Here is a 243,793-nt window from a genome sequence, read left to right as displayed (position 1 = left end):
TATTGTTGATTTTTCATATAATGAAATCACCACTAAGAAGTAAAATATTTGGACATCACTACAATTGATTAGGACAGTATGCCTATTGCTGAAAGTGCTGTATTCTGATTTATGGAGCAAAATATTTAAAAATCAAGCAAGCTACTAAAAAGTGTAAATATAGGAATTAGCCCCGTAGTATTTGTTTTTTCTGTCCCACTAGATGCTGTAGAGTATTATATGTGTGCATGCGTGTGTGTGTGTGTGTGTATAACTAGGACTGTCCTAAAAGATGCTACATAACCCTCACAAACTTTGGGTTCACTTACATTCCTCTTAGCAGAGTAGTCACAATATAATGAGCGAGGGTAGGTGACCCCAGAGTTCAAAGTCCTCGTGCAATCAGAGAACAGAACTCACAAAAAACAAGCCCAAATAGACATACTGCATTGACTAACGGCCTCACTTGATGAGGCATCAGTTTAACTTTAAACCCTGAGCTTGTGAGAGCAGGGGAGAGAAGGCGATGTCTCCAAATGCAGGAAGCTGTTGCCATAGCATTTTCCTTCCCTATTCCTGCCTACGCCTCCTCCCCCAAAGCAGCAACAATTTGTGCTCCACCGTCTTCCTTCAGGAGCTAGAAGCATTTTCAGAAGCCAGGACTCCAGTGGTGTGATGTCTTCACCACCTAATCACTGTACTGGTAGGGATATTGAATAAGTCGGAGGGTGCTATTAAGTTTCTCAGGATAGAATCATCTTTGCGGATGCAATTGCAGCGCAGGAAACAGACTCAGGGAGAATTTTAGCCTTCCCAAATTTCATTGGAGCTCTGCACAAGCCCAGCCACAATCACTCCAGCAATACAACCGAATCCTTTCAGCACTCGCAGCCGTGGACAGCTCCCTCGCCACGCGGTCCTTTCCTCTGCAGTGAGCACATTAGCGATCACCCTGCCCGGGTCGGTGCGGTACTCCATCCACACCAAGTCCGCCAGTGCGTACGGAACGCGTGCTCCCTCCCTCCTCCCTCTCGGTGCCCCCGCCCCTCGCTCACTCAGGCTCACTCCAGCGGCGACTTTGAGGGATTCCCTCTCGGGCGGCCTCTGCAGCAGCACCACTGGCCTTATTCGCTGCTCCGCGAGGATGGATCTCCGAGGAAGAGCCGTTCTCGGCATGAATAGACTTCGAGTTCTTCTGATGCTCTTCCGTGAGTAGCGTTTCGGCAACCGCCAGAGCAGGGTGCACTCTTTGCAGAGAATAGAACTGGCACAGTAAAGCCATTAGCTTAAGGTCAAAACGTGGCCCTAATGTTTGGCGGGTTTGTTCTTTTTTGGGGGGAGGAGGGGAGGACCTTCCCATCAGTGGCAGGGAATTCCCCAGAGAGCCACACACTTGTACGCCAATCCCAGACACGATGCTGCACAGGCCTGCTTCGTGGGCTCAGAACACTGGCGAGAAAGCTTTGGTTTAAAAGCCTAAGATGAAGAAAAAGGCCAGTCGGATTACAAATTAATAAGGCTTTAAATGTTTTTTAATTTTATTTTTATTATAAATTAACAGCAACGAAGTCGAATTTGTTGGCGCTAGGTCAGCGAAACGGCTCTCAGAGCGCCCTGCAGCCGGCAAGGAACTTGGGCAGCCCAAAGCCCGCAGACCTCCTTGTCTCTCCACCCCTGTGCCCGAGACGCGTGGGCTCGCTGAGCCCCTAACCGATAGGATTTTTTGTTTGTTTTCTGCAGATACAATGGCTCGAATCATGGCAGAACAAGAAGTGGAGAATCTCTCAGGCCTCTCCACTAACCCTGAAAAAGATATATTTGTGGTGCGGGAAAATGGGACGACGTGTCTCATGGCAGAGTTTGCAGCCAAATTTATTGTCCCTTATGATGTGTGGGCCAGCAATTATGTAGATGTAAGGCACTTTTTCCCTCGCAGCTTGCTCCTAGGGCTCCAGGGACGAAGGGCACCTTCCCTCAAGACCCTGTGAAGACCTGGGTCACCCGCCTTCCCCCCTACACCCTGCAGGCTGCTCCCAAATGCTGCATGGGGGTTCCGGCTTGTAATGCCTTCTGCTCGCCCCGCCTGCTTTGAAAGTAAATCCCTCTCTCTGCTTCCTTAACGGCCGGGTCTGCACGCAAAGCATCTAACCGCATGTTCCTGGACCTGGGAGCGCGCGCGCAAAGGAGTGCCCAGGCGTGCGACCCGGAGTTCGGACGCGCTGCCCTTTACAGCCCCCACTGGGGCTCGCGCGCTGAGGGGGTGCGGGGCGTCTGTGTTCCCAGCTAATCACGGAACAGGCTGATATCTCACTGACCCGGGGAGCTGAGGTGAAGGGCCACTGTGGCCACAACGAGTCGGAGCTGCAGGTGTTCTGGGTGGATCGCGCATACGCGCTCAAAATGCTGTTTGTAAAGGTAAGTGCTAGTGGGGCGCTCAGAGGGGTTGCAGACTCCGGGTGGGTGTGGGTAGGGGCCGCCCCTCCGTTTCCCCACCCAGATCTGCTCGGGCTGTTAACGCGCGCCTGCCCCGCTCGGCAGGAAAGTCACAACACATCCAAGGGACCCGAGGCGACGTGGAGGCTGAGCAAGGTCCAGTTTGTCTATGACTCCTCGGAGAAGACCCATTTTAAAGACGCGGTCAGTGGTGAGTAGAGACCAGCAGGGCTGGGAAAGGAGCCCGGGCAAGCGCAGACACTGCAGGGATCTCAGGCTTGCAGGCCGAATTCCTCAGGGTCAGGGCCTTGCGCTCCCAGGCCAAGGTAGCCCTGGACTTGCTCTCCAAGGTGGAGGAAGCAAGCGGGAGCGCCGGTGGGTCCTCTGGCCTTCAGCCCCTGTAGATGCGCAAGAAACCCAGGGCCTGAGGCCCAGCCTGTCACCCATCACCTGATCCTGGATGAGATGTCTCTTGAGGGACTGTCTTCCTGTGGCTGCTTCAGGATGGCTTTCTTATGATTTGTCCTTTAAAGAAGTATGACTTTCATTCTGGGTCAGAATCTGATGGCCTTCAGATCTTTTGGCGCATTGCTCAGGCCTCACCGCAATCTTCAGTCATCCACTGCGGCCACACCAGAGTGAATTCTGAACAATGTCCTTATTTATTAGCTTTTCATGCCCATCACTACAACAACTACCCAGATCCTCCAAAAATATTGTGGCAAGGGATATCTAGGCTCCAAATAACAATGCTGGGATCTGCAGGCACCATCAAAGACCACATTTAAATTTATGTATTTTTTTATTTTGTAAATTATCTGATCTACTCATAATGAAGCCTTTCATCACCTGGGCACCTGAGTTGGGAAAAGATTTTTACTGAACATGTATAAGAATACATATGTCATCTTTTCCGTTTCACCCCTTATCATCGCAGTAAAAAGGGCAATTTTGTCTCTTCATCAAAATTCATATTCAAACGTTTCACACAGTTAAATTAGACCAAAAAAAGGAAAAAAAAAAAAAAAAAAACCTTAATCCAGAAAAGGAGGAAAAGGGGTGAGGCAGGCTTCCAAAGAATATGTATGCGTACAAGGGCATCTGCTCAGAGTACTAGCAGCAGCCATGCTTTGCTGAGGAAGATATTTTATTTTCTGCAGGCCAGTGCGAGGTGTAGGATACCAAGTCACTGTTCATTGTGGATCTTTGGAATCTCTGTTGTGAGGTCTTATATAGTAAAAAGGGTTGGGGTTTTAGGTATCACTTTATTCTTCCAAAAGGAAATTCCAAATTAATATTTAAGAAATCCATGCTCATGAAAGAATGGGTGCATTCACATTTGCATAGCCCCAGCCGGGCAAGGCAACAGGGCATGTCAGCAGAGGATCAGAGGGGGGGTCTGGGCTAAGAGGCAAAGGTCAACTATCTGGATCACCATAATGAGAGTTCTGCCAGCCCTATAGGGGCCTAACCATTGCTCTGGGCCTTCCCTGCAGCCGGGAAGCACACAGCCAACTCGCATCATCTATCTGCCTTGGTCACCCCAGCTGGAAAGTCCTATGAATGTCAAGCTCAGCAGACCATTTCACTAGCCTCCAGTGATCCGCAGAAGACAGTCACCATGATCCTGTCTGCGGTCCACATCCAGCCCTTTGACATCATCTCTGATTTTGTCTTCAGTGAAGGTAGGTCGGTGGGGAGGCAGAAGGAGAGGGAGAGGAAGGAAGCAAAGGCTGACCTCAAGATGGATGTGGAAGGCAACCTGCCAGGGTACCAGGCTGTTACCACGTGGACTTTCTCTAGGATATCATGGCACTGCCTCCCTCTATAATATTTTTCAAAGACTAAAGGCAACAACCTGAATTGTATCAACTACAATGACTTTCTCTTTCATCTTCCCTCTCTCTCTTCCTCCTTCACTTCCTTCTTTTCCTCTCTCTTTCTCTCCCTTCTTTTTCTCTGTTTTCTTCCTTCCTCCCTCCCTTCCTTTTTTCCCTTATTTTTTCATCTTTCCTTTCCTCCCCTCCTTTGCCAAAAAAGGAAAGTGGATAGGGAGAAAGATAAGAAAGTCAGCTGAAAAAAATATATAATTTTGATGCAAGTTTCCCAAGGAAAAGGCAGCTAAAAATCCCAAGCAGCTATTGAGAGAGCCATGGATTGGAGAAGGGCCTTTGCTTATGTGGGCCTCAGTTTCACCATGGTCTCTAGACACTTCCAGCCCTAGATTCTACCACTGTCAGTCTAAGTTTTTGTGTGACCAGAATACAATAGGTGTGTGTGTGTGTGTGTGTGTGTGTGTGTGTGTGTGTGTGTACAGGTTACAGAGAGAGACTCATGGAGACCTGCCTCTGTACAGCTCTCACCTTTGTGTGGAGGGACACCCATGAGGTTCCAAGGAGGCAAGGCCCCTGATCTGCTCCCTCTGGGGCATGCAAGAAGGCTTCTTCGCAGTCTATGCAAGCCCTGGAAGGGGGTCAGGCAGGATCCAGCTGGAGCAGGTTCAGGGCGTCCATATCTTCCTGGTTCTCTGCATCCCAGAAGAAGGGCAGGAGAGAAGCTCACATTCTGTAATTTGTCCAAATCTAGCAACAATTTACTCTGGGCAAGTGGAGTAAGTGAATTCTCCCATTCATTTTTTTTCTCTCTCTCTCTGTTGTCTGGAGGAGGTTGTTAAAGGCAGTTTGATATTCTCATTTATTCCTTGTGGTTAAGAAATGGGGAGAGATTCTGACTGCTTTATTGATGCCTACCTTTGGGCTGGCAGTCCCCAGGTGAATACAACCATTCGAATGTGTAGGATATTAGGGAATGCCCACCTGGGTCACACACAAATCATTAAATCAGTCCCAAGGAGTCCAGCTTTCATTAAATGCCCCGCCCATTCAAAGTATACGGAATAGAATCCCTCCCCCCATGATTTATTCAGAAGGCATTAAGGAATTCCTAAGTTAAACTGTCCTAAAGAGAAAGGCCTCCTTCTTATTCATCTTTATATTTTTAGCAACAAGTACAGTGCTTGGCACATTGCAGATGCCCTGTTAACTTTGGCTGAATTGATATTCTGAAGCTGTGGGCTCAATTAATAGAGACTTGCAAATGCTTCAAAGCCAGGCAAATCAGAATTTAATACATTTAGTACAGCAGTGCCATGCCTACCTGTTATGGCTCTTACCTGTATGGGCTATTCCATCTTAATGTGTTTTCTACAAAATTGAAACTAAACTAAACGCCAAGATCTTAATACTAAAAAATACTGTGGATTATGAAAGTATTTATAAAATGTAAGTGTCTTTCTTAAACTGAAAATATTAAATGTAATTAAAAGTAAGTGGACTTATGATTATGGATGGCCCAGAATTCATTTTGAAAATATTGGATCACATACTTCTGAGTTTGTATAGGTACTTTCAGTAGTCTCTAGTTACTCTTTGTGTTTCTCTGGTCAATGGTTTTTAGACACTTCTTCATTTCTTGGTACTACTGGTGCTATAATTGCTGCTTTTACTAGTTCCTTATCACAATCTCACCCTAACCCTCTCTGGGTTATTTCTAAGTTGCTGCTTATAGTCATTTATGAATGGAGAAATCAGATCTCATAGATGTCAGAATTGTGTACAAAATAAGAGTAAATGAGTACTGAATAAGGACCAGAGCTGTTTTCCTAAAAATCAGTGATATTCTTGGCATAGATTTAATGACGTTTTTGCATAAAAAGCAGTTCTTATCCACTTCCAGGCTTAAATAGATAGATTTAGACAGTTTGTAAGCATGTATAACTTCCTAAATGCAGATATATTAAGCACAAGCAAATTGCACTTGTCTCACCCAGGCTTTTCTGGGGAATAATTAGGGTGTTGCCTCCTGTATGGTGCCCTGGGGCTCAAGCCTTGACACTCCTGGGAGGAGGCAAGCCTTATTCAGGATCTCTCACTGAATCAATGTGCCTTTGTGTGGCAGGGCTCCTTTTGTTCCTGGTTCCTCCTGTCTGTGCCTCTCAGCACCTGTCCCCAGTGTGTTTCGTAAGAGATCATTTTATTTGATTTGGTGGAATCTGAACTATTCCTTTTGGAGTGCCTTTTCGGAACCTGGCACTTGGACCCCACTCCCCAGAATAGAAGGAGGCTCTGATGTGTTGCTAATGCCTGTGTGGGTGAGTGAAGCCTGCCTGCGTGGCGGTGGGGAGGGCACCTGGTCATATGTCTGACGCCCACTGCAGGACTGTGTGCATGCGTTCTGTCGTGTGCAAGCAGGACATGCAGCATAAGGGCTTCCAATGAAGAGCCTATTCCCTGTGTAAGGGGGTCATGCCTGGCAGTCTGCAGTCTCCCACCTGCCTCCTTCATAGATTCTGAGAAAAGCAAGGAAGGGTCAGTGAAATGAGTTAGTGGACACTCATAGAGGCTGAGAGCAGCCCAGATGGGGATGACATCTTTATCACACAAATCCCTTTAGACCGTTGAGCTTGGCTACTATGCTGATCCCCAATGAAAGTAGCTCAGAGGCTCCAGATCACTGAGCACAGCTCTGGTGATCTTGTTAACATGCCAAGTCAAGTCTGGTTCCGTAGTTCTGGGGGCGGGGCCCAAGAGACTCCATTCCTAGCAAGCTCCTTGCTGATACTGCTGGCCATGGCAAACTGTTAGTAGGGGGATTTGAGGGATTTTGAGCTGATCAAGGAATATGATATGACCATGAGAGGCAGAAACACACAAGCTTCATTGGGTGGCACTTGGGCAGGTTGTGTAAGGAAAGCCCCTCACAGCATGGGACCGTCCAGAAGAAGGCTTACAGCACCCTGGGGACCACTATCCCAAAGGAAAGGAGGATAAGGGATGTCCTGGCAGGGAGAGGGGTGTCAGGAGGGGGCTATGGATCTAGGTGATGTCACTTAGCAGCACGGGGAGGAGTCTTTGGGTCAGAGAGCTCGGGGGGCAGCAGAAGCTTAGGGCCTTATCTATCCTATCAGTGGGTAACAGCTGTTGGGTGAGATTTGTATGCAAAGCAGACAGGCCCTAAATGGCTAAATGTGTCTGTTTGGGCTTTTTTTTTTTTTAAATAATTGGATGTGGGTCTCAGCCTGCAGTGAAAATATAAACCACCGAGGGGCCAATCCACGGAGGCCAGCTTATTTCTATAACAGGTACACTTGGTGTGGCAACTCTCAGCCTGCAGTTCAAGGCAGCCCATGTGTCTCAGCTGGTGTTGGGTAACTTGTCCTTCCACAATTCATTCCTGGTAGTGAGTCCCTTTGAGGCCCCAGGAGAACTCTGACTGTGCTAGCATGGAGGATGCATCACTGGGAGGGAACAGATCAGCCTGAGTACTTTAATGGCTTGAATTAAAGACTACTCTCACGCATAAAGACAGAAGAAACGTAATAGAACACGAAGGTGCCTCTGTGCCCCTTTGTTAAACACTCAGGTTTAATGGGCATTTAAGTCGCCACATATAGACTGGGCCCATCTTAATTCTCAAGGGGGGAAACAAACAAATAAAGAGACCTGTGAAGAAGGTACTGAGATCCCTGTTTACAGTGGAGAAACTGAGGCTTAGGGGTAAAGTTACTGGCCAAGACTGCGCTCCTTGTGGCTGCCAGGGCTGGGACAGGAACCTGTCTTTGGGTATCAGATCCTGTGCTCTTAGCCTCTCCAAGCCTCAGCTGCTGCAGCTGAGCAACTCTACCAGACATGTGAATGCGGGGGGCCATCTTCAGAAAGGTTGTCGGGTGCTCTGAATTCATGAGCTTATCATTGTTTCTAACAGTGTGTTTGGGAGATACCACCTGATCTGTATTTTACCCAGATCTATAGACAAATGACTGTGCTTTAGTGGAAATGAATGTACATCACCCCCAACTGAGCGCCCCAAGACTGGCTGCCATGCTGCAAACCAGGGCATGGTGTGCCGATGCTGATCCAGAGTGCTGTGTGCACCTGTGGTTTGTGTGGCACCTCTCAGCGAAGAAACATGCCACCTGAGCAGGTGCTCCTTCTCAGAGCCTCCTGGGGAAGCATCCAGAGGGAGACAATCCTGTTATTAACACCACAGAGAACTGTGTCGAGGGCTGGAACACAGAGGCCTAGCGCGGGGCCACATAGCCAGCCAGTCGTAGTGTTCTGTGTTCTTGCTACTGCTCTGGAGCCTAGTGTTTTAGGTTGGGTTCCCCAAGAAGCACATCCTCTATAAGTATGTAAGGGCAAGTAATTTATTTAGGTGGTTCTAGAAGGCACTGCTAGTGGAGTGGGGAAGTGAGGTGGGAAGGCAAGGAAGCTAGTACAGGTGCATAAGTGAGCAGGTTACCACTGTGGGCACTGGGGCTCACACTGCTGGAACTTCTGGGAAAGAGTATGGTACCCACCTGAGTTACCCTCCAACTCCCATCTGCCACTGATGGCTGCTGGGGTGGGGAAGGGGGGCGTTGACTCTCCAGGATGTCTAACCTGCCTTGTAGTCAAAGCCTATTGGAATGAGTGGGAATGGTGTATACCAAGGTCATAGGACCCTGTTGGTGTCTGTACACCTGTACACCCAGTACTGGGATATAGGAACTTTCCCTGCCCTGGTGGAGCTTACAGGCTAGTGGGAAAGAGTTTATACAGCTCTTCCTTGTGCACAGGGATGTTTCTGGCACACACTGGCATCAATCAGTAATTGTTTTCTTATTTACTGTTGTGCTTACATCTTGGTGAGAGTATCTGCTTGTCTCCAGCCAAAGATCTCCAAAGCCCACTCATCTTAACATCTTCTCAGTACACAAAATACATTTTGCTGAGGTTACAGGAGTCCCGAGCCAGTCCAGAGAAGATATGGAAAGAGGGGCAAACCTCTCCCTCCAGTTGCCCTATCAGACAGCAGAGGGAAGCACGGCCAGCAAAAGGCTTGCCCACCTTCTCCAACAAGAAAAGTCTGTGGCGCTAGCAGAGCTGGAGAAAGCAATCAGCTTGCCTCCTGGTCCGTGGCCCATCTCAATGCTGTTCATCTGGAGCTGCTTTTCATTAAGAGATTTTACAGTTTGTTTGCCTCAGGGAGTAAATACAACTTTAAAATGCTGTGGTCATCAAACAAAACAAAATAAAACGCACGTCTAGAAAACAGAACCTAAGATGATTCAGGATTGAATTGGGCACACCAGGTTTATGGTTGAGGGGACTTGAACTGGCAGCTGGCAGTTACACAATGTTGTCTGATCTGTCTTCATCTGGTTCTTTGCAATGACTGGGATGGTTGTTGCTTTTTCCAATCATGGGCCATCCACCCTGGGCCTCTGTTTTGTGTTCTCTAGAACTGTAAGTCCAGCCAGGGCAGAGGTGTGAGGGACCCCAAGACCTGTGGAGATGAACAGGGAGTCAGGGATCTCCGAGCACCCAAAGCCAGACTCTGAGCTGGGCTCAAGGGATGCTCTTCTCCCAGACAGAGATCGAGGCAAACTGTCCTTGCTCTATAATCTGTGGGCTGTATAATCAGTTCATTGCACAGGATCATAATCCTGGAGTGCATAGTGTTTGTGTATAGAATTCAAGGGGTCTGTACATTTCAATAGGAAACATCTACATCTTTATTTTCTTTAATTTCTAATTAATGTTTAACATTTCCTTCAATTATAAAGGTAACAACCCACAGTAGTATTAATCATACTTATGACTTTGTCACCAATATAAATTATAGTCTTGTTCTTCCCACATGTTTGTGCAGATCTTGCAAAGTAACAGTTATGCTTCTCCCTACTTTGCAATCACAGCCAGTATACCTGTGTACTAATAAATATATATATAACTGTCCCTCATATTATTTTAAAATATTTTAATATATGAACTTCAGTGTAGTTTGTTTTCTTTGTAATCTTATGTGTTTTATTTTTATGCAATCATAAGTATTCTGAGAAGGGGTATAGTTTCATCACACTGACACTAAAAAGATTATAACCTCTGCTTTAGTGGGTCATGACCAGCACTGTTTTAAATGAAAGAGAATAGTACAGAGGATAAATTATTAGCGGCACAAAGTAAGGAAAACCATTGTTTTATAACACTTTGGTTTTAGTTATATATGTATACGTATGTTCTGGGTTGTAATGTAAAATACTGTTTTTCCTGGGGCGTCAAAGGCAGAGTTTGAAGACAGTGGCTTAAGCCTGAGAGGGGAATGCGTGGCTTTTTTTTATGGGTTCACAATCTCTCACCTAAAACCCTTGGGGCTAGATGTTTTTCAGAATTCAGAATAATTTTGGACTTTAGGAAGATAATACAGTGCATTGTCCATATATTATATAAGACCCAGAAGACTCAGGGAAGCTCCTGTAATCAAACAGATTAATGAATCTGTTTCCTGCAGTGAAACACATGAATCTTCATGCTAAGGAGGAGAAATGAGAATCAGAGCAGCCAGCTTTTGCTGCCACATGAATGATACAAAGTACTTGTGGTTTCTAGAGCTTTGTGGATTTTGGAATGGTGGGTAAGGGAAAGAGAACTCAGGAATTCCCCTTTCTTTGACCACTTAATGAATGGGGATGGGTGGGCAAGGGGATTCAGTATTTTTCATGATAATTTTTGACATCCCCTTATTTTCCCATAATTACTTTTGACTTCTTGTCCATAGTTTAATACTCCCTTTATCTTCTTCTCCAGTGATGTATTTAATTCAGGCTTTCTCCTAAGGCAACAAAACAATTTTTAAAGAAATAAACTCCACAATGGGAGAGACCACAACAGTGAGAGGCCCACGTACCACAAAATTAAAAAAAATAAAGAAATAAACTATAATAATATTTTGACCATAATTTTTTTGCCAAAATACACCATGCTTTTCTCCTCTATCTTCTTTAAAGGATGGTGTATTAGATGATTTTCCCCATAACTATACCAAATTTATTATCCATTTAAAGCTAATACTTTTGGCACCACAATTCTGATACCAGTTCTGATGTGTGTGGTGTAAATCCATCACTCTACACTTTCTTTTTTTTTTTTTTCTTTTTGCGGTACGCGGGCCTCTCACTGTTGTGGCCTCTCCTGTCGCAGAGCACAGGCTCCGGACCCGCAGGCCCAGCAGCCCTGGCCCACGGGCCCAGCCGCTCCGCGGCATGTGGGATCTTCCCGGACCGGGGCATGAACCCGTGTCCCCTGCATTGGCAGGCGGACTGTCAACCACTGCGCCACCAGGGAAGCCCTACACTTTCTTTTTTAAATGGTGGTATAATTTACAGATATCAAAATGCACAAATCTGAAGTGTTACCTCAGTATGTTTTCACCTATACTTGCAGTCACATAACCCTCACCTAAATCAACATTCAGAACATTTCCATCACACCTGAAGTCCTCTTGTGTCTTGTTCTGCAAGACATGCTGTTCCCTACTTCTCTGACTTCAATCACCATAGACTTAGTTTTGCCTGCCCTTGAACTTCATATAAATGGAGTCATACAACATGTACTCTTCTGTGTCTGACAGTTTTCACTCAACATAATATTTCTGAGATGCATCCATTTTGTTATGTGGAGCCATAGTTCATTCCTTTGTATTGTTGTTTAATAGTCTATTGTATGAATATACCACAGTTTATTTATCCATTCTACTCTGATGGACATTTTGGTTGTTTCTGGTTTTAAGCTATTATGAATAAAGCTCCTATGAACATTTATGTTCAAGTCTTTTTGTGTCCATATGTTTTCCTTGTTCTTGGGTAAATTCCTAGTAGTGGAATGCTGGGTTATAAGGTAGGTGTATGTTTATCCTTACCTTACTACAAAGTGATTGTACCATTTCCCACCAATGGTGGACAAGAGCTCCAATTGCTCTGTATCATTGACAACACCTGGTAATTTCAGATTTTCTAAAAGGTGTATTTTGTCTGCGATTCTATGTACATTATACACGAGTAAAAGTTTTAAAAAATTAAATAAACAATAAAAATGATGGTGGTTGTGCCTAATGCCCAAACTCTGAAAATTTGCATAAATCATTTGGAAGCTTTATTGACATTGGCCTGGAATCCAATAACCTGAATATTGCCCTATTTAACTGATGTATTTTTATTTTACACTATGCAGAAATTTTAAGGAATTGGGCCTTAAGTTTGGTTGGGAAGTATTGTTTCTGAAAAAGAAAATATCTCTGAAGTTTCCTTGAGAAATCTTCTCACCTCTATCTGCCTTTTAGTTTTCTTAAGCAAACTATTTTCTTATGATTCAGAATATTTTGGCAGGAGCTCATTGCTTTTCTTCTTCTTTCCCATTTCAGAGCATAAATGCCCAGTGGATGAGCGGGAGCAGTTGGAGGAAACCTTGCCCCTGATTTTGGGGCTCATCTTGGGCCTCGTCATTGTGGTAACGCTGGTGATTTACCATCTCCACCACAAAATGACTGCCAACCAGGTCCAGATCCCTAGGGACCGATCCCAATATAAGCACATGGGCTAGAAACTATTAGGCAGACAGACCCCAGCCCCCCTCCGCTGGCTGGATCAGGTAGAAAAAAAAAAGCACTTTCCACCTGTACATGGGATATACCAACATAGCTTCAATCAAACAGACGTGGGTATTCAAGGCTTGCTTGGCCTGCATCCATGCTTAAATCGCAGGATGGGGGGATTCTTTCGGATTCATGGGGTGAAGGACAGTTGCTGGGGAGTGGAAGGAAGGGGTCAGCCAGCTTTTACACTCATCGTGGCTTGGCCTTGACTCTCCAAGCAGCAACTCATAAAACTCGGAAAGGTATCTGACTCTGAAGTTTAGGGATTGAAACCACACTTCGTTTGGAAAGACACCCCTTAAGGTTCAAGAGGAATATTGGAGGCTTTGCTCCCTTGAACACAGATGGCTTACCCTATACCGTTGTCAACGTACACAAAATACAGCCTCATGCTCCCTGCAGCAAGACCCCTGAAAGTGACCCATGCTTCTGGCTGGCGTTCTGCATGTCTAGTGATTGTCTTGGGAATGTTTCACTGCTACCTGCACCCAGTGAATTCACAGCACAAGAACCTGTTTAATGTAACTATGCAGAGTTGTTTGGACTTCATAGTGTGTCAGGTCCAAGTAAGGGGACCTGAAGAATCAATCCATGTGTGTTTGTTTTTCAAAATGAATTAAAACACACTACTGTCTAACATTTGAATGCTTTCTTGAAACAAGAAAACAGACTATAATGGTTTCTGGGGCACCCAGAGGAGAGAGGGGAATGATGAAGATGGGATTTCATTTCTGCAAGAGGAAAAGCAAAGAAAGAGCAAGGAAACAATGGGGGAGGGGGAGGGAGTTGGCTTTTCCAGGTGAAAACACGTGGATTTATTTTGGCAAATATAAGTAGCTTTAATAATGGCGCCTCTTGAGCGATTGGTCTAATATAGCTTCTGGTGCTTCTTGGTCTTGAGTCTGGCATTTCACTTTGGATTAAAAAGCTGGACTGAACATAGTAGCTTAGGTTGGGTTTTATTTGTGATAAAATGTAATTTACTGAAATTCCCTAGAGAAATGTACATAGTTTGGCTTTCACTCACTTTCTACATAATCATTTTTCAGAAGATCTGAGCAGGGGTAGGGGAAATCCTTTTCTTTGGTGTTAGGGTGGGAATCCCCCTACCCCTGTAAGGTCATCACCACATGAGAGCAAGCGCATGAGTTATCTCCCCGAGTCTTCAATTGTTGGCAGTAGCACATCCTTAGAAGTTCATTATACCAGCAAATCTTGATAACTATCAGCCAGTTGCTCTCCTATTATCCATTTGTTTGCTGCTCCGGCAACCTCAGTGTTTCCCTGCATGACTTCTTCTCAGTGCCTGCCTGGTCAGTGAGGAACAAGCCCTGATTCCTCATGAAAGTTGCCTGTTGCACAAGAGAAAAGAGACGCTTTTTTTTTTTTTTTTTTTAGCGGTACGCGGGCCTCTCACTGCTGTGGCCTCTCCCGTTGTGGAGCACAGGCTCCGGACGCGCAGGCTCAGCGGCCATGGCTCACGGGCCCAGCCGCTCCGCGGCATGTGGGATCTTCCCGGACCGGGGCACGAACCCGTGTCCCCTGCATCGGCAGGCGGACCCTCAACCACTGCGCCACCAGGGAAGCCCAAGAGACACCTTTGGTGCCAGCGGAGGCAAACGACCCCCACCCCACCCACGTGTCCTCCACCCTTCGTCATCTGTGATCATCTCACCCCCACGACCCAAACATGACAAGCCCTTTCCCTTTTAGCATCTCATGTATTTTTAGGAAACTTCCTACTTATCTGGAACCATCCAAGGATCTGGGGAGAAACAGACACTTAGGTGTATCCACTTTAGAAACCATTTTTAGGCTTTCTGAGTCATACTTCTGAAAACTCCATCTTTACTTAATTTAATCTACTTTTACAAAAGTAAATTTGTATTTTTTAAAAATTTTGCTTTCACAAGACAGGACTCATTACTATTTTTGGAATTGTCATTCATTCATTCAACAAACAGTTTTTGAGCACCTACTGAGTGCAGGCTCAGTGCTGGGTGTACAGTAGTAAACGACAACTGGGAGTCTATAGGGGGAGAACAGATAAGAAAACACACACGCATACATGCGTGTACACACACACACACACACACACACACACACACGTCATTCTAAACAGAACAAAGTGCCCTAGCGCTTTACAAAGTGTTGCCATATGGCTACGTCCCTGTGTCTAAGCTAATTAAATCTTTCTAGAATCCAAATTTCTTAATTCTCAAAATTAAGAGTGATTTTTTTTCCACCTGTGATAGGCAGTACATATAAAACGCCTTATTACTATGTCTGTTATTGTTACTATTAATCACGGCATCTTTATTTAGCAGTCCTAAAATTAGGTCTCAAGTTCAGCCTAATTTCTATGAACCTCGCCTTATTTTTCTTAGCCCTTTTTAATCTTCATCATCAACTAAGCAGAATAAAAGGGGGCCTCCTGATGAGGGCAGGGCCAGTGGTCTATGGGTGGACAAAGCAAGGTGTCCAGAGGGATGACTCATGTTCATTGCCATTGTCCTGCATTTCACAGAGGCTCCTGCAGCAGGAACAAGCTGTAGGGTGGCTCATCTATTTGCATTGTTTCCTGAGCTCAGAGACGGGAAAGAAAACAAACAGATAATCCACAGATGCTCAATTACCCCTTTAACTGTCATTTTTCTTTTTTACTGGAGTTTTAAACACAAACGCCTCTGGGCACAAAAGGATGTTGTGTCTGGTTGCTGCTCTGCTGACCTGGAAAAGCCAGGCTGGATGAACCATATGCATGTTTCTTTCGGGGAAGGAGGAGTTTGATTTCAATTCTGAGAGTGGTTCTTTGCAGGGTTCCCCCATTTTCGGCAAATAGCTCCCAGTGAAGCTGCCTCAGAGAACAGGGAAGACTGTTCTCCACCCCAAGAAAGCCCTCTAAACTATAAGCACTCTTTTCTCACCAATTCTAATGTTTCCATTAACAAAGACTTGTCAAAGCCACATGGATGGGGGAGACAACAGAGATATGAGAATGGAGAAGTGGGAGGAAGATGGAAGGAATGACCTGCAGCATCTGGTGGAGGTAGCAGGCAGTGCGTGCACTGGGATTGTTTACAGGGGAGGGTAGTCCAAACCAGCACTGGGCACAAACACCTCCCTGGAACAAACACCCAAGCAACCTGAACCAGACAGACACAACTTTCAATGTGTGTCTCAAAGTGCAGTTTGCAAGCAGCCTGTATCAGAATCATCTCAGGGGGGTCGTTGAAAAATGTCAGTTCTAGGGCATCAACCCAGTGATTGAGAATCTCTATGGTGAGACCCTAGAATTGGTATTCTGACTACTTGCTCTCTCCAGATAATTCTGATTTAGTAGTATGACAACTTCTGGTTAAAAAAGCCTTTGCTATCAGCCTACCTGCAACATTAGCCAAATTACTGGGCTTCTCTGTGCTCATTTTCTCATCTGAAAATGGAGTTCACTGTTCTCTCCTTGCAAAGTTATTTGAGGATGCATGATAGTACATTTAAGTCCCTAGCACAGCACCTGGCACACTGGAAATGCTCCATAAGAGGTATTACTAATGTATTTTTCTAGCATCCTTATTAAAATGTGTGTTCAAATTTTACCTGCCATACATGTACATGAAAGACCCCAAAAGACTAATGCAGGTTTTTTTTTTTTTTTTCAATCTGGCATCCAGTTTTCTGTGTCAGTTTATTTTGAATTCAGAGTATGTTTCTATGCAAGGATTCTCTCCATCCCCAGCCCAGTGAATTGCTCAGGAGGTTGTCAGTTTGGGGGTGTCGGGGAGACGGTTGGAGTCCATGAATTTGGATGAGAAAAAACTACACCTTCAGTTTTACTAACCTCAAATGAAAGGTAGCATCTCCTTCAATTATGAACATAGGCACCAAACCACTGTAGTATAAGCAGGACCTAGGTATAAGTCATCGGCAGAAATGACCACATTATACTTGTTGCAGATACCTCCAAAAATCATTTATATTCCTTATTGGAAATTACGGCAGTTATTAGACCCATCACAGATCTTGTTATTTAATGCATTATAACCATAACATTAAAATATATATTTTGATAACTATGCTTTAATTGGTTTCCTTTGTAAGCCTATGTATTTTACTTTATGCATTTTAAAACATTTTTCTGAGGACTCCAAAGCGTCAGACAGCCAAGAGGGTCCAGGGTGCAAAATTAGGCTAAGAACTCCAGGGCCGATGGCTACTTCAGTTGTCATTTAAACTGACGGAACCTGTCAGGTTGTCTTCTGGGGAAGGTCACAAAGGCTTGTGTGACAAATGAGATAAGTACTTGTTAGCACCGATCTTGTGTTTTATAGACCCTGGTCTCTTGCTGGGGACACATCAGTGAATGAAATAGGTAAGAATCCCTGCCCTCATGAAACAGAACTCTCTCTCTCTCTCTCTCTCTCTCTCTCTCTCTCTCTCTCCCGCCCCCCCGTGTGTGTGTGTGTGTGTGTGTGTGTGTGTGTGTGTGTGTGGTGTATTCAGGTATCATGATTCATGTGCTGTCATTGAACAAGTTGTTGCGGACTTGGTTAGGCTCAGTTAAGGTGGACCATATGTGACCTTGAAGTCCTTTCTAGCTTTAAAGTTTTTTCAAAATGCTGCCAATGATGTTGAGGCATAATTATCAAAGCAGTTGCTATGTGGGCAAACCTTTCAGGATAAGGAATCCCTTTGCTTTTAAAACAGTATATTTTGATTCAGAAATCAGGAACCCTCAGACTTCGTCAAGTCCCCTTTTTATCCTTCATCAGATCTATTTATGTAGGAGACATTGCTGGGGTCCCACCCATGTTCCCTCGGTCTTTCCTGGAGCTTGTTTGCTGACAGTTTCTGTACCTGCCCACAGCTTCCCATGTCTCCCTCCCTCTTAGTTGGAGGGAACAAACTTTGCCCACCTACAGGGCAAGATGGACGTTCTGCGGGATGATGCCCTAGATGGAGCAACTCTCAACAAACCAGGGATAGGAGATGGTGGATAAATACCCCAGCCACTTCACTGCTAGAAGGACGATTCTGGAGCATCTCTCCCAGAAGGTCTGCAGTGGGACTGAGCCCCAGGCACCCATAGTGGTGACCCATTCATTAATACACACCTTTTTTTCAAATTTCTGTCCCTCTTGGTCTCATGTATCTACTCTGCCATGTTGAATGAGCTTCCTGGGATCATCTTCCAGGAAGGACTTGTGTGTCTGTCTTAGGTTCTCCTTTTGGCAGAACCCACACTAAGGTCATCTATTCACTTAACTCAAAATGCACACATTTCAAGGCTTACGTTGATGGGTTTGCTGCACAATTTGGATTTGTACTATATCATGTGACTTTCACAGAACTGCTCCTGCCTGTACATTTTGTAGCTGCTTCAGACCAAATCAGTCGTTTCTCTGCCTCGAATCTCATTACCGTTTCTTTGATGACACAGGGACATTCACTCGATTGGTTTGCCCAACGAGTCTGAACTCATTGAGTTGATAACTTCATGGAATGATTTTATTTTTCTAGTAATTGCTACTGAGTGTGTTCGTCCCAGTGGGTAATGGGGACACAACCATAACTCAGACTGATTCCATCTGCCTAATCCATTAAAAAAAATCAATCTCATTAAAAATCAAAATAACTCCCCTCCCCTTTGCTTGAGCTAAACTTGTATCAGAGAGAAAGAAGTAGAGTGGATAGGCAGTGGCAGGGGACAAGGTGTGCCTTCTTATCCTCCCTTTCTTTCTTCTGAGTCCCTCCTTCAAATCATGGAGTTTCAGACTAACTCATGGCTCAAACCTATGGGGAGCTGTGGGGAAGGGAGATTCCAGTAACCCAGCTGGCTGCAGTCAGCTGCCTTGGATATTCTGTTGAGGAAGAGGAGATGCCTGAGTTTCATTTGTGTCCCCCTGAAAACTACAGCTTCTGCTTTTAGAATGGTCGTGGTGTAGATGATATATGTGGTTTTTAGAGTAAGATTCAGCTCCTCCCCGACCCTGCCCACTGTAGAAAAGCAGCCATATTTCCCTTTGTTTCCCCCCATGGTGCATACCTCCAATGCACTCTTCAAGTTGGGTATCACCCCATTACTTAGTTAAGTGGTTGCCATGTTCCCTGCTCTCTCTCTATGCACCATCATAAGCAGAAGAAATTGGTGTATTCTTCTGTGCCTTCCAGTGGCTTCAGGGACCTGCCTGGGGAAGGTTGCCTTCATATTTCTCTTCCCTGGCACACAATATACTACTATTAGGAGGTCTCATCCTGCTATCTCAGGTTATTTCCTGAGGGTTTTCACTTTCTGAAATTTCCAGGTGAGAAATGAACTCTTTATTTACCAGTATCACTCTCAACTTCATGGGATAAATGTTAATGTCTTCCTTGTCACCCAAACAGGAGGAGGGGGCCCAACACTTTCTTCCAGTCTACCAGAGAGCTTCTCTAATCCAGAACATCTCCTTTTTTATATCTTTCGTGGGTAAAAGCAATCAGATCAATTCACCGTCTTTGGAACAGCAGAGTAGGAACCTTCAGCCATGAATCTGGCTTTCCTTGAATTTGGCCTTCCAGAATTTAATTTTTTTTTCAATAGTGGTATCTACATCATAGTCTTACACTGCTTATAACCTGTGGGGATGGGAATATTTATCTTTGCTTCGTGTCAACATGATATTACATATAATTTTATAGCAACTTATTTGCATTCCTCAAGATCATAAAGACACCATTCTTGTTATTTAAGAAGCAAATTCAGGAAATTACCAGAGTTTCCAATAACACGATGGGAAAAAGGCAAACATTTATTTTTATTTGCAAGTGCGTTTTCTGCCAATAGTTAGTGCTCACACAACCTTTTAAGCTACAGTAACTTTTGGTAAATTCAATGAAGACTTTAAAAAAGAGGCAGTGATAAGAAAATTACAGAAAAATTTCTATTACACTGTCGAAAATGTTTGGAATCCAAAATCCACTATTTTCTGCAATGGTTTTTAATATTTTCTCTGGTTAAGAAAAGATTTTTTTTCTTTCCTTTCTATTTCTACATAGTCCTGGTTAAATGAATACAGTCTGTTCCATGAACTTTTAGGACTTCCATTTTCTGGATTTAGATTATTTTAATTCGTACATACTTATATTAATATTTTAATATTTTACATAAAACATTGATTTGTTGTGTTTTATGAAACAAAATTATAGATACTATTTATAATGAGGCATTTCCAGTTTAGGGAAAAACTGAAAATCTAATCAGTAGAAGGTCATTTGATGCCTTTTTTTTCCTTTTTAACTTTAATAAATAATTAGCAACCTATTAATTACAAACATTCTTAATTAGGCTTAGAGCAACCAGAGCATTTTCACAATTTTAAATTCATATTTGTTACAGTATGTGAAATTAAGAAAAGCCTCTGGTTTTCCAGTTTGGTAAAAAATGGCTTTCATTGGATGCAGAAGTAATAGAAACTAATGATGACTATGTAGCTTTTCCAGAGTCTTAAAGGCAAATCTATATTGGCCTACAGTTAACATGCAAATTCATCCAACAAGCAACACAAAATGTATTGTAGTAGTCATTCGTGTTTATCAACATTCAAGAAGATCTAGTCAGCAGCACAACTCTCCTATGTCGGAAACACAGAACATGGTCACAACTGAATTCGAGTCACACCCGGGAAAATCCCCGCTCCCTAATTCATTCTCTAGAATCCAGACTTCCAGTATGATACAGAAACAATAGCGACGAAGGTAAATTACAGACAAGAGTTTGGTGTGCTAGCACACAGAGTTTTAAAAACAGTAATGAACAAAACCAAACATCTTGCCCACTTCTCTCTTTTTTCCCTTTGTGAGACTGGAATTCTCACAGCCTTCTTGAAACATTCAGTTTGGGGAATGGAGTCCAAATGATCCTAGCACTGGGTTGTTGGATCAAGATGGCGGAGGGGTAGGACGTGGAGCTCACAGCCTCCTACAAGTACATCAAATGATCCTAGCACTAAAATTGTTCCTTGGAGGGGAAATTTGGCCCCAAGGGGACATCATACCCCTTTAAGAGAGGGTACTAGGGGAAACATCCTGCTGTGCAAAAGATGGTTTGCTACTAACAGGCTTGAAGGTAAATGTGATTTTTCAGAATATTTAGCTTTCTCCCAAGGAGTACTTTTGGTGGTATACTGTGGCTCACATTTTATTGTACTGTATTATTTTGGGCTGGATAAATGGAATGTGCACCCCCATCACCATCACTCTTAAGTCTTCTTCCATTACATAAGACACTTGTTAAGATAAGAAAGATATTCTACTAAAGCTGATGGTGATTGAGAGTCATTCAGTATTCAAAGTTCCTAAAGAATTGTTGGTTCTCTGAAAGGGATAAAAAAGTAGGAAAGACTTTGTTCAAACTCTTGCTAGTAAACAGGTATTACTTCAACCAATACAATGGCTACGTGACATCAAAGTACTATAAATTATCAAAACTATTGTACAGAAAAATTACAAATTCATTGCAAAATACATTACACTGCTACCATTAAGAAAAAGTGCTTTTTGTTATCCTTTCTATTTTTTGCCAGAAAAGTATTCTTTCAATATAGAAAATCCTGTGCGTTACCCTGCATGTGGCTAGGATATATCATAACGGAGTTTGTACTGAGTCATTCTGATTTGCTGGATGAAAGGCTGAAAAATATAATAATGACTTATTAAAGCCGTGTTCCAAATGACCACACCAGCTGTTAGTGGAGAGATGCCTGTTTAAGACACAAGAAGATGCCCTGGTCTGCCAAACCCTGCCGGTCAACACACTGTCCCATCAATCAGCTGGTCTGGAATATACAGGTCTGTTACACGTTCTCTGGTTTCCTTGTGTTCTCCTGAATTATTCTCATGTTCTCATCTAGCTTTGTCACCTCTATGAATCCTCTGCTTAGTGATGCCTGTATTGTCTCATGAGGGGAACAATGCAAGATGGCGGACCTGCCAATTTCAAGAATGGATGTCCGAGGAGTTCCTGGGCTGTGGCTCTTTGAGAGGGTTCCCTCACCAACATCAGGTCTAGGAATCCCCGGAGCACTGAAGAAACCTGTGAAAATGCAAGATATCATCTTGAGGACTAACACAGACACCCAACCCACTTCCCCTAAAATGGGTTCCCAGAGAATTCCCAGGAAAGTCATTCTATCAACATCTTCAAATTCCAGAATGTCAGGTTGAGGAGAAAGAGGTTATGGAAGCAAACGCAGTAATTGCCTTTCTTAACATATGCTGTTTTCCTTACCTTCTTCAAGTCTGAAATAATAGGAGTAAATGATGGTATGACAAAGAATATTTACTAAATAAAATAATAGTGGTATAATAGCGACAGTAGCAGCTATTAAGAAGTGCCTACTGTGTATAGGTGCTGGCCACACATGTTTGATGAACAGTGGTGTAAACGTGGAATGAGTTTTCTGTGTAACCACTGAAACCATCTAGGCTTTGTGGAATCCCTTTCTTGAAGAGAAACAAACTTCTGTTAAGGATATCTGACAGAGACAGCATTTTTCCTTTAATTTCATGTAATTTACTTTTTGAGGTATAGCTTACGTATATTCGAGCGTATAAAAAGTTTATATTCTACAGTAGTTTTTTTTAAACACATATTTACACCTATATATTCTCCACCCCTATCAAAATATGGAACATCTCTCCCTCCAGCCCCCTTCCAATAAATATCTGTCTCCCTGCAAAGGGTCACCACTATCCTGACTTCTGATAAGATAAATTTTTACCTGATTTTGTCCTTTATAGAAATGGAGTCATTGGCTGTCAACCCTTCTCTCTCTAGCTGCTTTCACTCGACATCGTGTCTGTGAGATGTATCCGTGATGTGGGTGGCAAAAGCTGTATCCTTTGCATTGCTGTGTAGTATTCACTGCTGAATCATCCCACATATCACTTATCCCTTTGGGAAACAACCTTGGAAGGTTTCCAGTTTTTGACCATTAGGATGAAAGCTGCTCTTGTCTGTGACTTTGAAGAGCATCACACTCCTTCGTACTGGGTGTGGGATTATTTGATACCATACTATTTTAGCCACTGTTTATTATTTAAACCCAGTCCAATGCAGTACAAATTTCAATCTCCTGTTCAATTCAAGCAGTCTCCCATCTTTTTGGCAGATCCACACAACCTCTATGAGTGATTCTATTGGGGTTCTTCCATAAGGTTTAGGGGTGAGGGAAGAGGAGAAGCAACCATTACAAACTATCCCCTCACCTAAGGCAGCCTCACTCCCTCTCTTATTGTCAGGAGGCGGATGGGAGGGGTCAGCATTTATAGAGTTGATCTGTGGAGACAGCACCTCTCAGCAAGCTCTGCCCCCACTGGTGGCCCCCACAGTGGCAGTTCTTTGACTTAGTATCATATGTTCTGAGCTTGGCCCTACTCGACAATCTTTGGACAACAGGAAAGGCCCTACTTGGTCCCTTAAACATGTTGCTCTTTGCCCTGCACAATCTAGCCCCTGCCTACCCTCTGACATGCCTCACCCTTTCCCCATGCCCACTTTGCTCTGGCTGAGGCTCTTCACACTGCTCCTCCCTCTGCCTGGGACATTTTTCTCCCAGATCTTTTTGCATAACTTACTCCTTCTTTCCAATCGGGCTCCAGTCCCCTGAAAGGGCCTCTTTCACCCCTCAGCCAGAACTAGCTTCCAGCCCCCTCTCCGGCCCCTTCCATCACATCACAGTGTTCTATTCGCTTCATAGCAGGTACCACTCTCTGAAATTATTTTATTCATCCATCTGTGTGTGGTTTATTAACTGCTTCCCCAGCTAGAATGCAACCTCTATGAGAGTCAGGAAATGTGGGGTTTTGAGCTGCTATATCCCAGCCATTAGAACAGTCCCCAGCATGCAATAGATTCTCAAGGAGGGAGTGCAGAGTAGAGCCAACCCCATGAAAGAGAAGCAGCTGTACCCCATTTTACAGATGAGCTTCAGAGATGGAGTGGCTGACTCACTTGCCCAAGCGAGTGAACAAGAATAGCAGAGCTCTGAATGCAAGCAACTCGAATTCCAAAGTCCATGCCCATAAACCAGGATCTACTCCTGGATGTGATATGCCAGTCTTTAAAACTACAGAGAGATGGAAAAATCGAAGAATGATGTTGAACTTCAGCAACGGTTGCTGCTTCTCACCTTGTGCAGGTCCTTCACTCTTGGAGGTAAACTGTCCCGGATCCGCCGCATGGCCTGGAGGGGAGGCTCATTGAAGTAGGGGGGCTCGCCATCAATCATCTCTATCACCATGATCCCGAGAGACCAGATGTCCACCTGTTAGGCACACCACACTGATTATCTCAGGCAAAGAGAACCTTCTGAAAGGTTGGATGTGTCAGGGACCCCGATAGATTCATACTCATTCATAAATTAATATGGGATTTGTAACCTCTCAAAATATACAATTCATATATATAGGCTGAATTGTTGAGTGACCAAGTGTTTGCTAATGGTCTTTGTCTGCTTTTAAAATACAACTTCAATGAAGATTCTGACAATTAGATACACGTGAATGTCTTAACACTGAAGTTTAGAACTTTCTTCTAATCCTTTTAACTTGGGTGGTTCATGGTCTACAGGGCAGATGTGAAAACCATCCAAAGTTTTATGTTATGAACAGAGAGGAAAGTTGCATTTAAACCATAAGAAAAGTTTTTGGCATATTCATAACAAACTCCAAAGAGCTACATTGCACAGCACAATATATACTGATTCTTCTATTAATTTGATTTTTAAAAATAGTGTTTTGCCGCCGTATTATTTTTCTTTGTTTTCTTTTTAATTTTTATTTTTTTAGCGGTACGCGGGCCTCTCACTGCTGTGGCCTCTCCCGCTGCGGAGCACAGGCTCCGGACACGCAGGCTCAGCAGCCATGGCTCACGGGTCCAGCCACTCCGCGGCATGTGGGATCTTCCCTGACCGGGGCATGAACCCGTGTCCCCTGCATCAGCAGGCGGACTCTCAACCACTGCGCCACCAGGGAAACCCATTCCTTTGTGTTTTATCACTTTGAAGCAGTGTGCACAAAACCATGATCTATAAAACCATGTTCAGGGAATGGAGGGAAAGAAAGGGAGACAACAAGCAATCATTTCTGGGTAAAGAATGGGAAGTCAGGATAAGGAGGAGCCACAGCCGTGCTATAAATTCCCAGGCACTGTCGCCTCCCCCTCCCAACATCATTACACCTCTTATCAGTTATTCATACTCCTGCTCTCACCCGCACAGTGACCTTCACTGAGAATTGATGCTCTTGGGACCACAGTTATTCATCCAAGGGCAAGTAAACTGGGGAAAGAGAGCAGAGTCCGCCTGAACTTCTGCCACTCTCCTTTGCTCACTGGTCTGTGCCACCACCTGCAGGCTTCTCCTCTCTTAGGATCACCGTCTGCACCATGATGTGTGGAAACACTGTGTGCCCAGGTGAAACGAGCTCCTTACCTCTGTGTGTATGTGTGTGTAGTGTGTGTGTGTCTCAGAGCTTCTACTCACACTATCATCCCCCTAGAAGGCCCTCCTCCACTTCTGGCCCCTCGTTTTATGTATCCAAACCTTGTCCCTTAATAGATTATGAGCAGGTATGGAAGCAATCTAAGTGTCCATCAACAGACGAATGGATAAAGAAGATGTGGTATATATACAATGGAATACTACTCAGCCATAGAAAAGAATGAAATTTTGCCATTTGCAGCAACATGGATGGACTTGGAGGGCATTATGCTAAGGGAAACAAGTCAGACAGAGAAAGACAAATACTGTATAATATCACTTATCTGTGGAATCTAAAAACTACAACAAACTAGTGAATAAAGCAAAAAGGAAGCAGACTCATGGAGACAGAGAACAAACTAGCGGTTACCAGTGGGGAGAGGGAAAGGAGGAAGGGCAGTACAGGGATAGAGAATTTTTTTAAAAAGGGAAGTTTATTATAGAATTATATGAAATCATGTGTGTGAAATTTTTTTTTTTTTTTTTTTTGTGGTACGTGGGCCTCTCACTGTTGTGGCCTCTCCCGTTGTGGAGCACAGGCTCTGGACACGCAGACTCAGCGGCCATGGCTCACAGGCCCAGCCGCTCCATGGCACGTGGGATCTTCCCGGACTGGGGCACGAACCCGTGTCCTCTGCATCGGCAGGCGGACTCTCAACCACTGCTCCACCAGGGAAGCCCATGTGTGTGAAACTTTAAAAAATTATAAAGCACTGTAGAATTTAAAGAATCTTTCATTCAATAAAAAAAGATCAAACATTTTTTTGATTAAAAAAACAAAAACCAATTAAAAGATAGATTATGAGTGATTATTTCCTTTTCAGAGGAAACAAACATTTTGCCATATTTTAAAATATGTTGCAATATTCGTATATGATTTTTCCTATAGCAAAACATTATTTCTCATCCAAATATTAACCCCAATCCTGTGGAGCTTTCTCTGACATTCTATCCTTTGAATCATCACACCTACTCATCTGTGTGTCTCCGGCCACTTTTCAGGTTGCATTTTCTCGCTTTGTGCACTCTTTGGCCCTGAGGGTAAGATATTAGTTTGAGTGACTCTCTCCCACTGTCAACTTGGGACCTAAATACGCTCCTGGATCAATGTTGTGGCAATATCCCAGGGATGGCCAGTCTCCCTTCTTCCACAACCTACTCTGTGACAAGCCTAGTGAATGGGGATCAAATGTGGAGTTAAAAGTCATTACCCTGATCTCCTGTGGTCATTAATGATCTCAGAACCCCTGCATCCAGAGCCTAACCAGACCCTGCCACTCCCCAACAATGACCATCACTCCCTTACCTCTGTCCCATAAGGCAGCCTAGAAATCACCTCAGGTGCCATCCAGTAGGGTGTGCCAACCAGTGATTTCCTCTTTGGCACCTCTTTGGAAACTTGAGCACAGAAACCAAAGTCAGACAACTTTATCTGAAAAGGAAAGGAATGCAACAAACTAACAATATAAAAATACTGGCTCTGACATTTGCAGCAACATGGACAGACCTACAGATTATCATACTAAGTGAAGAAAGTCAGAAAGAGAAGGACAGATACCATACAATATCACTTATGTGTGGAATCTAAACTATGACACAAATGAACTTATCTTCGAAACAGAAACAGACTCACAGACATGGGAAACAGACTCACAGACATAGGGAACAGACTGGTGGTTGCCAAGTGGATGTGGAGGGGGGATGGGAGAGGGATGGACTGGGAGTTTGGGATTAGTAGATGCAAACTCTTATATATATGTATAACCAAATCACTTTGCTGTACCCCAGAAACTAACACAACACTGCAAATCAACTATGTTTCAATAAATTTAAAAAAATACTGGCTTCGAGATATAGAAATATAGAAAGAGTTTCAAATTCAAAACAAAACCACCATCTCTTGTTAACAGGCCTTGAAAATACCAGAGAAGGGGCTATCAGACCCTTTTATTGGAAAGGTACAATCCATTTTAGTGAAAAAACCTCTTATGGCTCCAGCAGGATTGATTTGCAAATGTTTAACTCCTGCTGCTGCTATCTTTTATAAAATTATGAAATCCCAAAATTTACAATACACCCGAAACAAATTCATTAAAATTCAAACCTACTACTTTCATTTAATGTAAGAGATGATGCTTTAGTGTAAGTAAACTGCTATTCTCAACACGAGTTTTGTACAAACTGCTGCAATTTAGGGGTTTTTTTTACACCGAAGACATTTAGATTTCTAAGTACCATGAGATGATTCAAATAACTAACCTCATTTCTATGTTTGAATTATTGCAAGACCCCATTTATAAAGGATGCTGAGATATCACTTTAAGTACTGGCTCCCCTTTTCTTTTGGTTTTCCTCCTTTTCTCAGGACAATTGAAGTTGCCAATGTGAATATCAATGCAAGTGGAAATGAGGGCATAGAAACTGGGTGTGAACAATTAGTTACCAGGGGTACAAGGTGGTCATCTTAATTACCCAATATACATATATGTTATTTACGTTAGAGGTCATCAAAAAGAAAAACACCCTGAAATTAAATACTCTTAAGAACATACTGCACCCTCAGGCACCCTGCCAGTTTATTCTAGGTGACCAGGATTCAGTTTATTTCTGGGAGGCTTGATTCTTGTTCATGGTGACCTGGTCTGAACTTCAGATAGCCTCATTGAAAAAGATTGTTTAGGATTATTGGTGATGACAGAATACATTAAATGAAAACAAAACAAAACAAAACAAAAAAAATCAATGATTCAGGCATTGTTTGGCAATGGTTCAGAATGGTCATTTGAAGTTAAAATTTCCATAGATCAAAGGTATAGTCTCTAAGGCACAAATTCTCCCTTGATTCTCTTGATACCTCTCTGAACTTTTTTCGACCTTTTTTTCTGGCTCTATCTCTGCTGCCCACAACTTAAATACTGGGGCTTCCAGGAGTTTGGGTCCCAACTCTCACCTCTTCTCTTTTTAGGCGCTCTTGCTAGATACTCTTTAACTCCACATGGAGTTAATTTTTGTGAAGGGTATACAGTCTGTGTCTAGATTCATTTTTTTGGCATGTGGATGTCCAGTTATTCCAATACCACTTGTTGAAAAGACCATCTTTGCTCCATTTTACTGCCTTTTCTCCCTTGTCAAAGATCGGTTGACTCTATTTATGTGGGTCTACTTCTGGGCTCTCTATTCTGTTTCATTGGTCTATTTGTCAATTCTTTGCTAATACCACACTGTCTCAAAAAGTCCCAAAGTTAGGTAGTGTCAGTCTTGCACTTTGTTCTTCTTCTTCAATATGTGTTGACGATTATGTTGGTCTTTTGCCTCTCCATATAAACTTTAGAATCAATTTGTCAATATCTACAAAATAACTCACTGAGATTTTGACTGAGATTGCATTAAATCTATAGATCAAGTTGGGAAGAAGTAACATCTTGACAATACTGAGTTCTTCCTATCCAATGTAATACCTCTCCATTTATTTAGGTTTTTTAAATTTTATTCATCTGAGTTTCGTAGTTTTTCTCATATAGATGTAGTATGTATTTTGCTTGATTTATACCTAAGTATCTAGTTTTGGAGGGTGATAATATAAATGGCATTGTGTTTTTGATTTCAAATTCCACTTGTATTGCTGGTACATAGAAAAATGATTGACTTTTGTATATTAACTAGATATCCTACAACCATGTTATAATCACTTATTAGCTCTAGATTTTCTTGTTCATTCTTTCAGATTTTCTGAATAGATGATCATGTCACCTGTAACCAAAGATAGTTTTATTTCTTATTTCCCAGTATGTATACCTTTTATTCCTTCTCTTGTTTTATTGCATTAGCTAGTACTTCTAGTATGATGTTGCAAAGGAGTCGTAAGAGGGGATATCTTTGCCTTTTTCCTAATCTTAGTTGGGAAGCATATTCAATTCTTAAGGATAGTTCAAGGCCCTGATCACTTCTCACTTCCTCCAGAATTTTTCTCAGGAGGCTATATTGATCTCTCCCCTCACCAAATTTGAGAGAATTTAGTATTCATTTAATCTTGAACTGTTTTCTGATGCTGAGATTTTCCCTCAGCTAGAAATGACATTGCTCAGGGGCAATAGCTCTGCCTTTTAATTATGAAGCCTCGCTGTGCTCCTTAAGAGCTGAGAAAACAGTAGATAATCAAAAAACTCATGCTACTAGATTGATATTATCTGATATTGCCATATATATACATACATACATGGGACAACAGATCACGTGATAGAAAACACATTGGTGCTCCTTCTGAAGCCATCATTGACTTACTGAAGACAACTGTTTCTAGAATCAAAGTTGTAACACAGATGAAATGGAGGTAATGTTTTGGAAATTATTATTTTTTCTTTTTCCATTTCCTTGTTCATGATCTGCTCTCTAATCAGGCCAAGACTAGTGGGGTGTGGTTTGGGATGGGACTCCTTCAATTTGGATTGCACCAGATGGAATGCTAGAGAAAGATGGTTTAACAGAGATATGATTTTTCTCAATTGCTTTGGCATAGCAAGAATCAAGCCCAGATGTGTCAGATCACGGAATGTCCATGTGGTATAAAGAAGACTGCCCTGGGAATTCCCTGGCAGTCCAGTGGTTAGGATTTGGCTCCTTCACTGCTGGGGCCCGGGTTCAATCCCTGGTTGGGGAACTAAGATCCCACAAGCTGCAAGACACAGCCAAAAAAAGAAAAGAATAATCCATTAAAAAAGAAAGAAGAGTGACCTATGGCCATGGTAGCTGGTCCATAATCCTTGCTGCCCTATTGTAAAAGGCTTCTACAATTCTGAGAAGTGAAAGCCCTACAGTCCATCACTTTTAGCCAAGGATTATTTGCAGAAGAGGACAAAGAGCAGTAACTTATGTCAGGCCCCAACTCTTTATTATACACCATTTCCTACCACCCCGAGCAGATGGTGGTGTGCTTCAGAAATATCTGAGTAGCATACATCCCCACACAAACAAGGGAGAGGAGCCACATGCATCTGTGTTCAGAGGTAATATTAAAAATATTTAATAACCAGATTCATCTAGACCAGTCAGAATCTAGACATAAAGTTGAGCTTTGTTCTGGAGTTATCCTGTGGGCATTACCATCCTTAATGAGGCAAGGGGCATCCTGGTAAAGGGCTGGGGTCATGGGGGATAATACTCCAATGACTGGAAACAGTGGCTATTAACCAACAAGCATGAGAATATTGCAACATTTTAACAATGGGTGCAGATACACTGGTGAATACCAGCTGCACATCAGCTTTGGCTATGCCCAACATGGCCTCCATGGAAAGATGGCGCAACAGAGTGGGTGGAAATGAACTTGAGGCAATGCTACTGGCTTCCATGGCCTTTGTGTGGTATGCAGGGCTCCCGAAGCTCCTCCAAATCTCAGTGAAGGAACAGGGCCAGGCACAAGCCTATGGTTGACATGAGAGGCAGTCTCAAGGATAGCTTTCAAGACTTGAGGAAAGAGGCTGGAGTAAAATACTGCAGAGAAGCCTCTTCCTGAAAAGACCAGCAGCTGATGGGACCAGCTAATGCTCACTGGTCACGAGTCCAGGTAGCAGAAGAGGCTGTCACGCCAAGGCAGGGACCAGCGAGGAACAAGAAGATGGATCGTATCTCCTTCACCCCGAGGTCCCATAACCCACATTTGTCTCCATCCTGAGGAAGATGGGGGTGGGAGGTGGAAAGAAAAAGCAGGTGGCAGCCAAAACTGAAAGACTGAGGGTTTAAAGGTATCAGTTTAACCTTACAATAATGTGACTGAATTCTGATAGACAATGTTTAAATTATTTAAGCAGACTAAATTTAATAGACTGAATTAAAATAGAGTTTTAAAAAAATTCTAGTCAGTGGGGCTTTGTGAAGAAGTCGAGGTTATGCGTGTGTGTGTGTGTGTGTGTGTGTGTGTGTGTGTGTGTGTGTGTGGTTATTTCCAAAGTTCAAGCCTGAGTAAGTTTGCAACCCTATGACACAGATAGTAAAGGAGGAACAATTTTGCCAATATATTTTGTTTACCTGTAAAATGAAGAAACCTGAATGATTCAGGAGGTGACTGTATCAGCATTTTGGTATTGGCAGTTTTAATTTCAACTGGCTTTAATTTTAAAGCCTCTAGTGTGGCTCTCTTTTTCCAGACATTAAAAAAAAGATACCAAACCTGACAGACTAATAATTATCTCCGTGACAAAATATAAGATGAGAAATTGAAACTCAACACTTGGAAGCCAGGCCTGTTCTTCTGTTGTAGGAGTATAAGTGCTTTTGCATGATTTTTTTACTCATTCAAGTACATAAAAGAGACAATTTTCTAAAAGAACATAATTGCACACAACATTCGTCCAAATAAATCTGCAAGTAGATAATAAGAACTCAGGTAATGAGTATAATAAAGCATTGTAGGCAGTTATTAAAAGCAAATCACACACACACACACACACACACACACACACACACACACAAAAGCAAATCACATAGACTTTAAGCTGAGCCTTATTTTAGATAGGATTGTACAACGTGGGTACTTAGGAAACCATCTCTGTCTCACTAATGCAGTTAGGCTAAGAGAACTGAAGCAAGCATGTTGCCCACCCCCTAAGAGGAGATGTAGCTGGTCCACAGGGGCCAGACAAGGAACTAGAGCTCAGAGGTCAGACAAAGCTGCTACTAAACCTGAGATCTTACCCATCTCAATGCATCCTGGCTAGGAGTAAGGGGCCCCACAAAAATTTGCAAGAGGAGGAGCAAAAGAGAATCTACCCACAAGATAGCTACAGGTTTAAAATAAAATATAAAACCTTCGTTTTGTAAATTGCATATGCTCTAAAGAATTCTTGTATCTGCTCCAGATTTTTGCTAAGGCAGAAAGATGGCTGCTTTTGTGCCTGGTTCCTGGGTTCTTCCTATAAGGCAATGGTACTCAAGTGTGTATCATCAGCTGGAAATTGCTCAGAGATACATCCAGCCTGACTGAATCAGAATCTCTGAGAGAACGGCCCAGGAATCTGTTTTTTGCTAAGGTCTCCAGGGGTTGTGTTGCTCACTAAAATCTGAGAACTTGTTTTAAGAAGAGCAATGACCCAGGGACAAAGGAACAGAGGTAATAGAAGGGGTCAGACTGATGAGGGTGCCTCCAGCTGAAGACTCACTTCTTCAGCAGCCAAACCCGAGAGGAGAGGGAAGGCATCATAGCGGCTGAGCTGGAATGGCTTAGAGGCCTCAGCCAGCCCCTCTGCCACTTGGCACAGCACGGAGAGCGGTAGGAACTTGCCCAAGACTATGTGACAGTTTTAGCAGTGAACTCAACCCTGGGGTCTCCTGACTTTTCATGCTGTGTTCCCTGCATTAGAAAATAACTTCTGTGGAGGGAGTGTTTGGGTGTATCTCAGAGACTACTGGAAAGGAATGAATTTAAGCAAGCTATTTAATATGCCCAAGTCTCTATTTAAGAAGAGCTTCTGGGAGATAATCTTCAGGTCTTCCTCTAATTGTAAAATTCTAGCAATTTGAGAGCCAACAAAATTCAAATGGCTAAAGGAGCCAGGAAAATATTGGGTTGGCCAAAATTCTGCTCAGGTTTTCCCGTAACATCTAATGGAAAAAACCGAATGAACTTTTTGGCCAACCCAATAATACCAACGAATTAAATGAGTCAGTGGAGACAATGGAAAACTAGGGACACACGCCCCTGATAAGGAGACACTAATTTCCAGCTGATTGTCAGGGGCCCAGTAGAGAAGGTGTGGAACACTCATAGGCTCTGGTTGCCCGTCTATGGCCCCTTATTTGTCCTTTAACCCTCCCTTCAAATCCTGTGGGAGAAAGGGCACAAACATATTTCTTATTTCTGGGTGTTATGTTAGTTTGGGCCCCCCTCTCCCAGAAGAAAATGCTGAGACAAGGATTCAGTGTAAGGCATTTATTGGGGAGATACAGGAAACACTAGCAGTGAAATGGGGAAGTATAACAGAGAAGGGAAGGCAGTCAGTCAAGGGTTAATCAGCAAGGAAGTTACCACCATGGGAACTAGAGCTTAATCCTGCTGAGGACATCTGGGAGACTGTGTAGAATATGTGCCTCAGAGCTATTCCATCCAAGGGCGAGAGAGCTGGGGTATTTATATACCAACTCCCATCACTTTTTCAGGGCTGCTCCTGGGAAGCATGAATGTTAATTTCCTGGAATTTCTAGGCTGCTTTGTTCTGCAAAAGCAGACTACAGTAGCCAGAGAAGTCCCCAGGCAAAGAGATGCAGGTGGTGGCATTTGGAGGTGGACTTAGCGAGCACTGAAATGGGAAGATAAGGGTGGGGCACCAACAACATTTGCACCCTCATCACACCACCTCCATTACCGCCATGTGTGAAGTCAGGCACAGTGTTGCCAGACACTTTGATTTTTTTCAAGGGAGACAGGAATCTGAAATTTTATGTGAAATCTCCTAATTCTTAAAGTGTGGCAACCAATTTATAGTAAAAAGAAAAACCATAAAGATTACTTGTAAATGCCTCTTTTTAATAGATGCATTGGGCTTAAGAGGTCATGGGTTTGAATTCTATTTCAGCCAATGAATTTGATAAAAGTTAGTCACTCACTGCCTAGTGGCCCCTAAGTATCATCTCCTAAATGCAAGCCCCAGGCCAAGGAAAAATCGTGGAGGGTTGAGTGGAGGAATTTACTCAACCCTTAGTTGCAAGGGCAGGGGGATTGCCTTCATTCTGAGCATCTACCATGTACCTGGTTTACCTCTTATGGTTTTATACTAGTTACTTCATGTAATTCTTGAAACCACTCTATGACATGTTATTTATTTTCCCTTTCAAACCCCAAACACCACTCCTTAAACACCTCTGCTTAATACAAATTAGTGACTCACTAGATATTATTTCTATCATGGACAAAGCGTGAACGATTTCTTTTCAGTTGATAACAAAAAAATTTCCCTTGTAGTCTTTGAAGAGGCCAGAAAGGACTTATCCTTTTAAACCTGAGCAATTCACTGTTTTAAAAAATATATATTTTATTTTGAAATACTATATATAGGCTCATAGGAGGTTACAAAGAAATGTGCACCCAGTCCTCCCGATATGTTAGCATCTTATGCACTGTAGCTCAATATCAACACCAAGAAATTGATGTTGGTACAGTCCATAGAGCTCACTCAGATTTCAGCAGTTATACATGAACTCATTTGTGTATGTAGTGTGTATGTGTGTATATGTGTGTGTACTCTACAATTTTATCACATTTTAGTCTTGCACAACCACTGTCACAAATAAAGATACGCGACTATACCATCACCATAAGGTGATGGTGCTACCCCTTTATAGCCACACAATTCCAATCCCTAACCCCTGGCAACCACTAATATGCTGTACATCTCTATAATTACGTTATTTCATAAATGTTACATAAATGGAATTATGCAGTGTGTATCCTTTTGAGGTTGACTTTTTTTTTCACTCAGCATAATTTCCTTGAGGTTCATCCAAGTTCTTGCATGCGTCACTCATTCTTTTTTTTTTTTTTTTTGATCTGGGTAGTATTCCCTGGTATATATACACCATAGTTTATTTAATCATTTACCTTCTGGAGGACATTTAGGTATTTTCTAGTTTGGGGCTATGATGAATAAAACTGCCATAAACATTTGTGTGCAAGTTTATGTGTGGAAATAAGTTTCCATTGCTCTGGAATATATGTCTAAGAGTGAGAATGCTTGTCACATGGTAAGTCCATTTTCAGTTTTGAAAGGAACTGCCTAACCATTTTTCAAGAGTGGCTCTACATTTTACATTCGCACCAGCATTGTGTGAATTAGTGGTGTTATTACTATTTTTCATTTTAGCCATTCTTATAGGTGTGTAACGATATCTCATAGTTTCAATTTGCATTTCTCTAAGGGCTGATGACGTTGAGCATCTCCCAACAGCACACCTTGTGTGACAGACAATATTTCCAAAAATGCCAACAACAATACTGTCCAGCCCCTGAGATCTTCTTGACATATGATTCAATTCTCCTCCCACTCAGTAGAGTTTCGTGTTCCTTCCCGCTGGATCTGGAAGGGCTGTGATCATGGTAAAAGCGACACTATGTGACTTTGAGGTCATAAAAATGCCATACTTCTACCCTGTTTTCTTGAGACACTCACTCATGGAATCCAGCCTCCATGCTGTAAGGAAGGCCACATGGTAGGTGTTCTGGTGGAAAGTTCCAGCTCAGCATCCAGCCAACAGTCAGCACTACATTCCTGACATATGCCTGAGGAAGATTCCTAGATGCACCATCTAGCAAGTCAGAGCAGTACTGGCTGGCTGAGCCCAGCCAACTCTCAGTCATATGAGAATGCGAAAATAACTTTTGACTTAAGACCTAAGGGGATATGTTATGATAATAAATGAATATGTCTTCTGCACTATAGAATGCTATAAAAGCTCCAATAGATTAGTATAAATTGTACTCTCAGCCTTTTCTTGGAGTAGTCATACTCCATCTCTGTTCTCTTTTTTAAGGAAAAAAGTTTCCTTTCTCTATAGAAACTGGAGTCAATATGGCACCTTGTTCTTAAACCTGGATGAGCTCACCCTGGCCAACGTGGCTGAGAGTCAGGCTCCTCTCCACATGCTGTGTTCCTTCTTCCTGGAACACTCTCATCCCTGAAGGCCACAGGCCCCGCCCCTCACGTGTCTCTGCTGTCACCACCCCACTGCAGAGGGGTCTTCTCTGAACGGCCTCTACAGACCCTCTACTCTCCACCCTCCACCTTCTTTAGTCTACTTAAGTTAATTAATCATAGAAAACTTAGAATGTATCACCCTGCAATCTGGTGGTGATTTTATTTGTATGTTTATCAATTTGTTGATTATCACACTCCCATTCTCCAAATAAACTGAATGAAATTAGTGATTTTGCTTTATTCATCCTTAGGACCTAGCACTGACCTGGCACAGAATGACGTTTAGCTCATATTTACTGAATGAGTGAGTGAACAAACCATTCAGACTGAAAGCACTGAGGATGTGCCAGTCCCTGTGAGCTCTGCTGGGTGCGTGGAAACTAAAGAAATGTTTGAAACGGAGATTCTGCCCTCAAGAGTGACACTGAATGATCTAGCCTTTCATATGTTGTGGGGAGGGGAGATCTTTAAGTAAGCTAATTAAATAATAAACTGTCTTTGTCTCACATCTGATTTTGACAACTGACAGGTACTCAACAACAAGGGTGAGCCTACACCCTCAATCTCTACAAACAAGGAAAGAAAGCCTGGCAGAAACTGTCCTGATTTTGTTTTCCTGTAAGCTCCAGTCCCCAGAGCCAATGTGTGGACCAGTTCAATGCTCAGCAATGCTCAGTTCTGAGGCCATGGGACCTTGCCCTGGTGCTTTTCTGAGTCAGGCCAGGAGAGAGTTCTAGCCCTTTTCCTATAGCTCCCCTACTCTATGGGAGATGCTGCAAAATGGCCACATGGTCTTCCCCTCTCTGTATCCACATGCTTTTGGATGCAACTTTGCATCTTCTCCCATCAAGAGGCAGTGGTGTTTATGGTGTTATTTCCCCATCCCTTGCATCTAGGCCCAGTTACCTCCACTACCACTGCTGAGATCCAGCCAACCACCAGGCTAATTAGTGAGGCTGTCAACCCCAAACTGACCACAAATGCAAGAGTGAGCTCAGCTGATGTCACGTGGAGCAGAGGTAAGCTGTCCCAGCTGAGGTCAGTGCAAAAGTCGACTCACAGAATTGTGAGCAAATAAATGGTTCTGGGTTTAAGCCACTAAGTATTGAGTGGTTTGTTGTGTAGCAAAAACTGACTGATACATACTCCTGTACGCTCTTAAAAGAAGTTCAGCTAGAGTAATGCAGAAAGCAGGACTTAAAACTGCGCATTAAACATAATACTAAGTTGGTAAATTATGTGTGTGTGTATGTTCATATATATATATATATATATATATATAGGAAATGGGATTATGGGTGATTTTTTTTAAGGTCTTCAAATGCTTGGCTTATTTATTTATTTATGGCCGTGTTGGGTCTTCGGTTCTGTGCGAGGGCTTTCTCTAGTTGTGGCGAGCGGGGGCCACTCTTCATCGCGGTGCATGGGCCTCTCACTCTCGTGGCCTCTCTTGTTGCAGAGCACAGGCTCCAGACGCGCATGCTTAGTAGTTATGGCTCATGGGCCTAGTTGCTCCGCACCATGTGGGATCCTCCCAGACCAGGGCTCGAACCTGTGTCCCCTGAATTAGCAGGCAGACTCTCAACCACTGCGCCACCAGGGAAGCCCCATGGGTGATTTTTATTTTATTCTTTATACTTTTCTGAATTTGCTGAAGTTTCCACAATAAAATTGACAATCTTTTTAAAATAAAAGAAGAAAAGCCAAAGTTCTTGGGTAGTTCCTTCTGGTTGCCCTCTGATCATTCCTGGGCAAATTCTGATGTGACGTGAACGTTTTCCACATGACTGAGGATGCTAGGTGGTAAAAGACAGGTGCATTAAAGGGACAGCTGGCTCCACTCATCACAAGGCTATTACATCTGCTGGGAGTTTCAGGAAGATTAAAAGCGTCTAAATAGGGGGAAAAAAATCTATGCTTCAAAACTCTTCCATCTAACTAAGCCTTCCTGGCAATGTCAACTCATGCATTCCTTGGCTGTTGTATTCTATCTGGTGTGGCTGATGAGTTTCAAGTGAATCCCCTGAGCAGGCTGCAATGATGGGAAATGCAGATATCTGGGCCTGGGGATACACTAGTGTGATGGATATCTTCTGTTTGTCCTTTCAGAGCTGGGAGCCCTGAGCCCTGGGAGGCCAACCTGTGTTGACCATTGATGGCTTCTGATTGGACTCAGTCAATGGGGAGCACCAGTAGGAGACTGGAAGGAAGGAGCAGAGTGAGGTTCGGGTACTTATTGGCCCAGTTCCCATCCAGCAGGTTCACTATGGTCTGGTTTCCACTGAAGATCAGAGCTCCTGCCAGGCAGCCTTCTTCACACAACAATCTCTATTTCAAGATTCCAGTAACTAGTTCTGCACCTCACCTCTTCAGTCATGGGGTAATAAGAGGAGTGGTGTTCCATTCTAGACACCTATGCTGGTCCTCATGACAGTTCCTTTCGGCTTTTCTACATCTCACCTGCCCACACCTTTATTAAACCCTCCTCAAAGCACTGGAATTTGTCATCTGTTTCCTGCAGGGACTCTGAGAGATACTGCAGACATGCGTAGTCACACAAACAGAATGGACACAGTCCTAGAAAAGTCATTTTCTCTCCACCAATGAAAATAAGAATGTGGCAGAAAAATAAAAGAAATTTCTATAGTTTCTATTACTTCCTGCACTTACTGTTAAGGCAGAAAATTATCTGTCAAATTCAGCTCACAGATAGTTTTAAATGACAGGATGACACAGAGGATGGTAATTTCTTCTTCAAAAGCCTCCTGGGAAGGGGAGTGGGTGACTTGCGACTAAGGAAAATTAGAATTATGAGAAAGTGTTCTTAGGAATATAATATCTGTGATAGGTGAAATGACAAGGTAAACCGGGGAGGGACCCAACATGAAAATCTTACCCGGCCATCACTTGTCAGCAGGATGGAGTCACTCTTTATGTCCCTGTGAATCACTCCTTGGTTGTGCAGGTAGGAAAGAGCCCTTAGAACCGACAGACAGACGGTAGCTATTTGTTCTTCATTCATTCTAGAAAGGAAATCACATTGAAGGAGAAAGGTCAGGCTTAAGACCATCTTTGAAATGATCAAGAGAGGTGGCTCCCTTGTGTTCTAGAGAACCAGTCCATGCTCTCCAGCCCATGTCTCGAAAATCTATGGGAAAGGAGAAGGAAGTCTTTGGGACCTGATTCCCAGAACCTAAGGCCTGGCATTGAGGATGATAGGGGCTCAGTATTAGCTAAAGTAAAGAGATCCCCATTGGCTGGCTTTTGGGTCATCAGTGCAAATGCACTTCCTTGGACTCTTATAGGTAATTCCCCAGGTACTGACAAAACTCCAGGGTCCTACAGAGAGGGCACACTGAATGACGCCAAAGTTCCAGGAGGGGCTGCTAGATGACCTTGAGGAAGTCCTTTAACTTCCTCGGGTTTCTTTTTCCTCATCTTGGAAGTGGGCAAGGCCATGGTTCTCTTCAAGGTTGGACTCAGGCAAAGTGGTCTTTAGATCTCTAAGATCCCCCTCTGGGACTTGCCCTGCCTCTCACCAGCCCTTCCTCTCCCTCCTCCAGGAGCTGGAAGCTTCTGTTACTCCAGGTCCCTCTGTCAAGAAGGAAATTGGGCCTAGTTAGTTACTAATAACCAAGTGTGAATGAGTGATACCCTAATAAATAGACCATGGGAATGAGAAAGGCAAGCACAACACTAGATATGCTCCCCCATTTCATGGCTGCACCCTCCGAAGAAGGTATGTCTGGTTTCAGAGGAGACTGAGGTCAGGTGACCTGCCCAAGTTTATATAGCTCAGAAGGTAACCAGATCATGATTCAAACCCCACCTTCTATGAGTTCAAAACCCATGCTTTTCTACTTTCCCCACTGTATCATGCAGCAATTGTAACTCAAAAGAATGGATTTTCAGCCACTGAAGAACCCAGGTGGGAAGAATGATGTGGAGAATGTAGTCCCTCAGTGCCCTCAAAATGACCCATTTAGGCATCTGCCTAACTCGTCTAGGCATAAAACTTCCTCCCTCTCACGGAGATATTGAGAGGCCCAAATTAGCAAAGGTAGAGGTAGCAAATGTGAAAGACCTCCTAAAACAAACTATCAGGCAAACAGAGGAGGCTATCAGGAGACACACTTCATAACTGACCAGAGCCCAAATTAAAGAATTGACTTGGGAAATAATCCCAGGTAACTTTTAGCTCAGCAGGACAAGTAAATAGATGGCCTTGAATCTGCGTTTCAGTCTTGTTGATGCCAACAAACCCCAGCTGAGTAAAACTAGGGTTCAAAATAAAATCCAAGGAGATAACCAATCAGGAGAATGTCAAAGGTACAAAGTGGATGAGTATGAAGAAACATGCCCTTCTCTTTGAAGAGGATTCCTACCACCGCAATGAATTGGCCTCATAGGAAGGCAGGTGTCTGAAACAGAGTGGAGACCTACAACTTCTGTGTTCTTGGTTTTGTGGTAAGTGGGCTGGTCATTATGCTGGATTGTTTTCAGATGACAATTTTCACATCTGCCCAAAGCACACTCCTGAGAAGTTTAGAGCATCAGCCACAGGGACAAGTCCAACTACATCTTAAAATTAATTCAGGACCAAGAATTATCATCTTTAATAAAATAAAATCCATTTTTCTTGGATTCAATGAGATTTGAGTTATTTGGAGCAGGCATAAAGATTTTTCACAGGTCAAAGGTAACAAAAATTAATTGACTCTGAGCCACCAATCACAAACTGAAAAATCCCCTGGAGTTTATAACAAATGCTACTGACTCTTAATTCAATGACTTTGAAATGGACATGGCCCACTGTAGAAAACCTGGTGCTTTCCTACTTCAGCAGGGAGGAAGTCAGGTGGAGATAAAAACACCTCAGTTTTGGAGTCAACTCCAAATTCAAATCCTGGCTCTGCCAATTATTAAATACGTGATCTTGAGAAAGATACTTTTTGCCTCTATGAGTCAAAGCTTCATCCTCTAACAGACAGGCACATCAACACCTACCTTATAGAGATGTGTGAAGGTTACATGAGTTAATGCAAGAACCTGACAGAGCTTGGTACTTTCCTTTCCCTTCTAGAACTGTTTCCTTGAAATAAGTAGGATATGATTTAACAAGATGCTAGATAGGGCTAAAACTTTAGTATGTATAAGAAACTCCTGAGGGGACTTCCCTGGTAGTGCAGTGGTTAAGAATCCACCTGCCAATGCAGGGGACACACGTTCGCTCCCTGGTCCGGGAAGATCCCACATGCCGTGGAGCAACTAAGCCCATGCACCACAACTACTGAGCCTGTGCTCTAGAGCCCATGTGCCACAACTACTGAGGCTACCCGCCACAACTACTGAAGCCCGTGTGCCTAGAGCCCATGCTCTGCAACAAGGGAAGCCACCACAATGAGAAGCACGGGCACCGCAATGAAGAGTAGCCCCCGCTCGCCGCAACTAGAGAAAGCCTGTGCATAGCAACAAAAACTCAACACAGCAAAAAATAAATAAATAAAATAAATAAATTTTTTAAAAAAAGAAACTCCTGAGCATCTGGCTAGATCATGGATTCTTTTAGTCCATCTGGGTAGAGCCTGAGATGCTGTATTTCTAACAAGCTCTTAGGGGATGTTGATGCTGCTGGTCCCCAGACCACACTTTGAGTGGCAAGCAGTTAAATGTTTTATCAACCAATCAATCAATCATTCAATGAAGTACTTATTGAATATCTACTATAGGAAACTCTCTGAACTACCAGCTTAAGGATTTCAAATTCTAAATATCCATGGTATTCCTTGACACACAATTGCTTCTTGCTCTCTGGAGCTACTCTGCCTTCAAGGGGAAATCCATCAACAAAACTAGATGGAGAGAATTAGAAAACACAATGGATTCTAGAGAGGCTGGCTCTTCAGTGAATCCCACGGATACAAAATAAGAACTTGACAAAGTGAGAGCTGTAGTTTTCTGATGCTCTCTGAGGCAAGAAAAAAGCCCCTCCCTTGGACATATTTTTATTAATTGTTTTATATGTAAGTTACATTTGCCTTATTCGTAGGTCTCTTCAGTATACTTGTTGCTACAATTTAAGATGATTAGATAGATAGATAGATAGATAGATAGATACATAGATAGATAGATATGGTGGTTGTATGGCTATACCAGTAGGAATCTGCCAGCTGAAATGTTGGTGATAAACATTTGGTGTCTTCCCTTATGTCCTTTTGTTTTTAGATGGTCTACCGCAGACTCAGAGCTATAGGGAGTCATGATTGAAACACTGCCTCATTTTAGTGGAGAAAAAGCAGCACCTTTGATCTCTTACAGGTTTCTGAACACTTTCTTGCTACCTTGCTTTCCACCTATTGTCGCTCAACTGGATTCACTTATGATTTGGATGCCATTTCAGTGACATCAGCTAATACCCAATGTAGCTCCTTCATGACAATCTTCTCAAATCTTTGGTATTTTATTTACCAGCAGAGCAAACTTAAAGTTTCCCAAATGTAACATGATTTTTTTACACGTCTGTTCCTTTGAACCTTGCTTTTCCAGCGCAGTCCATGAACTAACAGCATTAACATCGCCTGGGGGTTCCTTAGAATGCAGAGTATTATGCCTCCCCCCCATTGAATCAGGATCTGCCTTTTAATAAGAACCACAGGTAATTTGTATGCGTATTAAAATTTTAGAAGCACTGTCTTAGCACATACTCTTTCATTTGCCTTCAATGCCCTTTTCTTCCCACTTGCCTTCTTAGTAAACTCTGATGCATCTCTCAAAACCCATCCTGGACACCACCGTATATTGGAAATCCTTCTTGACTCTCTTATAGAGATATTCAGGTATTCTTCTATGCTACTTATATAATTCTAATTCTGCACAGGTGTTAGAATGTATTTATTTCTAATCTGAGACTTCCTTGGAAGGGTGTATCTGAGCCTTATTCATTTGTATCTTTTGTAGCCCCAGCACTTAGGAAAGAGCCTGGCACATAAAAAGTGATTAATAAATACTTGATGAAATGACCACAACTGACACATCAGAGAAGCAAGTAGCTGAGGCAACAGTGGCAAGCAACCATTGTTACTTGCAAGATGATTTAAAAACAGATTTGAAGAATCTCTCTCTCTCTTATGTAGTTTGTTATTATGACATAAAATTTTGATCTTTCACCTGCCCCTGCCTTCCCCAGGTACCCTTGGTGGTATCAACACATAGCAATGGTATAGCAACTTAGGAGAATGAAACTCAGTTTTAGAAATCTACGTAGGGATGGGAAATTCTATTATTTGTCACTGAAACTCCATTCTCAGCAGCTTGCTGATTTAAAATCAGTGAGTACAAATGAACTTCTGGAGGGCAGGGAGAATGTGAATTGAGTGAATGAACTATACATACATGATATTGTGATAGGCACCTGGGAATACAGAGAAAAAGGGCAGTTGTTTCTCTACCTTCAAAGTGCTTAACTACTTATGAAGAGTTCATAAATATAGTTACTGAGGCCTTACCCTGGAAAAGAATAATAAGCACCTTGAACTACTTGCCTGGATAGTAAAGAAACTTACCTGGTATGAGTAACGATGTCTGTCAAGGCACCACCTTCTAGAAATTCCATGACAACCCAGAGCTCATCATTGACAAGGTAGCTGTTGTACATGTCAACCACGTTGTCATGGTGATAATCCCGCATTATCACAACCTGGGCAAAATGGAAAGACACTGTTTGACTTCGGACCGTGAAATTTGACTTTTTGTTTTCTCATGACTACATTTGGGCTGTGAGTTCAACTGATGGGGAGTACTGATTGTGTGTGTGTGGGGGGGGTATTCAGAAGTCTATTACAGACAAAGGGACAGCACTGAGAGCAGCTGGCAGGAATAGAGGGGATCAAGTTAGCAAATTCAGAGAAAATGGCAGGTCATCAAGACACTGGGTTGGGGGAGAATACAGGGTAAAAACAGGCAGAACCATGGCAGAGTTTGCATTCACAAGAGGGAGTTTAGTTGAATGTTTGGGGGGATGTGATCAGATATCCCATAGGTTACTTTTAAAACACATTGTCCACACTCTGCTATTGGGCAAAAGGGTCACCATCTCAAGGTAAGTGAGTCTCAGAAGTGACTGAAGTAAACAGTTATTAGGGCTGGGGCCACATGACACCAATCTAACTTCTTGGGAGGTCTAGGCCGAGTCTGAAAGAGTTTGTGCTGAATACAAAGGATAAGTCTTTAAGGTAAAAACATTATGACTTAGGCATTAAAAGGCCAACTTGTGTCTGCCTGCTGGAGAGAGCATCCAGGAATTGCCATCCTGTGGCCACTTCTGGTGATATTTTCAGAATGAGTGCTAAATAATAAATTATACAGTTGTTTAAGTTGTATTTTCCCTGTCTGTTCTGGCATTGTGGTTTGGAAATAAGTTCCAGAAATCAGGAGCTGTGGACTGGGAAGAAACTGAATCCCACTCACCCCATGATCTCCGTGAGGTTTGGAGCATGGAAAAGAAATGAACACCTATGGGAGTTGGAGCTGGGTGGAGCCTTCACATAAGCCATCACGGAAGAGGGTCCAAAGTCACAGCTGATTGCATTGTTACAGCTGTATGAACCTACTGACCCTGGGTTAGTAACATAATCTGATGCTAGGTTTCCTTATTGCTAAATGGAGATAACATTTTTCTGTCTATGGTTATTGTGAGAATCAAACCAGACCAATGCTTAGCACAGTGGCTGATCCACAGGAAGTACTTCATAAAGAGGCAGCCATACAGGCATAGAAAAAGGGATGCTATTTTTGTATTTATATTTTCTGTGTTTTCTAATGTCCTAAAATGTATATGTGTTATTTCTGAAATGGGAAAGAAATGTTACATAGGACAGAAAGGATGATCCGAACACACCATCTACCTCATTAAAAAGCAGCTCTCGTCTCTGTTGTTTTCGGAGGTCCATTTTCTTCACGGCGACTTGCTTCCCCGTGTGTTTCTCAGTGGCGATGCACACAATGCCGGTTGACCCTTCCCCGATTTTGATAAAGTTGTCCAAATATTCTCTGGGGTCTCCTGGGCTGACCACCAGCTGCAGGGCTGCCCGGAACTGTTCGTGGGACACCCTGGAGGGCTGCTGGTCTGAGGAGGAGCCCCAGCTGGGTGGGGGGTAGGTGCTAGATGAGATGCTGAGAGAGCTCAGGTAAGACGCTGTGGAGATGTACTGCGAACTGGTCTGGAGGGAGGGGTGGTGGTACAGGGTGGCTGTGTGGTACCCAGATGGGTACTGGTGGCTGCTTGAGGAATAGCCTGCTTTGCTTTGACTTTGAGGTAGTTTGGCAGGGCCCCTGGGGTAGGTGTCGGACCCTGACAGTGGAGGGCTGAGGACCACCTGTGCTCGATCATAATCCACCTGGGAAGACAGACACAGATGGAGAAATTCACACACTACATCTGAATACCATAGCCATCACACAGCTGGTCCAAATGATGAGCACCACTGCACAACCCACTCGTGGGTGAGGCTTACCTCGTGAGGTCCCAGGATGCATCGCTTCCACCCTTTATCTGCCCTCCAACCTCCCCATCCTGCCTATTTCTTCCTCCTTCCCTAATAAAATCCCCAGAAGTAGACTCTGAGACCTGGATTAGAATGCAAGTAGTAGGAGGTGATCCCAGGAGTTATGAAGGGGAAAACGCCAATACAGTAAGTTCCCTACATACGAATGAGTTCCGTTCCAAGATCGTGTTCATAAGTCCGACTTGTTTGTAAGTCCAACAAAGTTAGCCTAGGTACCCAACTAACACAATCGGCTATATAGTACTGTACTGTAATACGTTTATAATACTTTTTACACAAATAATACATAAAAACAAACAAAAAATAAACATTTTTAATCTTACAGTACAGTACCTTGAAATGTACAATAGTACAGTACAACAGCTGGCACACAGGGGCTGATCAAGTGAATAGGCAAGAAGAGTTACTGACTGGAGGAGGGAGAGGAGGTGGGAGATGGTAGAGCTGAAGGATCGTCAGCAATAGGAGATGGAGGCAAGCTGCAATTTCACTCACGCCTGATGTGGATGACACGGGTTCTGGTTCCTTGCTGGATTCAATTCTACCTACCGTCTTGAAAAAAAAACGATCCAGTGATGTCTGGGTAGTAGATCTTTTTTCTCATCTTAGATGATGCGGTAGCACTGGATTGCATTCTGAGCAGCTGCTGCAACTTTGGTGTACCATTCTATGTTCGGGTCCTGTGTCTCAAAAACTAACAGTGCCTCCTCAGATTAAGAAAATCCCCTTGCCATTTCCTGCATCATGAAACTCTTCGGTTCTTCAGTTACTTCTTCCTCTTGTCTCTCTTTGTCCTTTCTCTGGGCCTCCAATTCCATAAAGTCTTCATTAGTAAGCCCCTCATGTTGCACAGCAAGAAGTTCAATGAAGTTGTCCTCTTGCAGATCTAGCTCCAGCTTCTCACTGAGGGTCACTAAGTTGCTGAAAACCTCTTTGGACTCCTCATCCACATTCTCAAATCCATGAAAATCGTGAACAAACTGTGGGCAAAGGCTCTTCCAAACCCCATTCATGGTGACGGCTGTAACCTCACGCCAAGCAAAGTTAATGTTTTTTATGGCCTTGTAGATGTTAAAGTCCTTCCAAAATTGTTGCAAGGTTGTTCCTGATTCATCACTCACCTTAACTGCCTGACAAAAAGTGTGACATACATATTTCTTGAAAATCACAATAACTCCCTGGTCCATGGGTTGGATGAGCGACATAGAATTTGGTGGCAGATGCACTACTTTGATGTTGGGGTGAAAGTCGTCCATGAATGGGGGGCAGCCTGGAGCACTGTTGAGAAGCAAAAGAATGTTGAATGGGACATCTTGCTCCAACAAGATTTCTCTACCTCCGGGATAAAGTGGTGGAAAAATCAGTCCTGGAAAATGGTGTGTGTAACCCAGGATTTGGGGTTACTCTTCCACACAACAGGAAGGGAGCCCTGGGCTATGTTTTTAAGGGCTCTTGGGTTCTCTAAATGATAAACTAAGACAGGCTTCAGCTTCATATTGCTGAAAGCATTGCCACCAAACAACAGAGTTAGCCAGTCCTTTGCTGCTTTATAGCCTGGCATCAACTTTTCTTTCTTATTGATGTAACTTTGGTCTGGCGTCCTTCTCCAGTACAGTACTGTCTCATCCACATTAAAAATCTGCTAGGGGAAATATGCTCCTTCATCAATAATTTCTCAAGGTGTTTTAGGAAATTCCCAGGCAGCTACCATATCTGCACTTGCTGCCTCGCCACTTGCCTTTACGTTGTGAAGGTTGGCTCTAGCCTTGAACCAATGAAACCAGACATGGCTGGCATTAAAAGATGCGCCCTCTGATTCTTCACTGTATTTCTTCTTCAAGTCTTCATAAAGGCTTTTGGCTTTCTCTTGAAACAGCACTAAGCTGAGCAGGACTCAACACTGATGTGATCCTGCATCTGCACACTGAGAAGTTTCTCCATCTCCTCCGCCACTTTTCCACACTTCTTCGATATTACTGGCGACATCATCAATACAGCAGACTTCACATGTTCCATGATCTTGTCCTCGTTCTTCAGAATCATGCCAATGGTTAAACAATTCATGTTATAAGAACTAGCGGTGTCTACCGTCTTATTTTGCCTCGCTTCACTCTCTCAATTATTTTCACTTTTGTTTCCATCGTTATCACTTGGCGCTTCTTAGCAGTACCAGCTATATCACTGCTGCTTTTACACTTGCTTCTGGACATCCTGGGCTTGAAATAAAGATACCGTACAGTACAGTACACAAAAGCACAACCACTTGTAGAGGATGTATGCATGTGACAATGTACACCAGACATGTGAACTAACTTACGTGACTGGACATACGGATGCACATTCAAGTTTGAAAGTTCACAACTTGAAGGTTCATATGTAGGGGACTCACCAAATACATAAAAGGAACAACCTAACTCCCTGTGCAAAGCAGCTTTTCGGACAATAAGATAAACACATACAAATCAGTATAAATGCATAATGTTTGAGAAAATCCAAAATCTGCAGGGCTGTGTGTGTGAAAGAGAAATCTGCTCAGCCCTCAAAAGGATTCAAGGCAAGAACATTCTACTCTGATTGTGAAGAGTGGATTGAGGGGACTTAGTGGATAGGATGGGGAGGACACACAGGGCAGGGGTGGGGGAAGCCAGTGAGGGGCTGCCATGACACTAGGTGTAAGTTCCAGCAATCACTCTCTGGAAAAGTCAAGAAGGAGCTCTGGTCACCCCTGGAATGACTGAGGTCAGGGATGGTGAATATACCACATCATACCACCCTTGCCTCCTTGCCCAAAGCAGAAAGTGCTAATAGATGAATACACTCTTTTGTGTAAGATCCTGATGATAACGAGAGTGTTGGATACATAGAAGGTGTTTGAAAAAGATTCGTTGATTGGACCTCCAGCTCCTTCTTAACACAGAGTCCCAGGAAGTCTCTTCCACTCTACCAGGATGTACATGGAATGACATCCTGGTAGGATCCTCCAAGGATCCAGATTTGCTCTAAAATGATGGTTGCTGGCTACATGTGGCTATTTAATTAAAATCAATAGAAATTAAACGTTAAAATAAAAAATTCCATTCCTCACTCATATTAGTCACATGTTAGGTATTTAAGAGTCACCACATTGGACAAGATATAGAATATTTATAGAACATATAGAATATTTCCACCATCGCAGAATGTTCTATCGGGTGGCACTGTTCTAGTTGAATTCATTGCTCCCACGTGGTCCATTCATTCATTTGTTTAGTGCACAGATTAATATCTAAGCAACTATTATGTGCTAGGCACCATTTCAGGTGCTGTGGGAAGGTCCAGCAGTAATCATAATGGATGGTATTTCTATTGTCCTGGAGTTGACATTCTAGAGAAGGAGACAGATGATAAACAAGAAAATTAATAAATATACAGTATGTGGTCCAGTAGTAATAGGTGATATGAAGAAAAATAAAGCAGAACAAGGGGATTGAGAATAACAAGGTGCCATCTTGCATGGGATGGCCAAGGAAGGCCTTTCTGAGAAGTGTAACATGAGCAGAAACCTGGCTGAAGTGCGGGAGCAAGCCCTGTGACTGCGGGGGGCAGGGGTAGTCCAGGCAGAGGGCACAGCACATGCAGGATTCTGAGGCACACACAGGCTTGAGGAACAGCCTGGAGGCTCTCCTGGTGCAGAGAGGAGGCAGTTTGGAAAGACAGAGAGAGAAGTGGTGAGGGGGCAGATCATACAGACCATGGCAAGGATGCTGGCTGTTGCTGAGGGAAGTGGGAGCCACTGGAGGTTGCTAAGCAGAGGACAGTGACATGACCTTGACTCTCTGGATGCTGGAGAAGAGGCTTTGCTGGCAAGGGTGGAAACAGGGTTGCCAGTTAGCTTACTGCAGTCAATATGGGCAGAGATGAGGGTGGGTGCTGTAGATGGGGTGAGAAATGGGATCCGGAGTAGAGTCTGAAGATGGAGCTGATCCAATTTTCTGATGGATTGAATATGAAGGAGAAGAATCAAAGATGACTCCCAGGATATTATCCTGTGGAGCAAGCCACTAAATAATATGAGGAGCATAGGGGCAGGAGCAGGCTTCTCAGCTGTGAATCAGCCTCCAAGATGGCTCCCAGTGATTCCTGCCTCCTGACATGATTGTGTAGTCTCCTCCCCCATTGTATCAGGTTGATCTGTGAGCAAAAGAATATGGTGGAAGTAATAGTAAGTGTCCTCTGAAGCCAAAAAAAGACATTGTGGCTTCTCTGTCTTCTCTCTTGGATTGCTTGCTCTGGCTTTCTCCAGCTGCCATGTCGCGAGGACACCCCAAACCCTATAGAGAGGTCCTCCTGCCAAGAGCCAGCTAGAAACTGAAGCCTGCCACCAACAGCCATGTGGGCCATCTTGGAGGTGATCCTCTGGCCCCAGTCAAGCCTTCAGATGATTGCAGCCCTGCTGACCTCTTGACTGCAACCTCATGACAGACTCAAGGTCAGAATCACCTAGTTAAGCTAGCCATGGAAACCCACAGAAACTGTGTGAGGTAATAAATGTTCATTGTTGTTTTAAGCCATTAAGTTTGGGGATGATTTGTTACACAGCAATAGATAACTAAAACATAGGGTGAAACCCAGAGTTCCATCATGGCCACATTAAGTTTGAGAGAGCTATTAAGCATCCAAGCAGAGATGCCGCTTAGGTGACTTAGACATGACTCCAGTCCACGGGAAAGTTGACATTAAAGACATGAATCTGAGAGTCATCGGTATTTAGCTGGTGTTAAAAGCCATGGTGTTGAATGTGTAAGAGAAAATCCAAGGACTACAACATCTAGAGACTAAAAAGAGGAGAAGGAACTTGCAAAAAGGAGCAGATAAGGAGTGGCCTGTGATGTAGGAAAGAAACTAAGGGACTAGGATGTCCTGGAGCCCAGGAAGGAAAGTATTTCAAGAAGGAAGGAGTGATGAACCACATCAAATGCCACAGAGAAGTGAAGTTGGATGCGGCATGTTGCTCGTTGCATCTGGCAACATGGTGGTCATCTGGCAGAAGGAAGGTGTCTGAACCTCTGGTCCCTTGCACAGCATGGACAGATGCCTCTTCAACAAGTCAGGGAGCAAGATCTGCACACAGCAGCCTCCTGAAAATTGCCATGGTACCATTCTCAGTTATGCACTGTCCATTGGCTCCCAGATCACACTGTGGCCTCCTGTACTGCTGCACTCAGACAGTCTAGCATCAGCCAGCAGGGGCCCGGGTCCTGCTAAGCCAGGGCCCTGGCCTGATTGCAGAGCAGAGAGAACATATTTGAAGGACATATTGAGGGCTGAATATTGATTCTAATGACTTGAGTCAAATCATTTAGCCTCTCTCAACCTCAGTTTCGTCATCTGTAAAATGAGGGTCATCACACCTCCCTCATGGGGTTTTTATGAGGCTTACCTGGGGAATCCTAGAGCAGCCTGGTGTTTAAGAAAAGACTTTGGACTCAAAAACTTCTGCCATTTACAAGTTGTACGACATTGGGCAAGTTATTTCAACTCCTGTGCTTCAGTTTTCTCACTGGTAAAATGAGAGCAATAAAAATAATACCTACCAAATGATAATAATACCTATCTCCCAAATGATAATAATACCTATCTCCTTAGGTCACTGTGAACTCTAAAGAATTGAATACAAATCAAAGGATTTGAACAGTGACTGTTCCATACAGTCTGCTAATTCATTCTGGGTAGTGTTATTATTATATAAAGTGCTTAGCACAGTAGCAGGCATATAAAATAAAATAATAAATAGTAACTACAGTGGTAATAAGACTAGTGAGCATTTACTGAATATGTACAATGTACTGGTAGCATATATACTCCCATACATTAACCTTCTAAAACAATCAAAGTGTCCCTAATTATAATATATTCAGCACTGTATTATAATTAAAATGCTATATTTGACATCCAGCTGATTTTTGTCTAAGGCCCTGGATTTGTGCCATACACAAGGAAAACTGGCATGTGTATGTGCTGGGCTGGTGGGGAGACGAATGTCAGTGTAAATTAAATAATTCAATTCTTCCTTTAAATTAAGCCAGATTAGCCAAGCCCAGTCTAGTCACAAGGCCAGTGTGTGAGGGCAAGCGGGGTCTGTGACTTTTACTTTTGAAAGTGTGTCCTGGGAGCCGCCACATGCCATCATCTCCTGGTGTCCTCCTGGGAGGATCTCCTCCTGTAGTTTAAGTGAAACTGAATTCATTCCCCACAAGCATGTATAACTGGTCTCTGAAGAAATGTCAGAAATAAAAGGCTGTTTCCTGTAGGAATCACATCCGGACACTGCTCTTCCTTATCAGAGTCTACTCTTCACGGCTGGCATGATGCATCAAGAAAAGGATGCTGGGGCTTCCCTGGTGGTGCAGTGGTTGAGAGTCCGCCTGCCGATGCAGGGGATGCAGCTTCGTGCTCCGGTCTGGGAGGATCCCACATGCCGTGAAGGGGCTGGGCCCGTGAGCCATGGCCGCTGAGCCTGTGCATCCGGAGCCTGTGCTCCGCAACGGGAGAGGCCACAACAGTGAGAGGTCCACGTACCACAAAAAAAAATAAAAAAAGAAAAGGATGCTTGTACCCGGCCTTACATTTAGGTCTTTAATCCATTTGGAGTTTATTTTTGTGTATGGTGTTAGAGAATGTTCTAATTTCACTCTTTTACATGTAGCTGTCCAGTTTTCCCAGCACCACTTATTGAAGAGACTGTCTTTTCTCCATTGTCTATTCTTTTGCCTCCTTTGTCTTGTAAATCAACCATACTCCAATATAAAATAAAATAAAAATTAAATTAAAATATAATTAATTAAAAAAAAAAGAAAAAGAAAGCAAAGGACGCTTGTCTGCACAAATGGGACAATTTCCAGTCAGACAGAATGCAGAGATGTTCAGTGCTAACTAAACGTCTTTGAAACTAGGTCTTGGAGATAAAACGGTGCCATTGTCTTTCATGGCTGCTGGGAAGAGGTGCAGACTCTTAAAAAAGCAATGGGTGAGGAGCAAACACTATCACAGGAGACAGTTTTTGGAACCAGACTCAAGGGATACCAGTCAACGGACCATGGACTTTTGGCTCCAGTGAGAGAATGCATGGTCCTCCTTCCAGACTCCATCCCCTCAAAGAGATGATGGTGGACAAACAGCAGGCTTTGGGAAGGAGAAATTCATAGGTGACTTTGTTCTGGCCACCATCTTGCAGAACCATGGCTCTCAGTTGGGTTTTGATGACCCAAGGGTTCCATGATGGTGACTATCGCTGGCCCACACGTTGGTGGCTGGCCTCATGATTTTTCACTCTAAGAGTCAAACAGAAGGCAGTTAATCCCACTGTATTGATAAAGCTGAGGCTCTGGGAGGTGAAACTGTTCCCAAGCAATCCAAGGCCAACTGCCCCAAACCTCCAAGAAGATTACACAACCCGATTCTTCGGCTCCGGTCAGGACTTCACCTCCAGTGGGAGGGTATCCATATCCCAGCTGCTGGACACACTGGCACCACAGGCCTGCTTTCTTGCCTGCCTTGGCATTTCTTCCACTAGTTGTCACCTCCCTGGCCTACATAATCAAGGGTGGACATTCTCTCTGATAAAAAGTAGGGGTGTTTTACTGGGAGCAAAGTCGGGGCCCCTTCCATTAACCAACTGCTCTGTTAGAAGCTTGTCTCACAGGAGTAACTCACACTGATGTTAATAATGATACCTGACATTTGCTGAGTGCTTCCCATGTGCCAGGGACTGTTCCAAGCATTTCATGTACATGGCTACATTTAAATCCCAAGTTACACAGTGAGATAAAGTCCTGTAATTGTTCCATTTTACAGAAAAGGAAACTGAGGCACCGCGGGTTTAAGTAGTCATGCAAAGGTCTCGAAGCTCCTAAGAAGTCGAGCTGGGGTTCAAATCCAGACAGTGTCACTTTAGAACATGGGTCCATGATACCTTCTCAGAGCTATCTTTCAATGATGAAAAGGTAGACAGGGTCAGGACAGAGGTGGGCACAGTGTAGAGTGACTGCTACGGAGCTAAAGCCTGATTAGGGTGTTTCACTGGGGGCCCAGATGTCTGAGCAGCCTGAGGCCAAATGCAAGAACTGGGCCAGAAAATGATGGATGATAATGCCTGGGGGAGGGGGGCGAAAAGAAAAATTAAGTGTGTGTGTGTGTGTGGGGGGTTGGCTTGGCTTATAGAAATCAGCTCAAAATATACAAAAAAAAGGAATAATCATCACAGCAAAATGAGTTGCTCATATATACATAATTCACTGCTTTCATTTTTACTTTGGCCAGAGCAGAATTTTGTGTTCAGCTGCAATGTCCAAACTTTCTTCTGTGTGTTTGTTCAAGAAAGAAAGTCCAAGCTTTCTTCTATAACAGGGACTCCTGGCCCTTTTCCATGGCTCTTAAACTGTTATAATTATTTAATTGTTCTACTCTAAATCATCTTTCCCATGATATCTTATAATTATAAATGGGTGAAACAAAAATGATGAATTTGTCCATACATACTGTTTTGTACATATATACATGTTTGTGTCTGTAAGAGAGACTTGCAGAAGAGTGAAGCTTGAACTGGGCTACCTTTTCTACAACCTGATTTACAAATATATTCTAGAACAAAAGGAGTACATTTGGAGTCCACGTGGGCAGGACTGTAGCATCTCAAGAGGGATGTAGGATTTTATAATCTAGTGAAACCACAATGTGGTGAAATTGGACCAGGGAAAGGTATAGATATTTAGTAAGCGAGTCCAATGTGCCTCCCGCCATCTGTGCCCCAAACCATTTCCAAAAGATCTATGCATATAGTTTACCTTCTAAGACCTTATTGTAAGGGCATAGGGAGCAGGGGTGGAAAGCCACAAGGCAGGAGAGAAAACAACAAAGAGACACCAGAAAGCCTCCCCCCACTCCTCTAAAGAGAACAGTCCTGTGATTTTGTGGAAAAATATCAATAGTTTCATACAAGTGAGACCATGGCCTGCATACTTTTAAGGGTGATCTCCATATGGCAAGATGTAATAAGAGTAGAACAGATTTATTTGTAAATTATTACCCAGGCTGATATCACCAGACTGCCAAACTGCTTAGTTGATGTCACAGTACCACTAATTGTCATTGGAAATCAGATACATTCTCAGGAGGAATTCTCGCTACAGGACTCTTTAAAAATACTGAAAAGACATAGAAACAGTCTTAGTTTCCTTCCTCTAAAATGGTTAATAACATATATTCATTTTTTTAGTTTCCCAATGCCTTTTAGAATTCAATATAAATTAAATCTTAAAGAAACGGGCTTTTTCATGTCTCTATTCAAACCCAATAAAAAAATAAGAAGGACCAAAAAAAAAAAAAAGCAGTATTATATGGGAATAAATAATCCTCAGTTAACAACTCAGCCAGATTCCCCTTCCACAATGAGCACATCTCCAAGGATAGGACCAGTCACAGGCTTGTGATATATCAAAATTATAAATAATTATAGCAATGAATTCATTTAATCAATCAATTTCACCAGTGGTGTGCTGGGGTGGACAGGGCATAAAACTCCACACAGCTATCAATTATTCTGATTAAAGCTGGCTGTCAGCCAGAATTCCCCTGATCCATGTTAGTTAAATGCACATTAATCTGAATTTGGCAGTGTAATCAAGGACCTAACTGAACTGTGAAATTGAATTCTGCAGTAGAACATCATTTGACCATTTTATGCCAAGGCTAGAAAAAAAGGCTTGGTGGGGGGAGGGAGAGAGAAAGAAAAGAAGGAAAAAAACCCTGCGGCAGCATCTGTTTGTCACTGTGGCCTTCCATGCTGGTGACAGGGAGGCTGCGGCTGGATTGTGCTGGATGTGTGTGTGTGCACGGGCAGGCGTGTGGTAAGCCTGCATCCACAGAATGGGGACTGCAGAGGTTTCCATGAAGGATGGTGTCTCTCTATCCACTCCTTGCAGTGATAGGGGATGGGAAGGCAGCTGGTTCCAGTGCCTGAGTGTGATGCTCCAATACACCTTTAAAAACACAATGAAGCAGACACTGCTCATCCCCAAAGTGAAGAAAAGCCAGACTGCAGGCTGCTTGCTCTCCACAAATCAAATGCAGGATAAAAGTGAATCATAAGGCTCTGAGCAAGTAAAGGACACCTTAAATTGTCCTTACTTGACCCAGAGGGAAAGGTAACAGGACCAGGCTTGACTTGGGGAAAGAAAAACGTCTGCTTGTAAGGATTCGGGAGAGAATCAGTACCTAGCTTTCTCTGTAGGGACATTTTAGAGATTGATAATTAGGGGAAGGGGATTCATTAAACCCTGTGACCTGCATCCCTCCTGTTATGCTCTGCAATCCCACAGCAGGGACGCCACTGATGGCGGCCAGTCCCCACCTGCCTGGCCTGCGGCGGATGGGCTCCTGTGTCTCCATCCATGACTTTCCAGCCTCCACTTCTTCCGCTGAAGTGACTGCTGACACAAGAGCTCCGATTACAGGATGGTAGGGAGTTGTTCCACCTCCAATGGCATCTTAATAAACAATAGCTACTGTCCCCGCTTGAGGCAAAGCCATGCTCATTTTCCTCCGAATTACTTATGTTCATTTACAAAATGGAGTGGCCCTGTTTCAGAGCCTATTATATTGACCGGATGACAAAGAGACACAGCACACACTTTGAGCTGGCACTCAATTTCGTTGAAGGAGGCACACATATCACAGCAGGCAGCAGCAGTCAAGAGCAGGGCCCAGTAGAACCTCAGGGATCAAGGTGTCTCCTTAAGGTGCTGGTGCAAGGAACTTGGGAAGGAGGTTCAGTTCTGGATGATCAGACACTTGCTGGGTTTCCAAACTGCATGTAGCAGAAAGCCATTCACCATATTTAGCATTTTTGCAGGAAAATCTCCCACACCGTGAGGCTGGATTCCTATTTAGGCATGTAGGAATTTACACCTTATGACACGAAGTTTGAAGAGTCGTGTACTTCCCTGCCTTACATAACGGTGGCAAATGCACACGGAGAGCTCTGACAAGTGGCTCATGACCCCTACAAAGAGGCAAACCCTAGTTATTTGAAGAAATGAATCAATCTCCCATCAGCAGGCTCAAGGGGACAGGGTATTTCGGGTTCTTCCTCCACCTCCGAATCAGTATACCCAATTAACCCCCCACCACTGCTACTCCAAACTAAGGATGCATCCTCTATTCAAGAGCAGATTACTCTGCACCGAGCTGATCTCCCTGTGCTATGCGGCTGCTTCCCACTAGCTATCTATTTTACGTTTGGTAGTATATATATGTCCATGCCGCTTTGTGACCACCTAGAGAGGTAGGACAGGGAAGGTGGGAGGGAGGGAAACACAAGAGGGAAGAGATATGGGAACATATGTATATGTATAACTGATTCCCTTTGTTATAAAGCAGAAACTAACACACCATTGTAAAGCAATTACACTCCAATAAAGATGTTAAAAAAAAAAAAGGTAATATGGAATGGAGTGAAACAGGTGGGGGTATAGATAAAACATGACAGCCATCAGTTGGTAAATATTAAAGCTGGATGAGTTCATGGGTATACAAGGAACACTCACAGTATTTTGTATACTTTTGTATATGTTTAAAATTTGTGATAATTGTTTAAAAACAAGACGACACTGTAGAAAACGGTTTGGCAGTTTCTCAAAGGTTAAACGTAGAGCTACCGTATGATCCAACAACTCTGCTACTACCTACACTGCACATCTAAAAGAACTGAAAGCAGGGATTTGAGCAAATATTTGTACACCAATGATCACAGCAGCATGATTCACAATACCTACAAGGTGGAAACAACCCAAGTGTCAATCAACAGATGAATAACAAAATATGGTATATACACACAGTGGGATTCATTAAGCCAAAAAAGGAATGGCATTTTGTTACATGCTATAACATGGATGAACCTTGAAAACACTAGGTTTAGTGAAATAAGCCAGACATAGAAGGATAAATATTGTAGATTCCACTTACATGAGGTACCTAGAATAGGCAAATTCATAGAGACACAAAACAGAATAGAGATTACTAAGGGCTGGTGGGAGGGAAAATGGGGTTGTTACTGTTTGATGGTTACAGAGTTTTTGTTGAGGATGATGAAAAAGTTTTGGTTATCGACAGTGATGATGGTTACACAACAATGTGACTGTATTTAATGCCACTGAACTGCATATTTATAAATGGTTAAAATAAATATGATTTATGTATATTTTACCACAATAAAAAAAAAAAAAGAGCAGATTACTCTGACCCGTGATCTGTCACCGCCTGCAGGGACATGGTGGGGGGAAGGGGGCTGCACGTTTAGGGATTAGTTCACTGCTGTAGAATATGGTTCAAATGTGTCAGGGCCTCTAAGAGCACTGGGACAGACAATGCCAGGTTAGATTCATTTCGTTTTTAATTTGGTAATGGGAAAACCCACTTATAATGACCAAAATACAATTTACTTTGAACCACAAGAAAGTTCATGGGAAGAGGAGCTCATTCATAGGAAAATGATGCCTCAAGTCTCCATGAGAAGGGACAGATGTTAGAGATGTTGCTCTGAATCACCTCTTTGATGTTTTATGAGCCTTAATGAACATCTTGCAGGAGCCCATGTGTAAAGGAAGAAAAATCTATAGGCGATACTATCCATTGTTATATTAAGCACTTTTCTCTCTACCCCTACCCCCCTCTCAGATTTTGGACGCAGCCCATCAGATTTCAACAGCCTCATCATTTCACTGCCCATCAGGCCCTGAAGTGTCTCTGAAAAGTGTTCTGCTGGGATCCTTAGTAGATTAGGAGCTACAGTTTTGTTCCTGGAGCCTTGGTTGAATCTGGGTGTGACAAGTACCACAAAGAATGGTGAGACATTAAACTATTGATTCAGGAAGGCTGAGCACACTGGTTCAATTGCTTTTTCCTTCTAGGGAAAACAAAGTGAAGCTGAGCGGTGAAAAAATCATTGCACTGGTGACTCCAGAAGGAAAGTCCAGGGAACCATGCCACTGTTTTTCTTGCATCCTCTCTCTTCACTCAGAACCCCTTAATATGCTAGCAATTTGGGATGACCTGGGCCCAGCTTTGGTCACTTTGCTGCTCTGTGCAGTGGAGATGAAGAGGGTGAGGTAGAGGGATTGGTTGGCAGGAACCATCACAACTATGCATCTATAGAGATGATGGCTCTTCCCTTAATGCTGCTAAATTTCTGTTCTCTCTTAGCAGCTGTCTTCCATAAGAAGTCTGAGAATGTCATTTCCATTCTGGAGAGTAGAGAAAGCACTGGGGTGGCAGGATTGGGGTCCTCAGGCCAGTTCAGTCACTAAGGCTCTGCATGACCTTGAGGAAGTCACACGGCTACTCTGGCCTTCCGTGACCCATATCTCTAAAGAGACGACAGTAGTAATTATGAGGCTGCACAGAGCGGCCGTGAGGGCAGAGTCAGATAGAACCTGTCCCCATATTTTGAAAATATGTAAAAGATTATACTGACAGGATGCTCCTGTGACTGGCGAGAGCAGATATGGTGACATGTTTTCCAACCAGAAATATTCCTGAGACTAAGGGCTGACACTGAGGGCTTGCCATGTGCTAACTCCTTTACATTTATTAACCTTTTTTTATCCTCAGGACAAGTTCGAAGTAGGTATTGAGACATCCTATTTACAGATGAATGAACTGAGGCACAGACAAGATCACACAGATAGAAAGTGCTGGAATCTTGGGGATCTGATTCTAGAACTTGTGCTCTTCAATGCCTTCTGTGAGAAGGTGAGAAAATCTGGTCTGTCTTTTATAAAATCAAATAAGACCATCACTCAAGGTACAGTGAGTGCATAGGAGAGACTCAGGGATTGCTACTCTTAATGCTTCCTTTGCAGCCCGTGGTCCCAGCTTTACCCACAAATCACAGTCTGCTGATGCTAAGGAGCTTCTTAGAGGATTCCAGCCTACCAAGAACAGAGAATAAAGTGCATTCCCATGCACCTCAAATCCACCTGTGAATCAGTACCCATTCTTTGTCAGCAAGGTGAGGGCTGCCTGCGGTGTGTGCATCTGGGCCCCAAGGCCTCATATCCATCTCTCTGCTCCTTGGTTTTCTTGGTAGAAATGGGAATGTTCTGGAATAGGTAGGCTTTAGAGTGAGACGGACCTAATTTTGGATCCTGGCTCAGCTGTTTGTCTTCATATCCTCAGGACGTCCCGAAAGATATAGTCTCTTTGAGTCTCAGCTTCTTCACTGTAAAAGGGAGATGATCTTGAATTCTTCCAGAGTTGTTGCGAGGACAAAATTGGGTCATGCTTGTAAAATGCCTAGCACAGTGCCTGGCACACAGTAACCTCCAGAGTCACATCACAGCTGTCATCCATCTACACACTATACACACAGACTGATGTATACAGAGGATGCATATTAATAATTAGGCTACTGTAATTATCAACTTATTTAACCTCACTCAACATCATAAGGCAGGGGCAGTCTTTATTCCCATTTCATAAAGAAGTAAGGGCACAGTTAAGCAGTTTATTCACCCAACTGTAAGTGGCAATATCAAGACTCAAACCCAGGGAGTTTATCTGCAGAACCTATAGCCTTGACTGCCAGAAAGCATTTGGGAAATGACAGCTAGAGAACAGTGCTTCTCAGCTGGAGTTGCTTCTGCTCCCCCTGCCCCATATGACATTGGGCGGTGTCTAGAGATATTTTGTTTGTTACAAGTGAGGGAGAGGTGCTACTGGCATTTGTTGAGTAGAGGTCAGGGATGCTGTTAAATATCCTACAGTGCATGGGATGCCCCACAACAATTACCAGGCCCAAAATGTCAATAGTGTCAAGGTTGAGAAATCCAGCTCTAGAATGGAACAGGATGACACAAACCAAGGGGACTTTATTGCTGCAGGTGTTAGAAGGGGCTTGTAAGGAGCCAGGTTAAGGCGTGGCACCGCAGAAGCTATTCCTGTGCCATTGGGGATGTAGCCAATGTCCGGCTGAAGGGGTTGAGCCCAGAAAGCTGGGTCCCAGCTCTGCTCTGAGCAGACTGACTGGGCTGTTTCCTGAGCCTCTCAAAGCTCCGGTGTCCTCATCTGTTCAAAGGGGGCAAGAATTTACAGGACTGTGAAGCTCAACAAGGCAACACACGGATCTGGCAACCAGCCAGTGTTTAGTGAACTGGCAGATCTGGGATGACGCTGGGGGCTTCTTGGCAGCTGGAGCCAGAGCAAGGGATGGATGCGCCGGGCCAGCACCAGACACCCAAGCCAACAGCCTCCTCATCCTTGGAAAGCCTTGGCATGAGCAAAAGCAAATGCACTGGAACAGGGTCTCCAGCCAGTTTCCCTCCCTATAAGGCAGCCTTGTCTGCAGAGGAGAGTGGAAGCAGTCTCTCTCCATATCTGTTTTGGTAGTTCTGTGATCTGAATGGTGCTATATGGATATGGTTTGGGCTTTATCTTTCCCCCAAGGTTTCATCTGCTCAGTCCCAGCAAAAAAACATTTAAAAGTAGAGATGGATGCCAATATCTACAGATTTCATAACATCCTTTATTCCTGTCACACTAATGGGAAAGGTAGGTAGATAACATTGGAGGAGTTTTTTACTGTGGGTTAACATTTGTGAATTTTTTTTTTAATTTAAGCCAAAATGTAAAGCTGGTGTCACACACACACACACACACACACACACACACACACACACACACACACCTCCTCATTTTTGCTCTATCTGGAAACTTACTCAAGTTTCATGCTTTCTCTTATTATTGGAGATGTGAACATTACCCACCAGTTTGTAGAATTTTCCATGAGCCAAAGCCAAATTATCTGAGTCATGATTGCTATTTCTTCTCTCAGCAGGAAAGAGTCTCCTATGAAACATGAAGCAGCAGCTTACTCCTTTGGAGTTCTGATTATAAGGACTGAAAAACACTTGGTAGGAACTGTTATATATATATATATATTTTTTCTGAGCCACAGTAGTAGCCAAATAGCCAAATATAAAGCAGGTCTGCTTTGCCTTATATTTGGAAGTCTGCAAGAAGAGGGAATCAGTGAAGAATTAAGCGATCTATCCCCTCCCTCCCTCATTCCTCCCATCCTCTTCCTATTCCTCCACCTAACCTAAAGTTTTGGTGGCCACTGGGACCTCTCATGGGTTTTATTGGCAAATGCAGTTGAACCCCTAAAACTACATATGCCAATATAATGGGAAAAATACTGAACTGGGAGAAACTGCAGACCTAGATTCTTGTTCTTCTTTTGCAACCAACCAACTGTGAAACCTGAAGTGTGACATATGACTTTCTGGACCTCACTTTCCCCTTCTGTGAAATGAGTAGGCAAAGGATGCTGGTGGTTATATTAAATCTCAAATGCCTCTAGGGATTAGGCTAATGGGAAAAATTAATGAAGTGGGCTGGGCAGAGCCTGTCCCTTGTAATGGGGCAGCTTTTACCTCTAGCCAATTCTATTTCCAATGCTATGTGAAAATGTGGGCCCAGGGATACCAGGTTGTCCCATTTTTCATAAGAGAAATCTGAGACCCAAAAGCTGAGAATTCTAAGTGAAATAGCTTGATTTTTCAGATGTTGAAAATGACTATTGGGCAACTAAACATGTCAATGGGCCAAATACAGCTCCATGACTGAAAGGTTAAAGCCTCTGGACACAATTTTCTCGATGACCATGACCTAAAACAGCTCCCAACAATAAGCATTCAAATATGCCATACACACAAAATCATATTGACCCTGAATAGCCAAAGCAATCCTGAGAAAAAAAAGAACAAAACTGGAGGCATCTCATTTCCTGATTGCAAACTATATTACAAAGTTATAGTAATCAAAACAGTATAGTTTTGGCACAAAAACACACTTAGATCAGTGGAACAGAATAGAGAGCCCAGAAATAAACCACACATATATGGTCAATTAATTTTTGACAGAGGAGACAAGAATATACAATGGGGAAAGGATAGTCTCTTCAATAAATAGTTCTGGGAAAACTGAATAGCCATGTGTAAAAGAATGAAACTGGACCCCTATCTTAAACCATACACAAAAATCAACTCAAATGGATTAAAGACTTGAATATAAGACCTGAAAACATAAAGTTCCTAGAAGAAAACATAGGAGTAAGCTGTTTGACATTGCTCTTGGCAATGGTCTGTTTTTTAGACTTGGCATTAAAAGCAAAGGCAACAAAAGCAAAAATAAACAAGTAGGATTAAATTAAACTAAAAAAACTTCTGCTCAGCAAAGAAAACCACCAACAAAATGAAAAGGCAACTTACAGAACAGGAGAAAATACTTGCAAATCACATATTTGACAAGGAGTTAATATCCAAAGTATACTGGGAAATAATAGTGAGGAATTCAGTAGTAAAAAAACCGCCATATTATCTAATTTAAAAATGAGCAAAGGACCTGAATAGACATTTTTCTGAAGAAAACATACAAATGGCCAACAGGTATATAAAAAGGTGCTCAACATCACTAGTCATCAGGAAAATGCAAACCAAAACCACAGTGAGATACCACCTCACACCTGTTAGGATAGCTATTATTAAATAGGTAAGAGATAACAAATTCTGGCAAAGATGTGGAGAAAAGAGAACCCTTGTACACTGTTGATGGGAACGTACACTGGTACAGCCACAATGGAAAACAGTAAGGAAGTTTCTCAAGAAGTTGAAAATAGAATTACTACATGATCTGGCAATCCCACTTCTGGGTATATATCCAAAGGAAACAAAATCATTATCTGAAAGAGATATCTGTACTTCCATGCCCATTGCAGCATTATTAGCATAGATATGGTATGGAAACAGCCTATGTGTCCATCAATGAATGAATGGATAAGAAAATGTGAACCAAAGAAAAAAAAATATATATATATACACACAAAGGAATCTTACTCAGCCTTAAAAGAGAATGAAATCCTGTCATTTGCAATAACATGGAAGAAGCTGAAGGGCTTCATGCTAAGTGAAATAAGCTAGATAGAGAATGACAAATACTATAAATGGCATCATTTGTATGTGGAATCTTAAAAAAACAAAGGAAGAAGTCAAACTCATAGAAACAGAGGTAGAAAAGTGGTTGCCAGGGTCTAGGAGATGGGGAAAAGGAAGAAGTTGGTTAAAGGTTACAAACTTTCAGCTATAAGGTCTGAGGAGCGAATGTATAACATGGTGACTATAGTTGAGAACACTATATTATAGAAATCTGCTGAGCAAGTAGAACCTAAATGTTCTCACACATAAACAAAAAAGGTAAACATGTGAGGTGATGAATGTCTTAACTCAGTGAGGGAAATCCTTTCACAATGTATATCAGTTCATCATCTTGTACACTTTAAATATCTTATAATTTTGTCAATTATACCTCAGTTAAGCTGAAAAAAATCACATTCTTTATTCCTAAAGTAACCACTGATGTTCAAAAACCAGAGAATGTAACTAGATTCAGCTACAGTATGTATTAATTTGCTTAACTCACTCTAGAACTATTAAGAGGTTCCTTTGGTTGAGTGATGTGCACAGTAAATCGAATAAATGATCTCATGCATCATGACACATGCATATGGCTTCTTATAACTTTGTCTTTTGGTTAGTTAGACAGACTTATTTCCAACCATTGCCCCGGCAAGAACATAGGAAGAAAAGGCAGCCATGATACCCTGATCATGGGGATTCAAATAAATAACACAGTGAGATGGAAAACACTCTCAATATTTAAATTTTAACTGGCAGTACATATTTCAGGTCTTTATTTCCTCAAGATTGATTTTTAAGTTTATATATTGGGAACTAAAGTGATAACTTTTTGCTTTTTCTAAAGTATGGCTTAGTATGACTAAGTATGGCTTAGTCACTCCCAGCATGTCCCTAAAAGACTTCAACATCTTAGATTGGGTTTATGAGAAATAATGAGCAAAGGAAAAATACTGGGTGTTGACAATCAATCAAACAGATGATGCAGGCAGGCTTGCCTTCCAGGGTTTGCTATGCAGCCCATCAAGCAGTTGAAGGGACAGTATTCGGTGAAAGGTCCATGATCACGCTTCAAGAAGTCAAGTCTCCCTCAACTGGTCTGAGACCTCTGAAATCTAGAGCCCACTGCCAGACGTCCCATTTTCACTTTGCTGTACAGGGGAGGCAGCAAAAACATTTCTAATTTACTCCGGGAAAATAACCCCCTGGCACAGTTTCCAAGGCATTTTTGCAAAGTCGGTAACTCCTCCAACAGCCGTTCCCAAACTCTGGGATATCACGGACCAGCCACATTTCAAAGCAAATTTGCTGCAGCTAACATTAGAAAGAAAAATTATCAAGAGAGGAATTACAATAAGACAAAAAAACAATAAAAAGCACACCAAAGAAGGCCCAGCAACCAGATTCCATCTATTATCCCAAAGTTTCATACGAAAAAACAGTGACATTTGAATACTAAACTAGTAGAAAGAACATACTCTCAAAATGCAGGACCATCTCTTGAGTTGAACACAATTAACTTTATTAAAAACTTACCACGTTATCCTGACTTTTTTCCCCCTGTCCACAGTTCCACGTAACCATTACCGGAATGCACGAACCACTGTTATTCTACCTAATGGTCTACAACTGTATACTCCTTAACACAGGACTTAGTGCCATGTGAGCACATAACATTTAACATTAGTATATCAGAATATCTTTCAAATACATAATTTTTTTGGCTTTTAACCAGAAACCTTGTAGGAGCTCCTAAAAGGCTTTGATTTTAATGAATAAATGTGCCTTGCCCTAAATTCTCTGCCCTTGGGGCTCGTGGGTTGAAATCAGGTAGAATTTTGATAGAGATTCTCAGTTATAGACAAATCAGCACTCTAGAATCTGTATAAGAAGGTCATGGGAGCACACCTTTGTGGAGACCCCACACACCAGAAGGAAGGAGGTGGTGGACGTTACCTTTGGAATGCACATTGTGGGCTCGGACAAGCGAGGGTAGGTGTAGGAGCTGTAGGAGTGTCCTTGAGGGTGGGTTTTAAATGCACTTGCTCCGAAGGGCATCATGGGTTCCTGGAGCCCGGAGCCTGACCGTGACCTCTGCCGCATGGTGGGCTGAGGGCTTGTCTGACTCACGTATGATGACTTTGGCCTCCTGTCATAGTCATCCAGGCTGGGTCCCCACTCACTTTCGCTGTACGCCAGGCTCTCCTTGGAGCACCCACTGGTCCCTGCAGTTCTAGAAGGCGTGAATTGGAATGGATAATCCAGAGGGGAGCTGCTTGAGGCTCGCTGGTACCCCCACTTGAGGTCACTGTACTCACTGGGTTTGCTCAGTGAGTCCAAGTGTGTGTGATAATCAACAGGAAACCTGGCTCTGTTGGATTGCAAAGGCTTCATCTCAGAGTAGTAGGCTTCCCCATGTTGCATTTTCATTACGTGCCCATTTTGCTTGGCCGAGTGGCTGCCTTTATAAAACGGGTCCAAATCATCTCCATAGAGACTCTTTTCTTTGTACTTTTCCGTCGCATAGTCAGCAGTGGTATCAGATTCGCTGGAATACTGTGAGAAGGTGAGGAATCCATTTTCTTCCCGATGGCCTTGACCATGGCTGGAGGCTCCCTGGTCTGGGGTGGGCGGGCTTTCCTTCCTTAGGGAGTTGGAGCGGGTCACAGAGATGTTGTCGAAATCCTCCAGAAGGCCATTGATGGAGGTTTCCTTGCAGGGTTTGTTTCCTCTAACGATTGTCTGGGAATAAGAAAGGGAACACTGTTTAAAGAAAACATTTAATGCTTTCAAATTGATGGAAGAATCCCACCCTGAATCCATCCAATTTAAACCACAGAGGAAAATAGGCCCCAGGAACATTTCATTAAAAAAGATAAAAGAAAAAAAAGTCTGTTGGTTGATTTGACTGGTGAAATAAATCAAATATAAACAATAATCTCAAACTGCAAATTCTTCCTTACCTATCTCAATAGAGAGATCAAACATCAAAAAACCATTTAGAAGACTATAGATAGGACATCATTGTCTTATTTGCCAGTTCATTGTTCCTCCACTTAATAATAAACCCTAGCTATCCAACAATAAACTGATGACTATAATTTTAAGTCTATGACTCTTTTGTTATAAAAGGTATATTTATTTTTTATTTATATTTTACATTCGTCTTCCAGATTATTTGCAAAATCAAAAACCTTGGTACTCGAATAGTAACATACTCAGAAAGAGGTGCACATTTTTATACCTTTTTATGGAAGACACATAGTAATTGAAGTTATCAGATTTTATAGAAGAGGAAGAAACTTTCTGAGCTGTAAATAGGGAACCGCATGAAGATTACTTGCATGATTTAATTTGTGATCAAATGTGATGTTCTTATTAAGTATATAAATGTAATGCTTTCTTGGCCACACTTCTGCGTATCATCAGTATCATCACTGCTGAATTTTGGATAGCTTGGTAACGATGTGATTGTACCCGAATCTCAGTGACAAATTGCCAAGCCCAAATGTTCCCTTTAATGAGCCTAAATAACACTGGAATGAATAACAGCAACAGAAAGAAATCAGAAACTACTTACAAAACCAGTCAGCTGCACCTTGACAATAACAAGGTTTGCCATAAAATATGATGGGGGGGGGGGTGGATAAAAGAACAAAGTGTGACTGCAGACTTTGGGATTTCAAGAGAAAAACACCTTTGAGAAAGTAGCAAGGAGTTCAAAGCTATCTCAGTTAGAACAATAGATTTCAAACTGGAAGAAAAAGTCAAAGTTGTCCTAGAGCATATGTTTTTACAGATCAGTGCTTCTCCAACTATCTATAGTGAAAGACAGGTTTGGTCTTTCTTCCCCCAATCAGTCCTGGACTAAAGCCTTTGGTCTCCACCCTTTTCTTGTAAATAAACGTTTAAGTATGGTACTTAAGTAAGTACCATAAGTAAGTTTAAGTAAGTACTTTCAGATTAACAGAGAATCTGCAAAGAGAGTTTTCATATATCCCTCACCTAGTTCCCTGATTGTTAACATCTTGCATTACTATTAACTAAACTCCACAGTTTATGTAGATTTCATTAGTTTTTTTCCTAGTGTTCCAGGGTCCCATCCAGGATACCTCATACCTCATTACCTTTATTTGTCATGTCTCCTTAGACCTGAGACAGTTTCTCAGACTTTCCTTGTTTTTGATGACCTTGACAATTTTACCGGTCAGGCATTCTGCAGAATGTCCCTCAACTGGGTGTGTCTGAAGTTTTTCTTATGGTTAAATTGGGGTTATTGGTTTGTGAGGAGGAAGATCACAGAGTAATATACCAATTTCATTACATCATATCCAGGGTACACATGGCTCATCACTGATGATGTTGCCCTTGATCACCTGGCCAAGGTAATGGTTGCCTGGTTTCCACACTGTAAAGTTACATTCCCCTCCCTTCCCTCCCGCTTTCCACATTTCATTCTTTGGAAGCAAGTCACTAAGTGCAGCCCATACTCAAGGGGTGTCAAGTCAATATCTACCTTTCTGAGAGGGTATATCTACATAAAGTACTTGGAATTCCTCTCCACAGGAGACTAGGCAAGTCTCCCTATTTATTTATTCAATCATTTATTTGAATCAGTAGGGATGGAATCATGGATATTTACTTGTTTTATACTCTGGGTTATAATTCAATACAGGCATACTTCATTTTATTGTGCTTCACTTTATTGCTCTTTAAAGATAATCTTTTGTCTTTTGCTTTTTTTTTTAACAAATTGAAGGTCTGTGACAACCCTGCCTCAAGAAAATCTATTGGCACCGTTTTTCTAACAGCATTTGCTCATTTCTTGCCTTTGTGTAACATCCTGGTAATTCTCAAAATATTTCAAACCCTCCACCAGTAAAAAAAAGTTTACAACTCGCTGAAGCCTCAGATGATGGCTATCATTTTTCAGCAATAAAGTGTTTTAAAATTAAGGTATGTACATTTTTTTAGACATAATGCTACTGTACACTTAACAGACTACAGTATAGCATAAACATAATTTTATATGTACTGGGAAACCAACAAATGTGTGTGTGTCTCAATTTATTGGGGTATTTGCTTTACTGCAGTGATCTGAAGTTGAACTCGCAATATATCTGAGGTTTGCCTGTACTATGTTGTTTTGTTGCTCAAACTGTTCCAGCTTTGGTTATTAAGAGTTTTTTCAGATTGGTTGCTGTGTCCCTATGACAAGACCCCACTCTTATTTTTTGAGCATTTGCTTACTTTCTGGCACTATAAGGTGCTCCAGGCTCATCTTGTATTTTCACTGTCCTTGCCCTAAAATTGGCCATTTCTCCAAGGAGCCTTGGTTCCATTTACTGGAGAATGATATTAGAAACCAATATCTGGGTGCTGGGTATGCACATTGCTACTGGGGTGTCATTGTTCCCAAGCCTCTCTCAGTAAACAGAGCTATGAAATATGCATATGTAAAGTCACCCATGTACACACACATCTATAATTCTATAAATCCAGCTCGATCTATATTAAACTAAACCTGAATTCAGACGGATATCTCTGAATCTAATCTAGTACCACATGGTTCATTCTAGCTTTCCCCCTTACTTGTCTGTAATCCCCACTCTCCCAACAGTGAAAAACCTGGATTCCATCATCTGCTGTTCATTTACCTATTCAATCCCCATAGATATGCATAGCAGTTTCAGAATTATGAACCCACACCACTATGGGAAACAACTTTGCCAACTAGAGTATAGTGTTTATGTGCAGGGTTTTTTTTTTTTTTTTTACTTTAGTCTTACAGTTTCCATTCAAATCACTGTTTTTAAAAGTTACTTAGGTTGGTGTCTTTTTTCCTCACACCCCCTTCAAGGAGGTTATGTCATACACGTGTAATAATAGATTTTTTGTCACACTCTGCATTCCATCTTGGGATGCTCTGATCTCCTGGTTGACATTTTTTTTTATTTGCATATATTAGTTCACTTTTGGTGCTGGAAAGTTCAATGGGAATTGACAAATGCAAAGCATCATGTATTCACCACTGGCAGTGCCATACAGACTAGTTCTACCCTCTCTCTCCTCAAATCTCCTGACCTTCCCCTAGTCAGACACTACCCCTCCCCAAACCCTGTTTTTCATCCTTACAGTTTTGCCTTTTCCAGGATATCACGTGAACAGAGCCACACATTCTGAAGTGTGGTGAAGACTTTAACAGATCTCACCATTTTGGAACATCTTCTATAGCATCGTGATCTTACCATGAAGCTCCAAGCCTTGGAGTTATTGATGAATGAAAGCTGAGTACCACGGAAATTAAGGTATGGTTGCAGGCATTTGAAAAGAAGAAAATCTTATCTATAGTGAAAACAAACAAACAAAACTCCAAGAACCTAAAGCACAGTCTTTTAGCGTTTTCAAATGCTAAAAAGGAGCTCCAAAAAATGCATTTGAAAATGTTTACTGAAGGTGTACATGAATCCCTCTTAAAGGAAACTTTTCTCTCTTTCAATGAAAACTATTAAGTCAGTGTTAACAAGGGGCTTACAAAATGTCAACCTTAAAAATAAATTGTTGACCCACCCTCCAAAAATGTTTTAAAAAGAAGGGTATAATAACCTTATGTAATCAGAAAAAACAGTTAAACTAGAACCGAGGCAATATGTGTTTCCGTGACACAGGTTTCACTTTAAGGAATCCTAAGAGGCAAAGTGATGATAATGAAATCCAAACACACAGAATTCTAAAACACGGTTTAATCAGGCTTCAAAAGGTAAGAACCGCTATTTATTACTGTCAGGATGTGATGTTTATTAAAGCAAGATTGTGCAGTTTTGTAGAGATCAATAATACAATAATTGCAAGAGTACCAGTAAATTTCACACAGAAGAACAGCCAGGCATTAAAAATCAATGCAACCCAATCTACTTGAGTTTAGTGCTGTGGTTCTCATTGTCTCTGCTCTGTGCCTCGACCAGCTCAGCACTGGCCCTGGCTCCTGGTGACAGAGGCCATATTTCATGATGCTCCTTCCTCAGGCTGCTGGCCGGTGATAAGCTATAATGGATATGTGCCTAAGAACAGCTGTCTCCCCTTGTTCCCGGGAAGAGATGAAAAAGTGCCTCTGCTCTCACAAACTGTATTAACCTTGACAATAATAAAGTGTGTAATTAACAGCTTTGCCCTAATAAAACCTTGCATTTCTTTTCCAAAACAATGTCTTCTATCCTCCTCAAGAATGTGTTTCATTTTGTCTTTCTGGTAAACACTTCTCTGGAGGTCAATAAGCCAAAGAGTCCCCTGACTCAAGAATAAGCCAGGACCTCTCAGAAAATAATCGACTTTTAAGCACTCCATCTAAATTCTTACCCTCTTTGCAGAGAACCAATTCCCTGTTTTTATTAAGGAATGTGGCTAGAAACACCTGAGTACATAATCACAACAAAAAGACCTGATACGCTTGGATTTATATGGGAAGAAATGTTGCTTTTTTTAACATCAAAAGAACTCAGACCTTCTATTTTCTTTCAGTTTTCTACATACACTTTTTTGTTGTTGTTGTCTTTTTTTTTCAATTTTTTAAATCTCTTAAAAAAATTTTTTAACATCTTTACTGGAGTATAATTGCTCCTTTGGTAACCACAGGGGGTGGGGCTAATTGGGTGAGTAGTTGAGAATCACATATTCCTGCAAACATGAGAATTATGGGCAGGGTATCTCAGAGCAGAGGGGGTGGTGAGGGTTTCTAACCATGAAAACCCTTTAAAATAAATTATGCAATAATCTTAATCACGTGTGGAATCCAAATAAGCCAATTCCTTTGCTAAAAATATTATTATGTTCTGCACAAATTATTAAAAAAAGTAGAATGCATCTAAGGAAGGTTCTGTGAATTTTGTGGAGATCAAGATTTCCTCATTAAGGTAATTGGAAAATGTTCTATTGTTGGCCATTTTCTCTGCCTTTGAAAGCACAATGAATCTGACACATTTACTCATCAGTTCCATACAAGGATAACCCCTGAAGGTGACTATTTATTGTTAACTTGGATAAGCAAATGTGTAGTTTATAGCCCTGGTTCTTGCTGCTTGCAATGTGGGGCAGCTGGGCTGTAGTCAACTGAAGTCAGTTTGCCCAGAGTTAATAGTCAGAAGGGCTTTATGTTTGTATTTAAAGTCAATCTGAGACTATGAGTACCATAATTGGGAATTTAACTGTTACCTGCTTGCCGTTTTTTGCTTCTGGTGTCTAGGTGGCAATGAAGTTTATGAAGGTATCTCTGCTCAGTAATTTATCCATTTAATTAAACCAAAAATTGTTTCTAGGTGCAGGGAGCACTCTGAGATGAATGAGACAATATCCCGCTCTCCATGTGCTATATTCGTATCTTAGCCTGGCTTCCTCAAAAGCAGAGCTGAGACAATGGCTTGCATGTGAATAGTTTATTTTGGAAAGTGAGGTCAAGGAACAGCGGGAAACAGGGAAGGGGGGAAGGAAATTCGGGGCCACATTATCAAGCTGGTTGTCTGTGGACAATTAGGGGTCAATTCTCAGTCTCAGAACTGAAGATTCAAGGGAATGAAGATGCAAATATTCATCTTCCCATCTCCTCTGTCAGAATGGCTGAGAGGACCACCCCATGCATGCCACCAGGTGGCAGTAAAAAAAATCACCAGGTCCAAAAGCAGAGTGGTGCGACCGAGGTGACATCAGGCTGCCTCAGCAACGGCTGAAGGAAAAAAGGGTGACCTAAAAGATGTGCAATGGGACATAAGAAGTATCCAGTACACCTGTTTTAGACATATATTTCACAATAAAAAATTTAAAATGAAGTAAGGCAGGGCCCCCTGCTCACAAACCAATGGGTGTGAATATCGGTATTCTCAGTTAATGTGGTAGATATGCACCAAAGATGTGCGCTCCCTTTCCATAGGGCAACCTTATTGCTGTCAAGCTATTCCCAGCCAGGGACCATATTTCCCAGCACCCTTTTCATCTAAATGGACCATCAGACCAACTCTCACCCAAGGACCATTAGTAGGTTGTGATGTGTGTCCTTCCAGGTCAGTTACAAAGAAATGTCTTTTCTTCTCTTTATTCTCTTGTCTACCAGCTGGATGGAGAAGATCTAGCAGGATACTCTCAGAAATTGCTAGGAGATGCTGGAGCCATGTGATGGAATCTGCATTGCTCGATGACCATGTGCAATGCCGTGCTCTGGACAGGAACATCCACATTGGATACTGAGTAAGAAATAAACTCCTATTTTGTTGAGCTTATTTACTGAGGTGCATGGGTTAATACGTTATAGCAGCTGGAAGGAATTACCTTAACTCACGAATCATACTGATGACTATAGTGAGTCTGGAATTATAAAGCATTCCTGGAATAAAAGAGAGTACGGAGAGACAGAATTTCACTGGTTTCTCTATCAAGAGTGTCCAGGCTACATAGAGAATAGACTTGGGGGTGCCAGGCGGACGGGGTGGGGAGGTGGAGGGAAGGATGTATTGGGAGTCTGGGGTTAACAGATGCAACTTATTATATATAGAATAGATAAACAACAAGGTCCTACTGCATGGCACAGGGAACTATATTCAACGTCCTGTGATAAACCATAATGGAAAAGAATATAAAAAAGAATGTATATTTATGTATAACTGAATCACTTTGCTGTACAGCAGACATTAACACAACACTGCAAATCAACTATACTTCAGAAAAAAAAAATGTGTCCAGGCTAATCCTCCATCAATGGCCATGGAGCCAAGGTCACCCACACCAGCTCCAGGGATGCCAACTCTGAGTTATGAACCAGACATGCACTGATAATGAACTGCAGCACCTGGAGCCCAAGATGGAGCACTGAGAGCTGTGACTGGAACTACGTATCTTAGCTTGATGCTTGGGTACCAAGAAGAGCCAACCACACATGAAGAAGTGCTTCATTTTTCAGTATTTCAGGATGAGATACAAACTCACACGGATAGCGAAAGAAGGCATCTTCATTAGAGTGTATCACACAAGGGTCAATCCTATAGTTTGATATTAGTCCCTGTGATAGATTGCTTGCAAAATGGGCACCACTAATCCCCTCCCGATGCGATGTGACATTGTAGTTCTTCACATTGGGAGGTGGTGAAGTCTACGTCCCCACCCTTGAATTTGGGATGGCCATATGGCTTGCTGAGACAAAAGAGGGTGGCAGAAGTGACATGACACTAATTCTTAGTCTGGGCTGCAGGAAGCCCTGCTCTCCCTGTTCCCTGCCTTTCCCAGGTGAACCAGCTTAGACTGGCCGTCTGGAGGATCAGAGATGAGCCATCCCTGCTGAGGCCATCCTAGACCAGCCAGCCCCAATTCATCGATGTGCCCCTTTCCTCCACACTGGCCAGAGTAGGGAGATGCAGAAGAAAGGAGGCGCAAGAGCTGGGAGCTGGGCCCATTTATGCTAGGGCAGGTGGACCAGACTGCAGAAGGGGGAAAGGCCTGCGTGCCTGTGGGTAGGGAATGCTAACCCTTGATGTGGCTACAGAAAGGGGCATTTATATGAGTGGAAACTCACTAGAGATGAGTCTGGGAAAACTGGTTTCTCTTAAATGGTGCTACTCATGAAGCCCCCATCGTCTGCTTTTGCCCACAAAGGATGAATTGGCATGGAGTCCAAACAGGGGTGTGGTCAAAGCTTATCCTTGAGTGGGTTTTAGGTTTTTTTATGGCAAAATTATTTGAAATTGACATAGCCTTATGGTTATAATTTTGGTTCCATTTATATGGACTCTAAAAAAACAGGCAAAATGGGCCTTTTAATATTTATGCAGAGTTTCCTATTATCACTTAAGATTTCTTAAGGAAGTCATTAGATATCAGGTTGCTTCAACAAATTTAGGGTACTTGTGAGGTAAGGCATCTATCCCTTTCTACTCTAAGATTTTTTTTTTATTCCATATTTTAAAAGTCCTGAAAGATTGAGATGTTTAAATATATCAAGAAATTTTCAAATGTGGTGACTGGGAAATGTAAAATTAAATATGTGTTTTGCATTATATTTTGATTGGACAGCATTGAGGTAGAACGGGTGTTGGCAAACAATGACCCATGGGCTAAATCTAGCCTGTCTTTGTAAACAACATCTTACTGGCACACAGCCACATCCATTTGTGCAGCTACAGTATGTGGCTGCTTTTGCACCACAACTGGCAGCGTTAAGTAGTTGCAGCAGAGACCCCATGGCCCTCAAAATGTAAAATATTTACTAACAAGCCCTTTACATAAAATGTTTGCATAAAATCTACAGTATCACTAGTTGGACAGGAACATTTTGGGGGGAAAACTGTTCTAGTATTTGATTCATGTGCCACAACAAAAAAGAAGAAAGACTCCCAGTAAGTTGGGTGTGTGGTTTCAGAGGGATGTGGTCACTTGGCACCAAAGGACCACTCTCAGCTTATGGACAATCTGGTTCTGTGGCAGAAGGGACAGGAAGCACAGGTCTCCCCACTCCTGAAGCAATTCAGTTTGTGGGCCAAGTCAATCCACTAGAATAAGAAACCACACCCTGTTCTCGAAGGAATTTTCAAGTGACAGTAGAGAAGCAAGTTGGCTGAGTTTTGCTGGGTGTTGAGCTCAACCTTAGGCATCGCAGATGAGATGGGCATATGTAAGAGTTGAGCACTCCACTCCCTCATATAGGATGTGAGCTTTAAATAATTTGTGAGATGATTGAAATGCCTGCCATCATTCCCTGCACTTGTTTAAAAGAGCTTCCAGTCACTAACATTGACTTAAACAGTCACTGTGTGCCAAGACAATTAGAAGTGTTTTTCCCATATTTAATCCTTACAGCAAGACTCTGAGATAGGGGCTTTATTACCCCTTTGTACAAGGGAAGGAAATAAGACTCAGAGAGGCCAAGTCACTTGCCCGATGTCACTCAGCTGGTAGGTGCAGGGTTTGAAAGGAAGGCCCACTCTTAACTATTACAAATACTGCTTCTCAATATATATGGAAATCACAGCACCTCTGTCAGCACAGGCAACTCTACCCTCTGAAGGGGTAGAAAAGACAGCAAAAGCAGCAGGACAAGCTGTATCACTTTGTGATACAATGAAGGGAATGTAAGCAAACACCATGGCAGCAAAAATAAAATATTTCCAGAAACAAAACTTTCCTAAGAAAGGATGTTTAAAACTCAGAATTATGGGAACTGGGGAAAAACAAGTTGATTTCTCTTTGGAATAATTAGCCCTTGCAGCAACTTCAAAATTCTGTCACTGTAACAAAAGAAGTATCTTGTTACATCGCATTTGCTCAAGATTCTGACATTTAAAAATTTAATAACTAACAAAATGTGTAGTATATGCATTGATTACCACTCTTCCCCTGTAAAGACAAACCAACTGAGTCTTGAAATATTGCTAATATGCAATGCTAAATGTCAACATTTTTTGCTTTCTCTGATAGGCTATATAAGGAAACACAAGGTATGTTTATTTTAAATTTGGTCAACAGAATTTTACCTTTGAGTGTCCAAACTTTTGTTATTTCTTTAACCCGACATTTTAAGCAATCTTAACAAACATAAAAATGATTTCTTCAAGGCATAATAAATGTTAAGAAACTTGTTAATCTGTAAATAAAACTGCTAGGTGGTTAAATGACATTTAAAGTATAAAGTTAGTATTAAAATAATGTACTTAATATTTCAGAAATGGACTGGTCTTAGATGCCAAACAAAAAATATGCCCCTGTGGGGAAAAAGTGGAGAAAGCTGGGCTCCACGTTTTCCAAATATTTCAGAAATATACAAAGTATTCCTAGTTATTAGGAATAATTATTTATTAAATAATAATATTGTTATTAATAGTTATTAGCCCATTTCTTTTTGGTGATCAAAGTCAGAATAATCATTACCTCCAGGGGAAGGATGTTCATTGGCAAGAAGCCCAAGGGAACAAGGGAACTTTCTGGGTGATGAAAAGTTTCTATATTTTGATCTGGGTTGTGGTCACACTAATATATATATGTAAATATTCAGGGCTTCCCTGGTGGCGCAGTGGTTGAGAGTCCGCCTGCGGATGCAGAGGACACAGGTTCGTGCCCCGTTCTGGGAAGATCCCACATGCCACGGAGTGGCTGAGCCCGTGAGCCATGGCCACTGAGCCTGCACGTCCGGAGCCTGTGCTCCGCAACGCGATAGGCCACAACAGTGAGAGGCCCGCGTACCACAAAAAAGAAACAGCCATCCAAAGCAGAAAAGGGAAAATGATTGATTCATAGCACAAAGGGAAGCTCTGGGGTATTATGTTCCTAGAACATGTTCTGTGACTTAATGCTGCAGCACATTTATCCTATTATGACTGTTCAAACATCCCAGAGGGCAAGTTTATGGCTGGAATGAAGGAGTCCAAAAAGAGTTTACTGGATAATCTTGTTCACGCACTCGGGGATACTAACAGAACAGCAAGAGCCCTTGCACCAGCACAGAGAGAAAACCCACTACTCTCCCTTTAGGCAGATGGCAGCTTCCTGGCCAAATTTAAAGAGGGGGTGATTTTACAACTCCCCTTCCCTAAGTTATATCTTAGATTAAGCTGGGATACACACAACACCCACACATGAACCCCAGAAGAGACTCAAACAATATTATCTTTCCTTTTTCCAAAGCCATATTCCATCAATTGTGTTTCATGTGATGACAACAGATTTAACAAAAAGACACTACAAGAAACAGATGAAATCCAGTCCTGCTTTTGCCTTAGGAACTTTCTCCAAGACATGGTTCATAATGTCATTGTGTCCTCACTGAAAGACCTCATGAAACACTTATTTACAAATTGGAGTTAGCAAGCTTGGCTTTCCTGTAGGAAAGACTGTTTCTCTCATTTCCTGTCTCTGTTGCAAAAAAAACAATTTTGCAACTCTTTTAACTCGACTCCCAGGAGGCTTGGGAAAAAAATCAAATTTATACACTATTGATTATGTTCATGTGTGAGGTTTTCACATTTGTGTCTTTTATTATTCTTTTTTCTCGTCCATGGTTTATATTTTTCAGTCCTCAATCTTGTATTTATAATTTGACAAACATTTCTTATGGGGGATTTCATTGTACATAAGTGCCAATCCATTGGGGGAACAAAATAGGTTTAAAAAATTCCCTTCAATACCAGTTCCAGTATTTAAACTTCTTCCCTTGTAAGGACATTTAAATAATTCTCAGCAATTTATAAATCCCTTAATCCTACATCCAACACAGGACACTGGAGTAAAGTCATCAGTTAGGGTCTTTTGAAGGTTGGGTGTACTTATTAAGAAAATACTAGCTCATTGCATGGAGGGAAAACCTAATCAAAAACTGCTAACATCTTTAGCACATTAGAGAGACTACAGATGTAATAGGGAAGAACAAATCTGACTTCATATTGGATCTGTTTCTCTAACTTTAACCTTTGTATCCTGTCTCTTTTGCTACAAATTAAGAATGTTGTCAATAGCCTGAAATACACAGGATAGCCCATTCTCAAGGCTCTGACCTTTAAAGATATAACACTTTTCCAGTCACATAGAGATAAAAATGTTGCGGAACAGAGAATATCATTTGTCTTGTTGGGGGTTTACAGGAATATTATGACCTGACCTACCTTGACAGCTGCAAGAACAAAGGATTCAGACACCAAGAACTTTGCACCAACCAACCACACCCCGTTCTGCTTTAATATAAAAGAAGCCTGAATTCTAACTTGGATAAAATGGTGCTTTGGGACGCTAGTCCACTATCTTCTCAGTCTACTGCCTTTCCGAATAAAGTCACTATTCCTTTCTCCGACCACTTGTCTCTCGATTAGCCTGTGTGCAGTGCAGCAGTATGAGGTTGGACTCAGTAACAGAGAAGTGGTGGCTTGAGAAGCTTTTAAAAATCCTTATTCCCAGATTGCACCCAAGAACAAAGAAATAAGGATCTCTGGGGTAGAGCCCTGGCATCAGTATTTCTAAACTTCTCCCAGTGATTCCAGTGAGTAGCCAAGGTTGAAAACCAGTGTCCCAATGCAATACATCTCAAACTCTGCCCTATACACAAATGCCCAGGGCATCCTGTAAGTTTGCAGGCTCTAGTTCAGCAGGTCTGATGTGGGGCATGAATTTCTGAGTTTCTAACAAGCTCTTGGGTGAGGCTGATGGTCTGAAGGACAACTTTAAGTTGCAAAGTCCTAAAGAACAGATCAAGTTCCTTGAATAACTGAGCTGGGGTCTGTATAGTCTAAGGAAAATGAGATCGTCACTGTGTCCTAGAGAGAGCACAGGATTATGAGTTCAGCAGTCTGGGTTCTAGTCCAAGTTTGGTCATTGGTAACTATGAAGCCTTTGTCAAGCTGCTTTAACTTACTGGGTCTGTGGTTCCCGTTTGTGCTGAGATCTGCCTGGCTCCCTTCCAGCTCCAAAATTCTGTTGTTTTGAAGACTCTCCACATTCCAGCTGCTCCAAGGAGTTACAGCTCCTACAAAGTGCCAAGTTTGCAAAGGAGCTGGCTTGACTGAAAAATAATCTGACAGGTGCTTAATGCCTGGGAGAGAAAATTATGTGCGCTAACTGGAGTTTGTATATACTTTCCTACACTTTTAAATTCCTAGAACAGACACTGACCTTCTATTGTAAACAACTCCTAAATTAGATACATGAGCCCATCCTGCCTCAAACCATTTGGTGTCTTGACATGTTCTGTATTAACAATATCAAACTGTGGTAGGTTGATGCAAAAATGGTGCCAATTTTCCTCTCCTGTCTGTATCCAGGTCCATTCCAATGTGACTCTGCAGCTCCTCCTATCAGAAGATGGTGTCTGTTTCTCTTCCCCTTTGGCCACATGACTTTCTCTGGTCAATAGAACGCAGTCAAAGTGATGTCATATCCAAGCCTACATCTCTAGAGGCTGTGCAGCTTTGGACCCTGCCCACTTGCCATGAGAAAAAGCCTAAGTTAGCCTGATGAACAATGAGGGACTCATAGAGCAAAGATGGGTGAGCCCAGCTGAGGCCATCCTAGACCAGCCAGCCTCCAACCCACTCAGCAGCTGACTCTAGATGCCTGATTGAGCCCAGATGAGACCAGAAGTCCTGCCAGCTGAGCATACCTCAAACTGCCAACTTGCAGAATTGTGAAGAACAACAAATGCTTATTGTTTTCAGCTCTTAAAATCATATTAAAATACAAAATTTACCATTTTAACCATATTTAAGTGTATAATTCAGTGGCATTAGTTACATTCATGTTGTTGGGCAACCATCGCCACTATGCATTTCCAGAACTTTTTCATCATCCCAAATAGAAACTGTGCCCATTAAAAAAATAACTCCCCATCTGCCTCCCCTGAGGCTCTGGTAACCTCAAATCTACTTTCTTTCTCCACAAATTTTGCCTATTCTTTGTGTCTCACATGAGTGGAATCATACAGTACTTGTGTCTGGCTTATTTCACTTAGCATAATAATTTCAAGGCTCATGTTGTAGCATGTATTTGAATTTCATTCCTTTCTAAGGCTGAATAATATCCTATTATATGTATATACCACATTTTGTTTATCCATCTTTCTATTGACGGATCAATTTTTGGCTTTTGACTAATGCTGTTATGAACATCAATGTACAAATATCTGAGCCCCTACTTTGAATTCTTTGGGGCTATGTGACAATAAGAATTGCTGTTTCATATGGTAAGTCTATGTTTAACTTTTGGGGAACCACCAAACTGTTTTCCACAGCAGCTACATCATTTTACATTCTTACTAGCAATGCATGAGGGTTCCAATTTCTCTACAACCTTGGAACTTTTTACTTTCCATTTTTATTTATTAGAAAAAAAATTATAATAACCATCCTAATGAATGTGAAGTGGTATTTCATTGTGGTTTTGATTTGCATTTTCCCCAGGGATGACCAGTGATGTTGAACATTTTTTCATGCACCATTTGTATATCTTCTTTGTAGAATGCCTATTCAAGTCATTTGCCCATTTTTAAACTGTTTTGTTGTTGAGTTGGAGCTCTTTTTATATTCTGGATATTAATTCCTTAGTAGGCAAATGCTTTGAAAATATTTTCTCACATTTGTGTCTTGTGTTTTCACTCTCTTGATAGTGTCTTTTGACGTACAGGGTTTTGAAGAAATCCAGTTTATTGACTTTTTGCTTTTGGTGCCTGTGCTTTTGGTGTCATATCCAAGGAATCACTGCCAAACACAAAGTCATAAAGCTTTTCCATTATGCTTTCTCCTAAGTGTTTTGTAGTTTTAGCTCTTATGTGTATGTCATTGATTCATTTTGAGTTAATTTCTGTATATGGTATAAGGTAAGCCTCCAACTTCATTCTTTTGCATGTGGATACCCAGTTTTCTCAGTACCATTTGTTAAAAAGATTGCTCTTTCCCCATCCAATGGTCTTGACACCCTTATCAAAAATCATTTGACCAAAAATGTGAGGGTTGTTTCTGGGTTCTATATTCTCTTCCATTGGTTTAGCTGTATATTCTCATGCCAGCACCATACTTTGGCTTTTATTATTGTACTAGTTTTCTTATTGTTTTGTAAGTTTTGAAATCACTAAGTGTGAGTTCCCCAAGTTTGTTCTTTAAGAATGTTTGGTTATTTGGGGGTCCCTTGAGATTCCACATGAGTTTCAGGATGGGTTTTTCTATTTCTGCAAGAAACGCTGCTGAGATTTATATAGGGATTGCATTGATCTGTAGATCACTTTGTGTAGTACTGTCATCTTAACAATATTAAGTCTTCTAATCCATTAACACAGGATGTCTTTCCATTTATTTATGTCTTCTTTAATTTCTTTCAGGAATACTTTGTAGTTTTCGGCGTGTTTTAAGCTCTTTGGTTTTGGAGTGCTTTGTTACACAACCTTATTTGTGATAATAGATGACTTTATTGAGAAAGCTCCCAGCAAGAGATTAGCCTTACTCATTTGTAAAACAGGTTGTCAGGGAAACTGCATATCCCCTGTCCTCATGTTTCCATGACAGGTCTTCCACTGAAATAATCCTTTATTCTCTTGCCTCCGCTACTCACTTGTCTGCATGTGACAGGGAGTGTGGCTTATCTGATGGAGGGGAAAGGAGAAGGGTTAGGGCATGTGCATGGCTTGAGGACCCTTCTCTTTATTTTTCTGGACAGTCTTCCTGTCTGCATGGCTTGGGTATTCTTCTACTTCCATGTGTCAGGGACCCAGAACTTCTTGTCCAGAGGTCAGCAATCCCATTCTGATGCCATAATGGTAGGTGATGAGTGTATGTTGAAGTGATCCTCCCTCCCCTGGGTCAATATCAGCTTTGCAGAGCGCTTTCTTATACTTAACTGGAGGGTGTGGTGGAGGTGTGTATTATATGAGGCCTCATTAGTAAGTGGGGCTTCACAATCATAAAGCTGATATCTGGATTTCGATCTCTTTCCCACAGCATAAACACCAAGATGTCCCCATTGCCCTAACCTCATGTGCAATTATAATTATTTGAATTGGTCCTGGAAATGAGAAGAGGCCACACAGGAGAATTCAGGAATTGAAGGAGGAAAGTGCTGCTGGTGGGATGGTGGAGAGAAGAGATCAGGAGAGAAAAAGAGTGCACAGGGAAAGGGCAGATCTGTTACAATCAAGGTACCCTTTATTAATCACTCACTATGTGCTATCCTCCATCTATTGTTTTTAATCTTCCCAGCAGCTCTAGGAGGCAAGTACTACTATGCCTCATGTTACAAATGACCAAAGAGAAGTTATCAAGGTTTGAAGCTTGTTAATGGTTGTAATAGATGAAATATTGTTTTAATTCTTCACCCCCCTCCCCATAATGATTATAAATTCAACCCTTTGTACATGACTTTTTAGTGCCTCTCAGCAGAGTATGTGGAATATATATATCCCCGACCCATTGACTTTGAGCTTAGCCATGGGTCTTGCTTTGGCCATTGAAGTGTTAGTGAATAGACACAAGCAGAGGCTTTCATGTGCTTCCATGGTTTGGCTTCGTTCCTTGAGTTCTTGCCATCTTCCCTGAAAAGAACCTGACTTGGGCACTTGCTCATCCAAGAATATACCAAGAGGCATCCAAAACAGACTTGAACCCAACCTAAACCCTGAAGCCAACTTCAGCTGTCCTGAAGCTTGAAGCAGAGTGACCCTACCAACCTGCAGACCCAAGAGTAAGAAAAATAAATGTCTGTACTTATAAGCCATTACATTTTGGGGGTTGTTTGTTAGGCAGCATTTTTGAAACCATAGTTGACTAATACAGTGGTGAAGTCACGATTAAATTCCAGGACTGTCTGAATTCAAAGCCTTTGCTCCGAACCTCCCTAATATACAACCTAGCGAATCACGTTGCCCATGGCTAGCCCCATTATATGCAAGTGGAGCAGAGCCCCTTGGTGTCTGGGATGCGCTTAGTACAGATGCTCACATGCCACGGATTAATCATCCTTATAGATAAAGCTTCAGGCTGATTTGTCAGTCAGTTCCTCAGAATCTAAAGATTTCTTTTGCACTTCTTTAATCATTTTGCACTGCAGGACTTTTCCATGCTACACTGTAAGCTAGTAAAAAGCTTGGTTTACATGCAACATTTGACAGAGCTGAGATTTCAGAGCTGCTCCAAATCAAACATGACCACAGCATCTGAGCAAAATTACCGAAAGGACCCACTTTATCCACCAAAGTTTGCTTTCCTCTCAGGGAATAATTTGAACTTAATCCAAGGAATTCCTCACCTTGCATAAATTGATATGTAATACAGCTTTTGCAGGCAAAAATAGCCATGTACTTAATCTAGTCTTTAACCAGAAAACAATACACCAAAATAAAAAACAAAAAGCAAGCAAGCAAATGAACAAAAGAAAAATAACATGTACAATCAGTCATGCACTTTAGTTCCTATTCCTCTAAATCACAGATGGTTGAGACAGAGGAGTCTTTAATGGGAAAGCCAAGTTGATTTATTTTAACCCATTTGGTCTTAGCACAGAACCCAGGAAGCTGGATGGGACCACTTTCAACATAGAAGCATCACAAAACATAGCAGGCTGGTAGGTATAGTGGCCTGGAGAGGAAAGATCACAGCTGCCTCTAGATACAAAAATAGCCAAAATCCCTACTAGCTACCTGGCCAATGACATGATGGCTTTCTGGGTAGATGGAGCACATAGGGAGGGATGCCCTCTGGCCTCTCCCAGAAGTGCCTCTAGGTGGGGAGGGAGGACAGGTAAGCAGCAGCCAGCTTTACTGTGGTGGTGAGAGGCGGCCATCCATTTCTCCATTTCTATCCACTCCTTCTCCTCTGTTCTTCCTCCCGTTTCTGCAAATCCCTTCCCCTTATGCCACTTCATTCCCCAAAGGCTTCAAGTTCTGCCCTACTTTAATCAGAGAATCAGTACCTCCTGGTACTTGAGGGTTTCTGTCTCCCCCTAGCTGGTCTCCAATTCACACAGGCTTCTGCCCCAGAGGAAAATTCAGGAGTGTCTTTCCACATTGTTCACTGTGAGTAGCCAATGTCCCTTCTTCATATTAGTCAGCTCACACCCTCTGGAGCCACAGGCCATGACCGTCCTCCAAGACCCTGTCTCTAAAGAGCTTCTGGATTCCAGTTTTTCTAGATTTTCTAGTGATTTTAATGTGTTACACACTGTTTAAAGTTCTCTCTCTCTCCCTCCCTCCTGTTTCTCTCCCTATTTAATCTTCATAACAACTCTATGAGGTCTGTACTACTATTATCGCCACTTTACAGATGACAGATGTAGAACTGAGGCCTGACCCAGTAAGTAGGAAAGCTGTGTACTTGAACCCAGGCCTTCCAGCCAGCACATCCACATGGCTAAAAAAAAAAAAAAGATTATCTTTTGGGATTTATGTTAAGGGCTTTACATATATTTTCAAATTTAATCCACTCAACAACGTTGTAAGATTGGCAGAATTATTATCATCCTATGACATGAGAAAAGAGGGGTATGGAGGTTAGCTGACTCAGTCATGGTCACACAGCCTGTTTAAGTGGAGGAATCAAGGTTTGAAGCTAGGTTGCTTTAGATCCAAAAGCTTTTGCTCTTAAAGAGTTTTAAATCCCTATTCAAAATGGTTGCCTCCAAACTTGGGAAACTGCCCCTTTGTCACCCACACACCAACACCAGCCTTTCTCCTCTCTCCTTATACTCTGGAGGGAAGAGAAAGGTACCTGATTGTCTTGACACTATTTTCTTCCCTCAGAGGGGCCACTGAATGCTGAAACCAAGCATCCTGTGGGAGGGAGGGAAAAACCCAGGGCTTGTATAAGCAACCATGGGTGTTACCTGGGATGTTACCCTATTCAGAGGCATTTGGTACCCCATCAGGGAACTGCAGAGAGAACAGGTATCCTAATCTGGGTTCTTCTGAAAGCAGACCCTAACAAAGGTCTTTAGTTCTTTATATGGGAGAAGATTCCAGGAATCCATGGAGAGACTGAGGAAAGGGCAAAGGATATGAGAGAAATCCGAAATGGGTGCATGAATGAGCTGCTTACCACTGTGGGTGACAGGCTCAGTCCTGTAGTGGCCCCTGTAGGGATGCGTGCAGAATGCATGTCAGAATGATCCCCCTGAGTGACAGGGCAGCAAAGTGTGTCTACCAGGGCCAGTCTCTACCTAATGTTCTGGATGTTCTCTAGGTGTTTGGGGAACAAATGAAGGAATAAGAGACCCCCAATCTGGACGGTGACCTGGGGGGGACAGTAATGACAACTGTATAGGATGGCACAGATGAGAGTAAATCTCATAATGTTGAGTGAAGGAAGTTAGGCACGTTATCAAATGTCTACAAATAATAAATGCTGGAGAGGGTGTGGAGAAGAGGGAACCCTCCTACACTGTTGGTGGGAATGTAAGCTGGTGCAGCCACTGTGGAGAACAGTATGGAGGTTCCTTAAACAACTAAAAACAGAGCTACCATACGATCCAGCAATCCCACGCCTGGGCATATTTCCATTGACAGATGAATGGATAAAGAAGATGTGGTATATATATACACATACACACACATATATATAATGGAGTACTACTCAGCCATAAAAAGAGTGAAACAATGCCATTTACAGCAACATGGATGGACCTAAGATTATCACACTAAGTGAAATAAATCAGACAGAGAAAAATGAAGATCATATGCTATCATTTATATGTGGAATCTAAAAATATGATACAAATGAACTTATTTACAAAACAGAAATAGACTCACATAGTAAACAAACTTACGGTTACCAAAGGCGAAAGGCGGGGGCCGGGCGGATAAATTGGAAATTTGGGATTAACAGATACACACTACTATATATAAAACAGATAAATAACAAGGGCCTACTGTATAGCACAGGGAACCATATTCTATATCTTGTAATAACCTATAATGGAAAAAAACCTGAAAAAGAATATATATATATACGCACACCTATATATAAAACCGAATCACTTTGCTGTACACCTGAAACACCATACTTCAATTTAAAAATAAGTCCAAAAAAATTAGGCACAAGAGAGAAGATCCTGTACAATTCCATTAAAGTCAAGTCCCCAAACTGGCAAAATCTTTGGTGGACAGTGGTTACCTTTGGGTGTGACTGAGAATGGAAGGGGGCACAGGGTTGGCATCTGTTGGGGTAGGGGGTAGGTGCTAGAATATGGTGATTCTAGTGTGTCCCTTTGTTAAAATGTGTTGGGTTGTTCATTTATAATTTGTGCACTTTTCTGAATAAATGTTAAACATCAAGACTTTTTTTAAAAAAGTGTAAGTGGGCGAGTGTAGGCTTGGCTTTTAAGCATTTCTAGGGCTTGCGTCCTCACCGAATGAGAAATACAGAGACACCCAGAGTTAATTTCCCTCTATGTGTATTGCAAAAAATACTTAAGAAAGCCAAGCATTTTTAGAAAAGCAACTAACATTTAGGATCAAAAAACCTTTTGCTGATGGCTGTTTTAAAAATGAAGGACCATATTTCATCTTCTCAAATGACCTCTCCCTCCAATACTTACTACTAATTACAAAGGAGAAAAGAGTAACCTTACAGTGGAGAACCCTGGCACACCCCACCTTCGTCTAGTGAGTCCCACCAGCAACGGGACACATTGAAATTGACCAGATGCAACAGGAAGACCCAGGATCACTTCTCTGATAGGGTTGCAAAGGTATATCACCTGAATCCCATTACGAGGAAGTGGCAGACAAAACCAAATCAAGGGACGTTCTATAAAATTAGTTGCCTAGGTCACGAAGAAGTGTCAAGGTCAAGAAAGATAAAGTAAGGTTGAGGACCTAGTCTAGACTCAATGAGACTAAAGAGATGTGACAACTAAATGCAACATTTCATCATGTCATTTTCTCTTTTCTCTTTTCTTTTCTTTTCTTTTTTTTGTTTGGCCACACCGTGGGGCTTGTGGAATCTTAGCTCCCTGACCAGGGATTGAACCCGGGCCTCGGCAGTGAAAGTGTCAAGTCCTAACCACTGGACCACCAGGGAATTCCCCACAACAGGTGATTTTCAACTAGATCCTTTATGCTATAAAGGCTGTTGCTGGGACACTGGAGAACCTTACTGGGGCCTGAGGATTAAATGGCTGTAAAGTCTCGGTGTTAATGTCCTGATGTAGATGGCGGCATGTGGCTATTTAGAAGATGCTCTTTTTCAGTAGGAAAAACACACTATGGGATTTGGAGGTGGCGGAGCACTGGGTTGACAACTTACTCTCAACAGATTCGGGACAGAGTTCTTTACATGGTGCTTACGACCTCTGTATAAATTTGAGACTATTTCAAACGAAAGTGAAAAGTAAAGGAATTTCCATGAATGCTTTAGCCAAGAGGATTCCCGATCTCAGAGGACAGCCACGCAGTCCAAGAACACGAGGTGCAAGCGCTCCTTCCTGGAGTGGATTTAAGGTGATCAGCGAGCCTCAGCTCTTTCTATGCCGGACAAGGTGATCAGACACCCTTGATCCCGTGTAATGTCTTCTTATTTGATTTTCAATCTTGTTTTCAAAACCAGAGGGAAATATTTTAAATATCAAATATCTTCTCTGCAAAATCTGACAGGGTATTTTTTTTAAAGAAAAATTCCTGTGTAATGTGCACATATTCTCATATTTAAATAAAATTAATAGGAAGACTCTAAAATGAATTAATTTAAAATGAATTAATTTATAGGAAGCTGCTGAAACACGATTTGAATCATTTAGATTAAATCTGCTTTTCTGGACGGGTCCACTTCCACCGTGTTCTATTATCAGTGGTAGATTGGCCTTGACAACCCTAATAAATTAAACTGTCCAGCTGCTGCTCCATCATTGGATGCCACTGGTAACAGAAATGAGACAGAAAGAGGAGAAAGGGAAATGAGGCTATTCATTGTGATGAAGAATAAAGCAAAGCATCTCCCAAATGAGCAAATTAATGATGCCTCTTCACCAAGTGATGGTCTTTATCTGGAAGGTATGAATTCAACCCCCCTCCCAGGACCAGAGGAGGGCTTCCCTTTATAGCCAGACACCGGGCTTTGGGTAACAGGGAACTGATGACCTGCTGATGTGTGTGTGTGTGTGTGTGTGTGTGTGTGCATGTGTATGTGTGTGTAGAGCATTCTCAACGTGGTCTCTTTTTTTTTAAACAGAGAACAGGAGTATTTATTTATTATAAAATTTATTTATTTATTTTGGGCTGTGTTGGGTCTTCGTTTCTGTGCAAGGGCTTTCTCTAGTTGCGGCAAGCGGGGGCCAACTCTTCATCGCGGTGCGCGGGCCTCTTACTGTCGCGGCCTCTCTTGTTGCGGAGCACAGGCTCCACACGCACAGGCTCAGTAGTTGTGGCTCACGGGCCTAGTTGCTCCACGGCATGTGGGATCCTCCCAGACCAGGGCTCGAACCCGTGTCCCCTGCATTAGCAGGCAGATTCAACGTGGTCTCTTTAGCAAGAAAGACAGTCTTGCCTTCCTTTCCCCAGGCCCAGGCCAGCAGCTCTCACTTGCCAGCTGACTAGGTGGTCATCAGGCAGAGTCTGAGCCATAGCGTGAGTCACACGAGGAGGTCACCTGCAGTTGGAGCCCACTTGTGCTGCCCTAAGCAACCGAGCTAGTGCCACCACCTTCCAGACTGACGAGAATCAGACACATCACAGCTTTACCCTGCACAGTCGCCCACATATCCCAGCTGAGGGCAAAGACACAAAAAGGGGCTAAGCAGGCACAGACGCAACCCTTCCTTTCCCTCTGCGAGGCTGACATTTATGATGAGGGAATCAACCAGGCAAATGAGCCCACGGCCCTCGAGCTCTGAAGCCAACCCTCTGCGACCAGCCATCAAGGCCATCAGAGGCACGGACATCAGGGTCTGTCTGCATTTGGCCACTGGGCATGCTCTACTGAAAGATTTTACACTAGCAAAGCAAGAACACACTAAAAAATGACTAACTTTGGCAAACTTTCTATTCTAGGAATTTGGAAATTGTGGCCCTATATTAGCTGGTCGGTCTTCAACACTGATAATGTACTCTCCCATTTAAAACAAGAGGATTCTCAAAAATTGTCCCAAATGGAGTAGCAAAAACAGACAAGACAGATGGATTGCAACACTTCTAAATCTAGTCCACAGAAGGCTTGTAACCAGCCCATGAAACTAAAAGAAGTAAAATGTTGGATGGTAATTTCCTTGGAGGTAGCCAAGCGTAGTGGGTTTTGTTTTTTGTTTTATTTTCTTTTAAAATTACACTCAGCTATTGTTTTCTAAGGACATACATCAGATTTCAGAGTCAAGTCTGCCCCCTGGTGTTGAAAATGGTAAAAGCAACTGCGGCTACTTAAGGTGCTTAAAAGGCATCTAAGTACCTTGCGGATAAGGCTGAAATCACCCTACTATACACAAACCCAACGGTGTACGGTGGGCTAATAAAGTCCACGATAGTTTTTACATTGAATGTATTCAAAACCAGATTATCCACTAAGGAGGATGTCAAAGGTATGCGCTGTGTCCTCCAGACTATCATTAAACACCTCCCATTTTGCTTCCCCAAGTAGAGTCTGAATGTGGCTTCACACACAGGGCCGGTGCTATCAGTTAACTCTGCTGGACTTTATGACTTTCTGAAACAACATTGCTGGGTGTGGGCTGGCATCCCCCAACTGGAGAACCAGCCTGCACAGTGTGCTTGCCCCATCCTTACCCAGAATCATATAGTTAGTAGACTTAACTGAATCGAATATAGGAGATGTGCCTGATATTTGAATTACAAATGGGCAAATATAAGGTGCAGACATATTTACAAGATCCTAAGGTATTTCCTCTTTCTTCTTCTAATTTCTCCTCCAGTCTTTGTGGCAGACACTGCTGATAACCTGCTTGGATCTGCTGGGTCTCTCTTACTGTACCTGTGTGTCCCTCCCCTGGACTCCGTGTGCTTTGCTTCTAATGACTTGCTCTTGTAACTCATCTTCCAAGGACTGCCCTTGGGGCCACTCTGCCTGCATAGACAGATAGCAGTAGTGCTTGGGAATCTACGGTTCCCCGGACCTGGAGGGGCCCTCAGCCAGCCTGCCTGTGGTGGGAATGTGAGAGTAGCTCCTTGCCTCAACAGGGAATAAACTCAGAGGAGTCATTTATGCTCCAGGGCTCCCCAGGGCTCAGGCTGAGACTGGGAATTCGCCTGAAACTGCCCTACTGCTGAGCTTCTTTCTTCCTTCTCTCTGCCTGTTTCCCTTGCTCTCTGGCCAGTTTTTCCTGGGATCACGACCTTCATAAATCCTTTGCACATGAATCTTTGCCTTAAGGTCTCCTCCAGGGAACCCATCCTGAGACAGCTCTGTTCCCTTCTTAAAAAATATTTTAAACAGGTATGAACAATGTTATTCAGCTCCGTTATGGAAACCCAAGGTGCCTGGTCCATTGTGGAAAACACCTCAGTGGTTCATGTTAATCAAACTCTGAAGCAGAATGGATGGTGAACGTCCAAATCCAAAGTTCTCACTGAGGTCTGACCTCAGGGGCCCGAGGCCCCCTGCCCTCCAGGCTGCTGTTCCTCCCAGCTTACTTCACCTTGACACTGGTTGTCATCCTGTCTTCTCTGCCTGGATAGCACATTTCCCAGACTTGCTCCCTCACCCCATTCCCACCGCTGCTGAAATACCACCAGCTCTTCCCATACCACCCTGTCTATTCCCTTCCCTCTCGCGTTTTGTCCCCTTTATTTTTCCTCCTGGCACTTATCACCACCTGGTATTTATTAGCTTTTACTTTATCTCTCCCTCATTAGAATATAAACTCCACAAAAAACAGAAACTTTATTTTACATATCATTAGACCCCTATCACCTAGAACAGGGAATAACACAATTTTTCTGTAAATGCCAAATAGTAAGTCTTTTTGGCTTTGTGGGCCAAATGGTCTCTATGGCAATGACTCAACTCTGCCACTGTAGCACTAAAGCAGCCAGAAACAATGTGAAAATGAATGAGTGTGGTTATGTTCCAATAAAACTTTATTTACAAAAACCAGACTTCCGGTTTCTGGTCCAGCATGTAAGGAGCTTAGAAGTTGCCACTCCATCCTAACAACAAGTAACATGCTGAACAAACTGAAAAAATCAATAGTTCTTCTTAGCTCCATCAGAGCAGTGAGGTCACAGGGCAAATTTTGCCTCCCAAATTGGAGAGATGGGTGAATACAGAGAATCACAACTTCACAGAGCAGAAACCTCCATGGGAACTAGTGCCACAATAGGAAATCTTGGACTCTAACTGACAAATTGCTGGAGGCTCAGTGTGGACAAGTCTGAGAGTTAAAAACTTCAGGGGGATCCAGTCATGGTGTGGCGGGGAGGGTTCCCACACTTTTGTGAGTTTTACCTCTAGGAGCTCAACCAAGTTCTCACAGTAAATATCAGAGAAAAATCCACCCCTGATTCCCACAGCAGGAGGAGAAAAGAAACCATATTGAAAAATGCCCGAGCATTCTGTTCTTCTTAACAAGGCCTGCCCTCAAGAGAAACTATTTTACCAGAGCTAAAGTACTGTGGTTTTTTTTCCAGAGCCTAATAATTAAGGAAGAAATTATACCAATTTTCTATAATCTTTTCCACAAAATAGAAGCAGAGGGAATATTTTCTAACTCATTCTCTGAGGCCAGCATTACTCTCATACCAAAACTAGACAAAGCTATCACAAGAAAAGAAAACCACAGATCAATCTCTCTCATGAACAGAGATGCAAAAATCCTCAATAAAACATTAACAAATTGAATCCAGCAATGCATAAAAAGAATTATACATCATGACCACAGATTTATCCCAGGTCTGCAAGGCTGGTTCAACATTCAAAAATCAATTAATGTAATCTACCACATCAACAGAAGAAGAATCACATGATCATATCAATAGATGCAGAAAAAGCATTTGACAAAATCCATCACTAACTCATGATTAAAAACTCTCAGAAAACTAGGATTAGGGGAAACGTCCTCAACTTGATAAAGAACATCTACAGGAAAGCTATAACCAACACCATACTTAACGGTGAGAAACCAGAAGCTTTACTGCTAAGATCAGAAACAATGCAAGGATGTCCCTTCTTACCACTCCTTTTTTTAATATTGTACTGGAAGTTCCAGCTAATGCAATAAGATAAATAAAAGAAATAAAAGGTATCCTGATGGATAAGGAAGGAATTAAACTGTTTGTTTGCAGATGACATGATTGTCTATGCAGAAAATCTGAAAGAACTGACAGAAAACCTCCTGGAACTAAAAAGTAATTATAGCCAGGTTATAGGATAAAAGGTTAATATAAAAAGTCAATCACTTTCCTATATACCAGTAATGAACAAGAGAAATTTGATATTAAAAACATAATACCATTTATATTTGTGTGCTTTAAAATGAAATACTTAGGTAGAAATCTAACAAAATATGTACTAGATCTACATGAGGAAAATTGCAAAGCTCTGATGAAAGAAACCAAAGATGAACAAACACATGGAGAGACAGTCTATGTTCATGGATAGGAAGACTCAATATTGTCAAGATGTCAGTTCTTTCCAACTTGATCTATAAATTCAATGCAATCCCAATCAAAATCCCAGCAAGTTATTTTGTGGATACTGACAAAATGATCCTCAAGTTTATATGAGAGGCAAAGATCCAGAATAGCCAACACAAACTTGAAGGAGAAGAACCAAGTCAGAGGACTGACACTACCTGACTTCATGACTTATTATAAAGCTAGAGTAATCAAGACAGTGTGATATTGGTGAAAGAACAGAGAAATAGACCAATGAGACAGAATAGAGTGTATAAGAACAGACCTGTATAAATATAGTCATCTGATCTTTGACAAAAGAGTAAATATAATACAATGAAGCAAAGATAATCTCTTAAGAAATGGTGATGGAAAAACTGGACAACCACATGCAAAAAAAAAAATTAATCTAGACACAGATTTTATACCCTTCACAAAAATTAACTCAAAGTGGATCATAGACATAAATGTAAAATGCAAAACTATAAAATTCCAGAAGATAATTTAGATAGATGACGTTGGGCATGGCAATGACTTTTTATTTTTTTGGCGGTACGCGGGCCTCTCACTGCTGTGGCCTCTCCCGTTGCGGAGCACAGGCTCCGGACGTGCAGGCCCAGTGGCCATGGCTCACGGGCGCAGCCGCTCCGCGGCATGTGGGACCCTCCCGGACTGGGGCACGAACCCATGTCCCCTGCATCGGCAGGCAGACTCTCAACCTCTGCGCCACCAGGGAAGCCCGGCAATGACTTTTTAGATACAACACCAAAGGCATGATCCATTAAAGAAAGACTCAATAAATTGGACTTTATTAAAATTAAAAACTTCTGCTCTGTGAAAGACACTGTCAAGAGAAGACAAGACACAGACTTGGAGAAAAGATTTGCAAAACACACATCTGACAAAAGATGGTTATCCAAAACATACCAAAAACTGTTGAACTCAACAATAAGAAAATGAACAATCTAATTTAAAAATGGGCAAAAGACCTGACAGAAACTTCACCAAAGATGGCAATTAACTGTATGAAAAGATGCTCAACAACCTATGTCACTAGAGAATTGCAGAATAAAACAATGGGATACTACTACACACCTTTAGAATGACCTAAAGTCAAAACACTGACAACACCAAATGCTGGCGAGGATGTGGAGAAACAGGAACACTCATTCATTGCTGGTAGGAATGCAAAATGGTACAGCTACTTTGGAAGACACTTTGGTATTTTCTTACAAAACTATGCAGATTCCTACTATATGATCCAGCAATTGTGCTCCTTGGTATTTATGGAAATGATTTGAAAATTTGTGTCTACACAAAAACCTGCACACAAATATTAATAGTGGCTTTATTTATAATTGCCAAAACTTGGAAACAACGAAGATGTCCTTCAGTAGGTGAATGGATAAATAAACTGTGGTCCATCCAGACAATGGAATATTATTCAGTACTAAAAACAAGTCAGCTATCAAGACATGAAAAGACATGGAGGAACCTTAAGTGCACATTACTAAGTGAAAGAGCCAATATGAAAAGGCTGCACACTATATGATTCCAACTATGCGGCATTCTGGAAAAAGCAAAACTCTGGAGACAGTAAAAGGATCAGTGGTTGCCAAGGGGTTAGGGAAGAGGGAGGAATGAATAGGAAGAGCATGAGGATTTGTAGGGCAGTGAAACTATTCTGTAGGATATAATAATAATGGATACATGTGAAAATCCATAGAATGTACACCACCAAGGGTGAACTGTGACATAAACTGTGGATTTTGGGTGGTAATGATGTGTCAGTGTAGGTTCATCCATTGTAACTGATGTACCACTTTGATGTGAGATGTTGATAGTGGGGGAGACTGCGTATGTGGGGCAATGGGGTGTAGGAGAAGTCTCCCTACTTTCTGCTCAGTTGTGCTGTGAACCTAAAACTGTTCTAAAAAATAATGTCTGTTAACAACAACAACAACTCCAAATCAGATGGCAGGCTAGGTTTGGCCAGTAGGTTTAGTTTGTTGACTCCTGACTTAGGTCTCTTGTTGAAGAAATAAATGAAAGAATCCCAAAGCCACATAATGAATGATCCCCAAACAACTGGTATTTTGCTCATAATTGTGTGGGTCAGGCACTTGGGAAGGGCGTCGGCTGGGCAGTTGTCTGTAACTGCAGTCAGATACTGTCTGGGGTGGCAGGCACAGGGACTGGACGTCCAGGATGCTCACTCACATGGCAGCTGGTGGCAACTCCTTCCTGGGAGCTCAGACAGGCTGTCCGAGCAGCTACATGATGCCTCTCCAGGGTGGCAGTTTCTTACACCGTGCCGGGCTCCTCCCAGAGCTTGCATCACGGGAGAACCAGGTGGAAGCTGCAGGGCCTATCCTCATCCAGCCCCGAGAGTCCTGCGGTAGCACTTCCCACACATTCTCCTGGGTACCAGGGAGTCAGAGCCCAGCCTGAATCAAGGGGAGGGAAAGTAGACACCACCTCTGCTAGGAAAAGTATCAAAGAACAAAACCATGTTGAAACTATACTCAACTACATTTTCACGTGGAGTGGGGGTGGATGGGTAGAGAAGGAACAGATACTCATAAAGGGCAGACTATGAGGCAGGCATTAGGCCAGGTGCTTTATATACGTTAGCCTGCAACTCCCCGAAGTAGGTATCACAGCCCCCGTATTACAGCCAGGAATTGGAGGCAGAGAGCGATGAAGGAGCTGCCCAGACCACAGCGGTGGTCAGGGGCAGATTCTGATGCCAGAGCCAGATCTGCCTGATATGCATCCTTTTAGACTAGTCGATGCTCCTGGGGATGCAGCAAAGGGAAGCAGCACATTGGGAGGCAAATCAGAGTTCTCTGGCTAAAACCTCTGTGTTCTCTAGGACGGTGCTTCTTAAACTTTACCATGCACGTGCATCACCTGGGCATCTGGTTGAGATGCAGATTCTGATTCAGCAGGTCTGGGGTGAGCCTGAGATTCTGCATCTAAGAAGCTCCCAGGGGTTGCTGAAGCCGGCCTGTGGCCTGCACCTTGGGAAGCGAGGCTCTATGGTACAAAAGGGGTTCGTTGCCCAGACAGGGCCCGTGACCCAAGAAAAGCATGTCTCCTTCCCGAGGGGCCTGATAAACTTAGCTCTCTGTGGGCAGTTAGACCCTAAGGATAGAAGTCTGGGGTGGGTGGCAGGGGGTGGAGGAAAGCTGTTGGATTCCTTGGCAGTCTGCCGCTTCCCACCAGTAGGAATGGGGAGGAGTGAGAAATTGCCATTTTCCTCTGCAAGTCTTTCATTCCATCACTTTGGTCTTCCTGGAGTTGTGTGTAAAAATATAGATAATTGCAAAAAGCTGGACCACTGCAATTGTGTGTGATTCTGCCACAATAAGGCTGAGAGGCATAACTGAGTTCAGAAAAAAAGACTAAGTCATAAATCGAAAGGGAAAGCAAACCAATTATTCCAAGTGACTCAATGGGATAACACTGACTTATCTCACAACAGCCTCGGCTTAACTAATTAACTGCAAATACTATTGCATTTATAACTGGAAAAGCTGACAAATTAAAGCTTCAGTATGTCCTTATTGGATGTAGCAACATGAAATTGCAGGTGCCGCCACTGCTACATCCATTCAGCTAATGCTCAGCGTGAGGCTGTACAAGTTGTTCAGGACCTCTAGGCGGCGCTGCAGCATCTTTATTTACAAAACCAGAATTTAAAACTGGAATCAACCGAAAGAAACCTGTTAGTTCAGTGGTTCTCAAAGACACTGAATCGAATTCTGGAGGCTGGACCCTGGGAATTAGTATTTTAAGTAACTCTTCCCAGATGATTTTTCTACACTGCCCGTTGATGTGCTGGCATGAGCTGGCATTAAAAACAGCAAACGATTGAAACCCATTACTGAAAAATAAGGAAACTGAGGCTGAGATTTATTCAGTTTGCAGGGACCAGACAAGGAGCCAGGAATCCCGCCGCTTGTTTCAACGGCTTTGCTACCAAATCACGGAAAACAAAAAGTGAGAGAATTTTAAACACGTTTAATTGTCAAAGCATCAAAGGATTGTTAAACCTCTAAAGTGTGTCCCGAAATCGAAGATACACCATTGAAGAAAAGGTAAGGGCTATCAAAAGAAATTATGCAACTTTTAACCTTCAATTGAGCTAATATTAATATAATGAAAAATAAGCCTTTTGTTAAGTATACAAAAATGGGTAGGCTTGTAATGTGGCCCCAGCACCAGTAGATGGCAGCATACCCTTAGGAATGCACAATGCTTGGCCCCCCATCTAGAGTAAAGCTGTATGTAATACAGTAAATACAACTTTTAACAGATGAGCTAAATGCCTAACGTGTAAAGTTTAAAGTTACGTTATGTATACGGATAAAAAAACATCAGGAACTTCCCAAATGTTATTAGCCTACTACATTATAATCTGAAGAAACAGCTCTACCCCATGTGGCTGCAGTACTTTCTATGTTAAGATCTCCTGCCAGGTATTATTGCTGGGGCATATGTTAATACATATGATAAACTATTATGAGCTGGAACGTATTAATTCAATCATCAAATATTTATTGAGCACCTGCCCGGTGACAGGCACAGTTCTATAAGTAGAATGTACAAGCAAATTAAAGAAAGCCTAGATGAATATTTCATAACATAGCATATGTTTCAGGACTAAGGTTTTGAGAGGAGGTAAGGAAGGTAGACTCTATTCTTAATTGTTTTACTCTTGGTGGACCAGAGAGGAAAAGAGAAGAAAAAAAATTGGAAAAAAAAAAAAGCATGGCTATATCCAATCTTAGGGAACTTAGATGTCCTCCAGGATTTGTAAAGATATAATTGAAAAGCAATTCCATTCTTTCCTGACTTCTCCTTGAACAAAGGGCACACTTCTCAAACCTCCTACCCACTCCCTTTCCACTCCTCCCAATACCCTTCCCCCTCCTGGGTGTCCTCAGCCTCTCGGACACCAAGTTTCCCAACAAATGTCTCTATTCCAGTCCTTCCTGGCCTTTACTGCTGCCCCATCTGCTGTGTCCAGCTCCCTCCTATGTGTGTAGTTGGACCAATACTTTCCAAGGTAGCCCCATCCACTGCCAGAGAACACACACTGCTTCCAAAACCTGCTCTACTCAGTGTGCAGCTCTGAGGCCTCTCTGTGCTCGCTCTACTTTGCTCTGCCTGTGTTTCCTTCCAGGGGATTCCTAGAGGATCCTGAATTCCCCTCCTGTGGGGCAGCCACTCAGTGATTGAAGAAAGCCATCCTGCACCTTCCTCCCCAGAGTCTTTGACCAGGGATTACCAGTGTTCTCAACCATCTGCCAAACTGCCTCTGTCCTAGACTCCCCATCATCTTGGCCACCTTTGTTTGTATGCACTGGTTAAACGCTGTCCAAAGATGAAATGGAATGAATAGGACACCTTTAGAGTGAACCTAACAGGGCAGGAGGTTTGTTGTGACAACTAGGTGGGCATGGAGAGCAGAAATGTGAGAAGGACACACTGCCGTTCCATCACAGCCCTCCAGAGTTCTATCTCTGGACCACATCTGTCATTATTTCCCCTCTAGAGTAAACATTCCTGGAAGGACTCTTGCCTGAGTTATCCACTGCTGCATCCCCAGCATGCAGCATGGGGCAGGCATTTGCTGAAACAAAGTAACCTGAAATGGAAGAATGGAAATTTGCATTCAGGTCTCTTTGGAAGGAACACAGAAGGCAGAAAGGAGGAGGATTCTGGAACCACGATGACCCAAACATCGCTCCCTCCCTCTCCATGTTCAATTCCAGTCTGTCTACTTCTCTCCACCAAATGGCTTCCGAGGCCAATGGGCAGCTGGACATTAGCAAGGCCTGGGTACTGAGGACGTCTCAACAGAGGAACTGGTGGGCTGGATAGAAATGTAAAATAATTTCATCAAAATTTAAAAGTTTGGGAGGTGTTTGAGAAATAAAAGCATCCGTATTGAGTGGATAACGGGAAGGAGGGGAGTCGAAGAAAGTTTTCTAAACATCTTATGAGAACACAGGGTAGGGAGGAAATATAGTATCTTTTGAGGGGACACAGTGCAGCTCATTGAGGGAATTAGTTGGGGTTTTGTTTACAAAATATAGTAAGGAAGGAGGAATCTGATCCCAAGAGCAGAGAAAGGGGAGAGATATCCATTGATGGAATGGAAAAGTGGAGCCTCCAAGTTAATGAATGAAAAGCAATGAAGAAAATTAGCAAAAAAATAAGGAAAAGAATAAAATAATAATATACATTAAATGAAACACTAATATGGCAGAAATAAAATCAAGCATATGAGTCATGATACTGAAATATAAATGTACTGAATTCTTCTAATAAATGACAGACTGAGTGAAGATAAAATATCATAAAACCAAATACCTAAATGCTATGTGCAAAAAAATGTTAACACACACAAAAATACAGTATTAGTTAAGGATATATCAGATAAGCATAAACAAAAAGAAATCAGGTTTGGAAATGTACATATCAGACAGGGGGGCATTTAAAATTAAATGCACTGAACTAACTTACTAATGAAAAAGGTTTTGCAACACAACTGAGAGGACTGGAAAACCAGTAGGAAAATTGGCAAACGATCTGAAAGAAGGCAGTTCACAGAACGAGTGGTCCAACAGTTAACAGTGATATGAAGAGATAATCAAACATATTAGCAATTAGAGAGAGGAAATGAAAACCACAATGACACTTTCCTTAGAGCTGAAAATATTAGAAAGGTTTATCACTGTCATGCTAAGGCATGGTGAGGGTGTAAGGAGATGAGCACTCCTGTGCTTTACTGGCTGGGGTGCAGTGGTGTCACTGTTCTGGATCGCCATCTGGTGGTGCCACTAAATTTAAGTGTACACATGCCCATGACCAGCAATCCCACTCCAGAGTGACAGTATGCCCCGTAGTCAAGAAAAAGTTTAACTCAACGCTGCATCTGAAGTCTAGCATCAGAGAATAAAATGTTACAAGAAAAGTATATTAAAAATCACAATCCTAGAGAGAGACTTAAATATACCTCTCTCAGAATTTGGCAGAAATAGAGAATTTTGCTATAAAAAGAAATAAGGCAAAGGAGAATTGTGTCGGGAAATTCAAATCTGGTCCGATTCTATACACATTTTAGCCTCTGCTAGTTATCTCACATCTCAGCAAGCACTGCACCATGCCCAGCTTGATGAACAAACGAAATGCTGAAAACCTACCACAGGTATCTATGCAGTGAACAAATCAGAAATCAAGAGATCTTGAATGCTTGGAAGGTGCTTACAGGAAGGTTTTTCATGCAATGCCCAGGATTGGGCTAAACTTCATCACTGCTCTTCATTCATTAACTTGGAGGTCCCACTTTTCCATTCCAACAATGGATTCTCTCTCCCCTTTCTCTGCTCTTGGGATCAGATTTCTCCTTCCTTACTATATTTTGAAAACAAAATCCCAACTAATTCCCCCAATAAGATGCACTGTGTCCCCCCAAAAGATGCTATATTCCCCCCTACCCTGTGCTCTCATAAGACATGTAGAAAACTTTCATCTTTTCCCCTCCTTCCCCTTATCCGCTTACAGAGATAATGCAAGCAGAGTTTCTTCCAACTCATCTGTGCTCGTGATAATTGAGGTTTCTGGTTTCTCCGCATAGCCCCGCCTTGTAATATGCTATTAATGCCGCTATACCCTCAGCAACTACCATCTGTCTTAAACACAGTTTTCGAGTTCCAGCTCTACCATGTGATGGTTGTGTGGCCTGTGCGAAGCGCCTGTGTGCTCTGAGCCCAGATTTCCCATCTGTAAAATAAGGTTGACGTACCGACCCTCACTTAGTAGGGCTCAGATGAGGTCATATCTATCTATTCAAATGTGTTAGTACAATTAACCCCAGCCCTGCTCCCCAGAGGGAGTTCACATCCCTCCCAGAGAAAACCACGTTGAGAATCTGTTACCAGCAGATTTGGAAGCAAGAAACACAAGTACCCAACATTCACACTGGTTTGCAGACACTGAACTTTATAACTGGGCACAAAAGAGCTGTGCACTTTTTCCATCTACAGGAAGCCTTTCATGAAGGTTTAAAAAGTATTATTACTACTGTCCCTACGCCCATCCCCACCTCCACCAACCACCTCCATTATTATGCCCACCATCACCACCTTTATTCTTTTTCTTTCTTTCTTCTTCGACTTGACTCACATAATAACCTTAAAAGGCAGGAAGATGTAGTTTGGAGCTGAGGGAATGTTAACCGAGCACAGGGCAGGGATCCATCCTTAACTGAAGACGTAACTCCCACCCTGAACTGTTGTCTATAAAACTGTGCCAAGGAGAGAAGCGAAAAGCTGAGTAGCAAATCGATGTCTTTCCTTGTTGAGCCAAGCGCACCAACGGGGTAGGAATAGTGCTGAGCCCAAGTTTTTGGTGTGAAGCTACCAAAAATCAGAGTTTTGGGAATTTGACCATTTTTTTTAAACTTGCCTACACTGTTTTCTGTGTTCTAGGTTAATTTCTCTCCAGCTGTTGCTAATTTACAAAGTCTTGTCAACTCCTTGGCTTTATTTTTAGTCATTAACTTGGAAGTGTGAAGCATGGCCCATGGGTTACAAAATTGCTTCCTGTTTTAGGCTTATTGCTCCTAAAGCCAAATCACTGACAAAACCATGAGGATCATAGGATCTAGAAGACAGAAAACCATAGCATTCACGATTGCAGGTGCTACCAGCTAATTAGGCTAACTGGGCTCTGAAACTCCAAGGTGAGAATGTAAACAAGCCAAATAACTATAGTAGGTAGTAACTGTGCCCTCACATATTCCACTTTTTTATCAAAGAACAGAACTTCTTACCTTTTTGAAGATAATGAACTTATCAATAAAAAATAAACTAGTAATCAACATAAATTTTCAAAAATACGAGGTTTTCAAATCTTGACACATTTGTCCTAATGTGGCCACTAAAAATAATATTGCAGAAAATATAACAATACGTTAGGTTCATGGTACCCAAACTGTATATCCAAATGCCCCAGAGGACTACTGTGAACTCTCATGAGTGTGGTAGGATATTTGAAATTTTTGAAGGAGACAGCAATGTCTAACCTTTTTAAAAAACAATTCTGAAGTTGACAAGAATTTTTATTATAACATTTCTTATTTGTGCATGATTCTATCAACAAATATATTTTTCACCCTTCATCTAAATACTGTATATATGACATGACACCTTGTAAATTACCAGCTCAAGGTAGTTCAAGGTTCTACACTCAATTGCACTACATGCCTGTTGATGACATCACTGAATGTAAAGATGTGTGTTTGGCAGTTGTCACGATAAAAAAAGCGGGCTTTGTGAAAATCAGTGGAACAGGAAATGAGTGTGAGGTATTGAGGGATCCAACCTGCTTCCAAGGCTGAAGAAGAAGTGCAGTGCTCAGCAGATGTGCACATTTTCATCAGTTTCTTTCAGAATGACATAAAATATCTTAATTTTGTGTACTATTTGTTAGGACATAAATACTTAAGTTGTTTGGATTGAACTATGTATTTATGTCAATAATAAACAAAATGATTAACTATTTCTTTTTGCCTAGGGGGTGCTGTGACAAAATTACTGAGACAACAGATTCACTGGCGCTGTGAACTGAGAAAGTCTGGGAATTGCTGCATTAGGTAAAAAAGATGAAATAAAAACTGCATCAACATTGTAATCAATCTTGCTTTTCCCGAATGTGTGTGTTTGTGTGTGTGTGTGTGTGTGTGTGTGTGTGTGTGTGTGTGTGTGTTTTCAACCAATGGAAGAAAATACATCAAAATTCAACAGTGGAGATGTGGCAGGTCTTTCTTCTCCATACTTTTCTATATTTACGAACCTGCTTGTGATGAATAAGTGTTATATGCTAAAAACAATGAAAGGTTATTAAAAGTGACTCCCTATGGGAGCATATTTGCTTCTCTGAATAAAAATAGCTGCTAAACATAACAGAGAGTTTCATTTTTGAAGAAGATTTTATTGCACTCTGCTAACTTCTCCAGCTTCCTGCTCCAAAAATGCGGGATCTGGCTTTAGGACACTGAGGTTTTGAAGAAACCTGTTTCTATGTGTACCTCTTCTTTTGTGCTTTTTTTTTTGTTTGTTTAAAAAAAAAAAAACACCCATTTCCCACCCCTGCAGCCCTCAGATAGTGAACATGGCTTGGAGTTTCCCGTGGATGGGGCTTCTCACCCCAAAGGCTGGCAGATCTAAGAAGATGCTGCAACTGACAGGGCAGAGAGGCGGGGCCTGCTGATGTCACAGATGCTCTGTGGGGACCGTCATTTCTCTGGCTCCTGCTTCATGGTGGAAGGAATGGCCTGCAGCATCCTGCAGGTCTGAGGTGGAAGATGTCACTGGGAGTCTGCCCTGAGGAAATTCACATGTGAAAGTACTCCTGAGTGAAAGAGGTCTAGGGTGTTTTGCTGTTAAAATTGATGAACTCCTGAGAACTCACATTTTATAAAACTACGGGGTTATCTATACCACTGAGACATATGCATGTGGTCTTTGATTTATTGATTGTGGGAGGAAACAAAGTCAAAATATTTTTCTCCTACAAACTTATGGTTACCAAAGAGGAAAGGTAGGGGTGAGGGATAAATTAGGAGTTTGAGGTTAACATATACACACTACTCTATATAAAATAAATCATCAACAAGGACCTACTGTATAGCACAGGGAACTCTACTCAGTATTCTGTAATAACCTACATGGGAAAAGAATCTGAAAAAGAATGGATATATGTATATACCTGAATCACTTTGCTGTACACCTGAAGCTAACACAATTTTGTAAATCAATTATAGTCCAATGTAAAATAAAAGTTAAAAATTAAAGAAAATACAAAATTTTCTCCTAAAAAGGCAATTTTCATTACACTTTGTACTTGAGATATTTGGGTTTGTTTCCTTTTTAAATTTATTGACCACTAATATTTTAAATGTATTTGACTGTTCAGCCCTTACACCAGCCCTATGAGGCAGTACTGCTATATCTGCTTTTAACAGATTAGGAAACTGAGGTACACAGAGGGCGAGTAACTTGCACAAGATCAAACATCTAGAATGAGCAGGACCAAGATTTGGGGCTTATCTTGGATAGTCTGGCTCTAGAGGGCTCTTAAGCAAGACGTTACTGCCTCTTTGTAAATTTATGTTCTTATCTAAGGGGTATTCTTTCATTAGGAATGAATAGAAGACTACACTCTTTCAAAATCCAAAGATCACACCTTCCCTGCATTTTCTAGGAATTCATTCCACTCTCAAAGTTTTCATAACAAAGTGTTTGTATAATCTATTGTTATATATTCTATTAAGTGTTAGATATTCTATTTTGTCTTTATATTGATAAATCTACCTCCCCCACTAGACTGTGTGCCTGTAGAGGGGGGACCACGCATTGTCTTACTCCAGAGCTTCACTGCTGAGAAGACAGTAGGTCCACAAAACACATTTGCTGAAGATGTGAAAGCCGGTGTTATACTGATAGCAGCTGCACCGGTGCTGTGCCTTTAAATCCTCAGCCCACTTAGGAGGCCACCTGCAGCCATTTCCTGTCCTCGCTGAGGGCTACCCAAGTCTCTTTACCTGAAGGCGTCCTCTGGCGCTGGGGAATGCTTGGCCAAATATGGGGAGGCTGGATTTTGCCAGGAATTAGCTCCCAGGAGCAGTCTACAACCAGGGAGGGACTGGAGTTGGTGGACAGATGGCCCAGTTTCCTCGCTTCATGCAGGGACAGTTCTGAGCTGTGTCCTGCAAAGTCACATCCTCAGCGGGACTGAGACCCAGTTGCACAGCAGCTACCTGCTCACTAACACACCTCCTCTTGGCTTCTCTTCCTTTCTGGTCTCAGTACTCTCTTCCCTCAAAGCCACAGGCAATGGATTCTGCCAACAGCCTAGATGGACTCTGAAGTGATTCTTCCTGACTTGAGCCCCTGGATAGGAAAGCAGTTGGGAGGGCCACTCACTGCACACCCTGATCTCTGCCTTGTGAGATCCTGAGCAGAGGATCCAGCTAATAAGCTGTGCCCAACTCCTGACCAACAGTGAGGATAGTAATATATATGTGCTGTTGGAAGCTATTAAGTTTATGATAACGTACTACAATAGAAAGTACAATACAGTGGTAGCAATAGAAAACTAATACAGATTTTGGTGCCTGGAAGTGGGGTGCTGCTGTAACAAATACCTACAAACCTGAGTATTTAGTTTGCTAGGGCTGTCATAACAAGGTACCACAGACTGGTACTGGTACATTTCTTAGCCAACAGAAATTCATTTCCCACAGTTCTGGAGGCTGGATGTCTGAGGTCAAGGTATCTGCAGGGATGCTTCTCCTGAGGCTGCTTTCCTTGGCTTGCAGACAGCCTTTTCTCTGTGTTCCTGTGCATCCCTGGCACCTCTTCCCTCTTCTTATAAGGACACCAGTTGTACTGGATTAGGGCCCCATCCTTATGACCTCATTCAACCTTAATTACCTCCCTTATAGACCCTATTACCACGTAAAATCACATGTGGCTTTTGGCGGGGATTCAATACATAACAACACAGGGGTTCTGCAACCAGAAGTGGGTGGAGGCTAGAGGGATGTTGAGGAACAGGTAGAGAGAGTCTAACTTGCCATGAACAGCCTCTTACTAGAAATCTGGACTTTGAGGATGCAGATGGTGAGGGCACAGAAACAAATGAGGAACATATTACTGGTAACTGGAGGAAGGGGGATCCTTGCTATGTACCAGCAGAAAGTTTAGAAAAATTGCCTTCTGGAGTTATGTGGAAAGCAGATGCTGTAAGTGATAAATTTCATGACATATCTACAGAGGTTTCCAAGAAAAGCGTGGTCACTGCTTCCTGGTTTCTTCTTTCTGTTTGCAGTAAAATGTAAGAGGAAAGAGATTCATTGAAGGAAGAACATTTTTTAAAAAAAGGGAACCAGAATCTCATGACTTAAAAAATTCTGAGTCTCTCTACATAGCAAAGGTGAGAAAATGAAGAGATGCACTCAGGAAAGCTTGCTTGAAAATAAAGGCTGAGGGTGTGACAGTACAACCAACTCTCAGTTAAAAATTCAAGAAGGGGACTTCCCTGGTGGTCCAGTGGTTAAGACTTCATCTTCCAATGCAGGGGTTGCAGTTTCGATCCCTGGTTGGGGAGCTAAGATCCCACATGCCTCGTGGCCAAAAAACCAAAAACAGAAGCAATATTGTAACAAATTCAATAAAGACTTTAAAAATGGTCCACATCAAAAAAAAAAACCCAAGAAAGACCCAAGGTCAGGGTATGCAGTCACATAAAAGACCTTTTGAAGAAATTAAGGGTGTGCCCCACAGACCTTCTCAATCAAACCAGAAAACTAGGAAGCTTAAAGGCACTGCCCCTCAGCCATCTCAGGTGAGGCCGAGGTTCGGAAGGGTTCATCTTAACAGTATCTGTGGATGTTGAGCCGTTGCCTCATGGAGGGGACCACAGTGATAACCACACAATGTCTACGACGTTCTTGAGAAATTGTTTCAATACAAGTACTGCCAACTTGGACAGCAAGGGACCAAGATATTACATCAGGAGGTTTTCAGAGCCCCCCTTCCCCAATTCCACCGGCAATAGAAAGCAGGCTGATAAAACTACTTGGCTGCAAACACGGGCTACTTTTCATGGAAAAGAAGGGCAGAAACAGTGCCCTGAGAGCAGGGCCTGAGCCACAGAGGATTATCCCCAAGTTTGAAACCTAACCAGTGAACTCCCAACATTTCCCAGGCTGGATTTCACAGCAGCTTTGGACTGGTGACTCCTTTTTACCTTCCGTTTCTCCTGTTTTGAACCAGAATGTCTACAGTGATTATCCGATGCCTGCCCCACCATCGTGTGTTGGGAGGGCTGGGGGTTCACAGTTCCACAGATGGAGGGCAATGGTGCCCCAGCAGTTCTGTCCACACCTGACCCCCACTGAACTTGAGGTGATGCTCTAACAAGATGAGATGGGAAACTTGGGCTGGCATAAATACATTTTGCATGTGGGAGGGACAGTGAGAACCAGAGTGGACAGGCATTAGGGTGGCTCTTCAATGATTCCAGTCTCCTGGTGCTCGTGTCTTTGTGTGATCCCCTCTCCATGAGCCTGGGTAGGACCTGTGCCTTGCTTCTAACCAATAGAACATGGCAGAGGTGGTAAGATGCCACATCCACACTTGTGGGCTATGTTATATGGCAAAGGTCATGGGATGTCACCTGCCCCATGGTTATGTTACATGATATGACAACAGTGATGGGACATCACTTCATGATTATTTTATGACATACACGTAAAACTCCAAGCAGGTAGCTCTTGCTCTCCTGCTGGCTGTGAAGAAGCAAAGTGCCATCAGTTCTCCAAAGCAAGGAGGCGAGTTCTGCCAACATCCTAAACGAGCTTGGAAGTGGATTCTTCCCCAGTCAAGCCTCCGGATGGCAATGAAGTCCAGCTGACCCCTGACTGCAGCCTTGCGAGAGCTTGAGCAGAGAACCCAGACTCCACACTCACAGAAACTGAGATAATAAATGTGTACTCCTGTAAGCCATGACGTGCGTGGTCATTTATTATGCAGCAATAGAAAACGAATACAAAGATTCTCAAGAGGCAATGGATTGTGTGAGTACAGCAAACTCTTAGATGACTGCCATCTTGGGTACAGCTTTTGCATTGCAATTTTCACCTTATAGGTAATAGTAGTAGCATCCAATCAGTTGGATGGTGATGTGCAGCTTGGAAATGATCAAAGCATTGATGAAGTTCTTTATTACTAGTTTAGAGTCGATGATTTAATGCTTATATTTAAAATTATATGACAAAACGATTAAAAACTATAGGATTTGACAGTGCCCCCCAAGAAGCCTACAGCTGCCATCTTAGTGCCCCAATTTCTTTGAGATGCTAAATAAAAGATAAAATTAAACCTTTCAAGTTTCAAGCATGTATGGGAGCCACAGGGAGCCACATTCTTTTGCCTTTGGATTTAGAAGGACTATTTTCAGTTAGGTCACCCCTGCCAGGAGAGAACAGCTGGGGCAAATAATGCATCCCTGAGAACATCATCTCTGTATATAGAATTTCCCAGTTATCAAAGCACAACCATCCTCACTGGAGGAGTTCAGCTGTCAGAAGTTCAGAGCAGGCCACTCAACGGGAAACCAACACGAGTCTGGAGCAATGCCTGTGATCTGAGGGTTCGTGTTTGACCTCAGATATGATCGGCTCAGGGAGTAGCGAGGCCACCATGGACAGAAAGGGACCAGCAGGCATGTGAATGCTTACTCGTTTGCATCTTGGTGCCTGTATTCTGTCGCTGTGTGGGATCTGTCCATCTCCTCCCTGGAGCTACAGTCAGAGACCACAGTCACCGCAGGAATGCTGGGCCAGGGATTTTAGGCTGAGAGGAGGCACTCGGAAACAGACCTAACCATCAATTAGTCATAAATTACTTTCCAATACAACTGATGATTGACAATTGCTTTAACATGGTACATTCTATTTATGTTTACCTTTAGGGCTAGGCAGATACCAAACTCTTGAGAGGAGGTGGCTAAGAGCATTTGTTCATGGGGCCTTAGTGGTCCACTTTTCATTGAAAACCTAGGATCTTCCACATTGTAGGATCATGGAACATGAAAGTCTAGCTGTTTTCTACTTGTCCCATGAGCTGCAGGTGTGAGATACAGTCATTTGTGAGTATAGAAATGTCACATGGGTGCCGGGATGAGCCAGCTGAGAGCCCAGATGAGGTGTGTGGTTAGTATCCTGCTCTCTTCAAAATGGAAGAAGGGGTGAGTACCTGCAGGGGTCACTCTCCTGTGATGATTCCTTCTGCCCTGAAAACATCAGCCTTTGTTTTTTGGAGTAACAACTAGGCTATATGAGCTTAAGGCTGCTCCAACTGAAAGGAAGTAGCTTAAGTGAAACACTGCAGCAAAAGAAGAAAGATGGTACGTATAAGTTGTGGATGTCAATTTTTATTTTATTTTATTTTTTTTAATTTTGGAGGTGGCTGTGTGTGGGAGGGTGGAGTGGAGATGGGGGGCATGGTGGGCATGGGGCACACCAAATACTAACCCCATTTATACAATGGAAAATGGTTTTCAGAAGTTTCCAGATTTGGTTGGATCATAGAAATGAAGATAGATAATGAATCTGGCTTTGGGTTTGGCCTTATCCACTCCTTTGGGACAAAGCTTACCTTGTCCAAATCTTCTGAATTTAGGCAAGTGAGAGAATTTGGGGTCAGTGTAATGTTTTTCTTCCACAGTCTCTGTGGCAGTGGGAAGGTTGAAAAGGCATATTGAAAATGGAAGAAGAGGTTTCAGAAAGTAATGGGCACCAAGAGAGTGTGAGAGGCCAAGTCTGTTGTCCTCACTGGTTTAATAGTGCGGAAATATTAGAACTTTAGCAAAGGTTAATCACCTGTCCTCTCAGTGAGCACTTTGGTTCCAGTCAACTTAACAGACACTGCTGTAGGTGTTTCCAAGTGGTGTTTTTGTTGAGAGGTTTTAGAATAGAGGTAACCTGCCCCCAAAGTTTCATTTCATAATTACCTTTTCTTTTTTAAAAAAATTAACAATCTTTACAACACATGTTATTTCTTCTGTAAGAGGTCTGTGTTTTTCTTAAATGTCTTTTGACAGTCATAGAGTCGGAAGGACTCCCCAAGTCTCAACTATTCATACCCATTTAATTAATATGCCCCTAAAACCTGCAGGATTGCGTATCAAATCAATATCACTGGCACACTTAAAAATTGGATCTGACCTTTAAATGAATCGATTTATTTTGTAATAGAACAATTTCTTGATCTGAGACCTGTGTCCTTCACGGATGAGGGTTTAACCAATAGCACCCCCTGACCATGGTTTACAAAGCCCCACACCATCCAGTCCCTCTTTTCCTTGTGTCTGAACACATCTCCCACCTCCTCTCCCCACCCACTCTGCTACAGCCACAAAGGCTAACTCACCACGCTTGTTCCCACCCTAAGGTCTTTAAACTAGTTCTTCCTTCCTTCCACCTGTGAATTTCTACCCTTCCTGGGCCTTCTCCTTCTTGGTTCCCTCATCCCCTTCATGGAAGGACAATCCTCAAGGACTACAAATGGCTGCACCCTTAGTTACTTTATAGTATGATGATATTTTCTTTTCTTCGTCACATTTATTGCTACTGTAGCTGTGTTGTTTGCTTATTTAAACGATCACTGTCTGTCTTCCCATGAGAATTCCAGCTCCCCAGGACAGAGACCTGGCATTTCCTGTTCACATGGACAACCCCTTCACCTAGCACAATGCCTGGCATGGAGTGAGCCTCCAATAAATATTAGTTGAATGCATGAGTGAAATTAATGTAAAATTTTCTGCATTCTGGGAGTTTTAAAGATAAAGATCTCAGAAGTGGCTCTGAGTTAACAAGTTTTGGCAACCCTGGGTACATAGGAGGACATAAACTCTGAGAAAATAACAGTAACAATACCACCACTACCATCATTCCCAACAATGACAACAAAAACAACATTAGGTTCTATTTACTGAGTACCTAAAAGCTTGTCTGAGGTGGTATCTTTTATCTTTTAGGTTTGGTAAGACTTTTGTAAGCATAGGAAGGTTTAAAAATAAGTATTGCTGTATAACCTGAGAAATTACAAAATATATATTAAAATAATGAGGAAAGGAAGCAAAACCACAATACCAATATTTTTGTAAGAGGTTAAGTGTTGGTATAACAACATATTTTACAGCCATTATGATGATGATTATGATATTTCATGTGTCTTTACTGTTTTTGTTTGCATGCATTTACTTTTTTGCATTTATGGTTGAAGCAGCCAAGAAAACTTGATATATTCTACCTATGATGTTCTTGAAATATTTAGGAGATTTTGACTAATGTTTAAATGGATAATTTGATCAATGGAATTAAGTTAATAGTAGGTACTGGTATTTTTCTGAAATATTACTTAATAGATCCATAATTTTATCACATTATTAAACTAAGTACAAATATTAGAATGTATTCTCCACACACCAAACCTCCTTATACAGTTAGGATCTGGCCATTCAAGCTTGCAAGAGAAATACCAGCACCCTCATTTTAGAGACAAGGAAACTTCTGTTCGAAGTAGCAGGTAGATGACTCATCTAAAGCTACGCAGTTTGTAACTGGCATCTTGGACTTAGATGTCAGTGTGCCGACTCCTTGGGCCTCCTCTTCCCATTTCTAAATGCTTAGATGGGTGAACATCAGGGCATTGAATTTAGTGCTGTAAGACGTTTCCACACTCAACATTATATTTTAGTGGAAACAGATCTAAAAGAAGGGGTAGATCAAACCACATGGACTTAAGAGGGTAAGAAGATCACTGGGGATCCATGAGCTTTAAGAGGGGACCCAGTGGACAATATCAGGATGAAAATAAAAGGACAGAAGCCACTCAGCCCAGCTGAAGGTCAATGCGAGACTCCCGTGTTACAAGTCACGAAACAGGGACGGGTGCCAGAAAAGTCATGATGAGGCAGCTCTCGGAATTGCTGGAAGTTTCATTCAGTTAAGAGCCTGACAACCATCTGATACACAGTTTGAACTCCCTGATGACAACTCTCAGAAGGTGGAGGTGGCCCTAAAAGAAATAGTCCCTCTAGACTGGATGCTGACCAATGAGGAGAAGCACATCAGTGATGTGGAAATGAGAAGGAACCTTGTGAGAAATTGTTACCTTGGGTCAAAGGGAGATCATGCCAGAAAATGTCAGAGAGTTGTCCTGTGTTTTAGGAAGGCAATTTTCAAAAAACATTCTAGGAGAGTGTGAATCCCATGGAGATAGGGCTAAGAAGGATGATGTGGCTCTGGAAACCTAAATCCTGAATGCAAAGTTGTGAATCACAAAAAGGGAGAAAAGATAGAGAATTACAGAGTAATTAAGATGGGTTCATTCTTCAATAAGACACTTCAACATAAACTATGACATGGAAAAAAACAAAACAATGGTACAAGTCTTCAAGGATGGGGAGGCTGGACCTGAGGATTTACCTCTCCTGATTTTACTTGTTTGTGTGAGTAGAGTGGTTTTTAATGCAATGGTCAGGAGCAGATGAGGATGAGGGAAGCTCAGCTTCGGAAGATTATGAACTACCAGAGACCACGGAGATGACATAGACCCAGGCAGAGCCAGTGTGCTTTGCTAGACTCTGTGACTCTTCAAACTTGAAAGGATAAAAAGAAGATTGTTAGAAAGGATTTGAAGGCTACATTAGAAAAGGAGATGGTAAGGATGGGGGCATTTTACTTTATTATTTTTAAAATAATTTATTTAATTAATTAATTTATTTTTTAATAAACAAAAAAGTTTATTTTTTACATATTTCAAGATTAAATCTGAACTTCATAAATTATCAATAAAAAATCTTAAAACTTCAGCTATTATTTTTAATCCAAAGAGTTTTTAAAAATTGGATCTGACATTTAAATGAATCCACTTAGGTTTTTTTTTATTGGAGTATAGGTTGAAGTTATTTTTAAATCAGCTCCCAAACCTTTGGTACAGATACAGAATGTCTATTTCTAGGAAGAGTTCTCTTTTTTTTTTTAAACATCTTTATTGGAGTATAGTTGCTTTACAATGTTGTGTTAGTTTCAAGTGTGCAGCAAAGTGATTCAGTTATACATACAGATATATATTCTTTTTCAGATTCTTTTCCCTTTATAGGTTATTACAAAATATTGAGTATAGTTGCCTGTGCTATACAGTAGGTCCTTGTTGTTTATTTTATAAACAGTAGTGTGTATATGTTAATCCCAAACTCCTAATTTATCCTTAACCCCCCTTTCCCCTTTGGTAACCACAAGTTTCTTTTCTAGGTCTATGGGTCTATTTCTGTTTTGTAAATAAGTTCACTTCTATCATTTTTTTTAGATTCCATATATGTGATGTCATATGATATTTGCCTTTCTCTGTATGACTTACTTCATTTAGTATGATAATCTCTAGGTCCATCTATGTTGCTGAAAATGGCATTATTTCATTCTTTTTATGGCTGAGTAGTATTCCATTATATCTATGTACCGTATCTTCTTTACCCATTAATCTGTCGATGAACATTTAGGTTGCTTCCATGTCTTGGCTATTGTAAATAGTGCTGCAATGAACACTGGGGTTCATGTATCTTTTTGAATTATGGTTTTTTCTGGATATATGCCCAGAAGTAGGATTATTATGGTAGCTCTATTTTTAGTTTTTTAAGGAATCTACATATTGGCTGTATTAATTTACATTCCCACCAACAGTATAGGACAGTTCCTTTTTCTAGGACGGAGGCATTTTAAATGACTTCAAAACCAGAGAAGTCATGTTCTTGGAGAAATTATATTCTATGACACTAAAAGGGATGAAATATTGCATTCAATAATCTGTGAGACGGCTGTTTATCCCAGAAGATCACTAGCCAACTGGAGAAAACTACTCTCTATTTTCAATTAAAACAACAACAACAAAAAGAATAAGAAGAAAAGAAAACACCAAAAAACCCTGGGTAGTATGTGAGGAGCGAGTTGTAGAAGCCACAGATAATCAAATTTGATGTCAGCGCCAAGACAATGGTTCTCCAACTTTCTGGTCTCAAGAACCTCTTATAATTATTGAGGACCACAAAAGACTTTGGTTTATGTTTTATCTATCAATATTTACTGCATTTGAAACAAACTGAGAAACACGAGAATACAAAGCACAAGATCCATTAGGTACCAGACCAATGACATTAACACACGCCATGTAGATTTTAGGAAACTCTACTGTACACCTGGGAGAGAATGAGAATGAAAATGGCAAATGATGCTTTAGTATTATAATGAAAATAGTTTTTATCTTCCACTCCCTGAGATAGTCTGAGAGACCCTCAGGGGTTCTGGACCAAACTTTGAGAACTGCTGCAAAAAAATGTTTCACCATGTGCCCAAGGGGACAAGAACAAAGATATTAATGACAACATTATTTATAAACAGCACATATTTGGCAATATCCATTTACTGAGAAACGGAGAAGCTGTAAACAGCTATAATTTTTAAATAAATTCATATTGATTTGCAGAAAATGAGTTTATCTTAAAACAATGTTAAGTAAAAAGCAAGTTAGAGCATATTATATACACTATGGCATCATTTAATAAAATTGAAATATGCCAAATAATACTATTATTTCTATGGTTTTACTTGAAAATGAAAAACAAATCTGAAGCAATATTAAGATATGCTATTTGCTCACTTTAAAGAGAAGCTATAAAGACTTTTTTAAATGGCCATTTATTCTTTCTTTTAATTTATTTAAAAAATTAATTAATTAATTTATTTTTGGCAGGGGCTACTCTTCGTTGTGGTGCATGGGCTTCTCACTGCAGTGGCTTCTCTTGTTGTGGAGCACGGGCTCTAGGTGTGTGGGCTTCAGTAGTTGTGGCACACAGGCTCAGTAGCTGTGGCTCGAAGGCTCTAGAGCACAGGCTCAGCAGTTGTGGCTCACCGGCTCTAGAGCACAGGCTCAGTAGTTGTGGCACATGGGCTTAGTTGCTCTACGGCATGTGGGATCTTCCCAGACCAGGGCTCAAATCCGTGTCTCCTGCATTGGCAGGCAGATTCTTAACCACTGTGCCGGGGTTAGTCCTGGCAGTCTTTCACCAGGGAAGTCCCCATTTATTCTTTTTATTTATTTTTTATTGGAGTATAGTTGATTTACAATGTTGTGATATAAAGGCTTTTTAACATTATCCTCTTTATAATTTTTTAGCATTTTTAAATGATTTCTAGGCTGTTACAAAGGGTGATCACTAAGCTCAAGCTTCAGTCCACCTAAAACAGTGGTTCTTAAAGTTGTCCTCCACCCATTAGTAGCGTCAGCACCATCTGAGAGCGTGTTAGACGTGTAAACCATGGGGCACACCCAGAACTACTGAAGCAGAATCTCTAGGGTGGGGCCCAGGAATCTTGGTTTTAATAAGCTCCTCAGGAGATTCTGCTGAAAGCCCAAGTTTGAGAACCACTGGGCAAGAACAAACATGACCATTCATCCTGTCCTTTACGTAAATGTATCTAATTCAGCAGGAATTTTGGTATTATTGCTTATGACATTCTTGCGGACAAAATGATGTTACATATAGAAAGGGGTTTCTCAAAGATATTTGCCAAACGTTTTATGTTTTAAAAAGCACTCCCCACCCCACCCTCACCTTGCCCACACACCTTTGGCTTGGGTACCTGAAGTTTAACTTTTGACACAAATCGGAGCTAACCTGTGGCTCCTGGTTTCTGAGATTATGGAAATGTTGGCCAGTGTAAATGTGTATTGATACATTATGTGGATAAATTCTTTTGTAATTAGCTAAATCAAGGTTTTCAAAGCATGGTCCCCAGACCAGCAGCAACAGCATCACCTGGAAACTTATTAGAAGTGCAAATTCTTAGGCTCCATCCCAGCCCTGTTCAATCAGAGACTCTGGAAATGGGCCCAGCAATCTGTGTTTATCAAGCCTTCCAGGTGATTCTGTTGGACTATAGTTTGAGAGACACTGACCTAAATGAATCTACATAGAAGAGTATGTCCTGGTGATCGTGACATGTACTTTAAAGAAGGTTTGAACAGGAACAGCTCTTTAACCAATCAGAGAAGAGAGTATTGGTTGCAATGGTGAATTTCCATTCAGAACCAGCTGGCTTGACGCTTACTGACCAACCCTGAAGGACCAGCACTTTGCCACCACCTAAGGCACTGTACACCTCTTCCAATACTGCTTTTATGTCATGATCTGTTTTCTCGTTTTCCTTTGTCTGCTTCAAAGGACAAATTGACCAAATTAGAATTGTCAATTCTACTTAACTTAAAAAAACTTTGCCAAAATGGCTTTAAATCTGCACAACTCTACCTATTCATTCCTTTCTATCAATTCATTCATGGCTTCGTATTTCAAAGACTGTTCCAACTTCTGCAATATATACTGCATGGTTTATAATTTGCCCTTCTCAAGTCACTTGCAAGATTTCTACAGAGAAGTCATTTCCAAAGAGTGAGATCATCCAAACCTCATGGCATACTTTGGCCCCTGCAACCTTTTATTTTCCTTATTCCAAGAGGCTGGTAGAGTCAGTAGGATTCTCTTGGACCCCGATTCAATATGTGCTGACAGCACCAACTGCATTCATGGGATTTGGAGAAAGAGAGGCTCCATCTAAAGGAGTTTGGTGAGAGTATGAAATATGGATTTCTTGCGGGTCCTTCAGTTAGAAAGTATTTAATTAGCTCCGCTCTTTCTGGGGAAAATTCAACCTAGCTGACTCTTGTTTTGTCACTCCTTGTCTGTTTTTATTTTTTTCTTGCAGGTAAAACTGTGCCTGAAATTTTCAGAAATCCAGGACTGGATGCATACTCGAGATGTATTTTCCAGACATCTTTCTGTTAGCATTTAAGTGTCCAAAACAAACATTCACGTTTCATGCAGACTGGATACTCACACATTTGGCATCAGGGCTAGGAAGCCCATGACGTGAATAAGAGAATCACTGGGCTCAGGAGCTCAGCAGTTAGGAAATCTTGCTCCAATCAGTGAGGCTCATAAATTAAGCCTGAGAAGATAATGAGCCAGCCCATCCAGGAGACGGAAGAAATGAGCTAGAAGGTTCTCTTAAGTCCTACATCCACTGACCATGGTGGATTATCACTGAGATGGGAGATTCCTACTTCACTGCCAGCCAGGACCTGCTAGGACCTGGACAAGTGAAAAACCATGGTGAAATAAATGGTACTCTGTCCTGACCCTGTAATAATCACACTCCCTGATATGAAAGCACATCGTGGGCCTTTAACTACTTTCTTCCAGAATGTTCCTCATCAAATGATTATACTCAAGGGTAAAAAAATAGCCCTTGTTTCATTTGGGCAGTTTTCCTTTGTCATGTTGATCAACAGCAGATAACTTTTCTGGGCACACTGTGTCTTCTGTTTTCTGGGTTTTACAAAAACTTGGAATATGAGAAAAATAATGAAACTAAAAAGTAAATTCTTTCCAATCTCAACTTCTTTTTAGATAAGGGCCAGCCTATTATTTAGTCATTAGTGAGGCATTAGTCTTTATTTCGGAAGAAAATCATGTTCAGTAGTAAGATACTGCCTAATATTAACCAGTTGAGTTGGTTAATTGGTCAGTTTCTATTAAATATCAATCAATACCTGCTTAGAATAAGAGGTTCCTTTTTGTCCCTAAAGTTTTATCTTCTCAAATATCTATCTCCTTAGTATTTTACATTTTAGCTGGCTTGAAAACTTTCAAAATCTTATCAGAACATCAAATTCACAAGATGCAGGATTAGAACACTCTGTATAGATCTTTGGGCAGAAGAGACCCACATGTTCAATACTAGAATAGAATGACCAAGACCATGCATAAATGATGGAATCACAATTCCAACTTACTTAACTCAGGTGGTCTCTTATAAGAATTTCTTGTAATTTACCAGATAGGTTCCTTCTTTGCTCCCTTTAAAAATGCATCCACTGTTGTTTTATGTATCATTTAAACTCAGTGTATTCAATGTGCGTGTTAATACAGAATAAGGTGTTTATGCAGCTCAGATGCCTACTAATATAAATCTAATCTATTGGATAACATGATGATAAGCTTCAATGATGTTTAACTCCCATAGGGAGCTTTTGGGAAATGACCCAGGGAATTCTTATCATTCTGAGGTGCAGAAGGAAAGTGCAAAGGCTGGACTTTCTTTGTAGTCTCTTGACATATCTGAAATGTACTGGGTCTGAGTTTGACTTTAATGCAATTATTTTGATGAACATTCCTTTTAAAAATCTACTAGCCATTTTTTAAGGTAAATTATAGCCTATTCTAGGACTCAAATGCTTCATCTTTTATTTGAAATAGCTCTTAGACTATGAAGACTATACACATATAATTTATATATATATACTTATAAATATATATTTGATTTTATATATAAAGTATATACACATATGCATGTATGTGTGTACATATATATAAATCATTTATTATTGTTAAAAACTGTTATTACTATTTATATAAAAGTTTAGACATTCTGAGGGCAAATGTAAAACAACACAAAGTTGCCTAACATAATGTCTACTCAGAGATTATTGCCAATATTTACCAGAGTGGGTGGATAATATTCTTTAGTAAAAAGAACAAACACCATTAAAAGTAGAAATGAAAATTTCCTATTTTGTGACTGTATTGTATGAGTCTGATTAAAAAAAAACTCACATCTGAAAGCTGAGGTTCCTTTTTATGTGTTGCAATTTACATGAAAATTAAGTGGTGAACATTATACTCATTGAAGATGATTGTGGATAATCTGTGGATATTTAAAAACAAATACATGATTTACACATTTGATAGCTCGCCCGTAAAGATGGCTCACTGCATCAAATGAGAGAGCATGCTTCTTAAGCCAACTTAAAGACAGAATCCTCGCCATACCTTCATGGGAGCCAGCTGGATGGGAGTGATGCATGAAGGGTCTACCATGGGCTTCGGCCTGTTGGCCGTGTCTGCTAACAGGCTGTGCCACTGCTGGGGAAGGCCGGTAAATTTCTGTTCTTGTGGATCAAACCCAGTATGAACCCTGTGTTCAAAGTTGGATGGGCCAGATATTTCAATCTTTTTCTTTTTCTTTCCAAACATGGTGGAAAACCTGAGAAATGCAAACAGAAACAGGGAGCTGTTTATATGTCGCCAGCAAAAGACCATAGGAAAATTAGTAATTCATTCAGAGTTCTATCTTTTCAATTCTTCCTCTATATATCAGTAGCAAAAGACAGAATTTGTATTTTTAGGGTGTGTAGATTAGATAACTTCATTCAAAAGTTTGTGTTCTCTTCTTGCACTTGCCATATATAGTTTCCTGACCCACAGAGTTTGGATTTGGCCATGTGATTCTCTTTGACTAATGGACTGTGCGTGGAGGAGAACATCCTTCTCTTCAGGGTGGAGGTTTCTGAAGGTATTGTATGTTTCCACTTCCCTCTTATGCTCCTGCTACTTGGCATGAAGATCTCTCTAGTGGGCAATACACCCTCAGCCAAGATTCTGGAAGGAGAGATGCATGAAGCAGACACAAATCTGACCTCCAGTTTGGAGCCAAGCCCAACTGAGCCACAGCTGAGTTACAAGTATGATATAAATGTTTGTCATGAAGCCACTAAGATTTTGTACTTGTTTGTTACATGATATTACCAAAGCAAAAGCTGACTAGTACACAGGGAGAAGCATCTCAAAGTGTGGTGTGCACTTAAAATCTAAAACATTTGTGTGGAAAAATATGCATAAACATGAAAAATGGAGTTAATAATTCTATTTGCCACATAAAATTATTATCAGGATTAAACAAGTAAACATTTGTAAAACACTTTGAAAAGTACCTGGCACAAAGTCAGTGCTGCAAGTATTAAAAATACCTCTGGATTAATACACGAGAAACTTGACTGGCTTTGCCTGCAGAGAAGGGAGCCAGGGGGACAAGGCAGGGAAGAAGAGCCACTTTTCACGGAATATTTAGAATTTTGTACAATGTATTTTACTTATTTGAAACAATGTAGTTTACCTAGTTAAAACACCCTATGACAGGGATACCTCTAGAAAATAATGTAAAATGGTTACTTTATGCTTTACGTTTATTGAAAACATGTAAGGTAACCTGGGTTTGAATCCGACCTCTTCACCATGATCTTGGGTAACTGATTTTCTCATTCCGCATTTTCTGTGAACATGACAATCATGATCATTTGGGGAATCCTGACACCCCTGCTGCAGGTTTTATAAAAGATGGTGCTTTGGCTTCAAGGTTGCTTTGTTGGGAAAGCCTTATCTCAGCCCTCAGACTTGAGTAGGTGGGTTATATATATACTTGTAAAGCTCTGTACATATTTTTCACTGCACTTATCCACTTGCTATCAATTAATTGGGTGTAATGGTATGCCCAGTGTCTGTCTTCCCTTCTAGAATATAAGATCCATGAGAGTAGGGATGCTGCCTCCTTGTTTATTACAGTTTGCCAATGCCTGGCATATGGTAGGACTCAAGAAATATTTGCTGACAGACTAAAATCACCCAGAACAAAACATTCAAGGAAGAGCACCTGGGGTCAGAACTCCATAGATGTTAACATCTTCCTTTCCTCTTTCCCTCCTTTCTCTCTCCCTCCCTCCCCTTCATCCTCAGTTAAAACTTCTGTTTTCTCTTTTAACCATTTATCCCTGCTTGGCCAGCAGGGGCTTCCTCCTTTCCTTCTAGTTTTCTAAAGCTCCTAGTCCATCCTCTACTGATGCAAGTCTGAGCTGCTATAACAAAACACCAGAGACCAAGAGGTTTATAAACAGCATAAGTTATTTCTCACAGTTCTGGAGGCTGGAAGTCCAAGATCAAGGTGCTGGCATATTACCTGCCTGCTGAGAACCTGCTTTCTGCGTGGCTGCCTTTTTGCTGTAACTTCACAGGTTGGAAGGGACAAGGGAGCTCTTTCTGGTCTCTTCTTATGAGGGCACTAATCCCATTCACAGGATGGGATGAACTGATCATCTCCCAAAGGCCCCACTTTCTATTGCCATCACCTTGGGGATTAGTATTTCAACATATGAATTTTGGAGGGACACATTCAGACCACAGCACTGCAGATATATTCTCCTGACAGGGATGAGACTCTTCACAGCATTAACTTCTCAGAATTTATTAAAACCCATTTTCCCATCCATCCTGGTTGTTATTTCACACTAATTTAGAAAACTCACGTAGGGTGATAATGAAAAACTAATGAAGGATGATAAGGGCTCAAAAATACCTTGATGTGTGTTATCCCTCTTGGAAAAACTCTATGCCAATAAAATGGACAACCTGGAAGAACTGGACAAATTCTTAGAAATTCACAACCTGCCAAGACTGAGCCAGGAAGAAATAGAAAATATGAACAAACCAATCACAAGCACTTAAATTGAAACTGTGATTAAAAATCTTCCAACAAACAAAAACCCAGGACCAGATGGCTTCACAGGTGAAATCTATCAAACATTTAGAGAAGAGCTAACACCTATCCTTCTCAAACTCTTCCAAAATATAGCAGAGGGAGGAACATTCCCAAACTCATTCTACGTGGCCACCATCACCCTGATACCAAAACCAGACAAAGATGTCACAAAGAAAGAAAACTACAGGCCAATATCACTGGTGAACATAGATGCAAAAATCCTCAACAAAATACTAGCAAACAGAATCCAACAGCACATTAAAAGGATCATACACCATGATCAAGTGGGGTTTATTCCAGGAATGCAAGGATTCTTCAATATATACAAATCAATCAACGTGATACACCATATTAACAAATTGAAGAAGAAAAAACATATGATCACCTCAATGGATGCAGAGAAAGCTTTTGACAAAATTCAACACCCATTTATAATAAAAACCCTGCAGAAAGTAGGCATAGAGGGAACTTTTCTCAACATAATAAAGGCCATATATGACAAACCCACAGAAAACATCATCCTCAATGGTGAAAAATTGAAAGCATTTCCACTAAGATCAGGAACAAGACAAGGTTGCCCACTCTCACCACTATTATTCAACATAGTTTTGGAAGTTTTAGCCACAGCAATCAGAGAAGAAAAAGAAATAAAAGGAATCCAAATCAGAAAAGAAGAAGGAAAGCTGTCACTGTTTGCAGATGACATGATACTATACGTAGAGAATCCTAAAGATGCTACCAGAAAACTACTAGAGCTAATCAATGAATTTGGTAAAGTAGCAGGATACAAAATTAATGCACAGAAATCTCTGGCATTCCTATACACTAATAATGAAAAATCTGAAAGTGAAATTAAGAAAACACTCTCATTTACCATTGCAACAAAAATAATAAAATACCTAGGAATAAACCTACCTAAGGAGACAAAAGACCTGTATGCAGAAAATTATAAGACACTGATGAAAGAAATTAAAGATGATACAAATAGATGGAGAGATATACCATGTTTTTGGATTAGAAGAATCAACACTGTGAAAATGACTCTACTACCCAAAGCAATCTACAGATTCAATGCAATCCCTATCAAACTACTAATGGCATTTTTCACAGAACTAGAACAAAAATTTTCACAATTTGTATGGAAACACAAAAGACCTAGAATAGCCAAAGCAATCTTGAGAACGAAAAATGGAGCTGGAGGAATCAGGCTCCCTGACTTCAGACTATACTACAAAGCTACAGTAATCAAGACAGTATGGTACTGGCACAAAAACAGAAATATAGATCAATGGAACAGGATAGAAAGCCCAGAGATAAACCCATGCACATATGGTCACCTTATCTTTGATAAAGGAGGCAAGAATATACAGTGGAGAAAAGACAGCCTCTTCAATAAGTGGTGCTGGGAAAACTGGACAGGTACATGTAAAAGTATGAGATTAGAACACTCCCTAACACCATACACAAAAATAAGCTCAAAATGGGTTAAAGACCTAAATGTAAGGCCAGAAGCTATCAAACTCTTAGAGGAAAACATAGGCAGAACACTCTATGACATAAATCACAGAAAGATTCTTTTTGACCCACCTCCTAGAGAAATGGAAATAAAAACAAAACTAAACAAATGGGACCTAATGAAACTTCAAAGCTTTTGCACAGCAAAGGAAACCATAAACAAGATCAAAAGACAACACTCAGAATGGGAGAAAATATTTGCAAGTGAAGCAACTGACAAAGGATTAATCTCCAAAATTTACAAGCAGCTCATGCAGCTCAATAACAAAAAAACAAACAACCCAATCCAAAAATGGGCAGAAGACCTAAATAGACATTTGTCCAAAGAAGATATACAGATTGCCAACAAACACATGAAACAATGCTCAACATCACTAATCATAAGAGAAATGCAAATCAAAACTACAATGAGGGGCTTTCCTGGTGGTGCAGTGGTTGAGAGTCTGCCTGCCGATGCAGGGGACATGGTTTTGTGCCCCGGTCTGGGAAGATCCCACATGCCGTGGAGCGGCTGGGCCCGTGAGCCATTGCCGCTGAGCCTGCACGTCCGGAGCCTGTGCTCTGCAACGGGAGAGGCCACAACAGTAAGAGGCCCGTGTACCACAAAAAAAAAAAAAAAAAAAAAAAAAAAAAAAAAAAAACACACACACACACACAAAACAATACAATGAGCTATTATCTCACACCAGTCAGAATGGCCATCATCAAAAAGTCTATAAATAGTAAATGCTGGAGAGGGTGTGGAGAAAAGGGAACACTCTTGCACTGCTGGTGGGAATGTAAATTGATACAGCCACTATGGAGAACAGTATGGAGGTTCCTTTAAAATCTACAAATAGAACTACCATATGACCCAGCAATCCCAGTACTGGGCATATACTCTGAGAAAACCATAATTCAAAAAGAGTCATGTACCAAAATGTTCATTGCAGCTCTATTTACAATAGCCAGGAGATGGAAGCAACCTAAGTGTCCATCATCGGATGAATGGATAAAGAAGATGTGGTACATATATACAATGGAATATTACTCAGCCATAAAAAGAAACAAAATTGAGTTATTTGTAGCGAGGTGGATGGACCTAGAGTCTGTCATACAGAGTGAAGTAAGTCAGAAAGAGAAAGTCAAATACCGTATGCTAACACATATATATGGAATTAAAAAAAAATGGTCATGAAGAACCTAGGGGTAAGACAGGAATAAAGACACAGACCTACTAGAGAATGGACTTGAGGATATATGGGCAGGGGGAAGGGTAAGCTGTGATAAAGTGGGAGAGTGGCATGGACATATATACACTACCAAACATAAAACAGATAGCTAGTGGGAAGCAGCCACATAGCACAGGGAGATCAGCTCGGTGCTTTGTGACCACCTAGAGGAGTGGGATAGGGAGGGTTGGAGGGAGGGAGATGCAACAGGGAAGAGATATGGGAACATGTGTATATGTATAACTGATTCACTTTGTTATAAAGTAGAAACTAACACACCATTGTAAAGCAATTATACTCCAATAAAGATGTCGAAAATAAATAAATAAATATGTCAATTGATTTTAAACATTTGAGAACATCTCAGCCAGAGTATAAAGAAGTAAAGGAGCCCAGCCGTAGTAGACTGCCACAGGAATGGCCCCTGGTGTTTCATGCCTCTCAGTGTCCAGCCCTCGGGTGGGTGTCTCCCGCACTGACGCTGGACCAGGATATGTAATCTACCAAGGGACAGTAAAAACCCTGACACAAGCACGAAATGTGCTTGCCCACTGGGGCTTGCCTCCACGCTGCTCTTGGAACCGGCAGCCAGCATGAGAACAAGGCTAGGCCATCTTGTTAGGGAATGACAGACCATGCAGCCCAGTCACTCATCAGCCTAGGCAACAACCAGCCCTGGAAATGGAGCTGCCTAGCTGACCAGCAGCTGTCCACTAGCGAGCCCAGTCAAAGCCAGCAGAAAAAAAACCCAGCTGAGCTGGACTCAAAGTGCCAACATATAGAATCAGGACACAAATAAAATGGCTTTAAGTCATTACTTTTTGGAGTAGATTGTTGCACAGAAAAAGCTAACTATGATTATCCCATACCTTGCATCTTCAGATGCCCATCATTTTTCTCTATTTTAGCTGCTTCAAGTAACAAGTCTCAAGTAACAATGCTCAATCTGGTTAACTATATTAAATGTTATACAATTGTGTCCACTCAGAGGAGTCTTCATTGTGATCTTGTTGTCTGGTTTGTCAAGGGCCTAGAAGGATTTCAGTGGACAGGCAATTATGCCAAATAAGTAAGTGACTCTATACACCATATCTCAGTATTATTTTATGAAAATAAAAAGTATTTGAGGGATTTCCCTGGTGGTCCAGTGGCTAAGACTCTGTGCTTCCACTGCAGGGGGTGTGGGTTCAGTCCCTGGTCGGGGAACTAAAATCCCACATGTAGTGCAGAGCAGCCAAAAACATTTTGTTTTGAAAATATAATCTGGTCATGCATTGGCTGAGTCCACTTGACATTTTAATAAACTTTATGATCAATTTTTTAAAACAAGGGAGCAATTGTTTTTAAAAAAATCATTTGAGAAGAGTTCTTTTGCATGTATTCATACCTGAACAAGCACTGAGAATGTTGGATCAAATATTTTTAGAACCAGAATAGAAATGTCTTACTATTCCCCTCCTGACTGTGCATTTCTCAGTGGTTGCTATGCCATTCAAGTGAGAATATAAAAAAAGAAAATATCAATGAACTAATACCATTCTTGTTTTAAAGTAAGACAGTTGTGGAGAGGAAACCCACAGCTGAATTAACTTGCCTACATTTCATTGTGTGATACTACACAACTGTAATTTAAATGGTAATATATATACAGTTCTAGCTGTCTAATAAGTTTGAGTTAAAGAGGAAGCAACTTAAAAAGAAAATGAAGAAGTTCTAAACCCTAAAGTCATGTTCCTGTGAAGCTCACACTTGACAGAAAGCAGAGAGGGAATCTCCAAGATGTATAGTGATGTTCCATGAGTAATGGCCATTCCTCTGACAGCAATGAGGAATCTCACACTCAGGTGAAAGACACATGGGAGGGAACCCTCCTCAAATCCAGACCTGCCTTGGTAAATGGTTTCTTCTCTTTGATAAGCCCACGCTTAGTCTGTACCTGGCAAAGTGCTAAATGCTCTAGGTGCTTGATCTCACTTAAAACTCACAATAACCCAATGGTGGGGGTCCCCAAGACCACCCCTAGGTTTGATTTGTTAGGATAACTCACAGGGCTCGGCATAGAGTTATACTCACGGCTCTGATTTATTATAGTAAAAGGATACAAAGCAAAATCAGCAAAGGGAAAAGGCACGAGGGCCAAGTCTAGAGGGACCCAGGGGTAAGCTTCCAGGGGTCCTCTCCCAGCGGATTCACAAAGGATGTGACTAATTCCTCTAGCACTGAATTGTGACAACATATGAAATGTTGTCTACCACGGAAGCTTGTGAAAGTCTCAGTGCCTGAGGATTTTATTCGGTACCTATCACATAGACACCACTGTCTGGTCTGTGCCAAAACTTCAGATTCCAGAAGGAAACATGGGTTCAGCTTAGACCATATTGTTTGAATAAACAGTTTAGTCACAGGGAGCCATTCTTACCAGGGAACAGTGGGAACCCTCCTAAAATCCAAGTTCCCAGATGCCAGCCAAGGGCTAAACTTGCAAATAGGTTTCTCTAAGAAACGCAGCCTCAGGCCTGCTATGTTAACTCCTTTGGCACAAGAGGTGTTATTATCATACCTCCATTTTACAGAAGGAAAAACAGGAGCTCAGAGGTAATAAACTGGCAAAGCTGGAGACTCAGAATCTCAAAGTACGTGCTTTCAATCACTGGGCAGATTGTATGATACAGCTAAATTCTATCTACCATAACAGAAAATAAAAGGATGGAGATGCCTAGTATTGATAAAACTGCATACACATATTTGTTGTTAGAGGTAAAAAACTGAAAAAAAAATTGCCAAAACCAAAGGAATGTCATGGTGGCCTCTGGGGAAACAGAACTTGGAGTTATCATAGGGTGAATCAGGAAACCACTGGATTTTTTTGGTAAACCATGTGTGGTATATGTATTTTCTAAAATATTTTTAAATCAACTCAAAAGAAACACTTGTTAAGGGGGAGTTCCCTGGTGGCCTAGTGGTTAGGATTTCGGGCCTTCACTGTCATGGCCTGGGTTCAATCCCTGGTTGGGGAACTGAGATCCCAGAAGCCATGCAGTGCGGCCAACAACAATAAAAGTGGATTAAAAAAAATAACAAACTTGTTAAAGTTAGCATGTATCAGAATATACTGAAATAAAACTTAAAAAATTCATCCTTTGGGTTAACATTCAGAAGAAAAGATTGATTTACATGAATAGCAGAGTAAAAAGGGGGCTAGCAACCCTCATTTTGAAATTATATCTAGAGTAGCCATTCACAAATGATTCAAGAAGCTGCTATCTCTTGGGAAACATATCAGATGACAACTTGATCTTCCCGATGGTGCCAGTCAGTTTAGATTCTCATCTTGCCTGAGAACTGGCAGTTCACACAGAATGAGTGTTCAGTAAGGTGCTGAATACTGAGTAGATTTCTAATCTTGGGTCCTTTTACCCTTATTTCTATTGCTCTACATTAAAGGTTTTGAATATTGGCAAAACCTACCTAATTCTTTGGTAGCCATGTCCACTGAAAGTGGCATGTAGCTTAGGAAAGAAGTATTTCCTTTGATTGCTGAATTGCACATTTACAACTGGATGAGCAGGTAGAGACATTTCAAGCAACCACATATAACAGATAGACATAAACTAATGCCCCCATTTCTAGCCTCTCTAAAATGTCTCTTAGCTCATAGGTCCTCAGCTTATGAAATAAGCATTGTATTAGTCAGAATTCTCCTGAGAAACAGAACCAATAGGATTTATATATTACAGATGTATATAAGAGGGAATGTATTATAGGAATTGGCTAATGTGGTTATGTTGGCCAAGATGCCCCATGATTTGCTGTCTGCAAGCTGGTGAACCAGGAAAGCTATCGGTGTAATTCAGTCCATGTCCATGGCCTGGAGAATCAGGAGCTGGTCCCAGTCTGAGTCTGAAAACACAAGAACCAGGAGCACCAAGGTCCAAGGGCAGGAGAAGATGGAAGCCTCAGCTCAAGCAGGAAGAGAGTAAACTCACCCTTCCTTTGTCTTTTTGCTCATTTGGGGCCTCAAGAAATTGCACGATGCTCGCCCACATTGGGGAGGGTCATCTGCCTTATTCAGTTCACCAATCTGAATGCTAATCTCTTCCAGAAACATACCCAGAAATAATATATACCAACTATCTGGACATCCCTTGGCCCAGTCAAACTGACACATAATATTAACCATCACAAGCATGTATGGGAGAGCTTATAAGAACATTCTTCTTGTTTATGCAGAAAATGAAGTAACATTCCAGGTAGATTTTAAAACTATACTTGACTGCAAGCATGCCTACTGGCCTAGGAAACACATGACTACAGGCCACTAACACTTTTTATTCTCCTGAATATTTTTGGCTCAAAAAGTCTGTTTCAGGGGACTTCCCTAGTGGTCCAGTGGTAAAGAATCTGCCTTACAATGCAGGGGACGCAGGTTCAATCCCTGGTCAGGGAACTAGGATCCCACATGCCACAGAGCAACTAAGCCCATGTGCCACAACTACTGAGCTTGCACGTCTCAACTAGAGAGCCCACGTGCAGCCAATTACAGAGCCCACACACCCTGGAGCCCGTGCGCCACAACTAGAGAGAGAAAACCCACATGCCACAACTAGAGAGAAGCCCGCGCACCACAACAAAGAGCCCGCACGCCACGACAAAAGATCGCACATGCCTCAACAAAGATCAGGCGTGCTGCAACTAAGACCCGGCGCAGCCAAAAATAAATTAAATAAATAAATAATAAATAAATCTGTTTTTAAAAAGTCTGTTTCAGGACTACAAATTCTATTTTCAACTTCCTTGCTCAAAGTATAATTTGTTATATATATATATATATATATATATATATATATATATATATATCTGGTAATTTTATATTCTTTTTACTACTTTCCCATTCTTTATTAATATGTACAGTTGGAATAATCAGTAAGAATAGTGCTATACTGATAGAATACCTCTAGTTTTCAAAATGTTGGCATGCTCATAAAGGGCTTTGAAGTTCGGGCCAGAGTATAAAAATTCACAAGGTATTATTCTGCTACTGTATTCAAAATTATTAAAAAATATTTGAGACACAGGCAACAGTGTGGATGAACCTCAAAGATATTACACTAAGTGAAATAAGCCAGACCCAGAAGGACAAATATGGCCTGATTCTACTTATACGAGGCACCTAAAGTAGTCAAATGCATAGGGCCATGGAGTAGAATGGTATTGCCAGGGGCTGGGAAGAGGGGAGAATGAGGATGTATTGTTTAATGGGTATAGAGTTTCAGTTTGGGAAGATGAAAAGGTTCTGAAGATGGATCGTGGTGATGGTTGCACAACCTTGTGCACGGACTGAAGGCCACTGAACTGTACATTTAAGGATGGTTAAAATGGTCAATTTTATATGATGTATATTTTACAATAATAATAATAATAATAACTAATGGTATGGACATGTCCCAGGAGCTTTGGCCTGTACGGGGGAAAGTAGTTAGCAGAGAGGGAACACATTGAAGATGGGGTGTGGCAGAGAGGTGAGCTGAGCTGGGGCCAATCTATTAGATAATCTTTTTGCTCTTATCCTCTCTCCCCATCAAAACTGTATTGGTCTAACCTTTGGCACTGACGACTGCTTAGTCTGTGCTTGCAGGCCCTACAGCTGAAGTGAGGACTCAGTGTAACTACTAGACTATTAAGGTTTTCAGCTAGACAGACAGCTGGCTGCTTAGAGGAAGACCACAGAATTAAACGATGGCGCCTTTAACATACATCTCAGGGGTGATCCTTTTCTCGTTGACCCCCTCATGAAAAGATTTTTCTTTTCTTAGCCTCAGATCCCTTTTGAGGAACTTGGTAAATGCAGTAATGGATATTTAAGTACTTCTGAAATACCTACCTGTGTTCAGATAATTTAGGGTTAATGACCTGCCTATCATTGGTTGAAGAAAGATGGCTATTTGAGAAACTCCTCTGCAGAGAGGATGAGAGCAGCCACACCATGCCCTTGTCGAGATGCCATTGCTCAGATACGCATTTGGCACAGCCTCAGATTTGGGAACAAAGGATTCACCACAGGGCTTCCCTGGTGGCGCAGTGGTTGAGAGTCCGCCTGCCGATGCAGGGGACACGGGCTCGTGCCCCGGTCCAGGAGGATCCCACATGCCGCGGAGCAGCTGGGCCCGTGAGCCATGGCCGCTGAGCCTGCGCGTCCGGAGCCTGTGCTCCGCAACGGGAGAGGCCACAACAGTGAGAGGCCCGCGTACTGCAAAATAAAATAAATTAAAAAAAAAGGATTCAGCAGGCTTTTAGTTAAGTTGCTTTTAAGTAAAATGTAACATGGATATAATTTGGGGTTCAGAGGAAAATATTAAAAACTTGGGATGGATCTATAATATCATCTAAAAATAAAGTTGTTTCCTAAGAAAAATTATTGTATCATGTCCAAAACGGTGTTAAGTGATGTGGTTTCGTTTCCTCGGATTCTTTTACTGCAGTGTGTCTCCTGGACATCACCCACGAGTGGGCAGCCACTGTTCCACCGGGTGCTTGCCATTCCAGAAAAGCTGCTTCAAAGCATGTTGGGTCAACAAAAGGATTATTCTTTACTTGGTCCCCATTTGTATTTGTACAGACACTCATGATCCAGATGCACCCTGCTCTGTGCACTCTTCTGATTTGCTCCCTAGTCCAACTACACCTGCCTTCTCAACCTCCTTGGAAGCATCTGACTCTGGCTTCCAATTTTTATCCTTTGGATTTGAACTCAGCCTCCAAACCTGACTCCTTGCTTCTTCTTTGTCCTTCTCTACTATGGGAATCTCTTGTATACCTCCCACTGATAAAGTTGTTTGGATCTAATGTATCTGCTGGCTTCTTCTCATCTAAGCTTTCTGATTCTGTCCTCATTCTGGAATCTGTGACTGCAGTTGGATTTATCATATCCATTTATCCAACTCCACATTGTTTGACCATCCACATTGCAAGATCACTCTAATCTAACTCAACTCTCCATTCTCGCTTTAATTCTTCTAACTCGTATTTTCTGATACCCAACACCCAGGATGGACGAAAGGCATGCTTTGAGGAAAACATTTAAATTCTAATCATTTTCCACACTGTCCAGAGTGATAACATAATGTTAAAATAGGAGCAAGAAGAAAATTATGCTTTGTAGAATAGCATCAACAGAGTATACACTCCAAAAAAATACAGAAAAAAATGTGTTAAATGTTATAGTCAAAAGCTATTATTTCACTATGGTCTCATCCTATACCACATGTTTCTTCTTCCTTATGCCAATAACCACACATATAAAGATGTAGCCCAGACTCCTTTCCTAAGCTCCAGATTTACGCATCCAAATCTACTCTAGGATTCATCCCACTCTTGAAACCCAGCATCTCCAAAACATAAGTCACAATCTTCCTACTTGTTCAACCTGTTCCTTCTCTAGATATCCCAATCCTAGTATATGTTGAAGTACCATGTTGTATGGAATTGTTGAAGCAATTCTGGGAATCCATTTTGACCTTCCCTTCCCTCCCATCCTGCACATCCAATCACCACCAGTTCCTGTCCATTCTACTCCCCAAATGTCCACTACATCTGTACACCTCTCAGAATTCCCAATATTAGTTTTCTACCGCTACTGTAACAATTACCTCTAACTTAGGTAAATTCATTATCCTAGAATTCTGGAAGTCAAAAGTATGAAAAGGGTCTCACCAGGCGAAAATCAAGGTGTCAGCAGAGCTGTGTCCCTTTCTGGAGCTTCTAAGGGGGAAGCTATTTCCTTGCCTTTTCCAGCTTCTGGAGGCCACCTGTGTTCCTTGACTTTTAAAACCTTCCTCCATCTTCAAAGCCCGCAACAGTACATTTTTATCTGACTGTTCTTCCTCGTACATGGCTCTGCCCAACTCTCTCTTCTGCCTTGCTCTTCCACTTTTAAGGACACAATTGTGATTGCATTGGGCCCTTTTGAATAATCTCCCTATTTATTTACTTGCCCCCTTCCAAGCAGCCCTCCACCTTGCAGGCAGACCAAGTTTCTAAAATGTTAAATCTGATCGCCTCATGCTGTCTCTTTCCTAAGCCTTTTCTATGACTTCTCATTGGCCTTAAAAACAAAACAAAACTCACCAGCCTCCCTAGGTCTATCCCTTGCATAGCTCTCTAACTGCCTACATCCCTCTCCCCTTCATTAAGCCTTATTATCCTTAGTCACCACCATTAACTTAAAGGTCCCCAACCCTCCAACATCTGCCTTCCCCTGCCCCAGCCCCCCACATCACTCTAAGTCTTCCTTCCTGCCATTCTTGAACCCCAGAATCCCTTTCTTCTTATGTTCTCCATAGCTCCTTATATAACTATTGTGCTTATTCCAAATTACAGAAGTAATGCATGAGTAATACACAACTTGGTGTGGACCATTCAAACAATAAAGAAGCATACGGAATAAAAGCTAAAAGTCAACTGGCATACACTTTCCCACCACAAAATCCCAAACATGGACCTTTTGTTGTTTGTTTCTGCCATCCCTGCATACAACCTGAATTTTCATACATAAACATGACCACACTATGCACACTGTTGTGGGATTTGCTTTTTTTGTCATTTAACATAATTTGGCTGTTATGTTTAAAAAAAAAAAGCAAACCTTGGCTATCTTTCCATAGTAGTACACATATCAGTACTTGTCTTTAAGACATCATAGCATTTTATAAAGTGGAATGTATTATAATTCATCTATTGATTCCTTTATTGATTAATATTTAAGAGGTTTTTTTTTTGGTTCTTAAAAACAACATTCTGGTGAGAATCCTGGTGTATGTATCATTCTGCATAAATATGAGCAGTTCTGCAGCAAAGAACATCAGATATGGAAATGATGGGACTAAAGGCATATGTATCCGCTTGCTAGGGCTGCCATATAAAGTACCACAAACTGGGTGCCTTAAACAACAGGAATTTATTTTCTCACAGTTCTGAAGGGTGGATATCTGAGATCAAGGTATCTGTAGGGTTAGTTTCTTCTGAGGCCTTTCTCCTTGGCTTGTAGATAGCCATCTTCTCCCTGTGTCTTCATGTGGTCTCCCCTCTGTACCCACCTGTGTCCTAATTTCCTCTTCTTATAAGGATGCCAGTCATATGGATTAAGTCCCACACTAATGATCTAATTTTAACTTAATTACCTTTATATAGACTACATCTTCAAACACAGTTACACAGGTATTGGCAGTTAGAACCTCAACATACGAATTTGGCATGTGGGAGGATGGGGGATACAGACAATTCAGCCTATAACAGCAGATTTCCATCTTATCTGTGCCTGGGATATAGTAGGCGCTCAATAAATATTTGTTGAATGAGTGGTCACTGGGACAAAAATATTTACCTCTCTAAAGACAATTTGTAGTTTAACCACACTGGCAGCCCAGAGGGTGAGACTGGCTGTGTGTGACAGGCATGCATCTGAATCCCTGTCTCAGGTTCAGCTTCTAAGGAACCCAACTTAAACATTCAGCTGCCATTGGCAGAGTGGGAAAGAGAACCCAGGTCTCTCAAACTTTTTCCTCATAAGTTTTTATCACTCCTTCAAAAATATTTCTAATCATTTAACTATAGACCATTCTATCACACCATTCTATCACATGTTTAGATTCATGTAACCTCCAGCATAATCAAGATGCAAAACTGTTTCATCACCACAAAGAGCTCCCTCTTGTTACCCTTCCCACCTCCTCAGCTCTGGCAACCGCTAATCTGTTTTCTATTTCCATAAATTTGTAATTTTGAGACTGTTATATAAATGGCATCACATGGGGTATGACCATTTGAGATTGGCTCTTTTTGCATGAAGCATAATGCCCTTGAGATCCACCAAGTTGTTTTGTGTACCAACAGCTTGCTCCTTTTTATTGCTGAGTAGTATTCCATGGTGTACCACAGTCTGTTTAACCATTTACCTACTGAGACATAGTTTGGTTGTTTCCAATTTTTGACTACTATAAATAAAGCTGGTATGAACAACAGTGTACAGGTCTTCTGCAGTCATGAGACTTACTATTTTTTATATTAATTATGTATTAAAATGATAATACTCTGGATATTTTGAATTAAGTAAAATATATCATTTAAATTAATTTCACTTTTTACATTTTAAAATATGGCTACTAAAATATTTAAAATTAAATATGACCTCATGTATTTCTATTAAATTATCACAGTGATAGAATAACTTTTGAGGAGAGTAGTTGTGTGGCTACTTGTGATATGGATATTGGTGAATAATGTTTAGAGTTCAGCCTTTATGAATAAGAAGGTGTAGGTCTTGAGAAGTTGAGACAGAACAATCCAAGCAGAAGGAACACTGAGGATAATGGCCCCAAGAGAGAAAAGAACTTGCCTTGTTCAAGAAACTGAAGAAGGCTGTGTGTCAGAAGCAATATGCGTTGAAGGGGGAATGGTGTGGCCCACCATCTTGAGATAGACATTACCTACATAGCTCCAGATTCTCTAGTTTTCTTTTTTATTCTACTCCATTGATACTAATGCCAAAATATCCTCAACTACTTTCTCTGAGGGTAATGGGTAGGAAAACTTAATACAGAAAGTACTTTCAAAGTGATTCTTTAAGTGGAGCAGAGATTCCCAAATAGACATTGGCTGATGTATTAATTCTGGCAATACTGCCATTTGTTTAAAATTTACTGTAAATTATAAGACTAGTGTATTAGTTAGCTTTTGATACATAACAAACAATCCCAATAATTAGTGACTTAAAATGACAACCATTTATTTAGCTCACAATACTGTGGGCTGGCAATCTGTGCTAAGCTCAGGTAGGTGTTTCTTCTGGCCTTGCCCATGCTCGCTTCTGTGGTCTGTGGTCAGCTGTGGGTTGGCTGGAGACTGACTGGTCTAGGATGGCCACATGGACTCTATTCTTTCAGCAGGATAGCACAGGCTTGTTATGGTGGTATCAGGGTTCCAAGAAAGTACAGAAGTGAGGCCTCTTGAGACCTAGGCTAGGAACAGGCACACCTCTGGTTCTGCTATAATCTATAAACAATGCAAGTCGTAAGTCCAGCCCAGGTTCAAGGTGTGAGAGATAAAGTCCATCTCCTAAAGGAAGAAGCTGCAAAGTCACATTACAAAGGGTGTGGCTGCCAGGAAAGGTAGTGAATTAGGACCATGTTTATAATCTACCACAGTTAGTCACAGTGGTATACTGGTAAATGGTTAATGATTTGCTCTGGCAAGGACGTTAGAAAGGAGCAAACAGCCCTTACTGTAGTGTTTTTCAATTTCTGTGGTGCAAATATTCTCACTATGGCTGATGTCAAGCTACCATGTGACACTGCCGAACAAGGATACATGTGATAGGCTCTCAACAGCCCACATGAGCCAGCTCCAGCACAGCACTGAGAGTGACCTCTAAATCCGGAAATTGGCAGTGGAATTCTCCAATTTTTGGCATTCACTATTCAGGATAGCACACTAAGACCCCTGCCCTCTCTTAAAAAGGCTATTGCAGGGAGCTACATTCCCCAGCAATAGGTACAAAGGCCTCCAAATACCCATATCAGTTATAAAGATTTTAGAGGTCTTTGCAACAGAAACTATGAAATATATGGTAGATGTGTCATCATCTAATTCTCCAACTTCCCAGGTGACTGAAGATAGGATAATGCATGTGTGGTGGCAATCAAAACAGATCTCCTATAAATCATAATTGGAAACATTGTCAAGTTTAACAATATTAGAGACTTCTTTCTTTCCTTCAGTCAAGAAGATAAAAACTGATGCATCAGAATTTCACAGGGAGCAAAAGAACCTTAAGTAACCTTAATTTTGCTTGTTTTAGATTGGTCAGATGAGTTGCACAAACACTTGCCTAATATTGCTCTTACTCACTTGAGGTCAGATGCTAACACCACCTCCAGTGAGAACATGGGCTTCACCTGGGCAATGGCACCTGTCTTATTTCCAAAAATAAGTTATTAGCTTTGCCGCCAGCTGTTTGAAAAAAACCTCACAGAATTGGGCATTTGCTGGAGGTTACTGGAAGAACTTGGCAAACTGTCTACTTCTAAAGTCTCTGACCATGTGTAGTTTTAGAGCATTGGGTGTAAGGAACTCTTCCCTGTTGAGGAATATTGGTCAAAACATAAAGAATGGATTTAGCTTCTATGGGTAAAGAAAGGAACCTCCTTGGTAGTTACTCCAAACTCAGTACAATTTCAGACAAAGAATCACTGGGTTTGTGGGGGTCGGGGGTCTTGTTTCTTTCTTTTTCTTTTCTTTCTTTCTTTCTTTTTTTTTTTTTGGTACGTCTTCAAATCATCCAACATCCTAAATCAACAGAAGCCGTACTCCTACTGATGTGTCAGCTTCAAACTGAAGTTTCCATGTGTAGAAACTCCTGCCTTGGGACATAATGTTCACCATCTGGTTCTCCTCCTCATGCTTGCTCCTCCATGACATGAAAGGGGAAGAATCAGGATGGGTTAGTTCATGCAGCCCAAGTCAGATCAGCTGAGGGGCCCAATAATGCCACCACCATCAACAATAACCCACCTCTGATTCCATAACTCCCTTCCAAACCTTAAGGTGCCCACTCCCACTGTAAGACTGTCCAGAGCAGCTCATTGAATGCCTGTCACCCACCCAAGGCCCTCAAACCCCAGAAGACCCTGAGGATGATGCTGGCAGCAGGAGGATAAAGGTGACCAGTGCACTAAAGGCTTTCAAGATCACACAAGGAAGCAGAGGCACTGCAAGCAAACTGGCTGTGTGCTCAGGAGATATGATGTGATGTGCATTCCAGGTGGACCAAATCTGTGGTTGAATAAGATTATTTTAAATTACCTCTCCAGTCTGTCTTCCTTCATCCTCCCTGTACCTTTTCTTCAACGAATATTTTATTGAGCACATACTAAATGGCAGGCACTGTTCTGGGTGCTGAAGATTTAACAGAGAAATAGACAAAGATCACTGCAACACTGTGGGACTCATATTCAGAGAGGAGAGAAAAATAATAACAAATTAATAAGTAAATTACTTAGTACATTAGAAGGCGGTAAGGCCTAGGAGGACACACACACACACAGGAAAGGCAGGGGAGGGGGACAGGGAGCCTGGGTGGGGAGGAGATATATTAAATTGTGGGTCAGGGAAGAGAAGATGTCCCTAAGAAGGTAACATTTGGGCAAAGAACTGAAGGCAGTAAGAGTGGAAACCATGAGAACATTTGGGCAAAGGGTTCTAGTCCGAGGCAAAGGCCTGGAAACGTGGACATGCCCAGTGAGCTCATGAAAGGGGGCTTGAAAGCTGGAGAAGGGTGAGCCAGGGGACAGAGACATGTGAGGACAGAGATGAAGGAGGACAGAGTTCAAGTGTGGCCCCAGACCAGCAGCATCAGCATCACTAGGCAGCTTGTTAAAAATGCAAACGTGGAGGCTCCACCCCAGACCTAATGAATCAGCAAATCTTAGGGCTGGGTCCCAGAAATCTGTGTTTTACCAAGCCCTCCAGATAATTCTGATTCACACTGTGGTTTGAGAAGCCAAGATTTAGGGTATCATCTGTCACTGCAGGACTTTCTTTTTTTTAATCTGAGTGGAATAAGAGGTGATTTGAATGTTTGGTGATTTGATTTGAAACCATATCTGATTTCAGTTAAGATGTGATTATCTGGTTGGCTGTATTCCATATACATTCATTTTCCTAGACCACAGGGTAGAATGGTGGAGAGATGGTTATGTAGGGTCCGCCTCCTTAGCATGGCCTCCTTGGGGCTCTCTTCAGCCTCTCTGGACAGTGGCTGGTCCTAGAAGAAAGGATGCCCATGTGATACTAACACCCTGCAAAGGAAGCCTGGGTTTAGCTGCAGATCTCTCTAACCGTGACTCTCAAATACCTGCAACACAGAATTTTTTCTATATATGGTGGTTTAAGATCTAGCCTAATTTGGGGGATCCCCTACCTGATGGGGATCCATTTGTTAACTCAGCAAAATGCTGTTAGTGGTGTACACGCTGCATTGGGTGTTATCAGCAACTGTATTTCTTACTGTGATGACTCCTTGGTCATCTTTTCTAAGATAACATGATGGTGTTCCATTTGACTATGGGATGCTGGAGCAGAACGGTGATGCTATAGAGAAGAGTACCTAAAATGTTAATAGCAACAACATCAAAATGATTCACAATGTATATGGATTTCACATGCTCCCCCTTCTGTAATGTGGAGCTCACCCTAGGCGGTGTGTGCCCAGCCTACCAGACTACATGCACCCCCAGCTCCCTTTGTATCCAAGTATTGCCATGTGATTTGTCCTGGCCAACAGAATGTGTGCAGAAGTGAAGTCAGTCAATTCCAAATAAGAGCTTTCATGTTGGCTGGATGCAGAGAAAGACGATGTGCATGGAGGTGGTAACATTTCAAGGCAGAAGGAGCCTGGGTCCCTGAGCTGTTGCCTGGAGGCGACCCACCTGCTGACCAGGAGTGCCTGCATTGGACTTCATGCAAGAGAGAAATCAAATTCTCCTGGGTAAGCGAATGAAATTCCAGGGGTTAGCTTTTATAACCATGAACAATACCCTAATATGCATGTCACTTTTTTCTGCTGTTGACACTATCCTGTCAGCAAATAGCTTTAATCTCATATCAAAGAGGAAAAAACTGAATATTAGCATGAAATCATTTGCCTAAGGTCACTTGGCTAGCTGGTGGCTGACATAGAACCCATGTCAAACTCTTCTGGCTTTTAATGTAAAGGTTTTACATTATATTTAATGAGCGAAAGAATGACACACAAATATGCAGTAGCAGCAACAGTGATTATTAGCCACTCTGCAAATTTTCAGCATTTATACCCTAAGGAAGACTGCTAATGAAGTTGTTGACAAAATTATTGCATACTTTGGAAGATGGATTCTACTGCGATGTGCAGATAAAGATTTGCTCCTTTAAATATATAAATTAATAAACAAAAATCATTGCAATGGTAAAATCTGCAGTGGTTTGGGGCAGTGTTTTGTTTTTACCAAATCTTGGTTTTAGTCTAGAAGTTGTGTGTTCCTATGAAGTTATCCCACTATGTGGTGACTGGTCAGCCTAGTAAGATAACCTTGAGGAAGGAAATACTGACAGAAAAGTAATTCCTCATTTCTGCATCTTGAAACTGCGTCTAAAATGTATGGAAGTTTCTAGAGAGGGTTATTTAAATAGCATTGTCATTTCCCTTTCTCTGTTATGCATAATAATAACCCTTTGAAATTCAAATCTTTGAAAAAATGTCAAAATGCATTTTCCTCTCCAACTTATTACTACGGTTTAATTTGGGTATGTCTGTTGGAGAACAGGGGGATTTCTGGCTCTTTTAAAAGGGAAGACGGGCTTACTGTCTCTACTCTCTATAATGTCAGAATTATGAAACATATACACTCAGCAAAGACTGCCCCTCCTGTTGAACATGTGAGTCCAGGCTGTACCTTGGAGGTCATAACCAGCAGGCTTTCTCTGAGCTCTCAGGTAAATATAGGGAACTTACATTACCACTAAGAGGGTCAGTTTTAAAATCCACTCCGCCTCAGTAGAAGAGAAGAACTTTTTGAAAGAAAAGAGTGTTTAAAATGATTGTTTTCCACGTCTACTTTTCTACTTTTCATTGTCTACTTGCTCAAGAATCCCAAACTATCTTTCTCTGTCTGACTTACTTCACTTAGTATGATAATCTCTAGGTCCATCCATGATAACACTTATATGTGGAATCTAAAAAAAAAAAAAAAGTACAAATGAACTTATCTACAAAACAGAAATAGAGTTACAGATGTAGAAAACAAACTTAAGGTGACCAAAGGGGAAAGGTGGGGGGGAGGGATAAATTAGGAGTTTGGGATTAACATGTACACACTACTATAAATAAAATAGATAATCAACGAGGACCTACTGTATAGCACAGGGAACATTACTCAATACTCTGAATTAACCTATATATTCTCTGGGACTCAATTATCTCATCTCAGCAAAGCTTGAAAGAGAGAACCTGTAGATCCTAACCAAGCCTGCAAAGTTTAATCCAAACTGAATGATTTCCCCTTCTCTCTCCAAACAGGTCAATGGATTGACACCCTCTTTTGTCTGAGAGCAAAGTGATCACAAGAGATTCTTCCACCTCCAATGGTTTCCTACAGTAAATCAGACCCCCAGTGACCCCATCCAGCTCTAAAATTCTATGATTCTTTGATGCGGTAGGAATTGGGACTTTGAAAGTTAACAAGATGTATAGTTTAAATGGTTGAAAAATTGCATATTACTGTATAATTTATCCAGACACAAATATTTTGGTTAGACAATGGAACTTTACGACATCCTTTAAATCCCATGGAATATCATTTCATTTTTCTGAAGAACCAAGAATGTATTCGCTGCTGCTGTTGTTTGAAATGATTTCTCTCACTTTCTTCTATAGTTATCCTGTATCCTTGGCAGTGCCAAAGGCAATTGTCATGCATGGATGATAGTTATTGTTTTAAAAATAAATGGCTCATAGCTGCAAGCTTCACGCTACGTATCATAGCCTCATAAATACAAAGCTAAAGGACATTTAAAATCAGAAAACTATTCGCAGATACACAGCCCTGACCCATAAATGTCAAATTATTTTATTAAAGAAGAGACTCTCAAAAAATGGGCATGGGGAGGCATACTTTGGCAGTACGACTTGTGGGATGTGGAGGAACAATTAGATAGTTGCTATTGTATGTCAGTTATACAAAAGTTGAGCTGTTTTATAGAGCAGCAAATGTGGCATACAATTAACTGTGTGCACTACCAACCCCCACCCCACCCCGCCCCTGCCTCAACCCACCCTCAAATCCCTCCTACCTGGCCACCTGAATACCTGGCTAGAAACTACAATTCCCAGAGTCCCTTACTGTTACCTGTGATCATGTGACTAAATTCTTACCATGGAGATAAATGAAAATTATGTGTGCAACTTCTAGGTCATCTTCTTAAAGATGTAGAAAGCTTGCCCTGGACTTGGTCCCTATTTCCTCCCTGCTGCTTGGAAATGATGGCAATAAGAAGAATATTGGAAACCACATCCTGAGGATGGCTGAGCCTCTCAGAAGGGATCCCTGAATTATGTTGTGGAGCAGAGCTTGCTTCCATACCCTAGACTATTAAGAAAGAGAGAGAAATAAACATCTATCTTGTGGGGCACCTTGTATGTTTGAGACTCTTTGTTACAGCATCTTAACCTTTACCTTGACTTACTTAAGAAAGAATGTACTTAAGAAAGTGCCTTGTGTTTACTTGTAAATGAGCTGAAAAAGAAGACAGGAAGGAGGACAAGAAAGATAGAGCTTGGCACTATTTCTTAGCTTCTTTCTGAGAAAGAATCCAATATAATTTTAACAAAGACATTTCTACACATGTGCCCCTTTAGAAGGAATAATTTGAGTTACATCACTGAAATTTGCCATCCACTATATTGAAACAAGTATGATACAACATCCTTACTGTCCACAGGAAGCAACTAATGGCAAACACAAGTCCCGTAGGAGTAACAGGAAGGAATGAGAGGGCATGCTTCATTCTTCAATATGACAGGCATTCTGAGAAAACATCTTCAATAAAAGCAAAACCAAGTGGGAAATAGTAAATTTTGAGTTACAGCATTATGTTGCCTGACCAGTGATACCTTCCTATTTTCGTTTTCTAAGAGGCCTGCTTACTCCTGGCTACAATGTCCTCTTCCCCCACCCCCTTTATAGTTCAGATGAACTACAAAAAACTACAAATAACAGCAAGAACTTAAGTATTTTGCATGTATATTTGTATCTGTGTAGGCTGTGTTGCTTATCACATAGACTTATAGTACAACACCATGAGATATGGATAGGTATTATCACTATTCTTTTTTTTTTAGATGAGAACATGAGAAAGTGAAAGCTTCACATCTAATCAGTTATAGAACTACTCTTCCACATTCTTAACCACAATACTGTATGTCTCCCTGTTAGCCAGGGCACAGAGTGTGACAGATTAAACATGGCTGCAAATTTGGTGTCACTCCTCCCACTGGGATGTAGAGGATAACTTCCCTCCCCTTAAATCTGGGCTGCTTACAGGGACTGTTGCACAAGTTATGCTATACCAGGAGTTCTTGGCTCAGGCCTTAAGAGTCTGGCAGCTTCCATTTCCTGTTTCCTGAAATGCTACTGTTTCCTGGAATGCTTGCTCTTAGAGTACCAAGTCCAACAACCCTGAGACCATCAAACTGGGTTGACCATGTGCAGGTACTCCAGTCAACAGCCCCAGCTGAGCCCAACCTCCAGCCAGCCCCACCAAGGTCCAGACATGGAGGTGAAGCTGTCTTGGATTCTCCAGATTAGTCCATCCGCTGGTTGCATACTACTGAGAAATCTTCATCAATACCATGTGAGATAAAAGTATCACCTAGCCAAGTGTGGACTAAATTCATGCCTCACAAAATCATGAGATATAAAGCTGTCTTTTTTTTTTTAATCACGAAGTTTTGGGATAGTTTGTTACAAAGCAATAGATCACCAGAACACAGAATTTCCTAATTTAAAGCCCATGATGTATACATGCAGATTTTTATATATATATATACATGTGTGTATATGTGTGTGTGTGTGTGTGTGTGTATTCCCTTATATTCACATATTTGAAAATGAATTGTTGCATCCTGTTAATATATTTCCAAAATACTTCCTTCTTAAAATGTTTAACAGCATTTCGAATCACTTAAGAAATAATAACTTGTTAGTATTAAGAACATTCTATTTTGAATGTATAGTTTATAAGTGTATCAAATAGATTAGAATAGAAATTAAGACATGGAAATTTGAGCAGAATTTTCTTGATCTTTCTTAGTTAATCATTTGAGTCATTATAACCTCCATTCAGGAAGAGAGAAAGAACTTTTTTTATTTTAGAACTGCTTTTGTATGATTTCTGCCTTATGAAAACAGTAGTCAAGTACTGGAATATCTCTATTAGATATTCTCTATTAGAATATAAAATACACAGCTCTCCCATACAACCTAAAAGAGGACATGCACTCATAAACTCATACTGAAAGCAAATAAGACCATTCCAAGGGGTGACAGAAACCCAAACATAAAACAGTATAAAACGGCTCTCTATGCCTCTGTACTTTTCAGGGGAAATCTTGGACCCTACACTTTCATTCTTTTTCCTTTGTGATTTATTGCCTGCACTGTGGATAGAAGGCGGTCAATTCCTGCCTGGATGTAAATCTCCATGGCTGGAAGAATAACATAGTATTGTATTCACTTACAAAGATGATATTGACATACCTTTAGCAGGATGGCACTTCAGAAGAGCTGTTCACTCTTTCTCCCCTGCCCTTTCTCATGACCAAAAAAAATGGCCAGGATTAGGTAGGCAGTCGATGGATAGATCAACAAAAAGGTAACTGGTCACTTGGAAAGGAAACACATGGACTTTATCAGAGCATAACACTGAGGGCGAGAACCATATTTTGCACACTGGCATTAGTGTCATGCTCTAACCAACAAACAAAAGCATCTTTGGAAGCTGCATGTGCTGTTTTTGGACACCACTGAACCACTGACTTGATGATGTAATAACCTCTGTCCTGTTGGGAAAATTTGTTGAGCCATTATCAATTTTGCTAATCTGATTGGGGGATGCTACATCTAAGACACAGTTACCTAAATGCAGAAACAAAAGGGAATGTGCATTTATACACTGGACACTCTACTAGGGAGAGGAGGATGGAGCCCTCCTGCAGATCAGCACAGACTCCTCAAGGGGCCCGTCAGTGCCCACCAGCCACAGCGTATTCAAGAGGGTTCCTTTCCTTGAGTGCACAGTATCACAAGTGACATTTTTAAAAAGTGAAGTATAGTTGATTTACAATGTTGTGTTAATTTCTGCTGTACAGCAAAGTGATTCAGTTATACACATTCTTTTCTTCATTCTTTTCCATTATGGTTTGTCACAGGATATTGAATATAGTTCTCTGTGCTATACAGTAGGACCTTGTTTATCCATGCTATATATAATAGTTTGCATCTGCTAATCCCTAACTCCCAATCCATCCCTCCCCCACACCCCCTCCCCCTTGGCAAACACAAGTCTGTTCTCTATGTCTCTGTGTCTGTTTCTGTTTCTTAGATAAGTTCATATGTGTCATATTTTAGATTCACATATAAGTGATATCATATGGTATTTGCCTTTCTATAAGAGACACTTTTTAATGTAACACGGACTACAAAATCCAACCTTGCGTTAATTGCAGAAGTCAGTGAAAAATTTTATAACAAAAGGCATTTGACATAAATATGGTTGTAATTGTAATTACACATGTTGTAACATGCCTTTTAAAACAAAAAAATTCAAATGGCAGGCCATATTCACTTTTTGGAGGTAAAAAGTGATTTGGTTATTATTTTACATTTAGTAAAGTGTATCTAGGATAGTTTCTCTGGAACTCAGATTACTATTATATTTACACACTATTTTAAATTTCTTATATATTTATCTATATACCTGGTATTGTTAAATATTTAACTAGTGTCCTTTCAGAAGTACCTCAGAGAAACTGTTTTCTTTTGCTTACTACCATTTTTAAGTGATTATCTTATTTTTAATAAGCTTTGTAAGAAGGTATGTCAAAACAGGATTTTGTTTTTTCTCAAAGAAAAGGACTGTATGTATCACCATCCAAAGAACATCCAAGTTGGGGCATCTCTGCCATGGTTTGGGACAAGAATTGGCCACACAGCTGTTTCAACTTGGCTTTTTGATTTATCCTTTTGAGGAGAAAGCCAGGCAAGCATTAGTGCTTGTAAAGGTAGCCTTGAGTTTAAAACAGACCCTGCTCCTGTCATAGAACTCTTAATCCTTCCATGAATCAGCCACATCCTGCAGAAAGCCAGATTAGAGAGAGCTCTGTCCTTAGTCTTTGAATGTAGAATTTGTTGAAGGAAAGACAAAAAGGAGAGAATCAGAGAAGGAGGAAGAAAAACTGTCTTATAGAAGTAGTGCTAGAAATGGTGGTACACTGTGAGTTACTTTGGCTTGTGAAGGCAGCCTAAGAACTAATGCATCACTTAAAACAATGGTTTCCATGGACATGTTTTACTCCAAATCATACTTACCAAATGTCCTTGGAAATGCAACCCATTTATACACATAACATTTATCAAATGCCTACATCGGTGCTTATGGTTACTGGATTTAATATATGTGAAATCCTGGCACAGACCAGACACTCAATAAATTCTAAAAAGCAAAAATTACAAATGAGTATCTTCTCAATCCCCAAATTAGAACAGTGAGTTTTCATTCCATTTTAAAAATTCTGTCCACATACACAGGTAGGAGGTATCAATACAAACTGATGGCTCTTAAAACACAGTCTACATTTGGTAACTCTTGAGTAGAAATAACTTCACCCTGTAAAGGATGCAGCAAACACAGTCACCACATTAGATGGGGATGGTATATAGAAGACATGTGAGGTTCCTTCTGATGCTAAGGTGTAGAGACTCAAAAGAATAATGTTTACCTCTTCTTCTTTCTACCCGTTCGTCTCGGTGCAAAACCATTCCCCATACAAAAGAAAGAACTGCATGGGCAAGAAAGAAATCTTAACAGGAACGGACAGGCACAGAATGTGTTTAGTGTGTTTGACATCTTATTGCATTTAAAATAACTACAAAATACCAGTTGTCCTTCCTGTTATAACAGATGGAAGGAATCTGGCACCTTGTCCTTAGTGTGTTTCCAGGAAAGAGACTCAAAATGTGTTTATTACCGTGTTTATTGGAAAAGAGAAAAAAGAACTCAAAAGAAATGAACCTCTCAAATCTCCTCCTTTAAAAATTTAAAAACAAGCTTTTAAAAGGCTGTTCAGCAGAACTTTCTACAATGCTCTATATGTTGGGCATGTGAGCTGTCTGTGAAGCGGCCAGGAGCCACATGTGGCCTTTGAGCACCTGAGATGTGTTGGTGCAAGTGAGGAACTGAATTTTTTATTGTATTTAATATTAATTTTTTTTAAACTTCAATAGCCACATGTGGCTTGTGGCTACCATACTGGACATCTCTAAAGGCTAGGACTTCATAGGTTATCTGAAGGGAAATCAATAGTACAAATGATTCCCCTACAATTTATCTGATTGAGTTAATGATACTTCATCTGCCTCCCAAATGGCCGAATATCTATTCTTAAAATAATCAAGTCAAAAACTCCTTTCTAGCTCATAGTTGTCCACTGGTATACCGTGACAGATTTTATGAGACATTTCTGCCCATAGACACCCTCTGGGCAATTCACTATCATTCACAGTCCTACCGAATGGGAACCTAATTGCTGTGAGCTGTACGACCACCCCCCACCTACCCCCAGCACTCCTGGAAGGGCTACTGACCCCAGTGCAGTCTATTCATAGGCTGGCCAATTAGCATCTTAAAACCCGGTGATTAAAGTTAAACTGGGCTGGGCTTCCCTGGTGGTGCAGTGGTTGAGAGTCCGCCTGCCGATGCAGGGGACACGGGTTCGTGCCCCAGTCTGGGGAGATCCCACATGCTGCGGAGCGGCTGGGCCCGTGAGCCATGGCCGCTGAGCCTGCGTGTCCGGAGCCTGTGCTCCGCAACAGGAGAAGCCACAACAATGAGAGGCCCGCGTACCACAAAAAAAAAAAAGTTAAACTGGGCTAATGGGAGACATGGATTTAGAATCAGAAATCTGGGAGAGTCTGCTAGTTAGCATGCAAATGGGACCAAAGTAATACAGAATGACTTAACTGTGCTACAGAGGGATGTGCACAGCATAATGGCCTTGAGTAAACTGGAAAAGGGAAGAAAAGCCCCAAGGAAGCCAGGAAGTCCCGCAGCAGAAATAGGAGGAGAATGGCAGAGCCTTGCTGAAGGAAATACATAATTGCCTCAACTCCTGACAAGCAAGACTAGCTCCAAAATGTATTTTCACTATGATCACTATGTTTTAGATATTCCTCAGATCCACAGTTCTAACTGTGACTCCTCACCCTTTTTTTCTGAGCTAATCTGAACCTAAGAAAGTCTTTGTTCACTAAGATACATAGATTTAACATACATATGTAGAACTAAACCATCCCTTACCACCAAAGGAAAAAGAAAAAAACTTGAGACCCCATGAGTCCTAAAGTTGATGAACCTGGGGATCAATCCTAAAGGAAGAAGATAACGTGCTTTATAGGGTGGATTGCTTTTTCTTACATGTCTCTCTTTGAGGGTCTTCACTTGCTAGGTATTGCTGCTGAGTAATCCTTGCCACTGGAATATGTTTTTTTAATGTTGGAAAGAATCTTCATAGTTTTTGTTTGTACTTTAATTTTTTTTAGGTTTTTATAGGAATTAATTCTTATACAGTACATCTTAGACAATACTGTCTGCAGGCAGATGCTCCATTTACTTCAAGAGATACAAAACAACTGGAGCCAGTAAGACAGTTAAGTGATTAGAAACAATGCTAGATACATGGACCCAGAAAATCATAGAGGATCTAATAAATTGTTTTAAAACCCATTTGCGATTGGCATCTTAACTGACTCTGTTATTTGAATATGAGGAAGGTCACGTGGAAAAGGTTAGGATTTTCTAGTCTGGCAGACAGAGGGTAGAAAAACCTGGCATGATTCTTGCTGTCTTTGGTTGGGTTCCAGCAGAGCCTGAAGCAGGGACTTGGATACATATGACTTACTGAGGAAGTGCTCTCAGGGGACCAGGGTAGGCAGGGTGAAGAGCTGAGCAACAATGAGCCTGCTCTCAGCCTGATCTCAAAGGGAGCTCTGGAGCGTTATTTGCCTCACAGGCAAGGGGATTAACATTCTGTACTCCTGGGTCAGTCACTGCCTGTGAATGTAGCATCTTGGATGGAGAGTCTTCCATTGGCTGAAGGCAACTCCCCAGAGAAGGGGCCGGCTGTGGCAGCCAGCACTCCCCACAGCTCAGGGATGGTACACAGGCCCAGTAACAGGATCTGGGGAACTGGGTGGGGTATTTACAAAATCTACCACACACCTCTTCCTAAACAGGAACTCCAGTCCCCAGGAGAAAATGTACATTTAAAAATTGTAAGTATTGAATTGAGCAAAGGGGATTCTTCAGACTAAGAATGGTCAAAGACATGGAGATCTTGTGAACTTTTTAAGGAGACAGAACTGAATATAGGTGATGAACAATGAAATACAGAGAGGGCAGGAATCAAAACAGTCCAGCTGAACACCAACAGAAGCACAGAGAAAACCTTTCTCTAATGCAAGGATGACAAAATGAGGGGTTCTAATACTTGGCAGTGACAAAAGATTCAATTTGGATTGAAAGAGCAGATAGGACCAATGGTGCTTAGCACAAGGCATGGCACATAGTAGAGGCTTTAAATATTTGCTTGACATTTGAATGTAATAATGAATAAATGAATGGATAAAACCCTAAACAGGTCAATAATTAATTCATCATTCCCAACATGCACTTCTTCCTCATTCTGTTTACATTATTCAGTTCACATTTTTTAAGTTAAAATTTACTAGAGTAAAGAATGTTTTTAAAGAAGAAAATCTATACAGCCATCCAAAATATTTATGGAAAATAAACAAATTAGTCAACTAATACCATGTGTCTTACTGCTTATTTTGGTAGTCACCAGGCTATTTGGTGACAACTTGCTATGAGGAATGTTTAATTTCCAACTCTATAGCACTTCTTTGCAACATCACTGTAAATTAGTAAAACAAGACAATGAAACAAATAACTACTCTAAGCAATGTATGAATTATTGCAATTGGGTCAATCCAAATCTTTTATATGAATATATAAAATATCACACACACAATAATTTTTAAATTTCATAATTTATTATTTTTGAAGGACCTAATAAACTGATTACTGTCTCCCTGGAAAGGGAAATAGAAGAGTATTCAGTGAACATTATTGATGTCATTTTTAAACAAACAAGAAAGAGGAGGGGGTGGTTTCCATTTCAGTTTTGCTGAAAAACATGGTGGAGAAGGAGAGGTAAAGGGAGAAAAGGACTTTTTCAGAATTCTCACCTTTTGTTTCAATATGAAAAATCTTTCAAAAGCAACAAATAAAAGAAAATTTAGGAGAATACTGAAAGGGTATATCAGTATAACCACAGACATATAAATACATATGTATGTATGAAACACAATCTTGTCTTTGATATAAAATCATCCTGACTGTGACAATTCATTTCCCAGGGGGCAAAAGAAACTATGTCCATCAACCCTCATAATTCTGCACACAGTTTTGTATATTTGGTGATTTTCAAAATGTTTACAATCATCCCTCAGTATTTGCATGGAATTCGTTCCAGGACCCCCTGCAAATACCAAAATCCATGGATGTTCAAGTCCTTTATGACACTGTATTTGTACATAACCTATGCACATCTTCCCATATACTTTATATCATCTTTAGATTACTTATAATACTGATACAATGTAAATGCTATGTAAATAGTTTCTGGTAAGCAACAAATTCAAGTTTTGTGTTTTGGAACTATGTGGAATTATTTTTTGCATTTAAAAATATTTTTAAATTTTACATTAGAGTACAGTTGATTTAATTTTTCACATATTTTTGATCTGTGGTTGGCTGAATGCACAGATGCAGAACCCATGGAAATGGAGGGCCAACTGTACATATTATATATATAATTTTTATAATTTATTTGCTGCATCTGTATTTACTTCAGGTGTTGCATTTTATGTATTAAGTACATATCTGATATTCTAACAATAAAATAGTGGTTTTATTATAACCACTTATAAAAAGAGACTATATTTATTTATCTATTTACAATAAAATATAGTGGGTCCAAATGGTTGTCTAGTATTTCAGGGACTCTTGACACTTTACCACTGATGAATATCTAAAGACAGAGGAAAACAGATAGATGTTCCTCAAGGAACTGAGAGCCATATTGTTAGGGGCACAAAATGGTATTCTGTGTATGTGTGTGAGGAGAGGAAGGGCACCTTCTCTTTTATCTCAGAGGAAGAATATTACCTTTCACTTTGTAATATTTTCTGCCTTAATATGAAGCTCAGGTTTTCCTCCGCACAACTCTAACATCCTTTGGCATTCTAATAAGATGCATCACATTCATACCCTGGTTTCTGCACTCCAGCCCCAGCCCAGCGCTCCGTACTTACTGGGAGGAGTAGAAAAGTGCCAGGGCTGAGAGGCTCAGGCTGGTAGAGCCCAGAGGCATTTACCTCCTCCTTCCTAGTTTCAACCTGAATGTTTGGGAGGTTGGGCTGGCACCCAGGCTGTGGTGGGCAGCCTTAGACACGAGTGTATCTGGCCACACTTATGCTTCTAAAATGATGCTGGTTGCTGCAATCCCTCCCTTGACAACATTCACTGGCTTCCACATGCTTGCAGATAAAATGTCTAAACTCTTTTGAACACTAGCCAATTTCTCACCCATGGCTTCTTTACCTAATCCTGAAGGGCTGGAGCTTGGATGGGTAAAATTAAACATTTATCTTTATTAACCATTAATAGAAACCGATTATTTCCTTCAATGATGCATGGAGCAACAGACCATAAAAGGAACAGAGTCACTTGTGACACTTTCACTTATGGGAATCACAGATATTTTCATATCACAAGTTTTTTTCAATGTTCTGGTAACTGCAGTTCAAAAAAATTGAAATGATTCTGAGACAGGCCTACAGGGTTCACCAGATCGCCACCCTTGGCATAAACCAAGGTTAAAACCCTATTCCAGCCTGTTTCTACTACTGATTCCCTCTACCTACTCCATGATTCTCCTATAACTAGGTGCTGTTCTTCCAAAAACATTCCTTTGCCTTTCGTGACCTCATGTCTTGATCTCATAGCTCTTTTCTTGGGATCTTCATCCCTGTTGGAAAATGTGCCCTTTAAGAATGTTCTGGGAAGAACAAGCTTGATGAGGTTTCCCCTGATGTTTAAATATATCTCCTCTGTGCTTTTAAAACTGTTGGTGCATTCCCCATCTTCAGTCTTTAGCAGATTCTAGTTTGAGTCTGTGTGTCTGTCTGTACCATCACGCCTATGTCTCTAGATGATAAAGGTCGCTTTTTTTCATCTCCCAATTCCTGGTATAGTAATTTGTTACATTGCAGACACTCAAAAAATGTTTAAGGAATAAAGGAAAGGCTATTTTCCCAGGAGTAATAGATTAATAAAGCTTTCTCAATAGTCAGGGCACAACAGCAGAGTGGCACAGTGATGTGGCAGGACCTACTTGCTTTCAATGACAATTTCTGAGTATAGGATGGTGCTTCCATTTCCAAACAGAGTTTCCCTTAAAATCAAATTACTGATTGATCGCAAATAAAATTCCAAGTCAACACAGCATCTCTTCATGTTATAAGCAAGGCTGACTCCAGGCAAAATGTGACAAGCAAAACCTGTCTCAGGAACCCTCACATTCTGTCTCATCAGCCTTGTCCTTCCACAAAAGCTCTGAGTGCATCTCCCAGGCAGGCCCTGAGGGCTCTTTTGACATCTTGGCATGTCTAGGGATACTTCCTGCAGCACGTAATCCAGGCCTGTCCTTCTAGGAGTTTACACTTGTCTCCACTCTCTCCTTTTTAAAACCTTGCCTGTGTGATCTGTTCAGGCAGCCTTGTCCTGAGAGAGCTAATGATGGCTTTCAAAACAAGCCTCATTCATCGATTTGACAACTGCTATTGGGTATTCACTGAGCACTTCTTATGCGCCAGGTGCCATGATCTAGGATGCAGAGATAAAAGTAGAGTCGCTGCCCTCAAAGAGTTCCCTATTAAGAGGCAATGGGCAGTTGTAACTTACCTGGTTAAAGCTATGTTAGGGAGCACAGATAGAGGCACTGTCTTAGTTTGGGTTCTCAGAAGCAGACCTGTGCACAAGAGTTTCAGTGTGAGCCTTTTATTTGGGAGGTGATCTTAGGATGCATGGAGAGAATATGAGGTAGTTAGACTGAAAGGATAAAAGCAGTCAATACAGGGTATGTTTTCAAGCAGGTTATGCCATGAGCAATTGGGGTTTAGTCCTTATAAGCACCTCTGGGTGATGTAGAATGTACCCCAGCATTGTCCTACCTGAGAGGTCACAATTTATTCAGCAATTCCCATTGTTCACTGGTTGGAAACCTACCTGGCATGTTAACTCTGGAGTTTCCAGTTTGAAATGTGTGTGGCCTAAGCAAGGTCCTATGAGGAGGCAAAGTCCTCAGGAGAGCATCCCAGGTGCTTGCAGAAAGAAGCTAAAGGCATGTGGGAAAATGATGAGTGCTAAGGAACACTGACAGGGTCTGCTCAGACCAGAGTGGGGGCACTGCCAAGGAAGGTTTCCCAGAGGACAGGATGCCTGAGAAGTGCTTTGAGAGATGAAGACCACTAACCTAGCACATGATCACACTAGCAAACATTTCACGTCTACTTAGCAATTGAAGGATGTTTACTCTTCAATTGCTAAGTGCAGTGTCTTATATGTCGATTAGTTCAAGTTTACAAATTATTTTGTCTGAATCTATAACTTACTCTTTTTGTTCAAGAGTTACCAAGACTTGTGGATTTGTCTCTCTTTTTAGTTTTATCAAATTTTGCTTACTGAATTGACCCTTGAACAACACAGGTTTTAACTGTGTGGGTCCACTTCTACACAGATAATTTTCAGTAGTAAATACTACAGTACTACATGGTCTGTGGTTGGTTGAATCTATGGCTGTGGAGGAACCATGGTACAAAGGGCTGAGTATAAATTACAGGCAAATTAATCCCCAAGTTGTTCAAGGGTCAGCTGTGTGTGTGCGTGTGCGTGCGTGTGTGTGTGTGTAAGCGAGAGTGCAAGACTTTATTGTTTGGCACAGAGACAATAAAAATTGTTGTATCTTTCTGGTGGAATCACCCTTTAATTTTATAAAGTATGATATATTTTTCCTTCTAAAAATGCTTCTCGTCTTAAAATCCACTATAGTTTTATAAACATATCTATACTTGCTTTTTGTTTTAAATTTTGCACCATCTATTTTATTAGCATTATTACTTCAACATTTGTATACCATTATATCTAAGATTGTCTCCTATAAGCAGCATATAACGGTTATTTCTTTTTTATTTAATCCAATCTTAAAGTTTTAGATATTTTTTAACATCTTTATTGTAGTATAATTACTTTACAATGGTGTGTTAGTTTCTGCTTTATAACAAAATTTATCAGTTATACATATACATATGTCCCCATATATCTTCCCACTTGCATGTCCCTCCCTCCCACCCTCCCTATTCCAATCCTCTAAATGGTCATAAAGCACTGAGCAGATCTCCCGGTGCTATGCAGCTGCTTCCCACTAGCTATCTACTTAAAGTTTGGTACTGAATATATGTCCATGCTACTTTCTTGCTTTGTCCCAACTTACCCTTCCCTCTCCTCTTATCCTCAAGTCCATTCTCTAGTAGATCTGGGTCTTTATTCCCGTCTTGCCCCCAGGTACTTCATGACCATTTTTTTTTTTTGGATTCTATATATATGTTAGCATATCGTATTTGTTTTTCTCTTTCTGACTTACTTCACTCCGTATGACAGACTCTAGGTCCATTCACCTCACTACAAATAACTCAATTTTGTTTCTTTTTATGGCTGATTAATATTTCATTGTATATAAGTGCCACATCTTCTTTATCCATTCATCTGATGATGGACACTTAGGTTGCTTCCATGTCCTGGCTACTGTAAATAGAGCAGCAATGAACATTCTGGTACATGACTCTTTTTGAATTATGGTTTTCTCAGGGTATATGTCTAGTAGTGGGATTGCTGGGTTGTATGGTAGATCTATTTTTAGTTTTTTAAGGAACCTCCATATTGCTCTCCACAGTGGCTGTATCGATTTACATTCCCACCTACAGTGCAAGAGGGTTTCCTTTTCTCCACACCCTCTCCAGCATTTACTGCTTGTAGAATTTTTTGATGATGGCCATTCTGACCGGTGTGAGATGATATCTCATTGTAGTTTTGATTTGCATTTCTCTAATGATTAATGATGTTGAGCATTCTTTCATGTGTTTGTTGGCAGTCTGTATATCTTCTTTGGAGAAATGTCTATTTAGGTCTTCTGCCCATTTTTGGATTGGGTTGTTTGTTTTTTGATATTGCGCTGCATGAGCTGCTTGTAAATTTTGGAGATTAATCCTTTGTCAGTTGCTTCATTTGCAAATATTTTCTCCCATTCTGAGGGTTGTCTTTTCATCGTGTTTATGGTTTCTTTGCTGTGCAAAAGCTTTAAAGTTTCATTCGGTACCATTTGTTTATTTTTATTTCCATTTCTCTAGGAGGTGGGTCAAAAAGGATATTGCTGTGATTTACGTCATAGAGTGTTCTGCCTATGTTTTCCTCTAAGAGTTTGTTAATGTCTGGCCTTACATTTAGGCCTTTAATCCATTCTGAATTTATTTTTGTGTATGGTGTCAGAGAGTGTTCTAATTTCATTCTTTTACATGTAGCTGTCGAGCTTTCCCAGCACCACTTATTGAAGATGCTGTCTTTTCTTCACTGTATATTCTTGCCTCCTTTATCAAAGATAAGGTGACCATATATGCATGGGTATATCTCTGGGCTTTCTATCCTGTTCCATTGATCTATCTTTCTGTTTTTGTGTCAGTACCATACTGTCTTGATTACTGTAGCTTTGTAGTATATCTGAAGTCAGGGAGCCTGATTCCTCCAGCTCCGTTTTTCATTCTCAAGATTGCTTTGGCTATTCAGGGTCTTTTGTTTCCATACAAATTGTGATTTTTTTTGTTCTAGTTATGTGAAAAATGGCAGTGGTAGTTTGATAGGGAAGTAACTGAACTTGGAGATTGCTTTGGGTAGTAGAGTCATTTTCACAATGTTGATTCTTCCAATCCAAGAACATGGTATATCTCTCCATCTATTTGTATCATCTTTAATTTCTTTCATCAGTGTGTCATAATTTTCTGCATACAGGTCTTTTGTCTCCTTAGGTAAGTTTATTCCTAGATATTTTATTCTTTTTGTTGCAATGGTAAATGGGAGTGTTTTCTTAATTTCACTTTCAGATTTTTCATCATTAGTGTATAGGAATGCAAGAGATTTCTGTGCATTAATTTTGTATCCTGCTACTTTACCAAATTCATTGATGAGCTCTAGTAGTTTGCTGGTAGCATCTTTAGGATTCTCTATGTATAGTATTATGTCATCTGCAAACAGTGACAGCTTTACTTCTTCTCTTCCGATTTGGATTCCTTTTTCTTCTCTGATTGCTGTGGCTAAAACTTCCAAAACTATGTTGATTAAGAGTGGTGAGAATGGGCAGCCTTGTTGTGTTCCTGATCATAGTGGAAATGGTTTGTTTTTCACCATTGAGGATGATGTTGGCTGTGTGTGTGTAATATATGGCCTTTATTATGTTGAGAAAAGTTCCCTCTATGCCTACTTTCTGCAGAGTTTTTATCATAAATAGGCGTTGAATTTTGTTGAAAGCTTTCTCTGCATCTATTGAGATGATCATATGTTTTTTCTCCTTCAATCTGTTAATATGTGTATCACATTGATTGATTTGTGTATATTGAATCCTTGCATTCGTGGGATAAACGCCACTTGATCATGGTGTATGATCCTTTTCATGTGCTGTTGGATGCTGTTTGCTAGTATTTTGTTGAGGATTTTTGCATCTATATTCATCAGTGATATTGGCCTGTAGTTTTCTTTCTTTGTGACATCTTTGTCTGGTTTTGGTATCTGGGTGATGTTGCCCTCATAGAATGAGTTTGGGAGTGTTCCTGCCTCTGCTATATTTTGGAAGAGTTTGAGATGGAAAGGTGTGAGCTCATCTCTAAATGTTTGATAGATTTCACCTGTGAAGCCATCTGGTCCTGGGCTTTTGTTTGTTGGAAGATTTTTAATCACAGTTTCAATTTCATTACTTGTGATTGGTCTGTTCATATTTTCTATTTCTTCCTGTTTCAGTCTCAGAAGGTTGTGCATTTCTAAGAATTTGTCCATTTCTTCCAGGTTGTCTATTTTATTGGCATAGAGTTGTTTGAGGTAATCTCTCATGATTCTTTGTATTTTTGCAGTGTCAGTTGTTACTTCTCCTTTTTCATTTCTAATTCTATTGATTTGAGTTTTCTCCCCCCTTTTTTTTTTGATGAGTCTGGCTAATGGTTTATCAATTTTGTTCATCTCCTCAAGGAACCAGCTTTTAGTTTTATTGATCCTCACTATCGTTTCCTTCATTTCTTTTTCATTTATTTCTGATCTGATCTTTATGATTTTTTTCCTTCTGCTAACTTTGGGGGATTTTTGTTCTTCTTTCTCTAATTGCTTTAGGTTTAAGATTAGGGTGGTTTGAGATATTTCTTGTTTCTTAAGGTAGGATTGTATTGCTAAAAACTTCCCTCTTAGAACTGTTTTTCCTGCATCCCATAGGTTTTGGGTCATCCTGTTTTTATTGTCATTTTTTTCTAGGTATTTTTTGATTTCTTCAGTGATCTCTTGGTTATTAAGTAGTGTATTGTTTAGCCTCCACGTGTTTGTATATTTTACAGATTTTTTCCTGTAATTGATATCTAGTCTCATAGCGTTGCGGTAGGAAAGATACTTGATACGATTTCAATTTTCTTACATTTACCAAGGCTTGATTTATGACCCAACATATGATCTATCCTGGAGAATGTTCCATGAGCACTTGCAAATAATATGTATTCTGTTGTTTTGTGATGGAATGCCCTATAAATATCAATTAAGTCCATCTTGTTTAATGTATCATTTAAAGCTTGTGTTTCCTGATTTATTTTCACTTTGGATGATCTGTCCATTGGTGAAAGTGGGGTGTTAAACTCCCCTACTATGATTGTGTTACTGTCGATTTCCCCTTTTATGGCTGTTAGCATTGCCTTATATATTGAGGTGTTCCCATGTTGGGTGCATAAATATTTACAATTGTTATATCTTCTTCTTGGATTGATCACTTGATCATTATGTAGTATCCTTCTTTGTCTCTTGTAATAGTCTTTGTTTTAAAGCCTATTTTGTCTGACATGAAAATTGTTACTCCAGCTTTCTTTTGATTTCCATTTGCATGGAATATCTTTTTCCATCCCCTCACTTTCAGTCTGTATGTGTCCCTACATCTGAAGTAGGTCTCTTGGAGACAGCATATATATGGCTCTTGTTTTTCTATCCATTCAGCCAGTCTATGTCTTTTTGTTGGAGCATTTAATCCATTTACATTTAAGGTAATTATCAATATGTCTGTTCCTATTCCCTTTTTCGTAATGGTTTTGGGTTTGTTATTGTAGGTCCTTCTCTTGTGTTTCCAGCCTAGAGAAGTTCCTTTAGCATTTGTTGTAAAGCTGGTTTAGTGGTGCTGAATTCTCTTAGCTTTTGCTTGACTATAATTTGCATTTCTCTGTCAAATCTAAACGAGATCCTTGCTGGGTAGAGTAATCTTGGTTGTAGGTTTTTCTCCTTCATCACTTTAAATATGTCCTGCCACTCCCTTCTGTCTTGCAGAGTTTCTGCTGAAAGAGCAGCAGTTAACCTTATGGGGATTCCCTTGTATGTTATTTTTCCCTTGCTGCTTTTAATATTTTTTCTTTGTATTTAATTTTTTGATAGTTTAATTAATATGTGTCTGGGCATGTTTCTCCTTGGATTTATCCTGTATTGGACTCTCCGTGCTTTCTGGACTTGATTAACCCTTTCCTTTCCCATATTAGGGAAGTTTTCATCTATAATCTTTACAATATTTTCTCAGTCCCTTTCTTTTTCTCTTCTTCTTCTGGGACCCCTATAATTTGTATGATGGTGCATTTAATGTTGTCCCAGAGGTTTCTGAGACTGTCCTCAATTCTTTTATTTATTTTTTCTTTATTCTCCTCTGCAGTAGTTATTTCCACTATTTTATCTTCCAGGTCACTTATCTGTTCTTCTGCCTCAGGTTTTCTGCTATTGATCCCTTCTAGAAAATTTTAAATTTCATTTATTGTGTTTTTCATCATTGTTTGTTTGCTCTTTAGTTCTTCTAGGTCCTTGTTAAACGTTTCCTGTATTTCTCCATTCTATTTGCAAGATTTTGGATCATCTTTACTATCATTATTCTGAATTCTTTTTCAGGTAGACTGCCTATTTTCTCTTCATTTGTTAGGTCTGGTGGGTTTTTGCCTTGCTGCTTCATCTGTTGTGTGTTTCTCTGTCTTCTCATTTTGCTTCACTTACTTTGTTTGGGGTATCATTTTCACAGGATGCAGGTTCGTAGTTCCTGTTGTTTTTGGTGTATGCCCCCAGTGGCGAAGGTTGGTTCAGTGGGTTGTGTAGGCTTCCTGGTGGAGCAGACTGGTGACTGTGTTCTGGTGGGTGAGGCTGTATGTTGTCTTTTTGGTGGGAAGGTCCACATCTGGTGGTGTGTTTTGGGGTGTCTGTGACCTTATTATGATTTTAGGCAGCCTCTCTGCTAATGGATGCGGTTGTGTTCCTGTCTTGCTAGTTGTTTGGCATGGTGTGTCCAGCACTGTATTTTGTTGGTCGTTGAGTTGAGCTGGGTCTTGTCATTGAGATGGAGATCTCTGCGAGATTTTTGCCATTTGATATTACATGGAGCTGGGAGGTCTCTTGTGGACCATTGTCCTGAACTTGGCTCTCCTACCTCAGAGGCACAGCCCTGATGCCTGGCTGGAGCACCAAGAGCCTGTCATGCACACGGCTCAGAATAAAAGGGAACAAAAAAAGAAAGAAAGAAAGAAGAAAGATAAAATAAAGTAAAATAAAATAAAGTTATTTAAAAATAATTAAAAAAAAATTTAAGTAATAAAAAATAAAAGAAAGAAGAGAGCAACCAAACCAAAAAACAAATCCACCATTGATAACAAGTGCTAAAAACTATACTAAAAAAAAAAAAAAAAATGGACAGACAGAACCCTAGGACAAATGGTAAAAGCCAAGCTATACAGACAAAATCACACACAGAAGCATTCATATACACATCCACAAAAAGAGAAAAAGGGAAAAAAATATATATATATCCTTGCTCCAAAGACCGCCTCCTCAATTTGGGATGATTTGTTGTCTATTCAGGTATTCCATAGATGCAGTGAACATCATGTTGATTGTGGAGATTTAATCTGCTGCTCCTGAGGCTGCTGAGAGAAATTTCTTTCTCTTCTTTGTTCGCACAGCTCCTGGGGTTCAGCTTTGGATTTGGACCCACCTCTGCATGTAGGTCACCTGAGGGCATCTGTTTTTCACTCAGACAGGACGGGGTTAAAGGAGCAGCTGATTCGGGGGCTCTGGCTCACTCAGGCCGGCGGGAGGGAGGGGTACCAAATGCGGGGTGAGCCTGCTGTGGCAGAGGCAGGCGTGACATTGCACCAGCCTGAGGCATGCCCTGTGTTATTCTGGGGAAGTTGTCCCTGGATCACAGGACCCTGGCAGTGGCGAGCTGCACAGGCTCCCAGGAGGGGAGATGTGGATAGTGACCTTTGGTTGCTCACAGGCTTCTTGGTGGCAGCAGCAGCAGCCTTAGTGTCTTATGCCCGTCTCTGGGGTCCGCGCTGATAGCTGCAGCTCACACCCGTCTCTGGAGCTCCTTTAAGCAGCGCTCTTAATCCCCTCTCCTCACGCACCAGGAAACAAAGAGGCAAGAAAAAGTCTCTTGCCTCTTCTGCAGTTCCAGACTTTTTCCCGGACTCCCTCCTGTCTAGCTGTGGTGCACTAGCTCCCTCCAGGCTGTGTTTAAGCAGCCAACCCCAGTCCTCTCCCTGGGATCTGACCTCCGAAGCCCAAGCCTCAGCTCCCAGCCCCCAGCTGTCATGGCGGGTGAGCAGACAAGCCTCTCCGCCTGGTGAGTTCTGGTCGGCACATCCTCTGTGACAGAATCTCTCCACTTTGCTCTCTGCACCCCTGTTGCTGCGCTCTCCTCCATGGCTTGGAAGCTTTCCCCCTCTGCCACTTGCAGTCTCCGCCCGCGAAGGGGCTTCCTAGTGTGTGGAAACCTTTCCTCCTTCACAGCTCCCTCCCAGAGATCCGTTCCTATTCTTTTGTCTCTGTTTTTTCTTTTATCTTTTGCCCTACCCAGGTACGTGGGGGAGTTTCTTGCCTTTTGGGAGGTCTGAGGTCTTCTGCCAGCGTTCAGTAGATGTTCTGTAGGAGTTGTCCCACATGTAGATGTATTTGTGATGTATTTGTGGGGAGGAAGGTGATTTCCACGTCTTACTCTTCCACCATCTTGAAGCTAGCTCATTTTTTAAATTTTTAATTGAAGTGTTTAGTCCCTTTACACTTAATATAATAGAGCTGGGTTTAAATCAACGACCTTGCTTTAAAAAAAATTTTCCCCCCACTTGTCCTATGTTCCTGTTTCTCTGCTTTATGGGCTTCTTTTGGATTAATCAAGTATTTATCATTCATTCATTCTGCCCCTCCCCACCACCATTAGCTGGTTAATTCTATATTGTTTTGCTCTTTTTTGAATAGTTTCCCTAGAGATAACATGAATCGTTTTCTTTTTGGAATAATTATAATGTAATTATATGTGAGTAATTTTACTACTACCTATTCAATGTAAGAACTTTAGAATGCTTTCACTCCATTTACTTCATATTATCTTTGGTAATTCTGTACAAATTTAAAAACGCTTTGAGACATCATTATTATCTTATATGGTAAATATTCATTTGGAGTTACTTTTTATCTTGCTCTTCTTTCCTTTCTGCATGTCTGTGTTTCCCTCTTAGGTCATTTTCTCTCCACTAAAATTCTCTTTGTAGTGCAGGTCTGCTGGTAACATTTTTTTTCAGTTTTATTATTCTGTAAACATCTTTATCTTCCCTTAATATTTGAAGGTTTCTTCACCAAACGGATAATCTACAGTTTCCTTTCAGAACTATAAAGATATCATTCTACTGTTTACTGTTTTTCACCATTTCTGTCAAAAATTCAGTTGTCAGTATTATTGGGGTTCTCTTGAAAGTAGCATGTCTTTTTTCTTTGATTGTTAGGATTTGCTTATTGTCTTTAGTTTTAAGCAGTTTCATTATAATGTGCCTACATGTAGATTTTTTTGAATTATCTTGCTTGGGATTCTTATGCCTTCTTAAATCTCTGAACTTTCATCTTTTCAAACAATTTTGGCTATTATTTCTTAAACTATTACTTCTGTATTATTTCTTCTGCCTTTCAGACTTCAATTATGTTAAACTTTCCATGGGGTTATGTACGTCTTTTGCATTCTTTTCTATGTGTTTCAACTGTTTTCTTCTCTGTATTTCAGTCTGGACATTTCCTTTTGACCTATGTTCCAGTTCACTAGTCCTATCTTCTCTTGTATTTAATCTGTTTTAAACCCATTTATTGAGTCATTCATTTCTGTCATTATATTTTCAGCTGTACAATTTCCAGTTGAATCTTGTAATAGACTTCAGTTCTCTGAAGAATTCTCCAGTTTATTATCTGTATTCTTAAACATACTAAGCAAACTATGCAAAAGTCCCTACAAGACAGCACTAATAACTGTGGGTATGTTTCTATTATCCGTTTTGTTTCTCTTGTTTTTTAATCATTTGATCCTACTTTCAGCATTTCTGGTAAATTTCTTATTAAATGCTTGACATTGCATAAGAAAAACTGTGATAATAACTGAAGCTATGGCTGACATTATCTTCTTAGACTGGAGTACAGCTGACTCTTGAACAACATGAGGGTTAGGGTTGCCAACCCCTGTGCAGTTGAAAAACCATGTACAACTTTACCGTTGGTCCTCCATGTCCATGGTTCTGCACCTGCAGATTCAACTAACATGGACTGTGTAGTACTGTAGTTTGTATTTACTTTTAAAAACCCATGTATAAGGGGACCTGCACAGTTCAAACCCATATTGTTAAAGAGTCAACCATATTACTTTTTTAATGGCAGCAGTTATAAATAGGGGTAGATAAACTTAATTCTGTCTGGCATTGAGCTTGGTCTCAACTGGTTTCAGTGTGTGTGTGTGTGTGTGTGTGTGTGTGTGTGTGTGTGTTTAATGGCTAGTCTATAGCTAGTTTACCTTATTCCTAGGCTGGCATCCTTCTGTTTACAGAGCCCCTTTTTCATGGTGTACCCTGAACTCCCATTTGCATCTGTCAGGCCCCAAGAAACTGAGCCTGATGAAAGCTCTTCTTAGCTTTCTAACCTCTTAGATGAAGCTTTCTCTTTGGTTTCTTAGCTTCTCAGTCTTAAGCCACTATTTTAACTGCTTTGAGACAGAAAAGTTGGTAAGGGAAAATGAACCTAACATTTGTTGCACAACTACAATGATCGAGGCACATTTTAAAATTAGATCATTTGAGCCTCATTCATATCCTATGACACACATAGCATTATCCCTATGTTCCAGATGAAAAGTCTGAAGCACAGAGAAATGAACAGGACAAGTTACACAGCTGGTAAAGTAGTAGAGTGGAGACTCCACTCCACTCTTTGTTACCAAAGCCTTATGGTTAGAAATGACAGATTTAAAAATAAACAAGATTTCTGAGATCAAAGAAAGATGGTGGTGTTTAATTTTAACAACCAATATGCATATTGTATTTTGCCAGGCATACTAATGGCATTTAATAAATATTTTAAAATAAATCATATAGCACCTGTCTATACCATGGCTTTTTTTTTTTTTTTTTTTGGTTTATAGAGTTTATTACATGCCATTATTTTAAGGTTACTCAAGCAAATTTGGGTCAGGGTGGCTGGGTAGATAAATAGAATTACTGCCCACTGATACAGTGTGATTTGAAATTTTCAAGTAAGTTTCTTTTATCATAAGCATTTTACCACTGACCTTTTCCTTTGGCTAGAATGCAGAAACCATGCACCTCAGATGGGACTTGAACACATGTACCAGGACTCAAACCCAGCCTAAACCCAGATTGGGACTAGAACCCACATGCCGGGACTCAAGCCAGCCAGAACCCACTGTCTTTCAATTGAGATCACACACCTTGTCTCAGGACTTAATGAAGTTCAGGTTCTTTACATCTCATTGCAGAAAGAATTCAGTGAGAGACAAAAAGTGATAGGTAAGAAGTGGATTTACACCAGTCAGAATGGCCATCTTAAAACATATCTACAAACAATACACGCTGGAGAGGGTGTGGAGAAAAGGGAACTCTCTTGCACTGTTGGTGGGAATGTAAATTGATACAGCCACTATGGAGAACAGTATGGAGGTTTCTTAAAAAACTGAAAATAGAACTACCATATGACCCAGCTATCCCACTACTCAGCATATAGCCTGAGAAAACCATAATTTAAAAAGAGTCATGTACCACAATGTTCATTGCAGCACTATTTACAACAGCCAGCACATGGAAGCAACCTAAATGTCCATCGACAGATGAATGGATAAAGAATATGTGGCACATATATAAAATGGAATATTACTCAGCCATAAAAATAAACAAAAATGAGTTATTTGTAGTGAGGTGGATGGACCTAGAGTCTGTCATACAGAGTGAAGTAAGTCAGAAAAACAAATACCATATGCTAACACATACATATGGGGTATGAAAAAAAAATGGTTCTCACGAACGTAGGGGCAGGACAGGAATAAAGATGCAGACTTAGAGAATGGACTTGAGGACACGGGGAGGGGGAAGGGTAAGCTGGGATGAAGTGAGAGAGTAACACTGACATATATACAGTACCAAATGTAAAATAGATAGTGGGAAGCAGCTGCATAGCACAGGGAGATCAGCTCAGTGCTTTGTGACCACCTAGAGGGGTGGGATATAGAGGGTGGGAGGGAGATGCAAGAGGGAGGGGATATGGGGATATACATATGCATAGAGCTGAGTCACTTTGTTATACAGCAGAAACTAACACAACATTGTAAAGCAATTATACTCCAATAAAGATGTTTAAAAAAAAAAGAAGTGCATTTATTTAGAGAGAAACACATTCTACAGACAGAGTGTATGTCATCTCAGAAGGCAAGAGGCCCCAAAATATGGGATGGTTAGTTTTTATGGGCTGGGTAATTTCATAGGCTAACAAGTGGGAGGATTATTCCAACTACTGGGTTGGCCAAAATGTTCATTCGAGTTTTTCCATAAGATATTACAGAAAAACTCAAACAAACATTTTGCCCAATCCAATATTTTGGAGAAGGGGTGGAGATTTCCATGAACTACGCTACCGCTCACTTTTTGGCCTTTTATGGTTGGCCTCAGAATTGTCATGGCACTGGTGGGTATGTCATTTAGCATGCTAATGCATTACAATGATCGTACAATGAGGCTCAAAGTCTACCGGAAGTCGAATCTTCCACCATCTTGGATCTAGTTGGTTCTAACCAGTTATTGTCATGTCCTATGGTTACTATTATTCTTTTAAAGGTTGTGCCCTGCCCCCTTCCCTCCACTATTCAAATATACCTTTTTAAAAATTGTTTTTGGGCTTCCCTGGTGGCGCAGTGGTTGACAGTCCACCTGCCGATGCAAGGGGCACGGGTTCGTGCCCCAGTCTGGGAGGATCCCACGTGCCGTGGAGCGGCTGGGCCCGTGAGCCATGGCCGCTGAGCCTGCGTGTCCAGAGCCTGTGCTCCGCAATGGGAGAGGCCACAAAAGTGAGAGGGCTGCGTACCACAAAAAAAAAAAAAAAAAAAAAAAACTGTTTTCATTTCTGAAAAGGGTAGAGTACAAACCCTTCCACCTAAAAAAACTAAAAAAGCTTGACAGTTTATTTTGAAATCATGTTCACAGGCACTAGAAAGCCACTAAGGTAGCCAGAACTTGACAGATCAGGATGTTGGAGAAAAGGGAAGCACATGAGGTGAGAGTCTAAGCTTCATTTCCTTTCAAGGCATTTACTGACTCAAGGACTTCAGATCTCGAAACTCAAAAGCATGTACAAAGCAGTGGCCAAAAGGGAGAGATTTCAGCAGTCTAATTAGTCTGGTGAATTTAAACGTTAATACTAGGGCTACAGAAAAAAAAGTTGAGTTCCCAAGGTCCTGAAGAAATGGGAAACACTTTGAGGTGAGCCCAACAATTTCTGCCACCGTATGTTCTTGAGGTTCTTTATGTTCTTAGACAAATCTAAGGAGGGATGCCTATCCCTACGTCTTCCCTTTGTTGGTCAAAGGAAGCAAGAAGTGGTTGCCATCTTGCACACTGGAATGCTAACATGCTATGTATGGAAGGATCCGTGGGTCAAGTAAAAATTCCTAATTGTGTTCAAGCTCCAGGAAGTAAGTTTATGGATTCTGTGAAAGCAGCCACAGGGTTGGCATTTACTATAACTCCATTCCAGAAATTATAGTGCTAAGATTTAAAACTTCATACTTAAGTAAACTACAATCTCAGAACACTTGATACTAAGAGGTAAGCTGACAGTCTTCCCTTTTGGGACTGATGCAATCCTACTGTAACTGAGCAGGAGCCTACAGGGCCTTCCTGGGACAAACCCCTCCCCCATATCCTCTGCTTTAGTTCCTCTCTGAGGTACATAGATAAGTAACTATTGCACATTTCCCGGGTTGTTTTACGGATGCTAAAACCCCCACCAAATGGAAGAAATTAACTCATGACCATGAAGATGTATCCCCCAGACCTACTGATGCCTAAGGATTGATAATGTTAACCCCTGTGAAACTGCTCTGCTACTTCACCACCAACCCAAGAATTGTGCATGAGCTGATCACATACCCTGTGACTCCCCTCCTTCACTTTACCTTTAAAAATGCTTTCTTGAAACCCATCAAGGAGTTCCGGTGTTCTGAGCACTAGCTGCCTGGACTCCTTGCTTGGTTCCCTGCAATAAACGCCACACTTTCCTTCACCACAACCTGGTGTCAGTAGACTGGTTTTACTGTGCGCAGGTGAGCAGACCCAAGTTTGGTTCTGTAACACTACATTGTTCATTAGAAACCTCCAGAGGAGGTTTTACAAACCTACTGAGGAATTCTGTTCAAATATTCACATACTCTCTCTCAAACTTCTAGTTAACCAAAAATATCTCATGCTACAATTTAGGCTCCTGCCTCTGGTTCTGTTCTCAGAAGGAATGGAAATATACACGTCCCACACTCTGTGAATAATTATATTCTTACATAGAGTGGTACCTCAATTAGCCATTCTCTTGGGAATGAAGTTCCTATAAACGAACTCATTCATGTTGAAGATAATTGGTATTTCTCAGAAATTTCAAAAAGCAAAGCTATGTTTGCAGAGCTGCCATATACTTTCTATTAATGCAGGAACAAACGAAGGTAAGAAAGATTCCTTAGGAGATATTGTGAAATCTGGAGGAATCTAATTCTGCCTCTCTTTCTTTCTTCTTTTGTTCCCACATGGATTGGTCTGAGATGTGAAGTTGTACCAGAAACCATTTCTCTTTTTCTCCATTAGATTATACTTCCCAGCCAGCCTTGCAGTTAGGTATGGTCATGTGATTAAGTTTAGACCCATGAAATGCAGATGATAGTTGATTTACCCCTTCTAAGCATGGCCCATAAAATTCCCAAAGTGATCCCCAGCTTTTTTTTTTCTCATATGCCAGGTAACAGGGAGGAGAGGCAGAAGCAGCGTGGGTTTCTGACAGAGCACGTGAAGGGCTGCCAACCAGAACCACTCATACTGGATAGTGAAGTGAATGAGAGATACACCTTTATTTTGCCAGGTCATTGGGAATTTGGATTTTATTACAGAAATAAGCCAGCTATCATTACAGAGAGACTGGAACCAGGATCCACAGATTGTTAAGCACACATTTAACTCTCTGGAAATAGACTGCCCATGTTCAGATCATGGTTCTGCCACGTGTACTAGTCATGTGACTCTAGGAAACTCCCTGAGGATTCTGCTTCCTGAAGGAAGGCTGCTGGACCAGAACTCCTGCACTGGACTGGGAAATGAAGGAGAAATAAAAACCTATTGTGTTAAGCCACAGAGTTTTGAAGTTGTTTGCTACACTGATTTGCATACTCTGACGAAATCAAAAGGCACTGAAGATTGGAAACTCATCAAGGCATGGAAGGCTTCAAGAAAGGGCAGCATTAAAGGCTTGGGAATGTGCAGAGAGGAAGCTGTTGATAATTTGCCAGTTTCCTTTCTCATGAATAATTTGGGAACATTGGTTTGCTAAGGCAATTGGTTTGCTAAGGCGACACTCTGACAATCTTTTCCCTGCCCTTTCTCCTCCTGGGGATGTTCACACTGCATCCGAATGGCCTCTGTTGCTTTTCTAAAAATAATCTCTGTTCTCTACCCCCATCTAAAAACTAATGACCTAATTGATTAAACTCATTCATGCAGGTGTTTCTTCAATCAGGCATTAGTATTCTTGAGCCTTTTAGGTTAACGTATGGAGTGCCCCCCTCCCTTTTCCAGTAAATGGGAAAAAGGGCCCTCAGCCCCAGAGCTGCACAAATTGGCAGCTGGGAGAAAAGGGAAAAGCTCAGTGTATAGGGGTGGCACTCGGAGACCAGCTCCCGCACACATCAAGTCTACGCACCTCTCATTTCAGGCATGCTGCCGAGATTCTCCTTTTAGGGAGGCTTTGGTCACATCATCCCTCCTGGATATAATGCAGTGACATTTTTGCCTGCAGTATATCATTTTCCATCTCACTTGCAAACTATTTCTCCTCCCTAATCAGGGTTCCTTGGTCTTTTCTTTACTGGATTTTATCCTGACACTTTCAATTTTACTGTATCATTCTGAGTCCTGATTTCCTCTGTTGCACACTGAAAAGATGACTTGACACCATTCTCATCATCCAGGGGCTACTCTGGATAAGAATCAGAACAAGGATTCTTCAGGTTTCATGTTTTGCAAAGACACGGGGCTAGACATATAAATATACAGTGATTAATTTCAAATGTTTCAAACAGTGGTTCCAAATGTGGTCAAACACATTTTTTGGGTCATTAAGGTAGGTCACTTTTTCACTCAATTAGCATTTATGCTGTGTCTGCCATGAATGGGACACTGAGAATATACTGACGCATATAAAAAGGTCTTTGTCCTCATGAGCAGTCAGACAAATAGATAATTGAAATAGACTATGATGAGTGTTTGCATGAAGAAAAGCCTGGGGAGGTGTGTGTGTGTGTGTGTGTGTGTGTGTGTGTGTGTGTGTGTGTGTGTGTGTAAGAGAGAGAGAGAGAGAGAGAGAGAGAGAGGGAGATTATCTAATTGAGGGTGGGATCAATGACATCTCTGAGATGGCGAGAGGCAGGGGCCAGGATAAGGATGTTCCAAATATTTAAGCAGACACCCAGGTGAGAGAGAAACTGGTGCCTTTTGGTTACCAGTGGTAACCAGTGGTTACTCAAAAAAGAAAAAATAGGACTTCCCTGGTGGCACAGTGGTTGAGAGTCCACCTGCCGATGCAGGGGACATGGGTTCGTGCCCCGGTCCAGGAAGATCCCACATGCCGTGGAGCGGCTGGGCCCGTGAGCCATGGCCACTGAGCCTGCGCGTCTGGAGTCTGTGCTCCGCAATGCGAGAGGCCACAACAGTGAGAGGCCCGCATACCGCAAAAAAAAAAAAAAAAAAACCCGAAAATATGGAACTACAATATGACCCAGCAATTCCACTCCTGGGTATATATTAAAAAAAAAACACAAAAAAACACTAATGCAAAAAGATACATGTACCCCAATATTCAGTGCTTCATTGTTTACAATTGCCAAGATATAGAAGCAACCTAAGTGTCCATCAACAGATGAATGGATAAAGAAGATGTGGTGTGTGTGTGTGTGTATATATATATATATATATATATATATAAATACACACAATGGAATACTATTCAGCCATAATAAAGGACATTTTGCCATTTGCAGCAACGTGGGTGGACTTGGAGGGCGGTATCTAAAACTGGCTGGAGCATAGCCTTAGCAGAAACCGAGGGCAAGGGATGGGTTGAGATGCAGAGCAGCAGAGGGCAGACTTTGCTGCCTTCCTTCTTCCAAACATGACTTCCTCTGTGAACCCCATGAAGAGCCACTGTGCAATGTTTTGCTTCACACAAATTCTGCTTTTTTCCCATGTGCACCTTGTATCATTTAAGAGATGATAGAGCATTGCCCTTGAATTTGAACATCTTCCTCAAAGGGGAGATGAATCTATTCCAAGGAAGAGAGGGAAGACACCTGTGTGTTCACTCGATTGGTAACGAATCCTGACTCAGGGCATCCCTGCTTCTCCCCATCTGTTCTGCACAGGCGTGGAGCTCTCCTGGTTGGGGCCTCTTCCCTGGCTGACAGCACCCTCATCTGCCCAGTGATGGCCCCTTCCTCATTCTCCCAGCATAGCCAGGTATAGGCAGATTCTGGGAAACCTTGGTAATTCCTCCCAGCACACTGAGAGGTAGGAGCCCACAGAGCTTGTGCACAGGATAGGAACGAGCAGTGGCTCAGGGGCACTTAAAACATTTCCACCTTGGTGGCAAGGCTGTGGAGAAAAGGGAATCCTTACACACTGTTGGTAGGAATGTAAATTGGTGCAGCCACTGTGCAAAAGAGTACGGAGGTTACTCAAAAAAGAAAAAATAGAGCTACAATATGACCCAGTAATTCCACTCCTGGGTATATATTCAGAAAAAACACAAAAACACTAATGCAAAAAGATACATGTACCCCAATATTCAGTGCTGCGTTGTTTACAATTGCCAAGATATGGAAGCAACCTAAGTGTCCATCAACAGATGAATGGATAAAGAATATGTGGTGTGTGTGTGTGTGTGTATATATATATACACACACACAATGGAATACTATTCAGCCATAATAAAGCACATTTTGCCATTTGCAGCAATGTGGGTGGACTTGGAGGGTATTATGCTAAGTGAGATAAGTCAGACAGAGAAAGACAAATACCATATATCATATATATGTGGAATATAAAAAAATATAACAAACTAGTGAATATAATAAAAAAGAAGCAGACTCACAGATATAGAAAACAAACTAGTGGTTACCAGTGGGGAGAGAGGGTGGAGGGGCAACATAGGTGTAGGGGAATAAGAGGTACAAACTATTAGGTATAAAATAAGCTGTAAGGATATATTGTACAAAACGGGGGATACAGCCAGTATTATATAATAACTATAAATGGAGTATAGCCTTTAAAAATTGTGAATCACTACACTGTATACCTGTAACTTACATTATATTGTACATCAACTATACTTCAATAAAAAAAAAATCAACCTTGGATCTCCTTGTCTCAGTGTCCCCATCAACACAAAACCATCCAGGGATGTCATTAAATGTGGTATCACTGAAAATAATTTGCCTGGCAAAAATGACTACTATCATAATTTTGACTAGTCATTTTTCTAGCCAGCCCTACAAAGTGATGACAACCAAGTGATGAGAGCCTCGGTTGGCTATAAAGTACAGTTGCATCCATGCAGACACAGTCCCATCACTGGAAGTGCAGGGACAATGTGGACTCAGTCCCATCTTTGTAGATATACGTTTGGAATCCTTAGAAAATAGTTCCCTCAGACCAACAGCTTCATTTACATCAAAGTAATATTCCAAACTGTTCTCAAAGAACCGTGAGACTTCACTATCTTTGTTTCATATCATTAAGGTCTGTAGTTGAATATTTCTCTCCTCAGGTACTGCCTCATTTGTTTTCTGAGTCAGGAGTCACCACTGCTCTGTAAACACCCTCCCTCTGCAGAAGCCAGTGGGAGGGTCTGTCTGCCACATCCCAGTCCTCCAACTCAGCTTCAGAAAGGAGGAAATCAGGATGCAGGATAAATTCACCCATAATTTGCTTCCTTTCATTCTGTGGCCAGCCTAATTATCTACTCAGCCAAATACCAATTACCTGTAATCAGTGTTACAATGAAGTTCAATAGCAGATGGACACTCAATTGATTTCAAACAGACTCTTAATTGTTTCTCCTCCTTTAACCCTCTTCTTTCTTTGTGTCTATATCCAGCAGTTCTCTCTCTCTCTTGAGTTCCCTAACCTCCCTAGCAACTCCACCAAATGAACAATTACTCCTTCCCCCAGCCTTCCCACTTCAAGCATTTAGTGATCTGGAACTTAGCTATGAAACTTCCAATAAACAAGAGACATCCTGCAAATTGGTCTGGAGAAAGCTATCTTTGGTAACTTGAACCAGATAAATGGATTATTCAGACTCTAAGTCTTTATCTAAAATGACTTTTTGATCCCATGTGTCCCATAATTGTTACTTTGAGGTTGGAAATACATTGGAATTTAGAGTGAGAAGAATAGTTTAGCAGCCAAAGCTCTCTTGGGTGCCTCTGTGGATTCATCTGTAGACATATTATGTGCATATTTATAGTCATGTGTAACCAGAACACACCTGACCTTCTTGGGCATTTCTACGGTTATATGATGACCACACTGACCAGCAGGCAGTAGGAATTTACAGGAACCTTACAGGGCACCTTCATATGCAGATGCCCACAGATAAAATTCTTATTTGACGGCAAGATGCTTTACTCTAGATCTTTGAAAAAGCATACCCAATTCTACCCTCAAAATACAGTCCCCTTTGCCCAATGAGTCAACCAAAAGTACCATATAAATAAGTGGCTATTTATAGGTAACTCACTTAGGTCAGTTGATAGAAAAACTGTCAGTAGCTCTGCCCCTGGTCAGAAAACCAAAGGAGAGCTGTGGTCATGGGATGAGAAATCAAGATGGCAGCCAGAGTCCTGCAGAGGGCAGGCTAACAATGACACAACATCTAACACCCCTGCCGGGAGTTTGCAGTGGCTACTCAATAGTGTGGATGGCTAATTCCCAAAGAGAACTGCCTTCTGATCAAACACCATGTAGGTATGGCATATCACGTCATTTTTGAAAGAAGTATGTTGTCTCAGGTGGGGTTGTCCCAGGACACAGACTCTGGGACAAGGATCTGAGTGCAAGTAGTTTATCTGCAAAGTGGTCCTGGGAAGCAATGGTGGGAAGGAAGGCAATGATTCAGGGAAAGAAAGGCTGCCAATGGAAGCTGAGTTAATGAGCAAGTTACTGCTGTGAGCAAATGGGTCTCAGTCCTGCTGGAGAACCTCTGGAAGACAGTGTAAAGGTGCCTCAGAGCTGTCACCTCCTTGGTACCCTACATCCCACCAGGGAGTTAGGAAGTTTCAGTATTTATACATGGGCTACTAATCATCATATGCTGAGAGATGCTCCCAGAGTATGAGTTCTTCACCACTTCTGTCTGCCCCCCCACAGAGAGGCTGGGAAGCCAGAGAAAGCCAAGGGGAGACAGGCAGGGCAATAATAGCATCTGTGTGTATTACAGCTGCCTCACAGAAACGTATGCTCAGACATGCCTGGGAGGAGATGCCCTTGGACGTGTTTCAAATGCAGGGGTCCCTGGGTACCAAGAGAAAACTTAGACTTGCAGTAAACTGGATAACATCTGTGCCAAAAGATGAATGCACTTGGTTACTGAGGACACAGTGGGAGATGGTGGTGGGGGAGGGTGAGAGGGTTAGAGAGGTTGGCGGGGGGCAGTGTGATGAAGAAAAAACACTGTTCCTGGAGTTAAAAGCACTCTAAAGGCCTTAGGCACCTCTGCCACCCAAATCACAGACTCTGTGGAAAGAAGAGGATCTACAACCATCTTCTCAAACACCTATCCCATCGCTAACATGTTCACTGAATGGCCCAAGTTTTGTAGGGTTTAAATGGGAAACCACCTAATTTTTTTTCTATCCTTTTCTTGGAGCTCCTTTCCTTGATATGAACAAAAAATGGGGGAAGACACTGTAGATTACTGGTCACTCTCAGTTATAAGAATCATCTAATTTTAATAATTAAGATTCATAAGTTAAGTCACAAATCTTATTCTATTATTTATAAGGAAAAGAAAATGAAATCACAAGTATATGACTGTAAGGAACCTTCTTATGTTCTTCATATCCAAGGAATGTGACCCATTACCTCATTACAGAACAGCACTTATTTCCTCTCAAGAATACCCCATACTCAGTGTGAAATTTAAGATACTTTATTTTGATAAACACTTTTATTTGGGGTCATTTATTTTGACCTTTGATTTAAAAAGAATGACTTGTTTTCCAAACATCTGACAGCTGATCACAAATCTCAATTGTGCCTTACCTTGAAATGGGGCTGCTAGGCCCTCACTGTACAGGCCTCTAGGATTGTTAAGCCTACCTTGCGATGCAGAATCAAGTTTAAATCCATGTGCAAAGAGATCACGGAACCTGCCCAGGTCCACACAACACTCGTTCAAACTTTGCTTATCATACATTCTCCCTTCCAGAGAATGAACACTTAGTGATCGCTCATTCTAATAGAGTTCCTGAGATTTAAAAGAAATTTCATGTAAAATAAAACAGACATTAGGACCTGTTTCACCAGCACTGCTTCTAACTTGACATTACTGTCAAGAAATTCTAAAGCCACATTCATTGTGCGAAAGCAACGAGAAGGTTAAAGATCATTGTTGCAGTCCTCCTTTTAAATTACTAGCTTGTATTATACCTTGTATTATATCTTTTATATATACTAAAATGCAAATAAACTCCTGGAACAGGCAGGAATCAGGCCTGTAAGTACCCATCTTTGCCACTGTATGTATAGGGCTTTATATCTGTGGACCCTAGTAAGGGTCAATCATAATTTTACTTCATTTGGCAGTTAGGCTAACTTTTATTCCATGGATAAACTTCCATATAACATGATTTAAATTGAGGTATTTGATAATGAAGGAATTCCGACCCTCAGCGATTTTTTATAGTTGGTGATTCAACTTCATTCAGTTACTTTAGAAGGAAAAGAAAAAGCACTGGGAAGTAATCATAACCCCAGTTATTAAGCACTCATGATGCCTTTTTATATAGTTGTAAAATATACATTAATACTTTGGAAATGTGCAATTACAGCATTAAAAAAAATTAGGTGGGGTAATCTGGGTGTTACCCTGGAAAGAGTGTGAGTTTTACATGGGTCAATACCAGCTTAGCAGCTGTGTGAACCTGGCAGACATGTACTGTGTTAGTTATTTATTCAAAAAAAACCCACAAAGAAACACACAAACAAAACCCTCTGCCCCCTCTCTCTCAACATGCAAACTTACAAAACAAAAAGTTCACCTCATAGGTTTTAGTAAGAGAAGCAATGGTAGTTCCTTCCTTACCAGCAAATCACAGATCAATATTATAATGTATTTCCACTTTATTCTATGTACCATGCAATTTGAATGAATTAACATCTGGTCCCATGAATGACAAGTCCTCTATGATGAGAGAATGTAACTGAACACTTGTGAAGGTAACTGATATTCCTTTTTCAGAAAAGGGATAAAAAGCCTCTTTCTTTATAAATTTGACATTATCCTTGATAACCTAACTGTGGGATAAGATCTTCATTTAAAGTGATGCTCTGAAACACTATGGCAAAGAGAAATTGATTTGACTTTTTAATTCCACTAAATGAAGGAATCAACGAAGAAATGAGTCTGATTAATTATAGCATGTGTTTCTCTCCCTCTTCCTCTTTACCTCCATTCTTTCTCTATCTTTCCTTTACCCCTCCATTTCTATCTTTCCCCCCCTCCCTCCCTATGTCTCTCTCTCTCTCTCACGCATAGCCCCCAAAATATGCAATCTTAATAAAGCTAAAGAACAGTAATTATAGTTATTTCTAACTCAGAGGCATATAACACATTAGATTAGCTGGTAATGTGTCAGTAATATAACATTTCAAAGCAGTTATGCATAGATATTACATGCTACTATACTGCAATCATACACTTCTATACCTAAACCAAAAGTTTGAGCAAATCAGTTTTGAGTCATATAATTTTTAGTTCATTAGTGCTTTAGAAAAATACACATTAAGACCAACTTCCTACTGGCAAAGAATACATCAGTATACTCATGAAGGCTTTTGAATAAGCTGTGTTGAACAAATTGTTTTCTAAAACAATTCCTCTATATAATTTATCACCTCCACCTAATGTAAATAACTGGATGAGAGTTGTATAAATTTATGACTGTCAAAAATCTTTTAAATCATATAAGACTTTTCAAATCCTGTGACCTATAGAACATGCCTCCTATCAAGGTTCTTTATTTTTTTACGTTTTTGGGGACAGTTTGAATAATATAAGATCTCTATTAGCTACATGATATCTAATTGAATACAGAATCCATTAAAGTTCTATAATTTAATGGCTATTATATTTTTTATTTTCAATGCTATGTGTTTAGTAAGGAATTTAACTAATTAAATAAACTGATAGTTCCAATATCCTCATGATGTTAAACAATTTCAATAAGTCAATTGCAACCTATACTTTTACTTATTTTTTCAATCTAGAGTTATAAGTTATGGGATACAGCTACGGTTAGTGTGTGTGTGTGTGTGTGTGTGTGTGTGTGTGTATTTTAAGGAGGTAAGTTACTTTGGGGGGCAGTCATGAAGGTTTGACTTTGTGTTTCCTGTTCTTTTTGTCAAGTAAACATTTTATTGAAGTACAGTACACATACAGAAAAACACACAAATCATAAGCATACAGCTTAATGAATTTTCACGAAGGGAACATATTCCTGAAACCACAGTAAAAACCAAAGAGAAAAGTGCCAGAAGCCTCCCTCAAGCTGTACTAGAATCATCATCTTCCACCAAAGATAAGTCATCATTCTGACTTCACCGACAAGAGATTCGTTCTGCTTGATTTTGAACTTTATATACATAGAATCACACAGCAAGTATTTTTTTAGGTCAAGTGTCTATGATTCAACAGCTGTGAGATTTATCCATGTTGCTGAATGCCACACTCCTTCTCCTTGCTGTCTAGTGTTTCACTGTGTGGTGATACCACAATTTATAAGTTCACTTTCACGTTGATGGAAATGTGGGTGGTGTCCAGTCTGGGGCTATCAGAAATAATGCTGCTACGAATGTTCTAGTACTTGTCTTCGGGTGAATGCAATGCATGATGAATCACTGGTGGGTGTATACATATACCCACCATTATATGTATAGGATTGGAATTGTTGGGTCAAGGTTATGTGTATATTTGGCTTCAGTGTATATTTCCAATCAGCCTTCCAAGGTAGCTACAAACTTTACACTCCTACCGGCAGTTCATGAGTTGCTTACATCCTCATCCACACTTTCTACTGTCAATCTTTTTCATTATAGCCATTCTAGTGAGTGGGTAGTGGCACTTTTTTGTGGTTTTATTTTGTATTTTTCTAGTGACTAATGAGTCTGAACACTGTTCACATGCATTGGCCATTTGGATATTCTAGTTTGTAAAATATCTGTTCAAGTCTTTTGCCCATATTCCCATTGGATTCTCTCCCTTTTTCTTATTCATTTGATGGAGTTCTTTATAAATTCTTGATGAAAGTCCGTTGTTGAACACATGTATTTAAATGTTTTCTTATACTCTATGATCTTTTTACTCTTAATAATGCTTTTTTTAAACTTGAAGTATAGTTGCTGTGCAGTATTATATGAGTTACAGGTTACTATATAGTGATTCTGCTGAAAGCATTTCCTCTAAGATGAGGAACAAGACAAAGATGCCCACTCTCGCCACTTTCATTCAACATAGTTTTGAAGTCCTAGCCACAGCAATAAGAGAAGAAAAAGAAATATTATAAAAGGAATACAAAATGGAAAGGAAGAAGTAAAACTGTCTCTGTTTGCAGATGACATGATACTATACATGGAAAATCCTAAAGATGCCACCAGAAAACCACTAGAGCTCATCAATAAATTTGGCAAAGTTGCAGGATACAAAATTAATATACAGAAATCTGCTGCACTTATATACATTAACAACAAACTATCAGAAAGAGAAATTAAGGAAATAATCTCATTTACCATCATATAAAAAAGAATAAAATACCTAGGAATAAACCTACCTAAGGAGGTAAAAGACCACCACTTGGAAAACTATAAGACACTGATGAAAGAAACTGAAAATGACACAAACAGATGGAAAGATATACCATTTTCTTGGACTTGGAAGAATTACTACTGTTAAAATGACCATACTATCCAAGGCAATCTACTGTCTTAATAATGCTTTGGGGGCTTGTCTGGTGGTCCAGTGGTTAAGACTTCATGTTTCCACTGCAGGGGGAGCAGGTTTGATCCCTGGTTGGGGAAATAAGATCCTGCATACCGTGCAGCACAGCCAAAAAATAAAATAAAATAATGCTTTTGATAAACACATGTAATTTAATTAGTCCAATTTAGATATCTTTTTATTGTTTCTATTATATTTTGTGTCCTGTTTTAAAAGTCTTTGCTTCCACCAAGATCGTGAATATATTCCTCCTAAGTTTAGGTTTACAATCCATCTGTAACTGATTTATGTGTATTGAAAAAGGGGTTCAAATGGATTCAAAGGGAAGTTCAGTGGTCTTAATAGCCTTTGCTTCTGAAGAGCATTTCTTGGCAACTCCAAGGAACAAAGAAAACTCAGGAGAAACTGATCCAACAGCTACATTAAGGCATGGAGATGGTCAAGCACCTACTGAAAAAATCTCCTGGTGAATATTATCTTGTGAATTGTTATTCAAAACAAAATGAATAAAAAGGGTATTCCTGAAAAGTACACCACTTATCTACAAAAAAAGTATAATACCATCTTTTCCTCTGCTAGTAACGCTTTAAATTCTGAAAAAATTCCAAATTCTAAAAATCTGCAGCATTCACATTTAGAAAAGCTTTACAGACCAGTTTTGCCCATTAGAAATATAATGCAAGCCACATGTCTTAATTTAAAATTTCCTAGTAGCCAAATTAAAAATTTAAAAATCAGGGGACTTCCCTGGTGGCACACTGGTTAAGAATCCACTTGCCAATGCAGGGAGATGGGTTCGAGCCCTGGTCCAGGATGATCCCACATGCCATGGAGCAACTGGGCCCATGCACCACAACTACTGAGCCTGCACTCTAGAGCCCGTGAGCCACAACTACAGAGCCTGCGTGCCACAACTACTGAAGCCCAAGCGCCCTAGAGCCCATGTTCCGCAACAAGAGGAGCCACCACAATGAGAAGCCTGCACACTTCAACAAAGAGTAGCCCCCACTCTCCACAACTAGAGAAAAGAAAGCCCACGCACAGCAAGGAAGACCCAATGCAGCCAAAAATAAATAAATAAATTTATTAAAAAAAATTTAAATCAGGTCAAATTATTTTTAATAATATATTTTACTTAACATAAGAGATCCAACACATCTTCATTTCCACGTGTGGCAATAGTCACACTTCAAAAGCTCAATAGCCACACTTGCCTACGATACTGGGCAACCCAGCCATAGATAGTTACAAGAATACAATGGCCTCCTTCATAAACATTACAGTTTATATATTTACAGATCAACTAATTTTATATTCATATTATAGCCACATATTTAAAGTAGAACAAGGTGGTTCTCAACATGTAGTCTCTGAATGATCAGCACAGGCATCATCTGGGATTGTTAGAAATGCAAATTCTCAGCCCCAATCCAGACTTTCTGAATCAGAATCTCTAAGGGTAGGCCAACCAATCTATGTTTCTTTGATTTTGATGTGTGCTCCAGAGCTGTGGGAATAACAGGGTTATTTCTGTTTTATATAATGATATTAACTTTGTATTACAACATTATAAATATACTGCCTTATCTGCAACAGAAGCCTTTTGGGGTGTGGGGAACCTCACAGTCAGGTTACCATCTCACATATTCCAAATGAGACCTCTTGTAGCATGACAAATGGTCCACTGCTCTCTGCAACAGACATGTGGGAGAAAGTTTCTTTTTTGTTGGCGAATGATTCCCAATTGCCACAGGCATCTATTAAACTCGCAGAAGCGAAGACTTGGGGTCACACAGTAGTAATCAGAGCAAGGAAACTGTATTATAGAGAAAACCAAATAACTATGTTCCCCTTAATAGCTCTGTATGAATAAAGTGAATACATAAAGAGATGCTTGAAGCACTTTTATTTTTTTTTAAATATTAATCTCTTTGGCTTGGGATATATGATCTTGAAAGGACAAATCTTATTAATGTCTCCTCAAAGGTAGGGCGCTTTCCCCAGGTTTCACATTACTGTATCCCCAGCCCATGGCCCAGTCCCAGGCACCTAGGAGAGTCTCTACAAACGTTGAGTGAAGGGATGGATGCTTGATAAAACCCACTCCATGTCTCAAATTCTGGTTTAGAAAGATCAGTTAGCTCAGTTGCTGGGGTTCCCTTATTATTTTAACACAAAATGAGCTGAATCATTGTTTCTTCTTTTCCAGTAGCAGTCCCCTTTTTTCCAAAATACTTCTTGCCACCTAAAAATTGGAGGAGGAGTATAATGGAGATACAGATCTTAAGGAAAGTTCTTTAAATGTATTCAAATGTAAATTCTATACTGATAAGGTTTTTGTTGTTCACTGCTATATCCCTGGCCTTTAGAAATCAATGTTCAGGGACTTCCCTGGTGGTACGATGGTTAAGACTCCAAGCTCCCAATGCAGGGGGCCTCCGTTCGATCTCTAGTCAGGGAACTAGATCCCACATGCATGCCACAAGAGTTCACATGTCAAAACTAAGGAGCCCACGTGCTGCAACTAAGGAGCCTGCCTGCCACAATTAGACTCAGCGCAACCAAATAAATAAATAAATAGTTTAAAAAATAATCAATGCTCAATAAATATTTGTTGAAACACTAAATTTTATCCTTTTAAAATTCCTTTACAGCCTTCTTTTTACATGCAGCCAGAGAAACCCATCCATTTTTATGTTGATCCAGGTGCTCTACTTCCCTAGAAGGCCTCCCACTATGCTTTCTCCACATCTACTGAGATCCCAACCAGTCTTTTCCACCCAGTTAAAGCTTCCCCTCCTAGAAAGGCACCCCAGAAACTCAAAGTTGTCTAAGTGTCCAAACTTCCACCATATTCAATCCAACATTTACAAACATGATGCCTTTCAGTTATTCTTTTTGCATCGTTGTCTTTCATAAGCTGTCTCTTGCCATATAGGCTCTGGCTTCCTGAATGCTAGAACCACAGCATTTACTTAGTTTTGTTTTTTTAAAAATCTTTCCCACATCTAGATTAATGCATAGAGCATATTAAACAAAATAATGACTTGATTTAAAAGGGAAGCTTTTAAATAATATTATTTTCGGGCCAGAACAGTCCTAGTTTACTACTGTTGTCCTAGCATCATTAACAGCTCTCCTTTTTACTCTCAAACCAGCCCTCATTTGGACAATAAATTATTAAATGTCTTCCCAACTTATGGTCAACACTAAGACGGTAAAACATTGGCCACAAAGTGCCTCCAAGTTCTTGCCAACAGCCCATGATGTGAGAACCGTTTGACCATCACAATGAATCTGACACATGCAATGCCTTTGCTAGTTACTGTATTTATTGGGATTTGTAAGAGAAGAAAACATTCAGATGGTGTGGTAAGTGGGATAGATGGCTTGATTAATCTTCTCAGAACCCTCAACATATTGCTTAGAAACCTTTCTGAGAAGAGAACAGAAAAGTGGTATAAACCCTCAGCTGTACACTCTCTTATTTTGTACTTTTGAATCCTTTTTACACGTATGATTTGTACTTTTGAATCCTTTTTACACGTATGATTTCCTTTGATATTTACAACACTCTTCTTAAGTAGGGTAGCAGATACTGGTATTCCTATTTTAGAAATTAGGAAAACAATTCCATGGAGTTAATATCATTTGGCCAGTCAGAATGAGACAGGAGCTAGAATAATACCCAATATTTTCTGTTATAATTGTACATCTCCTTTTTTCCTATTAAAATACATGCTCTTTACTTACCCTTCCATAAAAGACACTCATTTCGCCTTCCAATAAAAATGAAACATTAGTTCATCCACGGAATGTTTACAGACATGACATTTGGTATACTTTCTAAGCCATAGGGGTAATAATGATCATACCTTCCATTCACCTTACGTTTTACACTTTCCTAGGTGCCTTTCATTTTCTTTCACACTGAACTTCGGGAACAGACACTCTTAAGTGTTTTAACGTTGCTTCCCTCAGTGCTCAGAGAGGTTAAGAAGTCAGCTCAAGGCTGCATTGCAGCCTGTAAGGGATGCAGCTAAAAACGACTGAGGGCACCTGACTCCCAAGTCAGGTATCTTTGGTTTTGCCAAATGAAAATTCCACGGAATAGATGCCAAATTTCCCATGAAGTTTACTGTAATGAGATTTAGCTTGCCTTTAAAAAAATAATAATAGTGATAATTGGAAGTTAAGACTAAGATCATTTTCCAATTTTTCCTATCTTTCTCACATTACAGAGAAGCAGGTTAAGTGCTTTAAAGAGATTCTGAGTTGTTTGATGCTTTTGAGTATCGTGTGTGGATAACTGAAACTTTCAACTAGGAACAAAGCCCTTAGGGATGCAGGTGAGAACACCAGCTGTAGGCTGTGAATGACACAGCATCCTTCTCTGTATCCCCTACACTTTTGACCAGATCTCAAGCTCCTTCCTGCATTTCATGTCATATAAGTAATGAGCTGCAATAAACAACTACTACCTACACATGCATTTGGAATCCAGTCTTAATTATGTCATCAGAAGCCCTTCCTGGTTAAGGGCGCAGCGTATGTTCCCTCTTCTTCAGTTATTCCTTTGGTTTTTATTGCAGACTCTTTCTCCTTGGCCCACTTTCTGCCTTAAAGAGGAGATGCCAAAGAAAATATGCTGGGCTCTTTTAGGTCCCTTCCAATAGCTTCCTGTTGGGACCTCACTTACCAGTCCCTGAGGCAGGAGAGACAATCTGTATGGTGACTCAGATGTCCAGTAGCAGAGAAATAGGGGTGCATATTTTCTTCTCCTGAGTGTATTCCTTAGGAAACTTTAAATAAATATTAAGCTTGTGAGTGAGGGGAGAAGGTTACTCTGCTATGTATTTTTTTTTTTATGTGCAGAGACTAGGGTGCTGCAGGGTAAGATAGGGGCTCACTGTTCACAAGGAATGCCCCTCAAAGTGCTACTTCCTCAAGCTTGGTAGGTTTTATAGAAAACTCTAAATGTCTATGATGGCTAAAGGAAGTCGTATCTCATAGGTGCGGAACCTGGAGGACTTGGAAAAACTGGACTGTCATCAACATGGGGATGCAGATGGCCTTCACCTCTACACACATGTATTCGCCATGCCGACATCTCATGTGGGAAAGCAATGGGAAGAATCGGCCTTCAAGCTCCAGCCCTCTCATGCCTGTGAAAACAGGGATCCATGGAAACCTCCTTCAAATTACTCAGAGGTTATCCTTGAGCTGCAAAACCATAAAGTTAACTCAATTACCAACCACTGCTGCCCATTTAGTTACTTATTTACTTTTTATTGCACACAGAATGCAGAAATCTTAACTGTTTACAGCTATACAACCACTCCCTGGGTCATGAGATAGACCGTTACTAATGCCCTAGAAGGCTCCTGTGTGCCCTCCAAAGTTCTATCACCATAAACTAATTGTTGAGTTCTATCGCTGTTGATTCGTTGTGCCTGTTCTTGAACTCCATGTAAATGGAATCACACATCACCCTTTGTTGTGTCTGGCTCCTTTTGTTCAACATACTGTCTGTAAGATTCATCCATGTTATTGTGTGGATCAATAGTGTGATCTTTGCATGGTTGCACAGTATTCCATTGCATGAACAAACCAAGTTTTTTCTTTTAATCATTTTCTTGTTGAACATTTGGCTTATTTCCAGTTAGTGTAGCTTTGTTGAGATTCTGAGCTGTTTCCATGTTTCTCTCTCTCCCTCTCCCTCTCTCTCTCCCTCACACTCATTCTCTCTCTCTCTCTCTCTCTCCCTCCCTCTCCCTCTCCCTCTCTCTCTCTCATACACAAGATCTTTGCATGTGTGCAGCTTTAGTTGATAGAGCATCCACTAGGCTTTTAAATTTTACTAGGGGGAAAAATCCCAAGCAGAAAATCAAGCAAAGCAAAAATAAATTAGACAAAAAGCAGTTATTTTCCTTGATACAAAATAATCAAATTGCCACACTGATAGGATTTACATTTTGAAAGTTTTTGAAAGTTATCTCAATCTACATGCTGTCAATTTGAACTTGTCTGCAGAAGAAATTCATTTTGTCAGTTGCTACAAATGTGTTTTGTTTCCCTGCACAATCGGGTTCATTGTGGTTTGCATATTTGCATTTGTTTTTAATAAACCAATGTTTAAAAACTGGGAGAGCTCGTATCAGAAAACTCCAGTTTTCAAACTTCTCTTAAAAAATTGGAACATCTGGGGACTTCTCTGGTGGTCCAGTGGTTAAGACTCGCACTTCCAATGCAGGGGGTGCAGGTTCGATCCCGGGACCGGGAACTAAGATCCCACATGCTGCACAGTGCAGCCAAAAAAAAAAAAAAAAAAAGAAAAATTGGAACATCTGGTAGACTTGGCCCCATTCCCAAAGAGCAGCGACAGACAGGAGTTAAGTGTGGGTCCCTGCAATCAGACAGGCACACATCCCCCTGTTTACAAAGGGCCAACACCACCTACTGCTTGTTAACTGCCTGGTCTGTGTAAGCATAAGAACCCTGTTCCACCCTATGACCTGTCAGTCAAATTCATTCACGCTTCTCTCCCTTAGAGTACATGGATTTGGCAATTGCCTGTTGATGAGAGTGTTTTGGACAATTAAAAATTTGTTTTTACATGTGTCCAAAGATCTTTCTAAAAGTATTATATACTAACCTAGTTCCAAAAATAATGGCTGAAATAAGAGGAATAGCTCAGAATACATTGAATCTGTGTGTTAGATGTAGAAGATGAAATGGGTAGAGAGGAGAGACAGTTGTCCTTGTTTCTTCTGCACAGAGAAACTTCACTCAGGATGTCCACCCACAGGCCAGTCTTCTGTCAACATCTGTTAGCCATGTGGGAGGATATCTGACAACCAATGAGAAAAACAGCCCCTCTGATCCATTCAATTAAATACTTCCTGGACCAGGGCTTCCCTGGTGGTGCAGTGGTTAAGAATCCGCCTGCCAGTGCAGGGGACATGGGTTCGAGCCCTGGTTCGGGAAGATCCCACATGCTGTGGAGCAACTAAACCCCTGCACCATAGCAACTGAGCCTGCACTCTAGAGCCCGCAAGCCACAACTACTGAAGCCCATGTGCCTAGAGCCTGTGCTCCACAACAAGAGAAGCCACCGCAATGAGAAGCCTGCGCACAGTAACAAAGAGTAGCCCCCGCTCACCGCAACTAGAGAAAGTCGAGCGCAGCAACAAAGACCCAATGCAACCAAAAATAAATAAATAAATAAAATACAATAAAAAATAAATACTTCCTGGACCAAACCCAATTCCATCATGATTGGTGCATGGGGCAGTTGCTAACTCCATTTAGTCATTTTCATGATGTCAATGATGTTAGTGGGAGCCAGAGTGATTTCCTTTTGCAATCTAGATAAATCTGAAGGCTCCTTGTGCTAAAATACAGATGTCTCCTGGATACATTTTAAAAATGACAAAATGTTGCTAGGCTCACTAGATAGTAAAGGAAATATCTGAGCACTCCCTGCCCCCCCCCCAAAGAAGTGACAGAAATGAAATCTGAGAATCTATATAGAGAATAAACTAATGCAAAAGACAGGATAGCCCTAAGCAATCATGATAACACGGATCTGGAGACCAAGCCTTAGGCCCTTTGAACAGGAAAGGCAGGGCAGTTAAGCCTGCGAGACAGAAACCTAGAATGGCACTTTGGAAGAAGCTAAAGTTGTTCCTGCCTTAGTAGAAGCAAAGCAACACTCCCCCTAGGAAAACATCCTGATTTAGGCCCAGAGGATTCCTATATATGAACATTGATAATCAACTATTACTTAACCACACAAGGAGAAATATCACCAAAAATAACTGTTGACAAAAGAACAAGCTGGCTTCCAGCACCCTTGTACTTCATGTTTTAGAATCAGCGGATAAATACAAAATAGCTATGCATAAAATGTGAAAACAATTAAAAATGGAACAAAGATGAGCTTGAGTTAGTTGACTGTCATAATTTCTTTGCCATCTGAGAACTGAATTAGAGGTGGAAACTTGGTAAGGGACCATGATATTCCATGGGTCATATTTTCTTGAACTTTTTTCTGATTTTCCAAATTGTGCAGCATCCCAGTCAGCTGTCCAATGATTTTGTCCCAAAGATTTCCAGGCTCTCTTAGCCACTGTCATATACCTGTAGTTCAAGATACCCTAGAACTTTAATTTGCTGCCCAGAATGGTAGTTAAGTCCACCTTGCCACTTACAGTAAGTGCTGCTACAAACACTCTGTTATTCTGAGTCCCATCATCCATCATCCCAGTGATATTAGGAAGCTCAACTCCTAGACAGCTTCCCAGCACATCAACCTAGAAGCCAGGCTTAGACGACAGCCTCCACAGAGCTTCTGGAAGATGCCAGCACCCTTCTGCAGAGAATACTTATTGTCTTTGTAAAGGGAGTATCCTCTGGGCTCTCTCAGTCGGTAAGAAAAATAGTCAAGTGATAGGTTCTCAGATGGTACCTAAAACCATCTTTGCATCCATTCTAACTTCCCTCTTCCCTAAGCTATCTGACTCTTTATGAAGACAGGGTCAAACTACCATATGATCCTACAATCCCACTCCTGGGCATATACCCGAAGAAAACCATAATTCAAAAAGATACATGCACCACAATGTTCACTGCAGCACTATTTACAATAGCCAAGACATGGAAGCAACCTAAATGTCCATCGACAGAGGAATGGATAAAGAAGATGTGGTACATATATATTAATACAATGGTTACTCAGCCATAAAAGAAATAATGCCATTTGCAGCAACACGGATGGACCTAGAGATTATCATACTAAGTGAAGTAAGACAGAAAGACAAATATCATATGATATCACTTATGTGTGGAATCTAAAAAAATTACACAAATGAACTTATTTACAAACAGAAACAGACTCACAGACTTAGAAATCAAACTTATGGTTACCAAAGGGGAAAGGGTGAGGGGAGGGAGGGAAAAATTAGGAGTTAGGGATTAACATATACACGCTACTATATATAAAATAATCAACAAGGAGCTACTGTAGAGCACAGGGAACTCTACTCAATATTCTGTAATAGCCTATATGGAAAATGAATGAATATATGTATATGTATAACTAAATCACTTTGCTGTATACCTGAAACTAACACAACATTGTAAATCAATATACTACAATATAAAATATACTACAATATAAAATAAAAATTAAATTAAAATTTAATACGTGAAAAATTAAATTAAAATTTAATACCTGAAACTAACACAACATTGTAAATCAATATACTACAATATAAAATATACTACAATATAAAATAAAAATTAAATTAAAATTTTAAAATAAAATAAAACGTGAGGGGAAAAAAAAGACAGGGTCAAAGAAGTTGTGGACTTTTCTCCTCATTTGATATAGGCCCTCAGAGCAAACAGCCTTCAAAGAACCATTGTAGAAAGCCATTAGGACCAGCTTCAAGAATCCTTGACATTCAGGGGGGTGCTGGGAAGATGGCGGAAGAGTAAGACGCAGAGATCACCTTCCTCCCCACAGATACACCAGAAATACATCTACACGTGGAACAGCTCCTACAGAACACCTACTGAATGCTGGCTGAAGACCTCAGACCTCCCAAAAGGCAAGAAACTCCCCACGTACCTGGGTAGGGCAAAAGAAAAAACAGAGACAAAAGAATAGGGACAGCACCTGCACCAGTGGGTGGGAGCTGTGAAGGAGGAAAGGTTTCCACACACTAGGAAGCCCCTTGACGGGCGGAGACTGCGGGAGGCGGAGGGGGGAGCTTCGGAGCCACGGAGGAGAGCACAGCAACAGGGGTGCGGAGGGCAAAGCGGGGAGATTCCCGCACACAGGATCGGTGCCGACGGGCACTCACCAGCCCAAGAGACTTGTCTGCTCACCCGCCGGGGCGGGCGGGTCTGCGAGCTGAGGCTCGGGCTTTGGTCGGAGCGCAGGGAGAGGACTGGGGTTGGCGGCTTGAACACAGCCTGAAGGGGTCAGTGCACCACGGCTAGCCGGGAGGGAGTCCGGGCAAAAGTCTGCACCTGCCGAAGAGGCAAGAGACTTTTTCTTCCCTCTTTGTTTCCTGCTGCGCGAGAAGAGGGGTTTAAGAGCGCTGCTTAAAGGAACTCCAGAGACGGGCGCGAGCCGCAGCTAAAAGCGCGGACCCCAGAGACGGGCGCGAGCCACGGCTAAAAGCACGGACCCCAGAGACGGGCGGGAGACGCTAAGGCTGCTGCTGCCGCCACCAAGGAGCCTGTGTACGAGCACAGGTCACTATCCACACCCCTCTTCCGGGGAGCCTGTGCAGCCCGCCACTGCCAGGTTCCCGGGATCCAGGGACAACTTCCCCGGGAGAACGCACGGCGGGCCTCAGGCTGGTGCAACGTCACGCCGGCCTCTGCCGCCGCAGGCCCGCCCCGCACGCCGTGCCCCTCCCTCCCCCCACCCCGGCCTGAGTGAGCCAGAGCCCCCGAATCAGCGGTTCCTTTAACCCCGTCCTGTCTGAGCAAAAAACAGACGCCCTCCAGCGACCTACACGCAGAGGCAGGGCCAAATCCAAAGCTGAGCCCCTGGGAGCTGTGAGAACAAAGAAGAGAAAGGGAAATCTCTCCCAGCAGCCTCAGAAGCAGCAGATTAAAGCTCCACAATCAACTTGATGTACCCTGCATCTGTGGAATACATGAATAGACAACGAATCATCCCAAATTGAGGAGGTGGGCTTCGAGAGCAAGATCTATGATTTTTTCCCCTTTTCCTCTTTTTGTGAATGTGTATACTTCTGTGTGAGATCTTGTCTGTATAGCTTTGCTTCCACCATATGTCCTAGGGTTCTATCCGTCCATTGTTTTTTTTTAAAATTTTTTTCTTAATAATTTATTTTATTAACTTTATTACACTTTACCTTCTTTCTTTCTTTCCTTCTTTCTTTCTTTCTTTCTTTCTTTCTTTCTTTCTTTCTTTCTTTCTTTCTTTCTTTCTTTCTTTCCTTCCTTCCTTCCTTCCTTCCTTCCTTCCTTTCCTCCTTTAGACAATGAATCATCCCAAATTGAGGAGGTGGACTTTGAGAGCAAGATTTATGATTTTTTTCCCTTTACCTCTTTTTGTGAGGGTGTATGAGTATGCTTCTGTGTAAGATTTTGTCTGTATAGCTTTGCTTCCACCATTTGTCCTAAGGTTCTATCCGTCCTTTTTTTTTTTTTCTAAATAATTATTTTTTAATTCAATAACTTTATTATACTTTATTTTATTTTACTGTATCTTCTTTCTGTCTTTTTTCCTTCCTTCCCTCCTTCCTTCCTTCCTCCCTCCCTCCTTTCTTTCCTTCTTTTCTTCTTTCTTTCTTTCTTTCTTCCTTCCTTCCTTCCCTCCTTTCTTTCTTTCTTTCTTTCTTTCTTCCTACTTCTACTAATTCTCTCTACTTCTTCTCCCTTTCATTCTGAGCCATGTGGATGAAAGGCTCTTGGTGCTCCAGCCAGCAGTCAGGGCTCTGCCTCTGAGGTGGGAGAGCCAACTTCAGGACACTGGTCAAAAAGAGACCTCCCACCTCCACATAATATCAAATGGCGAAAATCTCCCAGAGACCTCTATCTTAACACCAGCACCCAGCTTCACTCAACGACCAGCAAGCTACAGTGCTGGACAACCTTTGCCAAACAAATAGCAAGACAGGAACACAACCCCACCCATTAGCAGAGAGGCTCCCTAAAATCATAATAAGGCCACAGACACCCCAAAACACACCACCAGACGTGGACCTGCCCACCAGAAAGACAAGATCCAGCCTCATCCACCACAACACAAGCACTAGTCCCCTCCACCAGGAAGCCTACACAACACACTGAACCAACCTTAGACACTGGAGACAGACATCAAAAACAACGGGAATGAGGAACCTGCAGCCTGCAAAAAGGAGACCCCCAAACACAGTAAGATAAGCAAAATGAGAAGACAGAAAAACACACAGCAGATGAAGGAGCAAGATAAAAATGCACCAGACCTAACAAATGAAGAGGAAATAGGCAGTCTACCTGAAAAAGAATTCAGAATAATGATAGTAAAGATGATCCAAAATCTTGGAAATAGAATGGACAAAATGCAAGAAACATTTAACAAGGACCTAGAAGAAATAAAGATGAAACAAGCAAAGATGAACAACACAATAAATGAAATTAAAAATACTCCAGATGGGATCAATAGCAGAATAACTGAGGCAGAAGAACGGATAAGTGACCTGGAAGATAAAATAGTGGAAATAACTACTGCAGAGCAGAATAAAGAAAAAAGAATGAAAAGAACTGAGGACAGTCTCAGAGACCTCTGGGACAACATTAAATGCACCAACATTTGAATTATAGGGGTTCCAGAAGAAGAGAAAAAGAAAGAGATGGAGAAAATATTTGAAGAGATTATAGTTGAAAGCTTCCCTAATATGGAAAAGGAAATAGTTAATCAAGTCCAGAAAGCACAGAGAGTCCCATACAGGATAAATCCAAGGAGAAATACGCCAAGACACATATTAATCAAACTGTCAAAAATTAAATACAAAGAAAAAATATTAAAAGCAGCAAGGGAAACACAACAAATAACACACAAGGGAATCCCCATAAGGTTAACAGCTGATCTCTCAGCAGTAACTCTGCAAGCCAGAAGGGAGTGGCAGGACATACTGAAAGTGATGAAGGAGAAAAACCTGCAACCAGGATTACTCTACCTAGCAAGGATCTCATTCAGATTTGATGGAGAAATTAAAACATTTACAGACAAGCAAAAGCTGAGAGAGTTCAGCACCACCAAACCAGCTTTACAACAAATGTTAAAGGAATTTCTCTCGACAAGAAACACAAGAGAAGGAAAAGACCTATAATAACGAACCCAAAACAATTTAGAAAATGGGAATAGGAACATACATATCGATAATGACCTTAAATGTAAATGGACTAAGTGCTCCCACCAAAAGACACAGATTGGCTGAATGGCCAACAAAAACAAGACCCATATATATGCTGTCTACAAGAGACCCACTTCAGACCTAGAGACACATACAGACTGAAAGTAAGGGGATGGAAAAAGATATTCCATGCAAATGGAAACCAAAAGAAAGCTGGAGTGGCAATTCTCATATCAGACAAAATAGACTTTAAAATAAAGACTATTAGAAGAGACAAAGAAGGACACTACATAATGATCAAGGGATCGATCCAAGAAGAAGATATAACAATTGTAAATATTTATGCACCCAACATAGGAGCACCTCAATACATAAGGCAAAAACTAACAGCCATAAAAGGGGAAATCGACAGTAACACATTCATAGTAGGGGACTTTAACACCCCACTTTCACCCATGGACAGATCATCCAAAATGAAAATAAATAAGGAAACACAAGCTTTAAATGATACATTAAACAAGATGGACTTAATTGATATTTATAGGACACTCCATCCAAAAACAACAGAATACACATTTTTCTCAAGTGTTCATGGAACATTCTCCAGGATAGGTCATATCTTGGGTCACAAATCAAGCCTTGGTAAATTTAAGAAAATTGAAATTGTATCAAGTATCTTTTCTGACCACAATACCATGAGACTAGATATCAATTACAGGAAAAGATCTGTAAAAAATACAAACACATGGAGGCTAAACAATACACTACTTAATAATGAAGTGATCACTGAAGAAATCAAAGAGGAAATTAAAAAACACCTAGAAACAAATGACAATGGAGACACAACGACCCAAAACCTATGGGATGCAGCAAAAGCAGTTCTAAGAGGGAAGTTTATAGCAATACAAGCCCACCTTAAGAAGCAGGAAACATCTCGAATAAACAACCTAACCTTGCACCTCAAGCAATTAGAGAAAGAAGAACAAAAAACCCCAAAGTTAGCAGACGGAAAGAAATCATAAAAATCAGATCAGAAATAAATGAAAAAGAAATGAAGTAAACAATAGCAAAGATCAATAAAACTAAAAGCTGGTTCTTTGAGAAGATAAACAAAATAGATAAACCATTAGCCAGACTCATCAAGAAAAAAAGGGAGAAGACTCAAATCAATAGAATTAGAAATGAAAAAGGAGAAGTAACAACTGACACTGCAGAAATAAAAAACATCATGAGAGATTATTACAAGCAACTCTATGCAAATAAAATGGACAACTTGGAAGAAATGGACAAATTCTTAGAAATGCACAACCTGCCAAGACTGAATCAGGAAGAAATAGAAAATATGAACAGACCAATCACAAGCACTGAAATTGAAACTGTAATTAAAAATCTTCCAACAAACAAAAGCCCAGGACCAGATGGCTTCATAAGCAAATTCTATCAAACATTTAGAGAAGAGCTAACACCTATCCTTCTCAAACTCTTCCAAAATATAGCAGAGGGAGGAACACTCCCAAATTCCTTCTACGAGGCCACCATCACCTTGATACCAAAAGCAGAGAATGATGTCACAAAGAAAGAAAACTACAGGCCAATATCCCTGATGAACATAGATGCAAAAATCCTCAACAAAATACTAGCAAACAGAATCCAACAGCACATTAAAAGGATCTACACCATGATCAAGTTGGGTTTATTCCAGGAATGCAAGGATTCTTCAATATATGCAAATCTATCAATGTGACAAACCATATTAACAAATTGAAGGAGAAAAATCATATGATCATCTCAATAGATGCAGAGAAAGCTTTTGACAAAATTCAACACCCATTTATGATAAAAACCCTGCAGAAAGTAGGGATAGAGGGAACTTTCCTCAACATAATAAAGGCCATATATGACAAGCCCACAGCCAACATCATCCTCAATGGTGAAAAACTGAAAGCATTTCCACTATGATCAGGAACTAGACAAGGTTGCCCACTCTCACCACTATTATTCAACATAGTTTTGGAAGTTTTAGCCACAGCAATCAGAGAAGAAAAGGAAATAAAAGGAATCCAAATCGGAAAAGAAGAAGTAAAGCTGTCACTGCTTGCAGATGACATGATACTATACATAGAGAATCCGAAAGATGCTACCAGAAAACTACTAGAGCTAATCAATGAATTTGGTAAAGTAGCAGGATACAAAATTAATGCACAGAAATCTCTGGCATTCCTACATACTAATGATGAAAAATCTGAAAGTGAAATCAAGAAAACACTCCCATTTACCATTGCAACAAAAAGAATAAAATATCTAGGAATAAACCTACCTAAGGAGACAAAAGACCTGAATTCAGAAAATTATAAGACACTGATGAAAGAAATTAAAGATGATACAAATAGATGGAGAGATACACCATGTTCTTTGATTGGAAGAATCAACATTGTGAAAATGACTCTACTACCCAAAGCAATCTATAGATTCAATGCAATCCCTATCAAACTACCACTGGCATTTTTATAGAACTAGAACAAAAAATTTCACAATTTGTATGGAAGCACAAAAGACCCCAAATAGCCAAAGCAATCTTGAGAACAAAAAACGGAGCTGGAGGAATCAGGCTCCCTGACTTCAGACTATACTACAAAGCTACAGTAATCAAGACAGTATGGTACTGGCACAAAAACAGAAAGATAGATCAATGGAACAGGATAGAAAACCCAGAGATAAACCCACGCACATATGGACACCTTATCTTTGATAAAGGTGGCAGGAATGTACAGTGGAGAAAGGACAGCCTCTTCAATAAGTGGTGCTGGGAAAACTGGACAAGTACATGTAAAAGTATGAGATTAGATCACTCCCTAACACCATACACAAAAATAAGCTCAAAATGGATTAAAAACCTAAATGTAAGGCCAGAAACTATCAAACTCTTAGAGGAAAACAGGCAGAACACTCTATGACATAAATCACAGCAAGATCCTTTTTGACCCACCTCCTAGAGAAATGGAAATAAAAACAAAAATAAACAAATGGGACCTAATGAAACTTCAAAGCTTTTGCACAGAAAAGGAAACCATAAACAAGACCAAAAGACAACCCTCAGAATGGGAGAAAATATTTGTAAATGAAGCAACTGACAAAGGATTAATTTCCAAAATTTACAAGCAGCTCATGCAGCTCAATAACAAAAAAACAAACAACCCAATCCAATAATGGGCAGGAGACCTAAATCGACATTTCTCCAAAGAAGATATACAGACTGCCAACAAACACATGAAAGAATGCTCAACATCATTAATCATTAGAGAAATGCAAATCAAAACTACAATGAGATATCATCTCACACCAGTCAGAATGGCCATCATCAAAAAGTCTAGAAACAATAAATGCTGGAGAGGGTGTGGAGAAAAGGGAGCACTCTTGCACTGCTGGTGGGAATGTGAATTGGTCAGCCACTATGGAGAACAGTATGGAGGTTCCTTAAAAAATTACAAATAGAACTACCATATGACCCAGCAATCCCACTACTGGGCATATACCCTGAGAAAACCAAAATTCAAAAAGAGTCATGTACCAAAATGTTCACTGCAACTCTATTTACAATAGCCAGGAGATGGAAACAACCTAACTGTCCATCATTGGATGAATGGATAAAGAAGATGTGGTACATATATACAATGGAATATTACTCAGCCATAAAAAGAAACGAAATTGAGCTATTTGTAATGAGGTGGATGGACCTAGAGTCTGTCATACAGAGTGAAGTCAGAAAGAGAAAGACAAATACCGTATGCTAACAAATATATATGGAATTTAAGGAAAAAAATGTCATGAAGAACCTAGGCGTAAGACGGGAATAAAGACATAGACCTACTAGAGAATGCACTTGAGGATATGGGGAGGGGGAAGGGTAAGCTCTGACAAGGCGAGAGAGTGGCATGGACATATATACACTAACAAACTTAAGGTAGATAGCTAGTGGGAAGCAGCCGCATGGCACAGGGATATCGGCTCGGTGCTTTGTGACCTCCTGGAGGAGTGGGATAGGGAGGGTGGGAGGGAGGGAGACGCAAGAGGGAAGAGATATGGGAACATATGTATATGTATAACTGATTCACTTTGTTATAAAGCAGAAACTAACACACCATTGTAAAGCAATTATACCCCAATAAAGATGTTAAAAAAAAAAAAGAATCCTTGACAAAAGATTGAATCTTGAGTTAGTGAGTGCCCCTATATCAATAAATCCTCCCTGTTCCAGCTCCATGTGGGTTTCACCCTCCCCACCCTACACTCAAAGTTTGCTTTCATGTAGGTTTCCTTGGTTCTGAGAGTGCATATCAGTTAGGTACTTCAATTTTTCAGTGGGTATGCTACTTCTTCCTGCAGAAAGGCTGGTACTTCTCTGCTGAGACTATACTCTAGTTATCAGCTTGGAGGCAATGAGGAGTGGCAGAGAAAGATCTTAAGAAGTATGAGAATCATCTTAGGAGGCTTCAGGGAATGTCCCTGTACAGCCATTTGGTGGGAAAGGTTGTTCTCCGTCAAGGGAGAATGGACTGCTCCTGTCTTACAAAATGGTTTAGGGATATTCAAGAGTTCAAGGTTCTCAAGCTCATCCACCCAAATGAACTCGTCCCAGGTCTCAGAATCCTTGTCAGGGCCCCGAGTGTGAAATAGGAGACTTTACAAAGCTGTCTATTTAGTCTCCTTTACAGCTCTGCTGACTTAATAGTCAGATCCTGGGTCTGAATTTCATCACAATGGCCAAAGATAAGCCTCCTTGAAAGCTGCCATAGATGCCCTCTGGCTTCAGTATGTTCCTTAAGTTGGCAAGTTGGCAATTAACTACCCTCAGCCTAACACTTTTTTGGCAGGTAAAAAGTAGTCACCTTATTCCACAATCTGTATAATTATCATTGCATGTTGTAGCTATTAGATATCTCAACACTTGACCACTACCTAAGTCTTGTCTCAATTTACTACAGGTGAAAGCTTAAATAATCGTGATGCTGCTGTATACCAGGGTTAATTTTCACTCCAATTACTACACAAAAATGTGGTCCCTGTTGCTTTCAGACAGGTTAGTGATCCAATTCCAAAATCCTATCCACAGGGTATCCTTTCTACACCCACTTGTTTTAGTTCAGTTTCCTAGGGACAAGCACTAATACCTTGATCAGAAGATGCAATCCCAAGGTAGGAGAGAAAGGAGAAAAGAAATGAGGCAGGGAAGGATAAGAAGTAAGACAAAGTCCTATGTTACTGTCCTGGCCCCCACATAAACCATGAAGAAACACAGTCAGGAGCTCAGCAAATGCATCTGCTAAGGGACATGGGAAATCTCTAAACATGCTGTACAGGGACATATGCCATGGAATAGGCCACCAGAGAGACACATGGAGAGGGAATTTATCTGCCTTGCTACTTCTCTCTCCCCCAGGAGCAAGCTACTAAGGATATAGGTCAGTGTTTTTCAGCCAGGTACAATTTTGTCCCCCAGGGTTACATTTGACTAGAGATATTTTATGTCTAGAGATATTTTTGTTATCATCACAAATGGGAGAACCTATTGGCATCTTGTGAGTAGAGGCCAAGGATAACTTTAAACATACTACAATGCACAGGACAGTCCCCCACCAACAAGAATTATTCAGCCCAAAACATCATTAATGCTACTGTGACAAACCCTGTTCCAGGTGGTGGTAAACCCAAGAGAATATGCAGAGGTGCCTAAGGTGTGGCTGACAAAACAACCAACAGGAAAAAGATGTGGAAGACATTTCATAGAAGAGAAAACACAAACGGAGAGCAAAACATGAAAAGATCTGAAGCTCATTAGTAAACAGGGACCTCAAATCGTGGTAGACACCATTTGCCACTCAACTGAGTGGCAAAAATAAATATCTTGAGAACACCAAGCATGGGGAGATTGGGTCTCCAGGGGAATTCTCATTTACTGCTGTGCTGGTCAGGAGTGTAAATTGCTACCATCTCTTTGGGGAAGAGTTTAGTATCATGTCGTAAATTTGAACACATACATATTTAAGGTGGCCACTCATGCCAATCCTGGTTTTAACGCTGTAAGGTCTGCATCTTAGGAAACTCCGCAGTTCCAGGAAAACTGGGATGACTGGTCACCAGTATATCTTACATCCTAGCAACCTATTCCTATGTATATAACCCTAAACAGCTCTTGCACAAGCACCAGGAGATATATAAAAATGATCACAATATCATTTTCATAATAGCAGAAAATGGAAATAATAGCAGTGTCAATCTACAAGAGAATAAATTGTAACATTCGCACAATGTAATGTTTTTTAGCTGTGAAAATGAACTACAGCTACATGTAACAATATGAATGAATCTTAGAAACAACCGTTAGATAAACTGAGCAAATCTGTAGACTATATGACTATAAGACTATTATAAAGCTCAAAAGGAAGCAAAAATACAACATTTCATAGAGATATATTCATGTTTGGTCCAGTTTCTTCTTAAGCAAGAAAATGGTGAATGGTAGACAAATTTAGCATAGTGGTTACCTCTGGAGGGGAGATGAGGAAATGGAATGGGAGGCTCCCTTCTCCCCAAAGAAAAATAATCAGTTATTACATCCCCAGAGAGTGTTCACTGGATTTTGTATCTTTGTTGTCAGCTTTAATGGTGTTATTTATTTCCTTTTTGGCTATGTTATTTTCTGTTTATTTTACCTCTTTTTAAAAAAATTCATCTTTATCTCACTTTTTTTAGAAATAGAGAACAAAGGATTAACAATAGTATCTGGGAGAGAAGAATGAATGTAATACATTTCCCAAGCCAATGAGGGTGGGTGGGCATTTTGGCCCCGGGCTCTCAATTCATGGGTCTTGCCAGCATGTATTTCTGCAGTCAAATTCCCATTCTGCTTCCAAGGAGCTGGGGATGCTAATGTCAGCCTGTTAAGCCTCACCTACTATTGGCTGCACCTGGTCACTTGGGAGAGCACTACACTTAAAACACAGGTCCAGGAGAACAATAAAAGCTTAGGGAAAACTGCAGACTCGGGCTGCTGTTTAATTTACACCATTTAGTCTCAGAGTGAAGAAATCCATGAACTGAAAATTACCATTTCATACACACATCCCAGTGGAAACACACATGCACAGATCTCTCTATAAAACGTTCCTAACCTGCCCCAGAAACTTGACCCTGGGAGAGTCTAGAGCCTTGGAATTTCAGTTTGGGACCATAATCCAAAAATCCTTTATTAGTTTCCACTAAAACCCACTCAGTTTGCTTAGGAAGAAGATGCTTACAGAAGGTGCATCACAGGAAGAGATTCTATCACGTAATCTGCATCATTGCATTACCTCCCTGAAGCCACAAACACAGTTATACACTGAAATTTTCTTACATTCAGGCCCACTCTGAATCTCATCTTTTTCTCCAATCACCAAAGTACTTCCTTCCTTTTTCCTTTCTCCCTCCCTCTCTGTCTTTGAAATAAATACAAATCCTATTATTCTGCCTGCAAGTTAACTTTCATCTTCCTGAATTCTGGTACATTTTACGTATTTCTAGTCTTTAATCTTGCTCCCTTCTGTGTGCAATTCTTGGCCCTTCTCTTGCCCTCACCCCTGTATGCCTTCACTTCCAAATTACCTGACAGCATCATGGGATATCTTTTTGTGTGTCTTTAAGCACATACTACAATCCTTTTCCTAAATTTGCTTCCTTCTTTATTTTGGCTGAGGAACACCTACTCACCTTGTATGTTTCAATCTAGATGCTTCTGCTCTTGGTAAATTGCAATCTCCCTTCCTGTATGTGACTTTGAAGATCTTCTCACCAAGAGGTGGGATCTATTTCCACACCCCTTAAATGTGGGCTGGCTTTGTGATTTGCTTTGGTCTATATAATGAAGCAGAAGTGACTGTTCTGAGCCTAGATCTCAAGAAAACTTGCACACTTTCATTCATTCTCTTAAACCTTCCTCAGCCCACATGATCGAGCCTGGGCTAGCCTGCTGGAGAGCTGAGTTGCCTCAGCTACTTCCGATCAATTATCAGAAATGCGAGTGAACCCATCTCAGACTATCCAACCCCTAGCCAACCAGTCAGCTAATTGCAGACAAGTGAGAAAATCTAGCTGAGATCAGTCAAACCTAGCCCAGGTCAGAACTCCTCAAGTCAACCATAGACTCGTGAGCAATAATACTGCTTATCGTCTTAAGCTACTAAGTTATGGAGTTATTTGTTATGTGGCAACATCGTATATTCTTTCTTGATCCTATTTAATAGCTGCAACATACTTACATCAAAGCCCCTTATATCACTACATAGTTTCTTGTGTTTCTCTTCCACAAATGTTCAGCTCTTTGAAAACAGGAGCAATTTTTATTTTGTATCCCCAAACCTAATGGCACCTGCCAACTTTTCAATAAATGTGTGTCAGAAAAACATCAATGATTAATTAATTAATTAAGAATTATAATGATGGTCAAGGGATTGTTTTGGAGGCAGACAAACCAGAATTTGAATCCCAACTCTGTTTCCTGTGTTACTCCAGAGATTTTGGTTAACCTCACTCAACTTTATCTGCCCATGTATAAACTGAAAGCGAGAATAATGTATATGCGCAGGATTGTGGTGATAAGATATATATTCCCTCTGCCCCCAACCTGGCACAGCGTGAGTGTTCAACAAATAAGAATTAAATGATAAAATGTTCATAAAGCATTGAGTATATAGTACATGGCTTAGAGTTACTCAGCAAATATGATTAATTAATATGATCTATGATCTGTTAATAGGATCATGATCGTCATCACTGTTGTCACGTCTTGCAGGAGAAACTGTAGATGCTCCATCCATAACCCCTTGGCATCATCATTTCTATGCATGCTGATCTGATAGTGGCTTCCAATGGAAACACCTGGAACTCTTTGCCTGAGGGCTTCCTTGGTCCACATACATTGCAGGCCACAAATGCCAGGGAGTTAACACCCCTCACTCCCACCCAGAGGAGCAGCCCTCAACTGTGGAAGATGGAAGAAGGTGGCTTTGTATCCCAATTTTCTTGCCCTTGGTTAGGATAAATCCAAGGTAGGTTCTATACTATATCCAGAGTTACCTAGTGAGATTGTGTGCCTTGGTCACAGCAGGGATAAAGCACCTTTTATTTCTTCTCTTCCCCATCTCACATCCCTACTCCCCTACAAAGGTATACTAGCATCACCCCCGAACACACACCAGTATCCAAATTTAGAATCACCATCTGATTCTAGGGAAATCAACTTAAAACAATATTACTCTTAGTTTTATTTTACCCTTATTGCTTCAGAATCTAACCACTTCTTCCAGGAATTCTGAATTCCACTTGAAAGCTTAGCCTTTTAATGATCTCTCCAGCTAATCAAAGAGTTGTATCCAGCCCAGTGATGACAAAAACAAGCACAGAATTTGGTGTGCCATCTTTAGTCTTCTTGGATGTTTTCATCATAGCTCAATTCTCTGAGTATATGAGGACAGAGTTAACTTGTAGTTAATCTTGGGTAACTCTGTGCTCATCTTGAAGGGCACCTGAAACCATGATATTGATGTTTGGCCAAGACAGAGGTGAAATGCATTAGCTAGTGATTTTTAATGTGCTGTTAAAAGTCGAAACCCACCCCAGGCATCCTGTACCAGCTTGTCTACACTGTTTCTTGAAACTGTACGGATTGATGGTTTGCACCTGTTTACCTGTTTGCAAAGTCTGCTTTTGGCTACCTGAGTTGTGGAATATAAAATACCCCTCAGGGAGTTTGAGCCTTGGATCTTCTGAGACACATGTATCTTGGTGGTTCATGATCAGAAGACAAAGTACACCCCGTGTGATGGAGTGGGGGCTGTACCTGGAAGTCTCAGTCCTCTCAGATGTTTGCTGAGCTTGCTTTCTCCTGCTGGCCCCTATTCTTTGCTTTTATGTGTATACTTTGTGGCATCTCAAGAGTCTTTACAATTATCTGACACTATATAACTGCTGTACTGAGGCTCTTTTCTGACAACTAAAGCTTTTTGATAGGGGTTTGGAGTGAAGGAAGGAAGGGTCTACAGCACACAAATTTAGAACTGTTTCCAAAAGTTATGATTCTTGGAAAGCTAGGCTCAGTACTTTGCTGAGCTCTTAAAGCGCCGTTTGGCTGGGTTTCCATTTCATAAAAACCCTTCCAAACACAGACTTGAAGTCGGTCCATGCTCCAACAGTGGCTGTGGGCTTGAAATCTTGGACCCACCTGCCAAGGTCACTGCATAATTCCTTTTCCTCCCACCAAGCCCCTGTGAGCTTTGCTCAACGGTCACACACTCCAACACATGAAGCCCCGTCTGTGGGGAGCATTAGTTTCTCTGGCAAACATTGCTTGAATCCACATATTCCTATCTTTTTTTTTTTAAAACTGAAGTATAGTTGATTTACAATGTTTCAGGTGTACAGCAAAATGATTCAGTTATACATACATGCATATATGTGTGTATATTATATATATATATTCTTTTTCAGATTCTTTTCCATTATAGGTTATTACAAGATATTGAATATAGTTGCCTGTGTTATATAGTAGGTCCTTGCTGTTTATCTATTTTATATATAGTAGTATGTATCTGTTAATCCCAAACTCCTAATTTATCCCTCTCCCCCTCCTTCCCCCTTTGGTAAACCATAAGTTTGTTTTCTGTCTGTGAGTCTATTTCTATTTTGTAAATAAGTTCACTTCTATTATTTTTTTAGATTCCATATATAAGTGATATCATATGATATTTGCCTTTCTCTGTCTGACTTACTTCACTTAGTATGATAATCTTTAGGTCCATCCATGTTGCTGCCAATGGAATTATTTCTTTCTTTTATGGCTGAGTAATATCCATTGTATATATATATCACATCTTCTTTACCCATTAATCTGTCGATGGACATTTAGGTTGTTTCCTTGTCTTGGCTATTGTAAATAGTGCTGCAATGAATATTGGGTTGCATGTATCTTTTTGAATTATGGTTTTCTCCAGATATATGCCCAGGAGTGGAATTTCAGGATCATATGGTAGTTCTATTTTTAGTTTTTTAAGGAACCTCCATACTGTTTTCCATAGTGGCTGTATCAATTTACATTCCTGCCAGCAGTGTAGGAGGGTTCCCTTTTCTCCACACCCTCTCCAGCATTTACTATTTATAGACTTTTTGATGATGGCCATTCTGACTGGTATGAGGTGGTACCTCATTGTAGTTTTGATTTGCATTTCTCTATTAATTAACGATGTTGAGCATCTTTTCATGTGCCTGTTGGCCATCTGTATGTCTTCTACAGAGAAATGTCTGTTTAGGTCTTCTGCCCGTTTTTTAATTGGGTTGTTTGTTATTTTGATATTGAACTGTAGGAGCTGTTTGTGTATTTTGGAAATTAATCCCTTACATATTCTTGTCTTCTTAAAACACCAATTTTAAGTAGTATTTTCATTTTTCCTTTAGTGTTCCACCTAGGAATAATCCAGTATGAAAGTTTTAGTCTTCGAGTTATGCTTGACTAACCTAAGCTACTAGTCCTTTAAAAACTCATTATCCAGAAGGGTACCCTTCACATGAGCTACCTCTCTGTGGCTCATGTAACAGTGTTCTCAGAAGTCAGAAACCATGCAGCAAGGAAGAGAGTTGTTGCAAAAACGTCTGGAAGGCTCAAGTCTCAAAGTGTTGCAAGATAACCTGCCTTGATCATGAGATTTCAGGGCAGAATTTTGTGCCTTTTCACAGTGTGACATCAACCCCCTCTCAGTTTCAGAAGCTGCAAATATATACATCATAAGCTGTTCTTTGAAACAGCAAAATAATTACCAGTTGACTACTGTACATTAAAACACAAATGACCCCATACCTTACATATGACAATTAGAATTATGTTTGGGGATTCATAAAGAGCATTGGTGATTGTCTAGTTTCATCTGGTTGAAGGAGATCCAAAATCTATTTTAAATCCATCTATCCCCCATGCCAGGTCCCTAAGCCAACTCATCATCATCTCTCGCCTAGGTGACGGTACCCTGTTTTCCACTATTACTGAGCCCCCTACCCCTTAGTTAAATAAAGCAGGATGGCCTTTTAAAAATATAATATAAATTCACATCTCTAATAACTCTCTAATGGCTTCTATCTTTGTTGGAGTACAATCAAGATACTTTTCCATGTCTAAAGCCTCTCCGACTTCTTCTCTACATCATGCTTCTCCAAATACCCTCTCAAAGCAATAAAGGCCTCCTTTCCGGTCGAGCCTTGAACATATCTGTTTGGATCCTGGTTCACAGCACATGCAAGGTCCTATCTTCAAACTTTTACCATGCTGGCTCTTTTCCATCATTCAACTAAAAATTCTCTGAGTGTTCTGCTCTGACACTCAAAGGGAAGTAGCCCTTTATTCATTCTCTACCTCATTAACATGTTTATCATGTTTATAAACATTATAAATGGCTGCCAGTTTCCTTTGCATTGATTTACAATCATCCCTTGGTGTCCGGGGGTGATTAGTTCCAGGACCCCTGTGGATACCAAAATCCACGGATGCTCAAGTCCCTTATACAAAATGGCACAGTAAAGTTGGCCCTCTGTATCCTGGGTTCCCCATCCAAGGATTCAATAAGGATGCAGAACCCAAGAATACAGAGGGCCTATTCTACTTACTTTCCTCCTCCCACTAGAATGTCAGCTCCTTCAAAGCCATACCCCTGTCTTTTTTGTTCACTATTGTATCCCTAATTGCTTAGAACAATATGCAAGCATGTAGAAGTCACCCAATAAGTATATGTTGAATAAAAAAGGTACTTTTTTGTCTTCTCACCATTGTATCAGTTAAAATAAAAATTTAAAGGGAAAAAAACGTAATGTAATTTATTCCCGAACCTTTTTTATGATGGCTGTGGATGAATCAGACTCCAGAGGAGCGTGGCTATTTCTGGTCTGCAGCTTTTTGTTGGCGTTCTTCACCGTTCTTCATTTTTCCTCAGTGTTCATTTTGGCAAGAGGTCGAAGCATTTTGCCACAGTGTATTTCTGCAACAACATGGTACCAACATGAGTCAGAATCCCACAAACTTATGCTCTGTTTAAAAATAAACATAAAATCTCATTTACTTCATGTCTATCCATGCTGTACGTCTTTTCTTTTCTGTTTCAACCCTTTTCTCGGACATGCAGCTACTGATCTGCGTGCTATTACCTGGACAGCTCCAGGCAAAGTCAAGTTCCCCTTAGCACTGCCTGCGTCTGTCACAGCACTTTCTCTAATCATTCCACTGTGAGTCCATCTCTCCCATCGATGGTGAGCCCTCTGGGGACAGGAACTGTGCCTATGGCCTGTGAACCTCTAGGGCCTCATCCACTAACTAGTTATTAAACAGGTTTAATACAGTTGATTCTCATTATTTGTAGTAGTTATGTTCTATATAGTTGCCACCAACACTAAATTAGTGATGCTGAACCATTGTTCTAAGAGGAAATACAGGATTAGGTTTCTGCTAGTTTCTGGCCCCAACACTTGTACCAATCAATCAATACACAACCTTACTGTATGGTTCTATGTGTGTTTCCATTTAAAGACACCTCATTTAGTATACATTGTTCATTTGTTAACATTCAACCCACAGCCAAGAGCACTGTAACTCATGCCTGAACGAAGCTTCCCCAAGACATGTATTTTCTCTGTAAGGTACATCACAGCCTTCTTACACTTAGGAACACTAGGCAGTACTTCAGTACTACACTGGGGAGCCATTTCCAAAAGCAAAATCACCAACAAAAAGCACAGAAATGCAAAAAGCATAAGAAGGTGAGCTTGCAAATACAAAATCCATGAATAAGGAGGACGGACTCAATACACATTGCTGAATTATATGCACTGCCATTTAAATGAGTAAAAAATAAATACTACTGACAGGGTAGAAAGGGACTAATACAGATTTCATATGCTTCATGAAAGATCCAGAAACTGAAAACAGTTATTCTCTCCTATCCTTTGAAAAGGACAAATTCCAGAGCCTAGTTCTTTTCGTCTGCCCAGCATTACTCACTGTTCATCCCATGTTCAGACAAGTCCAAAGAAAATTTCCTTGAGGATAATTATAGGTTAATAGTCTACCTTATCCATGATGACACAACCCAAACTTCTCCCAGAAGATGGTTCCATTTTTCTCCTGGGATTATAAGAAGAAATACCTGCTTTTATTTCATTATACTCATCAGTTAACTGTAAGTACACAATGTACACACTGTAGAGACTTATATTTTCTGTAAAAATGCCAGTACTCTGTGACATAAACAACGCAGGTATCATATGTTAAGTATCTACTTTCTAATGCACTTGAAGGACATTTAAGACTTCCTTAGGAGGAGAGGAACCAAGATGGCGGAGTAAAAGGACATGCTCTCACTCCCTCTTGTGAGAACACCAGAATCACAACTAGCTGCTGGACAATCAACAACAGGAAGAAACTGGTACTCACCAAAAAAGATACCCCACATCCAAAGACAAAGGAGAAGCCACAATGAGATGGTAGGAGGGGTGCAATCACAGTAAAATCAAATCCTATAACTGGTGGGTGGGTAACTCACAGACTGGAGAACACTTATACCACAGAAGTCCACCCACCAGAGTGAAGGTTCTGAGCCCCACATCAGGCTTCCCAACCTGGGGGTCTGGCAATGGGAGGAGGAATTCCTAGAGAATCAGACCTTGAAGCTTAGTGAGAATTGATTGCAAGACTTTGACAGGACCAGGAAAAACAGAGACTCCACTCTTGGAGGGCAAACACAAAGTAGTGTGTGCATCGGGACCCAGGGGAAGGAGCAGTGACCCCAGAGGAGACTGAACCAGACCTACCTGCTAGTGCTGGAGGGTTTCCTGCAGAGGCCGGGGGCGGGGGTGGTTGTGGCTCACCGTGGTGACAAGGACACTGGAAGCAGAAGTTCTGGGAAGTACTCCTTGGCATGAGACCTCCCAGAGTCCCTCATTAGCCCCACCAAAGAGCCCAGCTAGGCTCCAGTGCTGGGTTGCCTCAGGCCAAACAACCAACAGGCAGGGAACCTAGCCCCACCATCAACAGTCAAGTGGATTAAAGTTTTACTGAGCTCTGCCCACCAGAGCAACACTCAGCTCTACCCACCACCACTCCCTCCCATCAAGCCTCTTAGATAGCCTCATCCACCAGACAGCAGACAGCAGAAGCAAGAAGAACTACAATCCTGTAGCCTGTGGAACAAAAACCACATTCACAGAAAGATAGAAAAGATGAAAAGGCAGAGGGCTATGTCCCAGATGAAGGAACAAGATAAAACTCCAGAAAAACAACTAAATGAAGTGGAGATAGGCAACCCTCCAGAAAAAGAATTCAGAATAATGATAGTGAAGATGATCCAGGACCTTGGAAAAAAGATGGAGGCAAAGATCAAGAAGATGCAAGAAATGTTTAAAAAATACCTAGAAAAATTAAAGAACAAACAAACAGAGATGAACAATACAATAACTGAAATGAAAACTACACTAGAAGGAATCAATAGCAGAATAACTGAGGCAGAAGAACGGATAAGTGACCTGGAAAACAGAATGGTGGAATTCACTGCTGTGGAACAGAATAAAGAAAAAAGAATGAAAAGAAATGAAGACAGCCTAAGAGACCTCTGGGACAACATTACATGCAACAACGTTCACATTTTAGGGGTCCCAGAAGGAGACGAGAGAGAGAAAGGACCAGAGAAAATACTTGAAGGGATTATAGTCAAAAACTTCCCTAACATGGGAAAGAAAATAGCCACCCAAGTCCAGGAAGCACAGCGAGTCCCGTACAGGATAAACCCAAGGAGAAACATGCCGAGACACATAGTAATCAAATTGGCAAAAATTAAAGACAAAGAAAAATTATTGAAAGCAGCAAGGGAAAAACGACAAATAACATACAATGGAACTCCCATAAGGTTAACAGCTGATTTCTCAACAGAAAATCTACAAGCCAGAAGGGAGTGGCATGATAGGGAAGAAACTATAACCAAGATTACTCTACCCGGCAAGGATCTCATTCAGATTCAATGGAGAAATCAAAAGCTTTACAGACAAGCAAAAGCTAAGAGAATTCAGCACCAGCAAACCAGCTCTACAACAACTGCTAAAGGAACATCACTAAGTGGGAAACACAAGAGAAGAAAAGAACCTACAAATACAAACCGAAAACAACTAAGAAAATGGTATTAGGAACATACATATCTATAATTACGTTAAATGTGAGTGGATTAAATGCTCCAACCAAAAGACACAGACTTGCTGAATGGATACAAAAACAAGACCCATATATATGCTGTCTACAAGAGACCCACTTCAGACCTAGGGACACATACAGACTGAAAGTGAGGGGATGGAAAAAGATATTCCATGCAAATGGAAATCAAAAGAAAGCTGGAGTAGCAATACTCATATCAGATAAAATAGACTTTAAAATAAACAATGTTACAAGAGACAAGGAAGGACACTACATAATGATCAAGGGATCAATCCAAGAAGAAGATATAACAATTATAAATATATATGCACCCAACACAGGAGCACCACAATACATAAGGCAACTGCTAACAGCTATAAAAGAGGAAATAGACAGTAACACAATAATAGTGGGGGACTTTAACACCTCACTTACACCAACGGACAGATCATCCAAAATGAAAATAAATAAGGAAACAGAAGCTTTAAATGACACAATAAACTAGATAGATTTAATTGATATTTATAGGACGTTCCATCCAAAAACAGCAGATTACACTTTCTTCTCAAATGCACAAGGAACATTCTCCAGGATAGATCACATCGTGGGTCACAAATCAAGCATCAGTAAATTTAAGAAAATTGAAATCATATCAAGCATCTTTTCTGACAACAATGCTATGAGATTAGAAATGAATTACAGGGAAAAAAACGTAAAAAAAAACCAAACACATGGAGCTAAACAATACGTTACTAAATAACCAAGAGATCACTGAAGAAATCAAAAAGGAAATCAAAAAATACCTAGAGACAAATGACAATGAAAACACGATGATCCAAAACCTATGGGATGCAGCAAAAGCAGTTCTAAGAGGGAAGTTTATAGCTATGCAAGCCTATCTCAAGAAACAAGAAAAATCTCAAATAAACAATCTAACCTTACAACTACAGGAACTAGAGAAAGAAGAACAAACAAAACCCAAAGTTAGCAGAAGGAAAGAAATCATAAAGATCAGAGCAGAAATAAATGAAATAGAAACAAAGAAAACAATAGCAAAGATCAATAAAACTAAAAGCTGGTTCTTTGAGAAGATAAACAAAATTGATAAACCACTAGCCAGACTCATCAAGAAAAAGAGGGAGAGGACTAAAATCAATAAAGTTAGAAATGAAAAAGGAGAAGTTACAACAGACACCACAGAAATACAAAGCATCCTAAGAGACTACTACAAGCAACTCTATGTCAATAAAATGGACAACCTGGAAGAAATGGACAAATTCTTAGAAAGGTATAACCTTCCAAGACTAAACCAGGAAGAAACAGAAAATATGAACAGACCAATCACAAGTAATGAAATTGAAACTGTGATGAAAAATCTTCCAACAAACAAAAGTCCAGGACCAGATGGCTTCACAGGTGAATTCTATCAAACATTTAGAGAAGAGCTAACACCCATCCTTCTCAAACTCTTCCAAAACACTGCAGAGGAAGGAAAACTCCCAAACTCATTCTATGAGGCTACCATCACCCTGATACCAAAACCAGACAAAGATACTACAAAAAAAGAAAATTACAGACCAATATCATTGATGAATATAGATGCAAAAATCCTCAACAAAATACTTGCAAACAGAATCCAACACATTAAAAGGATCATACACCATGATCAAGTGGGATTTATCCCAGGGATGCAAGAATTCTTCAATATATGCAAATCAATCAATGTGATACACCATATTAATAAATTGAAACATAAAAGCCATATGATCATCTCAATAGATGCAGAAAAAGCTTTTGACAAAATTCAACACCCATTTATGATAAAAATTCTCCAGAAAGTGGCATAGAGGGAACCTGCCTCAACATAATAAAGGCAATATACAACAAATGCACAGCAAACATCATTCTCAATGGTGAAAAACTGAAAGCATTTCCTCTAAGATCAGGAATGAGACAAGGATGTCCACTCGCACCACTATTATTCAACATAGTTTTGGAAGTTCTAGCCATGGCAATCAGAGAAGAAAAAAAAATAAAAGAAATACAAATTAGAAAAGAAGAAGTAAAACCGTCACTGTTTGCTGATGACATAATACTATACATACAGCATCCTAAAAATGCCACCAGAAAACTACTAGAGCTAATCAATAAATTTGGTAAAGTTGCAGGATACAAAATTAATGCACACAGAAATCTCTTGCATTCCTATACACTAATGATGAAAAATCTGAAAGAGAATTTATGGAAACACTCCCATTTACCATTGAAACAAAAGAAATACAATACCTAAGAATAAACCTACCTAGGGAGACAAAAGACCTGTATGTAGAAAACTATAAGACACTGATGAAAGAAATTAAAGATGATACCAACAGATGGAGAGATATACCATGTTCTTGGATTGGAAGAATCAATATTGTGAAAATGACTATACTGCCCAAAGCAATCTACAGATTCAATGCAATCCCTATGAAATTACCAATGGCATTTTTTACGGAACTAGAACAAATCATCTTAAAATTTGTATGGAGACCCAAAAGACCCCAATTAGCCAAAGCAGTCTTGAGAGAAAACAATGGAGCTGGATGAATCAGACTCCCTGACTTCAGTCTATACTACAAAGCTACATTAATCAAGACAATAGGGCTTCCCTGGTGGTGCAGTGGTTGAGAGTCCACCTGCCAGTGCAGGGGACGCGGGTTCATGCCCAGGTCTGGGAAGATCCCACATGCCGTGGAGCGGCTGGGCTCGTGAGCCATGGCCGCTGAGCCTGCAAGTCCGGAGCCTGTGCTCCACTACGGGAGAGGCCACAACATTGAGAGGCCTGCACCGCAAAATAAAATAAAATATGGCATTGTTTCTCATCATCAAAAAAAAAAAAAGAAAAGACAATATGGTACTGGCACAAAAAACAGAAACATAGATCAATGGAACAAGATAGAAAGCCCAGAGATAAACCCACGCACCTATGGTCAACTAATCTATGACAAATGAGGCAAAGATATACAATGGAAAAAGACAGTCTCTTCTATAAGTGGTGCTGGGAAAATTGGACAGCTACAGGTAAAAGAATGAAATTAGATCACTCCCTAACACCATATACAAAAATAAGCTTAAAATGGATTAGAGAACTAAATGTAAGACCAGACACTATAAAACTCTTAGAGGAAAACATAGGAAGAACACTCTTTGACATAAATCACAGCAAGATCTTTTTGGATCCACCTCCTAGAGTAATGGAGATAAAACAAAAATAAACAAATGGAACCTAATGAAACTTCAAAGCTTTTGCACAGCAAAGGAAACCATAAACAAGATGAGAAGACAACCCTCAGAATGCGAGAAAATATTTGCAAATGAATCAAAGGACAAAGGATTAATCTCCAAAATATAAACAGCTCATGCAGCTCAATATTAAAGAAACAAAAAACCCAATCCAAAAATGGGCAGAAGACCTAAATAGACATTTCTCCAAAGCAGACATACAGATGGCCAAGAAGCACATGAAAAGCTGCTCAACATCACTAATTATTAGAGAAATGCAAATCAAAACTACAATGAGGTATCACCTCACACCAGTTAGAATGGGCATCATCAGAAAATCTACAAACAACATGCTAGAGAGGGTGTGGAGGAAAGGGAACCCTCTTGCACTGCTGGTGGGAATGTAAATTGATACAGCCACTTTGGAGAACAGTATGGAGGTTCCTTAAAAAAACTAAAAATTGAATTACCATATGATCCAGCAATCCCACTACTGGGCATATACCCAGAGAATACCATAATTCAAAAAGACACATGCACCCCAATGTTCATTGCAGCACTATTTACAATAGCCAGGTCATGGAAGCAACCTAAATGCCCATTGACAGACGAATGGATAAAGACGTTGTGGTACATATATACGATGGAATATTACTCAGCCATAAAAAGGAACAAAATTGAGTCATTTGTTGAGACGTCGATGGACCTAGGGACTGTTATACAGAGTGAAGTAAGTCAGAAAGAGAAAAACAAATATCGTATATTAATGCATGTATGTGGATCCTAGAAAAATGGTACAGATGAACTGGTTTGCAGGGCAGAAGTTGAGACACAGATGTAGAGAACAAACGTGTGCACAGCAAGGGGGAAAACTGCGGTGGGGTGGTGATGGTGCTGTGCTGAATTGGGTGATTGGGATTGACATGTACACACTGATGTGTATAAAACTGATGACTAATAAGAACCTGCAGTATTAAAAAATAAACAAAAACAATATTAAACTTTCTTTGGGTTATTTGTATGGAAATATGTTAATATAAATGTTTCAGACATTACATGAAATTTCTGAAAATCGTATATGTTCTGGTATAATGTTATAAGTCATAATTCCAGTTATTACTTTAAAATGTATATCTCAGAAATAACTAAATTTCCTTGTCAATTGCATTATTATGAACTTTCATCAAATCTTTAACCTGGTCATTTTTAAGTCTTTTGTCATTTACAGACAGTTCTGGGTGTACTCTGATGCTTTTGCAAAAATGTTCCTATAAAAGGGTTTCATCTTCAAGGAATTCATGGAAAAGACTCCGACAAGTACAGGTTTCTGGTAACTAACTATACTGCTGAACTGAATGAATAAGCATTTTCAGAACTCTAATGGAAAACTGATGAATTCATAAAACTGCTAACAAAAGATCAAGATTAAAAATTAATTACATGAGACTGAGTGAACTGATGAGGATGATTATAATTTTTGTAACTTTCTGTTTGAATAAAAAAAGAAAAATCCCACAAGGACTCAGAGGCAAAAAATATACAAATCAATTTTCAGTGCAAAGTAAAAGAGCTGTTACAGTGGAGGAATACTGGACTGAATGTCAACATTATGACATAGTATGAGTGTGTTTCGTGTTTGGTAATTGCAATCATTGTTGCTTTTGTTGTGGTCATCCATTTACAATGCTTGGTGTCAGTTTATTTCTCTCTTGTAAAAATAAAATACAGTGTGTGTGTGTGCGTGTGTGTGTTGGGGGGGGAAAGACTTCCTTAGGAATACAGATTTATGTTTTAAAGCTGCTACAAAATTTTTCCAATTAAGTTTACTTCTCAGAATTTTAAACTGTTTAAATTTAACCTTGATTTAGTTGTAGTTCATGGAAAGTAATTTGTTGGTAAAATCACCTCTGCAAAAGCACAACCTATGTTTTAAACTACCATTGCTGGGATCAGTAGGATTTGCCGAAGGCAATGTTTTGCTTACGTGACACGAAATAGAAGGATGATTCTGAAAGCTCACTTCTTATGTGTTCAAAATCATCTAAAATGGACTTCCCTGGTGGCACAGCGGTTAAGAATCCACCTGCCAACGCAGGGTACATGGGTTCGATCCCTGGTCCAGGAAGATCCCACATGCTGCAGAGCAAGCCCATGCGCCACAACTACTGAAGCCCACGCGCCCTAGAGCCTACCCACCACAACTACTGAGCTCATGCACTGGAACTACTGAAACTCCGTGCTCTCTAGGGCCCACGTGTTGCAACTACTGAGCCTGCATGATGCAACTACTGAAGCCCGCACGCCTAGAGCCCATGCTCCACCAACAAGAGAAGCCACCACAATGAGAAGCCTGTGCACCGCAACGAAGAGTAGTGACCACTCACCGCAACTAGAGAAAGCCCGCACTCTAGCAACGAAGACCCAACGCAGCCAAAAAATAAAAACTTTTAATAAGTCAGCTAAAATATAAGTAGACACAATTTCCTTTTAAAGTTTTGTGAGATTCTCTTCATATATTTCAGAGGATCAGAAGATAAGTCACCTTGTCAGGAAATACGATTTCAGGACTGATAAAACCATATGGGTCTATTGCATAACAATAAGATAAATCAACATATTTTACAAAAGTAATACCTTGATGCAGAAAAATAAAATGAATGAAATGCATCTTACTTTATACTTTATTAGTACAGTTATATTACATTTTCCATATAATTAACCAATATTTGCTTTGAGTTTATTTTGTAAAATTTAGCATTTCTTTTCATTTTCTATTTATTCTGCAAAACACTAAGAAAAACAGATGCCATTAACTTACTTTAATATGTGCCTAGATCATCACTAAAACTCTCAAATTTCTTTCTGTTTAAACAACCCACTAAGAAACCTTTATTTATATGTCTCTGATAAAGCCATATCGCCACTACTGACCTAAAAAAAGCAATGTGAATGTTCAGGTAACAGCTATCCCATTCTGAACCTGATGATAATGTGCATCGTAATATGAGGTACAGGTGCAAATTAAATTTCATATTTCCATTTCTAACCTTCAAGAGGAAGGGGTTGGCTTTGAAATTGACAGCCATGGTTCCACCTTGTACTAACTGCATGATTTGGGCCAATTCACTATTCCCCAAATTTATTTATTCATCTGAAAAGTGAAGATGGACACTATTTTCTGTAACCTAGAGTGGTCCTCATGATAAAGTGGAAATGGCCTGTGTAAAGTACCTGGCCAACAGTGAATGGTAAAAAAAACTTAGTTCTTGTTTTTATTAAGTACAATACCAACACAAGCAGCACTGCAGACAACTGAATTTAGCTCTTAAAGCCAAAATATAGTGACCTGTTACCTGTGGGTAATTTGAAAAAAAAAGTTATAGTTCACCCACATTTTGACTTACCATCAAAACAAGAATGTCTATGGCTGTGATATGTATGTGTTAGAATATATAACTCAAAATCTCTAAGAGTCTATTTTATGTAAAACAGAACAAAGATTGACCATCAGCTATATTAGAACAAACAGCTCTGTTCCTGCACATTTTTTTCTCCTCTCATTCAAAGATGAAAGTACTTATGCCGATGAATTTTAAGGTCGTTTAGACCAGGATGAAATGGGTCCCAGCAGCCCTGTAACCTTAGAATGTTTGTTGGATCATTCACGCTTTCATCCACTTCTCCTAGTAAGAAGAAACGCAAATTTGTGAGTGGTAGGTTTAATATGTGGTCTGGGGCTTCCCTGGTGGCGCAGTGGTTGAGAGTTCGCCTGCCGATGCAGGGGACACGGGTTTGTGCCCCGGGCCGGGAAGCTCCCACATGCCGCAGAGCGGCTGGGCCCGTGAGCCACGGCCGCTGAGCCTGCGCGTCCGGAGCCTGTGCTCCGCAACGGGAGAGGCCACAACAGTGAGAGGCCCGCGTACCGCAAAAAAAAAGGAAAAAATGTGGTCTGTGTTATTATGTTAGCAAAACAGGACTTTTTTTTCCTCTGTGAGAATAGGCTATGACTTTGGCCTCATTAATATTAAGTTCTGGCCAAAGGAACTCTAATAGGTTATGAAATCATGAAAGCTACTAAATCCCATCAGGCTAAATCTTCCAACAATTCCAAGGCATTGAGGTAAGAGTAGGAAAAAATGGACTGTATGGAGAAAACCTAAGGCACAATTTTTTAACCTGTTTTTTTAAAACTAGAATAGAACCTTTCCACAAGGAACTAATATGGATCATACTTCTTGAAAAATATTGTCTTTACCACTGTGATATTTTTAAATAGTTTTTGTGTATACTTTTAAAATTTCAATTTTATTTTATTTTTTAATTGAAGTATAGCTGATTTGCAATGTTGTGTTAGTTTCAGGTGTGGAGCAAAGTGACTCAGTTACATATATATTGTTTTTTCAAATTTGTTTCCCTTATAGGTTATTACAAAATAATGAATATCGTTCTCTGTGCTATACAGTAGGTCCTTGTTGGTTGTCTATTTTATATATAGGAGTGTGTACATGTTAATCCCAAACTCCTAATTGATCCCTGCCCTCTTTGTATATACTTTAGAATGGAGATAATTCTATACTTTCAGCTAGATGCTGTGCTCCTCATCTAATAGGTAAACTCTAGGTGCACAAAGGGTTTTATTACCAGGCTTGACAGTGTAAAAGCCAAGCAGAAAACAAGCTGGCAGAGATGGCTTAATATAAGCATCCTCTGAGGAGTTGAAAACATCATCACATTTTGTTTCCTGCTATTCATCTGCCCCTCTGTGATCTTTGTCTCTTTATATAATAAAATATTTATAGCCAGAACCCCGCATCCCTTCCTCCTTCTTAACTGTTGGAATAAGGTGTGTTCTGCTTCCACGGGAGAAAGCAGCAATATAATAGAAACACTAAAATTTGAATAAATGACTTTGGGGAGGAGTAGAAAACCTAATCCACTCAAAAAGGGATTTTCTTTCCTTCGAAGCAAGATAACCGTGATGTATGGGACTGCATGTTTGCAGTAATTATTTCCGCCCTTGTTCAACTGCATTGAACTCTCTCGAGAGAGAAACTGCTTGGGAACCTACAGAACTATTTCCTTTCTTTGGATGTCCTCAGATATAGATTGAGCACTATTTTGTTTTTCTTTTCAGGTATTAATAAAATGATTTTTAAAAACAATCTCACCTTTTCCTATAGGAAAATATCCCGTTTGAATGTCTGGCCTCTATCTATGAGACATTTCCCCCGAGCCAGTGGAAGGACTGAGTTTTTCAGAACTATGAACTATAGGTAATATTCTCATGTTAATGCTCTTTTCATCTGGAAGAGCGGCTTGTAATGTATTGGCTTTTATTTTAGGAGTAACTGTACCTTGTGCTGAAAAACCAAGTGAACAATTAAATTTGGATATGTTGCTTTTCTGGTCCAACCAGAAAAAGCACTTAAAGTTTTTATTTGCTTGATACCCCAAGTTCTAGACACACTGGTGCATACTTGCTTTTTGAACTTGATCGACTAAATCATTCTGTGTCTGGGCCTCTTTGTCTTGAACCCACGGTAATGACAGCTTGGACTCAGACAAGAGCAGGTACTCACAATTTTCAGAGGATTAAATGAGGTGATGCATGTGTAAGAACTTCAGATAGTCTGAAGCACTATGCAACATTAGATTTAGAAAAGTTATTTTAATTCCTAACTTATACAAAATTTTACTTAATCTAATACAGAAAACAAAGATAACAGCTCAAAACCTAGTGACGATGTCTCTGCAATATGAGGACTGTCTAATCTCCACTTCGATGTAGTACGTGGCCTTCTCATTGTGATGGCTTCTCTTGTTGCAGAGCATGGGCTCTAGGCGCATGGGATTCAGTAGTCGTGGCACGCAGGCTCAGCAGTTGTGGTTCATGGGCTCTAGACCGCAGGCTCAGTAGATGTGGTGCACAGGCTTAGTTGCTCCGTTCCATGTGGGATCTTCCCAGACCAGGGCTCGAACCCACATCCCCTGCATTGGCAGGTGGTTTCTTAACCACTGGGCCACCAGGAAAGCCCTATTTAATGTTTTGATAACTCAATGTCAGCATACTTGGCTTCCTTTATAACCCTAGGTATTTTACTTTATGCCTTTTAAAGCATTATTTTGCCACTGTGGTTACCCAGCAATTCCACTCCTAAGTATATACCCAAAAGAACTGAAAATAGGTACTCAAACAAATATTGGTACAGGATTGTTTGTAGTAGTGTTAGTCACAATAGCAAAAAAAAAAAAAAAAAAAAGGAAACAACCTAAACGTCCATCAACAGATGGATGGATAAATGTGGTGTATCCATACAATGGAATATTATTCAGGCATAAAAGAGAATGAATAGTAATACATGCTACAATGTGAATGAACCTCAAAAACATTATTCTAAATGAAAGAAGCCAGACACCAAAGGTCACATATTATATGATTCCATTTATATGAAATATCTAGAATAGGAAAACCTATGGAAAGGGAAAGCAGATTGGTGGTTACCAAGGGCATGGAGGACAAGGGAATAAACAGAACTGCTTAATGGCTACAGTATTTTGGATTGATGGAAACGTTTTGAAACTAGATAGAGGTGGCAGTTGCACAACTTTATGAATGTACTAAATACCAGTGAGTTGTTCACTTTAAAATGATTCATTTTATGTCTTGTGAATTTCATCTCACTAAATAAACAAAACACCATGTTAAAAATTGGGTCCTGGTCTTCCTGAGACAGCCAAAGAAGTCCATGGCACAGCAAAAGGATAAAATTCCTGATTTAAAGCTTCCCACAATGACATGAGCTATTCTGCTTTGGTCCAGTTGAAGAAGCTGGGCTCAATCAAGTTTTCCAAATTTTCCTAGCATGCCAGAGCACCCTGTGTGGCCTGAGTTTAACGTTAGGAGGAAGCAAGAGTGTAGCTGATGAGCACTTAGCTTGCTGTTAAACAACTCATATTTGTCTATATATTTCTAATATACACTTGGAGGTATATTCCAGAAAATGGAAGATGACTAGAAACACAACAAACTTGACATTCTAAATGACCAGAAATGGTAGACACTACTTTTTCAATAGTAAGATTTTTCTGTGCTGTCAGTTCTCCCAGATACCATGACTTACTTTGGGAATATCTTCATGCTAGTTGTAATGCTCCTAGAACCTTATTCCACTTCCTTTAGGTTATTTTTTTTTTCATTCAACAAGTGCACATTATACAGGCAAACCTCTTTCTACTGTGCTTTTACTTTGTTATGCTTCACAGATACTGCGTTTTTTACATGTTGAAAGTTTCTGGCAACCCTGGATTGCCAGATAATGGATAGTATTTTTTTAGCAACAAAGTATTAAGGTATGTACATTGTTTTTTTTTAAACATAATGCTATTGCACACTTAAGAGACTACAGTATAGAATAAACATAACTTTTATATGTACTAGGAAACCAAAAACTTCCTGTGACTTGCTTTATTGTGGTATTTGCTTTACTGCAGCGGTCTGGAACTGAACCCACAATATCCCTGAGGTATGCCTGTAATATCCAGGAGAAACATGTGCTATGAAGAAAAAAAAGTTGGGCAGCAATGAGAATGACAGAAAGTTACTAGAAAAAGAGATCAAATAAGAGACTCCTAAGAGGTAGCATTTGAGGAGGAACCTGAATGAAGTAAATAAATGAGCATTATAGACAGTGGGGTCAACAGTACTTCAGGCTACGGAGACAGCATGTGCAAATGTCCTGAAGTCATGAATGTTCGGAGAACAACACTGAAAGCCCATGTGGCTATAATAGAGTCCATAAGAAAAGAACAGTATAAATATAAGATAGAACAAGCAGCCAGTGACCAGAATGTGGATGGTCTAACAGGCTATGGTGAACATTTTGGATTTTATTATAAATCTGATGGGAGAACCATTGGAGAGCTTTGAATAGAAGGTGACATTTTGATTTATACTTTAAAACTGTCCCTAGGTGGGGTGGAAACATTGCAGGAGGTTAAGAGTGAAAGCAAGAATATTAGATAAGAGGCTAGTTAGGGAGCACAGGTGAAGGATGATAGCAGCTCGCACTTAGGGTGGCAGTGGTCAGGACAGTGAAAAGTGGTGTGACTCTAGATATACTTTCAAAGTATAGATGACTCTTTGATGGGTTGGCTATGGTGCAACAGAAGGTATTTCCACCTGAGCAGTAGGGTGGACAGCGATGCCACCTATTGAGCTGGGAGACAGCTGGAGAGGAACAGAGTTAAATGTTGCCTTTGTCCCTTTGGGCTGCTATAACAAAATATCACAGACTGGGTAGCTTGTAAGCCACAGAAATGTATTTCTCACAGTTCTGGAGGCTGGAAGTCTGAGATCAGGATGGCAACAGCATAACTGGGTGAAGGCTCTCCTCCAGGCTGCATCCTCATATGGTGGGAGGAGCTAGGGAGCTCAGTGAGATCTCTCCCATAAGTACACTAACTCCATTCAAGAGGCCTCCACCTTCATGACCTAGTCACCACCTCAAAGCCCAACCTACTAACACCATCATCTTTGGAGGTTATAATGTCAACACATGCTTTTCGTAGAAGACCAACATTCAGACCATAGCAAGTATTGGGTTGGCCAAAAAGTTCGTCTGGGTTTTTCCGATATGTTGGTTCAAGAAAATCAAGGGTTCAGTTTTAGACGCCGGGATAGACTGGTTGAAAAAATTTGCCCAAATTCCTCATCTTTCACTGCATTCATGCTTTTCATCAAATAACTTTTTAGGCCACTTCCTCTCTGACTCTAGCTTTGGTTACATGGCTTGATTTAGCCAATGGGACACAGAAGCTTCCCTATATTTTCAAGTGCTTGTGCTCTTTTGATTTTTCTTGCATTTCTGCCATTATCATGAAAACATGTCCAGGCTAGCTGATGCAGAAGAGAGACACAAGGAGACAAACAGCATGGTCCTGGTAGTAAGAAATTCATAACAGAAACTGAATCATAAATAAATGAATGAACCACAAAATCCAGGCTCCCTCTTGGATCATTTCAAGAAAAGCTCAGCCTCGTTGACTGTGGAAAAAAAAATTTTTTTAATTTATACTTTAAGAAAGTTTATTAATGTTTTTGGTACTAGAGAATTATATTTTCAAAGATTATTGTCATATTTGAGAAACTTCTCTCAAGTGCAAGATTTAAGGGAATTTCAGGATTTCTTTGAATTGACAACACTCACTCAACACCACTAGTTCATCATCAATGTCTTCACTGCCTTTGCTTTCTGATACTTCCTTGCAAGGTAAGGAACAGAGATAAATGTATCATGAAGCCAATAAAACTAAAGGCTCACGGCCACTCACTTGTTCATGAACATCAAGGCCCTGGGAAGGAGCCTAGCAATATGTTCACATGATCATATACTTTTGCAAATTATGCAAAAGTAAGATATTTTAACAGCAACTGGTTACGAGAGCTCTTTGCATTCCAACTTCCTACATTGCACTTCTCTATATGCTGCATGGAGTTGCGGTGGCTAGAGCTATTTGGGGGCTCTAGCTAAGGGGGAACTTGAGTTGGAAATGCTTTTGGTTTGTAATAGTGGGATATATTTATGTGTTTTGCAATCAATTTCCATTACAGTTCAGTTTTTTCTAGTCGTCCCAAGTACAGCAAGGGCATCCAGGAAATCTCCAACACCTCCACGTACTGAGTGACCCAGCATCATAGTACAAAGATACAGGACCTGAAAGCATATTACAATGTAAGTGTGCCTGCAGCTCTTGGTATATATGCATGGCGGAAGTCTGCCTATTATAAAGCTTCTTAAGCCTTAACACATGGGCACAACAACGCATTAAGTATGCAGAAATGTACTTTCAAAGATTCATAAAACTTTCGTATAGAAAGTTGATATAGTTTGAACTTACCATTTAAACAGCATATGGAAAGTTGTTTTGAAGGTACCATTAAAACAAGTGAGAAATTAAACCTCTTTGCTTCGATCATATAAGAATTATACCTTTTATATCATCTCTATTTAAGAATGGCAGAAAAACTTTAAAAAATTGAATAGGAAACAAACATTTGATTAAATCAACAGAAATTATTCTGACATTGAAGAAGCCTTTTGTACCAAAATAATTTTCAGACCACATCCAAAGCATGCATTAGGAGGAAAATGGTGAATAGCAGTAAAGGATTGGTTCTTGTTTGATAATTCAATTGATAAAAATGAGTGGATCACATGAACACAAGGAAATATTTCCATTCTTTGACACAAAAGAAGATTATGAAGATAACATACAATTCACCACAGTCAAACAAGGAAGACAATGACAAGTCACTGATAATGTGGTTCATCAATTTAAAGAGTATTAAGATTAGTCATTGTACAAGCAAACTTCAAATGCACTGAAATCTTAGGACTCACACATTTAAGAAATGTGGTAGAGGTGTTCCAAAATTTGATAATTCTAAAAAAGTTTACATGCCGCTACAGATAACAACATGTGATGCCCAAATAAACTTTTCTAGATGTCAGTAAAAATAAATTTCAATCAGACATCTTAAAGGGAAAGCTGTATTATGTTTCTATTTTCTCTACAGAAGGATGTTTCAAAATAATTTTTATATTTAACAGTAAAGAGATAATGAAATCATTTTGCACCAAAATGTATAGGGGTCAAGATATTAGAAAGGTGGGGTGGCAATCTACTAGTAAAAATATACTGCTTTTCTGATTTTGTGATGTTTGCATTGTTAGCTTGTTAACTTCGTACTGAATACTTTGCTATGATTTATTACCTCATTCTAAATATTCACATTCCTACCTAATTTTGTATCCACAGGCACACCTTCTAAAATCATGGATCTTTAGGTTTATGGATCTTGTTTACTGGACCATTGGTTACTTTTCCCCAGTATGATTGCTCAGAAGTTTACATTTAAGAAGTCAATTAAAATGTATATATGAAGCACAACTACAGTTCAATCGAAGTAGAAATGTCAGAGTGAAAACGCAGCAGCCTCAGCAACCCTGTCTCCCTTTGTGATGGCTACACAGCAATTTCACTTTTGGAATTCATCTTCAACTGGGTGGTTTGTTTCAATACATTGAAATCCTGATAAGGGTGAGTCTAAGTGAAACCGATGTTAACCAAATGCATGACAAAATGGAGCACAGGAATTATTCTAAGCAAAGAAATATAAATAAAACTTTGATTATATGGCTGAAAAGGAAAGCATATGGATTTTTATCAAGTACTTAAAGTGTTAGTGCCCATAGCAGAACAATCCGCTATATACGTAAGAAACTAAAGAGATATGCCCCAGAACATGTTCAATTAATTCAACAGAATAGTAAAAGTATAAGTTATGAGTTTTAAATGACAGACCCAAAGATGTAACCATTTAGAGTCTTCTTGAATTTTTTTAATCTACTATAGTTACTAAAGATGTATGGCCTTTGTTTTCTTTCTAGAAATTCTACCAACCCTAGGTTTTGAATTCAGTGAATACCAAACATATGTACACTTCATTTAGCCTACTGTGACTGAGTCGTACTTTAACTTTTTTCTAATTAAGAAGAAAATACAGTGTTTGCTTTTCTTTTCTTTTCTCTTTTTTATTTTTTTGGCCACACTGAGTGGCATGTAGGATCTTAATTCCCCAACCAGGAATTGAATGAACCCATGTCCCCTGCAGTGGAAGTGTGGAGTCCTAACCACTGGACTACCAGGGAATTCCCCAGAAAATACAGTGTTTTCTAAGAGGAAAGAAAACATAATTTATTTTATTTATTTATTTATTTATTTAAGCAATGACAAAGCAGTGGCCAATCAAGTATTGTCAGTGGTACACTCTATGGCAGAGGCTGCAAACTGAGGACATAAAGCCAAAATCTCACTGCTTAACCAAATTGATATTTAAAATGTTTGAAAGAGGGGGTACAGAATGTTGATATATCTTACTACTGGTGATGTTAAGCTTGATCATTCAGTTAAGGTGTATCTGCCACATAGTGAAATGTAACTATCATCTCCCCTTTGTAATTAGTAAATATCTTGGGGGTGATACTTTGAGATTATGAAAATATCCTGTTCTCCACGAACTTTAGCCTATTAGTTTTAGCATCCATCAGTGGATTGTGTCTGCAACAACTATCACAGTGGTATTTGCCTAATGGTAATTTTCTACCTCTTTTATCCTTTCACTGGAATGTATTTAATTCTATTTACTAATTGGAATTCTTCCATAAAAGAGACTATCCCTTCACCCCATTTATTTATATATGTATACATGTATGTATGTATGTATTTATTTATATGAGCAAGGACTCAGGGGTACTTACTTTATTCCAGGAGTTATAATCCAAAACTCTCATTATATATCTGGCTGCTCACAATGTCCCAGTTTTGGCCATTTGGAACTCCTCCTGGTTCATGTGTCCTTTTGACATGCTCTTGTCCTTTATTGAGTGCTACCTTACTTTTTGACAACACAAATATTTCAGGTAATTCTCATACTTTCCCTGCCCCAGCCATGGAATCAACTACTTCTCCAAAGAGCTCTAGATCCTTTTGTTGGAAAATGGTGTTTAAAAATCAAGAATCTGGATGCTAGGTATGCTCTTTGATAACAGGGTGTCACTGAGCTTAGGCTTTCTCAGTGGACAGAGTTAGGAAACATATGTATGTATAACAACCCATGCATATACTCACATAACCTCAGTCTAATCACAGGAGGCCATCAGACAATTCCAAGACATTCTACAAAATGACTGACTAGCAAACTTCAAAAGTGTGAAGTTCAGAAAAGATAAGGAAAGAATGACTAACTGTTAAACTGGGGGAGATTAAGTAGACAACTAAATGTGATTTGGGAGCTTGGATTGAACAGAAAAAACATTAATGGGGCAACAAAAACAACATTCACAGAAAGATAGACAAAATGAAAAGGCAGAGGACTATGTACCAGATGAAGGAACAAGATAAAACCCCAGAAAAACAACTAAATGAAGTGGAGATAGGCAACTTTCCAGCAAAAGAATTCAGAATAATGATAGTGAAGATGATCCAGGACCTCAGAAAAAGAATGGAGGCAAAGATCAGGAAGATGCAAGAAATGTTTAACAAAGGCCTAGAAGAATGAAAGAAAAAACAAATAGAAAAATTAAAGAAAAAACAAACAAATGAACAATATAATAACTGAAATGAAAACCTCAAGAAACAAGAAAAATCTCAAATAAACAATCTAACCTTACACCTAAAGGAACTAGAGAAAGAAGAACAACAACAACAAAAAAAACAAAGTTAGTAGAAGGAAAGAAATCATAAAGATCAGAGCAGAAATAAATGAAATAGAAACAAAGAAAACAATAGCAAAGATCAATTAAACTAAAAGTTGGGTCTTTCAGAGCAACAAAATTGATAAACCTTTAGCTAGACTCATCAAGAAAAAGAGGGAGAGGACTCAAATCAATAAAGTTAGAAATGAAAAAGGAGAAGTTACAATGGACACTGCAGAAATACAAAGCATTGTAAGAGACTACTACAAGCAACTCCATGCCAATAAAATGGACAACCATGAAGAAATGGACAAATTCCTAGACATGTATAACCTTCCAAGACTCAACCAGGAAGAAATAGAAAGTATGAACAGACCAATCACAAGTAACGAAATTGAAACTGTGATGAAAATTCTTCCAACAAACAAAACTCCAGGACCAGATGGCTTCACAGGCGAATTCTATCAAACATTTAGTGAAGAGCTAACAGCCATCTTTCTCAAACTCTTCCAAAAATTTGCAGAGGAAGGAACTCATTCTACAAACTCATTCTACAAGGCCAACATCACCCTGACATCAAAACCAGACAAAGATACTACAAAAAAAGAAAATTACAGACCACTATCATTGATGAATATAGATGAAAAAACCTCAACAAAATACTTGCAAACAGAATCCAACAACACATTAAAAGGATCATGAACCATGATCAAGTGGGATTTATCCCAGGGATGCAAGGATTCTTCAAAACACTCAAATTAATCCATGCGATATACCACATTAACAAACTGAAACATAAAAACCATATGATCATCTCAATAGATGCAGAAAAAGCTTTTGACAAAATTCAACACCCATTTATGATAAAAACTCTCCAGAAAGTGGGCTTAGAGGGAAACTACCTCAACATAAGAAAGGCCATATACAACAAACGCACAGCAAACATCATTCTCAATGGTGAAAAACTGAAAGCATTTCTTCTAAGATCAGGAACAAAACAAGGATGACCACTCTCACTACTATCATTCAACAAAGTTTTGGAAGTCCTAGCAACGGCAATCAAAGAAGGAAGAGAAACAACAGGAATCCAAATTGGAAAAGAAGAAGTAAAACTGTCACTGTGTGCAGATAACATGATACTATACATAGAGAATCCTAAAGATGCCACCAGAAAACTACCAGAGCTAATCAATGAATTTGGTGAAGTTGCAGGGTACAAAATTAATGCACAGAAATCTTGCATTCCTATACACTAACAATGAAAGATAGAAAGAGAAATTAAGCAAACAATCCCATTCACCACTGCAACAAAAAGAATAAAATACATAGGAATAAACCTGCCTAAGAAGGTAAAAGACCTATACTCAGAAAACTATAAGATACTGCTAAAAGAAATCAAAGATGACACAAACAGATGGAGAGATATAGCATGTTCTTGGATTGGAAGAATCAATATTGTGAAAATGACTATACTACCCAAAGCAATCTACAGATTCAATGCAATCCCTATCAAATTACCAATGGCATTTTTTTACAGAACTAGAACAAAAAATCTTAAAATTTGTATGGAAACACAAAAGACCCCAAATAGCCAAAACAATCTTGAGAAAGAAAAATGGAGCTGGAGGAATCAGGCTCCCTGGGTTCAGACTATACTACAAAGTGACAGTAATCAGCACAATATGATACTGGCACAAAAACGGAAATATAGATCAATGGAACGGGATAAAAAGTCCAGAGATAAACCCACCCACCTATGGTCACCTTATCTTTGATAAAGGAGGCAAGAATATAAAATGGAGAAAAGACAGTCTCTTCAATAAGTGTTGCTGGGAAAACTAGACAACTACATGTAAAAGAATGAAATCGGAACACTTCCTAACACCATATACAAAAGTAAACTCAAAGTGGATTAAAGACCTAATGTAAGACCAGACACTATAAGTCTCTTAGAGGAAAACATAGGCAGAACACTCTTTGACATAAATTACAGCAATATCTTTTTTGACCCATCTCCTAGAGTAATGGAAATAAAACCAAACCAAAACAAAAAACAGTGGGAAAACTGATGAAATCAAATATGGTCTGTACCTTAGTTTATAGCAAGTGTTGGCAAACTACACAGCCCATGGGCCAAATCTGGTCTGCCACTTGTTTTTGAAATAAAGTTTGATGGGATACACTCTCAATTTCTACACATTGTCTATGATTATTTTTGTGATACAATAGCAGAGTTACAGAGTAGTGGCAGATACCTAAAATAGTTACTATCTGGCTTTTTACAGAAAAAGCTTGTCAACTCCCAGTTTATAGTCTTGTACCAATTTTAAGCTCTATTTTTGGTAATTGTATTATGGTTATGTAAAATTAGGTGCCAACATATAAAATACAGGAAATTTTACAGAAATTTTCTGTATTTGTGGGTTTTTTTCTTAAAGTCAGGATGTTTGATTACACTGCCCATCAATCAAAACAAAATGAAAATTGGTACTTATGGATAGTACGTCTGATATTTCTGGTTATTGACTCAATATTGGCTTTGATAGTATCATGACCCTGATTTTGTTTGGCAAGAAATATCGGTTAAAAAAAACACATTTCTTAGTCTTTCTTTTAGCCAGGGATACTTAATGATGTATAAACACACTGTTTTGGTGAGATTTGAAGGAAAGCTCATTAGAAAGGGTCAGAAGTCTGGCATGAGTCCTATTTACCCTTCCCTCTTTCTACTGCTTCCTGCCCAGACAATCAATATGATGGTTAGAGTTTCAGCAGTTATCTTAGACCACGAGGTGAAGACAGGAGTCATGCATGCATCCTCACTTCAAGTAGGTTTCAAAGATAGAAGAAGTTTATGATAGACTTATTGTGGCCTAATTTTTCATGCATCCTCATATTCACACTCTTTGTAACATCTCCCATCAAAAGGTGGAAACTGTTTCCCAAGCTGTCTAATCTTGGCTGGCCTTATGACTTGATTTGGCCAAGAGAATGTGGTAGAAGTTCATGAGTATCAGTTCTGAACCTAGACCTCAACAGGCCCTGAGTAGTTCTACTTTCTCTCTTGGAAACCTTCCACAGATATGTGAAATATCCCATGCTAGAGAATGATGAGAAGTCATATGAACTGGGACCCATTAGTCCTAGTTGAGGACATCCTAAAGCTAGGCCTCCAAATAAAATAGAGAACCCAATCAAAATGAAAAGAGCTACTTACTCAATACAATGCTGACTGCAGGTGCAGGTGAAACACCAATCAAGACCAGAATACTCTCCCAGCTGATCTGTAGACTTACCAGTAATGGTTGTTCTTCTTGTTTTATGATACAGAGAGTTGGGGTGGTCTGCTATTCAGTGGTAGTGGTCTGATCTAGGACCTGCATCTCTGATGACCGTGGAGTCACTGCTGTGGCCTGAGACCTCTTTCCTGAGGTCCTCTTTTATAAGAAAGAAAGAAAAGTCATCTTGCCTAAACCACTCTGATTTTCAGTCTGTCTTACTTGCCACCAAGTAGAATTCCTAAGTGATACATAAAGGGCATGAGCTGTCTACTTTTCTACAATCCCCACTCATCATGTGTCACCCATTTATGTCACATTTATGTCATCTGTCTTGCCCTTGTAGCACTTGAATGTGTGACCTGCTCTGCAAGCCACATTTTTGAAAGAGGAAGAAAGATGATCTTTCAATCTCACTTTGTATTTTGAGATTCATTTAACTTAGTGGATTTTGTGTAAAGGGAGCACATTAGAGGACAATTGTATATTTTGCTTTGTAAACTCATACCATACCCAAACCACCTGAGCTGGAGGCCTGTGGCTCAGGACAGCAGTGGAAATATCCATGGGAAACCAAGGAAATAACTGAAATAATGGATTTTTTTAGAGCATTTTAAAGATAATTAAGTTTATGCCAGCCTCCCTTATTGTCAAGTGCTGCTGAAAGTTCAATGAAATCCCTTTAGAGATGAACCATTTCCCTTAAAAATGAGCAGTATAAATCTAGCTTCAAACTTTATTAGAAAAAAGAGCAAAAATCCATGTTACTGTTTCTTTTAATATATATGCATATGGCTGTATATCTAGAGAATTTGAAGTTTCAGACTACTGCTAATCACATTATTCTAAAAATAGTTATAATAATGTACATATAAAATAATTAGTTACAGATATATCATAATAGCAGACTTAAAATTATTAATAAATATGGTAAATATTAATATATAAATAACAACCTATCAATTAAAATACACAAGAACAATTAATAGTTTATATCACCAATAAAAAAGTAGTATAAGTCAATTTGATCTTTTTATATTTACTACTTTAAAGCTAAATGGCAGCTTTTATCAATAAAATTACCATGAAGGAAGATACTTCAATTTATAATGGTACTCTACTGTTATGTTTTCAGAAAAAAATTTTAAAAGGAGACACTTCTTTTATGGAGACTTCTACTTTTAAACAATACCTCCATTACATAAGAAACTCAAGAATTTCAAGTCCATGCTTTAAATTTTGGTATATATCATTTCATTCTGCATCACAAACCTTTAACAAAGAGTAAAAATATGTGCGTGCTTACGAGTGTCATAGGCTCTGAAGATTCTTTGTTAAAGGTAAAAGCTCTTAACAAAAATCTACAGAAAATATAATGTGGATGTGTTCTGACCCAGGATGCTGACTCCCATGGAATGAATACACGTGCACATGCATACCCAGCAGGCACTGTTAGCCCAAGAAAGTGATTGTCTATTTCATTAAGCTCTTCATTGCTGAGTTCAAATTCTTGCCAGCTGATTTTCTGTGCTAACCCTTGATCTATTAGATCGGGACTCAGCCTCATCCAATGAAAAATGCTGGGATTCATGTGTGTCAATGGATGATAGGAAATGTTTCTCAGAAACAAAACTCGAAGGCCAGAACAGGGGAAATCCCTGCACAATATATAGCAAGAAGCAACTCAGTGAGGTCCAGTGGACACTGATATAATAGTAGAAAGCTTGGGTGGATACTACTTTGTAAAATCTCAACGTTGTTTACAAAAACTGGGGGCTTCATTCACCAAAACATTTTTGGTAGAACATGTCTCCTTGGTGAAGAAGCAAGTACTAACGTAGCACTGCCCAAAGAAATATAATATGAACCACAAATGTGAGTCACAAATGTAAGTTTAAATTTTCTAATAGTTGCATTAAAAAGGTAAAAGAAACATAAAATTTTAATAATGTACTTTTAAACCAACATAGTCAAAATATTATTTCAACAGTTATCAACAAGATATCTTCATTTACGTTTTCATAATAGATCTCTGAAATCCATTGTACACTTTATGCTTACAGCACATCTCAGTTGGGGTTAGCCACATTTCGAGTTCTCAACAGCCAGAGGTTGTTAGTGGCTCCCACATTGGGCTTTACAAATCTAGAGTACTCAATGACTTATGGTGATAACTTAAAGATCGTAAGAGTAACAGTAACAAGAGAAGAAAAGGATGAGATTTTAACTATAATGGATTAATGAATTTTCCAAGAAGAATCTGAGAGAAATTATATTAGCAATACAAAAATTCATATTGTTTTAGTTTTTAAATTTAGTTTTTAAATATAATTATATTAGCAATACAAAAATTCATATTGTTTTAGTTTTTAAATATGCTAGTTTTAAAGCAGATACTTGGCAGTGTAGAGCAGGGGTCCCCAACCCCTGGGCCACAGACTGGTACTGGTCTGTGGCCTGTTAGGAACCGGGCCTCACAGCAGGAGGTGAGTGGTGGGAGAGTGAGTGAAGCTTCATCTGCCACTCCCCATTGCTCCTATTACTGCCTGAACCATCCCCACCCCCACCATCCCTCTGTGGAAAAACTGAAAAACTGTCTTCCACAAAACCGGTCCCTGGTGCCAAAAAGGTTGGGGACCACTGGTGTAAAGGAAGTATATCATTGGAAATTGTCTCACTTATAACTCAAATATTTTGGAGATAGAGAAATTATTGGGACAAAAAAGTATGCCAAAATAAAACCTAGTAAGCTTTAGTTAAACATCCCAAGCATATAATGAAACATTTATTGACATCCTGCAACATTGGATAATAAAACATAATATAGGAAGTCTGCAGTGAATATAAAATGTCAAAATTAATAGCACAATTTTATAATCAGCTTCAAAAGCAATTATTAGTCTTTAGGGCAGGATTCATTTACATTAAGAATTGACATGCGAGGATTTTCTCCAGGGTCAAATGAGTTCATTAAAAAAAAATAAATCTATAAATTAGGTCAAATAGAAGGTATAGAGATCGGGTTGCATGTTAATAAGCCATAAAACATTGACGCAAAAATTAAAGCTGTACAGAAAATTAAATATTTTTCTGAAAGCATTTTAAGAAAAATATTTTTAAACAGCTTATATACTTTAACATCAATAAAACGTTTGAAGCCTTAAGGCTGTCAAATACCTGATAACTCAGTAATACTTAGAGTGTGTGCTTCTTATGGGAGATTTTAATTTGTATTCCATGAGATTGTAAAACATATAATTTGCACCAAATGTAAATGACAAAAGTTACACATTTAAAAAACTGATTATATATTGTTCTGGTGTTCATTGTAGAGAAACTGGAAAAAACATAAAAGCATCAATACAAAGCAGGAAAAAAAGTCAATCAGAATCCCAGGACCGAAGACATTGTTGACATTTTAGTCTACCTCCTTCTACGCTAATACTAGCATGATTACTACTGCCAGATATTGGTGATATAATAAACTCATGTGGGCCCATTGTAGATCAGATTCTTGCAATAGATCTGCTAATCCCACTTGGTACATATATACCCACACGTTTCCCCTCTCCTACACAGCCAGCTTCCCAAAGGTTGTAGAGAGTTCAGGGGTACTTTACCCTGGAGCTGATCTGTTGGCAACTTCTATCATGTGCTCCTCCCACCACACCATCCCCCTCAATCAAACCACCAACACCCACATAATAAGACCTCTGTCTAAACACTCTTTCAGTTAGCTCAAAGCTTTGTAATGCTCTTATTTAAGAAAAAAAAAAGTCGCTTGCATAGAGACACAAATTACCAGCTTTGCTTATTTACGACCTTAGAACAGTAGAAAAATCTGGAAGAAATATCATCTTTTACCTCGTACTCACTTATAACATTGGTACTGGTTGCAAACATAACCCTTTGGTTCTATTTTACTGAGCTTTACTTTGTGCCTGGAAGAACATACTTTCTCAGAACTAGATTCAACAATACATATTTATCAAGGGCTTAACAGGGCAGACTTTGGGTTCAGGACAGGATAGTGAATTGCACATGAATCAGATATGGTCCTTTGGCCTCACAAAAGTAATAGTTTAATAGGGAAGATAGTCTGCAATTTAAATTATACAAATGAATACATATTTACACACTAGGATCAATGTGATGAAGGCAATAGACATTGATGCTGAGATGGAGAACACAACATTGTCAATCTTAGTTACTGACCTGATGACCTGTTTCAAAGGCTAACAAGAATTCAGGAAGCTTCCCACCCACTACATCAAAACTGAGCCTTCTGCTCAGAAGTATAGGACTGTGGTAAAGGAGGCCAGGACAGAAAGACCTGCAGCAAGAGTTCCTACACAGGTTTTATTTTTTTATTATTTTTTTATTGAAATATAGCTGATTTACAATGTTGTGTTAGTTTCTGGTATACAGCAAAGTATACCAGATTTTTCATATTCTTTTCTATTATAGTTTATTACAAAATACTGAACATAGTTCCCTGTGCTATACAGTAGAACCTTCTTGTTTATCTATTTTATATATAGTAGTTTGTACTTGCTGATCCCAAACTCCTAATTTATCCCTCCCTCACTCTCTTTCCCCTTTGGTAACCATATGTTTGTTTTCTATGTCTGTGAGTCTGTTTCTGTTTTTTAAATAAGTTCATTTGTATCATTACCTACACTGGTTTAAACAAACCAACTCTGAACGCTTTACTAAGGTAGAGTCATTTATGTGGGGATGGTTCTCTTTTTAACAAATATGGAAATGCATCCAAACACCACCATGGAGGGAAATAAAGTGTCCTAAGGAATCTTCTATTGGATTACCTATTGAAATAAGGGAATGTCACCCATTAAGGCTACTGTAGGCACCCTACCTATGAAGTTGATCTCAGATATGCTAAAAGAAATGCTGACCGCAAAGCTTTTGACAGTGCTTTGTATTAGGAAGGATAGAAACCTAGAGAAATTTTTGGATCTTAGTTGAACAGAAGCACCATACTGAATGTCTTTTGTGCAAACTTTAGGCCAAAGGTGTAAAGTTTGGGATAAGACAGAGAGCTGGTCCGGCCTCCATGGAAGAGTAAAAGGAATTTGGAAACAGCAAGTAGGCAACTGAAGAAATTAGAGAGAGAACAATGAGAGAAGGGAGACAAACAGAGAGAGACACACAGACTAACAGAGTGAGGGTGGGAGATAGGAGAGACAAAAGAGAAAGATATAAACAGATACAAAGAGAAAGCAAGGGGACAGACTTATAGACATATGGGCAGTGGGGGTGAGGGGTAGTGGGAGAGAAATGCCAGGACACAGCAAAATCGATGTTAACAACGTAGGCACACAGCCAGTGAGAATTTCGCTGTGGCTAAACCGTCTGTTGCACCTACAGATATTAATAACTAACAGTGAATTCAAAGTTCTCTTTCATTGTCTGCTATAATTTCTCTCTGTGAATCTTTAGGAACGTCTGCTAGCAAATACTTCCCTTAGCATTCAAAGTATTTTGTAGAAATGAAGGAAGAGTAGAGGTAATCAGCCTCTACTCACATGCAAGCTGGCGAGAGAGGATGATATAGGACCCAAGAGTCATGGGACAATGAACGGAAGAAATGGGCTTCCCCACGGGGTGACTCAGGAGTGGTAAGTGAACTGCTATTTCGCAAAACTTTAGTCTTTTCTCAGTATCACAGGGGACTGGTTCCAGGATCTTTCAGATACCAAAATCCATGGATGCTCAAGTCCCAACTATAAAATGGGATAGTATCTGCATATAACTTAGGCCCATCCTCCTGTACACAGGCATACCTTGGAGATCCTGAGGGTTCAGTCCTGGACTATGGCAACAAAGAAAATTATCACAATAAAGTGAGTCACATGAAATTTTTGGTTTCCCAAAAACTGTTTTTGCGAGGGAGGGAAGGAGAGAGGGGAGAGAGAGAGGGAGGGGAGGGGGAGTACACAGAGTAAGAAGAGAGGGGGAAGGGAGGGGAAGAAGGATTGGGAGAAAGAGAAAGAGGGAGAACTCAGAGATCTGTAGAACATCCCTCTCATGTATTCAGCTGAGTACTGTTCAGTGTAAGCATGTGAAGAAACTACTTGAGGCTAGGGAAAGATTCACCCAAAATATTTAGATTTTGGCCAGCCTTCACACAGGACTAGCACTAGTTCCTGTTTCTATCAGCCAGACTAGAAAGCCTTTAGATTCATGAGACATTGACTGGATAAACTACTCCAGAAGTACTTGCCCCAGTAGTCGGTAATAATTAGCCAAAGATTGAGCACTGCTGAAGTTGCCCCTAATAAATATTAAAGACACCCCCAAAATTAAACTGTTTCCAAATAATTGTATGCCACAGGATATTTACAGGAATACTAAAATATCAAGCACCCCCCAAAAAGATAAAGCATAATAATGGTATTCAATCCACAATTACCAGGAATGCAAAGAAACAGAAAAATATGACCAATAAGAAGATAAATCCTTTCATCAAAACCAATGCACAACTGACACATATTAGGATTAGCAGACAAGAACTTTAAAACAATGATTACACTACATTCCATATGTTTGAAAAAGACCCAAATCAATCATCTACAGATAAAGAATACAATGTGTGGGATGAAAAACACAATTGATGGGATTATCATCATATTAAATATTACAGAATGAAAGATTAATGAACTTGGGGACATAGCAGTAGAAACTATTAAAAATGAAACACATGGGCTTCCTTGGTGGCACAGTGGTTAAGAATCATGGGTCCAAACCCACGGACATGGGTTCAAGCCCTGGTCTGGGAAGATCCCGCATACTGCGGAGGGACTAAGCTCGTGTGCCACAACTACTGACCTGTGCTCTAGAGCCTGAGGGCTACAACTACTGAACCCCGCATGCCAAGAGCCTGTGCTCCACAACAGGAGAAGCCACCGCAATGAGAAGCCTGAGCACCATAATGAAGAGTAGCCCCCACTTGCTGCAACTAGAGAAAGTCTGTGTGCAGCAATGAAGACCCAACAAGGAAGGAAAGAAGGAAAGGAAGGAAGGAAGGAAGGAAGGAAGGAAGGAAGGAAGGAAGGAAGGAAGGAAGATATTTATTTTAAAAATATGAAACACATAGAGAAAGGATACCAAATAAATTAACAACAACATACCAGCGACTTGTGGAACAATTTCCTAAAATAAGTGTATGTGGATTCACCAATGGAAAGGATGTAGAATAAAGGACAGAAAAAATATCTGAATGTATAATGACTGAACATTTTCCAAGCTCAATGAAAACTATATCCACAGATTTGGCAAGCTCAATGAAGCCCAAACACAAAAAATTTAAAATTACACCAAGATATATCATAATGATATTGCTGAAAAATAGTGATAAAGAGAAATTTTAGCAAAAGCCTGTGGGAAGAAAAGACACAGTATTATGGAGAGGCAAAGATGGGGATGACATTGTATCTATTATCAGAAAGAATGCAAACAAGAACACAGTGGGGCTTCCCTGGTGGCGCAGTGGTTGAGAGTCCTCCTGCCGATGCAGGGGACATGGGTTCGTGCCCCGGTCTGGGAAGATCCCACATGCCGCGGAGCGGCTCCGCCCGTGAGCCATGGCCACTGAGCCTGCGTGTCCAGAGCCATTGCTCCGCAATGGGAGAGGCCACAACAGTGAGAGGCCCGCGTACTGCAAAAAAAAAAAAAAAAAAAAAGAACACAGTGGAGTAAAATCTTTAAAGCAGTTAAAGGAAAAAAGAACTACCAATTTAGAATTCTCCATCCAAAAGAATATATTACAAAATTGAAGGTGAAATAAAGGTATTTTGAGACAGCCCCCTCCAGAAAGAAAAAGAAAAAAGAACACTCTGCATCAGGAAATATATAAAAAATAGCAAGAGATGACAGACTTAAACCTAACCACATTAAATGTAAATGGCCTAAATACCCATTAAAAGACAGAGATGTCAAACTGGATAAAAAAGCAACACCCAACTATATGCTGCCTATAAGAAATACATTTTATAGGTAAATACACAAATAAATTGAAAGTAAAGAATGGAAAATATGCTGAACCTAATTGAAAGAAAGCTAAAGTGTTATATTAATACCAAACAAAGTAGACTTCAGAGCAAATAATATTACCAAGAATGAAACTGTAGTTTCATAACAATAAAAGGGAACACTCAACAAGACTTAACAGTACTAAATGTTTATACATCTAAAAAGAGTTTCAAACTATATCAAGCAAACACTAACAGAACTGAAAAAAATATACAAATCTTTTATTAATCCACAACCTATAATTATTGTAGAAAGACAATGCTATCTCAGTAAGTGATAGAATAAGTAGACAGAAAATCAGTAAAGATATAGAAGACTTGAACAACACTAATAACCAGTTTGGCTTAATTAACGTTTATAGAATACTTTAACCAGAAACAGCAGAATAAATATTCTTGTCAAGAAAACACAGAATGCTTACCAAATAAGACTATATTCTGAGTCATAAAACAAGTCTCAATTATTTTAAAAGGATTCAGTCATGCAAAGTATGTTATCTAACTGTAATGAAATTAAGTTAGAAAACAATAACAAAAATCTCTGGAAAGTTCCTAAGTATTTGGAGACTAAGTAACATACTTCTAAATAAACCATGAGTTAAAGAAGAAATCAAAAGGGAAATTAGAAAATACTCAGAAGTAAATAAAAATGTTTTAAAAAGCACACAAAAATTTGTGGGATGCCACTACAATAGTACCTGGGGGGCTTATTTATAGGTAAATTATTAATAAAAGAACATAATAAAGGTATCAAAGCAATGACCTCACCTTCTACCTTAACAAAACTAGGGAAAGAAGAGCAATAAAACTCAAAGTGGAAGACAGTAAATAATAAATATCACTGTGGAAGTCAATACATAGAAAGCATAAAAACAATGGAGAAAAATGAATAAAATAAAAATCTGGTTCTTTGAAACTGAGTTATTTGCATTGAGGTGGATGGACCTAGAGTTTGTCATACAGAGTGAAGTACGTTAGAAGATAAAAACAAATACCGTACGCTAACTCACATATATGTAATATAAAAAAATGGTACTGATGAACCTAGTGGCAGGGCAGGAATAAAGACACAGACATAGAGAATGGACTTGAGGACACGGCAGGGAAGGAGAAGCTGGGACGAAGTGAGGGAGTAGCACTGACACATATACACTACCAAATGTAAAATGGATGGCTAGTGGGAAGCTGCTGCATAGCACAGGGAGATCAGCTCTATGCTTTGTGATGATCTAGAGGGGTGGGATAGGGAGGGAGACTCAAGAAGGGGGGGATATGGGGATATATGTATAATATAACTGATTCACTTTGTTGTACAGCAGAAACTAACACAACAATGTAAAGCAATTATACTCCAATAAAGATATATAAAAAAAAATCTTGTTCTTGATAAGATTGACACAATTGATAACAGACAGCAAGAGTGATCAGGACAAAAAGATATGACACAATTTACCAATCATGATTTTTGATTTACCAATATTAAAAATGATAGAGGAGGTATCACTACAAATTTTAAAATTGTAAAAGGATAATAAAAATGTTATGAACAATTTTCTGACAATGAATTTGTGAACTTGGATGAAATGGTAAATTCTTTGAAAGACACAAACTACCAAAGCCCACTCAATAACAGCACCATATCTATAAGAGAAATCAAAATTTGTAATTTAAAACTTTCCAACAAAGAAAACTCTAGGTGTAGATAACTTTACTGGTGAACTTTTTCAGTCACTTAAAAGAAGAAACAATATCAATTCTATACAAACTCTTTCAGAAAAATGGAAATAAAGGAATCCTTGCCAACTCGTATTAAGCAAACATCACTGTTACCAAAACCCAGTAGAGATACTACACAGCAACAACCATCATTAACACAGATGTACAAATTTTAATGAAAATTTTACCAAATGAATCCAACAATATATTGGAAGGATGATACATCATGGTCAAACAGGATTTATTTCAGAAAAGCAAGGTTGGTTTACATTTGAAAAAAATCAATGTAATTCATCTTATTAATAAGCCAAAAACTTATATTCTCAATAGATGCATAAAGAGCATTAACAAAATCTAAGATCTATTCCTGATGAAAAATCTCAGCAAACTTGGAATAAAAGAGAACTGCCTAACTTGATGATGGGCATTTATGAAAAATATAGAGCTAATACCATATTTAAAAATAAAGGAATTTATTGTTTTTTCCTCTAAGATGAAGAACAAGACAAGGATGTATTCTCTCACCATATCTATTCAACATCATTCTAGAGAGTCCAGTTAGAGCAATGAGGCAAGAAAACAAAATAAGAAGATCAATCATATCAGGTCTTGTTAAGGATGTGGAAGGACTGGGACTCTCATATATTCCTGGGGGAATGTAAAATGGTATAAGTGCTTTAGAAGACAGTCTGGCAGTTTCTTAAAATGTTAAACATATGCTTGCTATACGATCCAGTGATTTCCTCTGAGTATTCACTCAAGAGAGAAGTCAAAGCATATGTCCACACAAAGGCTTATGCATGCCTATTCACAGCAGCTTCATTGGTAATAGCCAAAAAACTGGAAACAATACAAATGTCCATCAACATCTAAATGTATAAACCACCTGTTGTTGTATCCATACTACAGATTACTGCTTAACAATAAAATGGAATGAGCTCTTGATACATGCTGCAACTTGGATGAACCTGAATAATGATGCTGAGTGAAAGAAACCAGACCAACAAAGTATACATACTGTTATGATTTCATGTATATAAAACTGTAGGTAATGCAACCTAATATATGGTGACAGAAATAAGATCAGAGGTTTCCTGGGGACAGAGGTAGGGGTGGAAAGGGAGGGGAATGAGTGAGAGAGTGAGATTAAAAAAGGCCACAAGAAAACTTTTGAGGGTGGAAATGTTCACTGTCTTGATTGATGTTGATGGTTTCATAGTTGTACACATATGTCAACATGTATCAAATTATACACTTTAAATGTGGGGAGTATTAATATGTCAGTTATACCTCAATAAACCTTTTTTTTTAAGAGTATTCATTTCTTCATCTGTACTAGCTACACAGAGAAGCTCATTAACCTTATAGGGCTAATGCTATTGTATTGTCAGCACAGATATAAAACATCCTCATCAAAGCAGGAAGCTCTATTAGATAGCACTGCTCTAACTCCTATAATTGCAATTAAGAAGTGAATGATAACTTTTAAAAGTTATCATTAGGGATTAATCTTCCTCTCACAAACACTCAAGTACTTTTATCCATTATTTGCAATACTCTTGTAATATATGCAAAGTCCCTCAAATACCACGATGCCACATCTTGCCAAAAATTTCTTCTTTCTGCAATTGGATCAACCCAAGCCTTTTTTGTTTTTTGTTTTTGTTTTTTTTAATCACAGCTTGCAACCATTTTCTAAGTGCTCACTGCCTTCCCTACTTAGCTAGAATCATACAAAGAACCAAATATTCCAGCTGGGTAAAATGATCACCATATTTGACCTTTTCTGAAATACAGTGATAAAAGGAAACGTACACATTTGGGGCACAATTTATGCTTGTGAAATACAGTATTAAGCTGCAATTGATAAAACTTCTACCACCACCCTTGGCATATTTTATGGAAGTTGAATTTAGAATCCCCAGAAATTCAGAAACAGTTGAACTAAATTATCTGCCCAAGAGAGTGATATTTTAATTTATCCTACCCTTTCTCTTGATTTTTAAACAGTCTTTTTCCAAAAGCTACCTGACAGTGTTTAATATGAACCTGTACCTCTGCCTCAACTTGTTAGCAGGGTTCGGATAATGACCTTTGTGATTGAGACTGAATAATCAATATTTTATGAATACAGGCATACCTCATTTTCTTGTGCTTCACTTTACTGCACTTCACAGATAAATTGCATTTTTTACAAATTGAAGGTTCATGGCACCCCTGCATTAAGTCTATCAGAGCCATTTTTCCAACAGCATTATTTTCTAAAGGTATATATGTTGTTTTTATAGACATAATGCTATTATACACTTAATCGACTGTAGTAAAGCATAAACATGTCTTTTATATGCACTGGGAAACTGAAAAATTCATATGATTTGCTTTATTGCAATAGCTTGGAACCACACCCACAATACTTCCGAGGTACAACTGTTATCAGTAATTTTCCAAGCCTAATTTGAGGGAACCCCAGATTGAGTGACTGATGGCAGGGAAGGATGTTTTGTCTTCAAAGGGGTCTGGTTATAAGAAAATGCTCAAGATAGAAGCATATATTGTCACCACGACTCTCAACCTTGAATCAGTGAAGAAACGAGAATCACTAAGGCCTGTCCACGATTGGGCATTTACGCCTGAAAACACAGGTCCAAGCTAAGTGAAGCAGTGATGGATGGTCTTTACTGTTGTTAGCTTTTGCTAAGTTCAGTATCTCATACCAACCAGAAGTTCTATTTGGCAGTTGTACATGTTTCATATTTTTAAAGAGACAAGTAATGAAGAACTCTTACAAATTACAAAACAATTTCCAAATATTGAGTCTAGAGGGAAATTATTAATGTTCTTTGTTGGTAAGAACATAAGGCTCTAAATACCTGGGGCTTATTTGTGGGGAGGGGCATGTCTAAGACAAATTGAGATTCTCTGGAAATTATATGAAAGCCATTAATTTGGGAGTGGGGCAAGAGACCTGTTTCTATCTTATTTCTATTCCTAACCTGTTAGAAACTGTGATTGATAAATTTAGTAATACTGCCATTAGCTAGTAATTACCCTCCTCTTACCCATACCTTTTGCCATGTGACTTTGGAGTTGCTCCCTAAGGTGAGGTGTATTTCTTCACCCCAGGTGCCTTGCTTTGTCCAACAGAGTAACAGCTTACGATTCCAAGGCTAGGTCTTGAGCGACCTTGTCTGTTTCCCCTTGGACTCTTGCACTTGACCCTCACCTTGGGAACATGCCTCAGCTAGCCTGCTGGGAAATGAGACAAGTGGAGCAGCACTGAGCTGCCAACGCTCCCATCTGAGGCCAGCCAAGATCAGCCAACAGCCAGCCAAAATCATCAGAGCTGCTGAGCAGACCCCTGGATGATCCAAGACCCATAAGCAATAAACATTTACTGCAACCTGACACTGAGGTTTTGTGTTTGTTATGCAGTATTGTGGCAGCAGATAACTGCTAGAACCCACACCCTCTGAAATGCTTGAAAATGAGAATTTAAGTATCAACAGATGGTCTCTCAGGTGCCATACAGCTCAGCCTCTGCAACTGAAACAACATAAGGTCTTGGGCAGACCCATCAAAATCTTTTCCCTGTCACTTCGGACATATCTATCACAGACTACACTGCCAAAGAGTACCACCAATCAGCCTCTAGTTAACCTTATTCATGCAAGATCCCCTGCCGGATAACCATCGTTTTACAAATTTATGTACTTCAAACTGTCTACAAAGTTCAAAGACAGGAGTGACAAATGTATGATTCCATGAGACCCAGAAGGCTCCAGTATTTCTGACAGAGAACAGAAGGAGGGAGGGAGGAAGGAAAAGGGAAAGAAGGGAGAGACAGACAAGAAAACACCCTGTAGAACTGCACACCCTCATTTAGATCACCCTTGAGACCACCATTCTTTTTCATAGCCCACCAAACTTCACTTACTTATGTTATCCACAAGGTCCCTGAGGGAATTTCAATATGCTTGTAATGGTTAACACAGGTACCCCCGCTTTTTAAATTTTTTTTTGAAAGTTTGTCCTACGCCACTTTGCCTTAAGAAAGACCTCTGTTAGTAACTGTTATCTCTAGTCAAAAGAAATCTGAAGAGGATTTTCACTTTTACAAAAAAAGCCAAACATGAAAATAGCATTCAGCATCTGTTTCGCAGGGGAATTGTTATAGAAGCAGCAGTCCACCCCACAAGCGGGGCACCCAAGCTCCTTCCCCAGGAACTGTACTCAGCATCTCAGCATCCAGCTACCAGAGCTCTGAACTGTGTCTGTGAGCATGTGTGCTTTATCTTGATTTATTTTGTGCATTTGTTAGCCAGATGTGTCCTGAGGTAGCTGCTTCTTTGCTTTATGCCATTTTGGTTTGTGAAAGGTTTCACAGGAATGCTCTACTTTCTCATAGTGGGGGAAACTTGTAAGACTTTTGGATTAAGCTCTTAAAGTAATGAGCAACCTCCACTCTGTTGATTAAGAATGGATAAGGAAGATGTGGTATACATATATATAATAGAATACTACTCAGCCATAAAAAAAATGGAATTTTGCCATTTGCAAGAACATGGATGGACTTGGAGGGTATTATGCTAAGTGCAATAAGTCAGACAGAAAGACAAACACTGTATGATATCAATTATATGTGAAATCTAAACAATACAACAAACTAGTGAACACAACAAAAAAGAAACAGACTCACAGAAATGGAGAACAAACTAGTGGTTACCACTGGAGAGAGGGAAGGAGGAAGGGGCCAGATAGGAGTAGGGGATTAAGAAGTACAAACCATCATGTAGAAAATAAGCCACAAGGACATATTGTACAACATGGGGAATATAGCCAATATTGCAAAATACCTGTAATGGAGTATAACCTTTAAAAATTGTGGATCACTATATTGTATACCTGTAACTTGTATAATATTGTACATCAGCCATACTTCAATTAAAAAAAAAAACTTCTAAAAAATATCTGTTACCAATGGGAAAAAAGAAGAATGACATGACTCTGGGCAAGTTGCCTGACCTGTCTTAGCTTCAATTTTCTCATCTATAAATTGAAGATTCATACCTGTCCAATGACTTCAGAGGATTATTCCAAGAGCAAATGTGATAACGTCTATACAATTGCTTTTAAAACCCTAAGGTGCTCTACAAAATGCCAGGCTCTATCATGAGCACAGCTGCTAAGGGCAAAGGTCTTTGTTGAGGGGGATGATAAGGCAACCAGTTAAGACCTGGAGGTCTCTGGAAATCTTGCACGGCATCTTCGATATGTCCACCTCTTCAAGCAGCACTAAGTAGGATCCTAATGATCCAGCAGAGAAAAAAATCCTCCCTCTTTCTTTTCCTGAAAGCAATACTTAGAAAAATGTTAGGTCAACATTGGAAGTAGCTACTCAGATCCTGCCCTTTTATCCTCACTTTAAATCCTACCTTAAAAGATATGAAGCCAAGTTGGAGGCCAGCAGGGGTCTTATGATGAGCAGGTGTCCTTAAGGCACAGAGCAAGGAGAGCTGAATAAAGCAATGTGTTAGCCAACCCTTACCACCCAAGGACATTCAGATGCCACACAGAGTTGACCTTCTTAGAAAGGATTCTAATAACGATTTCCTCTCCACACACCCACACGTTACTGTGAATCTGTTCACAGCAAGGAAACCAGCAGACAGATGGTAAATACTAGGTGCCAAGTATACACTCTTTCTTCTGTGCAAAAGCCAAATAAACAGTGAAAGAGAATCATCTTACTTGTACTATTGTCTCCATAACAAAGAGAACTGTGAAACTAAAGCAGACCTGCCCAGAAATAAAAATAGGAGTCCCATTATTTGATCCAAGTCAATTCTCTCATTCATCAGATAGAAGTAGGTTTTTAATTGTTTTTAATCTCATGCAATAAAGGCATCTAAATATCTCATAAATAAATCACACACACTGATGATCATTCTCTTAGCTGAAGTCTCTGAGGCATCTTTAATATAAGCAAATATACCAGGTTCTGTTCAAACAGCAAACATTATGCCCACAACCCTTGCTCTTACATGGCTGCCTTTCATTTTTGCTGTTTGCTCTACACTCCTGTTATAGAGAACAGACATACACCAGCAATCGTTTCAGGATGGACCTAAGAAAATAATTTGATTCTCTGATTTATTTACATACTTGACCTCCAGATGATAAAGTTTCAAAAGTGAATATTCTATAAATCTAAAACATAACACATGTGTGGGGAAAAGAAAATTAACTGTAGGTCTATCACTTCTAGCTCCCTCCCTCCTTAGGACTTCATCAAGGAGGTGCTGGCCTTCACAAAAGCAGACCTTCTTGTAAATACCGTGAAGGGATTTACTAGCAGGAAGATAACCCAGGATCTAAGGTTTTAGCAGGTTATTCCTGGTCTGCCTTGAGTGCTTCATACAAGTAACCTGGAATTCATGTGTTGATGGGATACAGGCTGCTGGAGTAGATATTAGTCATGCAGGCTCTCTACCTCTGTAACTAATCAAGTATAAAAAACTGAGACACCTTAAATCTAAACGGCTTCACCTGAACTAACTTGTGTCACACTTTCAGGTAGCATTTGTCAGTTACTCCAAAACCAAAATGCGGAGTTTTAGGAAGCTGCATCCAAAGTTCAAGGCCCTTTCAGAAACAGATGCAGGGATGCCGAGAAGGTACTTTTGTTTTGCTCATATTCTTCACTAAGTATAAGTAATACTTGATGTTGGGTGAGGTCCATGAGCCTTTGCGGAACAACAATATGCTAGACACAATATCTGTTCTCTAAGAATAAACAACATTTTAAAGGGAAATGCTCTAATTCCTTGGAGTCTTCAGGAGGCTGAGAAATGACCCCCCAGAAAGATATCCACATTCTAAATCCTGTTACCTGTGAATGTTAACTGACATGGCAAAGATTTTGCAGATGTGATTAAGTTAAGGATATTGAGATGTGGAGATTATCCTGATTTAGCCAGATGGGCTTTAAATACCATCATAAGAGGGAGGAAGAGGGAGATTAGACCCACAGAGAAGAAGGCCATGTGGAGAGATTTGAAGATGCTGGCCTTGAAGACTGGAGTGACGCAGACACAAGTCAAGGAGTGCTGGCAGCAACCAGAAGCTGGAAAAGGCAGGGAACAAATCCTCCCCTAGGAGCTCAGGAGGGAGTGTGCCACTGGTGAGACCTTAATTTCAGCCCATGGACACTGATTTTCAGACTTCTGGCCTTCAGAATGGGGAGAGAACAGATTTCTACTGCTGTTAGCACACAAGTTTGTGGTGACTGGTTATAGTGGTCACAGGAAATTAATACATACTCTAAAGACTCCCTGAAACATTAGTTCATTACCTAGAAGCAAGAAAGCAATATGGCTTCTTTTAGAATAATTTACACTATTAGCTCACTCAACTGGAAAAACCAAGCTGTGCTCTTAATGTAAGAACTAGACAGTGTAAGCTTATGAAAAGCGAGAACTTCTCTGATTACCTTAGCATCTCCAGTACACAGTCCTTCATGGACATTTAACCTATGCCCAAAGAATGGATAGTAGAACTAAAATATTAACAAATTATTGTGTTTGGGAAAAAAAACATCAAGTTCATGCTGGGTGATTAAATGGATAGATGGGTGGATTATGCATTGAATAGATTATTGGCAGACCATTCTGACTATCTCCCTGATGACAGGCAACATCACAGCAGAACTCTTTCACACTTGTGAGATGTGCATGATGGAGCGGCCATCTTGAATCATATTCCATATAAGCTCAATGTTATCTCCATTGTGACTTGACCGGTCTACTCTTGCCCTTGGGTTAACCGTTGGCATACCCCAGGCATTCAGCATTGGTTCTTTTTTTGTTTCTAAGTTGCTCACAATATCAAGTTTTGCTTTCCATGCTTCTGTGATTTGAGCAAAATCAGCTCCTTCTGGCCATACTGAGAGGCCTCTTGGGGAATGTGCAATCTATTTGCCTATGATGTGAGCTAAAGCGGTTCCAACAGCAGGTGAATGGCGATAGAGAGGAAACTAGACAGACCCTTTGTTCCTCCCAAGTCAGGTTTCCCAAGTACGTCCTCAGTATCTGATTTGAAATAAAGTCATTCCAAGTCAAAAGTAAGCAGAGCATACGTTATAAAGCTAACTATAAGTAATATTGATTATCTAACATTTGGGGTTATTCATTCTTTTTCTTCTTTCAATTTCAGAGATTAACTGAAAGCTGTCAGTACCAAGTCATTTCTTATTAAATTATCATCATTTAGTCAAAGGTTTAAAATGGTGCACTTATCCTTTTATAGGTCATATTTCACTCTGAGTGACGTTACATCAAAAAGCAATTTTCACTTTTAGCATATAAAATACATTTGTCCTCTCACACGCCTGTTATAAGAAGATGGACTGCAACATTGGTGACTCAGTTTCTCTGTGAAATGAGAAATCCCACAAGAAGGAAACAACCCTTTACAG

The 243,793-nt window shown here is 40.5% G+C and overlaps 2 protein-coding genes and 1 long non-coding RNA gene across 4 annotated transcripts; 1 reads left to right on the top strand and 2 right to left on the bottom strand.

The window, feature by feature from the left end:
• Positions 1–1,123: 1,123 nt before the first annotated feature.
• Positions 1,124–12,830, top strand: LAMP5 (lysosomal associated membrane protein family member 5; the record flags this gene model as incomplete). 2 transcript variants are annotated; one of them, XM_082857630.1, is made up of 6 exons in its annotated part: positions 1,124–1,187; positions 1,720–1,892; positions 2,263–2,394; positions 2,518–2,623; positions 3,909–4,097; positions 12,652–12,830. In XM_082857630.1, the coding sequence occupies 6 exons, from the start codon at positions 1,124–1,126 to the stop codon at positions 12,828–12,830; spliced, it is 843 nt and encodes a 280-aa protein (XP_082713756.1). The 2 variants fall into 2 exon arrangements, with proteins under 2 accessions (XP_082713756.1, XP_082713757.1); XM_082857631.1 differs by lacking the exon at positions 2,263–2,394.
• An 8,966-nt stretch (positions 12,831–21,796) lies between these two features.
• Positions 21,797–118,428, bottom strand: PAK5 (p21 (RAC1) activated kinase 5; the record flags this gene model as incomplete). The annotated part of the gene is made up of 8 exons (XM_082856885.1): positions 21,797–21,952; positions 24,051–24,185; positions 26,707–26,832; positions 38,979–39,105; positions 43,645–43,778; positions 44,986–45,477; positions 65,607–66,392; positions 118,225–118,428. The coding sequence occupies 8 exons, from the start codon at positions 118,426–118,428 to the stop codon at positions 21,797–21,799; spliced, it is 2,160 nt and encodes a 719-aa protein (XP_082713011.1).
• Positions 118,429–187,765: 69,337 nt separating this feature from the next.
• On the bottom strand, positions 187,766–188,137 carry LOC309973040. Its single transcript, XR_014326810.1, has 2 exons — positions 188,022–188,137; positions 187,766–187,981 (listed from the first exon to the last, which is right to left on the bottom strand). It is a non-coding gene; the product is annotated as an uncharacterized lncRNA (long non-coding RNA).
• Positions 188,138–243,793: the final 55,656 nt, after the last annotated feature.

Source organism: Leucopleurus acutus (genome assembly GCF_964270905.1).
Source record: "Leucopleurus acutus genome assembly, chromosome: 16".
In the NCBI taxonomy this organism is placed as follows: Eukaryota; Metazoa; Chordata; class Mammalia; order Artiodactyla; family Delphinidae; genus Leucopleurus; species Leucopleurus acutus.
The sequence above is the reverse complement of the archived record's forward strand: the minus strand, read 5'-3'. Positions and strand labels throughout refer to the sequence as shown.